This window comes from Bidens hawaiensis, unplaced genomic scaffold, assembly GCF_021521415.1.
Source record: "Bidens hawaiensis isolate Kalapana, Puna unplaced genomic scaffold, B.hawaiensis_p1.1 tig00008077_1, whole genome shotgun sequence".
NCBI lineage: Eukaryota > Viridiplantae > Streptophyta > Magnoliopsida > Asterales > Asteraceae > Bidens > Bidens hawaiensis.
In genome coordinates this window covers 641,208-929,565 of record NW_027491570.1, presented here as the reverse complement: position 1 = coordinate 929,565, position 288,358 = coordinate 641,208, and the positions used below count along the sequence as shown (strand labels likewise).

At 37.4% G+C, this 288,358-nt stretch overlaps 1 long non-coding RNA gene and 3 pseudogenes across 4 annotated transcripts; 2 read left to right on the top strand and 2 right to left on the bottom strand.

Annotated features, from left to right (window-relative positions):
- Positions 1-46,519: 46,519 nt before the first annotated feature.
- Positions 46,520-222,315, bottom strand: LOC143636879 (uncharacterized). Its single transcript, XR_013154331.1, has 3 exons — positions 222,240-222,315; positions 221,009-221,414; positions 46,520-46,566 (listed from the first exon to the last, which is right to left on the bottom strand). It is a non-coding gene; the product is annotated as an uncharacterized LOC143636879 (long non-coding RNA).
- A 1,343-nt stretch (positions 222,316-223,658) lies between these two features.
- Positions 223,659-227,866, top strand: LOC143636864 (ribonucleoside-diphosphate reductase large subunit-like; annotated as a pseudogene). The gene is made up of 16 exons (XR_013154326.1): positions 223,659-223,684; positions 224,332-224,394; positions 224,476-224,563; positions 224,654-224,916; positions 224,984-225,223; positions 225,289-225,365; positions 225,457-225,627; positions 225,708-225,800; positions 225,882-226,048; positions 226,169-226,214; positions 226,311-226,475; positions 226,599-226,709; positions 226,816-227,018; positions 227,085-227,232; positions 227,314-227,461; positions 227,536-227,866. The product of XR_013154326.1 is annotated as a ribonucleoside-diphosphate reductase large subunit-like (transcript).
- A 45,875-nt stretch (positions 227,867-273,741) lies between these two features.
- LOC143636877 (DNA-directed RNA polymerases IV and V subunit 2-like) lies at positions 273,742-282,408 on the top strand (annotated as a pseudogene). Its single transcript, XR_013154330.1, has 8 exons — positions 273,742-273,782; positions 274,499-274,983; positions 275,609-275,821; positions 275,898-276,781; positions 278,673-278,964; positions 279,841-280,794; positions 280,868-281,139; positions 281,907-282,408. The product of XR_013154330.1 is annotated as a DNA-directed RNA polymerases IV and V subunit 2-like (transcript).
- A 656-nt stretch (positions 282,409-283,064) lies between these two features.
- LOC143636867 (protein NODULATION SIGNALING PATHWAY 2-like) lies at positions 283,065-285,808 on the bottom strand (annotated as a pseudogene). The gene is made up of 2 exons (XR_013154328.1): positions 285,343-285,808; positions 283,065-283,840 (listed from the first exon to the last, which is right to left on the bottom strand). The product of XR_013154328.1 is annotated as a protein NODULATION SIGNALING PATHWAY 2-like (transcript).
- Positions 285,809-288,358: the final 2,550 nt, after the last annotated feature.

Sequence of the window (288,358 nt, the reverse complement as noted above, 5' to 3'; positions counted from 1 at the left end):
TGCTAGGAAACAGAGTTTTTGAAACATTTCAAGGTTTTGAAGAAACTTTTGAGATTTTTGGTGCCGTTGACCGTTTGACCAAGCTGTTCTCTACGGAAGATATATACTAAGAGGTATTTTGGTAATTTTTCTCCAATCATCAACAAGCTTATGGAATTCAAACCTCATCCAATTTCATGACTTCATCAAAAGCTTTACAAGAACAAGTGTTGACCAAGCTTAAGGATTTAATCACTTTTAGTGTCAACCAACATATGATTATGTTTATTTTCAGATTTTTACAATCTTGATAAGGATGGTCAATATTGCTTCACCCACACTTGATTTGAAGACACATTCATTAAAGACAATTACAACGAAATTGGGGGAGTAAAAATCTTTGAATTTCATTGCAAAAGGCAAGCTTCAAATTAAGTAAAAGACTCAAGTTAAGGAAAAGTTGATCAAGAATAATAATCCAAGATTTTTCAAAGATGTTTCATCATTTGTTAGTTTTCGGATTTCCTAGTACGGTTGAGAAGATAGAGTCATCTCGAGCAACAATGTTGAAATGATGATCAGTAGAGTTCAACCTCCTATGAAATAGTCACTTGAACAGTCAAGAACGGGTTATGGTTGACTTGAATGCTATCTTAATTCAGGGAATGGTTTGAAGATGATTTACAAGGGAAGAGACAAATTTGAAGAATTGAAGATTATTTGATGATCACATTGAGTTTATTTTTTTTTGTGATGACCTTGTTACTTGAAATTGATCTTTGCCTTGTTCATATGCCCATACAACTATATCCAAAAGTGGTATAAGAGTGATAATTCGAAATGAACAATGGGAGAAGCTTAACGTGAGGGGGAGAATTTCAACGAAAGACAACGAGTTATGAGGTGATCATGGAAGAAGTTCGATGGCATCGGTCTAAGGGGGAGATTGTTGGGACTTATATTTTAGACCGACCCATCGAATTAATTTGTGGGTGAAAAATATATTATTTGGTCTCAACCAAGAGTGGATGGCTTGAAGACCAAGTCACGCTAGACTAGTATAAATAGATGTTTTTATTCATTTGTCTAGAATGAGTGACTGTATTGTTTATGTGTGAGATTTTGGGTTTTATCCCTTTGAGAGAGTCTCCGCCTCCAGGATGAGCTCTCCTGGTGGCGGCTGATATTTCTTAATCGATTGTATGTATGAATGTATGAGTGGTTCATCTTTATGAGAATCATTCTACTAATATTATCATACTACCATTTCTATCTTGTTTGTGTTTTGATTACAATTGTTCAAAACACACCAGATACATTGAAAATTTGAAGAAAGATTCTTGTTGCTGATTGAAGATTTGAAGAAAGATGACGTAAGCAGGCCACTGTTCCATTGAAAAGTGACGTCAACAGCTCTGTTCTTCATTTTTCTTCCAGATCTACAATCTATTGGTGTTTTCTCTTACTTATTATATTTAAAGCTTTAATCTTTAATTATAAATCTTGTTCTAATCGCACTAGATACATCATATCTGAACAACCGGTTTCTCATATCTGATTGTTTTTAAAACTCTGTTTTTACTAAGAAATTGATTTTGATTTTTCAAAATGTCTGGTTACGAAGAACAAGAAGTGTCTACTAACAAGATTCCTAGACTGTATAGACATGAAAATTTCACAAAATGGAAGGTCTTGTTTGAAGCAGCCGTTTGCTATAATGATGTGGATATGTTGAATTCAATCAAGGAAGGTCCACAAGGCACCGAAGAGGATGGTGCAAATCCGGCTGTGAGAGAAAGAATGAGAAAAGTAAATGACAAGGCTTTAGCAATGTTAAAGTTAGGTATGTCTTGGGAGATACTTACCAAGGTTGCACATCATGCCACCGCAAAGGCAATGTATGATGCAATACTTGAAATGTTTGAGGGAAACATTGAGCTCAAAAACATCAAAAAGCAGAGACTAAAACAACAGTTAGAGAGGTTCAAGTATAAAGATGGAGAAATGTTGAAGTCCATTCTTGAAAGGTTCTTAGCAATAGTGAATGATCTCAGAACCACAGACTATGTCATGACTGACTTTGACTTGAATACCAAGCTGCTCAACTCAATGCCAAAGGAATGGTACACTGCCTACAAATTCATCCTTCAGAAGCACAACTTCAATGATTTGAAATTGGATGATGTAGTGTGCTTCCTTCAGGCTGCAGAGATTGAGATGATAGAGAATGAGATGATCAAAGAAGAAAAGCCCTGTTTCAATGTTTCCAATGCTCTCATTGAACATGGTATTGACACTCCAAAATCTTTTGTTGGAGGTAGCACAAGTAACCATGGTAACCAGCAAAGGTTCAATGTCCAGTTGATAGATGATAATGATTCTGCCTCTATGGCAAGTGGGCAAGTTCCTTACACTGGTGGTGGAAATGGCCAAGGGAGTGAAACACATGCTTTGTTTTCAATGTTTACAGAGTCATATAATGCTTTTGTTGCAAAGAATTTAATTCACACAAGTGTGGTACAAGATGATCTTGAGCAGATAGATGCTGATGACTTGGAGAACATGGATTTAAAGTGGCAAGCAGCCATGTTGGCTCTTAGAAGCAAGAGGCTATACAACAGGACTGGTAGGTCACTCCTATTAGGGCCAAATGAAAGAATTGGTTTTGATAAGTCAAAAGCCATTTGCTATAATTGTCAACAGCCTGGTCATTTTGCAAGAGAATGTAACATGCCAAGAAACTTTCAAATGAACCAGTTTCAAAACCAACCAAGAAATCTGTAGGTTCCCAGCCAGATCTACACAGGAGTATCTCGTAACACGAGGGTACAGAATCCCCATGTATACGATACTAGTGTTAAGACGATAAACACGTTGAATCTAAACAAACACATGAGTATATATGATAGTACTTGTTATATTACAAGGCGTAATAACCAAAGAAACAAGCACGTGACTCAGAGAATCACCCAAAACAGCCATTCAAAGTTAATCCTAAAGAGCCGAAGTTAGAGTTTATATAATTCGACAACTTCGCCTAACATACTAGGCGATGTTGTCCTAACTTCGCTCTAAACCAAGTTCGCTAAAACAAAGGCGAACATATAAGCACAAGTTCAACACAAAACGAACAATATAAACGATTACAGACACAAATAAACACGAGCTACTGAACTACTGGCATTATGCACCAACAAAATCAGTAACCTTAATATCAACAGAATCAGCAAAGAACCAACAACAACAACAACTTTAACAACAATCTCAATAACAACTATAATTCCAACTTCAACAACTTCCAGCCTCAAATGAACAATCATAATCAAGGAGTGCCTCAGAATCAAGGTTTTCAGAGAAACAACAACCAAAACCTTCAACCTGTTCCAAACAACACTGTTCCAGCCAACCAAAATCAGATCAGAAATCAAGGAAATGCTGTTGTAACTACACAACATGAGGGTGGTTTTGATTGGAGTAATCATGAAGAAGACATTGCAGATGATATCAAGAAAGCAAATGTGGCATTCATGGCTATAATTGAGAAAGAAACTGGATCATCATTTCAGGTACACTCTGCTCCTACTATTGATTTAAATGAAATTATCAATGAGTTAAAAGTAAAAGTAGGCAAGCTGGAAAGTGAGTGTTTCAAGAAACAAAGTATTATCAATGGGTATGAGGCTAGTGAGATGATTAGTGAAGAAAGGATGAAGAGTCTTGAAGATGACAGTATCAGTAGTTACAGAGCTCAGAAAAGGTTCACAACTGAGATAGAAGGGTTGAAGAAAATGATTATAGAAGAGAAGATGTAGAACACAAAACTGCAAGTTGACAATGAATTCTTAAAGAACTTGGTCTCCACTGGAAACATCTGTGGTATTCTAAACCAAGTAAAGGAAGAAGACAAATACAAGGCAATGCCACCACCATTCAACAATAACTTTATGCCAAAAGTTGATAAAGAGAAAAGAGATGCATATCTACAATAATTCAAAGATGTTTTTCAAGACAAAGAAGAATTTGTGGATTTGTATAAGAATGTTGAGGTGAATGAAGAAGGAGAATTTGTAGTAAAGAAAGATATGAAAGAAGAAAAGTCAATTGGAGTTCAGGTCTCTGAGGTTGACTTTGATTCAATTGATTTATATCAAGATGACTTGAGTGATTTGAGTGATCAAATCACTGATGAGGAAATTAAAGCTGCTGAAAGAGGAAGAAAATACAAGAAACCAGAATCCATTGACAAACTTCCAATGTATCCACCTGTCACACCAAGAATGAAGAAACAGAATGAAAGAATGAAGAGAGAGCATGTGTCCTTTGACATATGTGAAAAGAAGAAGGTAAATTACAATGCTGTAAGGCCTCCAAGCAAAGCAGTGTTGGAAAAGATAAAGCAGAACAACAAGAAAAAGGTGAATGAAAATGTAGATGTTGAAAACTTTATCCCAATTTACCCTATTTTCTCTAATCATGAGGTGCTTGATATTGAAGAAGTGGAAACCATGAAAGAATATGAAAAGAGACAATCAAGACATAGAGAGAGTCAAGATGAAGAACCACTGAATATGCAAAAAATTGTGTTTGTGAAGAGCAAGACTGAAAGACAAGACATCAAGATTGAGGAGTTTGTTCCTTTCTCAATCAATTTTGATAGTCTAAAAAATCAGAAGACCATTGGTGTCAAAGAACCTAGACCAAGTGAAAGGTTCAGAAAAGGAAGTGATCATGAGAAATACAAAGGAAAGGTTTGGTGCAAGAAATGTGATGAGTATGGTCATCACACAGACTCTTGCAATGAAAGACTCAAATTCAAACCTTTTCATGTCCCTAATGAAACAAAGTATGGACAAGACTTTGTTGTGTATAAGCAAAAATATGATGAGTACCTGGGAAAGGAAAAACTTATGAAAAGGATGATCAGAAGAAAGAAACCCAGAAGCCATCAGTAAAAGCCAAGAAACATGTGACTGAACAAGCTAAAAGGAGTAAGTCTCCTATAAAGAAAAACTTTTAGCCCTTGAGAATCATTCCTAAAAGGGATACATAATCAGTCCAATCTGATAGCTCTCAAGGAACACCAACCAATGAGAAGACAAGAATCAGAGGTGTCTTTCCTAGAAAGAAACCAACTAAACTTACTGGTGATGAGAAGTTTCTAATGAAAAATGGTTATGAACCTGAAGGATTCCTTTGGAAACCTAAGATTGAGGCTAAGGTGAATATAGTTACTGATATAAGAGACTAATCTGAAAATAAAGATTATGTGGTGAAAGAGTATGACACTGCATCAGGAGAAAGTCTAAGCTCAATCTCATTTGTCAAAACCCCAAGAGAGTGTGGTTATGAAACAGATAATTCTGACAATATAGAAGTCACTCATGAAGATCCTGAACCAACAACACTCACTTCCCAAGCTGCCACTGAAACTGAATCTGATGAGTTGCAAGCTGAAATAGCTTACGCTTCATCACTCAACTGATCAAATTCTTTCTTTTGTGCTGGAACAGTCCACTCCTCTGAATGACCTATGGTACATGGATAGTGGATGTTCTAGGCACATGACTTGTGACAGGAGGTCACTTGTCAACTATGAAGAAAAGTTTGAAGGTCCTGTAGTATTTGGGAGTGATGAAAATGGTGGAAAGATTGTTGGAAAGGAAATCTTAACAAATGGAAAAGTTTCATTTGATAATGTATTTCATGTTGAGGGTCTACAATATAATCTACTGAGCATATCACAAATGTGTGATAAGGGGTACAAAGTCAGTTTTGATGATTCACATTGTTTCATCCAAAAACCTGAGTTTGTAATCCCACCTGTAATGATTATGATGATGGCACCAAGAAGTGGCAATCTATATGAATTGAATATGAAAGAAGCTGTTTCAGGGGGGGTGCATGTTTTGTATCCAAAGCCACTGAAAATGAGTCAAAATTGTGGCATAGGAAACTTTGTCATGTGAACTTAAAGAACATGAACAGACTTGTCAAATGTGAGCATGTAATTGGCTTACCTACAAGATAATTCAAATTGGAAGATCATTGTAGTTCATGTCAGAAAGGAAAACAGCACAAATCTTCTCATAAGACAAAGCTCATCAATTCAATTGATCAAGTACTTGAATTACTTCACATGGATCTCTTTGGTCCTGTGAGTGTGCCGAGTATAGGAAAGAAAAGATATTGTCTTGTGATCATTGATGACTATTCAAGATATACTTGGGTTTATTTCCTAAGTATCAAGGATGAGACTGCAGAGTTGATTAAGGAATGTGTAACAGTGATTGAAAACAAACTGAATAAGAAGGTTAAGATGATGAGAAGTGACAATGGCACTGAGTTCAAAAATGGAGTTATGCAAGAGTTTTGTGTAGCAAAAGGAATCATTCAACAATTCTCAGCTCCTAGAACTCCTGAACAAAATGGTATTGCAGAAAGAAGGAATAGAACTTTGATTGAAGCTGCAAGAACCATGTTAGCAGATGCTAATTTACCTGTTACTTTTTGGGCTGAAGCCATTAATACAGCCTGCTATGTTCAGAACAGGGTACTTGTCAACAAAAGGCATAACAAAACTCCTTATGAAATATTCCACAATAGAAAGCCTTATATCAAGTTTTTCAAGCCCTTTGGATGTAAATGTTTTCTTCTGAACACAAGGGATTATTTGAATAAGTTTCAAACAAAATCTCTAGATTGTTTCTTTGTTGGATATTCTACACATTCAAAAGCATACAGAGTATATGTGAAAGACCATTTGAGTGTTATAGAATCATCTGACATCATCTTTAATGAGAATCAATTCAATACAGTTGATGGTGCAACATGGCTGTTTGATCATGAGAAGTTGATAAGGTCTTTCAAGATTTATCCTGAAGACTGTGATGACTCATTCTACAAGACCAGTGTAGTTGAAGAGAAAAGGAAGAAACCATTGGACTTAGAAGATTTGTGGAAAAAGGTTGCTAGAAAAGAAAAGGAATATACTTTTGTGAAGAATTCCTCAAGTGATACTGTTGAACAAGTTCAAGAGAATAATCAAGAAAACAATCACAGTCCTGAACAAGATCATCCTGATATCAATCAAGACAATCAAGAAGTACAAAATGATCAACTTCAGAATGAGGAAAACACAAGTGACCAAGAAAATGAAGAAGAAGCTGCATCTACTTCACGGTTTCAAGATCTGTTTCAAAGACTGAATTTAAAAAACAATGGTGCATCTACTCCAGGACAAAATAATTAAGAAGCACCAGAATTTCATGATGCAAAAACTGATTGATCATTGAAGAACCAGATCTCAATGAATCAAATCTTGACACAAATGTGTCTACAGATATGATTGTTCAAACTCCTTATGTAGAAAAGAATCATCATTCTGAAAACATCATTGGAGATTTGCATGAAAGAGTCACAAGAAGTCATTTTGAGATTGAAAACATCTGTCTTTACTCCTGCATTCTATCCCAAATAGAGCCAAAGAACATTGCTCAAGCACTAAAAGACAATAGTTGGGTGGAAGCAATGCAGGAGGAACTGGCAAAGTTTGGAGATTTACATGTGTGGGATCTTGTTGATAAGCCAATAGACAGATATGCAATAGGAACTAAATGGGTTTTTAGAAACAAAAGGGATGAGAGGGGTTTGGTGATTAAGAATAAAGCTAGGCTTGTGGCACTGGGATGCCTTCAAGAAGAAGGAATAGACTTTGAGGAAGTCTTTGCACCTGTTGCAAGACTTGAAGCTATTAGGATCTTTCTTGCATATGCTGCCTCAAAGAACATTAAGGTGTTCCAGCTTGATGTTAAGTCTGCATTCCTAAATGGAAAGATTGATGAAGAGGTGTATGTTGCTCAACCTACAGGTTTTGAGGATCCTTTGTATCCAAACAGGGTGTATAAGTTAGATAAAGCCCTATATGGATTGCATCAAGCTCCTAGAGCTTGGTATGATGAGCTGTCAAATCATCTTCTTGAAAATGGTTTTCAAAGAGGAGCCATTGACAAGAAACTCTTCTACGAAAGAAAGGGATCAGATTTGATTATATTACAAGTTTATGTGGATGACATCATCTTTGGATCTACAAATGAACAAATGTGCATGGAGTTTGAAGGGGTAATGAAATTTAAATACAGCATGAGCTCTATGGGAGAAATGAACTTCTTTCTTGGACTGCAAGTTCAACAAAAAGCTGAAGGGATTTTCATTTACCAAACCAAATATGTGCAGGACATTTTGAACAAGTTCAATTGTCATGAGTACAAAACTGCTTCAACTCCAATGGACACTAAAGAAAAGATGATTGCTGATGAAAAGGGGGAGCCTGTAGATGAACATGAATACCGAGGCAAAATTGGATCCCTGATGTACCTTACTGCAACAAAACCAGATATTATGTTTGTTGTATGTGTGTGTGCAAGATTCCAATCAAATCCAAAAGTCTCCCATATGAATGCTGTGAAGAGAATTTTTAGATATTTGAAGGGAAGACCAGACTTGTGAATTTGGTATCCAAAGAATGAGTCTTTTGATCTGATTGCCTACACAGACAGTGATTATGATGGCTGTAACATGAGCAGAAAGTCAACCTCAGGAGGATGTCAATTTTTGGGTGAAAGGTTAGTGTCATGGCAATGCAAAAAGCAGACTACTATCTCAATCTCCACTGCAGAAGATGAATACATTGCTGCATCTGCATGTTGTGCACAAGTTCTATGGATTCAAAATCAGATGCTAGACTATGGTTTGAATTTTCTGAACACCCCTATTCTTATTGATAATACTGCTGCATATTTTACTGATAAGAATCTAGTTCAACATTCTAAGACTAAGCACATTGAAATCAGACATCACTTCATAAGAGATTGCAGTGAAAAAGGTTTGATTGAAATGCAAAGAGTTGATACAAGTGATAATTTGGCAGACCTATTCACCAAACCACTTGACAGAACCAGGTTCAACTTTCTTTTGAAAACCCTGGGGATGATCAACACTGATGAGATCTGATTTAGGATGTGTGCCTAGTTGTGTACCTCTATGTGCTAACTGATTATATTGTTAGAGGCTGCACTTAATGAATATTAAGTGAATATGCTTGATTATGTTACTTGATATGTTGACTGCTATGTGCTTTAACTGATTATGAGTGCAAAGTTTTGACATGATTGATTTGATTGATGTTTTTACTTGTTTATCAGTTAATGTACATTTGTGATGTTAAAATGAGTGTTCTTGTTATGAATTACTTGTTAGAGAAAGCTTATCTGACATCACTGCTTGTTTGCTTGAATATGTGCTTTATCTGATCATTTGATGTTGTTATGATAGGCTAAATCTTAAATGTTAGTATTGTTTGTTTGTCTTGATAATGTTATGTTTGACTTGATTTGATTATGTTACAACAGTTTGTGTCAAAATGAGTCTTATGTCAAAATTAACTGATAAAATGAATTTTCTGATGAATTTTGCATAAATACTTTATTTTGGTCAAAACATGAGCAAGTTTATTAATGGTGTAGAGATATGATAAGATTATTCAGTTCAAGCTTTAAAGAAGCTCAAAAGAAGGATTTTTAAAGAAAAGTCTCAAGTAGTTGTTTTTTCTGAAAATTATGTCATTTTCCCAGTTGAAAGGACATACACTTGTGTATGTTTGGTCCTTAAATCTCTACAGATTCAAAGGATAGCCATTGACCTGAAAACTGAATGCATTTGGGGCAATTATAACTTGTTTCTTATTTCTTCACTAAAAACTATGTCAACAGCTCTGACTTTGAATGGACATATATTCACATATATGTTTGGTCCTGATTGACCACTTTTGGTCAAACAGGATAGCCATTTACCTGTCAATGAAAAGATATTGGGGTGATTGAATATTAAACTGTATTTAAGATGGGAAATGATAGCACATTGACTACTTAGCCAATCATATGAATTTAATAGGCTAAAAGGACCGTAGCATAGTCATTAACATGTATGGTTGCTTTCCCATGATGATGTAAAATCTAAGGTGATATAAACATAATGAATATGCTAAACCTTATGTGGAGATACATAGTTGTCTTTGCATGTCTCAGGATAAATCTCTCCAAACGATAGGCAGAAAAGTGATTACCCAGTCATACCCAAACCTGTTGTTATTTGGTCAACCAAAAATGAAACATCTTTAAATATGACAAAGAACATGTTTTAAGAAAAGTTGAGAAAATATCAAAAACAAGGGGAAGAATGAATAAATCAACCAAAAGTTGATAAGTGTTTTAAATATTTTATCAAACAAAAGGGTTACAACAAGAACTACATAGATGTTGACAAAATCTGTCTCATCCTGAATGAAAGGCCTGTTATTTAACAGTAAGTCCAACGTTCAACCTCTATATATGTTTGAAAATCAAAAATACAAAAAGATCCAATAAGTTCTGTCATACAAAAACAATTTTTGACCAAATACAGGAGGTTGGAGTCAAATTGGGGTGATCTGGGGAAAGCCAAATAAGCTTTGAGAAGAGATATGAGGCATCATAGCATAGTGTTGACCATTAATACATTAAGCAACTAAATTGTCACACCCCAACCTAAGGCGGAAATGTCGGGGCGTGAGCTGATTGTCACAGCTTTCAAGGTACTATCATGCAATATTTAAATGACAATATCTATTAATTAAATTCAATTATCAAAAAAATCAAATACAAACAAGTACATAATCCATACAACAACACAAATTTTATATTTCTTGATTAAAATATTCTTCTAACTAAATTCTTCACTAAGTCTTCACAAATCTGCATTAAATTTCTACGATAACATGCATATGCGTATAAAATATAATATTTGTCAACAACACATGTTGAGTGAGTAAAAAACCGGTTTAATACACAACAATAATAATATATAGTAAATAAAGAAGATGCAAACTGTTCCTGTGAGAATAAACAGTTAAGCCATATCACGTAAACAATCAATCAAACCATAAAGAAAGCAAACCATAAAGAAATCAACCATAAAGAAAGGGCTCAACCAATTTATATAAATGGACATTGGTTACCAAAGCAAGGACTAAACCGGGCCATAAAAATGGACATCGGTTGCCGAAGTAAGCAAATAGTGTTCAAATAAAGCAAGTAAGCAAATAGCAAGTTAAGCATATACTGATATATACACAAGGATTAACAGTTGCGGTTTTGAATACTAATAATAGATAAATATGATAGATACGCACATATCCCCAAATAGGTTAAAAATAAGTAAAAAGGGGAGTGATTACTCACCTTAGCGATTACGCAAGAGATATGGATTCGTTAAGCTAAAAAGATAGATCGAACTCTTCGGGAAATATCGACAGGATATCCTAATAAGGAATAATTGCGGAAAATAAATATAAATATAACAACGAATATACAATTAGACAGAGACTCGGGAATTTATGATCGAGTGTGTTCCGTTGGAAATTTAATATGACTTAGAATTATTATCAATTTTATTGCTTTTATTTAACAACGGTTTATCGTAAATAATATTATTTTAATCATACAAATTTGCATAAAAATACTTAAAAGTAAATATTTGTAGGATATTGGATAAATTATATAAAGGGGTTTATATCAAATAATTACTTTAAGCTAAAAATACATTTTACGTATATATAGATATTTTTATTATTAATAACGAATTATTATAAATAATTATTGTAAACAAATAATAAATAATAACTAATAATATTTACACAAAAGATGAACTTTTTATAAAAATACTTGACCAAATAATTTTGTAAAATAATGAGGTTTAATATATATTCAAATTACGTATTACAAATAAATAAAGCCTTTTAAACCTTTAACAATTTCAAATATCTTATATATATAAATATATACATATAGATATGGTTTAACCAAAGTTCGGAAAAATAATTGATTATTATGTCGGTTTTAATATAACAATGTTTATTTTATATTAGCTATATATAATTTATAAAACTTTTTAGATCATAAAGTAATTAAAACAAAAATAAACTCAAAACTGACATGGCCGGGACTCGAACCCGCGCCAATGGCCGGCACCGATTCAACGTACAACCACCAACCAGCTGCGCTGGTGGTGCCAGTTGACAATGAATGAGAACAAAATAAATACAAGCAGAAACCCAATTTAAGCCCCAATTTGATTTAAGAACCTTAGGTTTTCAATTGATCAATCCACTTCGCGTTCGTTTAATTAGGGTTAGGTCTATTAGTGAAGGGATCAAAAAGACCATGGTACAATGTTTAATTACCTGGTTAGTAGGTTAACAGATGATGAACGGCCATAAAGAAACCCGACGGCAAGAACTAGACCACGAACAACCATCCAGAGATCGTAATAACAAAATTCATCTTGGGGGTTTAGTTGGCGCAGTAGTAAGGGTCGTGCAGGTCGATTAATTGAATTATTATGAACGGTATAGAGTATAATGATTAATAGGTTACGTCGGTTCGTTCAAACGAGTAATACGAATCAATAATTGATCTCATTCCATGTTTATGGTGTCTACGGGCTCGTTATGATATGCATAAGGATATTCAAGATTCAATTTCTAAGTTTATGACGAGAATTATGGTGCAAGCTAGGGATTTGGGTATCCGGGTTCGCTAACCGGGTCGCGGGTTTGGGTCAGTATGACGGGTTAATGGGTTAGGATGATATAATAAACATAATTTGCATTTTTAGTCCTTAAAGTTTGAGGGTGGCAACAATCAGGGGTAAGAGTTTAAGTGTGGATCATTTTTGCCAAAACATGAAAGTTATAATTATATGTTATATAATTAAATAATAATATTAAATTTTCTCGACAAAGGCGATAAAAATTCCGAACATTAAATTGGGTCGGGTATTTAGTATAAATATTAACTTTGGAAAGTCCGAGTTGTTACATAAATGAACCTTAATCATATCACCAAAGAGATGAAACTCATGCTAAGTTAATATCTGCTGTTAACCTATCTAGGTTGTCATAATAATGCTGAGAATGAAGTACTGAGAAAGCTACTTAGTCAATATGATCCCATTCTTGAGATCTTTTTAGAAAATGGAAGAAACTATTATTAAGAGAAAATGCTGAATTAAAGAAGAGGAATGAGGAGGTGACCATGGAGAATGTTATGTTGATGGATCAGTTGGCCCGGGCTATGATGAAAATTCAAACCCTGGAGCAGGAGACTGAAAAGACCTCAGCTGCCCCAAAACAGGGGGAGAATGTGAATATGCCAACTGACTCTATGGCAGATATTGAAACTGAGAAGAAAACAGGTGTAGAGACTGTTGATGGATTGAAATGCATCTTGAATGCATATGATGATGATGAGGATAGTGATGAGAGGAGAGTAGAAGATGTTGATTATGAAGCAGATTCTTCTGATAAAGGAGAACAAAATTATGATGTGAATGATGAAGTGATGAATGTGATATGGAGAGAAGAGGATGAAGAGGAGACAGGAAATGAAATTGAAAAGACAAATGAAGAAAATGTGTATGTTACTTATGAGGCAACTGATGTCTTAACTGACATTCAGACTGAAGAAAAAACTGAGGTAATGAATGAGGAAGATGCTGCTACTGAGGAGTTGATACTCACTGAACTAGAAACTGAACAAACAGAGAACTCCAAGACTATAGAGTATGATCCATAGTTAGAAGCCCTTGAAAAATAAATTGATGATTATCAGCAAAGTGATTAAGAGGAAGAAGTGCAGAAAAGAATGGATAAAGGTAAAGAAAAGGTGACTGAAGAAGAGCCTGTTAAGGCTAATCCTGAGAAAGACATTCTTTTTAGAGATGATGCTGAAGCTTCTGCTGCTACCAGGAGAGAACATGAAAACATTATGAGGGAAACAAGGGACAGAGAAATACTGGCCCAAACCATGGATCCTTTAGAGTTGGCAGAGCAGGAAGCCTTGATCAATCAGACAAATATTGCTAAAGTGATTAATGAAGTAGAGGTTGATGAAAAAGATGTGATTGAGGCTTTGATTAAATTGAGAAGAGTTGAGGAAGTAGATAATTCCTTAGCTATGGTGGTTAGTATGTTTCAAACCCAAAGTCAACCAGAAACGAAGTCAAATGAAACTGCTGAACCAATCAATTTGAATAATGAAATGATGGTTGAAGAAGAGATTGGTGAGTCTATAGCTTCTATGGCTGCTAAGAAATAGGCTGAGCAAGTGAGAGAAGATATAAAGAAAAACCCAACTGACAGTTGGTCAGAAAGGGAAAATGTGACTCAACCTCAAGAATCAGAAACAATTCATCAAAAGAAAAAAAGACTTTCTAATCTGTATGAACAATTTGCTAAGAAAGTCAATAGATTTGCTAAGATCTATGAGAGAAGAAAGAGGGCAAATGAGCAATCTGAATATGAAAGATCTGCAAAGAGAGGCAAGTGGGACGATAAGAACAAATGTTTTGTAGAAACTCCTGATGATGATGCAAGTCCAATCAGGGCAGTCCCATTGCAAACCTTGCAACTAGGAGAAAAGCTGCATGGTGTTCCTGATGTGCCTATTAGAAGTGAAACAAACCCAGATCATCCACCTTCTGATGAGCCTAAAATAGATGCAGTTAATGATTCAACTGAGGAGGATGATGAGTCTGATGAATCTGATGATGACCATGATGATGATCAAAGAAAAAGTGCTAAGACTGCTAATGTTGAATCCCCACATGTGACAATGTGTGACATTCGTGACAAAACAAGGTATCCTTATTCATTACATAACGAGTAAACGATAGATCGGTTAATTCGTAGTGCTTAAACGAGTAACCGACCGATACTAATTATGACCCGTATATATACTGAGGGGTCATATACGAGTTATATATATATTATAGTGGCTAACATATTGATATTTAGGCCCCAGTACGTTTAAAACCATTTAAACGAAAAAGGTTTCGTTTATTGATACGCTATGAGTTTAAACGCAATCGTTAACATCAAAACGATCATTGTAGCATCCGTTAAGCCGAAAAAGATTTATAAAAAAATTATATGACATGTTCTAGGCAATCCGTGAAAATATTTTGGATTTTTAAAACGAGTCAGCACGTTTTTCTTATTTTACAAAAATGGGCTGAAAAACACTCGTTTTCGCGCTATTTTTCGCACTCGAACTAGTTTTCTTGCGAAAAACCGAACCCGAATTAAATTTTGGACCGACTTTTACGCGTGGCACGAAAACCGAGGCACCAATGGGCCAAAAAGAGGCCCAATGGGCCCCATTCATGAGCCGGCCGCAAATAAGGGTATATCCCTTTTTTTTCTAGCTTGTTGTATAAGTTAAAAAAATTGGATATTTTAACACACAAACCAACCAAGATCAAGATCAGCTGATTTCTTGCATCTTCCAGCCAAAACCTCCAAGGTAACAATCAAAACTCATGAGATTTTTACTTGATTAACAAAGTTTAACCATGAAAAATTAAGTCTTGATTAGTTTTAAACATGTTTAACCATCCAAAAACCCTAAAAATCACCTAAAATCATTTTTTGATGTCAAACATGTTTACAAGTCAGTACCATGTGGATTTTTGGCCAAAAACACGGATTAGAACATGAATATGTCGTTTTTACGGTTCGAAAGTTTGATTTGAAACCAAAACCGAAACCCTAATTAACAAGGCTGTTATATGGATGATTTATGCTTGGTTTGATGTTATATGATATGTAGATACACTGAGTTTGTGACCCAAGACCCGGAGAGTTGTTTAAACCATCAAAACTCATCGAAAACCGACAAGGTAAACCCGTAACACTCGTTTAGGGGCTGTTTAGAATTAGGTTGTGACGTTCTTGTTCTTAGCTTGTGAAAATTTTCAGGGACATTAGGGATCATTTAAATGAGTCCCTGTTCAAATTTGGTAATTTTCCGATAAACAGAGAATATTTGGCGAGTTTATTACCGTTTATTGGCGTTTATTCGGGAAAAATAGTTAAACTTCATCAAAAATTATGGAATTTGGTTTGGAACCCATAAATGTTATGTGAATATCACTGGAAAAGTTTGAGGACATTTGGATATGTTTAGGTATTTTTTGTGCAATTGTGTTGTAATCGAGTTTTAACAGCCGAAAAACACGTAAAAAAGCATTTTGGCCAAAGAGTTAGGTTCTGGAGATTTTTCAGGAGCTATGTGATGATATTGATACCACTTGACAAAGTTATCAGATTTTTCAGATGTTTTTTGGTATAAACGGGATATTTATTACTTAATTATAACACATTTAATGAATTTTTATAAATAGATAATTAATCATAAAATTTCTGAAAGTATTTTTATAAAATTATCCGTATTTTAATGTATTTTTACAAAAATTTCCATAATTTATATATAAGTACATAATTAGTTATGAATAATCAAAGATTTAAACTATATTTGTTTTAACGAAACCGGCAGTTTTGTGTTTAACGGACTGACTGGTATGTCAAAATGTCAAAAGTGGTCAAATATCATAGTTTTAGGTGAATTTGATAAAAACGAACTTTTTACGAGAATTCCGGACAATTCGGATGAATTGTACGCGCTTCGTATAATCAAAACCGTAAGAAAACGGAAACGAAACCTGTGATCAATCCAGATACCGAAACTTTAAAATTCTTTTATAAATCAAATCATTTTATCAATCAATATGTTTACATAAGTTTATATGATCTTACCTATTTTCGAAACGCATAAACGATCAACTTGGCTAGGCTCGGAAAATGGTGAAACTGAGCCAAATCCAGTTTTAAACATTTCATAATATACAACGTCACAATCTAAGACTATGGTCATGTTTTGGGCCTAACAGCTATAACCAGACTAGTTATACAGCCCGATTTGGTTTAAACACTGTAGTAGTATTAACAGTACGATACCGATTATAGGATACGAGTTATAATCGAGGCATAACACTTATTGACGTATATTACCTGCTCGAACTACAATAAGGTGAGTTTCGCGACCCCACTTTCTAAACTGTTTTACGAACTTTTGGGGTGGAAATCATATTTACATATACTTATATACTTGAAAACGTGTGGTGATGTGAATTATCTAAGCACTAACACTTGAAAGTCCCCACAAACACAAGTGATTAACTTCGTGCCAGTGACGTGTGGATAGTACTATCGGTTTGACAAACCCAACTGAAGGCGCCGGTGGGGTATGCCGGATATACTTGTTTACGCAGTTGCACATTGTCATTTATACTGATTAGATTCTGCTATGTGGCGTTAGACATAGTACATACTTGGGGCAAAGTGGCTGTTAAATGCCAACAGGAGTACATGGGCAAGGGTGGCCATGCAGTGCGAGCTGTCTCGGTTTCACTTGTGGCTTAGTATAATACATCATACACATACTTATATACATACGTACTAACTTTACGAACTCGTATACTGATTTTGTTCGAACTCGTGAAACTTGAAACTCACCAACTAGACGTAGTTGACCCGTTTTAACATGCTTTTCAGGTAAGCCGAAGTTGGAATGATTTGCTTACGTGCTTGGTGTTAGAAGGAAAGTTGAATAGCTGCGAATAGATGCAAATAAGTACTAATGAATAAGGAACCGAGAACTGGTTATGTGTTTTTCATCTAGTTTGTAAACATAGTACCTACCAATGTAATATGATGTAAATTAGTTGTTGAATTTCTTTATAAACAATGTGGTTGATACCAGTGTTATCTGTTACATTCCCGTATTACGCTTCCGCAACTACCTAGTCGGGGTGTGACAGAAGTTGGTATCAGAGCCATTGGTTATAAAGAATTAGGATGTCCCTTAGGATACCCTAATATAACCGTAGGCTCGATTAGCTCTGGGAATAAAATAATATTAATTAATATATACTGATGATTCTCAGGATGAATTCGAATGGACAAGTGGGTTATTATGGTCCGGAACGTAATAACGGACTTGTTTGTACGAGGGAATTCGAGAAGGAGTCGTTGAACAATCTAATAGGTAAAAACAGTAACATATGTGTATAAAATATAATATTAAATAAATATATATCTATATAAAGGATTATCTGTGCTAATGTGTAGGAATACATGTAAGTACTAAACTTTAATTAATATTATACATTATTATAATTAATGTTATCAAGAATTGTTATTATTATAGTAACCTTTGTACAGAGGGATGCCGAGAATCAGATATGATGCAACTGATCAAGTACCAACCCTATCTCTTGAGAAGGAAGAACGAGAAAAAGACTCGGAGGAGAACATATATGTAGAAACAGATGGGGATGAGAGAAATGAGGTGATTCCATATGAGGCTCCATTGATAAGCCTTACTTATCAAGCTATAGATGAGACAGTTATTCCCCTAGAACATCACCTAAGCATGAGGTACGATTCACCAGTACTTACCACTAGAACTCCTAGATCTCCCACACCATTATCACATCATACCACGGTGACTGCATCCACTCATAGAGCTAGTAAAACTGACTGTACGAGAGTACCACCACCTGATAGTATGCCTTCCCCACCCAGATTAACTTATCATAGGGGAAGAACCTTCCGTATCCTGGTTAACTTTACCTACACGGAGTATACCTATACCTAATCAAGAACCTCCCCATTTAGCCGACCCAGCCTGGTTAGCTGTATTGACTAATCAGATACTAGAGCACTTAATAGCTATAATTACCAACTTACAGAGAAGACGGGAGCTATACGATTAAATGCTGGATATACAACAAGTAGTAATTAACTTACATTGATCCGATACTCATTCTTAACGGCTCTTGAACAGAGTGACAACCTAGTTATGGGGTTGTCAAGCAGTTATTGCAGCCTAAATGGTTGTTTGTGTGTGGTTATTGTATTATACACATATGAATAAACAAAAATAAAAATAATCTGGTTGGTTGAACGTAGTCTTTTGATACCCCATGCAGCACTGGTAGTAGAATATTGCGCTGACATGGAGGATGTTTTTAATCCACTATATTACAAGCACTGACCCTTACCGGGTTAAGCTCTTTATAGTGACAAATTTTTGTACGTATATTTAAAACGCTTACCTATACCAGGTTAAGACTTTGTGCTGATGTTGGAATACATACGTACAGTAACAATTATGGGTAATGCAAATGTGTTATTTGGCATAGTTGTCTGTTTATGATTATTGTTATAGAAAGGCCTCGGAGAAAACTAATACTATATCTGAGGCGGAGGTGGGCGAAATGATTGCTCGCCAACTATAAGCAGTGATACTGACTATTGTAGCGCTAGTCACTGCTGGCATACTTGAAAATACAACCGTTAACCAACTGTCGAGCACCGATACAACCGATAATACTACACCTCCGCCGAACACTAATGCAGCTACGAATACTATTTCCCCGTTGAATGCTGATAATGTCACGAATATAACTCCCCTTCAAATACTAATACTTCTGGTAACACTTATCCCCCGCGTCGAGAATGCTCGTATGAACAGTTTATGTCGTGTAGAGCTATAAATTTAAGTGGTACTGAGGAACTAAACGGATTGATCAGATGGATTGAAAAGATTGAATCTGTAATTAGCATCAGCAATTAACCACCAGACTATATAATTAAGTATATTACTAGCATGTTTTTGGATCATGCTTTGATATGGTGAAACATAGTGGTTCAAATAAGGGGACAAGAGGCTATAAACAGTATGTCATAGGCTGAACTTAAAACCCTTATATTTAAACATTTCTGCCCAAGAAATAAGATCCATAAGTTGGAACACGAACTCTGGAATTTGGAACTGAGAGGCCCTTATCATTTAAGTTACACAAACCGTTTCAATGAATTGACTCGTTTAGTACCATGGTTAAATATTCCGGGACCCAAGCGCATTGAGCGCTACATTTGGGGACTGACCCCAAACGTGAGAAGTATAGTCAATTCCATAGCTAACCCAACTTTAGAAAGTGACGTGTCACAAGTCGGCGTCGTTAAGTTTGACCTTACAAGAAACGGTGTATTAAGAGTACTAGGGGAATCGTCTGGTCTGAAACAAACTGATTGTACCTCTAGAGCACAAATGAAATCTCAGAATCAAAGAATCCGTCTTTCAATTCAGAATTATACTAGAACCAGTTCCAATACGAAACTAGATACATAAAAAGGGTCGTTGCCGAAATGTGAAAAATGTAATTTACATCATGCTGGTGAATGTCGATCAGTTATGTGTCAAAGATGTGGAAAATTGGGCATTATGCCCCAAATTGTAGAAGGATAGTGAATACTCCGAACCGACAATCTCAAACAACCCAACCCCGTCGTTCTCAACGTCAAACTCGACCTCAACAAACCCGACTACAACTCAATCAACAAACCCACCTACCATGAGCCTCCGTACCTGCTATGAATGTGGTAGTATGGAACACTTTCGAAGATACTGTTCCAAGTTGAATTAGAATGTAGTAAGAAGACAGAATCAAGCACGGGCATCAACTTCCAATGCAGATAGGAGATGCGCTTTTGTAATAGGATCGAGTGAAGAGCTTCGTGATCCGAACGTAGTAACGAGTACATTCTTAGTTTCCGGTCAGTATGCTTCAGTTTTGTTTGATACGGGCGCTGATAGAAGTTTCGTATCTGTTAACTGTTTACCCTTAGAAAATATGTTGGTTAGTGAACTAACAGATACCTATACTATAGATCTTGCTAACGGTAAGTCTGTAATTGTTAAACACATCATTCGAAACTGTTCCCTGATCCTAAACGACCACCCGTTTCTTATTGATTTACTTTTAGTGGAATTAGAAAGTTTTGATGTTATAGTCGGTATGGACTGGCTGTCTAAGTTTAAAGCGGAAATTGTTTGTAAGGATAAGACTGTTAGGATACCCCTTTCGAATGATGAGGCGATGATTGTTCAAGGTGAGAAAGCGGGTACTGTACGGCCTCTCGTATCCAAACTTAAGGCATTAAAGTATTTGCGCCAAGGTTGTACATTATACTTGGCGAGCGTAACAGTCAAAGACCCCGATGAAAAGTGAATAGAAGACATCCCAGTGGTACACGACTATTCAGATGTGTTTCCCGATGAGTTTCCTGGTTTACCACCGACCCGACAAGTTGAATTCCGTATTGACTTAATACCAGGAGCAACACCAATTGCTAAGGCACCTTACCGACTTGCACCTTTTGAAATGCAAGAACTGTCCAACCAGTTACAAGAGTTACTGGACATGGGTTTTATCCGACCAAGTTATTCACCATGGGGAGCACCAGTGTTATTTGTGAAAAAGAAAGATGGAAGTTTTCGAATGTGTATTGATTATCGATAATTGAATAAAGTGACTATAAAGAATAGATACCCCTTACCCCGAATTGTTGACTTGTTTGATTAGCTACAGGGTGCGAAGTATTTTTCGAAAATTGATCTCAGATCGGGTTATCATCAAGTAAGAATTCAGGATGAAGATATCCCAAAAACAACATTCCGAACTCGGTACGGTCACTATGATCTTTTGGTTATGCCGTTTGGGTTGACCAATGCGCCTGCAGTGTTTATGGATCTTATGAACCGAGTTTGCAAACCCTACCTTGACAAATTCGTGATAGTGTTTATCAGTGACATTTTGATGTATTCGAAAAGTAAAGAAGAACACGAACAACATCTGCGGGTAATCTTGGAGTTATTAAGACAAGAAAAGCTATACGCCAAACTGTCCAAATGTGAATTCTGGTTACAAGAAGTACAATTTTTAGGACACATTGTGAATCAACAAGGAATCCAAGTCGACCCCGGTAAAATTGATGCCATTAAGAGTTGGCAAGTACCTAAATCACCGAAGGAAATTCGTCAATTTTTAGGATTAACCGGGTATTACCGACGATTTATTGAAAACTTTTCAAGTATTGCACAACCTGTAATCCACCTAACTCAGAAAGATCAAACATATGACTGGGGAGAAGAACAAGAAATGGCCTTCCAAACGTTAAAACAAAAGTTATGTGAAGCTCCAATATTAAGTCTCCCAGATGGAACTGATGAATTGGTGGTCTATTGTGACGCGTCTCGTAAAGGTTTGGGATGCGTACTGATGCAACGAAAGAAAGTAATAGCGTATGCCTCCCGACAATTAAAGGTACACGAGAAGAATTACACGACCCACGATTTGGAATTGGGAACAGTTATCTTTGCATTGAAATTCTGGAGACATTACTTGTACGACACCAAATGTACCATCTATACCGATCACAAAATCTTACAACATATATTTGATCAGAAGGAACTGAACATGAGACAAAGAAGATGGGTAGAACTGTTAAACGATTATGATTGTGAAATTAAATACCATCCGGGAAAGGCCAATATAGTAGCTGATGCTTTAAGTCGAAAGGACAGAGTTAAACCATTGAGGGTACGAGCACTCGGAATGATTGTCCAAAGTAGCCTAATCGAACAAGTTCGTGTTGCACAAGACGAAGCCTTAAAATTAGACCAGTTAGAAAAGGAAGAACTATACGGGAACGAAAAGAATTTTGAGAAGAAAATTGATGAAATATTCTGTTACAAAAACCGGGTCTTGATTCCAACACTTCATAAACTCCGCGAACTCATTCTTGATGAAACACACAAATCCAAATATTCTATTCATCCAGGTACTGATAAGATGTATAAAGATGTTAAGGAATTTTACTGGTGGCCTGGCATGAAAAAGGATGTAGCCTTGTATGTAAGTAAGTGTGCAACGTGTGCAAGGGTTAAGGCGGAATATCAAAAACCTTCGGAAATGTTACAACAACCCGAAATCCCACAGTGGAAATGGGAACAAATAACCATGGATTTCGTAACACATCTACCCAAAACCTCCAGAGGACATAATGCGATTTGGGTAATTGTAGACCAATTAACCAAATCCGTACACTTTATTCCGATCCGTAACAATTACTCTACCGAAAAACTCGCCCAAATTTACATCGATGAAATTGTATCTCGACACGGAGTACCTCTTTCGATTATTTCAGATCGAGATAGTCACTTTACTTCACATTTTTGGCAAGTAGTTCAAGAAGCTATGGGAACCCGAATAGACCTGAGTACCGCTTACCATCCCCAAACAGATGGTCAATCCGAACGAACTATCCAATCCTTAGAAGATTTACTTCGTGCTTGTGTCATGGACTTCAAAGGGAATTGGGATCAACACCTCCCGCTCATTGAATTCTCATACAATAATAGTTACCATAGCAGTATACAAGCAGCGCCTTATGAAGCCTTATACGGGCGAAAATGTAGATCACCACTTTGTTGGACAGAGGTGGGTGATACTCAAATTTCAAGATCTGATTTGATTCAAGAAACAACCGATAAGATTTACAAGATTAAACGAAAGTTGAAAGCCGCCCGGGACCGATAGAAGAGTTATGCCGATATTCGTAGAAAACCGTTATCTTTTGAAATAGGCGACAAGGTGTTTTTAAAAGTATCGCCGTAGAAAAGAGTTATAAGGTTTGGAAAGACCGGTAAATTAGCCCCGAGATACATTGGTTCTTTTGAGATTATTGCTAAAATTGGTCCCGTAGCTTACCGATTAAAACTACCCTTAGAACTGAGCACAATTCACGATGTGTTTCACGTATCGAATCTAAAAAAGTGTTTGACTAATGAAACGGCAATAGTACCACTGGAAGATGTCCGGATTAATGAAAAGCTCAACTTCGTAGAGAAACAGGTAGAAATTGTGGACGGGAAAACTAAACAGTTACGACACAATAAAATCTCATTGGTAAAAGTTCGGTGGAATTCAAAACAAGGACCCGAATTTACTTGGGAACGAAAGGACGAATTCCGAAAAAAATACCCACACCTGTTCCCTAAAAAGAAAACCGATTACACATTAAATTTCAGGGACGAAATTTCTTAACGGGGGGAGAATGTGACATTCGTGACAAAACAAGGTATACCTTATTCATTACAAAGCGAGTAAACGATAACTCGGTTAATTCGTAGTGCTTAAACGAGTAACCAACCGATACTAATTATGACCCGTATATATACTGAGGGGTCATATACGAGTTATATATATATTATAGTGGCTAACATATTGATATTTAGGCCCCAGTACGTTTAAAACCATTTAAACGAAAAAGGTTTCGTTTATTGATACGCTATGAGTTTAAACGCAATCGTTAACATCAAAACGAGCATTGTAGCATCCGTTAAGCCGAAAAAGATTTATAAAACACTTATATGACATGTTCTAGGCAATCCGTGAAAATATTTTGGATTTTTAAAACGAGTCAGTACGTTTTTCTTATTTTACAAAAATGGGCTGAAAAACACTCGTTTTCGCGCTATTTTTCGCACTCGAACTAGTTTTCTTGCGAAAAACCGAACCCGAATTAAATTTTGGACCGACTTTTACGCGTGGCACGAAAACCGAGGCACCAATGGGCCAAAAAGATGCCCAATGGGCCCCATTCATGAGCCGGCCGCAAATAAGGGTATATCCCTTTTTTTTCTAGCTTGTTGTATAAGTTAAAAAAATTGGATATTTTAACACACAAACCAACCAAGATCAAGATCAGCTGATTTCTTGCATCTTCCAGCCAAAACCTCCAAGGTAACAATCAAAACTCATGAGATTTTTACTTGATTAACAAAGTTTAACCATGAAAAATTAAGTCTTGATTAGTTTTAAACATGTTTAACCATCCAAAAACCATAAAAATCACCTAAAATCATTTTTTGATGTCAAACATGTTTACAAGTCAGTACCATGTGGATTTTTGGCCAAAAACACGGATTAGAACATGAATATGTCGTTTTTACGGTTCGAAAGTTTGGTTTGAAACCAAAACCGAAACCCTAATTAACAAGGCTGTTATATGGATGAGTTATGCTTGGTTTGATGTTATATGATATGTAGATACACTGAGTTTGTGACCCAAGACCCGGAGAGTTGTTTAAACCATCAAAACTCATCGAAAACCGACAAGGTAAACCCGTAACACTCGTTTAGGGGCTGTTTAGATTAGGTAGTGATGTTCTTGTTGTTAGCTTGTGAAAATTTTCAGGGACATTAGGGATCATTTAAATGAGTCCCAGTTCAAATTTGGTAATTTTCCGATAAACAGAGAATATTTGGCGAGTTTATTACCGTTTATTGGCGTTTATTCGGGAAAAATAGTTAAACTTCATCAAAAATTATGAAATTTGGTTTGGAACCCATAAATTTTATGTGAATATCACTGGAAAACCTTTAGGATATTTGGATATGTTTAGGTATTTTTTGTGCAATTGTGTTGTAATCGAGTTTTAACAGCCGAAAAACACGCAAAAAAGCATTTTGGCCAAAGAGTTAGGTTTTGGAGATTTTTCAGGAGCTATGTGATGATATTGATACCACTTGACAAAGTTATCGGATTTTTCAGATGTTTTTGGTATAAACGGGATATTTATTACTTAATTATAACACATTTAATGAATTTTTATAAATAGATAATTAATCATAAAATTTATGAAAGTATTTTTATAAAATTATCCGTATTTTAATGTATTTTTACAAAAATTTCCATAATTTATATATAAGTACATAATTAGTTATGAATAATCAAAGATTTAAACTATATTTGTTTTAACGAAACCGGCAGTTTTGTGTTTAACGGACTGACTGGTATGTCAAAATGTCAAAAGTGGTCAAATATCATAGTTTTAGGTGAATTTGATAAAAACGAACTTTTTACGAGAATTCCGGACAATTCGGATGAATTGTACGCGCTTCGTATAATCAAAACCGTAAGAAAACGGAAACGAAACCTGTGATCAATCCAGATACCGAAACTTTAAAATTCTTTTATAAATCAAATCATTTTATCAATCAATATGTTTACATAAGTTTATATGATCTTACCTATTTTCGAAACGCATAAAGATCAACTTGGCTAGGCTCGGAAAACGGTGAAACTGAGCCAAATCCAGTTTTAAACATTTCATAGTATACAACGTCACAATCTAAGACTATGGTCATGTTTTGGGCCTAACAGCTATAACCAGACTAGTTATACAGCCCGATTTGGTTTAAACACTGTACTAGTATTAACAGTACGATACCGATTATAGGATACGATTTATAATCGAGGCATAACACTTATTGACGTATATTACCTGCTCGAACTACAATAAGGTGAGTTTCGCGACCCCACTTTCTAAACTATTTTACGAACTTTTGGGGTGGAAATCATGTTTACATATACTTATATACTTGAAACGTGTGGTGATGTGAATTATCTAAGCACTAACACTTGAAAGTCCCCACAAACACAAGTGATTAACTTCGTGCCAGTGACGTGTGGATAGTACTATCGGTTTGACAAACCCAACTGAAGGCGCCGGTGGGGTATGCCGGATATACTTGTTTACGCAGTTGCACATTGTCATTTATACTGATTAGATTCTGCTATGTGGCGTTAGACATAGTACATACTTGGGGCAAAGTGGCTGTTAAATGCCAACGGGAGTACATGGGCAAGGGTGGCCATGCAGTGCGAGCTGTCTCGGTTTCACTTGTGGCTTAGTATAATACATCATACACATACTTATATACATACGTACTGTGAACTTTACGAACTCGTATACTGATTTTGTTCGAACTCGTGAAACTTGAAACTCACCAACTAGACGTAGTTGACCCGTTTTAACATGCTTTTCAGGTAAGCCGAAGTTAGAATGATTTGCTTACGTGCTTGGTGTTAGAAGGAAAGTTGAATAGCTGCGAATAGATGCAAATACGTACTAATGAATAAGGAACCGAGAACTGGTTATGTGTTTTTCATCTAGTTTGTAAACATAGTACCTACCAATGTAATATGATGTAAATTAGTTGTTGAATTTCTTTATAAACAATGTGGTTGATACCAGTGTTATCTGTTACATTCCCGTATTACGCTTCCGCAACTACTTAGTCGGGGTGTGACACAATGACTGATGAACAAAGGGATAACATTGAGCAGAGTCTATTAAATGTCAAAATGAAGAATCCTTTGATTGAGAAGCTGAAGGAACTTGGTGTGAAATTTGAGATCATTGCTCAATTGAATGATGATGAATTAAATAAGAGACTTGAAGAAGAAAATGACAAGATCAAAAGGGCCATGCAACAAAAGAATAGAGATTATCAGAAATACAGAGAATATCTAAGAAGGCATGGATATTCAGAAAAAGATCTAACACACTTTAAATTTGACAAACTTCAAGATCTTTACAACAGTGAAAGAGAAAAAGTGATAGAAAAATGTGTCATGGAGAATGAAAAGATTGAAAAGATGGAAGCTCTGAAAAGGAAGTTTGGAGGTATGTGTGGATACATATTGGAAAAAGGGTTGAAGCCTAATATTGTTGAAAATCTGACAAGAGAATCAGTGGTGGACCAATACAACAAACTCAAGAGAAAAGAAAAGTTGAAGAGGTTACAACCAAAGATCTCCACCAAGCAGTTTGAACCATCTGATGAACCTCATGCAAAGAAAAGAAGAATTCAAACTTTAAGGGAGAAATTGAAAGAACAAGTTAGATCGGTTGAAACCCCAACACCAAAAAAAGTCAAACTTGAATCTGAAGATGAACCCATTGTTCCTTGGGAAAATGAAGAGATGATCAAAATTTTGAGGGGAATAATGATAAATCAGAGGGGAATGGATGAAGCCACTTTTAATGCCTTGGAAAAGGAAGACTTGAAAGAACTTTTCTATATTCAAAAGGCTGATTGGGAAAAGGCTCCGAGGGAAGGAGAGAACCCTAGAAGCTTTGTTGCTGGAAGGTTTGTACCTGTAGGATTGTCAAACAATCCTGGGTTAGACAAAATGATGTTGATCCTTAATGAACAAGCAGGACATGACCTTGTTGAGCTTGCCAACCTTCCACCTGAAATGGTAGAGGCAATCTACATCAACACTTTCAATTTGAGGCCTGGAAAACCCAAGAAGTCTATTCCAACCAGGCCCTCTACGTCAAGGTGCATGCTTCATCAAGCAGAGGTGAATCAAGTAGATCTGAACCCCAAAGTGCAGCAAGACCACAATCAGATGTGGATCTTCCAAGAGAAATCTACTATGATTCTGTCTCTGAATGTCTGAGAGTGATTATGGAAAGCAGACAACTGAGGGACATAGTTGTGAGAGGTGACTCTTATGAATATTCTCAAGAACAACTAGAAAGAATGGTCACACTCAGGTTGTATGACTATAGAAACAGGAACAAGATGGCTGGAAGACAAATGAATGATCTGTCAAAATTTTTGAAGGATGAAGCTAACAAGGGATTCCCATTCCTAAAAGAAAAGAGAAGCTGGAGAACAATTCAACTTCACAGATCAAGAAGGACAGAGAAGTTAAAGAAAATGGACAGTGCTGAACTGTACTACAAGATGATTGTCAGAGATAGGAATCCCTTGCCAAACATGAACACATGCATCAGTCTTGAAAGAAGAATGACACGCCCCAACTACACATTTCAAAGAAATGGCATTGTAACTGAGGTTGAATACAAAGAAGATGTTGGCCATTATGTGTTAAGAAACTCAGATGGAAGAGTACTGGGGATAATAAAAATGGATGAATACTTGACTTACTTGCATAATGAAGATCTGATGGATATAAGGGATTTGGTCATACCAGAAAGTCACACTCACTACCAAATCCTTGATACCTTTAGGCTGAGAGCTGCATCAGTAATAGTCAACAGAAGACAAGCCGCACACAGTGCAAGGAAAATATAAGGTTCTTATTATAGGCTTTGCTATGTAATGTCTTCGGACAGAATTCTGATTATGTAATTTGATTATGTTTTGTTGAATATGTAATTTGACTTTAATTTGATGTGTATTTTTGACTATGTGTAAGTAACCATAGAAATGTTTTGGGTCAGCTGAGGTGTTCCAATCTAGGGGAAGATTGTTGAGTCAAAGATTTGACCTAAGTGAGATATATGAAATATTGGAATCTTCTCAACCTCCTCAGAATTCGCTAAGTATGGATCCGGGCACACCTTAGACCTCTGAGCAAGCTTTTACTTAGCCGGGCATGATATTTTGTCTATCAGGCAAGGTTATCTTCTGGAAGTCTTCTTTAGTGGCTATCCGAGCAGGGTTTGCAAATTAGTGCATTGCCGGGCAAGGTTCACTAGTTTATGCCAATCCGGGCAAGGATCACTTTATCAAGCAAGTGTATTCTTCATAGCCAAGTAAGGTTTACTCCCGAGTAAGCTTCTGGCTAACCAAGCTCATGAAGCCAAGTGATTGGAAGACCGGGCAAGGTATTCTTTAATAATACAGTGGTCCAAGCAGGCTTGATGATTTTATGGAATATCTTTAAGTGACATCGGGCAAGTTTCAACTCAAGCAAGGAACAGTGCTGCCGAGCACACTTTGCTAATAAGCTATTCTCTAGCAAAGAGTTGAAGGGACCATTGAAGAACAAGGTTGCTCGTAAGGGTTTGTCGGGCAAAGTCTGGCAAAGTCAAGAAGATTAAAGTCTACCCGGTGAGTATTTTACTTGGTAAAATACTCTTCAAGTAAAGTCTACCCGGAAACTGATCCCAGGCACACTTCTATGTTACCAAATTCTGAAGGATGGCAGAGCACAAAGCCTACTCGGAAAATCAAGATAGCTGCAAAGCCTACCCGGAAGACTTGTTTTACACTTAGAATAATTCTGAATATGTATTTACGTTTGGGGTTTCTAGAAGGAATGACAGCTGTAAAGGATGTGTCAGGCCTATAAAGAGAATAATTTAGGGCACACCTCCTGCGGCGATAAGGACGGATTGAGGCAATCACACTTTTAGGATAAGAAAGAATATTTCTGAGTGTGACAGCCGTCCTAGGATTCGTACGGATAAACTTTCCCTTCAAGAAACCCTAAATCGATTATCCTTTTGTATTATGAACATTATATGAATGGAAATCTTTTGAGTGAATCTTGTGTGTGTTAGTTACCTTTGATTATTGTTTTGCAACCACATCGTTTGTTATTGATTCCACCTTTAACAAACGGTAATCTTTCTAAATATAGCAACCCGTCATTAACTCCCTTGTCAACACATCTATTTGTGTGAGTTATGACTTGATTTGAGTAAGATCTACCTGAAATCGGGGACTTGACATTTATTGATGACAATTGCAATGGAATTGGGGGAGTAAAAATCTTTGAATTTCATTGCAAATGGCATGCTTCAAATCAAGTAAATGACTCAAGTTAACGAAAAGTTGATCAAAATCAATAATCCAAGGTTTTTTTTTCAAAGATGTTTCATCGTTTGTAAGTTTTTAGATTTCCTAATACGGATAAGAAGATAGAGTCATCACAAGTTGAGAGAACGTCATAGAGACCAAGATCTAGCCGCTAATACGATACATCAACACGAAATCGATACTTTAAATATAATACTTTATTGATAATTTAGTGTAAATACATTATGGTGGAGATAATTTATGGAGAGAATAACTTAAACTATGTACAAGTTCTCTACTAAATTATGAGCATAAGCTCCCTATTTATAGGCTATTTACAATATACGTTAAATACAAAGACTAAACCGCCTATAACTTATTCGATTGCTACGGACACAAAAATCGTGCACTAACAGACTCCCCCTTTTCCGTAGCTGTTGAATACTTTATCCTTGAATGCTTTAACTGCAAATCACCAGTCACAAACCGTGCACTAACAGACTCCCCCTTGACTGATGATTTTCGGGCTTGTGCAGACAAACAATCTTTAAATCTTTTTCAGCAAACTAATAACATGTTGCTTATCATATCAGATCTCCCCTCAAAGTGAGCAACTCTTGGAGATCATTCCGATCATCCACTAGCGTATGATATGGTTAAATATTTCAACAATCAGCATCAAGTCATCAGCTATCTGTCAGCTCCGGTAAAGAAAACATATCTTTACGTTTAACCTCGTCACACATCTTCATGAACAACTCGATCATTCAACATCTTTCACTTCGGTTTTCCTTCTCTTGATAACGTGTATCCAAATATACTCTTTGAAGCTCTTCCACATCTCGTTCGCAAAGATGCACTAATGTTTGGGCATAAGATTCAGAGTTCCAAGCTTCATTAATAAACCTCAAATGATCAAATTCTTCACTCCAATGACAAGACTCGTATATTCTTCAATAAGAGCAACTCGTTCGAGAATCGTCCCCCTCAACAGAAGTAATCCGCCATTTACTCGTAGGCAACATAGTCAGGATCAAGTCCCTCAGAAAGAAGTAAATGAACAGACACTCGTATCCCACATAGTCAGGTTTCAATCTTGAACAAATCAATCACCAATCGAAAAACAACTGCAGTCTTGAACTCAGTTAAACGCAACTTTTCAAACACGAATTACCACCCGAATTGCAGTAATTTTTCAAGAAACCTTGCAAATGTAGGAAGATACAAGCCAAATAATCTCAAATGAAAGTTTTATGTCCTCCTTTTCTTGACAAATTCGGCAAGGTCTTAAATAATCTTCAAGGTTCACAAACTAACACACTCCTCCTTAAATTACACGAAATCTCCCCCTCGGCCAGTCGAAACGCATAAACAGTCAGCCGAAAATATATTACCAAAATTTGAGAGAAGAGTCTCCAATACATTAGAAACATTCCAGAAAAATTTCAATTAAGAAAATTTTTCCCGATTTTCCCGCCAAAAATTCATCGAAAAATTTCAAAAAATAATTTATTGCGCCAAAATTTTCAAGAATGAAAACTCGCTGACGAGGAGAATTCTGGAAAAAATTCGTGCAAGAATTTTTTTTTTTTTTTTTTTTTAACGAATTGCCTCTCTAATTCGTTATAAATTAACCAATCCACTTCGTTAACTTAGTTCGTCATCTCCATTCGTTAACTCAGTTCGTTATAAATTATCCACCATTCGTCAACCATTCACTGATTCGTTATACACTTAACGAATCAACTCAATTCGTTATAAATAATCATCCCATTCGTTATAACAGTTACACGAATGGCCTCCCATTCGTTAAGATTTCACTTTGTTATAACAGTTAACGAATCACCTTAATTCGTTATCAATACCTTAACGAATCACCTTCACGAAATAACTTAACGAAGTACCTTAACGAATTGCATTAATTCGTCACTTTTAACTTAACGAATCAGCTTCACGAATTGCCTTAATTCGCTATGTTTACCTTAGCGAATCAACTCTTAATTCGTTAAATATGCCTTAACGAATTAACTTAACGAATTGCCTTAATTCGTTAAAAATTTTCATAACGAATTGCTACAGTAGATTCGTTAAGCTTTCTTAACGAATTAGCTACAGTAACTAACGAATCAGTTGGTTGGATCTGAACAGCTCGCCGGAAAAACGTGATTCGTCGGAAAATACTGTTACATAGTCGGAAAAACTAGATCTGGCCGGAATCTGGATTTTTTGAACTTCATCCATGGTGAAATCATCAAAACACCATAAATAACCATGAAAATCTACCCGAACACTCGGATTTTCACCACGATTCCGAATATATCAACCATTAAACTTAACAACCATTAATTCAACATCAATTAACTTAACCCATATCATGGTCTTCCATGGTGAAACCTTCAATTCACTATAATTAACCACCAAAATCCACAGAAACATGAGGATTTCAATTCTAAACACAAATCCATCATCCAATTAACTTAACAATCACTAAATCATCATAAACCGAATCAAAAGTTAACATGCTCTTCCATGGTGAATCACTCAATACACCATAACTTAACACCAAATTACACAGGAAGTTCCCTCTTCCATCAATAAACACGAATTCACCAACAAATCCACCAATAACACACTAAATTACTCCAGATCTGACCAAAACCCGAAGAAGACGAAAAAACGAAAACTCAGATTTACCTTATTGATGCATCGAGAGCAGCTCCTGATCTGATACCAATTGAGAGAACGTCATAGAGACCAAGATCTAGCCGCTAATACGATACATCAACACGAAATCGATACTTTAAATATAATACTTTATTGATAATTTAGTGTAAATACATTATGGTGGAGATAAGTTATGGAGAGAATAACTTAAACTATGTACAAGTTCTCTACTAAATTATGAGCATAAGCTCCCTTTTTATAGGTTATTTACAATATACGTTAAATACAAAGACTAAACCGCCTATAACTTATTCGATCGGATTGAATGTTGAAATATAAACATTAAATAGTCACAAAACCAACAGACACCAGACATTAACATAACATTAAATCAAGGTTAATTATGAGCTAGATCTTTAATAGTGGTAATTGGATAATCTACAGATCTGAGATCTGTTTTATTGTTATTGACTGTTAATCCGGGATCCAACAAGTGGTATCAGAGCTGTTGGTGCTCTTTACACTTGATTTGGTGTTTTACGTGTTATTGTTATTGTTATTATTATTAAGTTTTTCGGTTTTGTTTGATTTTGAATCAATTTGAGTTTATTTTGGTTGAATTATGTACGGATTGAATGGAATTCGTGTTGGTTAAGGTATGGATAGGTGTGGTTAAGAGGAATTGAGGTTTGAATTGGAATCGAGTGATCTGGTTTTGGTTTCAGTTTAAGTCCAAAACAGGGTGTTTGTTTTTGGTGAATTTGATTTGGTTAAAGTGTTAATCGATTACGAGGATATGTGTATTGGATTCGGAATTGGTTTACGAGAATTTTGATTGGTTATTTGTGCAATTTTGTTGAGTAACGAGGTTGTATTACGAATTTGGTATTTCTGGGTTAATCTTCATAATTTCTGGAAATTAGTTTGAAGATTTGAAGATTTGAAGATGAACTTGATTCGTTATCTTCTTCCTGGTGATTCGCTATATGTTTCTTGGTGATTCGTTATCAACAGTGTCACTTCGCTACCATGTTCGTTAGCCAGTTCGTGTGAGTTATTGATTCGTGTTATCTAGTTCGTTAACTAGATTAACTGATTCGTGTGACACGTGTTCTTCTTGGGATTTGTGTCATAACAACTTTTGCCACGTGGCATAAGGTGTCAGAGTTTGTTACAAACGGTTGTAACAACCTGATTCGCTATGTGTGATTCGCTAATCCACTGTAGCTGATTCGCTAAGCATTCCTTAGTGATTCGCTAAGTTTATGTTGGCGATTCGTTACTGATTATCATCTGATTCGCTAAACTAATCCTTTGTAATTCGTTTGGTCAATTCGTTAAGTTGACTTGGTCAATTCGTTTGGTCAATTCGTTAAGTTGACTTGTGATTCGTTAAAACTTCATCTCATTCGTTATCTGTTTCGCCATTTGGGTGATTCGTTAACCTTATTTGTGATTCGTTAAGTTGATTCGTTAAGTTGACTTTTGATTCGCTAAAACCCTCTCCTCATTCGTTAAGGTACTTCGTTACTGATCAGTTTTAACTTTGTTAAGACTTGATTCGCTACACTATTCACAGTTCGTTATACCTTTTCATTGATTCGTTAAACACAGTTCGTAGTTCGCTATAACTGTTCACACCCTTTAAATTTTTGAATTTCTTTTTCAAAAATGGCCGGTATGTGTGCATTAGCGTCTCAAAACATGTTGATGCAACAGATGTTGCAACTTGATACCGAGATAGGTTCACATTCTAAATGTCCAATATTGATGAAGTTCAGTGACTTTGCCAAGTAGGAACCTCGGTTTCGTGCACATTTGGGATCGGTTCATCCTGACTGCTCATATTGTCTTGATGAAGTTTATGTTGCACCAATAATTGGTGATGATACTATTGGGTATACTCCTAAAGCCGTTTCTCAATACTCACAAGAAGAGAAGAAAGCTTTAGAAATTGAGATAAAAGCGTATTCTACATTAACTATGGCATTACCAGAAAATATTTTTCATCAAGTTGGTAGTATCAAGAGATGCGCGTCTTTATTTCAACATCTGCGTATGAGAAGCATGGGAAACACAGCTGAGAGTAAGAAAGTGATGCTCAAGTTTCAGTTTCGAAACTTTAATTTATTGAAAGGAGAAACAGTTGAAGAGATGACTACAAGATTTAGTCATTTAATTGCTGAAATGGACAAGATGAAAATGAAAATTTCTGAAAGAGATAAAATTGACACTATTAAAAGTGTGCTTCCAAGTTCCTACTCAACATTTCTAATGGTTTTGAAAGAGAATGATTATTTTCTGAATGAAGACTTGACGGCACTTGAATTTCTACAAAAGATCGAAGCTAGAGAATATGATCTTAAGTGTCAAAAATTCTCCAAAGAAAATCAAGATCCAGCTTTCTATGGTGGAAGTATGCCTCTTAGTTCAACAATATCTCCAATCACTGCTTTTCTTAATCATGCGGCAAGTGAAAAAGAATCAACTATGTTTAATGAACCAAAAGTTTGTTTCTACTCTGCTGGTAATTCGGGTGGTTCTGGAAGTTCAACTAATACCAATCCATTTGCTACACCACCTAGTGTTAATATGAAGGAAGCTGAGCAAAACTTTGCTTTTCTGACGGCTTTTATGTCTTCATATGAAAACTTAGTGAGTAGTAAAATTGCCACAAGTGATTTAACAGATGAGGATTATGATCAGATAGATCCAGATGATCTAGAAATCATGGATTTGAAATGGAACATGGCTATGATCATTCGTAAAGTTAAAAGATTCATGCAGAGAACTGGAAAAGATCATCCAGCTTTAAACAAGAAGTTGGGTTTTGACAAATTAAAAGTAAAGTGTTATAATTGTCAAGAATTTGGACATTTCGCGAAGGAATGTGACAAACCAAGGAAAGAATACACTGGACCTCGTGGTCAAAGTCAAAATGCTTCTACACCACGAGGAAGTGATGCTGAAAAGAAACCATCTTCTTCTACAACACAAGCAATGTTAGCAAATGGAACTGATTGGTCACAACGGTTACTATTCAATGATGTTCAAGCAAATTTGGCTATGTTTGGGTTACATAAAGATTGTCAAGATGCTACTGGTCTTCCGATAATGATTCTGGATCTGATTCTGACGACTCTTGCGACAAGCCTTCTGAATCAATGTTTGCTTGCATGGCTAAGATCAATGAGGTTAGTAATTCTATTTCTACTACTTCATTTGTTAAAGCATCATGTGTTGACTGTGAATCTAACAAATCTAAGTTAGAAGCATTGAAAAATCAAAATGATAATCTTATAAGAGAATTTGCTTCTCTTAAGGATACTTATCGACAATCTCTTGAATCTCAAAGGAGATCTCGAGAAAAGATTGAAGCATTGTCGACAAGTAACCACGATCTCAAAGCCGAGTTATCTTTGAAAATGACCATTAATGACCAAAAGTTTCAGGATATCTTGAAACATCGTTCTAAGATAACTGAGCTTGAGAATGAGGTTCTTGAATTGAAGAACAAATTGGGAAAATTTAGGAATTCATCTTTTCTGTTGAATGAAATTATTGAAGTATCTGGAAAACAAAAAGATTCTAAGAAAGGTATTGGTTTTGTTGAAATTCCACCACCTTTTCATAATGATTATAAAATTAATCCTTTTGCAAGAAAAGAAGAGATTTGATTCAAAAAGAATCTGTGATTTCTGAAAAACCTAAATTGGTTAAACCTGAAATTGTCAAATCCCAAGTTGCTCCTCAAAAACCTCATGTGGAAAGTAAAAAGGTCTTTGTTGAAAATGTTGACAAAGTGATTATTGAAGATGTGTTTGAACCTGAGATAATACACAAGAATAAGAACATTCCTAGTTTTAATCATATTCTTTGCGAACCTCAAGAGTTTGAGGAAGCTGTGTATGGTTCATTCAAATCTCAAATGAACAAGGAAGAAACTATGAAAACCAAACCAGTGAGGACAAAGAAGTCAGTTAAACCAAAGATTTCTGCCGAGGACTTAATGCGTTTCATTTATCCTCCGAGTTCTAAGTCTTCATCGGCTAGAGTTTTTAAGTTAAAGGGAATGGACACAATGTTCACTGAAAAAGACATTCCAATTAGTATCATTAAACCTGAACTAATTGAAAGTGTGTTTTACAATGAAACTTCCAAAGTTCGTGAACTTGAACGTATGTATGCTCAAGCGAAAACATCAGTTTCATCTGATCCATTGACTAAGGCAAAACAATTTTTAAAACAAGATAAGAAGATTAACTTTGTGAAGTCAACTGGAACAGACACACTAAAAAGCTTTTCGAACTGTTCTAATTTAGATTTTTATTTAAAGAAGAAATCTGAATTATCTGATGAGTTTGCTAAGAGCATGACTAAAAATGTGAGTAATCATCAATCGTCTGCATCATTTATTCCAATTTCTTCTAAACATCATCATGTAGACATGCGAACTTGTGTTTTATGCGGTCAACAAGGTCATGTTGTGAGGAATTGTAGTCAGCAAAACTTTCAGAATCTTCATCCTTTTATCAAGGACAAATCTAAGCCAATTCCAATGGTCAAGGAGATCCTGAAACGACTTGTGTCGTATGCTGATGATACTCATATTTTGTTCTCTAATGTGAATCCTCGTAAGGTTTTTCATATCAATGAGACACACGGTCAAGTGAAACCAAAGTTCATTCCAACTGACCTATATGTCAAAACAAGAATTCAAACATTGTTCAAGCAGCGTACTTAAGACGAAAGTCTAAGAAGCCAGTAACTTATTCACAAGTGGCTGAACAACAATTGAAATCTGTTAAGGTTAATGTTCAAAGAGAAAACCAAAAGGTGCCCAAGACCGAGGCCTGGGCTGCCTTTTTGAACTAATCACTTTTGTTTGTGTGTAGGGATCATCCAAGACCATTTATGGTGAAAGCTGGATCATGGATAGCGGATGTTCTCGTCATATCACTGGGACTCTCAACCTATTAACCAACGTAAGAAATATTTAAGGGGGTTATGTAGCGTTTGCTGGGAATTCTGGGGGCATGATCACACAAGAGGGTGAAGTTTCAAATGGTCAGATTACGTTTGAGAAAGTGATTTATTGCGACAAGGTTGATCATAACTTATTGAGTGTATCGCAGATTTGTGATAAAAAGTACACTATGATATTTACTGACAAAGAGTGTCTTATCTTGAAACCGGGTTATGTTATCCCCGAGGACATGGTTGTCATGCGATCACCACGATCAAATGATATTTATGTCTTAAATATGAGTTCTAAGGTATCCACATCGATCGAAACATGTTTTGTCTCGAAAGCAACCGAGAAAGACTCGATTCTATGGCATCGTAGAATGGGTCACATACATGTCAGAAAGATGAATTATTTAATGTCAAATGACTTAGTTGAGGGTGTCTCGTTAAGGAATTTTAAGTTATCTGATCACTGCGTTGCATGCAAAAAGGGCAAGCAGAAGAAGAAGACACATCCCTCTAAGTTATTGAATTTCATTGATACTCCTCTTGAACGACTTCATATGGGTTTGTTTGGTCCAGTGAATCGTGCGAGTATTTCTGGAGACTGGTATTGTCTAGTCGTGACTGATGATTATTCGAGATACTCATGGGTCTTATTTATGAGTTCAAAAGATCAAACACCAGTTTTGGTACAAAACCTTATTACTAAGATCGAATCACTGTATAAACAAAAGGTGAGGAGAATCCGAAGTGATAATGGTACTGAATTCAAAAACACTATATTGGATTTCTTTTGTATTCAAAAGGGAATTCACCGAGAATATAGTGCACTTTATGTACCTCAACAAAATGGTGTTGCTGAAAGGAAAAATAGAACTCTGATTGAAGCTGCACGCACAATGCTCACTGATTCAAAGCTTCCTGTCCAATTTTGGAATGAGGCAGTGAATACAGCTTGTTATACGCTTAACCGAGTTCTAACAGTGAAACGACTCAAGAAAACAAGCTACGAGATCTTAAATAATAGAAAACCTAATTTAAAGTGCCTGGAACCATTTGGGTGTCCGTGTACAATGTTGAAGAAGGATTCGGATAAATTTGAAGAAAAAGCTATCAAAGTGTATTTCTTGGGATATGCATCTCCAAAGAAAAGGGTTTTTAATTTCACATCTGGCTGTGTTGAAGAATGGTACCATGTGGACTGTCAAAAGTACACAACTCCTCCTCAAGGGAAAGGTCCAGACAGGATGTTTGACTATGATAGTTTATTTAATTCTTTTACTCTTTCGACTTAACACATCGATGAACATCTGATTTGAGCATACTTTGAAGATCATTTGACCATTCCACAATCTTCAAATTCTAATGAAGTTGAAGCTCAACCAGATGCTCCAACTGAAGAATCTCAAGTTGTTTCTCCAGTTGCTATTGATAATGTTTCTACGTCTTCTGATGATGATCAAGCTGAAATTCAAGTTATTGATCTTGACAGTGATAATGTTTCATCTCCCGAGTTGGGTGAACATTACACTAACTTATTTGATAATGTTATTGTTCCTGAGAATCCCACTCTTCGGATTCATGGATATCATCCACAGGAAAATATCATTGGAGAACTTGATGTGGGCGTTCGTACACGTCATCAAGTTGCTTCGTCAAGTGACAATAACACATTGTGTGCTTACACTAACTTACATTCTTCAGGAATTGTGAATATTGCTAAATTCAATTGCTTTCTATCTCAAGTTGATCCAACGACAGCTCGTAAGGCACTTGAAGATCTTTCTTGGGTAGAAGCTATGCAAGAAGAATTACAGCAGTTTGCACGTTTGGGTGTTTGGGATTTAATAGACAAACCTGCTAGAGTTAAGAAAGCCATTCCGACTAAGTGGGTATTTAAGTGTAAGAAGGATGATCGAGGGGTGATTGTCAGAAACAAAGCACGTCTAGTGGTGCAAGGTTTTCATCAGCAAGAGGGTATTGATTACATAGAGGTATATGCTCCAGTTGTAATATTAGAGTCGATTCGAATCTTCCTGGCTTATGCAGCTTATAAGAATATCAAGGTCTATCAAATGGATGTTAAAAGTGTCAATGGTGAATTACACGAGGAAGTGTTTGTCCAACAACCACCTGGTTTTGAAGATACTGATTATCCAGACCGTGTTTACCGATTAAACAAGGCCCTGTATGGTCTACATCAAGCCCCGAGAGCTTGGTATGGCACGCTCGCCGACCATCTGACTGATAATGGATTCAAACGAGGAACTGTTGACTGCACTTTATTTCATAAAACTGTTGGTGACGATCTTCTTCTAGTCCAGATTTATGTTGACGATATTATTTTTTGGTCTACAAACGACACATTATGTAAGGAGTTCGAGAAGTCCACGCAAACAAAGTTCGAGATGAGCTCGATGGGAGAGATGAATTTCTTTTTAGGGTTGCAGGTTCACCAGTCTGCTCATGGAATTTTTATTCACCAGACTAAATGTGTGAACGACGTCTTGAGCCGATTCAAGATTTCTGACAGAAAAATCCCTGCAACTCCTCTTCCAGTAGGGCACAATTTATCACCGGATGAATTGGAGGATATCGTTGATCCGACCCTTTATCGTGCTATGATTGGTTCTCTAATGTATTTAACTGCTTCTCGACCCGATATTATGTTTGCTGTTTGTCTTTGTGCTAGGTATCAAGCAAGTCCACGAGTGACTCACCTAGCTGCAGTTAAGAGAATTCTTCAGTATTTGAGGGGAAATCCAGACATTGGGTTGTGGTACCCCAAGGATGATACTTTCGTTCTTACTGCCTACTCAGACTCAGATTATGGAGGATGCAAGATCAACTTCAAATCAACGACTGCAGGATGTCAATTTTTAGGAAACCGGCTTGTTTCCTGGCAGTGTAAGAAGTAGATAACGGTCTCCACTTCAACCGCCGAAGCTGAGTATGTTGCAGCCTCGAGTTGCTGTTTCCAGGTTTTGTGGATACAACAACATCTTCGCGACTACGGTTTGAAGTTTCTTACTACTCCTATTTTGATTGATAATTCTGCTGCTATTAGTATCACCAAGAATCCCGTACAACATTCTAAAACGAAACATATCGAAATTCGATATCATTTTATACGGGATTGCTTTGAAAAGAAATTAAACGATCTTGAAAAAGTACATACTGATTTTCAGAAAGCCGATCTGTTTACTAAAGCTTTTGACAAAACGCGTTTAAATTTTTGCTTGATTTAAACGGATTGAAGACCCTCGCTGATATCCTTAAACAAGGATGACTATCTTTATTTTCTGTCATATTTTTCTTTTAAAATTTATTTTGGTTTTAGGGGGTGAAAATCTAGAAAAGACAAAAAGAGTGTGTTTTCGTTTGTATAGATAAAATTCAAAAACATTAAAAAATCTCAAAATTAAAAAAATTGTGATTTCTGTTCTTTAATATTTTTCTTTTAAATATTTAGAAAAACCAAAAATATTTTAAAATTTTGAAAAACCAAAAAGAATGTGATTTATGTTTTCAAAAAGATTGTTTATAACAAAATTGAAAAAGACAAAAATATTGTGTTTTTGAGTATTTGTACAGAGAAAAACCAAAAAGATTTTTGCAGACGTTTTTAGATTATTTTCTCGCTGAAAATTACGTCGGTTATTTAAGTTTGTGAAGCATGCTTGCATGTCTTGGTCCTATGATTCACTTGTGAATTGATGGTTTGCCATTTATTTATAAACTTAAGTTAACTGGGGCGATTAAATTTATCTTTTCTTTATTTTATGCTCCTCAAAATTTCGAGTTTTTGAAGCAAAAAGAGAACATGATAGTACATTGATTATCTTGACCCCAAATTCAGCAAAAAGTAAGCTTAAAAGACTGTGTGCTTAATTGCATTGGTGCATTGGTAGGTCTTAAAACAACCCAGTAGAGTAAAGTATGTGATATAAACATAAAGAAACGCCAAATTGAAAGGGGTGTTAGTCTCTAGCAAAAGTCTCGGTGAGGATGGCAGAAATGTAATAACCAGTCATACTCAAGCCTTATATTTGTTGATCACCCAAAAATCAAATAAAGCAAATAACAAGTATTAAGATTCTAGACACTGTGAGTCTTTATGCGGCTTAACCATCTGGGTATTCATAAGCATGAATATTTCACTCGCCTTCTAGAGCAAACCCAAAGTCATTAAACTTGATCACCGCTGTACTTCGTACAATTTAAATTACGGACTTGATCAAGATCCGCTGTTAGTCATACAATTGTTCCTCCCTTATGTGCATCTTAATACCATTAAGAAACGGACCCCAGGGGATACAATGTATGTAAGCCGACAGATGGACTCGTGCATACTCACTCACAGTAAAGGAAACTTGATGCATTGCTCAAAATTTCTACAATTGGTATCAAAATTTTGATCAACAATATAATGGTTTAAGTCAAGTTGGGGTGATTTGGCAAAAATCAAATTAAGCTTGAACCGTGATTAGAGGCTGATAGTTCCTGATATAATGTGCTTTAATTGAACTATTTAATCATATCACAAAAATACTTGAATGTTTGTTATTAGATTTATGTGGATAACAATACCAATGATCGACTTATCGCCAGTCATAATATCGCTGAAATATAAAACTGTGATGGAAGGGCAATTTGATCAATATGATTCTCTGCTCAAACTCAACAAAAATACAAAAATACAAAAATATGTACTGTTTTTGATAAAATCATTGAAAAACACAAAAAGATTGTCTATTTTTTAGCGGACCGGATATTCTTTTGTAAATACATTCTTTAAATTCTTACAAAATACCAAAAATATTTTCATCTTCTTTGTACAAAATACTTAAATAATTTTAAGTTATGTTTTGGAAATCTGAAACATTCTTAACGTATTTGGTTGTCGGGATAAAAGAGTTTCTCGATAACCTAATTTATTTATTTAATTCTTTAATTAATTCATTAATTTATTCATTTAATTTATTTAATTTAAAATTAAATAAAAGAGTTTATTTCGCTAAAATCCAATTCGTTATTTATGGATAACGAACTAGGTGATTCTTTAGCGAACTAGCTTCTGGTTCGCAAACCTAATTCGCTTCCGCACTCCGTAACGAATCATCCCTTCGTTATGCATATTTAACGAATCATGACACGAATCATGTCTTGATTCGCTACCTTTAATTTAACGAATCAAGTAGCGATTCGCCAACATAAGGTAACGAATTGAGTTAGCGAATGGGCTAATTCGTTAACTTTAAATTACACGAATCGTCTGATTCGTACAAGTTGTACCTAGGGTTATGTGCACTGTTATATAAGACAAGAAAACGAACAGTCTTCCACTGTTCGCCTTTTTTCTTCTTTTTTAAGAAACCTGTTCAAATTCTCTCTGAAATTTCGACTTTCTTGTTTGAAGATTTCAAGGACATATTTGAGTTTCTAAGGTATAGCTGATTATGGCGATATCATTTTCGTCAAAAATGGCTATGTGTTGATAGTTAAATTATGAAATTTTAGGAGTTTATGGGTTTCTGATATTTTAAAACCCATTTGTGTATCATTTATGTTAATTCATATATGTTTTTGATGTCATTATGATCAGAATCATATTCCGATACCCTTGGTGGGCTTCAATCATGAATTCATTGTTGTTTGCCGGGTTAATTATTGTTTTGTGACATTGGTCTTTACTGTGGGTTCGTCTAACCTATGTACTTAGAGATTTTGAGTCTTTATCTCATTCATCTTCGATTACGATTGTAATTCCGAGTACAACGAGCTCATTAGCATGATGATTCGACGATAGTTATGGCTTAATTGTTCTCGGGTTCATTTTGTTGACTATCCGTGTTCATCCTAAATTTGACCATTGACTGTGTGAAGTCAAAGAAAAAGTCTTATTTATGACCATTCGTTAGTCTTAGCGAAATGGAACTGTTTCGTGTCCAATTCGTTAAGATTTTACACGAACTAGCTTAGCGAATAAGATGTTACACGAATCAGATTTGGACTCGTTTTAAATATAACGAACTGGAATTTAGTTCGTTAAAATTAAATAGTGATTCGCTAGTTTTAGTTCGTTAAAGTATTTACTTGATAGCGAATCGCCTGATTCGTTATCTTAATGTAACGAATCAGTGTGATTCCTAACGAATGACATTTAAAAAAAAAATTAAAACAAATTTAATCTAAATTAATTTCAATATTCATTTATTTTAATATATAATATTTAAATCGTCTAAAATACGTAAATAACTTAATTACACATATTTTTGATTATATATTCTGATATCTATTCTCATATTTGGTTTTATTTATACAGTAAAATATGGCTGATCAAGAACAACAAAATCAACCGCCACAGGAACAACCTCCACAAGGACAACCACAACAAAAAGATCAACAAGCTGAAATGATCTTATTGCCGTTTGATAAGAAGCACAACATTTGTGCTTATGTTGATCAAGATGTGACTGATTTGAGAACGTTTGGAGCTATGTTGACTTTCTTACGCCGTTCAAAGATACACTATGCAATCACTGCTAAACCTAAAGTGTATCTTAGTATAATCTGGCAGTTTTGGAACACGGCGGAATATGTTGAGGAAAATAATTGGGTTCGAGCTACAATTAATCAGATGCCTGTTACGATTGATGTTGAGGTCATTCGTCGGGTACTTCAATTTGACGATAATGATGATTACCCGAGTGAATTTGACAGGACATTGGTTAGGGGTTTATTCACACGTTTGAATTATGGGGGTGATATTCATAAGTCTATGTTGAACAAGAATGGGTTGTGTCCACCATACAAGTATCTGCTGCATGTTTTACTTCATTGTATGAGTGGACGTCGCGGTGGTTTTGATGAGTGTAGACTAAGTTTGCAATCGGCATTTGTTGCTCTATTTCTGAATAAGCCCTTCAACTATTCAGAACTCAACTTTGATCATCTGAAAGAGCAAGTTCAGCAAACTCTATCGTCAAAGAAATTCTTGATGTATCCTCGCTTTTTACAGCTAATTATTCAGGATTTGATACCGAATTTGGTGATTGATCGATCGTTGGCGAACGATGTTCTTGATATGGAATATATGAAAGCTGAAACGGTGCATCGTATGTTAATCTATAGAAAAGACAAGCCACAAGATAAACGGATGATTGGTCATATAATCAATCCGGATTACGTATGTCCTCCTAATGAGCGCTGGATCCATGATGATTCGGATTCCGAGCGTGAAGGGGGAGAAGGTGGGAACAATGATGGTGGAGATGATGATGGTGACAATGATGATGGTGATGGTGGAGCTGGTGAACGAGCTCTTAAGGAACAACAAGTTGCAGTCGATGCTGCTCTAGCTGCCACCATGAAAGCTCAGCTAGAAAGAAAACGAAAGGGGAAAGCTGTAGTTACTGGTGAACCATCAAAGAAGCCCCGTGTGTCTGCTGGGGCTGGGGTAATTATTGGAACTCCACCACCACATCAATCAACTACTCAAAGCCCGGCGGTGTCGCTAACTACTAGCACTCTGATGCTTACCTTGACGACGACGATGGTGTCACATGAGAGGCTCGGTCTAATCCTTCAAATGACGTTGACCGAGATACCGAGGCCTCCTGCCGTGTTGTCTACAGTATCTTCCACCACATCAATGAGACCTCCTCCTCTGCCAACAACTACTCTTCCTCCACTTCCGCCTAGTGATGTCTCTTTTATGAGGATTACTCGACCTCAAGGACCGGTTCAACCAGTTCATCCATCTGTATACAATTTGCCACCAGGTCGTCAAACTGAAATGCTGCTAAATCTGCTACATCTATATGAAAATCAAATGGCAGCTGACAGTCAAACTCAAGAAAGACTCATGGAGAATCAACGTCGAAGGATGAGTTATATTTCTTTCTGTCAGAAGGAGACTAAGTCGTTACGTATGATTGTTGAGTCTCAGGGGGTGAAATTAAAGGAACAAGAAGAGTTAATTTTACAATTAACTTATAAAGAAGATGCCCTCAAGAAACATAAAAATGACGATGATGATCTTGACGAATCTGATGCAGGAGGTGAGCCTAAACAATCGCATGGTTCATCCTCTGGTGCAGATGTTAGTGGCGGTGATGATTCGAACAAGCAGATAATAATTTATTTAGATCCAACAGCTGCCAAGCCAATTGAAATGATTGCAGCTAACACAGTGATTTTTGTTGATGGATCAGGGGTGGTTAGAAGTGTGGTGAACAGAGATGAGATAGAGGTCGGTGAGTTTATTGTTAGATCTTTGACACGGGAGCAGATTTCGATTCTCCTTGGGCTGAATGACGATCAGTTGACTGCTTTAGAGACTGAGCCCGATGTCAAAGTGATCAATGAAGAAGAAATGGAAGTTGATCCGTTGTATATGGATACGGATTTTATTTATGAGGATGAAGATATTGAGATGGAGGATGTGACAGCTGAAGAGTACCCGGACTTGTATCAACACGCAAATGTTGATCAAGGTGCTCCGGTATTTCATGAAGATGTAATTAAAGAGACTGAGGATGAATTGGAAAAGGTTGTGCAGCGAACAGTTTCTTCACTCAAAGAAGTGACTGATGATGACATAGAAAGATGGTTCAAACGTCAGAAAGTGGGTAAGATTATCAGTGCTTATCGGTATGTAGATCAAGAAAGAAAAGATACCGCTGCTGCTTGGACTGAGGCGAATCAGGTGACTACCTTCAAGACTGTTTCTAAGGTACATGGTGATATTGTCTCCTGGCTCTATGATTCAGACCTTAAAGTATGTATAGTCAAGTGGGAAAAGGGTGTCCAGTATTACGAGAGGATAATGGATGTTTTAACTCTACCGCGTTGGGATGTACGTACCCTCGCGAGACGTCCATTTATCAATCGTGGGAATCACCGAACGGCTGAGTGGTTTCATCAACGCTTACTGTTCGAGGTCAATCATGGCTTCAAATTCTTCAAGCCCCAGGTTCCAAGACGTAAGCGCATTGACGAGATTGATCCAAGGACTGGCTGGAAGAAACTTGTCTTGAAAGTGAAGCAGCCAAAGACAATAAAAAAGGTTCCTGTGAAGACAATGCCTCAAGATATTTATCTGTCTTTCAACCGTTGGTACTATGACAATCTTACTGGCGAGGCCGTTATTGTTCGTGGTCGAGGACTGCAGACCGAGCTCATCAAGATAATCGACCCGATGTGGTTGGTTAATTTATCAGAGACAGACAACGATGTGCTATACAAGAAGCAGATTTTGTTTGAACGCCAAGAAGATTACGACCTGGCTATGCAATTCCAACGAGTCGTTCGTGTGTGTCACGAACGTGGAATTCATAGTTGCATAGACTGGCAGTCCAAGCGCTTCAAATAAGTTAAAAACAAAGAGCACAAGACGAGGGGGTGTCTGTTAGTGCACGGTTTTGCGTCTGGAGTCTTTGTATTTATCGTTATTGTTTATTTGATAATTAATGTAATATTTAATGTTTATATTTGACTAGTTCGTTAAAATTAAGTCTAGTTCGCTGGGGATGTTAGCGAACTAAGACTAGTTCGTTAAGGTCAAGTCTAGTTCGCTAGGGATGTTAGCGAACTAAGACATTATAATATATTCCCTCCTGATTCGTTAGGGGATGTTAACGAATTAGGGGGTGGTTCGTTCTGTTAAGTTATGTAACGTAGGGGAAGCTGGTTCGCTGGGGGATGTTAGCGAACCAGGTCGCCTTCTATATATAGTGAACTACTGTTCACTTTAATGTAAGTTTTGAGAGATAAGTTTATAGAGAAAAATCTTGAGTAATTACTCTCTCTCAAGCTTCATCTTAACATTATTGATAATATATACACAACAAGTGGTATTAGAGCGTAGGCTTGCTTTTAGCACTCTAATTTCTTCAAAGTAACAACGCCGGAGGCACGACCCGACCAACTAAGGCTAGGAGCGCATCGCCGACAGAAGGGACGAGTAAACCGGTGCACACCTGAAGGCGGACCGGCCGACCCAACCTAAAGTTCAACTACGAGCTTTTACAAACCATGCACTAACACAAGTAACAATGTTGAAAGGATGATTAGTAGAGTTTAACCTCCTATGAAATAGTCACTTGAACAGTCAAGAACGGGTTATGGTTGACTTGAATGATATATTGATTCAGGGAATGGTTTGAAGATTATTTACAAGGGAAGAGACAAATTTGAAGAATTGAAGATTATTTGATTATCACGTTGAGTTTATTTCTTTTTGTGGTAACCTTGTTACTTGAAGTTGATCTTTGAAGTTCAAAGCCTCGTTCATATGCCCATAAAACTATATCCAAAAGTGGTATAAGAGTGATAATTCGAAATGAACAATGGGAGAAGCTTAACGTGAGGGGGAGAATTTCAACGAAAGACAACGAGTTATGAGGTGATCATGGAAGAAATTCGATGGCATCGGTCTAAGGGGAAGATTGTTGGAACTTATATTTTAGACCGACGCATCGAATTAATTTGTGGGTGAAAACTATATTGTTTGGTCTCAACCAATGGTGGATGGCTTGAAGACCAAGTCATGCTAGACTAGTATAAATAGATGTTTTTATTCATTTGTCTAGTATGATTGACTTATTGTGTATGTGTGAGATTTAGGGTTTTATCCCTTTGAGAGAGTCTCCGCCTCTAGGATAAGCTCTGCTGGTGGCGGCTGATATTTCTTGTGTGTGTATGTATGTATGTATGTATGTATGTATGTATGAGTGGCTCATCTTTATGAGAATCATTCGACTAATGAATCATACTGCCAGTTCTATCTTTTTTGTTTTGATTACAATTGTTCATCCTATTATTGATTGTTAATCAAATCAGGCTCTCTCCCAATACACCTCATCCGTCCAAACATCTTTCAAGAGTGAATACGAGTGAGATTCGATCCTAACCTTAGAACCGAGCTCCAAACCGATAATACCGATTACTCAAGCTTCCGCACCGGGGCTCGGGTCTTCACATTAGACTATATTATTTTTATAACATAATTACTCTAGTTCAACACTACAATTACTCTAGTTATTTGTATGTTTAGTACGCTAATTTTATTTGTATCGGATCATATATATATATATATATATATATATATATATATATATATATAACTGCTCATTTTAGATATTTTTCGTGATATGTATAAGTGAGTTCATTTTATGTTATATATAGAAAGTTGGGCTATAATAATTGTTAGTTACGTTATTAAGTCGGAGTCGTTTCAAGAAGAATCCTAAACAGACCCAAAATGAGTTAAAGCAGGTGTTTCATTTTTTTTCAGACCCGAACTCACTTTTCATGTTGGGTTCGTTTTCGTCTTGATAAGACTATTATTTTTCAGAAGGTGAAGATAGAATTCGTTGTTATATATTAAATATTAAAAATAACTAAGTCGAACCAAATAAGTGCATAAATGAGTCGGGTTCGTTTTTGATGAACCACTTTTGACAAGTTGTGCTCACGAAGTATTTTAATTTAAACAAACTGAACACATTGAAAAACAACATATAACATGCCCGGAGACAGAACAAGAAGAAAAGAGAAAAAGTCTTTAACTTCACGGTTTGACTTGTGGAAGTTAAACTTGATAATAATGCAAAATTAGCTTGGAGAACACAATATTTTTTGTGGATTGAGGTGTGGCAAAGTTGTATGCAAGGAAATGAAGGTCTATTTTATAGTTGAACGAGGTCAAGGAGGATGCAAGCATAATTTGAATTGGTCAAGGGTGTCTAAGAGTTCATAAAGTCTTTATATTTACCATTAAACATAATCTATTGAGTTGAAACAAAGTTTTGAGAGTTGAAACATATTTTATAATTGTCACACCCCAACCCAAGACGGAAATACTAGGGCGTGAGCTGATTGCTCACATCTGTCAAGGTACTATCATGAAATATTAAAGGTGGCAATATCTATTAAATTTAATTAAATATTCAAATAATCAAATACAAACTAGTACATAATCCATAAATACAACAAAAACAAATTAATATTTCTAATGATCTTGATTAAAATTTGTCTAATGTAAGTTAATCACTAAGTCTTCACCAGCTTGCATTCAATTCATACGGTGACCTGCATATGCTTATAAAATATAAATAACTATGTCAACAACACATTTTGAGTGAGTATAACACAATTTAATTTGATTAAAATATAATATATATAAAAAACACAAACTGTTCCTGTGAGATAAACAATTAAGTCATAGCATGTACATAAATCAAACAGATAATAAAGAAATGGCTAAACCGTTGCCACGCGGATCGGGCATTGGTTACTGATGTATATAAAAATATACATCTTTTTAGCATTAAATAATATCTAAAAACTGCAAGATCTATTAAATAATATAGTTCAAATAGCTACTTATCATGTTAAAATGTATTTTCAAGTAAATCCAAGCCTCAAACAAAGAAACAAACGAAAATTCATAGAAAGAAAACACAAGAAAACAGCAAAACACGCCCCCATGCTTCATAGAACACATCCCCTTGCTTTCCTGTACAAGTAAAGACAAAAATATGCAAGAAAAGACAAAATACTGGACAACTGGACACGGGGCCGTGCCTCAGAAAACATGGGGCCGTGGTCACCTTTAAGAAAAGAGAAAAGAAAATATAGCAGACACCCAAAAACACGGGGCCCTGCCTCATGAAGCACGCCCCCGTAGTGAGTCATCATGTATGAACTGACAGAGCATTAAATGCGAGTGGACATATGGACATGGGGGTGTGCCTCATGGAGCACGGGGCCGTTTCTGGCTTCCCAGACAGCCTATAAATAGAGGAGCATGTTGCACTCATTTGGTGTGATTGAAGAAAACATTCTATACAGGTTTCACTTATAAAAACACCCACATTATACTCATATTGAACATCTTGTGGAGAGTTTGAAGGCTTGGAGCCTATCATTATCATCATCCATCATCATTGGAGAAAGGAGATTCATCCACATTTTGTTAGATTGTTCTAGTTTGATCATGTGTTTGTTATCTTCATCTCTTTTAATGTTCATAACCATGCTCTGTTGGGTCAAGAGTTTGACCCAAATGAGGAGATTTGACCTAAATGAAGATTATGGAAGATTGGAATCTTCTCAACCTCCTCAGAATTTGCTAGGTAATGGATCCGAGCACACCTTAGACCTCCGAGCAAGCTTTTACTTAGCTGAGTATGATATTTTGCCTACCGGGCAAGGTTTACTTCAAATAGTCTTCTTAAGTGGTTATCCGAGCAGGGTTTGCAAATTAGTGTGTTTCCGAGTAGGGTTCACTAGTTTATGTAAATCCGGGCAAGGTTCACTTTATCAAGCAAGTCTGTTCTTCAGAACCAAGTATATTACTCCTCCGAGTAAGGTTTGGTTAACCAAGTCCAAGAAGCCAAGTGATTGGAAGACCGGGCAAGGTATTCATTAATAAGTATGGTCCGAGTATGCTTGATAATCTAAAAGAATATCTCTAAGTAATATCGGGCAAGGTTCAGCTCGAGCAAGGAACAATACTCCCGAGTACACTTTGCTAATAAGTTATTTTATAACAAAGGGCTGAAATGGATCATTGAAGAACAAGGTTGCTCGTAAAGAGTTGTCGGGCAAAGTCTGGCAAATTCTAGAAGACTGAAGTCTACTCGGTGAGTATTTTACTTAGTGAAATACTCTTTAAGTAAAGTCTACCCGGAAAATGATCCCGAGCACACTTTTATGTTACCAAGTTATGAAGGATGGCCGAGCATACTCGGAAAGATAAGATTGATGCAAAGCCTACCCGGAAGACTTGTTTTACACTTAGTTTATTTTGAATATGTAATCTGAGTATGTATGATTGTATTTGGGGGTTTCTAGAAGGAATGACAGCTGTCCTAGGTTGGCAGGCCTATAAATAGAATATTTAGGGCACGCCGCCAAGGAGGCCACAGGGAGGGCACAATACGGATAAGACAGACACATTAATTGAAAGAATATTGTGTGACGGCTATCTTAGGATTCCTAGAAAACCCTAAATCGATTATCCTTTTGTATGATTAACATTATATAAATGGAAATCTTTTGAGTGAATCCTGAGTGTGCTTTCTATCTTTGATTATTCATTGCAACCGTATGTTTGTTATTGATTCCGCCTTTAACAAACGGATATCTTTCTAAATATAGCAACCCGTCATTAACTCTCTTGTCGACACATCAACCTGTGTGAGTTATGACATGATTAATTAAGATCCAGGTGAAATTGAAGGGACCGACAAGTGGTATCAGAGCATTCCCAACAAAATCAGCCAAGATTCAACAACAACAACATTCAAATGAACAATTTTAACAACAACAACTTCAACCCCAACAACAATTACAATCCCAACTTCAACAACTTTTATCCTCAAATGAATAATCAACAACAAAGTATGCAACAGACTCAAGGTTTTTATATGAACAACAATCAAAACCTTCAAGCAGCTCAAAATGTTCCAAACAACACTGTTCCAGCAAATCAAAATCTGATCAGAAATCAAGGAAATGTGGCAGTGACTACACAGCATGAAGGAAATTTTGATTGGAGCAATCATGAAGAGGACATTGCAGATGATATCAGGAAAGCAAATGTGGCATTCATGGCCATAATTGAGAAAGAAAAGGGATCATCATCTCAGGTACACTCTGCTCCTACAGTTGATTTAAATGAACTTATCATTGAATTGAAAACAAAAGTAGGCAAGCTGGAAAGTGAGTGTTTTAGAAAACAAAGTATCATAAATGAGTATGAGGCAAGTGAGATGATCAGTGATGAAAAGATTAAAAGCCTTGAAGATGATTGCAAGATCATTTACAGAACTCAAACCAGATACATCACTGAGATTGATGGATTAAAGAAGATGTTAGTTGAAGAAAAGGTGAAACACAAGACTAAAGGTTGAAACTGAATTTCTGAAGAATTTAGTCTCAACTGGCAACATATGTCATATACTGAATCAGGTGAAAGAACAAGACAAATACAAAACAGTTCCACCTCCATTCAACAACATTTTTATGCCAAAAGTTGACAAAGAGAAAAGAGATGCATACTTGCAACAATTCAAAGATGTCTTTCAAGACAGGGAAGAAGTTGTTGATTTGTACAAAAAGGTAGAAGTGAATGAAGAAGGAGAATTTGTGATTAAGAAAGAAGTAAAAGAGAAAAGTCAATTGGAGTTCAAGTCTCTGAGGATGACTTTGTTTCAGTTGAATTGGATCAAGATGATTTGAGTGATTTGAGTGATCAAATTACTGAAAAGGAAATCAAAGCTGCTGAGAGAGGAAGAAAATATAAGAAACCTGAATCTGTTGATAAACTTCCAAAGTATCCACCAGTCCCACCAAAATTGAAGAAACAGAATGACAAAATGAAAAGAGAACATGTTTCTTTTGATATTTGTGAAAGGAGGAAGATAGACTACAATGCAGTCAGACCTCCAAGCAAGGCTGTATTGAGAAGGATAAAACAGAACAAGAAGAAGAAGAATGTGAATGAAAAGGTTGATACAGAAAATTTTATCCCAGTTTATCCAATCTTTTCTAGTCATGAGGTGCTTGATGTTGGAGAAGTGGAAACTATGGAAAAATATGAGAAAAGACTGACAAGGGTTAGAGAAAGCAGTGATGAAGAATCTATGATTATGAAGAAAATTGTCTTTGTCAAAAGCAAAGTTGAAAGACAGGACATCAAGATTGAGGAATTTGTTCCTTTTTCAATTGATTTTGATGGTTTAAAGAATCAGAAGACTCTAGGAGTCAAGACACCTAAGCCAAGTGAAAGATACAATAAACCAAAAGAACATGAAGTCTTCAAGGGCAAGGTTTGGTGCAAAAGGTGTGATGAATATGGTCACCACACAGATTCATGTAATGAAAGATCAAAATTCAAACCATTTCATGTACCAGATGGAACAAAGTATGGTCAAGACTTTGTCCTGTACAAACAGAAGTATGATGAATATCTGGGAAAAGGAAAGGTGTGTGGTAATGAAACCATGAACAAAGAGAAGAAGAAATCTGAAAAGGAGACAAGAGTTGAGAAGAAAGTGACTGAAGTAAAAAGAAGAAGCAAATCTCCTAAAAGGCATGAAAAATTGACCAAAAAGAACTATCAGTCTGTGAGAATCAAGCAAGATACTCAATCAGTCAAATCTGATGGTTCTCAAGGATTATCAAGCAGTGAGAAGACAAGAAGAAAAGACGCACATTCTAGAATTAAACCAACAGAACTCACTGGTAATGAGAAGTTTCTACTAAGACATGGATATGAACCACATGGTTTCCTTTGGAAACCTAAGACTGAGAGTAAGGTTGAGCAAGTTGCTGATGTGAGAGACTACTCTAAGAAGAAGGACTATGTGATAAAGGAGTATGCCACTGACTCAGATGAATACCACTGCCCAACCTCACTTGTCAAAACTCCAAGAGAGTGTGGTTATGAAACTGATCATTCAGACAACTTAGAATTGGCTCATGAAGATCCTAAGCCAACAACACTCACTTCCCAAGCTGTGTCTGAAACTGAATCCGATGAACTGCAAGTTGATAAGGCTTGCACTTCATCACTTAACTAATCACATTTTCCTTGTATGTGCAGGAACAGTCTACTCCTCTTAATGACATATGGTATATGGATAGTGGTTGTTCTAGGCACATGACTTGTGACAAGAGATCTCTTGTCAATTATGAAGAGAAGTATGAAGGTCCAGTAGCTTTTGGGAGTGATGAGAATGGTGGAAAAATTGTTGGAAAAGGAATCTTAACAAATGGGAAAGTCTCATTTGATAATGTATTTCATGTTGAAGGTCTTCAGTACAATCTGCTGAGCATATCACAAATGTGTGATAAGGGGTACAAAGTCAGTTTTGATGATTCACACTGTTTCATTTTAAAACCTGAGTTTGTAATTCCACCTGAAATGATTATGATGATGGCACCAAGAAATGGTAACTTGTATGAGTTGAATATGAAAGAAGCCATTTCAAGAGGAGGTGCATGTTTTATTTCCAAAGCCATTGAAAATGAATCTAAATTGTGGCATAGGAAACTGTGTCATGTAAACTTGAAGAACATGAATAGACTGGTCAAAGGTGAGCATGTGATTGGATTACCTACAAGAGAATTCAAGTTAGATGATCATTGTGACTCATGTTAAAAGGGAAAACAACATAAGTCTACTCATAAGACAAAGCTCATCAATTCAATTGATCAACCACTTATGTTACTTCACATGGATCTTTTTGGTCCAGTAAGTGTGCCAAGTATTGGAAAGAAAAGATACTGTCTGGTGATCATTGATGACTATTCAAGATATACTTGGGTTTATTTCCTAAGTACCAAAGATGACACTGCTGAGTTGATTAAAGGTTGTGTCACAATGATTGAGAACAAGCTGAATAAGAAAATCAAGATGATGAGAAGTGACAATGGTACAGAGTTCAAGAATGGAGTTATGGAAGAATTTTGCACACAGAAAGGGATATTTCAACAATTTTCAGCTCCTAGAACTCCTGAACAAAATGGAGTGGCAGAAAGAAGAAACAGAACTTTGATAGAAGCTGCCAGAACCATGTTAGCAGATGCAAATTTGCCTGTTACTTTTTGGGCTGAAGCAATCAATACAACATGTTATGTTCAAAACAGGGTGCTTGTAAACAAAAGGCATAACAACACTCCATATGAAATTTTCAATGATAGAAAGCCTTACATCAAGTTTTTCAAGCCCTTTGATTGCAAATGTTTTCTTTTGAACACTAGAGATTATTTGAACAAGTTTCAAACTAAGTCACTAGATTGTTTCTTTGTTGGATATTCTACTCACTCAAAGGCATACAGAGTATATGTGAAAGATCACATGAGTGTGATAGAGTCTTCTGACATCATTTTTAATGAGAATCAGTTCAACACAGTCAGTGGTGCAGAATGGCTGTTTGATCATGAGAAGTTAATAAAGTCATTCAAGATTTATTCTGAAGACTTTGATGATTCATTCTACAAGACCAGTGTACTTGAAGAGAATAAGAAGAAAGAATTGGACTTAGAAGAATTGTGGAAAAAGGTCGCTAGAAAAGAAAAGGAATACACTTTTGTGAACAGCTCCTCAAGCAAGGTCATTGAACAGGATCAGGCTGTGAACAATCAAGATAGTACTAATGTACAGAATGATCAAGTTCAGAATGAGAGTGACACAAGCAACCAATCAAATGAAGAAGCTGTCACCATAGAAAGATTTTAAGACTTATTTCAAAATTTGAATCTGGGAAACAATGGTGCATCTACTTCAGGACAAAACAATGAGGAAGCACCAGAGTTTCATGATGCAGAAGCTGATTTGATCATTGAAGAACCTGAACTCAATGAAACAAATCTTGACACAAATTTTTCTACAAATATGATAATACAAACTCCTACTGTTGAAAAGAATCATCCTGCTGAAAATATCATTGGTGACTTGCATGAAAGAGTTACAAGGAGTCATTCTGAGATTGCAAACATCTGTCTGTACTCTTGCTTTCTATCTCAAATAGAACCAAAGAACATTGCTCAAGCTTTAAAAGACAATAGTTAGGTAGAGGCAATGCAAAAGGAATTGGCATAGTTTAGAGATCTACATGTGTGGGATCTTGTAGACAAGCCATATGACAGATATGCAATTGGAACCAAGTGGGTTTTCAGAAACAAAAGGGATGAAAGGGGTTTAGTAATTAAAAACAAAGCTAGACTTGTAGCATTGGGATGTCTTCAAGAAGAAGGGATAGACTTTGAGGAAGTGTTTGCACCAGTTGCAAGACTGGAAGCCATAAGAATTTTCCTTGCATATGCTGCCTCAAAGAACATTAGAGTATTCCAGCTTGATGTTAAATCTGCATTCCTAAATGGAAAGATTGATGAAGAGGTGTATGTAGCTCAGCCACCAGGTTTTGAGGATCCCATGTATCCAAACATGGTGTACAAGTTAAACAAAGCCCTTTATGGACTGCATAAGGCTCCTAGAGCATGGTATGATGAGCTATCAACCCATCTACTTGAAAATGGTTTCACAAGGGGAGCCATTGACAAGACACTCTTCTACAAAAGAAAGGGGTCAGATTTGTTGCTTTTACAAGTCTATGTTGATGATATCATTTTTGGATCTACAAATGAAATTATGTGTTTGGAGTTTGAAGGGGTGATGAAATCCAAGTATAGCATGAGTTCCATGGGTGAAATGAACTTCTTTCTGGGACTGCAAGTTCTACAAAAGGCTGAAGGGATCTTCATTCACCAAACTAAATATGTGCAGGACATTTTGAACAAGTTCAACTGTCATGATTACAAGACTGCTTCAACTCCAATGGACACCAAAGAAAAGATGATTGCTGATGAAAAGGGGGAGTCAGTAGATGAACATGAATACAGAGCCAAGATTGGATCTCTGATGTATCTGACTGCAACAAGACCAGATATCATGTTTGCTGTGTGTGTATGTGCACGGTTCCAGTCAAATCCAAAAGTCTCCCACATGAATGCTGTGAAAAGAATATTCAGATATTTGAAGGGAAGACCAGACTTAGGAATTTGGTATCCTAAGAACCAAGCTTTTGATCTGATTGCATATACAGACAGTGACTATGATGGGTGCAACATGAGCAGAAAGTCAACATCAGGAGGATGCCAGTTTTTGGGTGAAAGGCTAGTGTCATGGCAATGCAAAAAACAGACTACAGTATCAATCTCCACTGCAGAAGCTGAATATGTTGCTGCATCTGCCTGCTGTGCACAAGTTCTCTGGATTCAAAATCAGATGCTGGATTATGGTTTGAATTTTCTAAACACCCCTATTCTGATTGATAATACTGCTGCATATTTTACTGTTAGGAATCCTGTGCAACATTCTAAGACTAAGCACATTGAAATCAAACATCACTTCATCAGAGATTGCAGTGAAAAAGGTCTGATTGAAACGCAAAGAGTTGATACAAGTGTAACTTGGCTGACCTATTCACCAAACCACTTGACAGAACCAGGTTCAACTTTCTTTTGAAAGCCCTGGGGATGATCAACTTTGATGAAATCTGATTAAGGATGTGTGCTTGGTTGTGTACCTCTATGTGCTAACTGAAAAGTTTAGAAGAGGTCACACATGTTGAATGTTTCTGTTAAAATATGTTGCTGAGTATGTTATTGAGTATGTTAAATGTTGTGTGCCTTAACTGAATGTATGTGTGTCTCTCTGTGATAACTGATTATTTTATTAGAGACTACACATATTGAATATGTTTCAACTGAATGTTGAGTGAATATGTTTTGAATATGTTTCAACTGAATGTTGATTGAATATGTGTTTGAATATGTCACTGTTTGAAGTTAACTGATAGGTGCTTAAGTAAATATCTGTGCAATTTGTTTGAAATTGATGATAATTCTTGACTATCAAGTTAACTGATCTGATGTTGTGATGAGTAGTTTGATCTGTTTGGGTGAAATTGAATGCTTATCTGATGTCATGAGTAATCACATGTTTATGGTTACTTGAATATGTTATCTATCTGATATTCTGATGTTGTTAAGATAGGATCGACATTGAATGTTAGTACAGTCTGTTTTCTTGATGATGTTAAGAATGATTAAGATTTGATTATGTGATGCAACTGTTTATGTCAAAACGTGTTTTATGTCAAAATTAAGTGATTCAATGAATTTTATAATGAATTTTGCATAAATACCTTATTTTGGTCAAAACATGAGCAAGTTGGTTAATGGTGTTGAGATATGATAAGATTATTCAGTTCAAGCTTTTAAGAAGCTTAAAAGAAGGATTTTTTTTAGAAAAGTCTCAAATAGTTGTTCTTGCTGAAAACTATGTTATTTGCCTAGTTGGAAGGACATGCACTTGTGTATGTTTGGTCCTTAAATCTCTCAGATTCAAAGGATAGCCATTGACCTGAAAACTGAATGCATTTGGGGGAAATTATGACTTGTTTCTTTTTCCTTCACTTAAAACTATGTCAATAGCTCTGACTTTGAAAGGACATATATTCACATGTATGTTTGGTCCTGTTGACCACTTTTGGTCAAACAAGATAGCCATTAACCTGACAATGAAGAGATATTGGGGTGATTGAATATTAAACTGTGTTTTTATGGGAAATGATAGTACATTGACTACTTAGTTGATCATATGGAATTAATAGGCTAAAAAGACCTTAGTATAGTCATTAACATGTATGGTTGTTTTCCCATGATGATGTAAAATCTACGGTGATATAAACATAATGAATATGCTAATCTTTATGTGGAGATGCATAGTTGTTTTGCATGTCTCAAAATAAATCTCTCCGAATGATATGGCAGAAAGTGATTACCCAGTCATACACGAGCCTGTTGTTATTTGGTCAACCAAAAAAAATGAAACATCTTTAAATATGACAAAGAACATACTTTTAGAAAATTTGATAAAATATCAAAAACAAGGGGAAGAATGAATAAATCAACCAAAAGTTGATAAGTGTTTTAAATATTTTATAAAACAAGAGGGTTACAACAAGAGCTACAAAGATGTTGGCAAATTCTGTCTCATCTTGAATGAAAGGCATGTTGCTAACTGTAAGTCCAATGTTCAACCTCTATATATGTTTGAATCCAAAAATACAAAAATACAATAAGTTCTGTCATATAAAAACTATTTTTGACCAAGTACAGGAGGTTGGAGTCAAATTGGGGTAATCTGGGGAAAGCCAAATAAGCTTTGAGAAGAGATATGAGGCATCATAGCACAGTGTTGACCATTAATGCATTATGCTTTAAATGAACCTAAATCATATCACCAAAGAGATGAAATTCATGCTAAGTTTATACCTGCTGTTAACCTATCTATGTTGTCATAATAATGCTGAGAGTGAAGTATTGAGATAGCTATTTAGTCAATATGATCCCATTCTTGAGATCTTTTCAATAAATGGAAGAAACTGTTTTGAAGAGAATTATAACTGAAATTTGATCTCTAAATGCACCATTTGCTCTTAAACTATGATCTAAAAGGAAAAATATATTTTGACAAAGTGGTTTAAGTCAAAAAGTGTTGCATTTTGCCTAAAATAGGTTGAATATGTAAGTTCGGGTAAGGTTTGATAATTTTCAACCTTTCCGAGTAAGCTTAGTCATTTTTGACTTGATTATGTGTGAATATGTTGTTTCGGGTAAGGTTTGATAATTTTCAACCTTTCCGAGTAAGCTTAGTCATTTTTGACTTGATTATGTGTGAATATGTTGTTTCGGGTAAGGTTTGATAATTTTTAACCTTTCCGAGTAAGCTTAGTCATTTTTGACTTGATTATGTGTGAATATGTTGTTTCGGGTAAGGTTTGATAATTTTCAACCTTTCCGAGTAAGCTTAGTCATTTTGACTTGATTATGTGTGAATATGTTGTTTCGGAAGGTTTGATAATTTTCAACCTTTCCGAGTAAGCTTAGTCATTTTTGACTTGATTATGTGTGAATATGTTGTTTCGGTAAGGTTTGATATGTTGAAATACCTCGAGTAAGGGCATACCTGATGATTGAATGTGTTTATCCTAGCAAGCTTAGTGCTAACATAGGATTTTCGGGCAAGCTCTATGAAATTTTGAGACTATAGCACACTTAAATGTTTATGTGTTTTTAATTTCATTCCGAGCATGCTTTGTGATATGTGTGTTTATGATTTCTTTGAAATTACAAGTGTTTTCTGGCAAATTTTGTTTTCCAGGCACACTTTATATTTCGGGTACACTTGTGTTCCTTCAATATACTTGGTAATTTCAAAAGTTAACCTTCCGAGTACACTTTGCTTCCGAGCACACTTTGTACTGTATGAAGGTTATTCGGGTATACTTTGCATAAGATTGTAGTTCGGGCACACTATTTTCCAGAAAGACTGCTCGAGCACACTATGTTTTTAAACATACTTGAATGAATGTGTTACTTGATTGAATATGGTATTTAGTATGATAAAATTGATTATGATTTTTATTAGGGTTTATACTAGATAAGTTTTAATTTGAAATTGAGAAATCTATATGGGTGTCTTAATTGATTCCTAGTAAGGATGTTTATTTGATGATTATACTTGATTATTAGCCTTGTGATTAATTTCTTAAGAAATCTAGTATTTCGGGTAAGCTTTCTTCATTATGTCTTAACTTTAAATTAATTTCCTTGATCGAGCAAGGTTTATAAATAGAAGAATTCGGGCAAACTTTGTATATTCAAAAATGAAAATTTTCCAAGCAAAGTTTGACCGAGTAAGGTTTGTATGTGGAAGTATACCAAGTAGACTTTGGATATATTAATCTTTCGAGTAATGTCTTATGATCTTAAATGAAATTAAATGTTTGTAATATATCAAGTGGATAATGTTACTGGTTGACAGCTAATATTTCACAAAATGACAAAAAATATTTAAAACCCACTTTCAAAAGGTATAAAAGAGGGAGTTAGGCAAATTTTTCAACATTATTTCCCTCTCTCTCCTTCCACTGCAAATCTGGTATCACAAAGCAAACCATTCTTGAAACAGATAAGAAATTTATGAGATAAAAGACAAAACACTTTTAAAAATCTCTCACTTTATCTGACATGCTGAAGAAAAGCAAAATATGCAGACCTTTATTCATAACTCTTTTCTGATAAAGCTACAGATATGTACCTTACATTTGACTTAACTCTCATTAAAAGAAGACCTGCATATGCTATTCAAAATTGAAACTTCACATTTCAAGAGTAACTCACATTTGTGTTTTTGTGCAGATTTCAATATCATTCAAGACGACGGTTTGAATTGAAATATTATTTGTATCTTAATTTTTTTTAATACTTACTTTGAGATCTAACTGATAATTGTGTGTTCATTGATATAACAGAAAATCAACAATGGATCCAACTCCAAGTAATTCCAATTCCTACAAACATCATCTTTCTGAAGAACTGAAGAAAGCATTGCAACGAGTTCAAACCCTAATGTCTGAGGTTGAGAAGATCTCAGCTGCCCCAAAACAGGGGGAGAAAGTACTGAATCAGGGGGAGAATTCGCTGAAGCTTCTCTCAATTTATGAAAGAACAGCTCAGATGATGAAGCTGATAATGTTACAGAAGATGAAAAGGAAGATCTTGAGGAAAGAAAGAAATTAAAAGGGAAAGAAATTGCTCAAGAGGATGATGAAATTCAGACATTAAATTCTCAGAAGGAGAATACAATGGACTCGGAAATGAATGAATCTGAATCAAAAGCCAAAAGAGTCTATGTGCAAAGAATGACATAAATTTATGACAGAGAATTTCTTTCTCAAATGATGTCTGATAAAGACTTTGAAGAACAAGAAAACTTGATGAAGCTGTTTGAAGATGAGAGAAAGCTAAGAGATGAAGTGAAGAATAATCAGAGAGAAGTCCCTCAAGAACTGATTGAAAAATGCTTGAATGATCAAGAAATTCCAAATGGTGTGGTAGTCTCTCTGCTCAAACTAATCAAGCAAGAAGAACCTGAGAAAGAGATAAAGGAGAAACTAGACACTGTCATTGACAAGATTTCAAAGGCTTTAAGTAAAGAAAAGAATACTCAAGACAATGAACTAAAAGGCTTGAAATTGAAAGATGATTTGGAACAAGAAGTGGAAATTCAAAAATTCTTAAGCAAATATGGTGGTAAACCAAAATTTTTGGTTAAGAATGGAATTCCCTTTTGATTATGTAAAAGTAATGACAAGAAAAGAGATTTTGAGCAACTTCAAGAAAATGAAAGGACAACAATTGAAATTGAAGAAGGGAGCCGCTCGGTCTCTGGTTGGTAAGAACAAAGGAATATCCAAAAAGATGGTTGATCTATCAAGGATGACAATAAAAGGGAAATTCAAAGTAGAGGAATTCTGCAAACAGACAAAATCCGTGCTCTCAAAACAGAACAATACAAAGAAAGGGAAGATGTCTGTGTCTACTCAGGAAAAACCAAAGCAGATGAACTTGAAGATGGATAAACCGTTTGTTAAGGTTGCTGTAAAAGCCAAAAACCCTTCAGTCAACCACAATGTTATGCCAAGTGGAATATTCTATGATTCCAGGACTGAACATCTGAATGTTATGATGGAAAATGGAGAGATTGTGAAGATCTTCTCTAAAAATGACTTCAGAAAATTCAATCTATGGCAATTGAATGTGATTGCAGCACTGTATCTCTCTGATTACAAAGAAAGGCAAAGGCCTACAAGTGCTAAGCAATCAGAACTGTTAAGATTCATGGTTGAGCAAGAAAATTAAACAAGCATCTCTGGCTGAAATGAAGAATTTCAACATTAGGCTTTGTTTTGTAATGTCTTCGGACAATTTTCTGATTATGTAATTCTGTTTATGTTATTTGAATGTGTAATTTTGATTTTTGATTTGATGTGTATTTTAGCTGAGTGTAAGTAACCATAGAAATGTTTTGGGTCAGCTGAGGTGTTCCAATCTAGGGGGAGATTGTTGGGTCAAGAGTTTGACCCAAATGAGGAGATTTGATCTAAATGAAGATTATGGAAGATTGGAATCTTCTCAACCTCCTCAGAATTTGCTAAGTAATGGATCTGAGCACACCTTAGACCTCCGAGCAAGCTTTTACTTAGCCGAGTACGATATTTTGCCTACCGGGCAAGGTTTACTTCAAATAGTCTTCTTAAGTGGTTATCCGAGCAGGGTTTGCAAATTAGTGTGTTTCCGAGTAGGGTTCACTAGTTTATGTAAATCCGGGCAAGGTTCACTTTATCAAGCAAGTCTGTTCTTCAGAACCAAGTATATTACTCATCCGAGTAAGGTTTGGTTAACCAAGTCCAAGAAGCCAAGTGATTGGAAGACCGGGCAAGGTATTCATTAATAAGTATGGTCCGAGTATGCTTGATAATTTAAAGGAATATCTCTAAGTAATATCGGGCAAGGCTCAGCTCGAGCAAGGATCATTACTCCCGAGTACACTTTGCTAATAAGTTATTTTATAACAAAGGGCTGAAATGGATCATTGAAAAACAAGGTTGCTCGTAAGGAGTTGTCAGGCAAAGTCTGGCAAATTCTAGAAGACTGAAGTCTACTCGGTGAGTATTTTACTTAGTGAAATACTCTTTAAGTAAAGTCTACTCGGAAAATGATCCCGAGCACACTTTTATGTTACCAAGTTATGAAGGATGGCCGAGCATACTCGGAAAGATAAGATTGATGCAAAGCCTACCCGGAAGACTTGTTTTACACTTAGTTTATTTTGAATATGTAATCTGAGTATGTATGATTGTAATTGGGGGTTTCTAGAAGGAATGACAGCTGTCCTAGGTTGGCAGGCCTATAAATAGAATATTTAGGGCACGCCGCCAAGGAGGCCACAGAGAGGGCACAATACGGATAAGACAGACACATTAATTGAAATAATATTGTGTGACGGTTGTCTTAGGATTCCTAGAAAACCCCAAATCGATTATCCTTTTGTATGATTAACATTATATAAATGGAATTCTTTTGAGTGAATCCTGAGTGTGCTTTCTATATTTGATTATTCATTGCAACCGTATGTTTGTTATTGATTCCGCCTTTAACAAACGGATATCTTTCTAAATATAGCAACCCGTCATTAACTCTCTTGTCGACACATCAACCTGTGTGAGTTATGACATGATTAATTAAGATCCAGGTGAAATCGAAGGCACCGACATGCTCATTATGAGCTAAACTCCATTTACCATCTAATTTCTATGAAGAAGCTTTGTTTTACTTGATGATTATATTAAATATGTGATTTAGTTTAGTAAAGTACATGGTTATTTTGCAATTATCCTTTGATGAAAAATGTTTTATCACTTTAACTCAACAAATCAAGGTTGATGATTAACAATCATTCATGATTCACTCCTGTTCTTGGAGACTAGAAATGGTAAAAAGAATATCTTGATAACTGATTCAAGATAAAACATGGATCCTTATATTGTACTTAGAAATGATGAGATATAAGCTATGATCTATTTATCTAATTTTGATAATTTTGAAATAACATTGTTAATACGATTGCTTAGGTTATCATGCCAGTTTAAGAATTCATATGTTAAAGGAACGTGTAATTATAACCTACTTATATCAACCAAGGGGAGGTTATGTGAGTAACTATAACCACTCGAAGTTGTTAGAATTGGTATTTGATAAATCGAAGTCAATCCTAATCTTTCTACTTTACTAAACTACTTGCCTACTTAAACTGACATTCTAGTGGTGTTATGAGATTAAGCAAGGATGGACTTGAAAATATGCATGCTACTTTCTTTTTTGTTATAAAATATGTTCACTTAAAAAATGAGGGGTTATTCTATCATATATTATTAAGGCAAGTTTATAACATGTTTACTTAATAATCATCAAGGAAGAATTGAGTGAACTATTGATCTTAGATGGTAACCTTCATATAATTTATATACCCATTTAGAATTTCTCTTCTTGTTCACCTATATATTATATATAAGTATTTCTATTAAAGTTTAAAAAAATAACCCCGAAATGATTAAACTCTCCGACTAGAGTAAAACGAAGATTTATTATTAGAAACATTTGTGTCCACGGATCTATACTTGGTTCTTACCAATACTATTCTACATATACGATAGGTACACTTGCCTATTTTGTGTGTGTTTAGTCTTAGTAGAAATCACTTTTATAAATTTAAAACACGAACTTGTGCGAAAGCTAAATCTCCATACTATTTTACCATACCGCACACGCACATCAAGTTTTTGACGCCGTTGCCGGGGATACGGTACGTTTCTAAGAACAACCCAAATTTTGATTTAATCATTGTTTATAAATTGTTCAAATTTCTAACTTTTATTTTTACTAACTATTATATTAGATTTGTCTTATTTTAAGGCTAGCCTAAACTTTACTTTTATTTAACTAACCCTTACTTAAGTTTTAACTTTTACTTACCTTTACTCTAGTTTAACTTTGAATAGTTTAAATTTCATTTAATCCCATGTATGTCCTATACATTTGGACCTGAGTTTGTTTCTCCAATTTCTGAACCGGGATGACTTTTTCGCCGAAGAATATGCAAACGAGCAAAATAAGCCGCCGAAATAATCAAAGACGAATCAGTAGAAGCCACGACATCGGAAGAATCAAGCCTAAGAAATGATGGCAGCACCAAACAATGAAACAAACATGAGCCAGTATGCCAAACCAACCCTCGAAGGCTACGACAATAGAATGGCTCCACCCGAAATCACCGAAAATTTTGAAATCAAATCAAGCACCATTCATATGGTGGAAAATTCAGTTAAATTTCATGGTCTCCTCGAGTAAGACCATCTTTCTCATATATCTCGATTCTTACGAATCTGCGAAACCTTTAAAATTCAAAATTGATCAGAAGATCAGATCAAACTCAAGCTCTTTCCTTTCTCTATAAGGGGACAAGCCTTAGAATGGATAGAATCTCTTCCTTCTGGTTCCATCACCACTTGGGACCAGATGGTTGAATAGTTTCTCCTCAAATACTTTCCGCCTGATAAAACTGCCAAATATGGAGCCAGGATTACCGGATTCCGGACCGATGATGATGAGTCGCTACACTCATCCTGGGAGAGATACAAAATTCTTCTGAGAAGATGGCCGCATTATTGACTGAGTGTATGGTTACAAGTACAAACTTTCTTTGACGCACAATTCAGTCAAAACGAACAGGACATCGACCAAGTTGCGGTGGAGACCTGGGATCTAGATCACCTAACGAAGCATTTGAAATCATGGAGAAGGAAGCAAAGAAGAGTTTCGCTTATAACCCACCAAGATCTACAACAACACATAAAGGAATGCACCGCGTCGATTCCAACACCCTTTTCACCGCACAGCTTGAAGCACTCTATAAAAAATTTGAACAACTTCAAACCGAACTATCAAAAACCAAGATCACATGTGACACCTCTGGAGGAACACATAAGACAAGTAACTTCAAACATGTCCTTATGGCCATGGAAAACGTTGGCTTAATCGCTCGTCAAAACAACACTTTCAGTAACAACTACAATTCAGGATGGAGAAACCACCCGAATTTTAGTTGGAAGGACGGAGGTAACACTCAAACCCTACCCGTATTTGAAAAAAGACCTATGAATCAATCCTTCCAACCTAAACCTCAATTTCAAGAACAAAGTTCCAGTAGCCATCAGGTTCCGAGCTACTCAAAAATTGAAGAAATATTGATCCAAATTATGACCAAGACAAATGAAGCAGAAAAGAAAGCCAACTTAAGAGCCGTTGATATCAGCTGAGTATTGTTAAAGCATGAAGTTGACCTAAAATGCCAACAAGCATCATTGCAGAATCCAGAAACTCAAATTGGACAGATTGCCCGACAATTGTCTGAAATACCACCCAACGATTTTCCAAGCAACACAATAACAAACCGAAATGCAACAGCTGGCGCTGTTACATTAAGAAGTGGCACAAGCACTGTTGCCTCACCAACTTCAGAAACAGTTATGGAGAAGGAACTCCCTAATAAAACGCAGGAAAGACTAATCCCAACATGCATCGTAAAACCTAAGGAACCAGTCCGAACTTATATTCCACCTATTCCATTACCTGGACGGCTGGAACATGAGAGATTGGAAGCTCAGTATGAGAAGTTTTTAGAACTCTTCAAAAAAGTCCACATCAACATCCCTTTCGTTGAAGCCATTGCTAAGATGCCGAAATATGCAAAGTTTCTTAAAGAAGTGCTGACCAACAAAAGGAAGCTGGAGGAGCTCTCTCATGTCACCTTGAGTGAAGAATGCTCAGCTGTCCTCCAAAACGAGTTGATGCCAAAAATAACCGATCTAGGGAGCTTTACTATCCATTGTCTCATAGGAAATTTGTCTGTTAGCAATGCTCTGGCCAACCTAGGAGCTAGTATTATTTTAATGCTTTATGTGGTTTTTGCAAAACTAGGGATATGAGAACCAAAGCCCACCCTCATGAGCATTCATTTAGCTGTCCAATCCGTTAAATATCCTTGGGGCATTGTTGAAAACATGCTTGTCAAAATTGACAAGTTTGTTTTCCCAGTAGATTTTGTAATTCTAGACATGGAGGAAGACAAAAGTGTACATCTGATTTTAGGAAGACCATTTTTAGCCACTGCAAAGGCTATTATTGATGTTTGCACCGACAAACTCACTCTCAGGGTCAATGACGAGGCAATCACTTTTGACATAGGAAAATATATGCAACATCTGCGACATCACGATGACACATTATACCATGTTGACATCATCGATTCTGTCGTGAGTTGCTATGTGCAAAATTCGTCCATCAGTAACACACTAGAAACACAAATCTTAACCGAAACCATCACCAAACCCATTTAAAAAAAAAGAAATCTCGATGCTAACAAAAACTATCAAGAAATATCAGAAGTAGTATGTGAGATCACCGAATGTAATGAAAAATCAAAACCATCAATCGAAGAACCTCCAGCCATAGAATTAAAAGAACTCCCAAACCATCTCGAGAATGCCTTTCTAGAAAAAGACTCTTAACTCCTAGTAATTATTTCATCTCACCTTTCTAAAGAAGAGAAAGATGAGCTTCTTAAGGTTCTTAAAATCCATAAGAAGGCTATCGCATGGAAGATCATGGATATCAAGGGCATCAATCCTTCTTTTTGTACTCATAAAATCCTCATGAAGGAAGAATACAAACCCGTGGTCCAACATCAAAGATTTCTCAATCCCAACATGCAAGATGTGGTGAAGAAAGAAGTAATCAAACTCCTTGATGTCAGATTAATCTACCCAATCTCTGATTCACCTTGGTTAGTCCAGTTCAAGTAGTACCCAAGAAAGGAGGAATGACAGTAGTAATGAAAGAGAAGGATAAGCTAATACCAATGAGGACCATCACAGGCTGGCGAGTTTGCATTGATTACCGGAAGCTGAATGACGCCACAAGAAAAGATGATTTTCCACTTCCTTTTATCAATCAAATCCTTAAACGTTTATTTGAAAAAATGTTCTACTGTTTTCTTGATGGATTCTCCGGGTACTTCCAGATTCCCATTGCTCCTGAAGATCAGGAGAAACCAGCTTTACATGTCCGTATGGCACCTTTGCATCCCGAAGAATGCCGTTTGGATTGTGTAACGCTCCAGCCACCTTCCAATGTTGCATTGTGGCCATCTTTAATGAAATGATCGAACGCTCTATGGAAGTTATCATGGATGACTTCTCAATCTTGGGAGACTCCTTCGATCATTGTCTGAAAAACCTAGACAAAATGTTAACTAGGTGTGAAAAAGTGAACTTGGTACTCAACTGGGAAAAATGTCATTTTATGGTAAAAAGGGCACTGTTCTCGGTCATAAGATATCCCAAGCAGGACTACAAGTTGATAAGGCAAAAATCGAAACCATATCCAAACTTCCACCACCAACTTTAGTCAAAGCTATTATAAGTTTTCTAGGTCACGCAGGATTCTACCGTCGTTTCATAAAAGATTTTTCCAAAATTGCTAGACCCATGATCAAACTTTTTGAGAAATACGCACCATTCGTATTCTCTGAAGAATGTGTTGAATCATTCAATATATTGAAAGAAAAACTTGTCAACACACCAATCATGACTATACCCAATTGGACCCTTCAATTCGAAATCATGTGCGATGCAAGTGACTTTGTAGTTGGAGTCGTACTCGAACAATGCAAAGAAAAACATTTTTACCCAATTTACTATGCTAGTAAAACTTTTAATGATGCACAAGAAAATTACATCACAACAGAAAAAGTGTTATTAGCAGTAGTTTTTGCCTTTGAAAAATTTAGATCCTACCTAGTTCTTTCCAAAACCATAGTTTACACCGACCATGCCACCATACGATACCTCTTCAACAAGCAAGATGCAAAACCCAGACTTATCCTATGGATTCTACTACTCCAAGAATTCGACATAGAAGTCAAGGACAAGAAAGGGGCAGAGAATGTTTCCGCAGACCATCTTTCACGCTTAGAATGCCCAGCTTCAGAAGAAGATCACAAGGAAATTATCCATGATAATTTTCTACACGAAGTTCTCATGCATATTCAAGCGTTCATGAAAGAGGAGGATGAGAGTCCTTGGTTTTCCGACTTTGCGAACTATCTAGCTTATGGAGTCATAAGAAAATGGCTAACTCATCAACAACGGAAGAAATCATTCTCCGAACTCAAATTCTACTTTTGGGAAGACCCTTAATTGTTTAGAATAGGAGCCGATCAGGTTGTTCGTAGGTGTGTATCAGGAAAGTAAACCTTAGATATCTTCAAACACTGCCATGAAGGATCAACTGGTGGACACCAGAGTACCGCCACCACAGTCAGGAAAGTGTTTGATGCAGGATTTTTCTGGCCTACCATATATAAAGATACACATGATTTGATCCAAGCATGCGATGCTTGTCAAAGAGTCGGGAACATCTCAGCCAAGAATGAGATGTCTCAAAAAGGTATTCAAATTTGTGAGGTCTTTGATGTATGGGGAATACATTTCATGGGCCCATTTCCTAACTCATTCAAAAATAAATACATCCTAGTAGCAGTCGACTACATGTCTAAATGGGGTAGAAGCACAAGCTCTTCCCACTAACGATGCTCGGGTTGTTGTAAGATTTCTGAAAAAGTTATTTTCACGATTTAGTACTCCAAAGGCATTAATCAGCGACGGAGGTACTCACTTCTGCACTGCCCTAATGGACAAAGTCTTAGCTCGATTGGAGTTCACCACCGTTTGGAAACACCATATCACATTCAGACCAGTGGGCAAGTAGAAGTATCGAATCGGGGAATAAAAAAGATCCTCGAAAGAACTATAGGGATAAATCGCGAAAAATGGGCCGAAAAGTTAGATGACCCTTTGTGGGCCCTTAGGAGAGCCTACAAAACCCCCATAGGAACGACACCCTTCAAACTTGTTTATGGGAAAGCATGTCATCCACCCGTAGAACTAAAACACAAAGCTTATTGGGCTCTTAGAGCATTGAACTTTGATCTAATATCCGCCGGTAAAAACCGGGAAGATCAAATTCACGAGCTCGAAGAACTAAGAGTGCTAGCATATGAAAATTCCTGGTCTTACAAAGAAAAGACTAAACGTTTACACGACGCCTATTTAAAAGAAAACAAAAAGTTTCAAATTGGCGATCGTGTACTGTTATTCAACGCACATTTACGTCTTTTCCCAGGAAAATTGAAATCTTGTTGGACAGGTCCATGCGTAGTTGAATCTGTTTTTGACTATGGGACAGTTGAGATTTCAAATTCTGATGACCATAAGTTCAAAGTTAACGGACATCGATTAAACCATACATCGTTGGACCATTCGGAGCCGTCTCGGAGGTAGTAATCCTCCATCAGAACCAATGAACACACTGAAAGTTGGGTCTGGCCAAGACCCTCATTAAACAAGGCCTTGTATATATATATATATATATATATATATATTCCTTAGTTAAAAAAAAATAAAATAAAATATATTTGTAATCAAAACACGGGGACGTGCCTCAGCTGGCACGGTCCCGTGCCACAAAGTGCCGGCCGGAATCTTCGTTGCAAAAATTACAGTCAGTCTGATTCGTAACAGAATTGTCAGATTGAAAGCACGGGGCCGTGTTCCTAAAAGCATGGGGCCGTGTCTGGCAACTGTTTGGCTATAAATTGCATATCTTGCCAATGCAATCTTGCACCAAACCAAACACCAATTATCCCCTTTAAGAAACTAAAAATGCCTACTGAGATGAACAAAGAAAATCTCGTTCATCGCCAACCGAGAAACGAAACCTGACACGTTTCCAAAACCGGGCTACTCCTCAAACTTCAAGAGATCGTGAAGGAACTCACCAAAAAGAATCTCCTCGTAGAGATGCGTCTCATTCAACTCACCGAGTCGGTGGAAAGTATGAAGATGGAATTACGGGACATCAATGAACAACTGCAGTTTCAAGTCCTCTAATCACTTACAATCTTCCACCTGGGTCGTTTGATGGAGGAAATCCATTCAGTGGAATCTAGTTTCATTTTTTTATCCTTTCATGTGTAATGAAGTGCACTAGGCACGAGTTCAGGACTTTCGAGCTTATCCCGAGTTAATTTCATGTTCTATGATATTCGGGCTTACCCCAATTCTACGTTTAGGACATTTTATTTATGAAAAGTAATTTTAGGACGTTAAAACTGTTCAATTAACATCTTAAGCATCGTTCCAAAAAATTCTACTCTCGCGTTTTGCTGAAAATAAAAGCTAAACATTCCAGTGACTAAAAGCACAGGTCGTGCCTTCTTTTACACGCCCCCGTGGTCACCTTAGAATCTTCAGCATGATACGCGTTAACGCTGTATAATTTTCTGAATCAGAAACATTTATTTCCTCAAAGACACGGGGCCGTGTAACCTATTACATGGGGTCGTTCTCGACGTCCAGTCCTTCTATATAATGCAAACACACTTCACTATTCCAGTCATATTAAAACCAAAATACCTCAAATGGATAACAAGAGAATGGAATGGAGGCTAGTGAAAAATTTCAAGGATGGTGAAAATTCCTAACACCTTGAACAAGAACTCATGAGGCTTCAAAGTGAGGTGAGGGACCAAGTAGAGAGCAACATTCAAGCGGACGCTCACTTGATCGAGCTGACGAACAAGATCGAACTACTGAGGTTCGGAAACTTCCATATTGTTGAAAGTCACAACAAGGATGTGGATTTCAAACGCAACTCCCTTAACCGAGAGATCGGAAAGCTCGACAAAAAGCTCTCCGAACTCTTGGAAGCCAAGAGAGCCCAACCACACATTCAAGAAATGTTCGGGAATGGCGGTCGTCAGTAGTTTCGAGTAGGATAAGCCTTGTCTTGTTTTCCTAGGATTTGTTATCGATTAAGCTAGTTCTTATGTTTCTCGGTTCGTTTTATTTCGGTGTAATGTTTGAAAAATATATGGAATTTCGTAGGATTTTATGTTTTTAATCTTAATATTCAGAAAAATCAATTAAAAAGACCTGGCTCGTTAAAAAAAAAACTTAATTGACCTGGCTGCTACCTGCGGCATGGGGCAGCGCCCCACCTGTAACGATTCCGGCAAATCCAGGTATACCCTAGCCGGTATATACAATTTACGTGTCATTTAGTATTGATTATATGAGTTATAGTACGTGTATACGAGTATATATGATTCATAGTACGAATCATACTCGATTATATAATGAATCGTATTGGAATTACAATTAACCAATGAACGATTATTGAAACCCGAACGAATCGGGAATTACATTATAGACGAAGTATATAATGTTTAGTGATGTTTGCGAAGTATTAATGCTTCGGGATAAGTGAATTATAGCACATAACAAGGATTTCGATTTATTAGTACGTCGATACGATAAACGAAACCTTTAACATCAAACCAAGCAAGAGAAGATCGATCAAACCGAAAAAGATGCACAAAGACCGACAATACGATGTTTTAAGTCATTTAACGTCATGGTTCAAGTTTTTAAAGTTTTTGAATCAGTTTTATGTAAATTTTATTTTTAACCCGAAAAACAACCATTTTAGGCTCGTTTTAAGCCGAATTACGAGTTTAAATGAGAAACGAACTGAACCAGATTATCCAAAACATTATCCGGATTACGAAAATCCGAATGTGTGGCCTAGAATGGATGTGTGGGCCCCACCCCACACATAACTTGGACCGATCGGTCCTTGTCCACACACTCACACATTACATTTTCTTTTTTCTTCAAAATTTCTCTCCAAATCCTCCCCAAACTCTTGAACATTCATCCAAAATCTTTGATTTCCACCAAGATTTACAAGGTATAACACATATTTTGATGCTTGAATCTTGTTTCCAACTTCATGATCTTGAGAAAAGGAGGTTTCAAATGTAAAAATGGGTGAAAACCCGGGTTGAAACTGATTCTCGCATGATCTAGTGATGTATACAAGTTATACAAAGGATCTAGATCCAAGTGATGAGTTAAAAGAGTTTAGAATGAAATTTTACGGTTGAAATCTTGTAAAATGAGTTTCTATGTGAAAGACGGGTGAAAACCCGAGATGAAACCGACTCTTGCATGATCAAGAGATGTATACAAGTTATACAAGGGATCTTGGTCCAAGAAATGAGTAAAAAGAGTCGAGAACGGATTTTTACGGTTAAAACCTTTGTTTTTATATCAAAACCGACACTATGAAAGAAATTGTTTGATTGTTGGTGTAACTTGCTTGGTATAGTGTTATTGTGCTTGTAAGTGTTGTATCTAGTGGCTAGCAAAGGCTAGAAACCAAGATCTTTGCGATCTAACGCTAGAAAACACAAGATAGTTCGGTTTTCGCGTGGTTTATGATTTTGGACAGATTGTAGCGTGCTTAGAGTCAGGTCATGAAATTTCACAGAGATGATCTACACATGAAAATATGAGATCTGTGAATTTTTGGTAATTTTTGGATAAAAGATGAATATTTGGTGAATTTAATGCTCGGTTTTGGCCAAAAATGGTTAAAAATAGCTAAACTTGATGAAAAATTCTGAAAACTTTAGGATAAGCTTTTTATAACATATAAAGGTCACACACAAAATTTGAGCTCAGTTGGAAAAGTCTAAGGGGGCTTTTCGGTAAAACGAGTTCTAGGGCTTTCTAGCTCGGTTTTTGTGAAAATGGCTTGAAAAATGAGTTTTGGGTTCTGGAAAAATTCCAGGGAGTTATGAGGATGGCAGGGATCATCCCAAAAAAATTTGGGATTTTTCTAAAGTCTTTTGGTATTTTTGACATATTTAGTGTTGTAATAATGTTTAAAAATAGATAAATAAATGTAAATATAAAAAAATAAATCTGGAAAATTTTTATAAAATCTCTTACTGTCAAAATAAGTTTTGTCCAAAATTACAAGACCCGAGACTAAACGGGTAATTATTTGTGCTAAAAAGAACATAGAAACAAATTTTTAAAGCTTAAAACGTGTAAAACGGCAAAACTCGCATAAGCGAGCTGACTGGTATATAAAAACCTAAAAATTGACCATTTTCATAATACTAAGTAAATTAAATAAAAGTAAATCATCCGAAAATAATTCGGATGAGTTGGGTAATTTTACCCGATTTTACTGTTTCCGGCACCTAAATGACGGAAACGGGCCCCGCGGCCAAACGGGGTGTCCAAACCGAGCTCTAATTTCATCACTTTAACTAAAATAACAGTCAAACACCATTTTTGGGTTAAGTGTGAATAAACTCATTTTTGAAACTAAAAAAGGATGACCGTGCTAGGCACGCAAATCAAGGAAAACATAAAAATGATAATTTTGACCGTCCGACTCTAAGTAATGGCACAATCTGAGTCCTTAGGAGTGCCACGGGGTTAACATTGTCCCCGGATCGAGTACAGTACTGGGTTAACAATGTCCCCAGATGTACCGATTAACACAGATTTAATTTATGGGAATTATATAGTAACGACAAGATATCATATTACAGATCCAGGCTTATAGCAGTTCATTGTATCACATCCCGACTCACAGAAAGGTGAGTTTTCACGAGCCCCTTTTTATGGAACTGTTTTAAATATTTTCCCGGGGCGGAAAGCATGTCTTTATTAAAGTATTTAAGTACATACCGATCGTATGGAAACACTTGTATATTTTTATATATATGATTTGATGCATAGAATATATAAATTGTTTATCGTGTGGGATTGTTCTGGGGTAACATAGTTCCCGGAGGTTATTATTGTTCTGGGGTAACATAGTTCCCGGAGGTTATTATTATTGTTCTGGGGTAACATAGTTCCCAGAGGTTGTTATTATTGTTCTGGGGTAACATAGTTCCCAGAGGTTATTATTATTGTTCTGGGGTAACATAGTTCCTAGAGGTTATTATTATTGTTCTGGGGTAACATAGTTCCCGGAGGTTGTTATTGTTCTGGGGTAACATAGTTTCCAGAGGTTATCATTGTTCTGGGGTAACATAGTTCCCAGAGGTTATAATTGTTCTGGGGTAACATAGTTCCCAGAAGATTAATGGAAATGTTATGGGGAAAATATAGTTCCCCGCATAATTTACATTGTTAATAAATGGTTATTAAAATGATCGGTCAGTGTTTATTTAAATTAGTGAAACTCACCAACTATTCGTAGTTGACCCGTTTTCTTTACATGTTTTCTAGGTATGCCCAAGTTGGAATGATTGATATGTGCTTAATGATCTGTGCTACTTGTTGGAGGCTTGCTGATCTATAGTTTGAAATGAATATAGTAATGTCTTATCGGTAAATTTTGTGTGTAACACCTAGACAGTAACGAAACTAGCAACAATGTAATATGATATAAATTAATGTAGTGGTATTTTCCTTATAAGCAATGCTGTTGATATCAGATGTGTCTGTTGCATCCCGTGTACGTTTCCGCTGCGGTTACGGGGTGTTACAGAACTTGGTATCAGAGCCATTGGTTATAAAGAATTAGGATGTCTTTAAAAGATACCTAAAATATAACCAGTAGCTCAAATATTATAGGATCTGAATATCAACTAAATATATATTGTGACGAGATCGGAATGAACTTGGATGGACAAGTGGGTTATTATGGTCCGGAACATAATAACAGACTTGTCTACACGAGGGAATTCAGGGGAAGTCACGAGGGACTTTAATAGGTAAAATTGGCAACATATGTGCAAATATGTGATAATATTGTTATGTGGTCAAGTTGTATAAGTAAGTGCATATTAATTTGATCATGATTTACACCATGGAAAGAACTATATGTTTGTTAACTTGTGTGCAGGTAATATGTCAAGAACCCCCAGTGCGTCGTTCGAGGAGGACCCGGATGAGGTCAGCTCCGGGGACTCCGGGAGCCCTCTTGTAGCATCCAGCACCGAGCCTTCCGAGGCTAGCTTGAGGAATTCCGGCCAGTCCTCCTCAGCTAGGATGGCCAGATCCCCGACCCCACCCGCACCACAGGTTGCTCCTGCACCCCCTGGATTCGGACCCCGCCTCACGGCGCGGATCAGTATTCCACCGGTCCGACCTATCTCGCCCCCACCCAGACCTGCTACTCGTAGGGGTGAGTCCTCCAGCTCTCGTCCCGAGCCTGCGACTCTACCGGTGTGGGGTCTCCCGAGACAGGAACGGGATGCTGCGGCCTGGCTCCGAACGCTCACCGAACAGGTGAACGAGCACTCTTCCGCCTTGACGGTGGGAGTCCAAAGGAGAATGTACTTGGGTGATTGCATACTGGATCATCAGTATGCAATCGCCCAGCTGAAGAGGGAGTGCTCGTACTCCCAATGGATGCTTGACCGGATGGAGAGTCGGGTTCGGGTTCTGATGGCGGTATTAGTGGTGCTGGTGGCGATGTTGGTGGGGTTGGTTTACCACCATGTTTAGTTGTTTTGGGTTGGGGATAGACAGGGACCATTTTTTTGATACTCTGTGTAAGTAGTTAGTGGTGATACTAACATGTAGTGAATCTTGTTTAGTTATGATACAACCACTGGCCCCTAGGGTGGGTCTCTTTTGGGGCATATCATTATAGATACTTTTGGGTATCATTCAAGCACTGACCCCTTTACGGGTTATGTCGAGATGATACCGACATAGGGCCCTTGTATTAAAACTTAGTTGTGTAATGTTGACTGGAAAGTGTGTAAACTGATGTTTGTGTAATATGTATCAATGTTTACTAATGAATGAAATATGTATTGTGTTTTATAATTTGAGATGGTATTGATTATATATATTTCTTGATGTTGTGTAGAATGGCACCGAAACGATCAACGAAAATATCGGAAGTAGATGTGAGCCGTTTGATTGCTCAACAGTTGGAGGCGGCGATACCGGATATAGTATCGCGCATCGCCGCCGGTATTAACAACTCGACCAATCCAACCCCTCCGAGCAATCAAACGCCCATAAATAATGACGGGGAACAAAATGCTAATCCTCCAAGGAATGATAACACTATTCCGAGTAATGACGCACCGCCTAGGGTGGTCGTTACTGACAGCAATGGCCCTATACCTACGGTAGAGACAAACCGTACTGAACCAATTCGTGCATCCAGGGGATGTTCGATCAAGGAATTTATGTTGTGCAAGCCATTAGAGTTTAGCGGGTCTGAAGGACCGAATGGGTTAGTTAAATGGATAGAGAAAATAGAATCAGTGGTGAATATCAGCAACTGTCCCGAGGATTGTGTCGTTAAATACGCCACCTGTACGTTCACCGACCATGCCTTGACATGGTGGAACACCATAGTACAGACTCGAGGTCAGGCGGCGACAAACCACATGACCTGGACAGAGCTTAAGGCTCTTGTGTTGGAACATTTCTGCCCAAAGAATGAATTGAAGAAACTGGAAAATGAGTTGTGGAATCTGGAGATGAAGGGGGCGGACCACTTGGGTTATACCAACCGGTTTAATGAACTGTCACGATTAGTACCGTGGTTGGTCACCCCAGAGACAAAGAGGGTGGAACGTTATATTTGGGGACTTACTCCAGTAGTGAGGAGTATAGTTAACGCGGGGGGACACCAGACGTATGAAAGTGCAGTGACACAGGCTGGCATTGTCACATATGATTTCTTGCGGAGCGGAACACTAAAGGTGACAGGAGAATCCGCTGGGGGAAAACGGGGTACACATGACCATAGGATCTAGGAAAAGCAGCAGAGCAAATGAGCTAGGCCCGCTGCCCAGAGCTATGCCATGACGAATTCGGGCGGAAGGCAAGAACCGCAGAAGGGAACGTTTTCTAAGTGCGGAAAATGTGGTTACCACCATGGTGGCGTGTGCAAAGAGGTGGTGTGCCACCGGTGTGGCAGGATTGGACACTACGCACCAAATTGTAAGACAAATCTAAACAACCTGAACCGACAACCGCAACCTATTCGTGCGCAACCATTTAGGACTCAACCAGCCCGACAGCAGAACCCGCAAGGAAACCAGATGGTGACCACTAGCCGTGCTTGCTACGAATGCGGCAGCACGGATCACTTCAAAAGGAACTGCCCGAAACTGAACCAGGGAGGAAATGGGCGGCAACCCGCGGGTCAGGCATCGTCGTCCAATCCGGCGCGAGGCCGAGCATTCGTGATGGGGGTGAACGAGGCACGCCAGGACCCCAGCGTAGTGACAGGTACATTCCTCGTCTCTGATCATTACGCTTCTGTATTATTTGATACAGGCGCCGATAGAAGTTTTGTCTCCGTTAGATTCCTTTCGATAGCAAACCTTCCTATTGGTGAAACCATAGAACCTTACACCGTAGAAGTCGCTAACGGTAAAACTATGATAGTTAATCGGATAGTTCGGAATTGCCCTTTTATTCTGAACGAACAATCCTTTCTGATTGACTTGTTACCGGTTGAATTGGGTAGTTTTGACGTGATAGTGGGAATGGATTGGCTAGCACATAACAGGGTAGAAATAAACTGTGAAAAGAAACTCGTCAAGATCCGAGTGTCGGATGACGAGGAGGTATTAGTGCAAGGAGAAAAATCCAGCACCATGATACCATTCATATCCCATCTCAAGGTGTTAAAATATATACGTCAGGGGTGTGTGGCGTATCTAGCGAGCCTGACAGCCACTGATTCTGAGGAAAAACGGGTGGACGATATTCCCGTGGTACGCGAATTTCCACAAGTTTTCCCAGAAGAACTTCCTGGATTACCGCCAACCCGACAGGTCGAATTCAGAATCGATCTGTTACCTCAAGCTGGCCCTGTTGCTAAGGCGCCCTACCGACTTGCACCATCCGAGATGCAAGAATTATCCAACCAGTTGCAGGAATTGTTGGATAAAGGATTTATACGTCCCAGTTATTCCCCGTGGGGTGCACCTGTTTTATTCGTGAAAAAGAAGGACGGGAACCTTAGAATGTGCATTGATTACAGGGAATTGAACAAGTTGACAATCAAAAATAGGTATCCTCTCCCCCGAATCGATGATCTGTTCGACCAACTACAAGGTGCGAGCTACTTTTCAAAAATAGATCTTAGATCGGGATACCATCAGGTTAGAATTCAGGAGGAGGATATCCCAAAAACCGCATTCCGGACTCGCTACGGCCATTACGAGTTCTTAGTTATGCCTTTTGGGCTAACAAATGCGCCAGCAGTATTCATGGATCTCATGAATCGAGTCTGTAAACCCTATCTCGACAAATTCGTCATTGTATTTATTGACGATATTTTGATATACTCGAAGAGTAAAGAAGAGCACGAGCAACACTTAAGGTTAGTTTTAGAGCTCCTGAATCAGGAGAAGTTATTTGCAAAATTCTCCAAGTGTAACTTCTGGTTACAAGAGGTGCAATTCCTCGGTCACGTTATAAACCACCAAGGAATACACTTTGATCCGAGTAAGGTTGAAGCAATTAAGAATTGGCAAGCGCCTAAATCTCCAAAGGAAATCCGCCAATTCTTAGGCTTAGCTGGATACTATCGTCGATTTATAGAGAACTTTTCCAGCATCGCCCAACCTTTAACCCTCCTGACTCAAAAGGATCGGAAGTATGAATGGGGTGAAGAGCAGGAAACGGCGTTTCAAACGCTAAAACAAAGATTGTGCCAAGCGCCAATCTTAAGTCTCCCCGACGGAGACGATGGTTTTGTCGTGTATTGTGACGCATCCCGGAGAGGGTTAGGATGCGTATTGATGCAAAATAGTAAGGTTATAGCCTATGCTTCTCGACAATTAAAAGTTCACGAGAAAAATTACACTACTCATGACCTAGAACTGGGAGCAGTCATCTTCGCACTTAAAATCTGGAGGCACTATCTCTACGGTACAAAGTGCACCATCTTCACTGATCATAAAAGTTTGCAACACATATTCGATCAGAAAGAACTGAATATGAGACAACGAAGGTGGGTCGAGTTACTGAGTGACTATGACTGTGACATCCGATATCACCCCGGCAAGGCTAACGTTGTAGCCGATGCCTTGAGTAGGAAGGATCGAGTTAAGCCACTACGCGTGCGAGCGTTGGGAATGATAGTCCAGTCAAGCCTTTCGGATTTGATTCGAGTCGCTCAACACGAGGCGTTGAAAGGGGACCAATTGGAAAAAGAGGGACTTTTCTGTAACGAGAAGAATTTCGAACAGCGTGTGGACGAAATTCTCTATTTCAAAAATCGGATTTGGATTCCGACCCTCCATGACCTTCGTGAATTAATCATGGACGAAGCACATAAATCAAAATATTCCATACATCCGGGATCAGATAAAATGTACAAGGATGTGAAAGAATTTTACTGGTGGCCAGGTATGAAAAAGGATATAGCCACGTACGTTGGCAAGTGTACGACGTGTGCGAGAGTTAAGCGGAGCACCAGAAACCCTCGGGAATGTTACAACAACCGGAAATTCCCGAATGGAAATGGGAGCAAATCACGATGGATTTCGTGACACACCTCCCTAAGACATCCCGGGGACATGATGCAATTTGGGTAATCGTGGATGGATTAACCAAATCGGCACATTTTATTCCGATTAGGAATAATTATAACACTGAGAGACTTGCGCAAATTTATATAAATGAAATAGTGTCTCGTCATGGCATCCCCATCTCGATCATCTCCGATAGGGATAGCCATTTCACCTCCAAACTTTGGCAAGCTGTCCAAGAAGCATTGGGAACACGTATTGACCTAAGCACAGCTTACCACCCTCAGACCGATGGTCAGTCTGAGAGGACCATTCAAACTTTGGAGGATTTGCTTCGTGCCTGCGTACTGGACTTTAAGGGAAACTGGGATCAACATCTCCCACTCGTTGAATTTTCCTATAATAACAGTTACCATAGCAGTATAAAGGCAGCACCTTATGAAGCATTGTATGGACGGAAGTGCCGATCACCACTTTGCTGGTCTGAAGTGGGTGACTCGCAGGTCATTAGATCGGATCTGGTCCAGGAGACGACCAGCAAGATTCTTGAAATTAACAACAACCTGAAAGCCGCGCGGGATCGGCAGAAGAGTTATGCCGATACACGTCGAAAACCGTTGTCATTTGAGAAGGGGGAAAAGGTATATTTGAAAGTATCACCCTGGAAAGGAGTGGTCAGATTTGGAAAGGCGGGGAAGTTGGCCCCTAGATATATTGGACCATTCGATATTACTGCGAAAATCGGTCCTGTAGCATACCGATTAGAACTGCCTGATGAACTGAGTGAAGTTCACAACGTGTTTCACGTGTCGAACCTGAAACGGTGTCTGTCGGACGAGACATCGGTATTACCCTTAGAGGGTGTTCAAATAAATGATAAGCTCAACCTTGTGGAGGAGCCCATAGAAATAGTAGACGGGAAAATCAAGCAACTTAGACACAATAAGATCTCGTTGGTCAAAGTTAGATGGGATTCGCAACGAGGCCCAGAATTTACTTGGGAACGAAAGGATGAATTTCGGAAGAAATACCCCCACCTATTTCCTCAAAAGGAAGTAGTTGACGTGTAAAATTTCGAGGACGAAATTTTTATAACGGGGGGAGAATGTAACGATTCCGGCAAATCCAGGTATACCCTAGCCGGTATATACTATTTACGTGTCATTTAGTATTGATTATATGAGTTATAGTACGTGTATACGAGTATATATGATTCATAGTACGAATCATACTCGATTATATAATGAATCGTATTGGAATTACAATTAACCAATGAACGATTATTGAAACCCGAACGAATCGGGAATTACATTATAGACGAAGTATATAATGTTTAGTGATGTTTGCGAAGTATTAATGCTTCGGGATAAGTGAATTATAGCACAGAACAAGGATTTCGATTTATTAGTACGTCGATACGATAAACGAAACCTTTAACATCAAACCAAGCAAGAGACGATCGATCAAACCGAAAAAGATGCACAAAGACCGACAATACGATGTTTTAAGTCATTTAACGTCATGGTTCAAGTTTTTAAAGTTTTTGAATCAGTTTTATGTAAATTTTATTTTTAACCCGAAAAACAACCATTTTAGGCTCGTTTTAAGCCGAATTACGAGTTTAAACGAGAAACGAACTGAACCAGATTATCCAAAACATTATCCGGATTTCGAAAATCCGAATGTGTGGCCTAGAATGGATGTGTGGGCCCCACCCCACACATAACTTGGACCGATCGGTCCTTGTCCACACACTCACACATTACATTTTCTTTTTTCTTCAAAACTTCTTTCCAAATCCTCCCCAAACTCGTGAACATTCATCCAAAATCTTTGATTTCCACCAAGATTTACAAGGTATAACACATATTTTGATGCTTGAATCTTGTTTCCAACTTCATGATCTTGAGAAAAAGAGGTTTCAAATGTAAAAATGGGTGAAAACCCGGGTTGAAACCGATTCTCGCATGATCTAGTGATGTATACAAGTTATACAAAGGATCTAGATCCAAGTGATGAGTTAAAAGAGTTTAGAATGAAATTTTACGGTTGAAATCTTGTAAAATGAGTTTCTATGTGAAAGACGGGTGAAAACCCGAGATGAAACCGACTCTTGCATGATCAAGAGATGTATACAAGTTATACAAGGGATCTTGGTCCAAGAAATGAGTAAAAAGAGTCGAGAACGGATTTTTACGGTTAAAACCTTTGTTTTTATATCAAAACCGACACTATGAAAGAAATGGTTTGATTGTTGGTGTAACTTGCTTGGTATAGTGTTATTGTGCTTGTAAGTGTTGTATCTAGTGGCTAGCAAAGGCTAGAAACCAAGATCTTTGCGATCTATCGCTAGAAAACACAAGATAGTTCGGTTTTCGCGTGGTTTATGATTTTGGACAGATTGTAGCGTGCTTAGAGTCGGGTCATGAAATTTTACATAGATGATCTACACATGAAAATATGAGATCTGTGAATTTTTGGTAATTGTTGGATAAAAGATGAATATTTGGTGAATTTAATGCTCGGTTTTGGCCAAAAATGGTGAAAAATAGCTAAACGTGATGAAAAATTCTGAAATATTTAGGATAAGCTTTTTATAACATATAAAGATCACACACAAAATTTGAGCTCAGTTGGAAAAGTCTAAGGGGGCTTTTCGGTAAAACGAGTTCTAGGGCTTTCTAGCTCGGTTTTTGTGAAAATGACTTGAAAAATGAGTTTTGGGTTCTGGAAAAATTCCAGGGAGTTATGAGGATGGCAGGGATCATCCCAGAAAAATTTGGGATTTTTCTAAAGTCTTTTGGTATTTTTGACATATTTAGTGTTGTAATAATGTTTAAAAATAGATAAATAAATGTAAATATTAAAAAATAAATCTGGAAAATTTTTATAAAATCTCTTACTGTCAAAATAAGTTTTGTGCAAAATTACAAGACCCGAGACTAAACGGGTAATTATTTGTGCTAAAAAGAACATAGAAACAAATTTTTAAAGCTTAAAACGTGTAAACCGGCAAAACTCGCATAAGCGAGCTGACTGGTATATAAAAACCTAAAAATTGACCATTTTCATAATACTAAGTAAATTAAATAAAAGTAAATCATCCGAAAATAATTCGGATGAGTTGGGTAATTTTACCCGATTTTACTGTTTCCGGCACCTAAATGACGGAAACGGGCCCCGCGGCCAAACGGGGTGTCCAAACCGAGCTCTAATTTCATCACTTTAACTAAAATAACAGTCAAACACCATTTTTGGGTTAAGTGTGAATAAACTCATTTTTGAAACTAAAAAAGGATGACCGTGCTAGGCACGCAAATCAAGGAAAACATAAAAATGATAATTTTGACCGTCCGACTCTAAGTAATGGCACAATCTGAGTCCTTAGGAGTGCCACGGGGTTAACATTGTCCCCGGATCGAGTACAGTACTGGGTTAACAATGTCCCCAGATGTACCGATTAACACGGATTTAATTTATGGGAATTATATAGTAACGACTAGATATCATATTACAGATCCAGGCTTATAGCAGTTCATTGTATCACATCCCGACTCACAGAAAGGTGAGTTTTCACGAGCCCCTTTTTATGGAACTGTTTTAAATATTTTCCCGGGGCGGAAAGCATGTCTTTATTAAAGTATTTAAGTACATACCGATCGTATGGAAACACTTGTATATTTTTATATATATGATTTGATGCATACAATATATAAATTGTTTATCGTGTGGGATTGTTCTGGGGTAACATAGTTCCCGGAGGTTATTATTGTTCTGGGGTAACATAGTTCCCAGAGGTTGTTATTATTGTTCTGGGGTAACATAGTTCCCAGAGGTTATTATTATTGTTCTGGGGTAACATAGTTCCCAGAGGTTATTATTATTGTTCTGGGGTAACATAGTTCCCGGAGGTTATTATTGTTCTGGGGTAACATAGTTTCCAGAGGTTATCATTGTTCTGGGGTAACATAGTTCCCAGAGGTTATAATTGTTCTGGGGTAACATAGTTCCCAGAAGATTAATGGAAATGTTATGGGGAAAATATAGTTCCCCGCATAATTTACATTGTTAATAAATGGTTATTAAAATGATCGGTCAGTGTTTATTTAAATTAGTGAAACTCACCAACTATTCGTAGTTGACCCGTTTTCTTTACATGTTTTCTAGGTATGCCCAAGTTGGAATGATTGATATGTGCTTAATGATCTGTGCTACTTGTTGGAGGCTTGCTGATCTATAGTTTGAAATGAATATAGTAATGTCTTATCGGTAAATTTTGTGTGTAACACCTAGACAGTAACGAAACTAGCAACAATGTAATATGATATAAATTAATGTAGTGGTATTTTCCTTATAAGCAATGCTGTTGATATCAGATGTGTCTGTTGCATCCCGTGTACGTTTCCGCTGCGGTTACGGGGTGTTACACCACCTTACACCTGATTTTTATTAAAATATCACATTTCTCAGAACTTAACCCTAAAAACATACTCCGACCCCCTCCGAAAATATGCGAACCTACTGTAGGTTCCCAGCCGGATCTATACAGGAGTATCTCGTAACACGAGGGTGCGTAATCCCCACGTAATACGATACGAGCGTAAGATAGATAATACGTTGAACCGATAAACAAACACACGTCACAATACTAATAAACACGATTGTATTGCAACACTTCAACATGTGATATCAATAATCACCAATACCTATTCGGTAAAACTTATTATAAATTAAGCCGAAGTGAGGTTTAAATAAACCTCGACAACTTCGCCTAACATACTAGGCGAAGTTGTCATAACTTCGCTTATCTCCAAGTTCGCCTACATCCCAGGCGAACTTGTGTAAAACAATATTCAATACCAAAACAAACAATCTAACACGATTACAGACACATACAAAACACGAGATACTGAACTACTGACATTATGCACCAACAGACTCCCCCTTGGCAGTAGCTTCATATCTCTATCTTCATTCTCGTGTCTTGTAATCCCAAAAGTCTCGTGTCACCCGTCTTCAAGCATGAACTCCCTGTCTTACACAGACAGAGACCACCCTCTGGTACTTCTTGGCTTCATCTTTCCACGCAGGAATATAGAAGATCTTCTTATCGTTTAGTACCTGCAAATCAGCTTGAGACAAAATTACCAAGTGCATGGGATCATACACTCTTAGAATCTCCTGTTCGTCTTCATCTTCCATGACAGCTTCAGCTGTTTGACTATCAACATACCACCACTTGAGACTCTTTAAGACATCCTTGGGCATTATCTTCATCGGCACTTCTTTCAAACACCGAATCGGCTTATATTTCATCACCATCCAAGGTTTGCCATCAGCTCGCATTCCCCTTTCCTTATCTTTAACTAACTTCCCTTTCTGAGGCTTTAACAACTCAAATTTCTTCTCTTTCAAACTTTCTTTCCACACAATCTTCCCAATTATTCTAGCCATATTGTCATCACTCCTATTAATCAATCTCAATCTAGCCAAATCCTTCACCTCACACTCAGGTAAGGTATTGAGAGATCTCAACGTCCTCTTAAAATACTGAATCCCATCAAAGCGTTTAATCACAAATAACTTTAACTGCTCATCATACAGCCAGCAAATAATACCTTTCTTCGACTCAACATACCCTTTGATATTGTAACTCTTTTTGAACATTGTTGGAACCGCTGACTTCTTTGTCTTAACAAACCATTGAGCATAGCCTTCTTTCCATCTCGGCTGTTCTTCCCAGTCAGACTCATCTGACACATCCATATCTTGACTCACATTCACCTTGTCAACGTCTGGAATATCATGTTCTACACTATCATCCACAATCTCACCTTCTTCTATCTCACTATCAATCACAATCTGTTCTCCTATCTTTTCAATCTCCTCAATAGTTAACACATCATCGGTTAAATCATCATCATCATCACCCAACATTTCCTCATCATCAACAACCATGACATTTTCACCATCTGATTCACCTGCCGTTCCAGTTGACTCCCCTTGAGATGTGGAAGTCCCAAGAGTTTGTTCAGTTCTTAGCAACTCACCACCTGCACCTTTCGATGCATTGGGATCATCGTCTCTATCTTGTCTCTTCTTGGTTCTCAACTCGTCGCCCTTGCAGCTCGTCTCCCCCTGAGATGCTAAGAACTCTTTAAGAGCATCAAATAATTTACAGGATCAAATTTCAGTCTTGACGAGAACCTGCATGTTTTAGAAAAGATCCGAACAGGAATCATACTAATTAAGTGGCTGTCACATAGATCCATGTTCAACGATATTATGACATAAAGAAACAGGTTGTAAGCAGGTATAAAACTTAGTATGGTTTTCATCGATTCTGTGATACGTATTAGGTTCAATTAAGCTCAAACTTTAGATGGACATCACATGAGAGTTTGTGATGCCTCCTATCTATTCTCAAAGCATATTTGGCTTTCCCCAAGTCACCCTGAGTTGACTTCGACTCGTAGTGTTTGATTAAACAGTATGCACACATCAATCTTTAGAGTCTTCTTCTCGTTCTCTTTCTTGCCTCTTTATTGATATTTGAAACAACATAAGCTTTAGTAGGCTTAACAATATATATGTTTTTTTTTAATAAAGACATTAATACAGCTTCAAATTATAGACAACTGCAAGTCCCGAATCTGGATCACTGCAGGTACTTGACACTATCTTCTCGGGAATCAGAACACTCACGGGCTCGTGTATGACTGGGTAATCACTTTTCTGCCTATCATTCAGAAAGATGTATATGGAGACATGCACAACTCAGAATGATTCTCCACATTAAATCGAGGAGATTTAGTTTGTATCACTTCTACTTTTACGCACCATAGAAAGCTACCATAACATACAATGGCTGTTCTAGAGTCTTTTAGGCCTAATAACTTCACCAGTTAAGCACACAGAATTTGTTTTTCTATCACTTTCCATGGTTGGATAAATTTTCTTTTAAACATTATATTGAAACTTCTTACGAAGTTATAGACTTGAAAAATTATATCATCTCCCTGAAAAAAATTAAATTCTATCGCCCCGATCACGTTAAAGTCTTCAGGTAACCGGCTATCCTGAAGATCCAATGGATCAGCTGGAATGACCACATACGAGTATGTGTCCTTCTAACTAAGTATGAACGACTATTTTTCAGCGAAATAATAAAAACCCATCATAAACCGCCCCGGTCACTTTCAGTCATCTGGTTAATGGCTATCCTCAAAATCTACTAGTAGAAGTAAGGACCAAACATATCCGAAGATGTGTCCTTCAAACTGAAGCAACCGACATAATTCTAAGCGATAGTGATGGTTTTTTTTTTTGTTAAAAAAAAAACAAAAAGAAAAACAAGGTTACTCGGGATTGATCATCCCATTAAGCTCAACAAGATTTTGAAAACGGGAGCGGTCAAACGCTTTAGTAAAAATATCGGCGAAATTATACAAAGAATCAACCTTTTCAAGCACAATTAATTTCTTCTCAGCACAATCCCGTATAAAATGATGACGAATGTCAATATGTTTAGTTTTGCTGTGTTTGACGGGATTGTTAGTTACTGAGATTGCAGCAGTGTTATCAATGCAAATAGGAGTTTGAGTGAAATTCATACCGTAATCGCGCAATTGCTGTTCTATCCATAGAACCTGGGAGCAGCAGTTTGATGCTGCCATGTACTCTGCTTCGCAGGTGGAAATGGCTACTGAGGTCTGCCTTTTGCACTGCCATGACACCAATCTTTCTCCCAGAAACTGACATCCACCGGTTGTTGACTTCCTGTTCTGATTGCAACCTCCATAGTCGGAATCTGTGTAAGCTACCAAATCCAGTTCTCCCCCTTTTGTATACCACAATCTCAACTTAGGCTTGCCTTTGAGATACCGCAATATTCTCTTCACTCCCTTCATGTGAGATTCCTTCGGGCTTGCCTGAAAACAAGCACAAAGACAAACTGCAAACATAATATCAGGTCTAGATGCAGTTAGATACATTAAAGAACCTATGATTGCTCGATATTGGGTGGGATCAACGTCTTCATCACTGTCAGAATCAGCACCCAGTTTGTGGTTAACGCAAACTGGAGTATCAAATGGGGTGCTATCGTCCATCTTGAAGCGTTTGAGCACATCATGGACATATTTTGTTTGATGAATAAACATCCCATCTTTCTTCTGATCTACATGCAATCCCAAAAAGAAAGTTAATTCACCCATGGCGCTCATTTCAAACCTCTTTTTCATGATTGCTTCAAATTCCTGACACATGGCGACTTTTGATGCAGCAAAAATGATGTCGTCCACATAGACTTGAACTAGTAGAAAATCTCCCCCTTTTCTCTTGACAAACAGCGTGCTATCGATCTTTCCTCTTTCGAACCCATTCTCAAGCAAGTAATCGGACAAGGTTGCGTACCAGGAACGAGGGGCCTGATGTAGCCCATATAAAGCTTTACTCAGTTTGTACACATGATCAGGAAAATCTGGGTCAGGGAATCCCGGAGGTTGTTCAACATACACCACCTCATCGACTTTACCATTAAGAAAGGCACTTTTCACATATAACTGGAACACTTTCATCTCTTTGTGTGCAGCAAATGCCAAAAACAGTCGAATTGCCTCTAATCTTGTCACAGGAGCAAACACTTCATTATAATCGATTCCTTCTTGCTGATTAAACCCTTTTACTATCAATCTTGCCTTGTTCCGTATGATTATCCCGTTCTCATCTCTCTTACTTTAAAAAACCCACTTTGTACCGATAGCATTTACATTCTGTGGTTTTTCAACTAATTTCCATACTTCCATCTTCTCAAACTGTGCTAATTCTTCTTGCATGGCTTCAACCCACGAGCTATCTTTTAGAGCCATTTGATAAGTCTTCGGTTCAATCTGGCTGATGAAGCAGGTGTACAAGCATTCGTTTATGATACCCGTGTCTTTAATGCTTGCGTAAACACATGTATGTTCATCCAAACTTCTTCTTGTTTGAACACCGTCAGACAGATTACCTATCACGTTCTCTAAAGGGTGATTTTTGTGAATTCCAGTAGTCTGAACCGGACCGACTTCCAGATTGTTTTCTAAATTTGAAGAGAGTTCATCAGTGTGTGATTGATGTTGAGTGTGAAATGGATTGAAGAATTCTTCTTCAGTAGAGGCAGCAGGAGTATCAATGGCACTTGACGAGGAAGGTTGACTTTCGTCGTATCGCGGACGTTGCACAATATTCTCCTCCTCGTCATACAGAATCTGTGAAGCAATTTTCTCATCAACTTCTGCAAAATCTAAGTAAGGCATATTATCATAGTCGAAAGCTTCAGCGGGTCTCATGCTAGGCCTTGGTGATTTGTAACTCGTAATGTCAGTGTTACATACCACCTCAACCTTGTTGCTCGATAAATTAAAGACTCTTCTGTTGGGTGTCCCAACAACATATTCGACTAAAATACCTTCGTCGGCTATCTCACCAAATTTTGAGGTTGTCTTTAATATCGAACATGGGGACCTGAAAGGTTCGAGACCATCCAAGTTTGGCTTTTTACCATGCATAAGTTCATAACAAGTTTTATTTAATCTTTTAACAGTTAAAACACGATTAAGGATATAACAGGCTGTGGCAACAGCCTCAGCCCAGAACACCACGGGAAGTTTAGCATCTGCCAGCATGGTTCTGGCTCCTTCGATTAGCGTTCTATTCTTTCTCTCAGCTACCCCATTTTGTTGCGGAGTATACGGGGCGCTGTACTGATGTTTTATCCCTTTCTGTAAGCAGAACATCTCCATCTGATAGTTCTTGAACTCTGTACCGTTATCACTCCTGATGTACTTAACCTTTCTCCCAACAATATTTTCAACCTTGGTAATCAAGTTAATTACCAACTGAACTGTCTCATCTTTTGCCTTCAGAAAGTATACCCAAGAGTATCGAGAGTAATCATCGATTACAACCAAGCAGTATGACGTTCCACCTAGACTCTTTACATTCACGGGACCAAAGAGATCCATGTGAAGTAGGTCTTGGGTACTGACAATTGAGTTATCCTTCTTGGAGTGATGAGGTTTTTTGTGTTGCTTTCCTTTCTTGCACGAAAAGTATTGATCTTCAAAGTTAAAATTCTTCAAGGGAACTCCAAGCACCAGCCCATTCTTGACAATGTAATTCATTTTGCGAAGATGTATATGTCCCATTCTTCGATGCCATAACTCTGACTCCGACTCAGTTGCCTTTGACAGAAGACATGACTCTTCTGTTGTCATCTCAGTTGACCTCATATCCATCACATACGTGTTCTTTTCTCTTGGGGCTTTCATCACCACCCAGGCCTCTGGTATCTTGAAACCAGGATAAAGAACGATTACCTCATTTTTACTAAAATGCACCGTGTATTTTTTGTCACAAATCTGAGACACACTCAACAATTTATGCTTCAACTCTTCCACAAAATTCACCTTCTCTAACTTCATTCTTCCATTAGTCACAGTTCCAATGCCACTGATTCTACCTCCACTCTCTCCAGCGAAACTAACCCTTCCTCCTTGAACAGATTTCCAGTCACGTAACAAATTCTTGTTACCAGTCATGTGCCAGGAACAGCCACTGTCAACAACCCACAGATTATTTACAGCCCTGTTTGACTGTTCCTGCACAATTAAAGAAATATATTAAAATATGGGGACCCAAGACCAGTAGATCTTGGGTCGATTAAATCTGTTGACCGGCATCCAGTACTTTGGTTGCCCAAAGTCAGTTTGAGAATGGTTTCTGTAAGTTCTGAAAGGAATCCTTCTAGAGGACTGGCTATGAGGCCATCCAAACCTTAGTGAATTGATTGAATTATAATTGTTGGTTTGAAGGTTAACTGGGAAAAAATGAGACCGATTCCTTTGAAATCTTGGATTTGTCCAATGTCTGAAATTTGGTGTGTTCGCATTCGTTTTATTCTCAGTTTTCGGAGGCCTCATACCTCTAAATTTTCTCTGTTTTAGAGGACAATCAGCAATAAGGTGTCCTACTTGATTGCATCTGAAACTACTTCTGTTTTGAACTTTCGTCTCAACAGTTGTTGCAGATGTCGAGGTTGCATTACTACCCGTTTGTCTAACATATGGTGGGACAAACGGATTTAGGGAAGAATTCTTTTTATCGGGCTTATATTCCTCCCCACGTTTTAGTAACACTACCTCTTCTTTTATCTCACCCAATTCGGATGACTTGTCCGAATTTGATGAGACAGAGCTAGGGACAGAGATCGCAACGTTAGAACCTGACTTACTCGTCTCGCTCTTATTAACTTCTGTTTCTTTTGTAGAAATTTTGATTGGAACTGTCTGACTAATCTCAACATTCGCAGATTGCTGATTACTAGGATTATAAGTATAGTTATTGTTATACGGTGGTGGAACTTCAGAAAATCCAATTCCCCCTTTGTTAACCGGGGAATGTTGAACACTTATGATGTGATCTAGCGTTGCTGAAGAATTTCTAAATTGTTCAATTTTTCTGTTTAGTTCCACCACTTTTACCTAGTAATCAGCTATCTGTTTATCTTTTTCAGCAATTAGTTTGTTTTTTTCTTCTAACACTTCATAACTAAGATCAATTACTTGTATTTTTTCAGCTAGACTGGCTTTAAGACTTCTGATATCCTTTTCACTAGCTTTTTATTTTTACCGAGTAACTGTTTTCTCTAGTTTTAGTATAGTGATGATCTTCTTTTAACGTTTTAAATTGTGTGTCCAAACTAACAAACTGATCAGTTATTGTTTTTAATTGTTCAGACAGATTTTCACATTGTACACAATGAAGTTCAGAACTTACCTTAGAGAGCTGATCGTTCACTTCTGTCATATATGCTTGATTTTCTCCCGTCTCCCTCTCACTTCCTCCAGTTTCGATGTTTACCAAATAAGCCTGTTCGAACACTTCCTCAACTTGTATATTCCAGTTGTATCCACCATTCTGTCTAGATACCATAGCCCTATTCTCACTACCTCCCCCATTCTGTTGTGCAGGCCTATTCTGACTTCGTTCGACTCTCTCATTTGTACATTCCTTAGCAAAGTGACCATTTTGTTGACAGTTGTAACATCGAACCTTTGATTTATCAAACCCTGGTTTTTCTCCAACGAACTTTCTACCCGTTTTATTCATGAATCTCTTTACCCTTCTTACTATCATAGCCATCTGCCACTGCTGGTCCATCTCTTCCAAATCATCCAGCATCAATCTGATCATAGTCTTCATCCAAAGTTGCAGGGTCGACTATTTTACCTTTGATGTAGTTCTCATAAGATGCAATGAAGGATGCATATAGAGCAAACTGCTGTTCAGCTGATTTAACACTCATGGGCATCTGTGAGTAGTTGTAGCTTGGAACATTCGACGAGAAATTTCCAGTTGTGGCTTGAGGTTTTGAAGGATTACTACCTCCAGCTACGAAACATACGTCGCCATCCATATTGAGAATCACATGACCATCTCGAGTTGAGTTTGAGTTTGATTCTCCCTTTGAGTAGTAGGCAGTGGATTCTGATTTTGAACTTAAGCTTGGATTGACTTTCGCACCATACATTCCCGGATCCTGAACCTGATCAGTTGGTGTCTCCTTCCGAACCATGTTAAGTTCAAAATTTCGTAACTTATTGACTGCTGTTTCCAAATCAATCTTGGCAAAGTCTTTATCCTCTCTCATCAGAACCGTGTACATTTCCCATTTCGGTGGAAGAGCATCAAGAAGTTTCTCTACTATCTCTTCTTCCTTGTATTCAATGGAGTAATTACTAAGTTCGGTCATCAAGTGATAATATCTTGTGATGATATTGTCAAGTGATTCATTTTTCAAATACTTGAATACAGAGAATTGGGTTTTTAGCAGCTTTGTCTTGGAAGCACGTATCCCCACATTACCTTCATATCTATTTTCTAGTGCTTCCCATAGCTCTCTAGCAGTTTTGTACTTCTTGAAGGTATGAAGAATCTCTTGTGGAAGAGCCATGGTTATTGCTGCATGAGCTTTACTCTCTGCCTCATACATTTTCTTTTCCTCCTCTTCCATCTTACTATACTTCTTAATTTGTTCACGACCTTCAAATAAGGATGTTGGTGCAATGTATCCGTTTTGAATGCAAACCCACATCTTAGCATCTTGATACTTCACATACTGTTCAAACCGATCTTTCCATGCAACGAAATCGGTACCCTTAAGCATTTTTGGAGCTTTAGTTGCTGAACCGGCTTCAACCTCCATTTTTACTAGTTCTGTAATGTTTATTGAAGTCATAGTTGAGAGAAACACAACTCGAAATACAAAGAAAGTATTTTTTTTTTACTAATAAACTGTGATCAGATAGCGAAGTTATTATAACTTCGCTTGTGCTTAACTTCGCTTGTGCTTATCTTCGCTTGGACTTAACTACGCTTGTACTCAACTTCGCTTGTTCTTAACTTCGCTTGTGCTTATCTTCGCTTGGACTTAACTACGCTTGTACTCAACTTCGCTTGTTCTTAACTTCGCATTCACAGTAACTTTGCTTAAACTTATAAGTTCGCTTAAACCCTACGTAAGATGACGGCAACTTTGCCTGATGAACACGAGGTTTTGCAGGTTTTAATTGGTGGTATTGCGAGGTATGCGAAGGTGTTTTGGGGTATATTTGATGGTGGGAGATGGGCAAGACACAAAAACTAGGTATTTCAACGTAAACTCGTTCTGCGAATAGTCGAACAGAACGATCTTAACACCCGTGTGATAATCCCGAACCACATAATCACGAGCAAATACTCTGATACCAATAGTAGGTTCCCAGCCGGATCTACACAGGAGTATCTCTTAACACGAGGGTGCGGAATCCCCAAGTAATACGATACGAGCATAAGATAGATAATACGTTGAACCGATAAAAAAACACACGTCACAATACTAATAAACACGATTGTATTGCAACACTTCAACACGTGATATCAATAATCACCAATACCTATTCGGTAAAACTTATTGTAAAATAAGCCGAAGTGAGGTTTAAATAAACCTCGACAACTTCGCCTAACATAATAGGCGAAGTTGTCATAACTTCGCTTATCTCCAAGTTCGCCTACATCCCAGGTGAACTTGTGTAAAACAATATTCAATACCAAAACAAACAATCTAACACGATTACAGACACATACAAAACACGAGATACTGAGCTACTGACATTATGCACCAACACCTACACCGTCCATTTCAATCTTTGTAAGACCCCGTTACCGGTGCCTCACTTTGGACGTTGGATTTACTCATAAACACAGTTCTAAATATCAGAGTTAGTGAAAACTTTTGCAGAATATCAAATCTTTCATAAAACATTACATAATAATTCATAACTTGTCTAAAACAACATCTTGTCTTTCAAATTTAGGAACATTAAACATAAAACATAATCTCCCATGAGATGCGAGTCTCTTCCTTTCCATGCCATGTGCCCACGTCAAGCGAGCTGCCTCATCCTACTCACCTGCATGCATACTAAAAGTCAGCTATGCTAAGTGAGTTCTAATTAATCAGGTAACATACAATACATCCACATGTTTATACATATGCATCCGAAGATACATAATATGTAACCTGCTTACCTTTCTTTCATATGTATACTATCATAAAATTTCTTTCTTTGTTTTAATTCCTTTCTTATCTTTCATACTTTTTTATTAAACCTTACTGTACATAATTCTACATTTTAAAGAGCAATACGCCCTACTGCCTCGAGTATTATTAGGGCTCGGTTCCCTTGTTCTGCCTCGAGAATTATTAGGGCTCGGATCCATTTCCGCCTCGAGTATTATTAGGGCTCGGTTCCCTTTCTGCCTCAAGAATTATTAGGGCTCGGTTCCCTTTCTGCCTCGAGTATTATTAGGGCCCGGTTCCCTTTATTCCATACAACCATACCATACCCGTCTATATATTCATAATCATAACTTTCATACATGCATACATCATTCATACATCATTCATACATCATTCATAACAATCATATCTTTAGACTATCACCTGGCGGTACATGCAATATCCGAAGATCGTTCACGCACCGTCAAGCATTCATTCATACATAATTCATACAAGGCATACACTTACCACTTAAGGTAAGTGTATTAACTAATCACATCGAGTATGCACACAACCCCGAAAATATAACAAGGAAGTGGGACTAGAAGCTCACCTGAGCTCCGTTAATGGTTATCCCTTTCTTTAGTTTGTGCACGGCTAATTGTATGACAATTATGCGTATTTATCACTATCACTATACATATCGCATTTCTAGTTTAATTATAACCCTCAACGAACGGGGGTTCAGGGGCAGCGGGGTTCTAGGGGCAACATCCCCTAACAGAGACTAAGGGGCACAGCCCCTGGCTGGGGTCGAGCTGCCAGGTCAGTTGGAAAATTTTATTTCCATTAACTTTCTTAACACAATTTTCATTAGGATTTTAAATTAATATCCAATTCGCTAACTCATTCGCTATAACGAATTAAACCTGATTCTTTATCTTATCATAACCTGATTTGTTATCTGGTTCGTTGTCTTATCACAACCTGATTCATTATCTGGTTCGTTATCTCATCACAACTTGATTTGTTATCTGGTTCATTATCTTATCATAACAAATTGGTGAGTAACGAATGATCTAGTTCGTTATCGTAATCATAACGAATTGGTGAGTAACGAATAATCTAGTTCGTTATCTTAATCATAGCGAATTGGTGAGTAACGAATGACCTAATTCATTATCTTAATCATAAAGAATTGGTGAGTAAAGAATGACCATCAGATCTTATCCAAAACTTTGACTCAATGGTCAAAGTCAAAATTGATATGAACAAGAACAGTCAACATAAACTGATTTTGCAATTGGACCTCAATTCTCAATGAAATAACACGAATTTGGTATCAATCAACTCGGAATCACGTCGTCTACAAACCCTAACCATCCATTCATTCAAACATCGGGTTTTAAAGGGGTATTTGATTGATTTTTACATACGGTTCTTTAGAACTACGATTAACCTATCAAATGTTAATGGATTTCAGTAAGGTTTGCTGCGTTGGATTCGTTTTACCACACTCAAACAGATCTATGATTTCTAGACAAAATCCGAACCTAAACGAACAAGTTCTCGTTATAAACGTACCTTACACGAGTCGGTTTATGAAAACAGTCAAGTCTTGATGTTGTTTTGGTTCGTCACAACGTTCTAGCACCAACGGGTTCGGGTTTCCACCTTCGGATCTTGGCTCGGGATATAGGATGGTGTTTGTGTGTGTTTTTAAAGGTGTAGGCTATGATGTAGTGACGGATAAAAAATGGAAAGTTTTAGGGTTTAAGGGGGATATAGGATGGTGTTTGTGTGTGTTTTTAAAGGTGTAGGCTATGATGTAGTGACGGATAAAAAATGGAAAGTTTTAGGGTTTAAGGGGTATTTATACTCCCTTAAGCCCATGGAACTAAGGCCCATTCCATTTCCTATTCCATATTCTAAAGTCCAAGCCCACCCTCTTAGCGTTTATTATCTAAACCGATACACGACATATTATTGAATAAACGAAATTTCATTTATTATTATGACCGAAAGTAGAATGTTACACACTTTTCTTCAACCCTTCGATTCTCAACATAAGGTATGTTAATTTGATGATTCTATGACTCTATTTCACCATTCTAGGTCAAAATCGGGTTGTGATAAAGCCCCAAATCTGAATATAAACCTATTTGTTGTTGAATCGGGTCAAACCCCAAATATTAGGATACTTGAGTGTTATAATCTAGGGTTTTGATTTGTCAAAAGAAGTTTAACCCGATTAGAACATAGAATTGAAAGAGTTTGTGATAAAACTTATTCGGGTTCGAGTTTTGAACAATCCATATCATATAAACCTAACACGGATGGTAATTCTTAAGAACCTGGTTGAAATGCAAGTTCGAATCATAACAAATTCAATATTTGGATTAAAACACGGGCTATGTTTCAGCAAAACACGCCCCCCTAGTCAACTTTAGGTCAACCCAAAGTCAAAATTGGTCAAATTAGTCAAATATGCCAAATTTCCAAAAATATAGGGTCGTTCTTTAAGAAGCACGGGAGCGTGCCTCAGCATCTGTTCCATATTTTTTGTCAAATTATGTGATTATCTGCCTAAACTTGTTCCAAATTGCAGATGGCTGAATATGAGGATGATGGGCATGCTTTCTTGATCTTCCCCGAGGAAATGCGAGATATGATCGCCCGACAAAGATTGGGATACTTAGACAACCGGTACCCTGAATCGAACTTCTACACATGTACCGACACGTTGCAGCAAGTAAACTAATTGGGAAGGTACAAAAGGTTCGTAAAAGGGTCATGTGCGCGTGTTCTTAGATAAAGTGGTAGATCAGTAACCGAACTGACTAAGAAATTTCTAGCTTCATTCTCGATAAAATCGAAAGATTTTTTTATGTGGAACGACGAGGCTATCCGGTTTAGAATCGGTGGGGCATGGTATAATACTTCAGTCACACAACTTGGAATCGACATGGGTATTTACACGTTCGATGAGACCGACTCTGCTTTATGGTATGTGGCAAGGACGACTTTCGCGGACGAAGATGATCAGGAAATGGGTGAACCAAGGAATACTAGAATGCAAGCATGGGTATAGTTGGGCTATGGAGAAGAAGAGTATTATCCAAGCAGCACCAAGAGCACTGCTTTACGCGACCCATTAATGCGTTACATCACCGCATGTTGAGCCACACATTGACACAACATGGTCAAAGCGAGGGGGTCGTGGGATTGAGGGATTTGGGGGACCTTTATTGCATCAAGAACGAGGTACCATGTAACATCACTTACCTGTTCTGTCAGCTATTTAAAATGAATGCAAATGCAAAAAGCCCAAATACCCCGGTCTTTGGTGGTGCCTAGATCTATAAGCTCTACAAGGCCTATGGTGCAGATTGCGAGGGAACATGAAGCCCGAACCCAATACAACTTGATCTCAACCTCTGCATCAGTATGCAAATGGTCCAACAGATTGAACGAAACCCACCACAGTGGAGGTTTCAGGATGACCTCAACCAGATCTGGGATCCTGAGGACCCCGCTGAGATGACCATTCAGGACATACCTGAGAGGAGGACCGGTTCACCACCACGACAGACACACCGCCGCACTTACTCTCAGCAGGGCGGCCCATCATCATCAGGAGCCGGCCCCAGCTCGACATATCGTAGAGAGTACTCTTTTGAGGGGCTATATGGGCTCATTGACCGATTCCAGACTCACATTACCGCTTCATTTGGCAGGTTATCAGGGCAGATTGCTGCATCTGACGCACAACGTGCCGTGGAGTACGCAGAGACTAGGCGGGAAATTCATCAGCTAGGTGAGCGCATGGATCGGCACTGGGGACCCTTTGACCCAGAACATCCGGGTAACTGACGAGCGACGGCGATGGTAGGTCTGGGTTTGGGTGGTAGTACTTAATGACATTTTTATTATTATTATTATTATTATTATTATTATTATAATATTTGTTTGAGACAATTTTATTTGGTTGTTTGTTTGATGTTTGTTATGGTCGGGTGTTTAGCCCGTATGGGCGGGGTGTGGATGATTCCATACCTAGTTTTCAGTACTATTATGCTTTGGTTGTTTGTTGGTTGTGTGCAGTTTGTATTATTTAGGTACACTACAGGAAAACAGACGGAAAACATGGGACACTTTGTCAAAATTCTGTTAAGCTCATAGGGAAGTTCCTTTCCATTTACCCACCATACTTCATACGAATCTTATTATGAATATTTCTATGAATCTTTTCACATTGAGGACAATGTGAGATTCAAGCGTGGGGAGGCGAATTACTTGACCAATTGCTTGCTCAACTAATTATAAGATTCTCTAATAAACAAAATTTTTGTACCAAACAAAGACTATTTTTATGAAAAAAAAACAAAAGAAAATCCAAGAAATTTTGTTGCAAATAACCAACTAAAAATCTACTATAAACCAAAAAGTGAAAAAGTAAAAAAGAAGTTTTGTAATATTGAGAATAAATTTATCCAAAATATGACGTTTATACCCAATCCCTCCGTTACTGTGAGGTAAACCTCATGCCATATAAATACTTTTTCGGAAGCCTTGAGCTAGTCATATGTTTCGTATGATTTAGAACTTGTCACAGTGTTCATTTCAAGACCGTACGAAGCGCTTTATAAGAAAGAAGGTAATATTATCACAATTACCTCAAACCATTCTCCAAATTACAGCACAATAACCAACAACCCTACCAATAAAACCTTACCACTTTATCCATCTCACCGGTAAAATACAACACTGGTCTTTTACCAGCAGAACCTAATGAACTGGAAATGCATTCTTTAAATTTCAATTTCCTTTGATGCATACATTTCGCAAAACCTAGGTTGTCTCCAGAACTTAAGGGAGGGAATCTTTCTCTTTAGCAATGAGGTGAGGAAAAACTGGCGCCAAGACGAACAAAGGCAACCATTTTGTGGAGTTTCCAAAAGCGCAATGAAAAGAAGAGCAAAAAGATACGAACGATGCTTCGGATACGGAAACTGGTCCCACGAAGGAAGATGTAGAAATAGTCAAACTCAGTCTCAACAAAAATATATACTGAACTAATGAGGATGGGGGCTATTAGACTCAAAGCCGAATGATCCATTAGAACTGGGAGCTATGTTCAGAACATGATTGAGGAAGAATTGATTCACATCATCGAGAAAACTGGTCTTGACAATCTGACCTTAAACGAGCCGCTAGGTTTGTTTTAAAAAAAATACTCAAATGGGAGAAAAGAGCTAACCATTGAAGACATCTTAAGACTCCCGACAATCAGCAGAAGTTGTATTTACCATCCTCACCATCATTAACCTAAACCCTTGAACCACCACAAAACACCAAATCCCTACTCTAGCAAAACCAACCCATATTACAAAGGTGGAGATTTGAACCTGTTACAAGCTTATTTATCACAAGTCACATTTGGCTAAGAGTGTTCACATACATATATCACATGTATGATCAGATATAAAACTGAGTGTGAGTGAACATTGTGATGACGTGATGTTTTTCATAAACAGAAGCTCATAAAACAAATCGCCTTTTTATATATCACTATATGTTTTCCTATGATTAATGGTTGGTTATTTTGTTCCCATTTTCTTGAAACTCTATTGGGGATGTTTAAGCTATGGCCCTAACTTGTTATTTTTATAAAATATTTATAGGTAGCTTGCTTGAGGACAAACAAGGTTCAAGTGTGGGATGTTTGATGTATATAAAAATATACATCTTTTTAGCATCAAATAATCTGTAAAAATAGCAACTTCTATCAAATAATATAGTTCAAATAGCTACTTATCATGTTAAAATGTATTTTCAGGTAAATCCAAGCTTCAAACGAAGAAACGAACGAAAAGCTAAAGAAAAATCAAAGAAAACCCAAGAAAACAGCAAAACACGCCCCATGCTTTCCTGTGCAAGTAACGAAAAAAATCTATAAGAAAAGACAAAATACTAGACAACTAGACACGGGGCCAAGCCTCAGAAGACATGGGGCCGTGGTCACCTTTTAGAAAATAAAAAATAAAATATAACAGACACCAAAAACACGGGGCCGTGCCTCAAGAATCACGCCCTCGTGGTGAGTCATAATGCACGATCTAATAGAGCATTAAATGCAAGTGGAAAAATGGACACGGGGGCTTGCCTCATGGAGCACGGGACCGTGTCTGGCTTCCCAGATAGCCTATAAATAGATGAGAATGTTGTACTCATTTGGTGTGCTTGAAGAAAACATTCTATACGGGTTTCACTAATAAAAACACCCACATTACACTCATATTGAAGATCTTGTGGAGAGTTTGAAAGCTTGGAGACTATCATCCATCATCAATGAAGAAGGGAGTATCATTCACATTTTGTTAGATTGTTTTAGTTTGATCATGTGTTTGTTATCTTCATCTCTTTTAATGTTCATAACCATGCTCATTATGAGCTAAACTCCATTTACCATCTAAATTCTATGAAGAAACTTTGTTTTACTTGATGATTATATTAAATATGTGATTTAGTTTAGTAAAGTACATGGTTATTTTGCAATTATCCTTTGATGGAAAATGTTTTCTCACTTTAACTCAACAAATCAAGGTTGATGATTAATAATCATTCATGATTCACTCATGTTCTTAGAGACTAGAAATGTAAAAAGAATACATTGATAACTTATTCAAAATAAATCATGGATCCTTATATTGTACATAGAAATGATGAGATATAAGTTATGATCTATTTATCTAGTTTTGATAATTTTGATATAACATTGTTAACACGATTGCTTAGGTTATCATGCCAGTTTAAGAATTAATATGTCAAAGGAATGTGTAATTATAACCTACTTAAATCAACTAAGGGGAGGTTATGTGAGTAACTATAACCACTCTAAGTTGTTAGAATTGGTATTTGAGAAATCGTGTCAATCCTAATCTTTCTACTTTACTAAAATACTTGACTACTTAAATTGACATTCTCGTGGTAGTATGAGATTAAGAAAGGATGGACTTGAAAATATGCATGTTACTTTCTTTTTTGTCATAGAATATGTTCACTTAAAAAATGAGGGGCTATTCTATCATATATTATTAAGGCATATTTATCACATGTTTACTTAATAATCATTAAGGAAGAATGAAGTGGACTATTAATCTTAGATGATAACCTTCATATAATTGATATACCCATTTAGAATTTCTCTTCTTGTTCACCTATATATTATATATAAATATTTCTATTAAAGCTTAAAAAATCAACCCCAAATGATTAAACTCTCCGATTAAAGTAAAACGAAGATTTATTACTAGAAACATTTATCTCCATGAATCGATATTTGATTCTTACCAATACTATTTTGCATATACGATGGGTACACTTGTCTATTTTGTGTGAGTTTAGTCTTTGTAGAAATCATTTTTATAAATTTAAAACACGATTGTGTGCGAAAGCTAAATCTCCATTCTATTTTATCACACCGCCCACGCACATCAGTTACCCAAAATGAGTTTTCGGTGAAAGCATTGTCATGCGATTGGACACTGGCCACTACGAAGGTCGTATGATCATACTATTACTTGATGGACCTCTTCGAATACGGTAAAATAAAGCAAGTAAGCAAATAACAAGTTAGGCATAAACTGATATACACAAAATGATTAACAGTTGATGTTGAATACTAAATAATAGGTAAATAATAACGTACGCATATGTCCCCAAAAGATTTAAAATAAGTAGAAAGCGGGAATGAAATACTCACCTTAGTAAATAAGCAAAAAGAGAAGATTAGATAAGAAAGCAGTAAAACACGCTCTTCGGGAATTACCGATGAGAAATCTTAAGTAACATAAATGGAGGAAATAAATATGGATTGAATAACGAAGCAAAAACTAGATTGACGTTCGGGATTTGATGATCGGGTGTGTTCTTGCGACAATTAATTATTACTTTAATTTATTATTAGTTTTGAAATATAACTTTCATTTATCAAAATTTTATCATAAATAATGTGGTTTTAATTATATAAAATACATAAAAATACATAAATAAATATTTATAAAAATTTTATAGTTTATATAAAGGGATTTGTTTTTAAATATTACTTTTAAATTAAAACTAAATTTAATATGTTTATATATATTTATATTTGTTAATATCATTATTAAATCTAATATATATATGTACACACACATATATATATACATATATATACATATAATTATAAATACATATATGGCAATATGAAAAGACCGAAAAACGACAATTAAACGATGTCAGTTTAGTACATAAGTGTTTATTTATCTTTTAATATTAACCATAATTCATTTACAAAACCTTATACAAGTTAAAACAATTAAAAACAAAATAAAAACCAAAAACTGCCATGGCCGAGACTCGAACCCACGTCAATGGCTGTCTTAGGAGGAACACACACACACAAAGTTAGAACCAGAAGCAAAAAATTTATATACAGCAGCCCGAAAACCCAATACAACTATATGAACCCTAAAATCTTAATCCGTTTAATTTATTGTTAATCGATAAATTAGACAGAGGGTTATTATACAACGTAACATGAAGAGTAAAACCATATAACAAATTACTCTTAAAGATGTTTAAACGATGGCTAATTAGATTGATATGATAACAGCAAGAAACTGATTAAAGCAAAAATCACACAACAACAATTATATAATTAATGATGGGGCTTCAGAAGGGCATGGTATAAGGATGATGAAGGCCAGATTAATTGCATTATAATGTTCTCTAGAAGGTACATTAAGAATTGGTAAAAGACGGTTCGTAATATAAGCCAATATGCATCAAAATTGATTGTCATTCTATAATTAAAGAGTTGGTTAAGCTCGTTTAAGTTGTAAGAACGATGTGTACAGATCAATTCCAATAATAGGGCAAGAATTATGCCTCAAGAAACATAAACGGGTCATCGGGTACGGGTGTACGGGTATGTGGGTTTGGGTTAATGGATTTCTGGTTTATAATATAATAATATAACAGTTTTTTTGCAGAAAGATCCCTATATTATAAGGGTGGGAATAAAAAGGGGTTAGAGTTTAGTTTTGGGGTTAAAATTGTATATAATTCCAAGTTATTATATACATTAAATAAATATAATAAACAGATAAAAATAATATAATAATAATTTGATAAACACGATATTTTATTGATAAAATTTCCCGATCATAAGAACGGGTCGGGTGACGGATAAATATAATAAGTGGAAAATCCGAGTTGTTACAATAATAGTAATATGAGTTAGAACTCATTTGAACGTCTTTGAATTGGTGTTAATAGATATTAGAAGTGAGTTTTAACCAAAAACCTGTGACAAATGGGTTGGTCGTGTATCGCAACAGGTCAGGGAGGGCTTCGTCGCATAGCACGACCAATATGGTTCTCTATAACAAATAAAAATATAAGAAAAATGGAAAGTGGATTATCCCACTTAAGATGGGTTTGTCCCACATTGGGGAAAGAAGAAATTGAAGTTATCTCACATTGCTAGGAAGAAAAACTTGTAAGCTTCTTATAAGAAAGATGATTCACATGATAATATGTTTGTATGAAAAGAAACACTCAGTGGTCTTAGCAAGAATGCGAAGAATCCGACACGCACGAACACGGGCTTGAGGGAAGTGCGATAGATGCAATGTGGCGCTTTGATGGTGAAAAACAAATTTTTGTTTCCATAAACGAACCAAATGAACACGAACAAGGCCTTGTTCGTGTTTCGTTAAGAAATAATGGGTTCACGAACACTTACCGAATGAGATTTTATATTCGTGTTCGTTCATTAAGGAAATGAATGTGTTCACGAACGGTTCACGAACACAAGAGAACACAAATAAAATCAACATAGCCTAGAGATTGAGACCGACGTATTCATCAATGTGAATAATGAAAGCCTGTAAACTAATCGAACAAACATAAACAAGGGCATATTCGTGGTCACTCATTTAACTTTAAACGAATAATAACACTTAATCAAACAAATATCTATGTTCTTTTTTTATTTAAAAAAAAGAACATTTGTGTTCGTTTATTTTTGTTTGTTTATAATCTAAGGGAACATAACTGGACAAAGATAAACGAACATAAATGAACATAGATGAACAAATGTAAGTGAACACAACAAATATTAACGAGCATAACTGAAAACACTTAAATGAACACAAACTAAAAAATATAAAGCCTTTAATTAGATAACTCATCCAGATAATAATTAATTATTTTCTATGAAAACATAAACAAACATATATAAAAGTGTTGGAAATCTTGTATAAATAATCAACAGAAATAAACGAAAATGAACGAGACAATCAACACAGTAACCGGGCTTGTGTTTAACACAATTCCCTTAAACAGATTCTCGGTCTGTTCTCAGGGTACTCCGGTTCGAAACAGAATCGGTGCTCTGCCGGACTCGGACAGTTGCCTGAAACGAAGTCGGAAATAATATCGTTGCTGCAATAGGAAGAATATGAAGTGTGTTTGTTTGTGTTGGTGTTTCTACAAATGAAGACTGGTCCTGTTTATATAGCCATACAATAGCCATACAATTACACTAAACAATCAATATTTGTTAATGACCATTAAATAATAATAATATCAAATAATGGCCATTAGTGCAGATTATAAAAATGCAAATCATAATCATTCTTTTAATGATTATTAATTATATTGACTAGACCAGTTTTGAATTTCAAAAATAAATTCAAAAAATCGTCTCACGCAGGCTCGGTTTTTCGGAGTTGCATTCGTGTCTGCGGGACGTGCGGGCACGCATGAGTTCGATGAATTTCTAGTCCAGAAACCCAAATTTGCCCCCCCCCCCCTGCGCGCGCGTAGAACTTGTGGTAAAACATGTCACAAAGAATTCAAATGGGTGTAAGGATTTCACCTTATAAACCATTCATCCTTTTGTTCCCAAACCGATGTGGGACAAACCTTTACCACTTCCACCACTTCCTTCATTCACACACTTAAAACTTCCAACAATCCCCCACATGAATGGAGGTCGAAACAACAACATTATTCCGATTAGATTTCAACAGTTGAATCTTGTATACAATAGGTAGGTGTTATCCTTTGAACCTTTGCTTATGAAACATACTTAGCCCACTGGCTCTGAGTAGACAGTGATGTCTTCGAACTCGTCTGCCGTTTGTGTAGACGACAATACACTTCACACAAGACTCTCCCTGACAAAGTCAAGTCCTCATAGTTATGTTCGTTATGGTCATGAACATGCGCCTGGTTCTGCAAGAGCTATTATGTATTGTGCCCAACAACACCCTTCGAAGCAACCCCACTTCTCTCTCACATAGGTGATTCACCATGTATGACTACCTTGGTCGAATCATTAAAAGCTATATGCTTAGCCTCACACTTGTCACTTTTAGGAATGGACTAGGAAGGTTACCTTGCCATGTGGTAAACTCCCTCTTAAAATTGTAGGGTTATCCCCCCCACAGTGACAACACTAATTCATACAAGTAGGTTTTCCTATTGAACTCAACTCTTGGGATCTCCAGTCTGTTGAGTTAGGTTTCCTTCGCATGAACTTTAATTTTTCAAGGGCTTCAGTCCCATTCCCATGGACGACTTCTGAACTAACTCTCTACTTAGGCCTTTTGTTAGCGGATCCGCAATATTATCCTTTGACTTCACGTAGTCAGCAGTGATAATTCCAGTAGATATTAGTTGTTGTACCGTATTATGTCTACGTCTAATATGTCTATTCTTACCATTATACATTGTGCTATGAGCTCTGCCAATTGCCGATTGGCTATCACAATGTATACAGATGGCTGATGCCGGCTTAGGCCATCTTGGTATATCCTCAACACATTGACGTAACCATTCTGCCTCTTCGCCCGCTTTATGTAGGGTGATGAATTCTGATTCCATCGTGGATCTAGCTATAACTGTTTGTTCAGACGATTTCCACGATATAGCAGCACCTCCAAGTGTGAATACATACCCACTTGTTTCTCTAGAATCATTCGTGTCAGATATCCAATTTGCATCACAATGTCCTTCGACAACTGCAGGATATCTGTTATAATGTAACCCGTATTCTCTAGTGTATCTTAGGTACCGAAGCAACCGAATCACACAGTTCCAATGACTTGAACTTGGGTTGCTTGTGTATCTACTTAGCTTGCTCACAGCATATGCTAAGTCAGGTCTAGTGCAACTCATAAGATACATCAAGTTGCCAATAATTCTTGAGTATTCCAACTGGTTAATGGTTTACCTCTATTCTTAGCTAGATGTTGACTCGTGTCAATGGGAGTTCTAGCTACATTAGAGTCAATCGCATTAAACTTCTCAAGAATTTTGCTCACATAATGGGATTGACTTAAAACAAGTCCATTTTGGGTTCGTGTGATTTTAACTCCCAAAATCACATCCGCCAAACCCATGTCCTTCATGTCAAATCTTGCTTTTAACATGTTCTTAGTGGACGTTATGATTTTGTCATCACTTCCAGCAATGAGCATATCATCTACGTATAAACACAAAATGACATATCCATCGGATATGTCCTTCACGTACACACATTTGTCACATTCATTGATTTTAAACCCAGCATCAAGCATGACATGATCAAACTTTTGGTGTCATTGTTTAGGAGCTTGTTTCAATCCATTCAAGGATTTCACAAGTTTACATACTTTATTTTCTTGCCCAACGGCTCTGAAGCCAACCCCTGTTGTTCCATGTAAATCTCTTCCTCTAGATTTCCATTCAAGAAAGCTGTTTTTACATCCATTTGGTGAACTTCCAAGTTTCTAATGGCGGCAATGGCAAGCACCAACCGTATAGATGTTATTCGTGTAACCGGAGAATATGTATCAAAGTAATCTAAACCTTCTCGTTGTTTATATCCTTTGATCACCAACCTTGCCTTATACTTATCAATGGTGCCATCAGGTTTCATCTTCTTCTTGAAGATCCATCGATATCCTAGTGGTTTACACCCTTGAGGAAGATCCACTAGTTCCCACGTATGATTTTGTATGATAGAATCTATCTCACATTTTATGGCCTCCCTCCACTGTGGTCCTTCAGCGGAATTCACCGCTTGTTGATACGTTTGAGGTTCCTCTTCTACCATGTAGGTAAGGAAATCAGGGCCGAAGGATTTTTCAGTCCGTTGCCGTTTACTTTTCCTGATTTCAACCTCCTATGTCTCAGATTGTTCCCAAGGTTCATCTCCAGTATTCTCGTTTTGAATACTTTCCTCAACCGGTCTAGAATAACTCGGTTTTCCTTTATCCAAACATGGGAACTTATATTCAAACCATGATTCATCCTTTGATTCTATTATAGTGCCATTGTTTATTCCGGGATTCTTGGAATCATGCACAAGAAATCGATATGCACCACCGTGAAGGGTATATCCTATAAATACACAATCCACGGTTTTGGGTCCTGTTAGTAGAAGTTTTGGTGGAGTCACCACTACCATGGCTGGGCACCCCCACACTCACAAGTATTTATATGGTGGTTTAATTCTCGTCCATAACTCATATGGAGTTAAATCTTTCTTCTTATTCGGTATCATGTTTAAGACATAATTAGCCGATAAGATTTCTTCCCCCTACATGTTCGGGCTTACCCAAGAACTTATCATCATGGCATTCATCATTTCTTTCAAGGTTCGGTTCTTACGTTCCGCTATGCCATTTGATTGAGGGAGTAAGGAGGCGTGACTTCATGTATGATTCCTTCTTTTTCACACAAGTCAATAAAAGGTGAAACATATTCACCTCTTTGGTCACTCCTTACTCTTTTGATTTTTCGATTTAGTTGATTCTCAACTTCGGCTTTAAATAAGATAAACTTATTAATAGCCTTGTCCTTACTCTTAAGTAAGTAAACCTAACAATACCTTGTACTATCATCAATGAACGTGATGAAGTACTTGTTCCAACCACGAGTAGGATTTGCTTTTAGATTACACACATCGGTTCGAATCATCTCGATGGGTTCGGTGAATCTTTAATGATGAATATCCAAGGATTTAAATATCTCATTACCATATGTTAATTCATATGTTACAGTTCACACTTAGTGAATTTCCAAGGAGTTAATACGTCATTAACATATATTAATTCATATGTTACAATTCACACTTAGTGAATTTCCAAGGAGTTAATACATCATATATGTTACAATTCACACTTAGTGAATTTATCATTAACATATATTAAATCATATGTTACAATTCACACTTAGTGAATTTGTCATTAACATATATTAAATCATATGTTACAATTCACACTTAGTGAATTTGTCTTTAACATATATTAAATCATATGCTACAATTGAATTTGTCATTAACATATATTAAATCATATGTTACAATTCACACTTAGTGAATTTGTCATTAACATATATTAAATCATATGTTACAATTCACACTTAATTCTATTACCATCTTATGATGTTAATCTTCGCAACAATTCACAAGTTGTTTATTATACGAAATTATTTTGACGACATTTATACATCAAATCTCCATGTGTTATTATCTTCAACACTTTCGTCATCCAACATGAATCATCTCAGTGATATTGTTTTATGTATACAAGTATTCCCTCAAATAGAAATCCATGCATCACATAACCTTATATCCTTGTTTCACTTTTGAAACCATACTCTTGAACAAATATGTTTAGATAACATCAACTTGTTACAATTACTACACTTAAGTAGCAAAGCTTGAATTTCCTAACACATCCATTAGAAAAATTAACGTTTACACAAAACGTTATAAATAAATCGTATCTTACACGCATGTTAGATATTTAACGTTTACAAGAAACGAATGGTTTACTCAAAACCATTTCTAACACAATTGTTAGACACAAACGATTGCAAAAATCGTCAAAACAAAACTAATAAAATCCCAACGGATTTACAAGATCAGTTGTAACACTATAGTTAGAACACAAATGATTACACAAAACGTTTTCTAAAACCAAATGTTTGATCAAATATAACATTTTGTAACACTGTATAGGATTTAAGATTGCATCATGATATCTAAAATCCAAACGCACCAAGATGTGCTACGCACATAATTTTCCAAAAGAAAATATTTATAAGATTATAATATCTAAATATATTTATTTCGAACCATTTCGTGAACCCAAAAATCCTTATAAGTAAGGTTTTAAGATTGTAGCAACAATCTCACGAATTCTGAAAACGAAAATACAAGAATAATAATAAGTAATATGTTTAAGTTTATTGGAAATCTTGTATAAATAATCAACAGAAATAAACGAAAATGAACGAGACAATCAACATAGTAACCGGGCTTGAGTTTAACACAATTCCCTTAAACAGATTCTCGGACTATTCCCAGGGTATTCTGGTTCGAAACAGAATCGGTGCTCTGCCGGACTCGGACAGTTGCCTGAAACGAAGTCAGAAATAATATCGTTGCTGCAATAGGAAGAATATGAAGTGTGTTTGTTTGTGTTGGTGTGTCTACAAATGAAGACTGGTCCTGTTTATATAGCCATACAATAGCCATACAATTACACTAAACAATCAATATTTGTTAATGACCATTAAATAATAATAATATCAAATAATGGCCATTAGTGCAGATTATAAAAATGCAAATCATAATCATTCTCTTAATGATTATTAATTATATTGACTAGACCAGTTTTGAATTTCAAAAATAAATTCAAAAAATCATCTCACGCGGGCTCGGGTTTTCGGAGTTGCATTCGTGTCCGCGGGACGTGCGGGCACGCACGATTTCGATGAATTTCTAGTCCAGAAACCCAAATTTGCACCCCCCCCCCTGCGCGCGTAGAACTTGTGGTAAAACATGTCACAAAGAATTCAAATGAGTGTAAGGATTCCACCATATAAACCAATCATCCTTTTGTTCCCAAACCAATGTGGGACAAACCTTTACCACTTCCACCACTTCCTTCATTCACACACTTAAAACTTCAAACAAAAAGAGCATAAATAAACGTTCATGAAAATAAATGAATGAACGGAACATGTGTTCATGTCCGTTCGTTTAGTTAAACGGACATAAATTTTTTGTTCGTGTTCATTCGTTTAATAAATAAATGAACATAATCGAAATTCCCTCCAAATGATTCACGAACAGTTCACCGAACGTTCAGTTCGTTTGCAGGCCTAGCGACGGGGTGGAGTTAAGCCTTGTCACGATACGAGAAGGCCTATAATTATTTGGAAAATTTTGGTGTTCTTCAAGCTACCCGACAGTACTTAAATTACCCATCATGCTACACGACGTGATACTTACACACACATGACACATTGCCTACCATGTGACACGTCACGTGGCATAGCTAGGGCTAACTCGGTGAAGCTATAAACTCGTCGTTCTAAGCGACGCCCTTTGTTTGTTGTTTTTGTGATACGCAAAGGAACCAAAAACTTGATATAAAAGGGAGGTGATCTAGGGCTGAGTTATTCATCCAAAATTCTTCGATCTCTTTGAAATTCCATATATATGTATTTGGTATAATACCTTGAGTAACCGTAACGATACCTATTTCCGATACACGAATCCAATCTCTACCTAAAAAAGGTGAGACTTTGTGCCACAATGTAAAGTTTGTAATCTCGTGATTATCATTACTATTTCGGTTTATACTAATCGATATATACTACATTATGTTTAACTAGGTTCTTAATACCAAGAATCTCTTTATTTGTAAACTTTCAAGGTGAGACATTCAAGTTTTTGTACAACTCATATTTTTGTGAGACACCTGGTTTTACAATACTGTCTTGATGATTTTTAAACTTACTGAACTCATGACAAAAATTTCAAATGTTTTAAAAAAATTTTACTGAAGATTTTAGTTACATTACAGTGATTAAGTCTCTATAGACTTACGAGATAGTTACTACTAGTATTGTGTGGGATTTTGTTTACAAGGGTTGCCTGAACATGATGAAAAAAATACATGCAAAACTTTAAAACCAAGATCTTTCTTCTCTAACCAGAACACGATGAAAAAATGGAAACATTGCTGAATTTGTTTGTGAAGAATAAATCTTTTTACATTAAATAAAAATAAATTAAAAAATCTAAAAAGAAATACAAAAACACAACCAAAATTAATCTACGTCAACATTATTTTCATAATACACTCCTTATAGTAGAACCATTTATACGAATCATCGTAACTTAATCTATATAAGACAATTAAGATAACAGTTCTACAATAGATATGATACTGAATTATATTACTAATATTTATTCTTTTACCCATCCACATATTTCAATTTAATAACATCAAAAGATAATAAAACACTTAAAAACATTATACAAGCAAAATTGAAAAAAAAAATGTAAGGCCCCGGTCTCGGTGCCCTACATTTCATGTCGGATTTACTCATAAACATAGTTCTACAATCAGAGTTAATTAATAATTTCACGGAATACATAAAACTTCAATCATCAATTACAAAACATTCAAAGCTGTCCTTAAATCACAACATAAATCATCGTGTTTAAACATTATTTCCTTTATCTTTGGATGCTAGCCATTCAATCTATGTCATGTGTCATCCTCATGCTAGCTCTTTAAATCTGTTCACCTGCGTGCATACTAAAAGTCAGCTACGCTGAGTGAGTTCTAGTTAATCAAGCAACTTACCATCAACCATTTCATGCATTATATACGTATCTGAAGATACATAGTCCATTGTCTATTCTGCTCACCTTACCGCTTGACCACTTAACTGTCACCTACGTTTTAACCACTTGATTACAGGAGTACGTAGAGGCTTTCCCTCCCACGCACTCATGTTATGCCACTTTAATAACGAAGACACGTATAGGCTTACCCTACCACGTACTATCGACATGCCACTAACACCCTTAGTAGACCCCTTTCCACTTCTATCACATTTTATTCTACTTGTGTATAACACACTTCCTATCAGTTCATCATTTAAATAATAAGCAAGTCACATCATAACATTCACACACTCTTATAACAACTTAGGGATCCTTTTCCTCTGACGACACGTGCAATATCCGAAGATCGTTCACGCACCATCAGACATTCATTCATAACTTCTACATGAGGACTATACATCATTTATAGCATACACTTACAACTTAAGGTAAGTGTATTCACACTTCACATCGAGTATGCACACAGCCCCAAACACATAACAAGGAAAATGGGGCTAGAAACTCACTTGAACTCGATTACGTTCACCGTTAATGGTTATTCCTTTATTTAGCTGTGCGCGACTAACTGTATAACAATTACACATATCAATTAACTATCACTACCCATATCGTATTTCTAGTTTATTTATAACCCTCAACGAACGAAGGTCCGGGGGCAGCGCCCCTGGCAGCGGGGTTCTAGGGGCGGCAGGCCCTAGAAGGGTCCAAGGGGCAGAGCCATTGGCTGGGGTCGAGTTTCCAGGTCTTCTTGGAAAAATTTTGTTTCCATTAACTGGCTTAACACATTTTTCATTAGAATTCTTAACTATTATTTTATTGTTAACTCGTTAATCCGTTAAGGTATCTTACATAAATTAATAAAGTCCAAGGGCAATTATGTAATTAAATCATTATTTTCTAACTCCAGGGACCTTTCTGTCATTCTTTCAAAGTTTAAATCGTCATACAGTTCCTCTAATTCGTTATCAGTTCCTTAACGAATGGGGCTCATTCGTTACCTTCTAACGAATACGTTCTTTCATAACAAATTAGCCTTTATAACGAACTGACCCTTATAAAGAATTGGTCTCTGTAGCGAATAATCATAACTGTTGGGCCTAGATTAGATGGTTTGTACTTAGTTTGTATTATTATTGGGTTTCGTATGTAAACCGAGATCCTTATGGATCTCGGTGGGATTTGGGCTATGGTTGGGCTTGCATGGTGGGTACCCTATATATTGAACTTATTGTATAGGGTTGTAGGTTGTTCATTCAGTTGGTTTTTGGCCGTCTAAGGTATTTTTAGACGAGGTTGTAATCACTGTGCTTAAGCACCCGACGTTGAATATAACTTGTGTTTAAAGCAATCCTGTGTGTTCTTCGTGTTCGTATTCCTTGTTCTTGAATCGTCTACTATTGGATTTCCGCACCAACAGTTAGATCCGTTGATATTATAATTGAAAGTTCCATCTTGGACATTACAATTGGTATCAGAGCTATGTTCAAAAAATAGATAAGGTTACTAAAGACTCAAGACATCGATCAAAGTCGTGATTGATATGGAGGGTTCGGTCAAAGCTGTGATTTAGGTACATAAAATTATTCTATCATAGGAGCGAGAGGAATTTAGAAACGAAGATACTGCGGGCAAGCTTTGGACCTGCTGTATATGATTTCTTCTCTGTTTTGTTAACTTAAAGAAATAAAAGAAAAGGAAGTTTCTCGTGAAGCCTTTTAAGATTAGAAAAGAAAAGGGTTGGTAGCTTTTTTAAAAGGGAATTATTTTTGTGGCTGCTTCGAGATTCAATAGAAAAGAACACAAATATTTGTTTTCTTTTTGAAGTAGGTTTGACCATCATTGGCTGATTTGTTTATATTTTGGGTTGGATAAGCGTGTTCAATTCAGAATTCGTTTTTACACGGGTTGAACGAGTTATGTTTCGACCAAGGGTTTGATATTTCGAATCGATTCGGGAACATAAGAAGATCAAGAAGACTGGTGTTCGCTCGATTAGATGACCATAATCGCAGCCAGAGTGGTTATGCGTGTTCATACGACCGAATGAATGGTCGGGCACAGGGTCACAGAGGTAGTCAAGTTCGGGAGAGCCGAATAACACATTTTTGATTCAAGAAAAGTTTTGGGGAGATCAAGGCCAAGATGGTTGTGAAAACCGAGAAGGTCAAGTTCATGGGTCAAATTAAACAGGGCAAAAGAGACAAGCTCGGAGTTGAAGAGCAACCTATTTCGAGTTAAAAATTAAGGGGTGATTGTTGGAAGTAATTTCGGACTACAAGTCACAAGTGGGTGAACTTGAGGGACTAATGTTGTCAAGCTGGTCATAGTTGGTTATGTTTCCTAGTTATGTATGTTTCCTAATTGTATTGTGATTATAATAGGTAATGTCTTGGCTAGCAAGTTAGAGTTAGTCTATATAAACCAAGTCATGGTTACACATTAGAGTGTTGTATGAGGTGTAACCGAGTTAGGGTTCATCTAGAGACAAACACAAGATGTAACCGAGTTAGGGTTCATCTAGATGCAACCGAGTTAGGGTTCATCAAGAGTCAAACTGAGTTAGGGTTTGAGAGAGTTGTAATCAGTTTTTGAGTTATATTTTCTGATTAATATAAACGAGAGTTATTCTTTAGTTTGTGTGTTGATTATCGATACGAGACTTCAATTGGTATCAGAGCCTTAGACCTATTCAGGCTCGTTATTTTGATATCAAGGATTCAAGATCTTTGCTTATTGGTGGTGGTGTCAGTGTTTCCGGCGAACTGTCCATCGGAGAAGAGAAGGATCTTTTTTTTTTTTGTAAAAGATTAGTTTTTGATTTGGAAACAAATCAAATCCCAATTTTCACGGAAGTTAGTTACGATTAACATTGGTTCCAGGCTTAAAACGGACTTCTCAGCATAAAACAAGTGTTCTCGGCTGAACTTTTGACTTCTCGGTCAACGTTTTGAGTTTTCGGTCAAAAGATTTGAGTTCTCGGCCAACTTTTGTAGTTCTCGTCATTAGTTCTTGGTTAACATCAGTTCTCGTTCAACGACAAGGGTTCTCGGTCAACATCTGTTCTTGGTCAACATTGGTTTTGGTTCTCTGTTGACTTGATCTAGTTCTCGGTTAATATTGACTTTCGGTCAACGCGACTGTAGCTACCTTTGGGCCTAATCCACGTGATTTGGGCTCTGTGTTTTGGACTTTAAAGATATTTGGAGTTAGACTTCTTGTGAACTAATTTAATTAATCATGGAACAATTAACTAATAGCAATAGTTCAACCAACACTTCACTTCATCAAGAACTTGACTCAATAATGGGGACCACCACTCGTATGCCCCGTCTCTTATCTCATGTGGGTTTTAATGAATGGAAGTTACGGTTTGAGAAATACGTTAAGATGAAGGATTCCAAGGTTTGGAGAAGCATTGTTAGGGGACCTCAATGAATTACTTATCAACGTGCTAATTCAACTGAAATTATTGTGAAGCCCGTTGCTTTGTATGATGATGTTGATTTTGCTAAGGTTGAGGAGGATGAGAAGGCACTTTCTACGCTAACCATGGCACTCTCACTTGAGATTGCCCTTGGTTTTAGAGAACTGCAATCTGCTAAAGAATTTTGAGAGGCGTTTATTGAGGTGTATGAAGGAAATAAAGACATGAAAAGAAGTCGCCAAGACCTGCTGTGACAAAAGTTCAATATGTTTAACCATGTTCTGGGAGATTCACTGGTGACTCAACTTCAAAGGTTCATAGCCCTGGTGACTGAAATGAGATCTGCAAGCATTTATCTAGCAACCTCTGAGATAAACAACAAGCTGGTGAACTCTTTACCAAAGAGTTGGGATATGAATGTTGCTGTTATCAAGAAGACCAAATATCTCAACAGAATGTCCCTCTCTGAGATGATGGCTACTATCAAGACATGTGATATGGATGACAAGCAACGCGCAATAAATCATGCGAACTCTTATAGTGTAGCCGGGTACAACGTTGCTTCCAACAATACTCTCATTTCTCAAGATAGTTTTTCTGTGTTTAAGGCCACTCAGCAACCTCCACCCCAAGGAAACTTTCAGATGTTCAAATCCACTCAAGGCCAATCATCCTCACCTCCTCCTCAACCAGCTCCAGTTTTCTTCACCAAGTCTGCTCAATCGTCATCTTCTGGCGTGGCTCATGGTCAGAACTCCAGTCAAATTCGTTCCATTCCGAAAGAGACTCAGGAGAACACAGCTCTAATGGCGGGATTCATGAACTACTATAATGCATTTCTAGCTAGAGACTTGGTCCAACATGTAGTTGTTGCTGAGCTCGATCAGATCCATCCTGATGATGTTGAAGAAATGGATATCTCTTGGCAAATCACCATGACGGTATTTCGGGCCAAGAAATTCACTAAGAGGACTGGTAGAAACAATTGGAATATGCCTAATAATCAGAAGGTGGGCTTTAACAAGGACACTCTGAGATGCTACAACTGTCACGAGCCGGGTCATTTTGCTTATGAATGTATTACCCAGCGAAAGAAGGAAACACAGAAAGGGTGCTGGTTCCAGTGGGTAATGCTAGAGGTGAGGTTGGGGTAGTTCGGAAAATGGTGAAAGGGGGTTGGTTGCTCAACAGTTTTCTTGGGAGGATCAGATGGCTGCTCTCAATATTGGAAATCAGACCGCAAATTTTGCAAATGTTGAAGAAATTGAAGAGGAAAATGCTGCTGAGGAGCAAGTCAAGGAACTTCAATTCGCATATATGGCGTTCACTTCTCCCGACTCATCTGAGGTAAGTTTTCAACCATGTTCTCAAGATTGTGTTGATAAGATAGAATTGTATAGGCTGCATAATGATAATCTTATTAGGACATGGAAAGGGTAAAATCTGAAAATTTTTAACTTAAGAAAAGCGAAAAAGGCTTTCTAGATAAAATAGAAGCAACTCAAAAGGATTTATCTAAGCTTAAGTCTGAATTCAGTATAAAATGTTGTCATTACCTAGACGCTAAACAAGAAATCGTTGAACTAACTGCTAAACTGGAAGCCTCAAAGTTAGAAATTTTAAATCTAACTAGTAAATTTGAAAGGGCTGAACTAGATATTAAAAAATTCGAGGGTTCTAGTAAAATAGTTAACTCAATGATTGAAAATAAACTGTGGTGGAAAGAAAATGAAGGTGAGGGCATGTAGATATAGTCAAATTCCCCCACCCTACAACCACATTTATGTTAGTACTCTTGTTACCAAAGAACATGAGAAAAGGTAAAGGACATGAAGTACGGCAGACAACAAAAATGTGATGGAGCTAATTCTGAATGCAAGTGTGTCCACTTCAGGAGTGAACGATTCTAACGTGTTTGCTTCATGTGCAGAAAAAATAATTTTGAAGGAATGGACCGATGAGGACGATGACCCTTGTTTTGAGTTTAATAATGATATTGTTTATGATGTTTCTTTAAAACTACCTGTTTTGAATTATGTTATTCCGCCTGTTTGTGTGGGCTCTGTTTTAAAGAGCAAGGATTCTTGTATGGTTGATTCTGTTAAAACTTTGAATTCAGATAATGTGGTTTCCAATAATATTAAAAATTAAAAAATTTTTAACAAATACTTATCACCTAAATTTGTTAAAGAGGGATGTTCTAATGACAAACAAGGTGATAAGTTCAATAATGTGAAAAATGGTCCTCGCAATTTTAATCAAACTGGTCCACACAACCAGTCCAGACGAGGAGTTGCCCAAAGCGATTTGTACATAAAACGTCAAACTTGTTTTAATTGTGGCACTCCTGGTCATATTGCCAGAAATTGTCCACATCGTCTATACGTTTCCTATTATGGATTTAATCAGAGGAATATGCACTATATGCCTCATAATTTATACAGGCAAAGATTCAGGCATAATCAGGCTAATCCCTCTTACGATGATTGGAACCGAAACAAATCTGACAGGTTTAGTCCTCATCAGACCAAGCCAAACATGTTTCGCAATGGGGTTAGAAAAGGTGTTTCGGTTTCAGAAACGAACACACATTATAAACCGAAACAAATAGAAAAGACAAAAACGTGTCCTTCTAACACAAAAAGATTGGAAATAAAGTCAACCATTCATACATATAATGCCAAGTCTTACAATGGTAGACATAAATGGTTGCCTAAGTCTCCGGTAAAAGAGTCTGTGAACTCTACGTTTGATGATAAAAAGGACTGGGTACCTAGTGTAACTATGGACTGGGTACCAAAGTGTAACTATGGACTGGATAAAAAAGAGTCTGTGAAAACTTTAGATGAATCAGGGTCACCCAGTGTAACTATGGACTGGGTACCAAAGTCTAATTAATCCCGCGCTTTGTGCAGGGATAGCTATGGAGGAATATCATCAGACCTTGGTATGTTGATAGTAGTTGTTCCAGGCACATGACATGAGACATTTCCCAACTACACGACATTCAAACATTCAATGGTGGGTATGTGTCCTTTGTGGGAGGAGAGAAAGGGAAGATTACACGTACTATAAGTAACGGTGTTCTAAAATTCGAAAATGTTAATTTTGTTCCAGAATTGAAGTACAGTTTGTTGAGCGTGTCACAAATCTGTGATAAAGAATTTTCAACCCATTTTACTAAGAAAGAGTGCTTGACTTTGAAACCTGGTATAATTATACAAGAAGACTGGATTCTTGTTCGATTACAACGAAAAGATAATGCTTATGTGATCGACATGAACAAAAATGTTCCTGATGAAATAACATGCTTGTTTTCAAAAGTGTCAGAATATAATGCCATGCTATGGCATCATCGTCTTGGTCATGCTAATACAAAAAATTTGAATCGTCTTGCTAAGAATGATTTAGTACATGGCCTACCTATTAAAGATTTTGTGACTACTGAAAAATGTGTGGCCTGTGCTTTGGGTAAACATCATCGAAAAAAGATATGCCAAAATTGATTAACACCATTTCATCAGTCTTTCAATTGCTACATATGGATCTTTTTTGTCTGGTTCATGTCTTGAGTCTTTCTCGCAGCTCTTATCGTCTTGTTATTACTGTGATTACTCATGTTTTACTTGGATGTTTTTCTTGTCAAATAAGAGTGAAACTACAGATTTGATCAACAACTTTATAGTGCTTATGGAGAAACAACTGAATTTGAAGCTGAAGGGAATACGTTGTGATAATGGTACGGAATTCAAGAATGCATCATTGAATTATTTCTGTTCATAAAGGGGGGGTGCTTCGTCAGTACAGTTCAACACGGACACCACAACAAAATGGTGTGGCTGAAGGAGAAACATAACTCTTATCGAAGCGGCAAGGACTATATTATATGATTCTAAGCTGCCATTGTTTTTCTGGGCAGAAGCTATTAATACAGCCTGTTATGTTCAGAATCGGGTGATAATCAATAAATCACAAATGAAAACTCCATATGAGATTGTCTATGGCCATAAGCCCACGGTTGCGTATTTCAGAGCATTTGGTTGCCCATGCACTCTACTTAATCTCGAGTCTACTCCGAAATTTGGGGCCAAAGATGATGATTGTTACTTTGTTAGTTATGCAGGCCATACCGCCTACAGGGTCTACAATAAGTCAACCAAACAGATTCTAGATTCCTATGATGTTCATTAGTTGGAAGAAAACGAGACTGATGCTCGTGTTGGTCCAGACTAGTTATTCCATTACAATGAACTTTTCAAACCATTCAATGTGCTTCCGGTCGTAAACACTGAACCATCAGGTAGTGCTACGGCGGATGCTGAGAAAGATGACCCTCATGTAGTATCTCACATCTTTCTACTTCTGGATGATGATGTCACAGAACCATTTAATGACGACACACCCGCATCCGCTACTCAACCGAAAGAAGTTCCAGAAACTGAATACTCGCAAAATTCGTCTGAAGATGCTACAAAAGTTGAAGGGGAGAGTCCTATTCGTCAGATTTTCGGGAGCACACTATTTCCCGATGTCATTCCAAATGAATATGTCGCCAGCACCTCGTACTCACATAGTACAGCGACCTCCGGATGGAAGAACCCTCTTGCTGACATTGATGTAAATTTGTTAATATTGCATTCTACCGGTGATGTTTTTGATCATTTAGTTCCTTCGAGGATTCATAAAAATCATCCAGTTGAGAATGTCATAGGTCCTCTTGAAACAGGCGTATCCACCAGAAGTCAGACATGACACATAAACAGCTGTTTGTTTTCCTGTTTCATCTCTCAAATTGAGCCAAAGACGGTAGAAATGGCCCTCTAGGAACCAAGTTGTGTAGATGCTATGTATGAAGATTTGAATCAGTTTGATAAGTTGAAAGTTTGGAGATTGGTTGAGTTACCGGAAGGAAAGAAAGCACTTGATACGAGATGGGTATTCCGAAACAAGCTAGATGAAACCGGGGTCATTGTTCGAAACAAGGCACGGTTGGTAGTTCGTGGTTTTCGTCAAGTTGAGGGGTTGGATTACACTGAAGTTTATGCTCCAGTGGCTAGACTTGAGGCCATAAGAATTTTTCTGGCCTACGCTTCATTCATGGGGTTCACAGTGTATCAGATGGACGTTAAGACCGCGTTTCTGTATGGCGAAGTCAAAGAAGAGATCTATATGGAACAGCCACTGGGTTTTATTGATTCCAAGAAACCAAATCACGTTTACAAGTTAGACAACGCATTGTATGGGCTTCATCAGGCTTCTCGGGCCTGGTATGCCACATTGACAGCTCATCTTCTAGATCATGGCTACAAGCGAGGAACCATTCATCAAACCTTGTTCCGCAAAACTTTTGGAAAAGATTTGATTCTAGTCCAAATCTATGTAGATCGATGACATTATTTTTGGATCAACCAGTGCTGAGTTGTGCACAGAATTTGAAGAAGTAATGAAGAAAAGATTTGAGATGAGTTCGTTGGGTGAGATGACAACATTTTTCGGGTTACAGGTTCGCCAAAGCTCGGCGGGAATTTTATAGCATCAAGGGAAGTATGTTGAGGATATGCTCGTAAAGTTTAAGTTTCAAGTTTCCAAGAGTGCTAACACTCCCATGGCGGAAAGGCCTCTACTGTCATCTGATCCGGAAGGGAGTCCCGTAGATCAAACGTACTATCGATCGATGATCGGGTCTCTGATGAATCTCACTGCCAGTCGTCCTGACATCATGTTTGCAGTCTGCAAATGTGCTCGTTTCCAGGCTAATCCTAAACTCTCTCATTTAATTGCTGTTAAATGTATTTTTAGATATCTAAAGGGACAACCAAAGTTAGGTCTTTGGTATCCTAAACAATCAGACTTTGTTCTTTACGCTTTTGCTGATAGCAATTATGGTGAAGATGACATTGACAGGAAATCCACGTCTGCCGGATGCCAGTTCTAAGGGGATCATCTCATCTCATGGCAGTGTATGAAACATGTCATAACCCACACAAAAAATGTGTCGACAAGAAGGTTAATGAAGATTGCTATTTTAGGTAAGGAAAACTGTTTGTTGATGGTGGAATCAGAAACAAACAGAGTTATTGCTTAAGGATCAATAAATGTAACAAACACAAACAATAACTCAAAAGATTTCATTTATAGAAAAGATTCATACAAATGTTAATCGATTAGGGTTTCTTGTAAGGAATGTATTGTCCGTACTAATCTTGTGACAACCATCACACTCAATATCAGAAATTATTCTTTTAGGTCTGAAAAGTGTAACGCGTTGTCTCTCTCATCTGGTGTGTGTAGTAGGCGTGCCCTAAAATATTCTATTTATAGGCCATCACCTGACAGTGGTCATTCCTTCTAGAAACCCTAATGATAGATACATAATCAAATTACATATTCAAAATTAAACCAAGTGTAAAAACATGTCTTCCGGGTAGACTTTATGTTAGTTGTCTTCTCCGAGTAGGCTTTATGCCTTTTGTCTTTTACGAGTAGACCTGGTAACTTTGAAGTGTGCTGGTGAACAGTTCTTCGAGTAGACTTTACTTAGAGTATTTTTCTTAGAAAATACTCACCTAGCAGACTTCAATCTTCTTGACCATAGAAAGCTTTGCTCGATATGGTCCTACTAGCAAACTGTTCTTCATGAATACCTTCAACCCTTTGTTAGAAGATAACTTATTTAGCAAACCATAGTGTGCTGGTAACACTGTTTAAACTATGATGGCACTGTAGCTTGCTTGGATTTGAACCTTGCTGGAGAAGGTACTTATTTTATTTCTTGATCACTTTCAACAAGCATGCTCAGGCTACTGTTTATTAATCAAACCTTGCTAGATCTTCCAAATACTTGGCTTCAGAAGCTTGATTTAGCCAAGAGTTTGCTAATAAGCAAACTATACTCGGCTTGAAGAACACCTTTGCTAGATGAAGTGAACCCTGATCGGATCATCACTTAAGAAGACTTCTAGAAGATAAACTTTCCCAATAGGCAAAATACCTTGCTAGGATAAGTAAAACCCTGCTCGGATGTCCAAGTGTGCTTGGTTTCCATACTTAGCCGTTTTTAAGGAGTGTTGAGAAGATTCTAATCTCACTTAATCTTTCATAAGTCATTTCAGGTCAAATCTTTGACTCAACAATCTCCCCAAGATTGGAACACCTCAGCTGTCCCAAAACACCTCTAAGGTTACATACACTTAGTCAAAATACATATCAAATCGAAATCAAATTACATGATCATAAGTAAAAATATTACATATTCAAATTCTGTTCGTAGACATTACAAAGCAAAACCTATTCTAAGAATCAATTTCTTCTTGTGTTGTGGGTTGCTTGTCTTCGTTCAACTATTACAGTTCCTGCCCATTGCTAAACGATGGATAGAATTCGATAATGAGGGTGATTCTCAGGAATCGTCATCTTCATTATAACCCTCAAATCTTCTCTATGCAAAAAGGTCAGGTCTTCATCATTTCTGATTATTCCCAAGATAAGTCCATCAGAGTTTCGAATAATGTAGTGGCCATCATTTTCTTTGTATTCAATTTCAGCAATTTGGCCATTCTTCTGGACTTCATGGTTTGGGCGTGTCATTCTTCTCCTCATACTTATACATGTGTTCATGTGGACAAGGGATTGTTGTTTCTGACTTTTAAAACATAATCATATTCTGCATCCCTTATCCTCCTCATACGTGTCAATCTTTTGGTCCTCTCATGCTTGATCAGTTCCCATTTCTTCTTTTGATTAAGGAGAGGAAATCCCTTTTCAGCTTCACTTTTCAAATACTTTGACAAATCATTCTGCTGTCTCCGAGCCAACTTTCTACTATCGTGATAGTCATACAACTCAAGTTTGGCCATAACCTCCAGTTGCTCTCTTTTGTATTATGCAAAATCATTTTTGAAGTTTATTTCTATTAACTGTCTACTTCTCATGATCACCTTAAGAGTTTGGGAGACGGAGTCATAGTAGAGTGTCATAGGTAGATCCACATCTGGTTGTGGTCTTGCTTCTCTTTGAGTTCTAGATATGCTTGACTCACCCCTGCTTGTTGAGGTGTATCTCCTTGAAGCAGAGGGCCTAGTTGGAACAGACTTCATTGGCTTGGTGACCCCCATTACTCCAAATCTTTTCTTGTGCATCTCACCAATCAGTTCAGCATGCATGTTCAACATATCAAACAAGTTTTCTCCACCATCTCTGAACAACCTTCCAATCATTTCCATTATCTTTTCATCGTGAAGTTGTTCAGCCGGTAAAAATCTTCCTCCAATAAAGCTTCTTTGGTTTATACCTTCCAACAACACCTTTTCCCATTCTTCTTTCTGCTCATAGAATAGTTGTTTCAGCTGTGCTTTACCCAAATTGTCAAAAATGTTCTCATTCATTCCGTTTTTGCTTTACCATCACATCTTTCAAAATCTGAATCATTTCCTCATTATCCCATGGATCAGTGGGTTCATATGGTTCTGGATTTACTTCCACTGGGATAGAAATTTCTTGTGTTTCAACTCTTTTCGACTCATTTTCAGCCTTTTGTTTCTCTGTCAAAGTCATGAACCTTCTCTTCTTGACAGGAGGTTCTAGTTGATCTTCCCTTGAGTGTTTAACAGAGGGTTTGGGCTGATCTCTCTTTGATTTATCTTTCTTTTATAGTCTGTTATAGTGAGATTCAACAGCAGCTTTAGACAGACTGTTCACCATTTCTGGTGCCATACCTCTATCAATCAGATAACCACATTTACCAGCAAATTTCTTTCTCACACCTTCAATCTTTTCAGCCAAAGCTGCTTCTCTTGCAAATTTTTCTTTATCTTCTCTCTCAACAGCTTCTCTTGTTGTATTGTAGGCTTTTTCAAGATATTCAAATTTGAAATGGGTTAGGTCTTTTTCAGAAAAATTGTGTTTTCTTAGATATTCTCTGAACTTTAGACTATCACTGTTCTTTCCCATCATTCTCTTTATAGTATCCCTCTCTCTGTCCAGTTTTCTTTGTAACTCTTCATCAGTTAGTGAGGCAAGATCTTCAAATTTGAATCCATGACTGATCAGCTTTATAACCAAAGGATTTTTCCTTATAGCCTCATTCAAGCTTTGTTGAATATTTGCTATTTGTTTTTCTATCATTTCTACTTGTGGGGACAAAACATCAACCTTCTCAGATGTATCACCCTGGTTATCATCATCATTGTCATCTTCAGATGTATCATCCTTTTTTGTTGACTCATTGACAATCTCAATCTTGTCTTCCTCAGGATTGAGTAAGTCCTCAGGCCTAACAATTTGTATCGGAACAGGCCTTATTGGACTTGGCTGTTCTTCAGGGCTTGCAGTAAAATATTCATACTCATTATTCCATTTTGCTTCTTTCAGATTTAATACACTTTCAGGCCTTTTAGTCTGAAGTGGAACAGGCTTTAAGGGGCTTTCCATCTCTTCAACATAATACTCATACTTTTCATCCCACTTACCCCTTTTAGCAGATTTTTCTTTCTCCTTTTGTTCCTCAGCTTTCCTTTTTCTTGTGTATATTTTTGCAAACCTGTTCACCTTTTCTGCAAATTCTTCATGCAACTTGGAAAGCTTTTCTTTCATCTCATCAATTGTTTCTCTAGTCTCTCCCTTCTTTGAGGTTTCTTCAGGTTGTTCAACTTTCTCAGTTTCCTTTTTCTGGTTGTTTTTGTGTTTGACTGAACACGCTTACAACCATAGCAAGGGAATTATCAATTTCATCAGCCTTTTTCATATTAATCAGAGTTTCAATCACCTCTTGATCTTCAACCTCTTCTTCATCAAGTACTTTTGCAATGTTGGCTTGATCAATTAGGTTTTCCTGCTCTGCCAGCACATATGCTGATAGGGTTTGGGCAATTTACTCCCTCTCCCTTGTTTCCTTTAATACTTGCTCAAGCCTTTTAGCAGCAGCGGAATCCTCATCATCTTCTTCTTCATCCTCATTTGCCTTAATAGGCTCTTCTTCCTCCTCATCACTATCAACAATAGCCTTTCCTTTTTCTAATCTTCTTTTCATTTCCTCCTTGTTTCTGGTGGAAAGTCATCAATATCCTTTTCTAAATCATCCATCTCATCATCTTACTCTACTCTCTTCGAACTTACTTGATCTGTTTCTGGTTCTGTAAGTACAAGTTCCTCAGTAGCAGCACCTTCATCTATCACAATGTCAGTCTGAATATCAGTGGCTGTCATTGTATCTGTCATGACATCAGTTTGTATGTCAGTAGCCACCTGATCAGTATTCATATTCTACACTTCATCCTCCACACCCTTCTCCTTTCTCAGTAAATCATCATTAACATCTTCAACTACAGTATTCATTACTTCATTATGCACATTGTAGTTCTGTTCACCCTCATCATCAGATCTATCACCTTCATAATCTTCATCAAATATCATCCCTTCACCACTATATTCCTCATCTTCACTTTCCCCATATACACTCAGTATGTTTTTTAAACCATCAACATCAGTTGCCTTCACACCTGTATCCACCATCACTTCATCATCAGCATCAGCAGCACTAGTTGGCTCATTCTGTGACAATCGTCAATTTCAGGTTAACTCCGTTAACGCAACTCCGTCAATTCAAACTTTAGATTATTGAATCTAAACGCAAACCTCATTACATTTAAACTAGGGTTTAAATGACGCTTAACACTTACTGCATGTGTAGTAGTCTTTCGGGATTTGCACCGAAACGCAAACGATTGATGAATAAACGAAAAACACTAAAACACTAATTATGTGATAATTATGTGTTAGGATTATGTGTTATGTGATAATATTATTTGTCATGTTAATTTAATGTGCAAGTTATGATAGAATGTTCTAGAAAAAGTAATACTTAATGTTAACTTAATGTGCAAGTTATGATAGAATGTTCTAGAAAAAGTAATACTTAGGAGTTGAGGGGCCAAAGTGTAACATATTCCTTTATAAATACATGGTAAACCTAAACCCTAACCTCCTACCTATTCCCCTACAAAAATCGGCAGCCATCCCCTCCCTTTATTTCCTTGAGATCGATTAATATACACACACACACAATCAAGATCTTTCAAGTTTGATTGAAGATTAAGGTGCTAGGAAGGTATACACAACTATTCTATGTATCCTCTATGTTTAATTGTTAGTTTTATTGGGTTAATTGTAAACCTTTATGGCTGATTTCTTGGTATTATGATATTCATGTGATTCTTGATTTAATTGATGATGATTGATAACTAGATTTGATATTGTTGCATGATTATTGTTGTCTTTGAGTTTGATATCAAGTAAAACCCTAACTATGTATGTATGGTATGATTGATAGGAGTTATGATGTCTAGAATGTTCTATGAATGATTTGTGATCTATAGATAGTTAAATTGTTGAGTTTGGATGAAAACAGTTTCTGGACAGATTGTGTTGTTGATGATTGAATGACTGTAACGGGATGTAAAAGTGGTAAATGAATGAGATAATTGATACTACAGTAAACTAGGTTGAGTCTAGTTTCTAAAGAATATAAATTTGTAATTTTTGGACGTGTGAAAGTTAACTTTTATGATTTTACAAAAACGTGGTGCAAAGCTGAGTTGTTAGACCTGCTGTTAGGTTGTTTTGTAAATATTATATCTCATGATCTACGAGGCCAATTGGGTTGGTTCCACTTCTGGAAGTTGACTTATTGAGTTAGGAACCTAACCCAAGTGGTCTTGCATTTATTGGATTTTTCGTTTAACGGGAATTGCAAATAACATTCTGTTGCGCATGAATCTGACTGATATGAGTTTGCTGTAATGTTTTGGTCATTATAAGAAAAATATGTGGAATAAAAATAAGATAAAATATGTTCTGGAAACCTAAGATATGTATGCTTCTGTGGTGATTTTTGGTGAATTAAATAAGATGTTATGATTGGTGAAATAGTACAATCTTTCAAGTAGAAATTCTGTCATAATGAAACTAACTGCTGAGTTGTGTAAAAATGCATGAAATATGATAGTTTTTGTATATTTGTTATGTTTTGACCAAAATACCCTTGCGAGGAATAGTTGCTAATTGATTGCCATGAATTGACCAAATTGCCCTTATGGGGAATAATGGTTAGTTAATTTTGTTTGTTGACCAAAATGCCCTTACGGGGATAATTGCTAGTAAAGTATGTTATTAGTACGTGACACGAAAGTAATTGCTCACTCATGTATCCTATCACAATTGTACTTGTTTAAGTCACACACGATTCACAAACGAAACACGAAATCCGTTACGTGCATAGGTATTATGTTCCGAGTCTAGAGACTCGTTAAACGTACCGATACTTAGAAAATCTCTTTGTTATTTAGAACGCTAGAGAGTTTCTACGACGCGCATCACTTGGTGATCTAATTTGGGATATTCTTCGCAAACAGTGAGTTTCACTTACCCCGCTCTTTGAACTGTTTTCAAACGTTTTTCACTTGGGGGAGATAACATACTCCGATAAACATATTTTCTGAGATAAACGCATATGAAAGATTTTGTTATAAATTATATATCACTTGTAAAGGCTAAGCGGCATACGTAACATTTGAAGTCCCACACATCGGACCGGTTAATATTTGGAATAGCGAGTCACTTTTGGGTAGTACTACTGGGTTTGACAAACCCCACCCGACGCTAAGCTCAACTGGAGGTTGAGTGGGTGTAAATTTTGGCTAACACTTACCATGGTCTGGAGGACCTGGTGACGGGCACTTGATAAACAGTCAGCTTCGGTCGCGAACCACTTAACGATACTTGTTGTATAGATTAGCTACCTATCGATATATAATTTGACATAACACTATCTGGTAATGCAACACTTAAACGTCGTAACGGGGTTACGCAACACTTAAACGTCGTAACGGGGTTACGCAACACTGAAACGCCGTAACGAGGTTACGCAAAACGCTTAAACGCTGTAACGTGGTTACGCAAAACGCTTAAACGCCGTAACGTGGTTACGCAAGACACTTAACGTAAAACGCTGAACGCAAACGCTAAACGATTTATTTTTATATAACTTGTGAACTCACCAACCTCGTGTTGACCCTTTTAGTATGTTATTCTCAGGTAGCCGAGGCGGGCGCGCGGTCTAGGAACATGCATTGTTTGAATCATCTTTATTTATATGGTTTACGCTTCCGCACTTATTTGCATTTAAACGTTTTTATGGTTTGATTATAACTAATGATTCCGATCCTGTTAGTTCACACCCTCTGACGGTAAAACTCCGTTAGTGGATTTTGAGGGTGTGACACATTCAATGGAATATTCTCCCTCTGTTTTGGGGCAGCTGAGGTCTTCTCAACCTCCTGCTCTAGGTTTTAAATTCTAGAAAGTGTCAGGGCCAACTAAGCTTTTAAATCAGTATTCACTTTCACGACCTCCTCATTCCTCTTTCTCAAGGTGGCATTCTCAAACAAAAGATCTAGATTTCTGTCAAAAAGATAAGTACAAAGGGAGGGGTTATTGGCGGTGAGGTAGAGAAAGGTTCAGGTATAGTATTTGTGGATTGGTTTGTGGGTTGTGATTGGGGTAAAAGGATTGGGTTAGTGGGAGGGCTTAGGTCGTTAATGATATTTTCACTTGTGGAAGGTAAAGGATTAATGTTTGGTATTGTAAAGGTTTTGGTTTGAATAACTCTGAATGTAGGTTGAATGGGTTGGTCTAAGGTTTGAGTATGGGATGGGTATGTAATTGGTGTGGATGGAAAGGTTTGTAAGTTTATGGGAACATGTTCTGGAATATATGGTTCATGGGTAGGATAGGTTTGAGGTGGGGTTTGGGTCAGTGTAGGTGGAGTTTGAGGTGGGGTTTGGGTTGGGGTTGGTAGTGGTGAGTGAGGTGTTGTGGCTAAGGGTGTGGTTGGTGGTGTTGGTATGGGTTGGTTCTCCCCCTGAACTTGTACAGCATCAACAAACACTCCTTCATCTCCACCTTCATTACCATCTCCTCCATCACTACTTTCATTATCATCATCATCATCTGACTCCATCTAATCCTCCTCCTCCTCTGAGGTTAACTCAGGTACTGGCATAATTTCAGCATCATGGTTCACCAACCACGGTAATATATCAAGTTCAACATTAGGATTGAACCTGCTTGTGCTACTCAGAGGTGCAATCCTTTTATAGGTGTTCGGATTTTGTAGCACATGTGTTGTACCAATCGTAGGAAAACCTTCCAACTCCTGGTTAAATATAATTTGAAGAAATCGAGGATAGGCTAGAAATCATCTATTTTCATCTTTCTTCAATATGTCCACCATGCCCTCAAAGATCATTCTTGAAAAATTAAATGGAAGTTCATAGACTATGGCCATAGTTGCGTTGGCCAAATCACGACTCATCAGAGTCCATGAACCCTTCCTAGGGGCAAACCCCTGAATAATATGGTGAATTAAGAACCTGTACAAATTTGGGAACATGCCCTTTAAAATTGTTCTTCGTGCACTATCCCTTGATATCCCGTTGTGTCAACAAATATCCTCAACAGATGATCAGTTGTGAAGTGGATTGGATTGTGATCATCATCTCGAAGCTCCAGACACATTCTGATTAATCGTTATGTTATATGGATTTCTTGCCCTGCCATGGTTGTCTCTATCCGCCTACCATTTATATCATCGATCAACTGGGCTGAACGCTAAAAATCAAGTAAATGATTCCTATATAACATCGGGCTCTCAGTCAAAGCAAATCTTATATTTGATCGTTGAAGCCACATAATTAAGAGCTACTTCTTCATTTTCAGGTATTACTTGTAGCAGAGCACACATATTGTGCTTATGCTAAATGGATAGGCCGGTTGATCATCTTCCGCCATATCTGAACATATAAACAAACATATTCAAAGCAAAAATTAGTCCTAAAGTTCACAGCTTTAAGTAGTTTCAAGTTATAATTTTGAAGAAGATTAAAAAAGATTTCATTAAGAACCTGATCTTCGACAAGTTTAACCTATACACAAAACAGAGAGTTAGTAATCATGGATAATCAAAACCCATTATCACATAATCATGGTCAAAAAAACACTTAATCGATGCTTACCGAGTTGGATTGTGTGGGCTGGCAAACTAGGGTTTGGATTATTAGATGAAAGTGATAAGTCGGTTGGTTTTTCTGAAACGAGATGGAAAGTGGAAGGAGAGAGAGAGAAGTGAAGTGTGAAAAATTTCTCTAACTCCCTCTCTTATACATTTTTGAAAGTGGGTTTTAAATGCATTTTGTCATGTAGTGAGTTAGTAGCTGTCAAACAATAACATTATCCATTAAATATATTCACATTTAAAACCTTGCTCGATAAAGTTCATTTAGCAAACCTTTCTCGGAAAAAGTCAGTTTTACAAAGTGTGCTAGATGTATTCCACTTTCTCATAGCTTACTCGTTTCAGAATTATTTCAGAACATAAAGTAATTTTAGAAATAAATCTAAGAAAAATGAAGGAAGCTTACTCGAAATACAAGATTGCTCGAGAAATAAATCACAAGACTAATAATCAAGTATATATTATCAAATAGGAAACCTTGCTAGGAATCAACTAAGACTCCCAAAATATATCTCAGACATATTCCCAATTGAAAACCTTGCTCGAATGTCTGATTAACTCAAACCTAACCCGAAAATGTATAAACAGTTAGCAAATAATCAGTCAAGTACACTGTTATACATAGTTTGCCCGAGACACTGGTGAATAAGCAAAGTGTGCTAGAGGTGAGTTCTAGTCACAAAGTGTACTCGAAAAGCAAAAATTTGAACAATTACCAAGTATGTTAAGAGAACACTTGAGGATTTCAAAGTGTGCTCGAAACATAAAGTGTGCCCGGGAAACTAGGTTTGCCAGAAAACACTTGTAATTTAAAAGAAATGTATTTATATCCACATAATCATTAAGTGTGCTAGAATTTAAAGTTTGCTTGTGCATAATAAGAAAAATTCATGAACACACTCAAAATCACAAAGCTTGCTAGTGAACCCTGTATATCAAATAGCTTGCTAGAAACAGTTATACTTTCAACTAAAATACTAAGTATGCTAGAAAGTCTTAACTATATAAATGCTTGCTAGTAATCATATTTACACATAAGCAAATATCAAGCCTTCTCAGAAGGTTGAAATTTCAGATAAAATAGTAAACTCTACCCGAAGAGTATGTAAACTTCAAAGCATGCTTGAAAATTATAAACTTAGACCAAAATGTCAAAGTATGTTTGAAAAGGTTACAAATCATCAAACCTTACTTGAAATACATATTCAACCCATTGAGGGTAAAATGCAACACTTTTTATGTTAAACCAAATATCAAACATATTTATCTTTAAATATCATTGTTTAAGAGCAAAGGTGCATTTAGAGATCAAATTTCAGTCATGTTTCCTTTCAAAACAGTTTTTTCTATTTCTAAAAAGATCTCAAGAATGGGATCATATTGACTAGGTAGCTTTTTCAATACTTCATTCTCAGCATTATTATGACAGTATAGACAGGTTAACAGCAGGTTTAGACTTAGCATGAATTTCGTTTCCTGGTGATATGATTAATATTCAGTTAGGATGTATAATACTCAATGGATAACACATATTGTTTTCTGATGCTCCATATCTATTGTCAAGGCTTATTTGGCTTTCTCCAGATCACCCCGATTTGACTTTGACCTCCTGGTTTTGGTTAAAGACTTTTAATGACAGAACTTATTTTTTTTTATTTTATTTTTTAACAGTGAGCAGCACATAACAACATTGTGTTGCTTATACTGTACTTTTTGCTCAGCATTTGTTCTTTGTCATATTCATATAAATACTTCATTTTGGAGACCAAATACCAACAGGCTCGTGTGAGACTGGATAATCACTTTTCTGCCTGTCATTTGGAAAGATTTATCTTGGAACATGCATAGACAACAATGTAACTCCACATAAAGCTTAGCAGTTTCTTTATGTTTATATCACTTTAGATTTTACACATCATGGGAAAGCAATCATACATGTTAATGACTGTACTAAGTGCCTTTTTAGCCTATTAAATCCATATGATTGGCTAAGTAGTCAATGTACTATCATTTCCCAAATTTAATATGTCAAACAAATCTTGAAACCTTGCCCCTGTGGCAGTTTCTTGTTCACCAGTTTGGTTGCTTGGATCTTCCCCATTTTGAACTTGATCATCTTGCACTACCTGATTGTCCTGAGTAGTATTTGCTTAATCTTGTTCTGGACTTTGATTGTTCTCTTGATCATTGTCTTGAACTTGCTCAACATTTGCACTTGAGGGATTCTTTATGAATGTATATTCACTTTCGTTACTTGCAACCTTTTTCCACAATTTTTCCAGATCCAATGTTTTCTAATTTGACTCTTCAATCACAATTGTTTTCAAAAATGAATCATCAAAGTCTTCAAGATAGATCTTGAAAGACTTGATCAATTTCTCAAGGTCAAACAGCCATGCTACACCATCAACTGTGTTGAACTTATTTTCATTGAAGACTACATAAGATGATTCAATCACACTCAAATTTTCTTTCACATATACCCTATAGGCCTTTGAGTGTGTAGAGTAGCCAACAAATAAGCAATCCAAGGATTTAGCTTGAAACTTGTTTAAATAATCCTTGGTGTTCAAGAGTGAACATTTGCATCCAAATGGCTTGAGAAACTTGATGTAGGGCTTTCTATTAAAGATGATTTCAAAAGGAGTCTTGTTGTGACTTTTGTTAAAAAGTACCCTGCTCTGAACATAGAAGGCTGTGTTAATGGCTTCGACCCGAAAAGTAACATGTAGATTAGCATCTACTTGCATGGTTCTTGCAGCTTCAATGCGTCATCTGTTTCTTCTTTCTGCAACACCATTCTGTTCAGGAGTTCTAGGAGCTGAGAATTGTTGAAGTATTCCTTTGTTGTTGCAAAATTCTTCAATAACTTCAGTTTTGAACTCAGTACCATTGTCACTTCTTATCACTTTAACCCTTTTATCCAGTTAATTCTCAATCCTTGTTACACAGCCTTTAATCAACTCAGCATCCTCATCTTTTGTACTTAGGAAATAAACCCAAGTATATCTTGAGTAATCATCAATAATCACCAGACAATATATTTTCTTCCCAATGCTTGGTACACTCACATGACCAAAGAGATCCATGTGAAGCATCTCAATCACTTGATCAATTGAGTTGATAAATTTAGTCTTGTGAGAAGACTTGTGCTACTTTCCCTTTTGACATGAGATACAGTTTTCATACAACTTGAACTCTCTAGAAGGCAAGCCAATGACATGCTCACCCTTGACTAGTTTGTTCATATTCTTGAGATTGACATGACACAACTTTCTATGCCACAATTTTGACTCATTTTTAGTGGCTTTAGAAACAAAACACGTACCACCCTTTTAAACAGCTTCTTTCATGTTAAGTTCATATAAATTGCCATTCCTTGGGGCCATCATCATGATCATATCAAGTGGGATCACAAATTCAGGTCTTAAGATGAAACAGTGTGAGTCATTAAAACCAACTTTATAACCCTTATCACACATCTGTGATATGCTCAGAAGGTTATACTGTAGTCCCTCCACATAAAACACAATGTCAAATGTGACTTTACCATTTGTCAAGATACCATTTCCAACAATTTTACCTCCATTCTCATCACTACCAAATGCCACTGGACCTTCAAACTTCTCTTCATAGTTAACAAGTGACCTTTTGTCATAAGTCATGTGCCTAGAACATTCAATATCCATATACCATACTTCATTCAGTGGAGTGGACTGTTCCTGCACATATCAAAGAAAGTTATTAGTTAGATGATGAACTGCAAGTTGATTCAACTTGCAAATCATCAGAATCAATAACAATGGATGCATTGGTTGTGAGAGGAATGGGTTTAGGATCTTCATGGGTAATTTAAATGTTATCTGAGTTATCTGTTTCATATCCACATTCCCTAGGAGTCTACACAAAAGGTGTTGTGCTTTGGTAATCATTTACCACATAGTCCTTTGTGTCAGAGTAATCTCTCACATCAGTATTCTTCTCCTCCCGAAATTCAACCTTAGGTTTCCAAAGAAATCCTTGAGCTTCAAATCCATGCTTCAAATGAAACTTTTCATCACCAGTTAGTTTAGTTGGTTTCTTTTTTGAAAAGACACATTTGTTTCTTATCTTCTCATTTCTTGGTGATCCTTGAGAATCATCAGACATAACTGATTTTGTGTCTTATTTGGGGATAATTCTCAAGGGTTGAAAGTTCTTCTTGACAACTGCTTCAGATTTCTTGGGAGATATACTTCTTTTGACTGATTCAGCCACATGTTTCTTTAGTTTCATATCAACTTTCTTTTCCTTCTTTACCTTCTATGCAGCTTTTTGATTAGATTCGCTTATAATCTCCTTCCCACACACTTTTCCTTTACCCAAGTATTCATCATACTTCTGTTTATAAACCACAAAGTTTTGACCAAACTTTGTCTCATTGGGTACATGAAAAGGTTTGAAGTTGAATCTTTCATTACAAGAATCAGTGTGGTGACCATATTCATCACATTTCTTGCACCACACCTTTCCTTTGAAACTTTCATGAGCACTCCCTTTCTTGAATCTCTCACTTGGTCCAGGTGGCTTAACCCCAAGTGTTTTCTGAGTCTTCAATCCATCAAAATCAATTGAAAAAGGGACAAACTCTTCAATCTTGATATCTTGTCTTTCAGTCTTGCTCTTAACAAAGATGATTTTCTTCATATTCAAAGGCTCTTCATCTAGGTTTCTCTTATGCCTTGACTGCCTCTTCTCATATTCTTCCATAGTTTCAACCTCCCCTATATCAAACACTTCATGGCTTGAGAAAACTGGGTAAACTTGAATGAAGTTGTCACCAACAACTGCTTCAGTGACCTTTCTCTTGTTGTTGTCACTTATCCTTTTCAGTAGAGCCTTGCTTGGTGGCCTTACTGCATTATAGCTCAACTTTGTCCTTTCACAAATGTCAAATAACACATGTTCTCTCTTCATTCTTTCATTTTGTTTCTTCATCTTTAGTGCCATTGGTGGCAACAATGAAAGTTTGTCTATTGAGTCTAGTTTCTTTATTCTTCTGTTTCTTTCTGCAGCCTGAATCTCTTCATCTGTGATCTGATCACATAAGTCACTTAAGTCATCTATATTCAGATCATCAGAATCAAAGTCATCCTCAGAGACTTGCACTCCAATTGACTTGTCCTCTCTAACTTCTTTCTTTACAACAAACTCTCCCTCTTCATTCACTTCAACTTTCTTCTAAATATTAATAAATTCTTCTTTGTCTTGAAAGACATCTCTAAATTGTTGAAGATATCCCTCTCTCTTTTCTTTGTCAACTTTTAACAAATAATTGTTGTTGAGTTGTTAGTGCACGAAATGGTTGTCCGTAGCATTCGAATAAGTTATACATAGTCTAGATTGTTTATTTATTGTAAATGGAGCATGTGGCCTATAAATAGGTGGTTCCATGCTCATAATTAGGATGTACATATTTAGAGAGAGATCTAGATCTAAATTATGCTCTCCATAAGTTATTTCCATCCACCATAATGTATTCATCACATATTTATCAATAAAGTAATAATTTAACGTTTAGATCTTGTATATACTCGTTGTATCGTATTAGCGCCTTAATTCGCTATGTTTACCTTAGCGAATCTCCTTAACGAACTAATTTAATTCGTTATAAATTACCTTAACGAATTAACATTAATTCGTTAAATATTCCTTAACGAATTAGCTACAGTGACCACGAATCGCTACAGTAACGAATCAGGTTGTTGGATCTGTAACTGCTTCGCCGGAAAAACGTTTTTCGCTAAAAAAGTTGTTACATCGCCGGAAAAGCTCAGATCTGGCCGGAATCTGGATTTTTTGAACTTCATCCATGGTGAAATCATCAAAACATCATAAATTACCATGAAAATCACACTGAACCCTCAGTTTTTCACCACGATTCCGAATCCAACAACAATTTACCTTAACAATTACTTATTCATCTCCAAATAACTTAACCCATAACATGCTCTTCAATGGTGAAAACTTCAATTCACCATAATTAACCACCAAAATTCACAGGAACATGTGAATTTCAATTTTAAACACAAATCCATCATCCAATTAACTTAACACTCACTAAATCATCATAAACCGAATCAAAACATAACCATGCTCTTCCATGGCATATCACTCAATACACCATAACTTAACACCAAATTACACAGGAAGCTTCATCTTCCATCAATAAACACGAATTCACAAACAAATCCACCAATAACACACTAATTTACTCCAGATCTGACGAAAACCCGAAGAACACGAAAAATTCAGATTCATACCTTAATCGAAGTATCGAGAGTAGCTCCTGCTCTGATCCGTAACGGGAAATAACTTATGGATCTAGCCGCTAATACGATACAACGATTATATACAAGATCTAAACGTTAAATTATTACTTTATTGATAAATATGTGATGAATACATTATGGTGGATGGAAATAACTTATGGAGAGCATAATTTAGATCTAGATCTCTCTCTAAATATGTACATCCTAATTATGAGCATGGAACCACCTATTTATAGGCCACATGCTCCATTTACAATAAATAAACAATCTAGACTATGTATAACTTATTCGAATGCTACGGAGAACCATTTCGTGCACTAACAGACACCCCCTTTTCCGTAGCTATCGAATAATTTAATCTTGAATACTTTAACTGCAAATCACCAGTCACAGAACCGTGCACTAACATGAGTGGTGGTGGAACAACTTTGTATTTATCTTCCTCCTTCACTTGGTTCAAGATACCACAAATGTTTCTTGTAGAAACCAAGTTCTTCAAAAATTCATTCTCAACTTGTAACTTGGTATTCTTCACCTTCTCTTCAACAATCATTTTCTTTAAACTATCAATCTCAGTCACATACCTTGACTGAGTCCTATAACTGCTCACACAATCATCTTCAAGACTTCTTATCTTTTCTACATTGATTAAATCACTTACTTGATACCCATTAATGATGCTTTGTTTTCTAAAGCATTCACTCTCCAACTTACCTACCTTCATATTCAATGCATCTATTGTTTCAAGTAAATCAGTTGTAGAGAGTGAAGGTACCTGTGTAGTAGAAGATTCAGCCTCATTTTCAATCTTTGCCATAAAAGCAACATTGGCTTTTGTGATGTCATCTACATGATCACTCCAATCAAAATTTCCTTCATGTTGTGCAGCAACAGCTACTTTCCCTTGATTTCTGGGTTGACTTTGATTGTTTATGTTGGGGTTATTTGGAGCAGTTTGAGATTGGTTTCTTTGATAGTTTTGATTCTGAGGCACCACTTTTTGATTATTCATTTGGGGCTGTTGATAGTTGTTGAAGTTGTTGGGATTGTTGTTGAAGTTATTGTTTATTGGCTGGTTCTGTTGGTATTGCAGCTGATTTCTTGGCTATTGATTCTGGAACTGATTCATCTGAAAGTTTCTAGGTTGGTTGCATTCTCTAGCAAAGTCCAGGTTGTTGGCAATTGTAACAGATTGCCTTGGACTTATCAAAGCCAATTCTTTCATTTGGACCAGAGACTAGAGGTCTTCCAGTCCTGTTAAACAGCCTCTTGCTTCTGAGTTCAAGCATTGCAGCCTGCCACTTCAAGTCCATATCTTCAAGATCATCAGCATCTATTTGTTCCAAATCATCTTGAATGACACTTGTGTGGATCATATTTTTGGCTGCAAATGCATTGTATGACTCAGTGAACATAGAGAACAATGCTTGAGTTTCACTTCCATGACCACTGTTTCCACCAGAATAAGGTAAATGTCCACTTGCCATGGAGGCAGAATCATTGACGTCTATGAGTTGAACATTAAACCTTGACTGGTTTCCTTGGTTACTTTTACTACCACAAACAAATGCTTTAGGTGTATCAACACCATCTTCAATTGGTTCCTCTATGATGGGAATCTGTTGTTGGTTTTTGGTGGACAAGCTTCCCATATGTGCAATAAGGGCATTGGACACCTGGAAACATGGCTTCTCTTTCTTTATCATTTTGTTCTCAATCATCTCTATCTCAGCAGCCTGAAGAACATAAATTACATCATCCAGCTTGAGTTGATCAAAATTTGGTTTTTGAAGGATAAATTTGTTGGTCGTATACCACTCCTTTGGCATTGAATTCAATAACTTAGTGGTTAAATATAAGTCAATCATCACATTATCAGTGGTTCTCAGGTCATTCACAATTGCCAGAAATCTATCAAGAATTGATTTCAATCTTTCTCCATCCTTGTACTTGAATCTCTCAAGCTGTTGCTTGAGTCTTTGTTTCTTGATATTTTTTAGCTCACTGTTACCTTCAAACATCTCAAGGATTGCATCATACATAGCCTTAGCTATTGTGTGATGTGCAACCTTGGTTAAGATTTGGAGACAGTCCTAGCTGGATCATAGATAAGGCCCTGTCATCCACCTTCCTAATTCTCTCACGCACAACAAGGTTAGGATTTGCAACATCTTCAGCTACATGTGGACCATTTTTTATTAAGTTCCATATATCAACATCGTTATAGCACACAACAGGCTCGACCAATACTTTCCATTTGGTGAAAATTTCTTATCCGTACAGTCTAGGAATTTTGTTAGTGGAAACTTCTTGCTCTTCAAAACCAGCCATTTTGGTATTTTGAAAAACAGAAACAGAGAATAGCTAAAGCAGAGTCAAAATCGATTTTTGAAAATAATAAGATCTGAGAGTCAAATCTTCAGATCTGATGTATCTGGTTCGATTGGAGCAAGATTAAGTAATAAAGATGCAAACTTTAATCAAAATAAGTAAAAAAAGACACCAGAAATTTGCAGATCTAGACGAAAAATGAAGAATAGAGGTGCTGAGATCAGTATTCAATGGAACAATGCTCTGCTTACGTCATTCTTCGTCTTCAATAAATCAGCAAACAACAACAAATCTTTACCAAAACAGCAACTAACAAGCTCTGATACCACTTGTCAGGTCCCTATTTAGATGATCACTCGCTCACAATAATGTCATAACCCACAAAATAAATGTGTTGACAAGAAGGTTAATGACGGTTGCTATTTTAGGTAAGGAAAACTGTTTGTTAACGGCAGAATCAGAAACAAACAGAGTTGTTGCTTAAGGATCAATATATGTAACAAATACAAATAATAACTCAAAAGATTTCCATTTATAGAAAAGATTCATACAAATGTTAATCAATTAGGGTTTCTTGTAAGGAATGTATTGTCCGTACTAAATCTATGACAGCCGTCACACTCAATATCAGAAAATATTCTTTTAGGTCTGAAAAGTGTAACGCGTTGTCTCTCTCGTCTGGTGTGTGTAGTAGACGTTCCCTGAATTATTCTATTTATAGGTCTGCCACCACCTGACAGCTGTCATTCCTTCTAGAAACCCTAATTATAGGTACATAATCAAATTACATACTCAAAATTATACTAAGTGTAAAAACAGGTCTTCTGGGTAGACTTTATGTCAGTTGTCTTCTCCGAGTAGGCTTTGTGCCTTTTGTCTTTTACGAGTAGACCTGGTAACTTTGAAGTGTGCTGGTGTAACACCCCGTAACCGCAGCGGAAACGTACACGGGATGCAACAGACACATCTGATATCAACAGCATTGCTTATAAAGAAAATACCACTACATTAATTTATAACATATTACATTGTTGCGAGTTTCATTACTGTCTAGGTGTTACACACATATTTTACCGATAAGACATTAATAAATTCATTACAAAACAAAGAGCAGCAAGCTTCCAACAGGTAGCACAGATAGTTAAGCACACATCAATCAATCCAACTTGGGCATACCTAGAAAACATGTAAAGAAAACGGGTCAACTACGAATAGTTGGTGAGTTTCACTAATTTAAATAAACACTGACAAATCATTTTAATAATCATTTATTAACAATATAATCATGCTGGGAGCTATGTTACCCCAGAACATTTCCATTAACTTCCTGGGAACTATGTTACCCCAGAACAATAATAACCCCTGGGAACTATGTTACCCCAGAACAATAAATACCCCTGGGAACTATGTTACCCCAGAACAATCACAACCTCTGGGAACTATGTTACCCCAGAACAACAATAACCCCTGGGAACTATGTTACCCCAGAATAATAATAACCTCTGGGAACTATGTTACCCCAGAACAATAATAACCCCTGGGAACTATGTTACCCCAGAATAATAATAACCCCTGGGAACTATGTTACCCCAGAACAACAATAACCCCTGGGAACTATGTTACCCCAGAACAATAAATACCCCTGGGAACTATGTTACCCCAGAACAATCACAACCTCTGGGAACTATGTTACCCCAGAACAACAATAACCCCTGGGAACTATGTTACCCCAGAATAATAATAACCCCTGGGAACTATGTTACCCCAGAACAATAACACATTATAAACATTTTATATATTCTATGCATCAGCCCATATATATATAAATGTACAAGTATTTCCATACGATCGGTATGTACTTAAATACTTTAAATAAGACATGTTTTCCGCCCCGGGAAAATATAATTAAAACAATTCATTAAAAGGGGCTCGTGAAAACTCACCTTGTCGTGAGTTGGTGAGTAATATAAGGAACAGCTACGTGCCTGGATCTGTAATATAATATCTAGTCGTTACTATATAATTCCCATAACTTAAATACATATCAATCGGTACATCTGGGAACATTGTTAACCCAGTACTGTACTCGATTCGGGGACAATGTTAACCCCGTGACACTTCTAAGGACTCAGATTGACATTGCTTAGAGCTTGACAGTCAATTTAGTTAAGGTGATGAAATTATAGCTCGGTTTGACACCCCGTTTGGCCGTGGGGCCCGTTTCCGGTATTTCGGTGCCGGAAACGGTACAATCGGGTAAAATTACCCAAATCATCCGGATTATTTTCGGATGATTTATTTTTACTTAATTTACTTAGATTTATGAAATAGTCTATTTTTAGAGTTTTCATGTACCAGTCAGCTCGCTTATGCGAACTTTGCCGGTTTACACGTTTTAAGCTTTAAAAACTTGTTTTTTTTTATGTTCTTTTTAGCACAAATAATTACCCGATTAGTCTCAGGTCTTGAAATTTTGCACAAAACTTAATTTGACAGAAAGGAATTTTGTAAAAATTTTCCAGATTTATTTTCTTATATTTATATTTATTTATCTATTTTTAAATCTTATTAAAATACTAAATATATCAAAAATACCAAAACACTTTAGAAAAAAACCCAAGTTTTTCTGGGATGATCTTTATCATCCTCATAACTTTCTGGAATTTTCCCAGATTTATTTTCCTACATTTACATTTATTTATCTATTTTTAAATCTTGTTAAAACACTAAATATATCAAAAATACTAAAACACTTTAGAAAAATCCCAAATTTTTCTGGGATGATCTTTATCATCCTCATAACTTTCTGGAATTTTCCCAGATTTATTTTCCTACATTTACATTTATTTATCTATTTTTAAATCTTGTTAAAACACTAAATATATCAAAAATACCAAAACACTTTAGAAAAATCCCAAATTTTTCTGGGATGATCTTTATCATCCTCATAACTTTCTGGAATTTTCCCAGATTTATTTTCCTACATTTACATTTATTTATCTATTTTTAAATCTTGTTAAAACACTAAATATATCAAAAATACCAAAACACTTTAGAAAAATCCCAAATTTTTCTGGGATGATCTTTATCATCCTCATAACTTTCTGGAATTTTCCCAGATTTATTTTCCTACATTTACATTTATTTATCTATTTTTAAATCTTGTTAAAACACTAAATATATCAAAAATACCAAAACACTTTAGAAAAATCCCAAATTTTTCTGGGATGATCTTTATCATCCTCATAACTTTCTGGAATTTTTCCAGAATTTAAAACTTATTTTTCAAGCCATTTTCACCCAAAACCGAGCTAGAAAGCCCTAGAACTCGTATCACCGAAAAGCCTACTTAGACTTTTCCAACTGAGCTCAAATTTTGTGGGTGACTTTTATATGTTATAAAAAGCTTATCTTAAATTTTCCGGAATTTTTCATCATGTTTTGATATTTTTCACTATTTTTGGCCAAAACCGAGCATTAAATTCACCAAAAATTCATCTTTTATCCAAAAATTACCAAAAATTCACAGATCTCATATTTTCATGTGTAGATCATCTCTGTGAAATTTCGTGACCCAACTCTAAGCACACGGAAATCTGTCCATTTTTCATAAACACCCGAAAACCGAACTATCTTGTGTTTTCTAGCTTTAGATCGCAAGGATCTCGGTTTCTAGCCTTTGCTAGCCGCTAGATACAACACTTTCAAGCACAACAACACTATACCAAGCAAACTATACCAACAATCAAGCCATCTCTTTCAAAATGTCGGTTTTTAAGTAAAAACAAAGATTCTAACCGTAAAATTTTATTCTAAACACTTTTAACTAATTACTTGGATCAAGATCCTTTGTATAACTTGTATACATCCTTTGATCACACAAGAACCGGTTCCATCTCGGGTTTTCACCCATATTTCATTTGGAACCTTTTTGTTCTTGCAAAACAACTAAAAATAAGGAAATCAACACCAAAGATCATGTATTATAACATGTTTATACCTTTGTTCTTGATTAGAGAGGATGGATTTTGGATGATACTTGAAAGTATGAAAGGTTTGAGAGAGTTTGGGAGTGTTTGTATGATCAAAAAAAGAAAATGAAAGATAATAACAACAAAGGGGGGTGGCCGGCCCCTTTGGGGTGTGGGGGTGGGTCCCACATCTTCAATAATAGCCACAAAATTGGATTGTGTAATCCGGATATTGTTGTGGATAATCTGGTTCAGTTCGTTTCTCGTTTAAACTCGTATGTCGGCTTAAAACGAGCATAAAATGGTCGTTTTTCGGGTTAACATAAAGTTTATATAAAACTGATTTAAAAACCTTAAAAACTTAACCCATGACATTAAAACATCATATTATTAATAATTACGCATCTTTTTCGGCTTGATTGATCGTCTCTTGCTTGGTTTGGTGTTAAAGGTTTCGTTTAGCGTACCGACGTACCATTAAATCGAAAACCTTTTTCTGTGCTATAATTCACCTATCCCGAAGCATTAATACTTCGTGAACATCACTAAACATTATATACTTTGTCTATAATGTAGTTCCCGATTCGTTCGGGTTTTCGATAATCGTTCATTGGTTGATCGTAATTCCAATACGATTCATTATATAATTGAGTATGATTCATACTGTGAATCATATATACTCGTATAAACGTATTATAACTCATATAATCAATATTAAATGACACGTAAATAGTATATTCCGGCTAGGGTATACCTGGATTTGCCGGAATCGTTACATTCTCCCCCCGTTATAAAAATTTCGTCCTCGAAATTTTACGCGACAACTACTTCCTTTTGAGGAAACAGGTGGGGGTATTTCTTCCGAAATTCGTCCTTTCGTTCCCAAGTAAATTCTGGGCCTCGTTGCGAATTCCATCTAACCTTGACCAACGAGATCTTATTGTGTCTAAGTTGCTTGATTTTCCCGTCTACTATTTCTATAGGCTCCTCTACAATGTTGAGCCTATCACTTATTTGAACACCCTCTAAGGGTAACACAGATGTCTCATCCGACAGACATCTTTTTAAATTTGACACATGAAACACGTTGTGAACTGCACTTAGTTCTTCAGGCAGTTCTAATCGGTAAGCTACAGGACCGATTTTTGCAATTATATCGAATGGTCCAATGTATCTCGGGGCTAACTTCCCCGCCTTTCCAAATCTAACCACACCCTTCCACGGTGATACTTTCAAATACACCTTATCACCTTTCTCGAATGATAACGGTTTCCTACGGGTATCGGCATAACTCTTCTGCCGGTCCCGCGCGGCTTTTAGGTTGTTCTTAATTTCAAGAATCTTGCTGGTCGTCTCCTGGACCAGATCCGATCTAATGACCTGCGAGTCACCCACTTCAGACCAGCAAAGTGGTGATCGGCACTTCCGCCCATACAATGCTTCATAAGGTGCTGCCTTTATACTGCTATGGTAACTGTTATTATAGGAAAATTCAACGAGTGGGAGATGTTGATCCCAATTTCCCTTAAAGTCCAGTACGCAGGCACGAAGCAAATCCTCCAAAGTTTGAATGGTTCTCTCCGACTGACCATCGGTCTGAGGGTGGTAAGCTGTGCTTAGGTCAATACGTGTTCCCAATGCTTCTTGGACAGCTTGCCAAAGTTTGGAGGTGAAATGGCTATCCCTATCGGAGATGATCGAGATGGGGATGCCATGACGAGACACTATTTCATTTATATAAATTTGCGCAAGTCTCTCAGTGTTAACAGTATTCCTAATTGGAATAAAATGTGCCGATTTGGTTAATCGATCCACGATTACCCAAATCGCATCATGACCTCGGGGTGTCTTGGGGAGGTGTGTCACAAAATCCATTGTGATCTGCTCCCACTTCCATTCGGGAATTTCCGGCTGTTGTAGCATTCCCGAGGGTTTCTGGTGTTCCGCCTTAACTCTCGCACACGTCGTACACTTGCCGACGTATGTGGCTATATCCTTTTTCATACCTGGCCACCAGTAAAATTCTTTCACATCCTTGTACATTTTATCTGATCCCGGATGTATGGAATATTTCGATTTATGTGCTTCATCCATGATCAAATCACGAAGGTCATGGAGGGTCGGGATCCAAATCCGATTTTTGAAATAAAGAATTTCGTCCACACGCTGTTCGAAATTCTTCTCATTCCCGTAAAGTCCTTCTTTATCCAATTGGCCCTCTTTCAACGCCTCGCGTTGAGCGACTCGAATCAAATCTGAAAGGTTCGACTGGACTATCATCCCCAACGCTCGCACACGTAGTGGCTTGACTCGATCCTTTCTACTTAAGGCATCGGCTACGACGTTAGCCTTGCCGGGGTGATATCGTATGTCACAGTCATAGTCACTCAGCAACTCGACCCATCTTCGTTGCCTCATATTCAGTTCTTTCTGATCGAATATGTGTTGCAAACTTTTATGATCAGTGAATATGGTGCACTTTGTACCATAGAGATAGTGTCTCCAGATTTTAAGTGCAAAGATGACTGCTCCCAGTTCCAAGTCATGAGTAGTGTAGTTTTTCTCATGAACTTTTAACTGTCGAGACGCATAGGCTATGACCTTTTTATTTTGCATTAACACGCACCCTAACCCTTTACGGGATGCGTCACAATATACAACAAATCCATCGTCTCCGTCGGGGAGACTTAAGATTGGCGCTTGGCACAATCTTTGTTTTAGCGTTTGAAACGCCGCTTCCTGCTCTTCACCCCAATCATACCTTCGATCCTTTTGGGTCAGCAGGGTTAAAGGTTGGGCAATGCTGGAAAAATTCTCAATAAATCGACGATAGTACCCAGCTAAGCCTAAGAATTGGCGGATTTCCTTTGGAGATTTAGGCGCTTGCCAATTCTTAATAGCTTCAACCTTACTCGGATCAACGTGTATTCCTTGGTGGTTTATAACATGACCGAGGAATTGCACCTCTTGTAACCAAAAGTTACACTTGGAGAATTTTGCATACAACTTCTCCTGATCCAAAAGCTCCAAAATTAACCTTAAATGTCGCTCATGTTCTTCTTTACTTTTTGAATATATCAAAATATCGTCAATAAATACAATGACGAATTTGTCGAGATAGGGTTTACAGACTCGGTTCATGAGATCCATGAACACCGCCGGCGCATTTGTTAGCCCAAAAGGCATAACTAAAAATTCGTAGTGGCCGTAGCGAGTCCGAAACGCGGTTTTTGGGACATCCTCCTCTTGAATTCTAACTTGGTGGTATCCCGATCTAAGATCAATTTTTGAGAAATAGCTCGCACCTTGTAGTTGGTCGAACAAATCATCGATTCGGGGAAGAGGATACCTATTTTTGATGGTTAATTTGTTCAATTCCCTGTAGTCAATGCACATTCGAAGGCTTCCGTCCTTCTTTTTCACAAATAATACAGGTGCACCCCACGGGGAATAACTGGGACGTATAAACCCCTTATCCAACAATTCCTGCAACTGGTTGGATAGTTCTTGCATTTCGGACGGTGCAAGTCTGTAAGGGGCCTTAGCAACAGGGCCGGCTTGAGGTAACAGATCGATTCTGAATTCGACCTGTCGGGTTGGCGGTAATCCAGGAAGTTCCTCTGGAAAAACTTGTGGAAATTCGCGTACCACGGGAATATCGTCCACCCGTTTTTCCTCCGAATCAGCGGCCGTCAGGCTCGCTAGATACGCCACACATCCCTGACGTATATATTTCAACACCTTGAGGTGGGATATAAATGGTATCATGGTGCCGGATTTTTCTCCCTGCACTAATACCTCCTCGTCATCCGACACTCGGATCTTGACGGTTTTCTTTTCACAGTTTATTTCTACCCTATTACGAGCCAACCAATCCATTCCCACTATCACGTCAAAACTACCCAATTCTACCGGTAACAAGTCAATCAGGAAGGATTGTTCGCTCAGAATAAAAGGGCAATTCCGAACAATCCGATTAACTATCATGGTTTTACCGTTAGCGACCTCTACGGTGTAGGGTTCTATGGTTTCACCAATAGGAAGGTTTGCTATCGAAAGGAACCTAACGGAGACAAAACTTCTATCGGCGCCTGTATCAAATAATACAGAAGCGTAATGATCAGAGACGAGGAAGGTACCTGTCACTACGCTGGGGTCCTGGCGCGCCTCGTTCGCTCCCATCACAAATGCTCGGCCTCGCGCCGGATTGGAAGTCGATGGCTGACCCGCGAGTTGTCTCCCGTTTCCTCCCTGATTCAGTTTCGGGCAGTTCCTTTTGAAGTGATCCGTGCTGCCGCATTCGTAGCAAGCACGGCTAGTGGTCACCATCTGGTTTCCTTGCGGGTTCTGCTGTCGGGCTGGTTGAGTTCTAAATGGTTGCGCCCGAATAGGTTGTGGTTGACGGTTCAGGTTGTTCAGATTTGTCTTACAATTTGGTGCGTAGTGTCCAACCCTGCCACACCGGTGGCACACCACCTCCTTGCACACGCCACTATGGTGGTAACCACATTTCCCGCATTTAGGAAACGTTCCCCTCTGCGGTTCTTGCCTTCCGCCCGAACTAGTCATGGCATAGCTCTGGGCAGCGGGCCTAGCTCGTTTGTTTTGCTGCTTCTCTCGGATCCTATTGTCATACGTACCTCGCTTTCCCCCAGCCGACTCTCCCGTCGCCTTTATCGATCCGCTCCTCAAGAAATCATACGTGACAATACCAGCCTGTGTCACCGCACCCTCATACGTCTGGTGCCCTCCCGCGTTAACTATGCTCCTCACTACTGGAGTAAGTCCCCAAATATAACGTTCCACCCTTTTTGACTCTGGGGTGACCAACCACGGCACTAATCGTGACAGTTCATTAAACCGGTTGGTATATCCCAAGTGGTCCGCCCCATGCATCTCTAGGTTCCACAACTCATGTTCCAGTTTCTGTAATTCATTCTTTGGGCAGAAATGTTTCAAAACAAGATCCTTAAGCTCTGCCCAGGTCATGCGGTTTGTCGCCGCCTGACCTCGAGTCTGTACTATGGTGTTCCACCATGTCAAGGCATGGTCTGTGAACGTACAGGTGGCGTACTTAACGACACAATCCTCGGGACAGTTGCTGATATTTACCACTGATTCTATTTTCTCTAACCATTTCACTAACCCATTCGGTCCTTCCGACCCGTTAAATTCTAAAGGCTTGCATAACATGAAATCCTTGATTGAACAACCCCTGGATGGTCCAGTGCGGTTGGTCTCTACAGTAGGGATAGGGCCATTACTGTCGGTAGCGACCACCGTAGGCGGTGCGTCAGTACTCGGCATAGTGTTATCGGTAGGTGGAGGATTAGCATTATGTTCCCCGCCATTATTTATGGGCGTTTGATTGCTCGGAGGGGTTGGATTAGACGAATTATTAATGCTGGCGGCGATGCGCGATACTATATCCGGTATCGCCGCCTCCAACTGTTGAGCAATCAAACGGCTCACATCTACTTCCGATACTTTCGTTGATCGTTTCGGTGCCATTCTACACAATCATCAAAGAAATATATATAATCAATACCATCTCAAAATATAAAACACAATACATACTTCATTCATTAGTAAACATTGATTCATATTACACAAACATCAATTTACATACTTCCAGTCAACATTACATAACTACGTTTTAATACAAAGGGCCTATGTTGGTATCATCCTCGACATAACCCGCAATGGGTCAGTGCTTGAATGATACCCAAAAGTATCGATAATGATATGCCCTACAAGAGACCCCCTATGGGCCAGTGGTTGTACTATAGCTAAACAAGATTCACTCCGTGTTAGTATCACCACTAACTACTTACACGGAGTATCAAAAAGCGGTTCAAAATTCTACCATCCAACACGTCTACACATGGTGGTAAACCAACCCCACCAACACCGCCACCAGCACCACCAGCACCGCCATCATAACCCGCATTCGGGTTTCCATCTGGTCGATCAACCAGTGGGAGTATGAGCACTCCCTTTTTAACTGGTTGATAGCATACTGGTGGTCCAGTATGCTGTCCCCGAGGTACGCCCGCCTCTGTACCCCCACGACCAGGGCGGCAGAGTGCTCGTTCACCTGCTCGGTGAGAACACGTAGCCAAGCCGCCAAGTCCCGCTCCTGCCTTGGCAGACCCCACACAGGTAGGGTTGCAGGTTCGGGTTGAGGGCGGGAAGACTCGCCCACATGGTAAGTGGATCGGGGTGGGGTAACAGTGGGCGGAATATATGGGGCACTGATCCGCGCCGTGAGGCGAGGACCGCGCCTAAGGGGAATCGGGCCAGTCTGTGGTGCGGGCGGGGTAGGAGACCTGGTAACCCTAACAGGGGAGGGTATACTAGCACTCCTAGCTGGGGTGGTCTGCCTAGAGGCACTAAGACTAGCCTCTGAAGGCTCGGAGCTGGGTACTTCACTTGGGCTTCCAGAGGCCCCGGAACTGACCTCTTCCGGGTCCTCTTCCGTCGACACACTAGGGTTTCTTTCCATTATTACCTGCACACAAGTTAACAAACATATAGTCTTTTCCATAGTGTAATTCATAATTAAATAAATCATGCACTACTTATACAATTTAGCCACATAATAATATTATTATACATTTACACATATGTTGCCAGTTTTACCTATTTAAGTCCCCCGTGACTTCCCCTGAATTCACTCGTGCAGACAAGTCTGTTATTATGTTCCGGACCATAATAACCCACTTGTCCATCCAAGTTCATCCCGATCTCGTCACAATATATTATTAGTTGATATTCAGATCCTATAATACTTGAGCTACTGGTTATATTTTAGGTATCTTTTAAAGACATCCTAATTCTTTATAACCAATGGCTCTGATACCAAGTTCTGTAACACCCCGTAACCGCAGCGGAAACGTACACGGGATGCAACAGACACATCTGATATCAACAGCATTGCTTATAAAGAAAATACCACTACATTAATTTATAACATATTACATTGTTGCGAGTTTCATTACTGTCTAGGTGTTACACACATATTTTACCGATAAGACATTAATAAATTCATTACAAAACAAAGAGCAGCAAGCTTCCAACAGGTAGCACAGATAGTTAAGCACACATCAATCAATCCAACTTGGGCATACCTAGAAAACATGTAAAGAAAACGGGTCAACTACGAATAGTTGGTGAGTTTCACTAATTTAAATAAACACTGACAAATCATTTTAATAATCATTTATTAACAATATAATCATGCTGGGAGCTATGTTACCCCAGAACATTTCCATTAACTTCCTGGGAACTATGTTACCCCAGAACAATAATAACCCCTGGGAACTATGTTACCCCAGAACAATAAATACCCCTGGGAACTATGTTACCCCAGAACAATCACAACCTCTGGGAACTATGTTACCCCAGAACAACAATAACCCCTGGGAACTATGTTACCCCAGAATAATAATAACCTCTGGGAACTATGTTACCCCAGAACAATAATAACCCCTGGGAACTATGTTACCCCAGAATAATAATAACCCCTGGGAACTATGTTACCCCAGAACAACAATAACCCCTGGGAACTATGTTACCCCAGAACAATAAATACCCCTGGGAACTATGTTACCCCAGAACAATCACAACCTCTGGGAACTATGTTACCCCAGAACAACAATAACCCCTGGGAACTATGTTACCCCAGAATAATAATAACCCCTGGGAACTATGTTACCCCAGAACAATAACACATTATAAACATTTTATATATTCTATGCATCAGCCCATATATATATAAATGTACAAGTATTTCCATACGATCGGTATGTACTTAAATACTTTAAATAAGACATGTTTTCCGCCCCGGGAAAATATAATTAAAACAATTCATTAAAAGGGGCTCGTGAAAACTCACCTTGTCGTGAGTTGGTGAGTAATATAAGGAACAGCTACGTGCCTGGATCTGTAATATAATATCTAGTCGTTACTATATAATTCCCATAACTTAAATACATATCAATCGGTACATCTGGGAACATTGTTAACCCAGTACTGTACTCGATTCGGGGACAATGTTAACCCCGTGACACTTCTAAGGACTCAGATTGACATTGCTTAGAGCTTGACAGTCAATTTAGTTAAGGTGATGAAATTATAGCTCGGTTTGACACCCCGTTTGGCCGTGGGGCCCGTTTCCGGTATTTCGGTGCCGGAAACGGTACAATCGGGTAAAATTACCCAAATCATCCGGATTATTTTCGGATGATTTATTTTTACTTAATTTACTTAGATTTATGAAATAGTCTATTTTTAGAGTTTTCATGTACCAGTCAGCTCGCTTATGCGAACTTTGCCGGTTTACACGTTTTAAGCTTTAAAAACTTGTTTTTTTTTATGTTCTTTTTAGCACAAATAATTACCCGATTAGTCTCGGGTCTTGAAATTTTGCACAAAACTTAATTTGACAGAAAGGAATTTTGTAAAAATTTTCCAGATTTATTTTCTTATATTTATATTTATTTATCTATTTTTAAATCTTATTAAAATACTAAATATATCAAAAATACCAAAACACTTTAGAAAAAAACCCAAGTTTTTCTGGGATGATCTTTATCATCCTCATAACTTTCTGGAATTTTCCCAGATTTATTTTCCTACATTTACATTTATTTATCTATTTTTAAATCTTGTTAAAACACTAAATATATCAAAAATACCAAAACACTTTAGAAAAATCCCAAATTTTTCTGGGATGATCTTTATCATCCTCATAACTTTCTGGAATTTTCCCAGATTTATTTTCCTACATTTACATTTATTTATCTATTTTTAAATCTTGTTAAAACACTAAATATATCAAAAATACCAAAACACTTTAGAAAAATCCCAAATTTTTCTGGGATGATCTTTATCATCCTCATAACTTTCTGGAATTTTCCCAGATTTATTTTCCTACATTTACATTTATTTATCTATTTTTAAATCTTGTTAAAACACTAAATATATCAAAAATACCAAAACACTTTAGAAAAATCCCAAATTTTTCTGGGATGATCTTTATCATCCTCATAACTTTCTGGAATTTTCCCAGATTTATTTTCCTACATTTACATTTATTTATCTATTTTTAAATCTTGTTAAAACACTAAATATATCAAAAATACCAAAACACTTTAGAAAAATCCCAAATTTTTCTGGGATGATCTTTATCATCCTCATAACTTTCTGGAATTTTTCCAGAATTTAAAACTTATTTTTCAAGCCATTTTCACCCAAAACCGAGCTAGAAAGCCCTAGAACTCGTATCACCGAAAAGCCTACTTAGACTTTTCCAACTGAGCTCAAATTTTGTGGGTGACTTTTATATGTTATAAAAAGCTTATCTTAAATTTTCCGGAATTTTTCATCATGTTTTGATATTTTTCACTATTTTTGGCCAAAACCGAGCATTAAATTCACCAAAAATTCATCTTTTATCCAAAAATTACCAAAAATTCACAGATCTCATATTTTCATGTGTAGATCATCTCTGTGAAATTTCGTGACCCAACTCTAAGCACACGGAAATCTGTCCATTTTTCATAAACACCCGAAAACCGAACTATCTTGTGTTTTCTAGCTTTAGATCGCAAGGATCTCGGTTTCTAGCCTTTGCTAGCCGCTAGATACAACACTTTCAAGCACAACAACACTATACCAAGCAAACTATACCAACAATCAAGCCATCTCTTTCAAAATGTCGGTTTTTAAGTAAAAACAAAGATTCTAACCGTAAAATTTTATTCTAAACACTTTTAACTAATTACTTGGATCAAGATCCTTTGTATAACTTGTATACATCCTTTGATCACACAAGAACCGGTTCCATCTCGGGTTTTCACCCATATTTCATTTGGAACCTTTTTGTTCTTGCAAAACAACTAAAAATAAGGAAATCAACACCAAAGATCATGTATTATAACATGTTTATACCTTTGTTCTTGATTAGAGAGGATGGATTTTGGATGATACTTGAAAGTATGAAAGGTTTGAGAGAGTTTGGGAGTGTTTGTATGATCAAAAAAAGAAAATGAAAGATAATAACAACAAAGGGGGGTGGCCGGCCCCTTTGGGGTGTGGGGGTGGGTCCCACATCTTCAATAATAGCCACAAAATTGGATTGTGTAATCCGGATATTGTTGTGGATAATCTGGTTCAGTTCGTTTCTCGTTTAAACTCGTATGTCGGCTTAAAACGAGCATAAAATGGTCGTTTTTCGGGTTAACATAAAGTTTATATAAAACTGATTTAAAAACCTTAAAAACTTAACCCATGACATTAAAACATCATATTATTAATAATTACGCATCTTTTTCGGCTTGATTGATCGTCTCTTGCTTGGTTTGGTGTTAAAGGTTTCGTTTAGCGTACCGACGTACCATTAAATCGAAAACCTTTTTCTGTGCTATAATTCACCTATCCCGAAGCATTAATACTTCGTGAACATCACTAAACATTATATACTTTGTCTATAATGTAGTTCCCGATTCGTTCGGGTTTTCGATAATCGTTCATTGGTTGATCGTAATTCCAATACGATTCATTATATAATTGAGTATGATTCATACTGTGAATCATATATACTCGTATAAACGTATTATAACTCATATAATCAATATTAAATGACACGTAAATAGTATATTCCGGCTAGGGTATACCTGGATTTGCCGGAATCGTTACAGCTGGTGAACAGTTCTTTGGGTAGACTTTACTTAGAGTATTTTCCTTAGAAAATACTAACCTAGCAGACTTCAATCTTCTTGACCATAGCAAACTTTGCTCGATATGGTCCTACGAGCAAACTGTTCTTCATGAATCCCTTCAACCCTTTGTTAGAAGATTACTTATTAAGCAAACCATATTGTGCTGGTAACACTATTTAAACTGTGTTGGTAGCACTGTAGCTTGCTTGGATTTGAACCTTGTTGGGGAAAGTACTTAGAATATTTATTGATCACTTTCAACAAGCATGCTCGGACTACTGTTTTTTAATCAAACCTTACTAGATCTTCCAAATACTTGGTTTCAGAAGCTTGATTTTGCCAAGAGTTTGCTAATAAGCAAACTATACTCGGCTTGAAGAATACCTTTGCTAGATGAAGTGAACCCTTCTCGGATCATCACTTAAGAAGACTTCAAGAAGATAACCTTGCCCGATAAGCAAAATACCTTGCTAGGATGAGTAAAACCCTGCTCGGATGTCCAAGTGTGCTCGGTTTCCATACTTAGCCGTTTTTGAGGAATGTTGAGAAGATTCCAATCTCACTTAATCTTTCATAAGTTATTTCAGGTCAAATCTTTGACTCAAAAAAACAACAAACGGTGTCCACCTCGACCGTAGAGGCGGAGTATGTTGCTGCATCAACTTGCTGCTTTCAGGTTATCCGGATGCAAAACCAACTGCTGGATTACGGTTTGGAATTTCTTGATACTCCAACCTTTTGTGATAATGATTCTGCCATTGCGATTGTTAAGAATCCAGTTCAACACTCTAAAACCAAGCGCATCGATATTAAAATTCAGTTTATTCGTGATTGTTACGACCGAAAATTGATTCACCTTGAACAAGTTCACACTGATTACAATGTGGCGGACTAATTTACAAAACCGGTCAGAACAGCCAAATTTAATGTGTTTGTGAGTTTTCTTAAAATGCTTCGTTTAGAGGATTGAGTCTTTTTGAGTGTAAACTTGTACATATTTTCTCAATTTGTACAATTTTAGGGGGAGAAAAATCAAAAGGCCAAAAATAGTGTGTGTGCGTGAAAAATCAAAAAGCCTAAAATATTGTGTGTTTGTTTTTTTATGGCTCACTCTCGCTTAAAATTATGTCGATTGCTCAAGTTTGAAGAACATATACTTGTATATGTTTGATCCGGTGATCTACTTGTAGAGTCACAGGATAGCCATTTATCTGAAGACTGAAAGCATATGGGGCGATTGTGATGTGTTTATTGTGTTTTGAATTCGTTCACTTAGAATTATGTCGGTAACTCTAAGTTGGAAGGACATGTATTTTCATACGTGTTTGGTCCTGTTAACCACTTGTGGACATACGGGATAGCCATTTACTTGAAATCTAAGAATGACCGGGGTGACTGAATTTCAAACTGTCTTCTTGGAAATGATATTATTCAGTTAACAGCTTTTAGAAGCTTCAAATATTTTCAAATGAAAATTGATCCAACCTTTGGAAAATGATAGATAAATTGTTTCTGTGTGCCTAACGGGTGAAGTTATTAAGCTTAAAAGGCTCTAGAACTGTCATTGATTTGCATGGTAGCTTTCCATGATGTGTAAAAGTTGAAGTGATATAAACTAATTTGCTGAACTTACTGTGGAGACTGATTTTGAAGAAATGTGTATGTTTCCATATACATCTCTCCATATGATAGATAGAAAAGTAATTACCCAGTCATACACGAGCCCGTTAGTGTCTTGGTCACCAAAAGTATTGTGCTGTCTTACTGTAGTGATCCAGATTCGGGACTTACGGGCATTCGTTATTGTTATTATTATGTTAAAAAAAGTTAAATTAAAAAAAATTGAGTAGTTGAGTATGTATATAATTTGAGTTGTTGTCTTTCAATAAGCTTAAAGCTTAAAGTTTTATTGCTTCCTAAAATTTTTGATCAAGCACTAGGGGATAGAAGTCAAATTGGGGTGATCTGGGGAAGCCAAATACGCTTTGAGAAGATATAGGAGGCATCACAGTTCCATGACTGAAATTTGATCCCATCTTTACAAATCTGAAAAGATTTGTATTTCGTGTAAATTTTCATTATTTTGAATTTTTTTTATTTTTTATTTTTAATATATCTTTGTTCTTTTTGTTTTATCTCGAAGCTACTCTCCTCGAAACTCATGTTTTAACTGGGGCTGAGCTGGTTTTAAATATGTTTAAACTTATTTGGGCGGATCTGGCGTTTATGTTGGACTGCTGTCTTATTTGGTAGCATGGCTTTTGGGCTGAATCTCTGGGTTGGACCTGTCTATGGGTTCTCGGCCCATATTGGTTGGAGTATAAATAACCTTTGAGCCTCAATTATTGCTCTCATTACTTTCAAAATTCAAAACCTATTTCTCTCTCTCAACCATCTAGCCGAAAACTAAACTAACCACACTAATTATCTCTTGGTGTTCGTTTGATTGATTCACAGGTAATGAATAGGTTGTCTTTAAACTAATTGTTATTGTGAGACCTAAGGACTTACAGATGATAGTTTAGTGTTCTCATCGATTAATGGATGGTTTGATAGATGAGTGTGGGATCATGAGTTGTTAAATTGTTATTTGAGATTTCGATTGAAGAGTGTTAGGGTAAATTACCAGGGATTCAAGGGTGTTGTTGCAGGTTTAATGGGGTTTTCGACGTCCTCGGAGAAGAATACACACATTCCAAGAGGGAATACAGAGGGTTCTCTGTCCCCAGCTGTCAACCAATCAAAGAGTTCTTGGTTGACTTTCATTGACCGAGATCTCCTGGATTTGACCGAGAACTCACGTTCTCGGTTGACTTTCATTGACCGAAATCGATGGCTTTGACCGAGAACTCACATTCTCGGTTAATCTTGACAGAGATCGTTTGCCATTAACCGAAAACCATTGTGTTTGACCGAAATCTCACCTTTTGGACGGAGAACTCATTGATGGATCAAAATCTATTATTATTATTATTATTATTATTATTATTATTATTATTATTATTATTATTATTATTATTATTATTCTCTTATGGTCCACCTAATGTGATATTGTCGTCATTGGCCCCTTATACGCTAAAATTTGACTAACTTGCTTTAAAATATAACTATAGTCAAGTTTGTATTTACTAATTTGACCCGTTTGGTGTAGTAATGGCTGATCAAGCTCCCTTTAAGTTCGTTGACACTCATAATATAGTTGGACACTTGTTTGATCCACCTACAGCACACAAGGAGTTCATGTCTATGATAGTTGGCCTCAACACTTGCAGAATTTATCACGCCTTACGAGAAAATCCAGTCATCTGCAGGAAAATGATCACATATTTTTCGAACAACGCCTCGATCAACCAGCGAGGACCAGGTGTAGTTGTGTCAATTGACTCCAAAGTGCAAAAGAAGCTGGTTGTCATCATAGAGGCCATCATAGGAGAGGTTCTTTTATTTGGGGATCAACCTTATCACCCAACGGAATACACGACTGTTGTTGTCTCTGAGGTTCTTACCATAATGGGATACGAGGGATCCTATCCTCCAGTAATAAAGAAGCTTTTTCATCCGTACTGGAGATTTCTGATACACACTTTCTTTACATGTGTGTCGGGACGAAAGGGAGGTTCCGATGAGATTAGCCACACGCATATATCAGCTATAGTTGCTCTGATCATGGATTGGAATTTCAACAATTCCAAGTTCGTTCTTGATGAGATGATGAGAAACTTGAAAGGGAAGAAGAAGGAGATGTTTCTCACGTATCCACGATTTTTACAAATGATTTTTGACTCACATTACACTTATCTTGTCAAATGTGTTGAAACATTAGATATGAAGTCAATGGAACCCAATACTTTTGGGTTGATGAAGCAGTCCAGGAAAGGATCCAATATCGTTTATCAGGGCCTTCATGCTTTGGTTAAATTTGGCCGGTTTTCCGAAACAAAAGCTGTTACTGTCATAGCTCAAGTGGCTAAAGAACATGTAGCACAAACTCAAAGACGTGTTGCTACACTTGAGATCTCTGACTTTGAAGATGAAGAGACAGAACACCGTGGCACCGTTAGTGCTCCGACTGCTGAGCAACTAAAGGATTTTGAGACTTTTAAAAAATTACTACAATCATCTGCATTGAAGCCTCCTCAAGCAGCTGTTGTAAATGAAGAGATCCCTGAGGAACTAGCCGCCGATCTTATTCCACGTAAACAAAGGAAGAAAGATCCGAGATCTGGCATGATGGTCAATGAAAATGAAACAACCACACCTTCAACAACAACAAGCCCACAGCAAGAATCACATCAGCCTAAGTCGACTGCTCCTGAGACTCAAGTTGATCCCAATCCATCCTCCGCCGAGCCTCATACTCATGATTAAATTTTTTATGACATTGCTCGTGATTTTGATTTTGAGGCAAATATTCCACACACTGATGAGCCTTATATACCATTCACTGATGCTCCTTCAGGATCCTCTGGCCCATCCAATCTAGGTCAGTCAAGCTCTGACGTTTCCGACAAGGTTGCTCAGATTCTGGCTATGCAAGAAAGATATCTGCAAAACAAAGGCAAGGGAGTTGTACTTGAAGATGCTCCCGTTGATGTGCAAGATCTCCAACGTAGAGTCTTTGAACTTGAACAAGACTCTGTAGTAAAAGATGTACGCATTCAAGAGATGGAAGCCAGTAACTCCGATAAAGATTCCAAGATTAAAGAGCTTCAGTCCAACATGGGAGAACTAACTGTTATTTATCTAGACCTCCAACAAAAAACTCGTTCAGAAGTTTGGAGATGAATTCAAGATCAGTAATGAAGTAACTTCAAAGATGCCCAACGTTGATCAAGGTGGTAGCTCTACTGTTCGTCCAGTTGAAAACATAGATGAATCTGAAATCCTGAAAAGGTATATGTCTGCACCTCCAACTACCAAAGAGAAGTCAGATAGAGCTCAGAAGAGGCTACTGGTGATGAAAAACTCCAATCAAAATGTTGAATCATCCGATCACCCAGACAGATTCGGTGTCACCTTTCCAAAGGGTTTTTCAGATAAATATGGGGATCGCTCTGGAGTTGTGTCAGGGAGTTTTGATGCTGAAAAGAATATGTGGTGGGTTAAGCGGAAGTCCGGGGCCACTAAGTACTATAAGAAGATGAAAGATTTTAGATCTTGGACTAAGGTGGATCTCAGTGACCTGATAAACTCTCCATTTCACAACCCAACTAATGATAAACGAGGTAGAGATTTCTGGAACTTTCTGAGAAATCAAGTTGATCAAGGCTTTCCGAAAATGCCAACAACAGAATATTTTTTGAAGAAAGCAAAGGGAGACATGGATCCAAAGGCAGGAAATACAATGGTCAACGTTATGTGGCCTACTACAAAGAAGGCCACTCATATTCCTGTTCCTAAAGCTATTCCAGATGGTACTCTGGATAACATGAGATTCTGGATGTATGATTGTGAGACTGCCACCGTTGTTATACGTTTGCAGAAGGGCAAAGGGCAGTACAGATTTGTTGATCCAAGAGATTTGGTAAAGCTTGGAGAAAAAGACATCAAGACACTTACTACATTTCAGATAATAGCTGATCTGATTTATGAAACGGCTGCAAAAGAATTCACAAGTATGGTAGCCTCTATTATTAGGTGCAAATTTTGGGCATGTGCTTTGAAAGACGCTGACATCGATTATATGGAGCATGACTGAGAACCAAGCTACAAACCAAGGGGGAGATTGTTGGGCCTAGATTAGATGGTTTGTACTTAGTTTGTATTATTATTGGGTTGCGTATGTGAACCAAGATCTTTATGGATCTCGGTGGGCTTTGGGCTATGGTTGGGCTTGCATTGTTTGTACCCTATATATAGAACTTATTGTATATGGTTGTAGGTTGTTCATTCAATTGGTTTTTGGCCGTCTAAGGTAGTTCTAAACGAGGTTGTAATCATTGTGCTTAAGAACATGATGTTGAATATAACGTGTGTTTTGAAGCAATCATGTGTGTTCTTCGTGCTCGTATTCCTTGTTCTTGAGTCGTCTACTGTTGGATTTCCGCACCAATAGTTAGATCCATTGATATCATAATTGAAAGATCCATCTTGGACCTTACAATAACGAATTGCTTGACGAATGAAGCTAGTTCGTTATTCTACATTAACGAACTGACATAACGAACTGTTGTCAATTCGTTATCCCTTAGTTAGAGAATTAGGGTTAGATCAGAGAATGTCAGAAACATTCTCTGACATTCCCTTACCTCGTACACCTTTTCCGGCGCCGCCTTTCCGGCGTCGTCATTGCCGGAAAAATGGGTGGTGCCTGGAAAAACGTATTTTCGCACCGTTTTCACCGTTTTTCGTCCCGTTCGATCCAGATCTGAGCTAGGGTGACCCCTAAGCTCATATTTTGACAGGTTTATACACGATTCCATATAGATCTCGTGACTTTAACGTTTGAGGGTGTCAGCTCGTTGTTTCGCGACTAGATCTAGCGAATTTGGATCCGTACAATATTATACTATCATTACCTCGGGTCGGGATCGGTTCTTCTTCTTGGTTTCGGTTAGAGAAAGAGAGAAATATGGGAGACAGCTTAAGTGTGTGTTTTGGATGGTGTATGGAATATGTGAAAATGAATGGATTAATGGATGATTACGGTTTATATATTATGGGTCATGGGCTTAAGCCCATGGTCTTTCCTTGAATAACCCAAGTTCATTACCCATATTACTTAACCCAACACAAGCCCATCTCATAACATCAAATATTATTATTATATTGACCGAAAAAAACGGGATGTTACAAAAAAGAACCCTAAAAGTAACTTGCGTAACACGCGGGCTACAAGCTAGTTACTAATAAACAAGAAACTTTTAATTTGTAGTTAACCCTAAATAAAAGTTTTCATATTTTTTTAACAATGTCCTTACCAAGTTAAAAAGTAAAATCTACATCTACCTATTCTAGTAAAGAAAATAACTATGACACATGTCACCTAGAGATTTATTCACAACAAAAAGTTTTCGCCAATTTTTTTTTTATTTTTAATGAAAGCATATTTATATTAGTGTAATCAAAACATATCAATTCATCATCTAATTAAATAACCAATTACCTAAATTGTAGGGATTAAAAATATACGAGTATTTATGTCATATAATCAAAATATTTATATATTTAATGAAATAAGGTCTACCATATTATTAAATCAATTTATATAAACTATTGAGTGTACAAGATGAATGTGGTAAAAATAAATAAACAACATATATCAGTTTAAGATTATAAGGACAAAAAGAAATTGTGAATGAATAGCAATTTTATTTCACATAATCATTCAACCTCCATGCATCCATAGATTTTTTATCCATATTTTTTGAAATAGTAATATAAAAACGCGTTTTATTCATGCTAATATTATATATGATGTTTTTTATGTCAGTCATAATTAAACATTTTATTATTTTTTGTTAGAATTCGCTATTCTATTAAAAAAATATAATCACAACTATTTTGTGATTATGAAAAAATTTAGTGAGAATACACCACATATTCGTATGAATTTATATTTCATTAGAAAAAATAACTTGATCTTAGAAAACCATTTAATTTGATAAAATATAGTTTTTTTTATAAATTTAATAATTTAACTTCTATAACATAATTGTATTTAATTTAATCATCTCGTGTATCACACGGGTTCGAAAGCAAAACATTTAATAAAAGAAAATAATTGGGTACACGTGTCATTGTAACAATCAATCCTCAATCTCTTTCGCCGCTCATTCTTAGACTCTATTATTTTGGATCGGCTCTTTCTACCCGTTTTGACCCATTTCGATAACCAAAACAAAAAAAACCCAGTTCATAACTATATTTCCTATCGAAACCCTAACTCGTAACTCATTTCTTCTCCATTGGTCCGTTTTTTCAACAAAATCTCTAATTGATTTTCAAGGTACATACATCGCAATTCATCCTTAGTATTTTTGTTACTAATTTGTTTCTTCTTTTTTTATTTAGCTTTTATATTGTTTATGTTGTATTGATTATGATTTTTCTTGATTTCATTTCTCTAGTCTGCTAATACCTTTATCGATTTAGGCATATATGATTTTGGCTATTGGTGTGCATGAGATGGTATAGAAAAAGTGTTAAGTTTTTCAAAAGTTTGTTTCTCACTATCAAGTTTTAAATTTATAAAAATGACTATTATCTTAACTAAACCACATACAAATAGGAAAATGTACCTATCATATATGTATAAAGTATAGGTAAGAACCAAGTATCGATCCATGGACATACTTGTGTGATTTCTACTATTAAGTCGTCGTATTTATTTTAACTAGAAATAAACATCATAGTAGTTTTGGCTTGACAAGTAAATGTTTAAAAGAAATTTAAAGCATAAATTAAAAAAAAAATTTAGTTATTATATTTTCATAGAGATGATGTAAAGCCCCAGTCCCAGTGCCCTATTTTAGATTTGGATTTACTCATAAAAACAGTTCTAAATATCAGAGTGAATTAAAACTTTCGCATAATTTTAATAAAGGTCAATCATTCATAACTTGTCTTTTAAAAACATAACATAAAATAATGTATTAAAACATCGTGACAAATCTTCAGATGCCAGCTTCTTCAGATCATGCCATGTGTTCCCCTCAAGCCAGCTGTCGCAGTCTATTTACTTGCGTGCATACTAAAAGTCAGTTACGCTGAGTGAGTTCTAGTTAATCAGGCAACTTACAATACATCCACATGCTTACATATATACGTATCCAAAGACACAAATTACATACTTGGCCTGCTACCTTTCTTTCATTCGTATACACATACTTTCTTTCTTTCATACTTTCATTCTTTTAGTCTGTACATTTCATACATAACTAACTATTCTTTTTAAAGAGCATTTTCACCCTATAATCTTCGCATATATTATTAGGGTCTGCAACCCTTTAACCTTCGTAGAGTTTAGAAGAGTCTGCAACCCTTTAACCTTTGCAGATATTATTAGGGTCTGCAACTCTTTAACCTTCGTAGAGTTTAGAAGAGTTTGCAACCCTTTAACCTTCGTAGATATTATTAGGTTCTGCAACCCTTTTACCTTTGCAGATATTATTAGGGTTCGCAACCCTTTAACCGTCAATTCATACATACCTTCCATTTCTTTTATATTATTATATACTTTCATACATACTCTTGATCCTTTCCACATCATTCATATATCATACATACATCATACATAAACAATCACATCTTCAAACTATCATCTGGCAGTACATACAATATCCGAAGATCGTTCACGTACCGTCAAGCATTCGTTCATACATAAAGACATACAAGGCATACACGTTAGGTGTATTAACTAATCACATCGAGTATGCACACAGCCCCGAAAACATAACAAGAAAGTGGGGTTAGAAACTCACCTGATTGAGGTTACGTGCGAAGTTAATGGTAATCCTTTTCATTAGTTGTTCTCGGCTAACTGTATAATAATTACGCATATCAATTACTATCACTACCCATATCGTATATCTAGTTTAATTGCAGCCCTCAACGAATGGGGGTACGGGGCTAGCGCACCTAGCAGCGGGGTTCTAGAGGCGGCAGCCCCTAACGGGGTCCAAGGGGTAGAGCCCCTGGTTGGGGTTAAGATGTCGTAACACAACTTCCATTAGGATTATAAATTATTATCTAATTCGCCAACTCATTCGCTATAACGAATTAAGCCTCATCCATTACCTTAACATAGCGAATGATCATTTAACGAATGACCTAATTCTTTATCTTAACATAGCGAATGAGCATATAACAAATGACCTGATTCGTTATCTTATTCTAACGAATGAGCATATAACGAATGACCTGATTCATTATCTTATTCTAACGAATGAGCATGTAACGAATGACCTGATTCGTTATCTTATGCTAACGAATGAATAGATAACGAATTAAGTGTTCATTTGTTATCAAGTCACACGAATGTATCCCGTTCACTATGACCACGTACGGAATGATCAATCATAACGAATTATCAACAGTGCTTATCCAGACTTTGACTCAGGGGTCAAAGTCAAAATCATCAAGAAAAATCAACACCAGATTCACGATTAAGCCTCAAATCTTGATCAAATAACACAAAAATGGTATCAATGGATTCTCAATCTCGGCGCCTATAAACCCTAACCATTTATTCATTCAAACATCGGGTTTTAAAGGTGCGATTGATCGATATAAGCATACGGCTCATTAGTTGATTAATTAACCTAACATATGTTAACAAATTTCAGTAAGATTTGTTGCATTAGATTCGTTTTCACCATACTCAAACAGATCTATGATTAGGCTCTTTACGATTCTTTAACACTATCAAGCTCGGGTTCTCAACTTCGGATCTTGGCTCGAGATAAAGGATGGTGTGTGTTTTGGAAGGTGTAGGCTATGGTGTAGAGATGGATAAAAATGGAGGATTAGGGTTTAAGGGGTATTTATACTCCCTTAAGCCCATAGACCTAAGGCCCATTCCATCTCTTATTCCATCTTCTAAAGTCCAAGCCCACCCTCTTATACTTTATTATCTAAGCCGGTACACGACACATTATTTAAGAAACGAAATTTCCTTTATTAATATTATCGAAAGCAAGATGTTACAGATGATCAATGATAAAAGTGTATCATCTTGGTTAGAACTCTTCTTAACTTGGTTTAATAATTAATTGGTAAATATGTGATATGAGCTTGATTTAGTGATTAAATATGGGAATAACACCTTATTCCTAGGTCATGTTATTCCATGATTATTAAAGAAAGGGATATACATAACTTCATGACCTCCACTAAAACATCATTTTATGTAAGCAAGTGCTTTATATTAAGTATTTGTAAGATAGTTTACTTTAAAGATGAGACAACCCCTTCAATTACTAAGTGAGTTTTCCTTGATATTTTGGTAAAAATAACCTTTGTATTATACTTATCATACCAATTAAGATTAGTTAAGTTGTAAAGGATCAATCTTGAGTTACCAAGTATTAACCCACATAATTCTTTAACAATTGTAGAACTCATGTAATAACAACCCAAGAGTTGTTTAAAATAGGTTATGTTGCACAATTCTTGACAAGTAATTAACCGATTTCAGTATATGAACATCAACAATCCGTTTTCACAAAATTGTCAACGGTTCCCATTTTAAGATGATCAATTACTACCAATACTTCATTTGGTCCATGTTCATATTAAAATTTTTGTTTTTTTCTTAATTAAGCCTTTACATGAATGACAGTTTGCCGACTTATCATAAAGTTTGATACTTGGTGTCTCTTTTAAAGTTTATTAACCAAGGCCTCAAAACACTAGAAATTCATCGACTTATCATCAAGCTCAGTACTTGAGGTATCTTTTAAGAGTATTTTAACATTCCTCATCAAGTAATAATTACAACATAACCTTTACTTATTATAAATCGATCACATGTTTAACCAACATTATCAAACTTTAATTAAGATTCATTATAAACCAAGATGATACTATTAGAGTTTTGCCAATAATAAACATAAAGTTGTTCATCAAAGTAATAGATATAAACATGATCAAATTAGAAAAATCTAACCAATTTGGATGACTAATTTTTTATGCTATGACTTCTTCCAAGAGCTTAACCTCCTTGATCTTCAAAGGTTGGATGGATGAGATAATTCCCTTATTAATGGCGGAGAAAGGAGATGAGTGAAGTGAATTTAATGTGATTTAAGGTGTGGATGGGTGTATGATGTATGAATTCAATGGAATGGTATCTATAGGCTGAGTTGGGTGCCTTAACACGACCGTGGTGACCTTTTTGTCTTGTTGTAATTAATGCTCGTTGTCAGATGGTGCAGCATGAGTGTGAACATGGTCGTGGTGAGTCCATAAGAGTTCAAATTTGTCTTTTTCTCTTGTACTTTCAACATGGCCATGTTGAGCTTCAGAATTTTCTATTTTGTCTTTTTCTCGTGTTCTTGTTAACATGGGGTGTGTTGAGGTTAACATGGTCATGTTATGACTTCCTAAATTTTGTCTTTTCTCCGTTTGTTCCTGACATGGTCATGCCTTGATTCACCATGGGACGTGTTGAGTTTGTTTTCACATTTTTCTTCATTTTTCTTCATATATCAGCTCATTTTATTCTTTAAGGTTATATTTTCCTAGAGATAGAAATTATAAACATTAATGGTTATTTATTCTAATATAATCGTTGATATTACACTTATTCAAAGATATGTTGGTGCTGAAAATATGTCTAAGTTTATATACATCAGCTATGTTCAAATGTTAATTTAGTAACTGAATGTTACTAAACGGTTTCTTTCAATGTTAATATGATGCCTTGATGTTAATATTTATGGATTGATGTAGTAACAAACTGAATGTTATTATATTGTTTTTTGTGATTGTCTTTCAATCCGTAATTGCAAATGCGTGTTTTTATATTGAATTTGTATGCTTCGGATTCTTTATAAAGCTGATTAACACATGTAGATTCTTAATATTCTTAGACCATAGTTTGAGCTTTATTGATTAGCAAATAAATTTGGATTGTAGGATTCGTTAATTAGTGGTGTTAAGGGTCTTGTTTTGAGGTCAAACTATGAGTCAGACCGTTAGTAACGATTTTTAATTGTCGAAAACCAACCAAACTGTGAAATGGTAATTATCGATGCGAATATATATTTGAAGAATTGTCCGGTAAGCATTGGAAATGAGGCACTTTAACCGTGTCTATTAACCTAACGACAGTTCATAAGTCGTAGCCTTAAATCGATTACGGCCTCACAAGTATTGTGATTCATACCTGCCCAAGTCAGTAACCATTTCTTTCACAAGCATTTTTTTGGGATTAAAGCCTCAGGAGGAGTTATAGTTCGATAACCGTTTATATATCTCTAAATATATTCTTTTTCATAGTGTATGGCCAACCCCATAGTCAACCCTGAGGTCCACCCCTGATTACATAAAATATCTTGCGTGTCACGTCACACCTTTCTATCATATCAAAATATTTGTTTTCCGTTGTTTTCTATTTTCTATTCATTCTATAACAGATATGTTTGAAACGACGTTCCAAAACGAAAAAACAATGTATTAATTCGGGCCTTTGAACTTACAGTTAACAAATCAAGCCGTTTGGATCAACGTTTCGAGCTAAGTTTTACACCAATCGACTCGTATCCTCCTTCCAATCAAAAACTCTAAAACATTATTTTGATATTCGGAAAAAAATATAACGCCGTCAAGCCCTTTTTAACAGGGGACCATTGGAGGCCGACTTTTTAAATTTTGGTACGCCAGTGGCTATAGAATGAAGAGGGATTACTATCGGCCAATACAAATCAATAGGGATTATTAAAATCCAATAAACCTAAAATAAAAAAATTACCTTAAGCTTTCTTTTTATTATTAAACTAGTTTTTTTACCCGGCGCAATGCGCCGAGCAGCTGGCAAAATACCAGCGTTGAAATCCGAGTGTCATTAAACCCAAGCATTACTATGGTGGATCGACGCGAATTTGTCGGTATTCATTACGTTCGTTATGGTATAAACACCATTGGTAAAATTCGAGTGTTAAAATCCAAAAAATTAATTCGTAAAATTAACATATAAACAAACAAAATATTTAAAGCAATGTTTATTTGCTCGGCAAACCCGGAATGTGGTAAAACCCAAGCGTAATGGGTCGGCGTTGAGGCGGTAACACGACACGAAATTCGGTCGGTTTTGATTAAATGTGTTACTGTACCAGAGCTAAAAAGCGAAAAAATAAAAAAATTGAGGTAGACCAATTGGGGGAGGGGGTGTCGGTCGGTGAACTTGTGCGTCGGTAAACCCCGATTGTTGTTGGTCACGGGTGTTGAGGCAGCGAATCTGCATGTATTTGGTCGCTTTCCATGAGTTTTGTTATGCTACCAGAACTAAAACAAAAAAAATGATGTTTGGTAAGTTTTCATTACATTCGTTATGATAACCGAACTAAAAACAAAAACAAAAACAAAAATCATGGACCAACAGGTGCCACCAAGTGGCCCAATAGGGCACTTGCGACACCAAAGTCCTTAATCTTACAATACTATTAAAGGAATAAAATGTTCCACATGGAATTCAACTAGTGTGTTCACATCAATGTCACATAATTGTCAACTCACCTATTTCCTTTTTTATTATTGCCAAATCATCTCAAAACCTTTTTTTTAAATAAAAAATAGTTCACGAAGACGGGACTAGAAACCGGATGTGAAACCAAGATAAATGTTTTAAGAAAATCACATCTAGCCATTCCACCGAGCTCTAATGATGTCTTTCTCTAGAAAAATAAACATATATATATTTAGACATATGGTGTGGAGTACATGTGCTATAAATAGAAAACTGAAAATTAATCTTAAAAAGGAAATGAATCCTATATATTCAATGCTTCAAAATCAATAAAATAAATACAAAATCTTGAGAAAATAATAAACAAATGGATATTAACCCAAAAAAGGAAAAACTCATATTATATATAAAAATTTGTTATATATATACACACACACACATATTATTTATTACGTCATTCGGGTCAATGTCCGGTCCGCCCTCCCGGGTCGGTCTGACCTGTAACCCGGTAAGGAGTCCGGTTCTGAAAAAACATTGCATACACCATATTTAAACCTTAATATTTCCAACCATAATCATTTAAATCTCTCTCTCTCTCTGTCGGTTTATTACAACCACCATCTTCTATATTCCGGTAATACAGATGAGGCTTAATCGTTTTCCGGTAAGGTTATATTTTATACTTTAATGGCCAACAATGTTACATGATTTTTCGGTAAGGGTATATCTTTTTCCGGTAAGGTTTTATATTTGTTTTAATTGTCATGATTTTGTTATAATCTCTTTAGTTTGTTTATCAAAGTCCAAGATTGAATTGATATTTTGAAGTTATAACGGTTTTTCAGGTAAGGTTTTCTTTGCTGCTCTAATGTCCGATTATCATATTATTCCTTATTTCATTTACAATTGTTTTCGTTTTACGTTTTTGTTTGTATTTATATTAATTAGTATATGATTTTTCTTATAATCTCTTTAGGTTCTATATCAAAATCGAAGATACAATGGAGATTTTTCCTATTTCGTTTTCCCGGTAACGTTATTCAAATTTTCCGATTATCAAATAGCACATCAATTATACATTTGTTTACATAATTCAAATTTTTCATAATTGGTAATTTATTTATTATGCAATGCAATATTAATATTAATATTAATATTAATATTTAATTTTCTCATTTCAGGTTATGTCCCCAACATGATATAGCTAATTTCATGGATTGGAGATTCGTTGATAAGATTTCTTATTTTTTGTTTAATATTGATGTATATTTTCTAATTGTTCATGTATTTATGTATTTTTCACAATTCATGTAATATATTTGATTTATATAATCAATCATATATTATTTTTTGTCAAAGTCCATTTAATATATTTTAATCATTTTGATTCATTTGAAATTTAATATCATAGTCAATTAAATCACCAATGTCAACGCAATTTAAAACATTATTATACTTTCCAATATTATCGTACTTTACATTTTAAAATAATACACATTTAATATGACATTTTGTCACACCCCAACCTACGGCGGAAATGTCGGGGCGTGAGTTGATTGCCACAGCTCTCAAGGTACTATCATGAAACTATAAAGCGACAATATGTAGTTAATTTATTTATTATCAAACAGCATTTAAGTGCAACCAAAAATATAGAAAATTACAAATACAAAACCAACTATTCTTGTATATGTTTATTATCCTAAATTCATCTCTACGTGAGCTTCAGTTCAATAAGCAATCCAATCTATAATCTGCAAATGCGTACAAAATATATATATTCCTCAACAACACATGTTGAGTGAGTAGATCACCAGTTTTGACACAAACAAAAATGGTAATATATAATGATATAAATGAATGAATAAAAATGGGCAAAACTGTTAACTGTGAGTATAAACAATGAAATCGTTAAGCAAGTAATGAGTGCCGATGAAACCATTGCTAGCCAATGCGATCGGGCTCCGGCCACTATGACGGTCGTATGATCATACTATGTGGATGAGGATGAGATACCAGCTAATCATAAAAATAGTAAACGCATAATCATATAATAAATACCAAGTAGTCATTCAATTGATACACAACACAAAGATCACAGTTTGTATTTGAGAAATAATAGTGTAAGTAATTTGATAGTTGGTACGCAAGTGTTCCCAAAACATTTGAAAACAAGTAAAAATAGGGGAGTGATTACTCACCTGATCGGATGAACGAAATAAGTGACGATGCGAGAAAGATAAATCCTTCGGGATACACCGATGAAACATCCCGTTTTCTCGTTTCCGTTAATAAAATAAGAATTTGAGTTATTATGAGTCGGGCTTGTGTTGGGTTAAATAGATATGAGTTATGGGCTTGGGTTAAAAAGGGAAAGAAAAAAAGACCATGGGCTTAAGCCCATGACCCATCATATATAAACAATAATTAACCCTTAATCCATTCATTTACACATATTCCTTACACCATCCAAAACACACACTTAAGCTATCTCTCTAGTTTCTCCTTTCTCTAGCCGAACCAAGACGGAAGAATCGATCCCGACCCGAGGTAATGATAATACGATGTTGTATGGACCCAAACCTGTTAGATTTAGTCGCGAAACAACGAGCCGACACCATTAAACCGTTAAAGTCATGAGATCCAGGTGGAGTCGGGTGTAAACCGAACAAAAGATGAGCTTTGGGGTCACCCTAGCTCAGATCTGGATCGAACGAGACGAAAAACGGTGAAAACGGTGTAAAATGGGGTAAAATGCGTTTTTCCGACCACCACCCCGGTTTTCCGGCACGACGACGCCGGAAAGACGGTGCCGGAAAAGCGGCGCGAGTATTTAAGGATGTCAGAGAATGTTTATGACATTCTCTGACCTAACCCTAATTCATTAGCCGGGAATAACGAATTAATGGTAATTCGTTATGTTGATTCGCTGAGGAAGGACAACGAACTAGCTTCAATTCGTTAAGCAGTTCATGATGATCATTCGTTAAAGTCAGAGAGCCAGTTCTCTATGATAGGATGACGAACCAGAATAACGAATCAGGATAACGAATTACATGGTATTCAGATAACGAATGTAGATACAAATCAGATGATGATCAAATGACGAATCAGTTAACGAACCAGATCGCAAAAGATAACGAATTAGGCTTAATTCGTGATAGCGATTGAGTTAGAGAATAAAATAATAATTTAAAATTCTAATGAAAAATGTGTTAAGACAGTTAGTGGAAATAGAATTTTTCAGCCCGACCCCAGCCAGGCTCTCTTCCCCTTGGACCCTGCTAGGGGTTGCCGCCCCTAGAACCCCACTTCCAGGGGTGCTGCCCCCGGACCCCCCGTGCGTTGAGGGTAATAATTAAACTAGAAAGACGATACGGGTAGTGATAGTTAATTGATATGTACAATTGTATACAGTTAGTCATGCATAGCTCAAGAAAGGAATAACTATAAACGGTGAACGTAACCGCATTCACGTGAGTTTCTAGCCCCATTCCTTGTTATGTTTTCGGGGCTGTGTGCATACTCGATGTGATTAGTTAATACACTTATCCTAAGTGATAAGTGTATGCCATATATGTATTATGTGAAATGTATGAATGATTTTTTGTCGGTACGTGAACGATCTTTAGATATTGCATGTACTGCCAGGTAATGGTTTGATGATATATATATGTTGTAGATGAAGAATGAATGATGTATGTATGTATGAAACTTACAAATATGTATATAAAAAAGTATGGTATTGAGGTATGGAAGAAAGGGTGACCGGACCCTAATAATATCCGAGGATGGAGGGTACCGGACCCTAATAATATCCGAGGATGGAGGGTACCGGACCCTAATAATATCCGAGGATGGAGGGTACCAGACCCTAATAATATCCGAGGATGAAGGGAGACCGGACCCTAATAATATCCGAGGATGAAGGGAGACCGGACCCTAATAATATCCGAGGATGGAGGGTACCGGACCCTAATAATATCCGAGGAATGTATGGTGAAATGCCCTTTATAATGTAAGGTTAGCTATGAATGTGTATGGACGAATGATGAACAGGCTATGTATGTAATGCGTACCTTCGGGCACGTATATGTGTATGTGAAGTAAGTTATGTGAACTCACTCAGCGTAGCTGACTTTTTGTATGCACACAGGTTAACAGATTGAGACAACTGGTTCGAGATGGACACATGGAAGGATTGAGGAGGCTGGCACTTGAAGATTGTCATGATTTTTGAATGTTATAATTTATGTTATGTTTTAAAAGACAAATTATAGATATTTGTAACGAATGGTTGATGTTTTATATTATTCCGTGAAAGTTTTAATTAACTCTGATATTTAGAACTGTGTTTATGAGTAAATCCAACGTCCAATGTAGAGCACCGATAACGGGGCCTTACAAGTTGGTATCAGAGCAAAGTTTGAGAGATTTAAGCATCCTACATGCTTAGACTCAAACATAGAATGGGATTTAAGTAAGAAAATAAAAGAAGATGCTTGTTCAAGATAGCCATGTGTCACTTAAGCAAGCTCAGGAACGGTAAAGCGTATGGTTAAATAATGAATATTAATGTTAGCTTAACTGCTAAAGAAAGGATATGTGTATGTAGGGATAGGATTTCCTGATTGTTTGATTGATTAACTGTTTAAGAGTAGAACCAGCACAAATAGACTCATGAACGGAAGTGTGTAGGACATGAAAAGTAACGTGATCAGCTAATCACAGCTGTCCACTGTTATTACCTGTTAGCATTACTATCCTTGTACTAAATAGTTTCTTGAGTGATGACGTTTGTGTTTTTCCTTCCAGAATACGATGGCTGTATCTAGGGTTGTTGTTGGAGCAGGAGGCCGCACTGGACGTCGTGTCCGACAACCTTCGGTAGAAACAGCTTTCAACACCGGAGGTGAAGGAAGCGCAGCTTGACGAAACCCAAACAACAACGAGGGGTATCAACTGGACCCCGGAATCCAAGCAGCCATTGTTCAAGCTGTAGCCACTACTGTGAAGAACTTGAATCCTGAAGGGTCTGCTGGAGGCCGTGAAAGAACTGCTGAAAGGGCTGGATACGATGGTAGAAAAGATGATGAAAAGGAGAGGGAGGCCTCGAGTGTTGTTAAGTCAATGAAGGTTGATGATACGAGGAGGGGCCGAGGTAGGTGCAACTACAAGTCATTCAAGGGTTGCGATCCGCCAAAGCTGACTGGATTTGGAGACGCTTTCGCTACTCTCCAACGGATTACCACTATGGATAAGGTTATCCGAATTAGCGAATGTCGTCCCGACAAAGCTGTGGTTATGCTACTCAGTCCTTCGGTGATGAGGCAATGTACTGGTGGGAGTCGATTGAGTAGAGGAAGAGTCGGGAAGAGATAAAGGAGATGAGGTGGGATGATATGAAGGAGTTGGTGTTGAAGAGGTTTTGTGCTGATGCGGATGTTGAAAGGGTTGAAATGAAGTTTTTGAGTCTAAAGGCGGGTAAGATGACACACCGCGAATACACCACTAAATTCAACCGCCTGTCTAGGCTGGTGCCAGACATGGTGAACACTGAAACCAAGTGGGTTAAGTGTTACATCAGGGGACTACCTGTAACGTTACGGAAATTTTGAGCCAAAAATGACAAGTTTTCAAAGTGTATGGATCAATTCTGCCAAATTCCAACCTTAGGGTTTAAAATGTAAATTCTAATTTTCCTGACCCATCACGCTACGCGATGGGGTATCTGACACGTTGTGACACGTGTGCCACGTGGCACACGGTGGCATCATCTGCCGCCACGTGTCACCACGTGGCAACACGTCCGCCACGTGTCACCACGTGTCGCGACGCCTGCCACGTGTTGCCACGTGGCAGGTCTAGGCTGTGACTTAGCTGACCTATATCGCGGTACGCGATATGTCAGCCCAAGGACCCATCGCGTACCGCGATGGGATCCGAAATTTCGTCTATAAATAGCCGCCATGGGGTGTTTATTTCACATATCCAAACACAGCTCTCAATTCTCTCTCTAACATCTCTCTAAATCCCGACAATCGTATACTCGATCCACCTCGATAAACATGCCATAATTCCTCGTGAAACGTGTCCCGATCCTTCGCTGTGTACCAACGTTTCCTCAAAGTTTGTGCCACCCTCCACCCACACTCAATCAAGAAGGCGTTGTTATCATGGCGATGAGTCTCGAGAAACGTGCCGACGAGTGTTGAAGTTGGCATATCAAAGTTGATCAAGAAGTAAAGCGGCGTCAGAGTGCTGCTCAATTTCGTAGGGTTTCCAATACGCCAATAAGGTTAGGCGTAACGAAAAATTAATATAATATAATATTATATTAAAAGGCTTATGCTCTAAGTCGAGGTTATACTCGATACCTCGATAAAAGAAAAGAAAACAAAACAAAGAAATGAATAAAAGAATGAAGATATTGAATACGTATATATATGTGTAAGTATGTATGTATATTCTTTGTTATGAAAATATTATTTAATGAATAATGAGTATTCTTAGATAATAAAAGAAAATGATTACGTTTCTTGGAGAAGAAAAAACGTCGGGTTTCAATATAAACTAAAGGTTTATAATTTACTTTTAAACTAAAGGTTTTTAAGTAAAATAAAATGAACTAAAGGTTCATCAGGGTTGAGATATAAAATAAGACTAAAGGTCTTAAGCCGGATCGTGTATCCGACTAACAAATATTTATACTCGTACTATAGGTGCGAGATAAAGAAGGGAAAGGCCCTTGGACGGTGAGTGAAGCCGATCCTAAAGAGAAAAAGGTGAATACGCCCCCAAACTTTTATAAACTTTTTTTCAAACGAGTCAAACATGTTATGTGAAATTGTTTACAAGGAACTACGTGTTCCTAAAACCTTTATAAATAAGGGTATGAACCTAGCCCTCAGGCTGTGGTATACGTATGTCTGGATCCTTACATAGGTGGTACTATGCGATGAATGGGCCCATCGCACCACCCTTGGTCGTAGGACGTTCTCCTGCAGGGAGTACGACCTTATGTGTATATTTACGGGTACTTAACTAAGCCGAACGCTGCGGTGTTTGCTGAGGTGACCTAGAGTAGAGGCTCGAGTTTATAATGTGTTGATTTAACTTTGTTATTCCTAAGCCACGTTGGGCCGAGGCAGGCGTAGTCTCGAGGGGTAAGAAAGTAAAAGAAATTACTTTAGCGTCAGCGTGTTCACCAGCATTCGTTGCTGACGTATTTTATTACAGTTTGTAGGTGAACAGAGCTTGGAATGACGAAGTACTATGATATCCGATGGCTCGGATTTATTTTGTAAACTTAATATATATTAAATGGTGGTTTGTAAATATAAACAAGTAATGTTTTGTTAACTTAAACGGGAATTTTATAATCCCGTCTTTTATATATAAGTTACATTTTCGATCCTTAAAGATTTATAAGTCTTCCGCAAATTTACGCAACTCTGATTTATTTACAATTATGGTACCAATTGTTGGATCACGCTCCTAGGCCTAAGATGGGGGTGTGACAGGTTGGTATCAGAGCCATCGATCTTAGCGAATTGGGTATCATAAAACAATATCCAAGCTTCGATCCAAGTATAGGAAATAATTATTATCTGTTTTAGGGATAAGATAGGCTGGTAACCTTTCTTTCCCTCTCTGCATTCTAAACCGCCCATAATATTAGATGTCATTCAAAGCTCATATAGAAGACTTTATGCGCAAGGCAAAGGAGGCTGGAATTGCCGAACCTTACCCCGAAGACAACATGAGTGATGGGTATTATGAAGCATATTTCAACCAAGATGTGGAACACGACTTGACCAAACCCGTGTACTACCCCGGAAGCAGGCACTACCCAATAGATGTTCCGATAATCCACCAAAACAAGGAATTGAGCCACCAAGACACTCAAGCTACCATCCACCGACAATACCGATGTATAATCCCTCCGAAATACCGACGTACCACCCAACAGAGATCCCCACTTACCAACCCTCAGAGATACCACAATACTATCCAACCGGATACCTACCAAACTTTCAACCATCCTCCGAGTGGATGAAATATCTCTCTGAACGACAAGAATGGCATACCGAAAGCTCCACCTTCAAAGAAGTTAATTCCCAACCAAACAACGGTGAAGGACCGTCCCGCAAAACCTAAGATGAGGGTAATGATGCCTTCTAAAATTTTCCAGATGCCCTCAATAAACGATGAAACCACACAACCCATGGAGAAAGATGGACTGGGAGAGGAAGAACCTGAAGAAGAAGAGGAAGATCCCAAAGAAGATGAGGACCTTGAGGAAGAGTCCGAGGAAGAACTGGAAGAAGAGCATCCTGAAAACCCCAACGAGATATCAAGTCCAATGGAAGGATCATTCACTTCCCAAAACCCAAGCTATGGTTCTGTGGATCCAATGTCCAATATCTCGAGAAAATTAGGAATCAAGCTTCGTCAAGCTTCCACCATTTCAAGGAAGGATTCCATCAATTGAAGAGCAAGTTGAAGAAATTCGAGAACAGAACCAAGCTGCCAAGACGTACCTCTACCTTTCGTCCGACATAACTTAAGTTCCGTATCCAGAACCGAGGAATCACTACGAGATGGTGACACTGGGTTACAGTGACCCACCTCCATGGTATGGATACCCCAACGTAGTCCCGCAATCGTATAAAGAACATTTGGATCGTGCACTGCACGAAACCGACAATTGGAGGAAGAAGGTAGACGAGGAAGGAAAGAAAAAGAAGAAGGTGGGAGAAACACTCCTTCGTAAGTGCAACAAAATAACGAAGGTTGTGAATAAGTTATTGAAGGACTGAAGATGGTGAAGTATATTATGTGTAAAATAGTTTTGTATGATATGTGTAATAAAGAACGTAGAAACGTTCTTAGAATAAAAATAAGATGATCTATATATATATCGTTGGAACGATATATATATATATATATATATATATATATATATATATATATATGCGTTTGTATATTATGAAATATATATATCCTTGTGATATATATATTGAAATAAAGATGTGTGTTTTATAAATAAATTTGCTAAATTTTAGTTAAAAGACATATTGAGAGAAAATGTCTGAACAAAGTAATAACGAGAATGTTCGTAAAGAAAAAGAAATAAAAGATAAGGGGAAAGGCCCCGAGAAAGAACAAGAGGAAGATATTCCCGAAAAATATATGAGTAAAATACAAAACATGATCAAGAAAGCCGTTAGGGAAGAATCTGAGTTTAGATCTCAATCTAGACAAGCTAGAAATTCTAAATCCGTTCATCCCTCTAGAAAATCTGAAAAATCTCGTCCGAATCCGTCTCGTGTCGAGGAGAGTGTGCATGAATCTAACGCCGATGGTGGAGTTAGACGTGAGTTCAAGAAACTCAAGATTAGTGGGTGTTCGTTTAAGGACTTCAAGTACTATGGACCGAAAGAGTTCCATGTTGACAAAGGAGCCATTTCAACCGTGAGGTGGCTCGAGGAAATGGAAACCATTGTGATTACAAGCAAGTGCTCTGATGAGGAGAAAATTCAGTACTCTGCCCTTATGTTCAAAGGTGAAGCACTTGAGTGGTGGAATGCTCTGTTGATGAGCAAAGGGAGAGAGATGATGTATAGCTTGACGTGGGAAGAGTTTAAGGCGTTACTGATGGCAAAATTTTATCCCATGCATGAAACCGACCAGATTCAAACAAAATTTCTTAATCTCAAGGTCGTAGGGCAAATCTCCGAGAATACAATACCAAATTCCATGAGTACTGTCGCCTTGTTCCCCAGCTGGTTAACCCTGAGTCCAGCAAAGTCATAAAATATATTTGGGGACTGCCGCGGGAAATCCGCGACATGGTGAGGTCTCACTTACCTCAAACCGCCGACTCCGCAATGGAGTTAGCCGGTTATTTGATGGGCGGCATGGTCCGCAACAAAGAAGAAGACAAGAAGGTTCCAACATCAACTGTTCAAGGGAGAACAAGTGGAGATGCCAACTACAAAGGCAAAACCACAAACCAATGTCGATTCAATATAAGTGCTACGCCTTGGAAAACAAGTAGGAGGTACCACAAGGGTCGATGCAATTTCGCCCCGCCTCCTAAGGTTTGTGAATCATGCAACCGTACGGGGCATACGGCTGCTGACTGCTGAAAGAAGAAGATGACTTGCTTCAATTGCAAGGAGATGGGCCATCTCAGTTTCGAGTGCCCAAAGAACAAACCCGCTGCTGGTGGTGCGGGTGGAAGTGGCCAAAACAAGAAAGGAAACGCTCGAGTCTTCGTACTCGACACAAAGAAGGCCGCTGACATGCGGAAACCATTACTAGTACGTTTCTAGTCAACGACACCTATGCTAGAGGTTTATTTTATTCTGGTTCCAATTTAAGTTTTATAGATTATAGTTTCTGTAGTCTATTAAACGAACCATTAACAAAATTAGATAAAACTCTAAGCGTCGAGACTGCTAGTGGCGAAATCGTTAAGATCTCCAAAGCCCTTGAAAACGGAAAAATTCTCTTAGCTGGTTATATTTTGCCTATTTGTTTGTTACCCATGAGTCTGGTTGGTTTTGATATTGTACTTGGTATGGATTGGTTATCCGATAACCATGCCCGTATCATCTGCAATAGCAAAACCGTTGAACTTCAAGCCCCGGATAAACGAACAATTCGAATTGAAGGGGACAAAGACGCTGGCCAAGTTAGCATAATTTTCTATGATTAGGGCTAACAAATGTTTGAATCAAGGATGCCTCGCATTTATGGCCTACGTCACTGAAGAGTCTAAGCCAAAAGAAATCAAAAACGTTCTATCGTTTCTAACTTTTATGATGTCTTTCCTGATGAACTTTCCGGAATTCCTCCCGATCGTGAAGTAGAATTTAGAATCAATCTTATTCCTAGTACTGCTCCGATCACCAAAGCTCCGTATCGCTTAGCGCCAACTGAAATGAAGGAGTTGAAGAAACAACTCGATGAGCTTCTTGAGAAAGGCTTCATTCGACCGAGCTCGTCACCTTGGGGAGCGCCAATTTTATTCGTCAAGAAAAAGGATGGATCTATGCGTATGAGTATCAATTATCGTGCGTTAAATAAAGTCACAATCAAAACCGTTATCCACTCCCTCGTATTGATGATTTTTTCGACCAACTTCAAGGTGCTAGCTTCTTTTTAAAAATCGATCTTCGTTCCGGCTATCACCAACTCAAATTCCAATCCGAAGATATTCCAAAGACCGCATTTCGAACAAGGTATGGACATTAGTTCACAGTCATGCCGTTCAGACTTACTAATGCTCCAGCTGCATTCATGGACATGATGAATCGTATTTGCAAGCCTTACTTGGATAAATTTGTTATCATATTCATCGACGACATACTTATCTATTCTAAGTCAAAGGCCGATCATGAAATCCATCTCCGAACTTTGCTTGAGATTCTTAGAACCGAGAAGTTGTACGCCAAGTTCACGAAATGCGAGTTCTGGTTGAACGAGGTACAATTTCTTGGTCACATCATCAACGTTAACGGTATTCAAGTGGACCCCGCTAAGATTGAAGCTATCTCTAAGTGGGAGGTTCCAAAGTCGCCAACCGAAATCCGAAGTTTCTTAGGTTTGACCGGTTACTACCATAGGTTCATCGAAAACTTTTCTCGTATCATCGTTCCCCTAACTTCCTTAACTCGTAAGAATATCAAGTATGAATGGGGAACGAAGCAACAAGAGGCGTTCGATATACTTAAACAAAAACTCACCCAAGCACCTATCTTGGCTCTGCAGGAAGGTACTGAGGATTTTGTTGTCTTTAGTGACGCATCTCCCTTGGGTTTGGGATGTGTACTAATGCAACGCAAGAAAGTAATCGCTTACGCCTCTCGTCAACTCAAAGTACACGAAAAGAATTATACGACTCACGATCTAGAGTTAGGCGTTATAATCTTTGCACTTAAGATATGGAGGCACTATCTCTATGGAGTAAGATTTACCGTGTACACTGATCATAAGAGCTTGAAACACATCTTTGATCAAAAAGAGCTTAACATGCGCCAACGGCGATGGATGGAAATGCTCAATGACTATGATTGCGAGATTGTTTACCATGAAGGCAAAGCCAACGTTGTGGTCGATGCCTTAAGTAGCAAGGAACATGAGAAACCCAAAAGATTTCGAGTATTACGTCTAGAACTTCAAGTCGATCTTTTCGAACAAATCAAATCTGCTCAAGCTCAAGCGATCGATGAAACCAAATCGCCGATGAAAAACGCAACGGCACCATTGTCTCATTAGTCAAAGGTGACGATGGTATCCTTAGACTCGGTAATAGAATTTGGGTACCAATCGTTGGAGGTTTGCATGAGAAAATCTTGAACGAAGCACATAAATCTAAGTATATGATGCATCCCGGAAGTGACAAGATGTACCACATTCTCAAAGAAAACTATTGGTGGAATGGAATTAAAAGGGATGTCGTTTCGCATGTTGCGAAATGTTTAACTTTTTTACAAGTTAAGGCTGAACATCAAAAGCTTTCGGGACTGCTTCAGTAACCCGAACTTCCTTTTGGAAGTGGGAGTTAATAACTATGGATTTCATTACCAAACTTTCGAAAACGACTCGACAACACAATGCTATCTGGGTTATTGTGGATCGATTAACGAAATCCACACACTTTATATCATGGTTGTAAAAATCGCGCCTAGGCGCCGAGTACTCAACGAGTAATCCCCGCCTAGGCCGAGTTCTCGGTGAGCCATCCCCAAGTACTCTCCGACTAAGGCCGAGTACTCACCGACTAAGGCCGAGTACTCCCAACTCCCCAGTCGGCCGCCTAGGGTCCGCCTAGCGACTTTTGCAACCTTGCTTTATACCCATCAATGAGTCATACTCAATGGATAGATTAGCACGTATTTATGTAAACAACATTGTTGCTTTACATGGAGTACCGCTATCTATAATTTCTGATCGAGACAGTCGTTTTACGTCTCACTTTTGGAAAAGCTTCCAACAAGCTCTTGGTACGAAACTTAACCTTAGCACTGCCTATCATCCGTAAACCAATGAGCAAAGAGAAAGGACAATTCAAACGTTGGAAGACATGCTCCGAGCTTGGGTGATCGATCTAGGTGGAAGTTGGGATGACCACTTACCCCTAATAGCTATCACACAGGTATTCAAGCCACACCATTCGAGGCATTATATGGCCGAAAGTGTAGAACGCCCGTGTGTTGGTCTGAAACCAGAGATAATAAATTATCTGGACCCGAGATAGTCTAAGAAACCACTGATAAAATTCTCCAAATTCGAGAATGACTTAAGATGGCACGAGATCGGGAAAAGAGTTATGCCGATGTCCGTCGTAAGCAGTTAGAATTTAATATCGGTGAAAAAGTTTTATTGAAAGTCTCGCCTTGGAAAGGCGTTGTTCGCTTCGGTAAGAAAGGAAAGTTAAGTCCTAGATTCGTTGGACCTTTCGAGGTACTTGAACGAATCGGCATTGTTGTATATCGATTGCGACTGCCCGAGGTAATGCAAGGAATACATGATGTATTTTATGTTTCGAATCTGCTTAAGTGTTTAACCGATGAATCTTTGGCTATGCCATTAAAAGACGTTGAAATAAACGAGAACTTAAAATTTGTAGAACGTCCAATTCAAATAGAAAATTCAAAAACAAAGAAATTAAAAAGAAGAACTTTGAAAATTGTGAAAGTAAAATGGGACTCGTGTAGAGGGCCCGAATATACTTGGGAACTCGAATCAGAAATGAAAAAGAAATACCCTCACTTATTTGTGTGAAGAAATCTGGCGGACGAGATTTATTTCAAGGTGGGGAGGATGTAACATTACGGAAATTTTGAGCCAAAAATGACAAGCTTTCAAAGTCTAAGGATCAATTCTGCCAAATTCCAAACCTTAGGGTTTAAAATGTAAATTCTGATTTTCCTGACCCATCGCGCTACGCGATGGATCAGAAGAGAGCCCCATCGCGTACCGCGATGGGGTATCTGACACGTGTGCCACGTGTCACCACGTGGCAACACGTCCGCCACGTGGCGCGGCGCCTGCCACGTGGCGCCACGTGGCAGGTCTAGTTTATGACTCAGCTGACCTATATCGGGGTATGCGATAGGTCAGCCCAAGGACCCATCGCGTACCGCGATGGGATCCGAAATTTCGTCTATAAATAGCAGCCATGGGGTGTTCATTTCACACATCCAAACACATCTCTCAATTCTCTCTCTAACATCTCTCTAAATCCCGACAATCGTATACTCGATCCACCTCGATAAACGTGCCATAATTCCTCGTGAAACGTGTCCCGATCATTCGCTGTATACCAACGTTTCCTCAAAGTTTGTGCCACCCTCCACCTACACTCAATCAAGAAGGCGTTGTTATCATGGCGATGAGTCTCAAGAAACGTGCCGATGAGTGTTGAAGTTGGCATATCAAAGTTGATCAAGAAGTAAAGCGGCGTCGGAGTGCTGCTCAATTTCGTAGGGTTTCCAATACGCCAATAAGGTTAGGCGTAACGAAAAATTAATATAATATTATATTATATTAAAAGGCTTAAGCCCTAAGTCGAGGTTATACTCGATACCTCAATAAAAGAAAAGAAAAGAAAACATAACAAAGAAATGAATAAAAGAATGAAGATATTGAATACGTATATATATGTGTAAGTATATATGTATATTCTTTGTTATGAAAACATTATTTAATGAATAATGAGTATTCTTAGATAATAAAAGAAAAGGATTACGTTTCTTGGAGAAGAAAAAACGTCGGGTTTCAATATAAACTAAAGGTTTATAATTTACTTTTAAACTAAAGGTTTTTAAGTAAAATAAAATGAACTAAAGGTTCATCAGGGTTGAGATATAAAATAAGACTAAAGGTCTTAAGCCGGATCGTGTATCCGACTAACAAATATTTATACTCGTACTATAGGTGCGAGATAAAGAAGGGAAAGACCCTTGGACGGTGAGTGAAGCCGATCCTAAAGAGAAAAAGGTGAATACGCCCCCAAACTTTTATAAACTTTTTTTCAAACGAGTCAAACATGTTATGTGAAATTGTTTACAATGAACTACGTGTTCCTAAAACCGTTATAAATAAGGGTATGAACCTAGCCCTCAGGCTGTGGTATACGTATGTCTGGATCCTTACATAGGTGGTACTATGCGATGAATGGGCACATCGCACCACCCTTGGTCGTAGGACGCTCTCCTGCAGGGAGTACGACCTTATGTGTATATTTACGGGTACTTAACTAAGCCGAACGCTGCGGTGTTTGCTGAGGTGACCTAGAGTAGAGGCTCGAGTTTATAATGTGTTGATTTAACTTTGTTATTCCTAAGCCACGTTGGGCCGAGGCAGGCGTAGTCTCGAGGGGTAAGAAAGTAAAAGAAATTATTTTAGCGTCAGCGTGTTCACCAGCATTCGTTGCTGACGTATTTTATTACATTTTGTAGGTGAACAAAGTTAGAGCTTGGAATGACGAAGTACTATGATATCCGATGGCTCGGATTTATTTTGTAAACTTAATATATATTAAATGGTGGTTTGTAAATATAAACAAGTAATGTTTTGTTAAGTTAAACGGGAATTTTATAATCCCGTCTTTTATATATAAGTTACATTTTCGATCCTTAAAGATTTATAAGTCTACCGCAAATTTACGCAACTCTGATTTATTTACAACTATGGTACCAACTGTTGGATCACGCTCCTAGGCCTAAGATGGGGGTGTGACACTACCACAACATGTTTCTGTCTTGGTCAAGGCTAGTAGACCGGCTACTTTTGATTTTGTTGTGGTACTCGCGGAAACGGTTTACGATGACTTTGCGGCGGACGACGTGGTTGCGGAAGAGAAAAAGAATAAAAAGTGGGTCGCTCCTGTTAAACGGCCCGGTACTCAGTTGTGGAACTCGAAAGTCAAGAAGCAGAAGGTGTGGGAGAGAAAGACATGCAAGACATGTGGAAAGGTGCACGGTGGCGAGTGCAAGTGGTGTAATGGTTCGGATGTGTGTCACAAATGTGGAAAAGCTCATGGTGGAGAATGCAGGATTGGGACAAATGCCTTCTATTAGTGTGGGAAGGTGGGCACTATGCTAATGAATGTGATGCAAAACCCGCGCGCTACAAATGTGGTAAGACGAGTCATATGGCAAGGGAGTGTACTAAGGGTGGAGCTGGAGGTAGTGGAAAGAAAGATGCCGATCAAGCTAGGCCAAGGAATAGAGCCTACATGCTGACCCAGGAACAAGCTAAACAGATTCCGGATGTTGTGACTGGTACATTTTTAGTAAACGGTATTTCTACTTCAGTATTATTTGATTCGGGTGCAAATAAAAGTTTCGTAGCTACACCATTTAGTAAATTAGCTAAAATGAAATGTTACCGAGTGTCGGAAACCTTTATAGAAGAAACCGCTAGCGACACCTCGGTTAAAATAATGAAAATGGTTAAGGACTGTAAGATAGAGTTAGAGGACATGAGTTCCCTGTTACTTTGTATGTTATGACCTTAGGAGAGTTCGATGTGGTTTTGGGAATGGATTGGTTTTCTAAGTAAGAAGCTCAGATAGTTTCTAAGAGTAGGATAATAAGGTTAAAATCCTTGGATGGTAGTGCGGTGACGGTTTATGGTAATAAGGAGAGTTCTGGGCTTAATGTCATTTCGATGATAAAAGCCGAGGGTTTGTTAAGGCGAGGGTGCAGGGCCTACCTGGCGTATGTTGTCAACGCTACGGCCGAGATGAAAGAAATGAAAGATGTTCCAATCGTGTGTGACTACCCAGAAGTATTCCTTGAGGATCTTCCGGGGTTGCCACGGGAGCGAGAGATAGAATTTCAGATAGATTTAATACCACGATCCCAGCCCGTCGCGAAAGCGCCTTATTTCTAGCACCGTTCGAGATGATGGAACTGATGTCCTAGCTATAAGAACTTCTCGACAAGGGTTTTATTAAACCAAGTGTTTCCCTGTGGGGTGCACCAGTGTTATTCGTGAAGTAGAAGGATGGAAGTATGAGAATGTGCATAGACTATCGCGAGTTGAATAAACTTACGGTAAAGAATAGATATCCTTTGCCAAGGATTGATGATCTGTTTTGACCAACTGCAAGGTTCAAGTTGGTTCTCACGGATAGATCTCAGATCAGGCTATCATCAGCTAAAGGTGAAAGATGCAGACTTCCCTAAAACGACGTTTCGGATGCGGTATGGACACTACGAGTTACTCGCCATGTCATTCGGTCTAACGAATGCTCCCGCAGCAATTATGGACATGATAAATAGGGTGTGTTGGCCGATGTTGGATAAGTCAGTTATCGTCTTCATCGATGATATATTGATCTATTCAAAAAGCGAGTCTAATCATGCCGAGCATCTGAGAGAAGTATTGAAGACTCTGAAGAAAGAGAAGTTGTACGCTAACTTTTTGAAATGCGCGTTTTGGTTGTGAGAAGTGCAATTTCTAGGTCACGTGATAAATCCTAAAGGGATTACCGTGGACCCAGCTAAGATTGAAGCGATAACTAATTGGAAGACATAATCCTTCTGATATACGAAGCTTCTTAGGGTTAGCTGGCTACAATAGGAGATTCATCGAAGGTTTCTCCAAGATAGCCGCACCGTTGACCGGTATGACCCGAAATTCGATAGTATCCAGCTGGGGTAAGTTTCAAGAAGAGGCTTTTGAGGAGTTAAAGAAGAGACTCACGCAAGCTACAATCCTTTTCTTACCCGATGGTGACGAGGATTTGGTTGTTTGTACTGATGCTTCACATCGTGGGTTAGGTTGCATGTTGATGCAATGAGGAAAAGTGATAGCTTACGCGTCTAGACAGTCGAAAGTCCATGAGAGTACTTATCCGACGCATGATTTAGAGCTAGAAGCAGTAGTGCACGCTCTTAAGATATGGAGGCATTATCTGTATGGTACTAAATGTACCATCTACACAGATCATAAGAGTTTAAAGTACTTTTTCGAGTATAAAGAACTAAAGAACTGAACATAAGGCAGAGAAGGTGGTTAGAATTGATAAAGGATTACGACTGCGATATTAAGTACTACCCTGGTAAAGCTAATGTGGTTGCTGACGCGCTAAGTCGTAAAAATGAGAAAGTCCATGCAACAGTGAAGTCGTATCAGCTGATTATGAATTCTAGTCTTTTTGAAGAAATCATCAAAGTGCAATCGGAGGTGTTAGTTGATGACAGACTAATAAAGAAGGAAAGGATTTTCGGTCAGCAATATGAGTTGATAGAAAACACGCATGGTGTGAAGACTATGTTTGACCGTATGTGGATCCCACGTCATGGAGATGTTAGAGGTTAAATATTAGAAGAAGCTCATAAGTCAAGATACTAAATTCATCCAGAAGCTACAAAGATGTACCAAGATTTGAAGAGAGACTACTGGTGGCCAGGGATGAAGAATGAGGTAGTAGATTATGTCAGTAAGTGCTTAACTGTTTACAAGTCAAGGCAGAGCATCAAAAGCCTTATGGAAAGATTCAACCTTTGGAGATACCAAAATGGAAATGGGAACATATCATCAAGGATTTCATAACTAAGCTACCTCGTACAGCTAAGCATCATTTGGGTGATAGTGGACCGTTTGACCAAAAGTGCTCACTTTCTGCCTATACGAGAGGTCATCTCGTCATAAACATTAGCAAGTTTGTTCATCAAATAGGTTGTATCTAAGCATGGAGTACCGTTATCGATCGTGTCTGATTGAGATACTCGGTTAACTTCGAGATTCTGGAAGAAGTTCCATGAAGCTATGGGAACGAGATTGAACATCAGTACGGCGTATCATCCTCAAACCGATGGACAGTCTGAAAGGACAATCCAAACCCATGAGGATATGCTACGTGCTTGTGTTTTAGACTTTGGAGGAAGTTGGGATGATCATCTGCATCTAGCAGAGTTCTCCTATAACAACAGCTACCATTCAAGTATTGGTATGCCACCATTTGAGATGCTTTACGTTAGACGATGTAAAACCCCAGTGTGTTGGGGAGATATTGGTCAGAAAGAGATGGGAAGCCTAGAAGTTGTGCAAGAAACTTCTTCAAAGTTCGATCAGATCAAAGCAAGAATGAAAGTTGCTCAAGACAAACAGAATTCGTATGCTGATAAGCGGCGACGACCGATTGAGTTTAACATTGGTGACAATGTGATGCTCAAGGTCTCACCTTGGAAGGGAATTTCCCGTTTTAGAAAGAGAGGGAAGTTGAGCCCGAGGTACATTGGACCGTTTAAGATTATGGAACGTGTAGGTGAAGTGGCTTACAAGCTATATCTACCCGAGGAGTTAGAAGGAATCCATTCAACCTTCCATGTTTCTCATCTGAGAAAATATCTAGTTGATCACAAATCTCATGTACCATTGATGGATATTGAGGTTGATGAACATTTGAACTACATTGAACAGCCTGTAGAGATCGTTGATCGCAAGGAAAAGCAGCTTCGTCATAAAGTTATCCCATTGGTGAAAGCGATATGGAAGCATCGCAAGGGGTCAGACGCCACTTGGGAAGTTGAAGAAGAGGTGCAAGTTTTACCCAAATTTGTTTATGTAATAGTTAGGTTTCGGGGATGAAACCTCTTTAAGGAGGGAAGACTTGTAACATCCCGTTTTCTCGTTTAGATTAATAAAATAAGAATATGAGTTATTATGAGTCGGGCTTGTGTTGGGTTAAATAGATATGAGTTATGGACTTGGGTTAAAAAGGGACAGAAGAAAAGACCATGGGCTAAGCCCATGACCCGTCATATATAAAAAATAATTAACCCTTAATCCATTCATTTACACATACTCCTTACACCATCCAAAACACACACTCAAGCTATCTCTCTAGTTTTCTCCTTTCTCTAGCCGAACCAAGAAGGAAGAATCGATCCTGACCCAAGGTAATGATAATACGATGTTGTATGAACCCAAACCTGTTAGATTTAGTCGCGAAACAACGAGCCGACACCATTAAACCGTTAAAGTCATGAGATCCAGGTGGAGTCAGGTGTAAACCGAAAAAAATATGAGCTTAGGGTTCACCCTAGCTTAGATCTGGATCGAACGGGACAAAAAACGGTGTAAATGATGTAAAATACGTTTTTCCGACCATCGCCCAGTTTTCCGGCACGGTGGCGCCGGAAAGGCGGCGCGAGTATTTAAGGATGTCAGAGAATGTTTCTGACATTCTCTGACCAAACCCTAATTCGTTAGCGGGGAATTAACGAATTAATGGTAATTCGTTATGTTGATTCGCTAAGGAAGGACAACGAACTAGCTTCAATTCGTTAAGCAGTTCGTGATGATCATACATTAAAGTCAGAGAGCCAGTTCGCTATGTTAGGATGACGAACCAGAATAACGAATCACATGGTGTTCAGATAACGAATTTAGATGACGAATCAGATAATGATCAAATGACGAATCAGCTAACAAACCAAATCGCAAAAGATAACGAATTGGCTACCGAATTAGGCTTAATTCGTTATATCGATTGAGTTAGAGAATAAAATAATAGTTTAAAATTTTAATGAAAAATGTGTTAAGACAGTTAATGGAAATAAAATTTTTCAGCTCGACCCAAGCCAGGGGCTCTGCCCCTTGGACCCTACTAGGGGCTGCCGCCCCTAGAACCCCGCTGCTAGGGGCGCTTCCCCCGGACCCCCGTGCGTTGAGGGTAATATTAAAACTAGAAAAACGACATGGGTAGTAATAGTTAATTGATACGTGTAATTGTTATACAGTTAGTCGTGCACAACTCAAGAAAGGAATAACTATAAACGGTGAACGTAACCGCATTCAGGTGAGTTTCTAGCCGAATTCCTTGTTATGTTTTCGGGGCTGTGTGCATACTCGATGTGATTAGTTAATACACTTATCCTAAGTGATAAGTGTATGCCATATATGTATTATGTGAAATGTATGAATGATTTCTTGTCGGTACATGAACGATCTTCAGATATTACATGTACTGCCAGGTAATGGTTTGATGATATATATATGTTGTAGATGAAGAATGAATGATGTATGTTCGTATGAAACTTACAATTATGTATATAGAAAAGTATGGTATTGAGGTATGGAAGAAAGGGTGACCGGAACCTAATAATATCCGAGGATGGAGGGTACCGGACCCTAATAATATTCGAGGTATGTAGGGTGAAATGCCCTTTATAATGTAAGGTTAGATATGAATGTGTATGGACGAATGATGAACAAGCTATGTATGTAATGCGTTCCTTCGGGCACGTATATGTGTATGTGAAGTAAGTTATCTGATTAACTAGAACTCACTCAGCGTAGCTGACTTTTAGTATGCACGCAGGTTAACAGATTGAGACAGCTGGTTTGAGATGGACACATGGCAGGATTGAGGAGGCTGGCATCTAAAGATTGTCATGATGTTTTGAATGTTATAATTTATGTTATGTTTTAAAAGACAAATTATGGATATTTGTAACGAATGGTTGATGTTTTATATTATTCCTTGAAGGTTTTAATTAACTCTGATAATTAGAACTGTGTTTATGAGTAAATCCAACATCCAATGTAGGGCACCGGTAACGGGGCCTTACAACCGACAAGAATTCCTAGTTAAATAATATAACATTAAATTAATTATAAGAGATATAACATGATTTATGAATTAAGATTTTGATATGATTAAGATAGGTTTGGGATTTAGAATGTTTATAAATTGATCGATGGATTTTTAATATGATTGATCTTGCGATACATTATTATATTAGCTTAAATATAACTACGAGTTAGAATAATTATATGATTTATTTAAATAATATTTAATTAACTATAATACAATTATAATTGCGTACATATGTAAATATAACTTATAATATATTAATTAATTTAAGACAACCGTTTAAAATATCTTTATCATACAATATATATATATATATATATTGGACTATTTAACAAAAATCTAATTTTTATAAATATATTTAAAATACAATTGTTACAAATTTTATAGAATAATACATATATTTTTATATATAAAATTACTACAACCAAATTTATAAATATGTTCAACGACAAGAAACCCCAATAAAGGTGTCGGGTTCAAATAACGATGATTTATTATTGTAAAAAAAAACAATATACTTATAATAAATATATACACACACACACACATAGGAGTTTAAAAAAGTTTTAATGACAAGAAACGCTAGTATGTCTCCATAATAAGTGTCGATTTTAATAAAATAATATTTGTTTAACATTAGTATTAGTTACCATTGGTTAAAACAAATAACAAAAAATAAAAATAAAATCTCAAAAACCGGGCTGGAGGGTTCGAACCCGCGCCTTCAGCTGGTTCAAACGATTAACCAAACCTGCACCTGCCATCAAGGCAGGTGTCTAACACGTAAACTGAATGAAACTGGTTATTTATGAGATACAAAATCAGATCATCCCCAAATCAAACCAAACCCTAGAATTGTAGTTGCCCAAACCCGTTTATAATCAATCGATTAAAGTTAGGGTTAATGATGTTGGGTTAAAAAAGAATATGTTACACTAATGAATTACCAGAAACGATGTTGTATCGAGGGTCTAATGAAGCCTAACAGCGCCGTCCATAAACGAGATCACGAACTCATACAGCAAACTTGTAAAATATAATTAGACTTAGGGTTAATGATTGCGACTGGGAGAAGTTGTCTGCAGGTTTAATTGAGTTTTGGTGACGAATTAACTGTATATGGATGAATGGGTTTTGGACGGAAAACTAATTAGTCAAATGCGCGTTATAATTGATCAATTTTCCTAATTCACATTGTCGGTAGGTCGTTTAGATGTAAAGAAATAAAAACCTTAGATCAATTCCAAATATAAACGAAGATTAGGCTACAAGAAACGTAAACGGGTTGTGGGTTTGGGTTTGGATACGGGTAGACGGGTTAAAGGGTTAAAGGTTCATAATAATAATTATATTTGCAAACAAGTCCTTGTACTATAGAGGTAGGTATATAAAGGGGGTTAATTATAGTGTAAGGTTAGAATTGTATGTATTGCAAAGTTAATTTGTGTATATTATATAAACATAATAAATAATATTAATTAAATAATATTATCTCTAATAATACGATATTTTTTTGTTGATAAAATTTTTCGAACATAAAATGGGTCGGGTATCGGTTAATAATTAATAACTGGAAAATCCGAGTTGTTACACATTTTAGAAACCGATTTTCACCATTCAAATTCGGATTCTCACCATTTATATAAAATTTACAAAAATATGTTATATAGTTTGACTTTCACCAGTTATTCAAAAACCGAATTTTAATAAAATTTCATAATTTTTCAATATTCATGCCTTAAAAATTATTTTTAATAACCATTTCTAATTATTTCAAGTTATTATGATTTTAATGTCATTTTCAACTAAATTCATTAATATATTTATTCCTATATGTCAAAAATAAAATATATATATCTAACCGAATATGAAATTTGGATTCTCAAAATAACAAAAATTTAAACTTTAAACCATAAAGTTCATAAACTACTAAATATTTCCTTATAAATCATATTTGATTATTTATTATTTTGTGAAATATTTTCTTATGAAATTATTCAATATAAGCATATTCCAAAAAAGAAAAATATTTTAAAAATGCAACAATTTCGTCATAAATAAATAATCATTTTTCTTACCTTCAATTTCTTTATCCATATATCCATCATTTATCAAAACAAACTATTATAAGTATATACTGAATAATGTTCCATGGCAATAGGTAAGAAAACATACCTTTTCAACAACAAATGATTTATATATCAATCCTTTTGTTAATTATGTTAGTAACTCCATACGCTTTCATCTTATAATCTACATAAACATACACAATAGGTAAGTTAATATTAAAAGTTATTTTTTAATTGATATATTAAAAATAAGTTGACCATTTAATTATAGCCTAAAATTATGCTTTCATTCAAAAAATTGATTGTTCTATTATAGGCAAAACTCCATGTATTTTTAAAAATAAGTTGGCCATTTATTTATGGCCGAAAATGAAGGTTTATTTAAAATAAGTTGACCATTCAATTATAGCCAAAAATTACGTATTTGATAAATCATTTTTAAATTTTAAGTCACAAAAACCAAAAACCTTTATTTTAGACAATTCCTAAAATAAAGTTTTATGTAATACTTATATATGAATGATATTGAAAATAACGTTTTTAAATTAATAAGAACGCTTAATCAATTGATATTGATATGTAGTTGACTTAGAATTGATTTTTATTTGTAACTACTAATTATAATTATTAATAAATAATAACTAGTACTTACTAATAATATAATTTACAACTGTGTCCAAATAAATAATTTGAAACACATTTTGACGTAAATTGTTAGTTAAATTGAGACATATTAATAAAAACATGTTATCAAAATAATTGACAAATTAATGTACTCGAAAATCAAATATTTTTATCTTCACGTACACATGTGGACACATATTAAGTTTGTAATTGGTATGATGAAAAACAATAATGTTTTTCATTTTACATAATAATTAACAAATATCAAACAATACATAGCATACATCAAACTAAAGATAAGAAACATTTCAACACAAAATTGGTGGGCATCAAATTTGCTAGAAATGCCTTTTTGAATTTGTCAATTATGAACATTAGAACATAGAAATATGTGAAAGGACAAACTTTATCTAAAATATAATGTTTTTACAAATATTTCATTTGTAAAGGAAATTGTTCTAAATATAGTGATTAACCAATAAAAATATGTTATTTATCCAAAAAGTCTATTGCTTTATAGTATAGGTAGATATGTATGTTTATTTAAACTTTTGTAATTGTTCATAACCTATGAATCTATTTTGTTTATAACATATTAATTCTATTAGAGTTGTACTTTTAATTTCAAATGATCCAATTACCATTTAATCAATATTTGAACAAATTTTAATTACGCATAAATATCAAGATTGATGTATACAATAGAGAAAAGAATTATATAATGAAATTGATTTTAAATAAAGTAATGATGTTAATGAGTTTGAAACATAATTTACTGCAGATTGTAGTCACTTTAATAAAATTTTAATTAAGGAAGACTTCTATGTTATAATATTAAAATTAACAGGTTTAATTTAAATTATCTCTATATTAGTTTAATTATAATTAATTAGTGAAATTAGTAGAATAAAACTTTATTGTTTTGATTTAACTTAATACATTTAACTAAAAGGTATTTAAATCGAAATAAAACAAAAGTTTAATTAGAAAATAGTTTATAATAAAATATACCTTTATTTATTTGTTAATGTTGAAATAAAACTCATGCTATTTCAATCAATAATTAACAAAGACATTTATTTGACTCGGATGTCAGCCGTGTGTTCATCAATGACTACTTATTTGAAATTGAATGTCACACCCGGCCCTAAACGGCGGAAACAGCCGGGTGCGCGCGAGTGGGAATTGATAATCAAGCACGGGTCATCAAACATTCAAATAAATTTTCCATTGCGCATGAAATGTCTAGTACAAAATACATTACATTGTTTAGAATTACATATAAAAACATCCACATATGAAAAACGTTGAAGATTTCCGCGCCATATCCCCTTACACGGCGGGAACAACCACGCGTGTGGAAGGGATAGAACTAAAATCTTCCAAAAACCATTTTTATAGATGTTCTGCGTGAAGTGCTCTATGTGTGACTCCTTGCGCTACTAATTATCACCTGAAAGACACGTAAAAACATTTGAATCAGTATAAACTGAGTGAGTTCACAAGTTTTGGTGACTTGATAAATCGTATTGCATCATATCCTTGATAAAACCATATTGAAACATATTTCTGATAACATCATTAAAACATATGCTTGATAAAACCGTCCCGCGGGTTACGCGGGGACATTTCTGAAAACCGTGCTCGTCCATGCAAAGTGGCGCTGCCACTACGAGCTAAAACAATACCGTCCCGCGGGTTACGCGCGGACGTTGTGCTCGGAAAACTAGGCGCTCGTCCGTGCAAAGAGGTGCGACCCCTACGAGCGGGCTTTACAACCAGTAGTACTACCCCATGACCATACTAGGCACTCGTCTATGAAAAGAGGTGCGACCCCTACGAGTGGGTTGATCAAACACAGTAGTCCCTACCCTTAGAGTTCCACTGACGAAGTGATCACTGTCTAAAACTTGCGCACTTACATTGAAAACCAAGATAAACACCATGAACAGATAATCGTTTGCATTGCTTGTAAATATACAATGATAAAACATAATTTAAACACGTGTCCCTCGCCCCGAAAACAGTTTAAAAACAGTGAAAATAGGGGCTGTGAGACTCACCTGTGATTCTTGTTAAGTGATGATTTAGAGAGAGATTAAACGAGATTCGGGTTTCCTGATGTTAGCCTCGAAATTGGAAGTCTAGAATATGTTTAAATAACAAGAAATATGTGTATTAAGACTAAGTAATCGAAGAATATAAGGGCTGGTCAGAAAAGTAAATCTCAAGACTAAAGTTTCGGCTTACCTAGCGATGGAACTGGAAACGGATGCTTGGGAGATGGTCAGTGCAGAATTACAGGTTTAAGAGAGGAGTTTGAAGTGTGTTTGTGTGATATTTTTATTCAAGAATTGATGCTTATTTATAGGCAATTTCAAGGGAACACAATCCCTTGATTTAGGGGATTGAAATCTTATTTATATTGGGTGTAATGATGACAAGGTATGGGGTTTATTATTATTTATTTTAGGGATGGGGGTGATGGTCCTAGGGAGTGGTTATAAGGATTCTGATGGATTTGACAGTACATGCAGGACTGTGGTTGGTGAGAGTAGGTGCGGCTGACAGCTGACATTTCGTGTTACAGTATACTTTTCCTGGTACTGTTGTCAGTGTGCAGTCAAAAGGTAAAAATCTCTGGAACACGCAACTGGTTCTTTCTGGGCGGGGGTAATCCCCTTACATCTGAAGAATAGACTAAGTGTTTTGTGCGTGTAGCCTTGCGCGTATAGCCTTCTGCGTGAAGGCCATTTCTTTGAACGTTGTGGGTCCGGCGGCTCCAGTTGGTCTTCGCGCAAGCGTCCTTGTAACGAATCCTGCGCGTATCACTGCGCAGGCGTCCTTATAAGGAATCCTGCGAGTCCATCTGGCTCTGCTGGAACCAGCGTTCTCAGAGTTTATTAACAGGGTGAACTTTTGGATTTAAGCGAAAAGGTGGTTGGTTTCTGTGCAGACGTTCGTGCGTAAAGGGTTTAGTTTTAAGGTGTCCCGCGGGGATTCTTCCCGCAGGTGTCGCACATAACTCCTTTTTATTTGATGCGGGTAGATGCGTAACCTTCTCGTAGTCAGGGACGTTGAGTTTCATTTGTAGATTCTCCATGAGGTCTTGGTATTTCAACATAGTGATCAGTTATGTTGAAGTCAATTCCATCTTGGAGCTTCAAACAAACTAGCTCTCAATGTTCCCTTTTTCCGCGCGCGCATAAATGATTTGGGTCCTAATTAGGAAATTAGGATATTGTTTGAACATAGTTTTACTTATTGATCATTGAAGAGGTATGCAACCCATTAGACAGAAACGACATAGAATTAAGTTATGAAAACACAAAACCCATCCGCGCTGGCGCATATAACATATGCCCGCGCTGATCCTAACATGGCGCGCATCGCATCCGCGCTGGCGCATATAACATATGCCCGCGCTGATCCTAACATGGCGCGCATCGCATCCGCGCTGGCGCATATAACATATGCCCGCGCTGATCCTAACATGGCGCGCATCGCATCCGCGCTGGCGCATATAACATATGCCCGCGCTGATTCTAACATGGCGCGCATCATATTCACAATTACCTACTAATTAGGTTGATTACTTGGTTTATGGGATTGGGAAATTACCGGGTGTCACATTCTCCCCCGTTAGGAGAATTTCGTCCCGAAATTTAGGAGGTGTCGCTGGTAGGAGCTATTCCTTGGAAGAGATATGGGTACTTTTTGCGCATTTGGTCTTCTCTTTCCCAAGTGAATTCAGGTCCACGCTTTGAGTTCCATTGAACCTTTACTAACTTGATTCGGCTTCTTCGCAACTTTTGTTCTTTCCAATCGGTTACTGCTATAGGCTCTTCCACGAAGTGTAGCTGTTTGTCGATATGAACCTCGTCCAATGGTAAAATTAACGTTTCATCAGATAAGCACTTCTTGAGGTTGGATACATGAAACGTGTCGTGAACTCCACTAAGTTCGGCGGGTAAATGGAGTTTATAAGCAACTGGACCGATCCTTTCCAGGATCTCAAATGGTCCGATGTATCGCGGATTTAACTTTCCTCGCTTGCCGAAACGGGGGACTCCCTTCCATGGAGAGACTTTCAAAAGTACTCTATCCCCTACTTGAAATTCCAACGGTTTTCTTCTCACATCTGCATAGCTTTTCTGTCTGTCGCGCGCTGCCTTAAGGCGATCCCGTATCTGGAAAATTTTGTCCGTTGTTTCTTGGATCAATTCTGGACCAGTCATTTGCTTGTCACCCACTTCAGCCCAACACAGTGGGGACCTACACTTGCGCCCATACAAGGCTTCAAATGGCGCAGCCTTGAGGCTTGTGTGATAACTGTTATTGTATGAAAATTCAACCAATGGGATATGAGTATCCCAGCTACCCCCGAAATCGATTGCGCACGCGCGCAACATATCTTCTAATGTTTGAATGGTTCGCTCGCTTTGTCCATCCGTTTGGAGATGATAAGCCGTACTCATGTCAAGACGAGTACCTAAAGCCCCTTGTAACGATCCCCAAAATCTTGAGGTGAAACGACTATCTCTATCAGAAATGATGGATACCGGAACTCCGTGTTTTGAAACTACTTCTCGAATATACAATCGGGCTAACTTTTCCATCTTATCGGTTTCCTTGATCGGCAGGAAGTGTGCTGACTTAGTTAGCCGGTCTACAATAACCCAAATCGTGTTGTAACCCCCAGGTGTCCTTGGCAGTTTGGTAATGAAGTCCATGGAGATTTGTTCCCACTTCCACATGGGAATTTCTGGCTGTTGAAGCAACCCCGACGGTTTCTGGTATTCAGCCTTCACCTTCGAACACGTCAGGCACTTACTGACATACGTCGCGATGTCGCCCTTAAGATTGGGCCACCAATACAGCGCTTTAACATCTTGGTACATCTTGTCTGCGCCAGGATGTACGGAATACCGTGTTTTGTGAGCTTCGTTTAACACTTGCTCGCGCAATCCTCCTTTGAGAGGGACCCATATGCGGTTAGCAAAATATCGAGTATCATTCTCTTCGAGCTCCAAATTCTTAATCATACCCCCAAGGGATTCGTTCTTGAAAAACTCTGATTTCAAGGCTTCTTGTTGAGCTTCTCGGATGCGGGTAGTGAGGTCTGCGCGAATGGTCAATCTTAGAGCCTTAACTCGTAGCGTTTTTGCTCGCTCTTTCCTACTTAAAGCGTCTGCTACCACATTCGCCTTTCCAGGATGATACTTTATTTCACAATCATAATCATTCAATAATTCAACCCATCTTCGTTGCCTCATGTTTAAATCCTTTTGATCAAATATATGTTGAAGGCTTTTGTGATCCGTAAAAATCAAACACTTTGTACCATAAAGATAATGGCGCCAAATCTTTAGCGCGAAAACAACTGCCCCAAGTTCCAGATCATGCGTTGTATAATTCCTTTCATTGACCTTGAGTTGACGAGAGGCATACGCTATGACTTTGTTTCTCTGCATAAGGACACATCCGAGTCCTTGATGTGAAGCGTCGCAGTAGACGACGATGTCGTCCGTCCCCTCGGGTAGCGACAAAATTGGCGCACTACATAACTTTTGCTTTAACATTTGAAACGCTGCTTCCTGGTTTTCGCCCCAATCAAACTTCTTATCTTTCTGAGTTAGCGCAGTCAGAGGTAAAGCTATCTTGGAGAAGTTCTCAATGAAACGCCGATAGTAGCCAGCTAGTCCTAGGAATTGCCTCACCTCAGTTGGTGTTTTTGGCGCTTCCCAATTCTCGATGGCTTTGACCTTGGAAGGATCGACGTGTATTCCTTTCTCGTTTACAACGTGACCGAGAAAGTGAACCTCTCTAAGCCAAAACTCACATTTAGAAAACTTTGCATACAACTTTTCTTTCTTCAGCATTTCCAAAATTAATCTCAGATGTTGTTCATGCTCAGCTCTGGTTCGGGAGTAAACCAGAATATCATCTATAAATACAATCACAAACTTATCCAAGTATGGTTTGCACACACGGTTCATCAGATCCATGAATACAGCCGGCGCATTAGTTAGCCCAAAAGGCATCACTAAGAACTCATAATGGCCGTATCTAGTTCGGAAGGCTGTCTTCGGCACGTCTTCCTCATGGACCCTAAGTTGGTGGTAACCTGACCGTAGATCTATCTTCGAGTAATAACTGGATCCCTGCAACTGATCAAATAAGTCGTCAATCCTCGGTAAGGGGTACCGATTCTTGACTGTCAGCTTGTTCAGTTCCCTGTAGTCAATACACATTCTAAATGAACCATCCTTCTTCTTTACAAAAAGTACTGGAGCTCCCCAGGGTGAAAAGCTTGGGCGTATGAAACCCTTATCCAATAGTTCCTGCAACTGATTGGATAGCTCTTGCATCTCGGATGGAGCTAGTCGATAGGGTGCTCGAGCTACTGGTGCAGCTCCTGGAACCAAGTCGATTCGAAACTCGACTTGTCGCGGTGGCGGTAATCCGGGCAAATCTTCAGGGAAAACTTCTGGAAACTCGCGCACCACTGGTAAGTCTTCAATCTTTCGTTCATCTCCTTTCTTCTCTACTACGTGCGCCAGGAAGGCGTAGCATCCTTTCCTCAGGCACTTGCGCGCCTTTAGACACGAAATGAGTTTTGTCGCAACTCCACTTCTTTCCCCTTGAATTACCATGGTTTCTCCGCTCAACAGTGGGATCCGGACCTGCTTCTCATGGCAAATAACTTCCGCGTGGTTTTCGACTAACCAATCCATGCCTACCACAATGTCAAAGCTTCCCAAGTCTATTGGCAATAAGTTAATATTGAATCCGTGACCTCCCATGACCAATACACATTGCTCAGTCCTCTCGTTCGCGCGTATCTGCCTACCATTGGCTAGTTCTATAGAATAAGGCGTGTCTAGCCTACTGGTTGCTAGGCCTAGGGAGTTTTTAAACTCAGTGGATATGAAACTTATGTCAGCGCCAGTATCAAATAAGACAGATGCAAAATGGTCGTTGAGTAGAAACGTACCGGTAACCACATTCGGTTCTTCTTTTGCTTCGCCCGCGCCGATCACAAAGGCTCTCCCGCGAGCTTGGTTTCTCTTTTGCGGGCAATCCCGACTGAAATGTCCTGGCTTCCCGCATGCATAGCAGTTGTCGCTTGCTCCAGCTTCCTTATGGCAGTTTATCGCCTTGTGCCCTGGTCTGCTACATTTGGCGCATACGATGCTTGCGCATTCACCCTCGTGGTGATACTTGCATCTGCTGCACCATGGGTGAGGCCCATTGTACCCTTTTCGTGATGGCTCCAGGGCTTGTATCGCGTAAGCCCTTACGCTCTCCTGTTTCTTGAATGGTGGTTGCTTGGAGTCGGACCCTCGGTGGTGAGAGTTCCATTTTCTCTTGGGGTCAGAGTTTCGCTGCTCGTTCCCGCGCGAGGTCAACATGCCCGCACGGACCGTATCTCTTGTAAGAGTGATGGCCCGCGCCACTGCCTCATCAAAGGTTGGAGGCGCTGCGGCGTTGAGCGGAACTCTGATAACATGGGGTAACCCAAAGATATACCTCTCTATCTTTTTCTCCTCCGTATTCGCCATATCCGGCACCATCTGGCAAAGTTCGTTGAATCGGTTGTTGTAGGCGTCGATATCAGTTCCTATCATGGTGTGGTTCCAAAATTCCTGCTGTAGACTCTGAATTTCGGCGCGAGAGCAGAACTTCTTCATCATCATTTCCTTCAGCTCCTCCCAGGTCTTGTGGAGAGCAATTTCTCGTCCCAATGTTTTCACTTGAAGCTTCCACCAAGACGAGGCCGCTTCTTGAAACATGCAGGTCGCGTAAAGGACCTTTTGATTTTCACTACACCCGCTAATGGAGAGAACAGTCTCCATTTTGTCGATCCAGTTGTAGAGCCCAATGGCCCCTTCGGTGCCCTTGAATGGCCAAGGCTTACAGGCCATAAATGTCTTATAGGAGCATCCTTTGTCCAAAGCTCCTGATTCGGGTTCTGGGGTTTCGGTCTCTTGACGACCCTGACTTGATTCAGCCTTGCTGGCCTCATGCGTTGCGATCGCCTGTGCGATTATTTCTGCGAGTTCCTCGGGTGTCATGGTAATTCCCTTGGCTCTGGTTGGAGGCATTCTCGTTTTTCTTAAAAGAGAACGAAAATATATCAAACTTAGCGCATGTACCCTGAGCACATAATGTTCTTATCCCTAGTGTTCACTAGACATTGTGTGACCCGTGTTCCTAAGTGTGTGTGTGGTTTTTTTCTTTTGAAAATATTTTCTTTGCAAAATATTTCATGCGATTCCCCTACGGTTATAGTCTAGGTTAAAACTTCTTTCCTAGTTCGCTATAACCTGGCTCCGATACCAATCTGTCACACCCGGCCCTAAACGGCGGAAACAGCCGGGTGCGCGCGAGTGGGAATTGATAATCAAGCATGGGTCATTGCAAACATTCAAATAAATTTTCCATTGCGCATGAAATGTCTAGTACAAAATACATTACATTGTTTAGAATTACATATAAAAACATCCACATATGAAAAACGTTGAAGATTTCCGCGCCATATCCCCTTACACGGCGGGAACAACCACGCGTGTGGAAGGGATAGAACTAAAATCTTCCAAAAACCATTTTTATAGATGTTCTGCGTGAAGTGCTCTATGTGTGACTCCTTGCGCTACTAATTATCACCTGAAAGACACGTAAAAACATTTGAATCAGTATAAACTGAGTGAGTTCACAAGTTTTGGTGACTTGATAAATCGTATTGCATCATATCCTTGATAAAACCATATTGAAACATATTTCTGATAACATCATTAAAACATATGCTTGATAAAACCGTCCCGCGGGTTACGCGGGGACATTTCTGAAAACCGTGCTCGTCCATGCAAAGTGGCGCTGCCACTACGAGCTAAAACAATACCGTCCCGCGGGTTACGCGCGGACGTTGTGCTCGGAAAACTAGGCGCTCGTCCGTGCAAAGAGGTGCGACCCCTACGAGCGGGCTTTACAACCAGTAGTACTACCCCATGACCATACTAGGCACTCGTCTATGAAAAGAGGTGCGACCCCTACGAGTGGGTTGATCAAACACAGTAGTCCCTACCCTTAGAGTTCCACTGACGAAGTGATCACTGTCTAAAACTTGCGCACTTACATTGAAAACCAAGATAAACACCATGAACAGATAATCGTTTGCATTGCTTGTAAATATACAATGATAAAACATAATTTAAACACGTGTCCCTCGCCCCGAAAACAGTTTAAAAACAGTGAAAATAGGGGCTGTGAGACTCACCTGTGATTCTTGTTAAGTGATGATTTAGAGAGAGATTAAACGAGATTCGGGTTTCCTGATGTTAGCCTCGAAATTGGAAGTCTAGAATATGTTTAAATAACAAGAAATATGTGTATTAAGACTAAGTAATCGAAGAATATAAGGGCTGGTCAGAAAAGTAAATCTCAAGACTAAAGTTTCGGCTTACCTAGCGATGGAACTGGAAACGGATGCTTGGGAGATGGTCAGTGCAGAATTACAGGTTTAAGAGAGGAGTTTGAAGTGTGTTTGTGTGATATTTTTATTCAAGAATTGATGCTTATTTATAGGCAATTTCAAGGGAACACAATCCCTTGATTTAGGGGATTGAAATCTTATTTATATTGGGTGTAATGATGACAAGGTATGGGGTTTATTATTATTTATTTTAGGGATGGGGGTGATGGTCCTAGGGAGTGGTTATAAGGATTCTGATGGATTTGACAGTACATGCAGGACTGTGGTTGGTGAGAGTAGGTGCGGCTGACAGCTGACATTTCGTGTTACAGTATACTTTTCCTGGTACTGTTGTCAGTGTGCAGTCAAAAGGTAAAAATCTCTGGAACACGCAACTGGTTCTTTCTGGGCGGGGGTAATCCCCTTACATCTGAAGAATAGACTAAGTGTTTTGTGCGTGTAGCCTTGCGCGTATAGCCTTCTGCGTGAAGGCCATTTCTTTGAACGTTGTGGGTCCGGCGGCTCCAGTTGGTCTTCGCGCAAGCGTCCTTGTAACGAATCCTGCGCGTATCACTGCGCAGGCGTCCTTATAAGGAATCCTGCGAGTCCATCTGGCTCTGCTGGAACCAGCGTTCTCAGAGTTTATTAACAGGGTGAACTTTTGGATTTAAGCGAAAAGGTGGTTGGTTTCTGTGCAGACGTTCGTGCGTAAAGGGTTTAGTTTTAAGGTGTCCCGCGGGGATTCTTCCCGCAGGTGTCGCACATAACTCCTTTTTATTTGATGCGGGTAGATGCGTAACCTTCTCGTAGTCAGGGACGTTGAGTTTCATTTGTAGATTCTCCATGAGGTCTTGGTATTTCAACATAGTGATCAGTTATGTTGAAGTCAATTCCATCTTGGAGCTTCAAACAAACTAGCTCTCAATGTTCCCTTTTTCCGCGCGCGCATAAATGATTTGGGTCCTAATTAGGAAATTAGGATATTGTTTGAACATAGTTTTACTTATTGATCATTGAAGAGGTATGCAACCCATTAGACAGAAACGACATAGAATTAAGTTATGAAAACACAAAACCCATCCGCGCTGGCGCATATAACATATGCCCGCGCTGATCCTAACATGGCGCGCATCGCATCCGCGCTGGCGCATATAACATATGCCCGCGCTGATCCTAACATGGCGCGCATCGCATCCGCGCTGGCGCATATAACATATGCCCGCGCTGATCCTAACATGGCGCGCATCGCATCCGCGCTGGCGCATATAACATATGCCCGCGCTGATCCTAACATGGCGCGCATCGCATCCGCGCTGGCGCATATAACATATGCCCGCGCTGATTCTAACATGGCGCGCATCATATTCACAATTACCTACTAATTAGGTTGATTACTTGGTTTATGGGATTGGGAAATTACCGGGTGTCACATTGAAAAATACAAAAACAGCTATGTAACAATTACCATCTGTTTTTTTTTCTTTATGTATATTTTTATTAATATTTTTGAATATGTTACTTTTATTTAATAGCAATATTTGTCATTTGCAATTCGTTTGGATTGCTAAATGGTAATGATTTGAACATTCGTAGACCAATTCCATTAAAGTTATTGTCATCTCTTGATGAAGAGTTTTTGAAAGCAACATCTTTCTATAATATTTCCGAGATTTTCACAATAATCTTGATAGCTTGCTGGTTATATTTTTTAAAGTTTCCTATTGATCTCTTATACCCTATTGTATAAAGATTAATTAATTTATTATTTTTGCTAGCCAAAAAGTATCATCTTGCTCGGAACATATTTGTGTTGGTTGAATATGTTGTCTATATTTATATGGTTTGTTGATATGTTTTTCCACTCGTGTGTAACACGAGCTATATCCTAGTTATATATAGTAATAATAATAATAATTGGGTTAAAAAGAATCACATGTGAAAATGATGACTACACTCTATAGGGTTCACTCCAGTGAAACATACTTTTTTAAATGAGAAACAATATTATATTTACAAGTTTCCATATCTTCTTTCAAATATCTTTTATTCACCGCGACTCTAGATATAGCCTAAAAATATTTTGATGAACATTTTTCACTTATTTTAACATTTTTTATTCTCTTTTATATTTTTCAATATTTCACATGAGCCGATGTTGAAATTTTACAAGAGTTGGTGTCGAAATTTCACAGAGTTAGATCCAGATTTTATCTTATATATAACGCTAAATATTTTTTTTCACAAGGTACGGCCGACCCTATAGTCAACCCTTAGGTCCACCCCTATTTACATAAAATATCTTGGGTGACACGTGACACCTTTCTAGCATATCAAGATATTCGTTTTTTCATTCTATTTCATATTTTTTTTACATTCCATAATAGATATATTTATATATTTTTTCATTTAAATAACATATAATTCACTCTGGTAATCAAATCTTTCAAAAAAAATGTTGTGATTCATCCCGCTTTAATTGACGTCTCTATATATATAGCCCAAATCCCGCTCACCAAATCCTACAAAAAAATAGACAAAATGGCAAAAGACATCATTTATGTTTGTACGGTTTTTCAATGGGCGTCCTTTAGCAAACTTAATGACAGAAAACATCATTTATGATTAAAAACCTTATCATGTTTTGTCCTTTGACCCTAACCCAATTAAGTTTTCTCGTTAAAACCAGTCATGTGCAAAGCACATGAGGATGAATTTGACTTTTATTAGTTGAGGCACTATTTCTGTAGACAACTTAAACTTTTAGCCAAATAAAAATATATAAAGATATATTATCTCTATCTCTCTCTTTAACTAGCAACTCCAACCCCTCTCTCAACACCACCACCACCATCTCTGGCCACTATGTATTCCGACGAAACCACCATGTAACATCCCGAATTTCTAAGAATATATAATAAATATATTATTTATTTAAGATGAAAAGTTAACTTAAGTTAATATAAAAATAGTAAAATAATAAAGATGGAAGGATAAGTAAGCTAATTAGATGTAATTAATTATGGACCAAAAAGAAAAGATGGGTCAAAGGTCCATGGGCTTAAGGGAGTATAAATACCCCTTAAAACCCTAATCCTTTCCATTTTCATACATCTCTACACCATAGCTTACACCATAAAAAACACACTTCTCCAATTCTCGTTTTTGAGAAAACCACCCACAAAGACACAAAGATTCCCGGAGATCTAACCAGCGGATCGGTCTTAAATTTTAATTGAGTGTTAAAGGTATATAAATGAAGCTTCCCACTGATTATATATTCTATCAGAGGTCGGGAAGTCCGGTTTTTATCAGCAAAACCATAGAATCTCAAAAGTGAAGATTCCGGCGACTGTTCAGCTATTCCGGTGATTGTAGCGGCGGTTTCCGGTGAAGGAGAGCTGATGGGTTTGTATATCGGTACAAGACGGTTCCGTGGTCACTTGAATCATTCAAATTGGAGTTCGTTTGATATGGTTTTGGGCCTCTCGAGTGATTTCAGGCAAAAACCTTAAAGGTACGTTTTTGTTAAAAAGGCTTACTTTTCATGAATGGATTTACATGAAAATTGGTAGGATGATAGAATGGGTCATGATTATTTATAAAGTAATGAACTTGATAGTAAACAGGTTAGTTTGTTCGTTTCGGGTAAAACGAGTAGTGTTCGGTTTGTGAAAAGAACGGGTAAACGAAGTCGGTTTTGCATGAAACTTAGTAGGATATTAAATCGGACCTTATTGTGTGTTAAATTTGCAAACTTGATGTTAAAAATGGACTTATCAAATTATGAGTATAATAAGGTTCATGTTAAAAACCCCATATCTAGCCTAAACGGGTTCGGGACCAATAAAGGTTCGAGCTTTATGAACATCCGGACTAGATCTTAGGCAAAGGAAGGTACGGGAATGCTTAAGGGACGACATGGAGCAATAATAGGGGTGTAAAGATTAAAATGCGTAAGGATAGTGAAAATAAAATGTGTTTGAATACAATGTGTATTTGAATACAATGAATATTTGAATATAATGTACATTTGAATCAATGACTGTTTGAATACAATGTGTGTTTGAATACAATGTGTATTTGAATACAATGTGCATTTAAATACAATGAGTGTTTGAATACAATGTGTATTTGAATACAATGTGCATTTGAATACAATGTGTTTGAATACAAAATGTGTTTGAATACAAAATGTTTTGACTACAATGTGTATTTGAATACAATGCGTGTTTGAATACAATGAGTATTTAAATACAATGTGCATTTGAATACAATGTGTATTTAAATACAATGTGTATTTGAATGCAATGTGTAACATCCCCAAAATTTTGGTCCAAATTTGACAAAATAATAAAGTTAATGGATCAATAATAATCTCAAAGACAAGTAATAGGAAAAATTAAAATAAGGAAATATAAGAAAAGTAAAGAAATAAATATATAAAGTAAGTCTTCCCACATGAAGGAAATAAGAAAAAAAACTCCATGCCACATGAAAGAATGTAAGAAAGTGGAAGCATTTCACTTGGGTATAAATAAGGAAAATGGAATTCATCCGACATGGAAAGTGGTAAAGAAATGGAAGCTCTTTATAAGGAGTAGAGTTTCCATAGTTTTATTCGTTTATGCCAAGCATACACCTAGTGGTCCTAGCAAAGGGTGCGCAGCACCCAACGCGCATGCGCACGCGCTCGGGCTCGGGCTCGGGCTCGGACGAGGACGATGGCGAGGGCGAGATCGAGGGCGATGGCGAAGGCGAAGGCGACGGCGACGGCGAAGGGCGCAATGTGGTGCTTTGATGGCGCACGCTCGCATTGCCGCGAGCCGCCTTAGTATTTTTGGACAACGAGAGTTAGACCCAGACATGACAAGCTACTAAAGATAAATGACTAAAAATGATCGCAATACGCGATGAGTCCAAGAACAAGGCCATCGCGTATCGCGATGGTCCGATATGACTCAGGGACACATGTCACACCCAGGTGACACGTGGCAGACATGGAAGGCCGCGTGGTAGATGTGTTAGGCCACGTGGCGACACATGGCAGATGTGTCAGGCCACGTGGCGTGATCTCAGGAAAGGAGGCGTCGCGATACGCGGCGCTGTTAAAGGAAAGCCCATCGCGTATCGCGATGGGACCCAATTTCAAGTATAAAATGGAGGGGTCATGGCTCATTTCTCACACACCTCCCACACTCTCTCTCTAACTACTTCCTCTCTCAACATTGTTTTACGTGCCACCGACCTGACAAACATCACCTCGTTATTCGTGCCAATACCTGACGTTTTCTCAAAGTACGTGCCGATAAACCAAGACGACTGCCGCACATCATTTTTCGTGCCAGTCTCGTAATACGTGCCAAGCTCCGAAGTTCTGAAGGTTTAAGCTCGATACGCGATATAGAGTAGAAGTGCTGCTCGATATGTTTTAAATATCTAACTCCGAATACCCGAGTGAGGTAGGGGTTCTGTCTAACTTATTATTTTATTATTATAAATGGCCTAGACCATAATCGGGGGTATAGCCCGAACCTTGATTACGGTTAAGAATAATATAATTTTTCTTAAGCGAAGGTTATAGTTAAAATAGTATTTCTTTATGAATAAGAAATATAATATTTATACAAGAGATTATAGTTAAGAAATTAATGTTTCTTCTTGAAGAAGAAACGAACATATAATTGGTAAATAAAGAAAGGGACTAAAGGTCCAAATGTTTTATATAAACAAATGATTTTATCAAGGTTAAAGCTATACAAAACAGACTAAAGGTCTGAAACTAGATTGATGATCTAGTTATTTATACAAAAGGTTATTCTCATACTATAGGTCTGAGGTAACAAAACAAGAAGCAGAATCAGAAAACAAGAATCAGTATCAGAAAATGATTATAAACAGAAAAGGTGAATACGCCCTAAACCTTTACAAACTCTTTTTGAGTTAGAATGTTTTTATAGGATTTAAGAATCCTTAAAACGTTGTGTTACAATAATAAGAAATGGATACTCTGATTAAGAGTATACATGTGTTTGGATCCATTCATACATTGTGACACGGCATTTACCCGAGGCCATGCATATCATCAACATGCCTCTGGAAGTCTACGGGACTGTTCAGAGAAATGATATTGTGTATATAACTAATTGTACATTTACTTAGGGTAATTTGATCCCAATTTAGTTGGGTTCCTAATGAGTAGTCACAAAGGTATTATTGTTGGTTTCACAAAGGTATTGAAAAGATTTTTACAAAGAGTCAGCGTCATTCACAAGTTGTGTGCTGACGTACTTTCTAACCATTTTACAGGAGAACAGAAAGGTTAGAACGGACAAGCAAGACAGAATAGAAGACTGAAGATATAGTCAGTAGATGCTATCTGGTGGCTCAGATATTTTATTTCAAAAATTATAAAGAGTTATGTTTTCTAAAGAAAAGTATTTGAAATATCAAACAGGTATTTAAACCTGAGTTTTTATATAATATTTTGTCCAAGACTTCCGCTGAAAAGAAAATATTTACTCAAACAAGCTTAATAAACATTGAACGGGTATTTTAACCCGAAAATTTAAAAGTGAATATTTTATAATAAAAGACTTCCGCTAAAGCAAACCAGCAACTCTGATATATTTACAAAACTGGTACCAACTATTGGTCACACGCCTAGGCCCTAAGTCGGGGTGTGACACAATGTGTGTTTGAATACAATGTGTATTTGAATACAATGTACATTTGAATACAATGCGCGTTTGAATACAATGTGTATTTGAATACAATGTGCGTTTGAATACAATGTGTGTTTGAATACAATGTGCAGTTAAATACATTGTGTATTTGAATACAATGTGTATTTGAATACAATATGCTTTTGAATACAATGTGCATTTGAATACAATATGTGTTTGAATACAACTGAATACAATGTGCATTTGAGTACAATGTGTGTTTGAATACAATGGGTATTTGAATACAATATGTATTTGAATACAATGCGTGTTTGAATACAATGCGTATTTGAATACAATGTGCATTTGAATACAATGTGTGTCTGAATACAATGTGCAGTTGAATACAATGTGTATTTGAATACAATGTGCATTTGAATACAATATGTGTTTGAATACAATGTGTAGTTGAATACAATGTGTATTTGAATACAATGTGAGTTGAATACAATGTGTATTTGAATGCAATGTGCATTTGAATACAATGAGTATTTGAATACAATGTGCGTTTGAATACAATGTGTGTTTGAATGCAATGTGTGTTTGAATGCAATGTGCATTTGAATACAATGTGTGTTTGAATACAATGTGTGTTTGAATACAATGTGCATTTATGGGAACACTCAATTAGAATAGACCAGACTTAGCCATTTTGCTGAAATCTAAATAATGCGATTAGGACAAGTATTGATACACGTAATTAATGTACAGTTAGCCGAGTCCAGTTAAATAAAGGAATAACCGTTAACGACGAACGTAACATGATCCAGGTGAGTTTCTAGCCTCACCTCCTTGTTATGTTTTCGGGGCTGTGTGGATACTCAATGTGAATGTTAATACACTTACCTTAAATGGTAAGTGTATGCCTTAATGATGAATGTGATGTTTATGTTTATATTATGAATTAATACTTGACAATACGTGAACGACTTTCGGATATTGCACGTATTGTTAAGGAAGGTATTATGTAGTAAGTATGAAATGAGTATACGAGATGAAGTATGCTTGAATAATGTATGTATGTACCTATGTATGAAAGTTATAAAATAATGTATGGTTGTATGGTAACGGGAACCGAGCCCTAATAATACTCGAGGCAAGAGGGAAACGAACCCTAATAATATTCGAGGCAAGAGGAAGCCGGGCCCTAATAATGCTCGAGGCAATAGGGAACCGAACCCTAATAATACTAGAGGCAAGAGGGAACCGAACCCTAATAATATTCGAGGCAAGAGGGAACCGGACCTTAATAATACTCAAGGAAAGTAGGGTGTAATGCTCTTTAAAACGTAAGGTATGAAGGTAAGTAAGAGAATGATAAACGAATGTATGAAAGTATGAAAGTATAAATGAAAGTTTGTAAATATGAATGTGTTGTATGTTGTATGATTAACTAGAACTCACTCAGCGTAGCTGAATTTTAGTATGCACGCAGATGAGTAGGATGAGCCAGCTCGCTTGAGGGGAACACGTGGCATGGATTTGAAGATACTGGCATCTCAAGGAAATGTTATGCTATTTTAAAGACTATGTTTTATGTTTAAACGACTTGAATGTTTGCTAAGACAAGATTTGATGGTTATGTAATAAATTTCGTTTGAAGTTTTTATATTCCGCGTAAAGTTTTAAGTAACTCTGATATTTAGAACTGTGTTTATGAGTAAATCCAACGTCCAAAGTGAGGCGCTGGTGACGGGGCCTTACACACCACCATTTACTCCCTCTTTCTTCTTTACTCGGTTTTTTAACGTGATTTTCGAGCTTCCCATGTTTCAATAGCTCAGTTTTAATCCCAAAATTTCTTATTTTAATAGCTCGGTTTATGGGTTGGAAACCCTAATTCGGAAATTGGTTGTGGAAATTTGGGGGTTTTAGAATCTGTTATAGTGTTGTTATGAGTGAGTAGGAGAGGAAGCTGTGGATAGTGTGGTTGACGGAGAGGTTGAGAGGGTGGTGATGTGCGCCGGCGGTGGTGGTGGGATTGTTGCATCGGATGCTTGGTGGTGGTGTGGTCGTGTCTTATGCGATGGACTGAATGGTGATGATGGAACAGAGGGGGTCGACGGTGACGGGGATGGCAGCGGTGAGATGTGGCTGCCTTCTGTTTGCTGATGGCAGCGGCGAGACGGGAATGGTGATGATGAAACAATGACGCACTATGGATTGAAGAGAGAGGTCGGAAAATATGGTAGCCGGAGATGGTGGTGGTGGTGGTGGGAGAGAGATTGAAATTGCAGGTTAGTTAATAGAGAGAGAGAGAGAGATGAATATATCTTTATATATTTTTATTTGGCTAAAAGTTTAAGTTGTTTACAAAAGTAATCCCTCAAGTAGTAAAAGTCAAATTCATCCTCATGTGCTTTGCACATGACTGGTTTTAACAAGAAAACTTAACTGGGTTAGGGCCAAAAGACAAAACATGATAAGGTTTTTAATCATAAAGGATGTTTTCTGTCATTAAGTTTTCCAAATGACGTACATTGAAAAACCATGCAAACATAAAGGACGTCTTTTGCCATTTTGTCAAATAAAATTATTATAATTCTTTATAAAATTACTATTTCATCTCTTCTAATTTCCCACCATTTTTCTATAAGTATTCACTATCAAACAACATAATTTATTACCTTTCTATCTGTTTTTTAGGATCAAATAATATAAAGCATTACTATTATTCTGCAAATTGATGGACGTGTTCTTTTAGATTTGATTGAGCTTCCGGTTGAAGAAGATGTTATTGAAGAATAAAGTGAAAACAAGAAAAAAAATTGTGAGAAATCATTCGTTGGTCAATATTTTCTAAGTGAAGAAGAGGATCTTGTTTTTTTTATCAAAATAGATAGAAAGGTAATAAAATGTGTTGTATTGTTTGATCTAACAAAAATAGATAGAGAGGTGAAAAAAGGTGTTGTTTGATAGTGAATACTTATAAAAAAAATTGTGGAAAATTAGAAGAGATGAAATAGTAATTTTAGAGGGAATTAAAATAATTTTATTTAGTAGTCATCAATAGATGAAAGATTTAGGAGGGGAAAATATAATGTTAAATATGGTAGTTCTTAAAAGATGAATGTAATTAATATAAAATTATGGTTTCAATAAGAATATTCCCTAATTTGTGTTTCTTACATGTACTCTAAGGGCACATATTAGAAAATCTCTTAAAATAATAACAAAAACCTTGTTGGTACTTCGTCGTCTTCAAGACTTAAACGGGTTTGATGCATTATAAATAAATGAGATGTTATAACCCGGTGTAAAAGCTATATGGGTTTGATGAGACCCAAGACCCGTTAATTTTTTTTTACTATAAAATCGGTTTTAATTATAAATAATGTATATAGTTTTTCATATAAATCAGATATTAATTTTTAGTATATGCCCACTTTATAGGATTTTTAAATCAAATGTTTGGTGAGATTAGCTTTTAATTTAATGAGATATTATAACCCATTTAAGAAATATATAGGTTTGATGAGACTCACACCCTTGAATTCAGGTCAAATGCATAAGAATTCTCCAATTAAAAATCAAGCAAATCTTGTGACTCCAAAAAAAGGGGGAGCGACCACATCGCGACATGTTGGAACCCTAATTGAATCGTGAATGATTAAGTGAGGTTTCGGGCATTTTTCTAGAGAAGAATGGTGATTAGAGTGTGATTCTTGGTATAGTATAAATTGATGGGTATCATACAATAGTTGGTGTGTGAAGTGTTCTTGGTTGGTTTTAGGATGAAATGACTGAGAAGTAATGTATAATTCTTATTGCTTGGAATGTTATGCTTGTTTACAAAGAGAATGTACACATTTATGGGGTCCGGGAGGAATCTTTTCCTTGGACTAAGTTCTACCCTATTATCCAACGGTCTCTCCTCTTCTTTGACTTTGGATGGGAGCTCGCTATTATCGGTTGGGCATCTCTAGGTTTCTTCAGTGTACGTGATGCTTCAGACCTAGCCCCCTTCAGCCTTCTAGTCTGCTACATTGTTGACTGGGTCTTTGTCTGAATGCGCAACGGGCCTTGCTGGGCTAGGTTTCTTCTCTTGGACTGGTCTGCTTCAATGGCAACTTTGGGCTTTGTTGGGCCAAATCTAGGGTAACCTCTTCAAGTCCCCCAGTCTATTATTTTTGTTATTTATGACAAAAGTGATAGACTTGTTATGAGTCCGCCTTTCGTCTTGATCATGTCTCATTTCCCATGTTTTTTTATTTCGAATTCGTATTATCTGGAGCGGCCCCCAAAAGAGAAACCCCCTCGGACGTTCCCTTGGATCTACCACGGCCCAGCCCATTTATAGTCTAAAGGTTGAGGCGGTAAAATGTGTGGTCTTAATGTAGTACAGGTCTCCCTATATGGTAGTTAAACCCTGATTTTACATCTCATCACTCATAACTTTTTCACCCACCTTCCCTCTTTTCTCATGTCTTCCCTGTTTATTATCCTTATAACTTATGATAAAGGTAACGGACTAAACCCCGACCCGGCTCATCCTTATATTTCTTTGATTTATATTATCTAATCCCTTTTTATCTTTTCAGCCCATTACTGGCCCTCACTTGAGCCGGCGACATTTATGAAAAAGCCTCTCATGCTTCCCTCAAGATGTCATGATACCTTTCGAACTGTCTGCCTTTTCTTAACTGTTGGCTCCATTTTCCCACTTTGAAATTTTCATTGCCTATCTCCTTCTTATCTAACTGGTTGGATGTTTGGTTGGAGTAACTAGTACTTTCCATGCATCTTGGTTTCTCCTGGGGTTTCTTGACTTGGTCCCAATCACGGAGACCCATTTTCATAGGAGGCTTTATAAGTCCTCCTAGTTCTTATTTTTTATGATAAGGGCAAAAGACTAATGTAGTCCCAGCTCACCTTTCTCATAACATACGGGATAGGTTCCTCCCTTCTAGACTCATTCATTGGGCTAGTTTCGGACAAGATCCTTTTTCGGTACCTGGCTGAGGTAGTTGATATTTAGTTCCCATGAGCCTGACCTAGTTCCCTTGGTAATTTAAATCTACCATGACATAAATACACAGCCCCTCTTCTATATAATAAAGGATGAGTAAACCATAATCACAATGGGTTGGTTCCATTTTGACTCATCAGATTTGGACCCAGTAAGGTTGAGATGGCGGAGTCATGGGGTGAAATAAAGACCAAGCATTATACGCTCGTCCCCACACAATAGGCCCAGTTCTGTAAATATCTCTTCAAATCCCCCAGTCCCTTATGCTAATTATTTATGATTGGGATAAGGGACTTTGAACCCGAGTTTCTTTAGCATAACCAAGAAAGGGTTAAGTTTTCTCTCTTGGGTAGTTATGTTGGTTTTATGTAATCTCTTTCTTCTTATTGAACGACCCTCCCAAAGTTCTTAAAAACCCACTGATAGGCTCTAATAATGATCTTGCTATTCTTGCTTTACTAGTAGTGGACATAGAAACGAAGATACAAACAATTTTCAATGTGATAATATATGATGAAAATGTATCAAACCACAGAGGTTAATCATGATGATTTGAATTATTTCTATATATTACTCCTGTCGGTAAATACGAATAAATAAAGTTAAAGATGTTAGTGGATATTGTGTTTTGACTCAAAGGGTGCATTTAAACACATTTTGGGCTATATGGTTCACCTCTTGCTCGCAGGTGTATCATGATGTTTTCAATTTGTATGCGGATGGATTATAAGGTTTCCAACCTGTGAGGTGGATGTAGTAGGTTAGCTATCAATTTGTAGTCGGGCTTTTCTTTCACTCGTTGTGAAGATGATTCGATTGTATTTCCCCCTTTAGGGGGGGCGTACATGTATGGTGCCCCTTTTAATGGGAAATATATAAGTTGTGAGCCTCACACAAGGGACCATATCCCACTTGGGGAATATATAAGTTCTAAGAGTCTTAGAAGGGGCTATTTTCCTTTGGAGAATTATGATTATTAAGCCTCATGGATGGGGCTATTTTCCACGGGGGTAATTATAAGTATTGAACCTAATGGATGAGGTTAATTTTGTATATGGATCCAAGCCCCTCAGCCGGGCCATCCTTTCACAATTGTGAAGGAGCATTGATGTCATATTCCCATTAATGGGGAATTATAAGTGATGTGCCTCTTAAAGAGTGCTTTATCCCATCTGGGGGAATTATAAGTATGGTGCCTCTTTTAGAGGGCTTTATCCCACCTGGGGAAATTATAAGTATGGTGCCTCCTTTAGAGGGCTTTATCCCATCTGGGGGAATTATAAGTATGGTGCCTCTTTTAGAGGGCTTTATCCCATCTGGTGGGATTATAAGTATAGTGCCTCTTTTGGAGGGCTTTATCTCATCTGGAGAAATTATAAGTATGGTGCCTTTTTTAGAGGGCTTTATCCCATCTGGTGGGATTATAAGTATAGTCGACCAATTATATTTGTTAATAATAAATATAAAAAGCATAATTAGTTTTAATACATATTAGAAGTCTTACACATGCAGAATGATGGAAGGGGCTACTGGTATGGGCCCATTCTCTTCTTATAAAAGATAACAGGGATATGAAAGTTTCTTCTTCATGGGAAATTCTTGGAATGTGAAGTGTTACCACATGAGGCTTTTTTTTCACGACTTTGTCACTCTTTAGAAGGGAACTCGCCTTCTTCAAAATGTCACTCTTGAAATATGAGATGTTGCTGTAAAAAGCTTTCGTTCCTATTGAAAGGAACTTTTCAACTACCACATTCATTGGAAGGGGGTTATTTTTCCTTGGAAGTCTCTCTAAAATGGTGATCTCTTTATGAGATACGTCTTCACACATAGAAGCTGATGAACGGGGCTCCTCTTGTTTTGTTAAAAAGCCTTCAATGACAAAAACCCGCGACACAATGATGCAATGCCAAATTAGTCCCCCCAGCTCCATGCTGATGTACAGAGGAGGTTCCTTCTGCATGGACTTGACCTTTCACATGTGTCATCCCCTTCAAACATTCCATCCCTTGGAGGGGGATTATTCTCCTTCAGATAAAATTCTTGTAATGCAAAAAGTTGTTGTAGAATGCTCTCCCTCCTCACAGGAGGGGCTTCTCGAATACCTCGTCCCATGGAAGGGGATTATTTTTTATTGGAGGAAAATCTTGCAATATGAGATGTTGTAAAAGGCTCTCCTTCCACATGGGGATGAACTTTTCAAATACTTCCTTAATTGGAAAGTGATTATTCATCTTGAGAAATAAAATCTGGAAGATGTTGTTTTCCTTTGCAGGGAACCCTTGCCCAAATGATACTTTTTTTCTGGAGGGAATTTTCAACCTCCTCCCTTGGAAAGGAAATCTTCTTCTTTGGAGAAGATTCTTGTAATATGGCAAGGAGCTTCAGTAGGGATTTTATGGGAGGAGTGTTTGTAATGAAGGGATTGTTTTGGGAGGAGCCTCATTATATACGAATTGTCTTGAAATGAGGTTTCCTCCTTGGAAGGAGGCTCTGTTATGACTTGCTTATCTCGGAAGGGGTTTTGGTAAGGAGTATTGTTTAGTAAGGGAACTTTGTCTATAGGAATTATATTACACGGGGGTTTGTTCTGAAACACAAGATGGGGTTTTATAATAAAGTAAATGTCCCAAGACACCCCCTGGTAAGGGTCTCGGGGGCTTTGTTCTAAATCACAAGAAGGGCCTTCATATTTAAGTAAATGTCCCAGGACACCCCTAGCAAGGGGCTCGGGGGATTTGTTCTAAATCATAGGAAGGGCCTTCATATTAAAGTAAATGTCCCAGGACACCCCCTGGCGAGGGGCTCGGGGGCTTTGTTCTGAATCACAAGAAGGGCCTTCATATTGAAGTAAATGTCCCAGAACACCCCTTGGCAAGGGGCTCGAGGGCTTTGTTCTGAATCACGGGACGGGCCTTCATATTGAAGTAAATGTCCCATGACACCCCCTGGCAAGGGGCTCGCTTTCAAACTTTTTCAATGTTTAGAATATAAATAAACTTTAATAATGCATGGGCAGATAATGGTTGCCCAAAAAGATGTATGTGTGTGGGTTAAGTCACATCAACTTTGAAAAAACTACAGACTTCCCATCCTCTTACCTTGTTAATCGTGAAGCTTGTGTTTAAGGAGTTCAACACACATCCTTCACCATGTGACCATGCCTCTTCTTTTACAACAAATTAATATTAAATTAATACTTTACAAAAGTGACTTCCCAAACTTTTATGATAACATAAACTTTATAAAGTAGGCCAATATAGGATTTGACCTTACTTTTCTTTCCTTCTTTATTCATTTACTTTTTACTTTTAGATTTACTGTGTTTCCATATAGAAATTCATGCTTTGGTAATTTGGTGGAACTTCAAGTTTTAATAATGGTGTAAACAACTCTTATAACTTATATGATGTGCTAAAGTAACATAACAAGATAGAGATAACAAACCAATTATTTTCGTTAGGGGTGGAGACCGGTGGGGCGTCTCCAGCGTCACCGTAAAAAAAACTTTCAAAGGTACTGGCAAGGTCTTGTCGTCCCTTTGCCTGGGTAGAGTAAATAGACTTGAACGTGAGTGGATGGGGGCTCCAAAACTGAGCTGAAAGGACTCAAATATGAGAAGAAGGGGCTCAACGTTGAGCTCGCTCCCTGAGTTTGCCCATCGGATGTTTGTAGATCTAAATATCGTGTAGCCGTTTGCCACTTTCTTCTCACTTTTTCTCTTCGATGCATGCTCCCCGGAGAGTATTACAAGATTCTTGTGTGTTCTTTTTAAGACTCATATAGGGAACTTGTTATGTCGGGTGGCTTACGTCCATAACGAGCCTCAAAGGATGTGATAACTGGAATGTAAACAAACATGTTGTCTGTTTTGGGAAGATCATTATACAACTTTTTGGCCAATGGGAGACCAATTTTGTCAAGGCCACTGTTCTTCACCATCTCTATGTACCAAGTATACCAACTGTCACGAAAATAATTCAGCTCCCAAGAAATAAATACCATATTGACCAACAACTCGCGATCCACACAACTTCTAGAAGCAATTTGATAACCTGAACTGGCCTCTACGTTTATGCTAACTTCAAGAATAGCAGCCCCAAAATTCTCGATCACAACAACTAGATGAGTGTTGACAATATCAGCGACATTAATCCATGATATCATCCAAACAACATATCTATCCAAAACTGATTGTCTTATGATTTGCCAAAACTCTTCAAAAGTTCTAGATATTATCACACTCCCTAATATAATATATCTTTCTTTTAACTCAACCTCGATAATTGACATGTAAGCTTGTTCAAAAGCTCCACATTTTGAATATGTAGCAATCAAGCCAGTTGCTAAATTACTTTTTGATAAAACCATATGTAACCACCTATCTTTGAATAAGAATAATATTGCTTCTGCACCAAGCCCATTTTCAATAGTTCTAGAAAGAAGTGCAGTCCATAGGGCGGTTATGATATTTTTTTTTTGGTAAACACGCAAAAGCCAGGTGTAATTACTTTAAATATGCACAAGCCCTTAATCATTAAAGCCCCTATCACTGCATCTCGTTCACTAGGTACACTAAAAATAGCATGTGCATCATCCATTAAAATGGCATGGGCATCAGCAAGTTGAACAACGTTGACGAACCTATCCACCAATGTCTTATCAGCAAATAAAGCGTACCAATAAACCCCACACTTGGCATGCATCTCATCTTTTATTGTGATATTCATTTGCTTGAATTCTGATACGTTCTCACACAAAGCACAAAGTTGTTTATCATTATCATTAACCTTCTTGACCCAGTTGCAGTAACAATGCACACATGCTGAGATGAAAGTATTGCACCCATGAACAACAAAATAGTTGGTTTAGGCAGCCTTTTCATCCTATACACCTCCACACAATTAGGAATAATAGGAACGAAAACAAAAGAGAAGAGACACCAAGGTGGTTTCCATTGGTACCTAATGATCAAGTTATTCAATTGTTTAAGAATTGTTGCCTCAACAGAGGGCCTATTTTGAATAACCGTATAACGTTGAAACCACGCCCCATATGCAACCACCTTCATCATGTGTATTACCATCTCAAATCTAAAATGTAGCATAAACATGGTTGCAGAATTCTCAAGAAGTTCATATATTTCCCATATTCTAATATTAGAAAGAACCAAACCATAAGGTGTGTGAGCTGAAACCATATAAGGATGTGTAGTGAGCAGATTGCGTGAAGCGATGGTGAAGTAGACGATGTTGGTCTTTGTAGTCATCTCGATGCAGAAAATGGTAGTACTAGTCGTACAAATACATAAGTGTGGACCCAAATAAGGTTGTAACCTGACACCCAACAGTCGGTTCACAATGTACATGTGGTGAACTGTCTGGTCGGTGCAGAACAGATCTGCAGTTCCGCCTTTCCAACCATGGTGTTTATTATGAATAAGGAATTTAAGCCGCACGTACATATTTCCAGCCATATTAATTTCCAGAACAGTCGACACATAGTGCAATTGTTTAATATTCTTCAAGGAAAAAGACTTTGTAAAAGGGATTAGACTGTCAACGAAACCAGCATCCCGACTTGACATAGTAAACCCATCATCCAAACGGATTTTAAGAAAAGAATGCCAATCATTAGATCTGTCAAACGGGTTATGTATTTCTTGCTCAAGATACCCTAATTCCTTATGTATCAACACAAATTCTTGATCATTTGTACCACTCTTCTCATTGCCCAAATTACCCTTTAGAGCATCTCTCATATTTATAGAAGGGCCAACATGAGCTGGAGATGCAAAATTTTCTATGATAGAATCAATAACAGCATGTGCACCTCCCAAAAGTGAATTATTATATTCAAACAAATCCACATCACCCGGGTAAAGCATACAAATACTGCGATTTGAATTGGGCGTGTAAACAGTATTCGGACCAGGATGAAAACCACAGGTTCTCCTTAACCAATCAACCCCAAATTTTGAACCATAACCTAGAGGTGGCAACCTTGACCCAAACCATTCCAAATTGGTCAATTTGGGTTGTTTTAAAATTTAAATGGGTTGATTTGGGTCATAGGTTTTAATTAAATGGGTCAAAATGGGTCACTTGAAATTCCACATTCTTATTTTTGGGTCAAAATGGGTTGACAAATTTAACTACATGGGTCGATGTGGGTTAGTGTCTTAAGGAAAAGTGATATGTTTGGGTTGAAACGGGTTTTAGATTGGAACGAAATCGGTTTAGGTTTCGGCTCGGATCAGCTTTCGTGCCGACACGAGTTTTAGCACTGGACGGGTTGGGTTTCGGTTTCTTTCGAGTTTTCGCACTAGACGGGTCGATTAAGGTTTTTGATTCGTTTTCGTTGACATTTCGGTTTCTGTTAATTTGTCGTTTTTCTTTTTTGATGAACGAGATTAACGGCGAAAATATTTTGGTTTTTTTACTTTTTCAGTTATTCTTTTATATTTTGAGTTATGATTTTTTATTTGTTTGTTTTGAATTTTTTTTTTAGGGATTTTGATCTTAATAGAAATCATCAAAAAATATTCAAAAAAATTAATAAAAAAATCATAACTCAAAAAATAAAACAAAAACAAAAAATGTAAAAAAACTAAAAAGTTTCGTCCATTGTCCTCGTTCAAAAAAAATCGACAAATTAACCGAAACTGAAAAGTCGACAACAACGAAACAAAAACATGCTGAAACAAGCTGTTAAGTAATGAAAGGAACTGAAAAATCGCTAAAGCAAGCTGTTAAGTGCTGAAACGAGCTGAAAAATCGCTTAAACAAGCTATTAGATGCTAAAACGAACTGAAAAATTGCTTAAACGAGCTGTTACGTGCTGAAACGAACTGAAAAATCGCATAAACGAGATGTTACGCGATGAAACGAACTGAAAAATTGCTTAAACGAGCTGTTACGTGATGAAATGAACTGAAAAATCGCTTAAACGAGCTGTTACGCGATGAAACGAACTAAAAAATCGCTTAAACGAGTTGTTACGCGCTGAAAAGAACTGAAAAATCGCTAAACGAGCTGTTACGCGATGAAACGAACTGAAAAATCGCATTAACGAGCTGTTACGCGCTGAAAAGAACTGAAAAATCGCTTAAACGAGCTGTTACGCGATGAAACGAACTGAAAAATCGCTTAAACGAGATGTTACGCGCTGAAACGAACTAAAAAATCGCTTAAACGAGCCGTTACGTGATGAAACGAACTGAAAAATCGCTTAAACGAGCCGTTACGCGATGAAACGAACTGAAAAATCGCTTAAACGAGCCGTTACGCGCTGAACGAACTGACAAATCGCATAAACGAGCTGTTACGCGATGAAACGAACTGAAAAATCGCTTAAACGAGCTGTTACGTGATGAAATGAACTGAAAAATCGCTTAAACGAGCTGTTACGCGATGAAACGAACTAAAAAATCGCTTAAACGAGGTGTTACGCGCTGAAAAGAACTGAAAAATCGCTAAACGAGCTGTTACGCGATGAAACGAACTGAAAAATCGCATTAACGAGCTGTTACGCGCTGAAAAGAACTGAAAAATCGCTTAAACGAGCTGTTACGCGATGAAACGAACTGAAAAATCGCTTAAACGAGCCGTTACGCGATGAAACGAACTGACGAATCGCTTAAACGAGCCGTTACGCGATGAAACGAACTGACGAATCGCTTAAACGAGCCGTTACGCGATGAAACGAACTGACGAATCTCTTAAACGAGCCGTTTCGAGCTGAAACGAACTGAAAAATCGCTTAAACGAGCTGTTACGCGCTGAAACGAACTGAAAAATCGCTTAAACGAGCTTTTACGCGCTGAAACGAACTGAAAAATCGCTTAAACGAGCTGTTACGCGCTGAAACGAACTGAAAAATCGCTTAAACGAGCTGTTACGCGCTGAAACGAAATGAATAATCACTTAAACGAGTTTTGACCCAAACCCGTTTTGACCCGTTCCAACATTGACTCGTTCTAACCCGAACCTGTTGACCCTAACCCGTTCCGACCCGAACCAAAACAACCCTTTTTTAAGTGACCCGTTTCGACCCTAACCCGTTTCAACCCTAACCCGTTTCGACCCAACCCAACCCATTTGCCACCTCTACCATAACCAGAAAGAAAATGAGCTAAACTAAGAGTACCACGTTTTGCATAAGCTGCAGTAAAAATATTTGGAGTAGGAGATATCCAACCAGGATTGGCAATCCAACCCGGTTTCCATGTGAAGGAGTGTGCAACTATTGAATCAACAACATCACAAACGGTGGTTTCGAGCTTATTAATTGTTTTCGAATCATCTGCCAAAACTAGATATATAAAAGGTTTTACACGCTCAAGTGAAAAATTATAATCTGATATATATGTTTGACCATCCTTTAACCCATGTGAGCCACTACTAACAGCAACCGTGGATTCAAATTTGATACATAATACCTCATCCTCAAGCGCGTGAGGAGTTTCATCGTCAATTTCAGCGGCAATATTGTTAGGCATCTCATCGAACACCTGGTGAGCAGTAGTAATAAACGGAATCGAAACAGAGTGAATCGAACATGGCTCAACAGAAGTAGTCTGGAATTGAGTAATCATTGCAGCGGTGAAATCATTCCAGGTGATGAAATTAGAACTCCGATGCCAACCATTGAACCACCAGAAAGGTTCGTCATCGAATAATTCAATCACATAAGGAAACCGTTCGCCATCATAGATAGCATAAAAGAGAAAAAAAACGTTCAGCCTGAGAGATCCATTGTTCGGGATTAGATCCGGTGAAACGAGGTAGTTGTGGATGTTCTTCCAAAACCATCTATGCTAAGGGTCAATGAAAGCACCAATGTAGTGATCTAATGTTTAATCACAACCAAAACATAGTTGAATTCATAAATCAGTCACTAGGTCCGTTCGATAATCAAAGTAATGACGAGATTACAACCGAAGAAATCATAAACACTAAGAAGAAGAGATGGGAAATTAGACTAGAAGCGAGATGAGAGAAGAACACCAATTTGCTTAAACATTATTTTCATGATCCGATCCTTCAATCTCTCCATCATATATTCAGCGATTCTGTCTTCACAATCTAATCTTTTGTTGGGCCACCTAAACTAGGCTGGCTGGGCTTGTCTGGGCTCATATCCGTACTCATAACAAACACTCTGCCAAAACGGCCGCTGCCATGACCACTAGCTATCCTGATTACGCCACCGTAAAGTTCATTAACCAATATATTTCATTTAGGTTTTCTTAATATTAATATATTATAACGTTTGATATATTGCTGTTTGGATTTTTGCATTTCATACAGCTGGCTGCAAGGATTGCGGTATCGAATTCTGCATAAGAACACCAAAGAATCATTTTCTGAAACGTACGCGAGTCAAATGGATAATTAGTATACGCCTCGATAAACTGTATTTTAATAATCGTATAATGATATTCGTCTTTGCAGAATTAAAGACATGTACTTTCATATCAGTGAGAGATCTGGTAAGAAGGCTTTCTTGATTGCTGATGATGTTTATCAACTCATCATCAAGGTGCACATATGCATGTTTATAAGTTACTATATATGTTTGTATTATATGACAGAAATATATTTTGTAGCTTATTAATTGTTTATGGATCAGCATGCTGATAACTTGGACAGTGAGATCATATACGATAGGGACTTTGACTATGATTATTTTGGTTTTAAAACGCTTGAGAGATCATATCTGTTGAAGATTGGGGGGAAGGTTGTTGAAAGCCTCAGCATATGTTGATGAGGGTTGCGGTCGGGATTCACAAAGAGGACATTGATTCAGTGATCAAGACTTATCATTTGATGTCACAGAGGTGGTTCACTCATGCTTCTCCCACTCTATTCAATGCAGGGACGCCAAGGCCTCAAGTATGATTAATCTTTTTGCTTAAAAAAATATATTTATATGAGTTGTTAACATAATGCGGCATTGCAGTTGAGTAGCTGTTTTCTGTTATGTATGAAAGACGATAGCATTGGGGCATATATGACACTCTGAAGGAATGTTCTGTTATTAGCAAATCAGCAGGTGGAATTGGGCTATCTGTTCATAATATTCGGTCAACCGGAAGTTACATTCGTGGAACAAATGGTGCATCCAATGGCATTATCCCAATGCTGCGAGTGTTCAGTGAAGCTGCCCGTTATGTTGAACAAGGAGGTGGCAAGAGAAAGGGTATGTTCTCTTTCATTTTATATCTGTTTTGTTCGTGTTTGGTAATTTTTGTTTGATGATTGCAGGTGCATTTGCTGTTTATTTAGAGCCGTGGCATGCTGACATATTTGAATTCCTTGATTTGAAGAAGAACCATGGAAAGGTATAAAATTCATTTGCTGTTTAAAAAGTATAAACCATGTTTGTTATATTACGCTCACGCACATGGTGATATACTTATATGAATTATGCAGGAAGAGAAACGGGCTCGGGATTTGTTTTATGCACTTTGGGTACCTGATCTGTTTATGGAGAGAGTTCAGAGTGACAGCACTTGGTCTTTGTTTTGTCCAAGTGAGGCTCCTGGTTTGGCTGATTGTTGGGGTCCAGAGTTTGAGAATCTTTATACACAATATGAAACACAAGTAATTTCTTTCATCTTTATTTTAAAGTTTTGAATTTTATATTAGTTTTATCAGTCAAGATTGATTTGTTAAAAACTTAGGGAAAAGCTAAGAAAGTTGTTAAGGCACAAGATCTTTGGCGTGCTATTACGAAATCTCAGGTAGAAACAGGGTCCCCTCACATGCTCTTCAAGGTAACTTGTTACTAAAGTTTAAACTTTCTAGTTATGCTATTTTTATTCTTTTATAAATAAGTTATGTTGCTCTTTTGTTAGGACACTTGTAACAGAAAAAGCAACCAACAGAATCTTGGTACCATAAAGTCTTCAAATCTGTGTACAGAGATTATTCAGTACGCAAGTCCAACAGAAACCGCTGTTTGTAATCTGGCATCCATTGCATTACCACAATATGTTCGAGAGAAGGTATAATTTTCGGATTGGTAAATGATTATGGTTTTTTTAATATATGATTGGCCCAATATCCTTTCGTGTTATGCTTATATTGAAGTTGCATTTCTGGGAGTTCCAGCAGAATCTCAAAAGTCAAAACTTGTTGGTAGCCAAGGCTCTGCAAACCGATACTTTGACTTTGACAAACTAGCTGAGGTTTGTTTGTTATTCCTCACCTGAATCCATTAGTAATAATTATATAACGGGTGTTCACAATGTGACCATAAGTATTTATCTTTATTGTTTGGACAGATAACATCAATTGTGACTACAAATCTCAACAAAATCATTGATGTTAACTATTATCCAGTAGAAACTGCAAAAAGGTCAAACTTAGAGCACAGGCCCATCGGTATCGGGGTTCAGGGTCTTGCAGATACTTTCATATGGCTTGGTATGCCCTTTGATTCACCAGAGGTAGTATTCTTGTTTCCTCATATTATTACAGTATCTATGCTTGATAATTAAACAGGTTGAACCTTGAAAGTGCCACCTGTAAGGATGCTGCGCATTGGTTGATTGACATGATTTGCATTGCAGGCTCAAAAGTTGAACAAGGAGATATTCGAGACAATATGCTACCATGCTCTAAAAGCTTCATCTGAGTTAGCTGAAATAGAAGGCACCTATGAAACATACAATGGAAGTCCTGTTAGCAAGGCGTGTTTATACTGCCACTTTAAAATTTAGCTTTTGTGTATGCATTACGGGTTTCTAAGACAGTGACTAATAATAAAAATGATGATGATTCTTTTAGGGAACTCTACAACCAGACATGTGGGGAGTAACACCTTCTGATATGTGGGACTGGACCGCACTCCGTTCAATGATAGCCAAGAATGGTGTAAGAAAATCACTGCTTGTAGCCTCGATGCCAACTGCTTCAACAAGTCAAATTCTTGGAAATAATGAGTGCTTTGAACCGTACACTTCCAATATCTACAGTCGCAGAGGTTTAAGGCAAGTAAATTCATCATTCTTTTTTAGTAATATTCAATTCTAATAATATGATCCATCTTTGTACAGTGGCGAATTTGTTCTAGTGAACAAGCATTTGTTGTATGATTTAACCGAAATGGGACTTTGGTCCCCGACTCTTAAGAATCAGATCATAGACGAGGATGGTTCAGTTCAGAATATCTGAAATTCCTCAAAATCTGAAAGACATTTACAAGTATGCATCTTTATCTTATAAATGTACATACCTTTTTATTTTAAAAATTTCTGGTCTTGATTTTTGATAATATTGAATCAGAACTGTGTGGGAGATCAAGAAAAAGACGTTGGTTGACATGGCTGCTGACCGGGGATGCTACATTGACCAGAGTCAAAGTCTAAACATACATATGGAGCAACCGAACTATCAGAAGCTTTCATCTTTGCACTTTCATGCTTGGTCAAAGGTAAGGTCAAAAGTGCCACTTGTGTTAATATGTTTTGTTGCCTGATGATGTTATTTATGTTTGTTGTGGGATAGGGGCTTAAAACAGGTATGTATTGTCTGCGATCGCGTGCGGCAACGGATGCGATTAAGTTCACTGATGATACTTCAACTCTCAATGTATGTGAATTGTTATAAGTTTTCTTTATGTTTTGTACTTATGTTATTTATTTTGAAATAAACTGATTTGATAATTGAAATGCAGAAAAAGGTCAAAGATGGTGAGCTCGTTGATGAACCATGAGGAATGTATGGCTTGTGGAAGTTAAAAGTTTTTTATTATATGGGTGGTTAATGTGTTTAAATTGCATAATCTTATAGAATTAAACTGGCATGCATGATGAGGTTTTGGTATCTAGATATAACTTTTTGGCGAGTATTATGTTTAGAGCATCTCCAATGCACATGTTCACTTCATGTTTAGATCTAGGTGGAGCTTATGTGAATGAAAGAGGAGAGAAAAATAGAAGAGAGATAACATCTAACATTTAGTTTTTTAAACATAAGTAAACAAAGCTTGTGAGATGTGATTAGGAGAGAGGAGAGAGGAAAGGAAGAGAGAGAAGAGAGAATAAGCTGACTAGACTTATCCACTTTATTTATGCACTGTGGATGCTCTTATTGGCTTTATGAACTTGGTTTATACATGTTTTTAGTTTATCTTAAAGTTTCTATCTTATTTGTTAATTACAAAAGAAGTCTATTATTTTTTTCTAATTAATAAGTATTTTGTGTTATCAAAATTTGAATTTGCATTGAAAAACCTAAATGGAGTTTGAATAATAAATGTAACTTAAGTGCCACGTTCATTCAAGACCATGGAGTTTCCAAGGGGATTGCTACCTTGGGCAGGTCCATAGAGTTGAGCCCCTACCTGGGTTCTCCTCAGCGTGTGGCTTTACGTCGAATGAAAATACGATATGTAGTTGAAAGACTTTGGATTTAGAACTTGTTCTGGATCAACATGATTTGTGGAGAGTTGCATTGGAACTGATCAATGGTAATCATGATCAACATTAAGTTTATACCAACAATAACTAAGTTATTGTTTTAAGGAGTTCATTTTGAAAAAATTAGTGTTGATGGTAACTAAATATATATATAGTCATTTTACAAGGGTTGTGTCGTTTCAAATAAATTTTGTGATGATTTTTCAACTATGAAATACAAGTCTTTGGTCATATTCTGGCACACACTTTTAAAACATAAAATCACACCCATTCTTATTTCCATTTTGATTATCCGATTAAGATTTTAAGAGTAACATCTAGATACTTTAATATGAAATTGAGTATATTTGAACAGATAAATAAGTTGTTCCAAACCATAAAAGCCTACATCTTTAAATAATAATACTAATATAAATAACATAACAATCTAATTATGTTGTTATTTTTGTACAAATAGGGTATAGGCTTTACAACACATACCAAATAGGTAAACATAGATAGGTTAATTGCACCATCTCTAACAGAACGCCCTGAGATGAGATGGAAGAGAGGAGAGGAGAGGAGAGGAGAGTCGCCTGCTAAAAGAGGAAGGATTGAAGGATAGAAAGAGGAGGGAGGGAGCAGTACAAAACCAGACTTTTTTCATCCTAAGCATGATTATCGCCACATCTTTGAGGTATAGAGGATTTATTGCCTATATTAGTCTTGATCTTTGTTATTTATCCTCATATTTCGTCGAAAGTTCGAGTATCATTCTTCTCCCTTCTTATCCATTTTCTTAGGGGTTTAGTTTTCTTGGGGATAATGGGTTAAAATAGAACACGGTGGTCTTCTTCTTTATACGGGAGTCCGATGAATAATTATATCAAGCAAAACCTTCTTGCTTCCCCCTTAGTTAAAACATGCAATTTTACCAACAAAGATATCGTTTGATAGTCGTTTGCGCTCCGATCATGTTTCCAAAGTCTGGGTTTATTTTCTTGCGTATCCTTTCTCCCTCAGCCTTTCCTATTTTTTTCCTCCTCTCATTACCAAGTTTTTTGAAACTACCAATCTGAGTTATGTTCAAATGATGCCGATGACATGGAGGATCCTTTTTATGCTTAACAAGCTTGTCACTTCACATAATCTGCAGTTCGATATTTCCGACCTTGCATCCGTGTACAAGTTAAGAAATCATGGTTCCAGCAGGAACGTTTTCCAGATAGCCCATGGTCAAATTCACTTGATAGAAAAGATAACTAAAAATGATGGGAGTTGGTATAGGAAGTATCTTTTTTTAGCTACTGATCTTGGACCAGATGATTTTGAAAGTTTTATAGAGAAGAAGGGTACGTGACTCCCAAGCTTCCTTGGGTGATTTCCAAATCCAAGCCAATTTCGTCCCGAAAGAGGAAGGCAACGGAGTCCTGTGGTTTTTCCTTTGAATCCCTTGACTTTAGCAATGTTAAACCTCTCTTTCAACAAGTATTAAAATGATTCTGCATGCGATTATCTTGTATATTTATTTAAGTTGTGTGTATAGTCTAGATCACTTGTTCAATCTTCAGGATAATAAGATTGTTCAGAAGCTTTAGGTGAAGATTGATGGTACAGCAGCCTACTGAGGAGGTGACTGGGGAGCTTGTGGCAGGAGTGTAAAGATCTCAATATGGCAAAACAAGCTCTTAATGCTGATTTTGACAAGAGCTTCTGAGATCTTGAGGGTTGGCGTGTCAGAATGGCTCATGAGATCAAGATTGTTGAGGTCAAGGATACCGAGGTTGAGGATAAGGCAGGTGATGGTGGCCAGGTCTAACAAACCAAAACAACAAAATTAATGTGACACGTTTACTCCATGAATTTGCTTTTTTTTCCAACGGCCGATTTATTAAGAAACAAACCAAAAACTAGTCTAACAAGGAGCTAGCCTAAAAACAACAAAATTAATGTCACCCGTTCACTTCATGAAATTGTATATAAAAAGTTTATAAAGTTAAATTTGCATAAAACTAATTATGATTACGTTTGGGATGATTCCATTTGGATAAGGATGTTACGAAAGTCCTCATTGTATGTACGTATTTAGTTAAATGAGTACTTAGATAGGCTTTGTTAATCACCTTTATTAGAAAGATGCTTTGAATATACGTTTATAAAAAAGGTTATTATTTACATAACTAGTATTAGAGCACGTTAAACAAAGAAAACCACATGAAACTTTATATAAACAAATATGGGTTTAAATATAGTGTATTTACATATACAACATAGTGTAATTATAGTGTGGTGTAATTACACTACAAAGTAATTTCATAATTAAACTACTTGTAAATAATATTTACATTACTTGATTTTAATAGTTAAAACGTTAATTTAATTTGAACGATAACTTTCCCCAAAAGAATATAACCTTATGCAAATCAAAGCGTCACTCCGGAAAAAAAAAATTGGAATGGATGGTAAAAAAATACATCGATTGATCATTGATGCAGATTTTGGTAATCAAGCCGTCTACACATAATGTCAACGGTATCACTGGTAACATGGTGAACTGGTGAACGGGAAGTAGAAGAAACTTGTTAAACTAGAGTTCTGAAAACTTCAATAACCTAGAAGACTATATCATAATGAATCATCAAGCCGATGAGTCTCATTAGTAAACAATTTAGCAAAAATGGTGTTTTCTTGATTGGTCTCAATGAATATTTCAGAGTGAACCAATAACTTAAAAACAACAAAACAAACCGGCAAGATCAATTGAGTCAGCCGCACCAGCCAGTTTGACGGTTTAGGGGTTCGACTTTGATGCTTTGACGGATTTAGTTATTTTATAAAAGTATATTTTGTATTAATGTTTTTTTAAATGATATGTTTACATTTCTGCATTTTACAGTAAAATAATACAAAATAATAAATGTTAAAAGGTCGGATCAGTTATACGACCAATTCCAAACCAAATCATACAACCATCAATACCGAACCATTAATCAAACCATGTCCATTTCACATTGGTCGAACCAGTCAATTTGCTTAAGTTTGAACAATTTCAATGATTTCAAAAGATTAATAAAGACCTCTAGTAATATGTAAGGGTAATATTTCGATATATCTCTTTGTTTAATCCACATTTGGGTTTGCCCTTAGAGAAATAGATGTTATGACCTATAACTCTTTAAGAAGCATCTGTAGCAGCCTATGTTTCGTGAAAGTTATGCATGTTCATATTGTCATATGTTCATGAACGAATGTGACCTGGTCACACGTTAATATGCTATATAAATTACTTTTAGAGTAAATATAAGGTGTCACATTTTGAAAACACAGAGAAATGTAGCATTGGAGTTGAAATAGATTTGAACACTCGTTCTTTATATTTGTATATAGTGTATTAGCATTTCCCAAAGAAAACTGAAGTTACAAAATCTTCAAACTTATAAGTTGAAAATTCTAAAGCAACTAAAATGGCATATAGGACAATGACAAATGACTGGCCTAATGCATATGCACAAATGAACATAAATTCGAGTCAGAATATACTTTATGGATACAGATCATGACAAAATCGATTATATCATGAATGATCTAACCATCTATAAAGACCAAAAGTTATTCAAAGTAACAAAGATTGCAATACTCATTGATTCTATTCTCCCAAACATTACCTACACTCAAATCACTAATAAAGTAATGAGAAACTAGCTGTTGACATATGAAGCAAATGAATGCAGAATATCAACAACTCAAGATCATAACTATTTACTACAACCCTGCAACCTGTTTAACATATTTACAACTTGATTAATCCGTTCACAACCCACCAACCAGTTTTGACTCGTTTAAATAAATGGCTTAGACGGTGTGTGTTCAGGTTACACAATTGCCTGAGTTATGTCTTACAAACGAATAAATATACAGCCATGTTCATGTTCAACAATTCAACTTAATAACCTAACACGATGACACCCCTATATCAACCCAACATCAATCTTAAGGTCATGTATGCCCAATCAATCTTAACGAATAAATAGCATCCCACTTCTAGATAATCCACCATTAACATACGGTAAAGTTTGATAAAAGGTAGAGCTAAAATCCCACTCTAATTGAAAACAACTTAGATCCCCAAAACTTAAACACAAAATCTACACATAAGTATACCTGTAAACAAGCTCAAATTCTTATTATCATTTAACACAAAACAAACTACAAAACGAGAATGAACAGAAAATCCGTGTTCATTTAACTAAACGAACATGAACACATGTTTCGTTCATTCATTATGTTCAACGTTCGTTTATTTCCGTTTACTTTTATTCAATATATGTTCATTTACGTTCTTGAACTGCTTGTTTAGATTTTAAACAAACGTACACAAACATGTTGATTTGTTTAACGAATGAACATGAACAAATAAATTTGTCCAGTTAAGCATCCGTGTTCGTTTAAGTTAAACGAACAAACACAAACATGCCAATGCTCATGTTCGTTCGGTTTGTTTACAGGCCTACTTGACATAAGTATAACCTCAAATATTAGCAGACCCAATCTCATCAATTGAATAACAATCCAAAACCTACACAATCTAACCGTAAAAATTACCCAATTAAATTAAACACAAGCACCAAACAAGATTGCAAATTCAGCTATTAATATTTTTATACACAAAATAGAAAACCGCGAATCGTATATCCAACCAAACAATATAACAACCATAACCTTGTGTATGTTATTAGTATTATTACAAAGTAAAGATGGGTCATTTAGGTACCGGCGATTGAGCCATAAGATGAGCAAGCTGTTGTTGTTGATCCAGAAACCGTCGCCTCAGGTACGCTTCCAAAATCTCCATAACGGATACGAAGCGTTTCATCTCCTTAAGCTTTTTACTCAGTTCAGCCTCTCGTGCCCTAGCTCGTTGCAGCCGCGCCTCGGTTTCGGCTAACCGCAACCGGAGGTTTTCGACGGCGGCTGTGTTTGTGTCGTCGTCGCCGTCGCGGAATGGTGGTAGTCGACGGGAGCCGTAGCACATGGTGGTGTGTGAGTCGAGGGTTTCGTTTCAGAAGTTGCTTATAATTGTAATCAAGTTTGGGGTTTTTAGTTGTCTGCGGGTTTCGATCGAATTGCAATTTGCACCTTTAATTATGAGGTAATATTAACATTTGTTCTTCAACTTTCCTTGTTCATACAGGGGAAAAAACAAATTTATTAATCGAAAGGAAGCAAATAAATATACGGGTTTATTTTCTTAAAATTATTTTAACTCCTATGATTATCGTGATACAACAACCGTTGCAGTTAATACTGATAGGAAAGACACTAGCATCGGAATGTGTACCTTGAGAATAGAATAATGATTAAAAAATTGCTTGGAAATAACTTTTGTTGTATTACGATGGTTATAAACTAAGGATCACCTTAGTATTTATAGTGAAAATGAGTTGAAACCGTTATCGAATCAAATTGTTTTTCTATATTAGCTTGATAGCAACATATTAGTGAAGATGTTCATACGCAACTGAGTAGTGAGAACTGCAACTACTTAAGCATAACTGAATAGCGGGTACAACAAAGCAATAAAACATCTTAGGTGCAACTGAGCAGTGACAACTAGTGCACAATGAGCCATCAATGGGACCGAATCAACAATATCAACTACTAGGATGACATAAACAATGGACAGTCGCACTTTACCCAATCTTTAAAATACAAAGGTGACTCACGATCATTAGTGGAACTGCTAATGTTATTAATCGTACCTCACCCAATCCTCAAAAATACAAAGGTGGGTTCTCAAACGGCTAGTGGTGGCACGCGATGTTAATATGTCGCCAACGAAATTACTTTTCCCTTCCAAGTTTCGCAGCTTTCAACTTCTTCAGACACCCAACTTCGAGTATCGATATCTTAGTCATTTTAACTTTGGTTTGAACAAGGCCTGGTTTGTTATGAAGTTCTCACATATAAGAACATAAATAATACTACTAACATAATTTAGATATAATATTTGTTTTTCAAAGTTAGTAAAATTACACTTTTACACTTAGTGAACAAGTTGTAAAATGGTTTTTTTACACCTAGTTTCGGGTTGTGAACAAGTTGAGGCGACGGATCCTTCGACCCACTTGGATCGACTCCATTTGAATCCTTGTTTCCACTTGGTAGCTTCACACGACAATCATTCTTTTTTGTGACCCATCTTACCACACATCCAACATTCTACATCAAGCTTCTTATTTGTTTTTTGATAGCCACCTTTTGCCTTTTTTTCTTTCCAATAAATTGATTTCCTTTCTTGAAATTACCCTCCTTTTCACCAAATTAACCGAGTTTGACGTGTTTCCATTTTCTATTTCAATATCCTAGATTATTGAATCCTAAGAGATTCGTCAATCCTAATATGGCTACCTAATTGAACCAAACTTAATTCCTCCTTTTGGTGTTTCAAGTTATGTTTAAAATCCTTCCATAATTGAGGCCGTTTGTTAATAATGATAGAGACTACAATTTACTCATCCATGTACATACTATGTTGTTCAAGTTGGCCAAAAATGTGTTGCAACTCATTAAATTGATCCATAAATCATAATTGGCCTATTATCCGACATCTTGTAAGAGTTAAAGTTACTTATAAGAAACATTTTACTGGATGCGTCTTCAAGAATATATTTGGTTTCTAAAGAATTCCACAAATCCTTGGCAGACTCAAGATTTTGATACACATCAAAGAACGCGTCACACATCCTATTCAATAAATGACCCCAACGTAGATGGTCATCATTTTTCCATTTCAATCGCCTTCTCTGTTGATCCAGAGTTTCATATATTAATGTCTCAGGAATTGGAGTGGTCAAAACATACACAACTTTCAGATTTGTTAGAAGAATCTGCATTTTTTTCTTCCATCTTCTAAAATCATGTCACTCGAATTTTTTAAGTTTTGAAAATTTCTTGGCATGTCCTTAATTGATTCCCTAGTAAAGATACTTAGCAACTAAAGATACTTACCAACTCCACTAAAGTAGTAGTAGTAATTGTGTTAGATTTATTGACTTAATATATATATATATACATATAGGGAGAGGATCATGAGAGAAATTCATTTTAGAGAGAGAACTAGAGAATTCCTAACTAAAGGGTTATTTTTGTAAAATTGTATTTCAATAGATCTGGAAAGCGCTGCTTGCTTCCCCTATGCAATAGAACCCTGACCTCCCCTATTCTATGAAACCCTAGCCATGTGCGACGCTTTCAACAAATAGATCGTAATATACATCATAATCGATGATTCTTAACCCTAATTATTGAAGATTGGTTCCCTACTGGTGTATTGTTACATCTCGATTTCTATTGAAGATCGATTCAACATGATTTCAATAGTTTTAACACGAAAGCTGGAGGTATTTTTTTATTCGATTGTTATCTTATTCCTGATTTGTGTTTTGTACTAGTATACCATTAGAATTTGACATTAAGCTCTGTAATTAGATGATTAACAGTTGCTTATCGATGAAACCTTTAATTTGTTTGATTGGAGTGCCTAATCGAGTTCCTTTGTTGATATTTACTCAAAATTAAGTCAATTATAAAAGTATACTAGTGTAATTTGTTGGTGTCGATCAACAAGGTAACATTTTATTTATATACTACATACATGTTTCGAAGCTACGTTTTTTTCTTTTTTGTGTCTTTGACTGTGGTTTACGTGATGCATAATAGGTGTTCGACTAAATGCCCGGTTGGTTTTATGTTATAGAAACGTGCGTTTTAGAGTTGTTTTAACTGCACGTACCTATATTTTACTTATTTTTCAAGTGCATGTTGTAGATGCATGTATTTTAATGGCTTAGAAGTTGTGTTTTTTTTTCATTTATGTATTGTTGTTGATGGTGGTTTACGAATTTCATCTCAAGTGTGCCACTAAACGTCTGGGTTTTTTTTTATTGGAGCGTGAGCTTTGGTGTTGTCTTTGACTGATTATACTTTTTTGTTTAGCAAATTCATGTATAACATCATAGATAGTAAGTAGTTTTTTTTTGTAGACTCTTGCTTGTAGGATTTTTTATTTTAATTCTAACCGCATCAGAAAGTAGTAAAGGCGTTTGTTATTTATTTATGTGTTCTTTGGTGTATTATTATGTTGGGTCGTTATTTTCTATTTTAACACGACTTTAGTTATTTGTCACTCTTTACCCTTTGTGTTTAACTAAAAAAATTCTGGTTTCAGTTGCAGCATTTTGCAGGTCCAAGTTTTGCAGCAATCAATGTAAAAACAGGACTTAATGGGTGAAGGCTTGAATCATGGGTAAAAATACTAGTTAATAGTTACTACTCATAGCGGAGACATTGTTCTATTTGATTAGAATGCGCAATCGAGCTCCTATGCTGATGTTGCTTCAAGTTCTAGCAATTCTACATGTGATCTCTTGCAATTTTTTTATTTTTTTTTGGTTGAATAAGGTAGCATCTTATTTTATTAATACGTATATGCAGTATCAATTTTTTTGAGTTAAACAACAGCCATCAAGAAAGTCATGTACTACGCATATGTAATACTAAGATTTTGTATGTCTACTGTTGTCTAATTATTACACAAATGTAGCACTTTTATGAATATTTCATAATTGTTACATTCTGTTATATGTACTTTTTTGACCCAATTGAGTTCATCTTTCTGACATTTTAATGGTTTTTTTGTTTCAAATTGGTGGTGTTGATCAACAATGTAAAATATTGTTTTGTATGCTACATACATGCAACATGCCATTACACATTCTTGATATGTCTGAATTTAACATGTATTTGTTCAGAAACAGTTATTACTCTGGAAATAGACCATAATTTGATTGAACGAAATGCATGAACTAGTTGAGCATACGTTACACATATGTAATATAACTACAATTGCCTCATTAGTTGTAACATCCCAAATATTCTAATAAAGAAAGTCGCGTTTAATTAATTATGATAAGAAATAGTCACGAAATGATTTTGGTTATGAATGGTTGTTATGTTAGAATAAAATGTCATGTTAGACAATATGGTTAAAAGGTACGAAACAACGAAGGACAAGACGAGACTTGGTACATCGAGGGCCTCATGAACAAGCTACCTTAAATAGCTAAAGCACATTAACATCACTCGATGACTGCAAGTCAGGAGTAAGAAGAATAACCCAGAAAGCAAAGACGGTTCAATGAAGTGCGTGAATATAAGAAGTGTTCCATATACAAGGAATAAGCTAGGTTTCGGGGACGAAACTTCTTTAAGGAGGGAAGACTTGTAACATCCCAAATATTCTAATATTAAATAAGAAAGTCGCGTTTAATCATCGTGTGTTAGTAATTAATTAATATTAAGCAAAGAAAGGATAATGGACTTGGATTAATTAATTAATTAATATTAAGCAAATATTCTAATATTAAATAAGAAAGTCGCGTTTAATCATCGTGTGTTAGTAATTAATTAATATTAAGCAAAGAAAGGATAATGGACTTGGATTAAGTAAGATGGATTAAGGTCCATGGGCCTTAAGGAGTATAAATACTTTCTTAAACCACCCTAAAACCCTAATCCTCATTCCATCTTCCATATTTCTCTACACACTTCCTTATTATTATTTACGGTCGAGAGAGAGGGAGGGGGTGAAACGACCAACGAACCTCGATTCTTGATAGATCATCGTAGTGCAAGATAGATACAAGACCTAAAGTTCATAACCAAGTTAAACCATAACCGTAAACCACGTAAAGCTAGCCATGCACAACCAAAGAAAGGAGTAACCATTAATATAAGAAGTAACCGAGTTCAGGTGAGTTTCTAGCCCCATTTCCTTGTTATGTTTTCGGGGCTGTGTGCATACTTGATGTGATAGTTAATACACTTACCTTAAATGGTAAGTGTATTCCATGTGTGATATATGTGATAGATACGATTGATTTCTTGTTGGTACGTGAACGATCTTCGGATATTGCACGTATTGCCAAGGGAAGAGATTAGTTCCTTACATGGATATTAAATAATAGCTTATATACAGTGTTCCTTATATGGATAATATATAGAGTTCCTTCTATGGATAATGTATAATGTTCCTTTTATGGATAGTATAGTGTTCCTTTTATGGATAGTATAATGTTTCTTCTATGGATAGTATATTGTTCCTTCTATGGATAGTATAGTGCTCCTTTTATGGACCGTATAGTGTTCCTTTTATGGAGAGTATAGTGTTCCTTCTATGGAAAGTATATAGGGTGTTCCTTATATGGATAATATATATAGAGTGTTCATTTTATGGATAATATATATAGATTGTTCCTTTTATGGAAAACATATAAAGTACGGGTAGTAGTACTGATTCCCTTATTTGATATTATGTGACGTTCCTCTTATGGATAATTATACAAGGTTACAGTATTAATACGTGTCTTCGGATACGCGTAGAGATGTATGAGAACGAATTGTATGTTGCCTGATTAACTAGAACTCACTCAGCGTGGCTGACTTTTAGTATGCACGCAAGTACATATGTTCATTGAGAAGGCATGAGGATGACACATGGCATGGTTTGAATGGTTGGCATATGAAGATGGAAGAAAAGTGACGGTTTAAATATGATATTTTGTATTATGGTTTTAAAGAAAGATTAGCTGTTTTGTAATGAACGGTTACAGTTTTATATTCCGCGAAAGTTTTAATTAACTCTGATTGTAGAACTATGTTTATGAGTAAATCCAACGCTAAAGTATGGCTACCGGGAACGGGGCCTTACAAGTTGGTATCAGAGCAAAGTTCGAGAGATTTAAGCATCCTACATGCTTAGACTCGAACGGAGATTTAAGTAAGAAAAGAAAGAAGATGCCAGTTCAAGACAGCCATGTGTCACTCAAGCAAGCTCAGTAACGGTAAAGTGTGTAGTTGATAAATGATAAGGTTAGCTTAATTGCTAAAGGGAGGATATGTGTATGTTAGGGATAAGATTAATTGATTGTTTGATTGATTAACTGTTTAAAAGTAGAAACTAGCACAAGTGAAATCATAAAGAGAAGTATGTAGAACCTGAGGAGTAATGCAAATAGTTAATTACACTTGATCAATGTCATTAACTACTTACCTTACGAACCATGTGCTAAATAATTCCTTGAGTGATGACGTTTGTGTTTTCCCTTTTAGAATACGATGGCTGGAACGGGAGGAAATGTGGGAGCTGGAGGCATTGTGAGAGCTGGAGGTCGCGCTGGACGTCGTGGCAGGCCTCGTCGCGTCCAACGACCTTTGGTGGAAACAGCTTCTAACACCGAAGATGAAGGAAGCGCAGCTGGAGGAAACCAGAACAACAATGAAGGGGTTCAACTAGATCCTGCAATTCAAGCAGCTATTGTTCAAGCTGTAGCAGCCTCTGTGAAGAACATGACTCCGGAGGGGTCTGCTGGAGGCCGTGAAAGAACTACCGAAGGATCAGGAGAGAATGATAGGAAAAATGGTGAGGGAGTGAAGGGTGACTCAAGTGAAGCTAGGTCTGTGAAAGCGGATGATCAAAAGAAAGGCCGGGGTGGTTGTAACTACAAGTCTTTCAAGGGTTGTGGTCCGCCGAAGCTAACTGGTTTGGGAGACGCAATCGCTACTCTCCAATGGATAACCACAATGGACAAAATTATCCGAATTAGCGAGTGCCGTCCCGACCAAGCAGTGGGCTATGCCACTCAGTCATTTGAAGATGAGGCTATGTACTGGTGGGAAACTGTGGAACAAAGGAAGACTCGAGGAGAGATAAAGGCAATGAGGTGGGATGACCTGAAGGAGTTAGTGATGAAAAAGTTCTATGCTGATGCCGAGGTTGAGAGGGCCGAGATGAAATTTCTGAATCTGAAGGCGGGCAAGATGACACACCGCGAGCACACGATTGAATTCAACCGCATGTCTAGGCTGGTGCCCGACATGATGAACACTGAGGCGAAACGGATCAAGTGCTACGTAAGGGGGCTACCTCAGAAGGTCCGCACGTTAGTCAGGACTAGCAAACCTGCTACCTTTGACTCTGCAGTTGACTTAGCACAAGTGGTTTATGATGATATGGCAGCAGATGATGTAGAAGTGGAAGATGGGGAAGTTGAAATGAAGAAAAGGAACCCAGCCCTAAAACCAAATGAAGCTGATGAAGAGAACCCGCCTAAGAAGAAGGCAAGGCAGGAGGAGTTCACTACTTGTGAAAAATGTGGAAAGAAGCACCCGGGGGAGTGCCGAATGGGGTTAGGTGTTTGCTACAGGTGTGGAAAAGCAGGACATTCCTCCTGGGAATGCAAGGATCACCATAGGTGTCATAACTGTGGAGGGCAGGGACACCTGGCAAGGGACTGCAGGAAGCCAAGGGAGGAGCGCAGGACAAAGGGGAATGCTTGAGGATTAACAGTTTCTCCTAGTTGCTTAGAAAAGACCATTTAAGAAGGCTAGCTAATAGCCATAAGTTTTAATCTATGTTTGAATTATGAATGACTTAACGTGTGTTTTTATGTCTGTTTTATTGTCTTAAAGTTTAGACTGGATTTGCTAAATTAATTATGATAAGAAATAGTCACGAAATGATTTTGGTTATGAATGGTTGTTAAGTTAGAATAAAATGTCATGTTAGACAATATGGTTAAAAGGTACGAAACAACGAAGTACAAGACGAGACTTGGTACATCGAGGGCCTCATGAACAAGCTACCTTAAATAGCTAAAGCACATTAACATCACTCGATGACTGCAAGTCAGGAGTAAGAAGAATAACCCAGAAGGCAAAGACGGTTCAATGAAGTGCGTGAATATAAGAAGTGTTCCATATACAAGGAATAAGCTAGGTTTCGGGGACGAAACCTCTTTAAGGAGGGAAGACTTGTAACATCCCAAATATTCTAATATTAAATAAGAAAGTCGCGTTTAATCATCGTGTGTTAGTAATTAATTAATATTAAGCAAAGAAAGGATAATGGACTTGGATTAAGTAAGATGGATTAAGGTCCATGGGCCTTAAGGAGTATAAATACTTTCTTAAACCACCCTAAAACCCTAATCCTCATTCCATCTTCCATATTTCTCTACACACTTAAAACACACACACTTCCTTATTATTATTTACGGCCGAGAGAGAGGGAGGGGGTGAAACGACCAACGAACCTCGATTCTTGATAGATCCTCGTAGTGCAAGATAGATACAAGACCTAAAGTTCATAACCAAGCTAAACCGTAACCGTAAACCACGTAAAGCTAGCCGTGCACAACCAAAGAAAGGAGTAACCATTAATAGAAAAAGTAACCGAGTTCAGGTGAGTTTCTAGCCCCATTTCCTTGTTATGTTTTCGGGGCTGTGTGCATACTTGATGTGACAGTTAATACACTTACCTTAAATGGTAAGTGTATTCCATGTGTGATATATGTGATAGATACGATTGATTTCTTGTTGGTACGTGAACGATCTTCGGATATTGCACGTATTTCCAAGGGAAGAGATTAGTTCCTTACATGGATATTAAATAATAGCTTATATACAGTGTTCCTTATATGGATAATATATAGAGTTCCTTCTATGGATAATGTATAATGTTCCTTTTATGGATAGTATAGTGTTCCTTTTATGGATAGTATAATTTTTCTTCTATGGATAGTATATTGTTCCTTCTATGGATAGTATAGTGCTCCTTTTATGGACAGTATAGTGTTCCTTTTATGGAGAGTATAGTGTTCCTTCTATGGAAAGTATATAGGGTGTTCCTTATATGGATAATATATATAGAGTGTTCATTTTATGGATAATATATATAGATTGTTCCTTTTATGGAAAACATATAAAGTACGGGTAGTAGTACTGATTCCCTTATTTGATATTATGTGACGTTCCTCTTATGAATAATTATACAAGGTTACAGTATTAATACGTGTCTTCGGATACGCGTAGAGATGTATGAGAACGAATTGTATGTTGCCTGATTAACTAGAACTCACTCAGCGTTGCTGACTTTTAGTATGCACGCAGGTACATATGTTCATTGAGAGGGCATGAGGATGACACATGACATGGTTTGAATGGCTGGCATCTGAAGATGGAAGAAAAGTGACGGTTTAAATATGATATTTTGTACTATGGTTTTAAAGAAAGATTAGCTGTTTTGTAATGAACGGTTACAGTTTTATATTCCGCGAAAGTTTTAATCAACTCTGATTGTAGAACTATGTTTATGAGTAAATTCGAAGCTAAAGTAGGGCTACCGGGAACGGGGCCTTACATTAGTTGTAATGTGTTTGTCAACTTTAATGTGCCATCAAATACGAAAATATCAACGAGATTGTCAATATTTAATGGTGTAACTGTGTTTGAAGTATGATTAGTAATCAAAGCACAACCTTCATTCAACCTTATATGTGTGTATTACACATATGTAGTGTAAGCATTAAATTGTATATGTACATTTTAACATTTCATATCAACACCTAGTTATAAGTAAAAGCAAACAGTTAATATTTATATATGATACGGTAATAATACGTATATGTGATATACATTATAATACATATGTGGAAACATTAGTGCTACATATATGTAATACAATTAATATAATCCTATTAGATTTTTTAAAAGCTATACGTACTGGAACTACTGCATATATACAATCAAAATACTACATACATGTAATGTAATCATAGCTTATTTAAATTATGCAGTCAAATGTATTATATTACATATATGTAGTATACAAATGCAAATGTTGCGTTAATATTATAACCACAATAATTAACACTACCATATGAAAGTACCATAATATTCATATTGTCTTAACACATTCTATTCAAATTCAAGATTCAACATCCAATCATTTATTTGACAACACATTAAAATCAACGAACAGTTGACGAGAGGCGAAATAGTTCATATTTCAAAACATGTATTTTCTTTCACGTCTTCGGTTTTTTAAACTTCATACTTTTTTCAGCATCGCGGTTTCTTTTTATTGATACCTTCTTTGCTTTTATGCTCTTGATGCGTGTGCGCGTGCGTCTTAAAATATGATAGGATGGAATGATTTGCTTTTGCACAGATCGTGTTTTAAATTTATAAAAGTAATTTCTACAAAGACTAAACACAGACAAAATAGGCAAGTGTACCTATCGTATATGTAGAATAGTATTGGTAAGAACCAAGTATCGATCCGTGGACACAAAGGTTTCTAATAGTAAATCATTCTTTTTACTTTAATCAGAGGTTTTAATCATTTTGGGGTTAATTTTTTTAACTTTTTATAAAATATAAATACTTATATATAATATATAGGTGACCAAGACAAGAAATTCTAAACGAGTTGTTTAATTATGCGAAGGTTACCATCTAAGATCAAGAATCTACTCCATTTTAGCATTGATAATTAATATGTAGACATGTGATAAACTTGCCGTAGCAATATATGATAGATAGCTCCTTAAACCTTAAGTGAGCATCTTTGGCACTAAGGAGATGATATGCGCATTTTAAATTCCACCATTTCCTAATGTCATACCATCTCAATAATGTCAATTTAAGTTGGCAAGTAGTTTCATAAAGTAGAAAGATTAGGATTGACTTCAATTTCTCGAATACCAATTCTAACAACTTCGGGTGGTTGTAGTTCATCACACAACTTCCCCTTGGTTGATTTAAGTAGGTTATAATTACACATTCCGTTTACATATGGTTTATTTAGCTAATTTGATATCCTAAGCAAAGCTATTTTTGGATTACCAAGGTTTAGAAAAATACACCATAACTTATATCTCATCATTTCTAAGTACAATATAAGGATCCATGTTTCGATAATGTATCAAAGTATTTCTATCTTTCAAGAACATGAATCGATCATGAACAATTGCCAATGATATTGACAACCACCAACTTTGAATTAGTGATTTAAGATGGTGAAACATTTCTCATCAAAAGATAATTGTAATATAACCATGTACTTTACTAGACTACATCACATGTCTTGATTAATTATCAAGTAAAACAAAGCTTCTTCATAGATTTTAAATGGTAAAAGGAGTTTAGCTCATAATGAGCATGATGATAAACATTAAGATGATTGATAATAACAAATACATGATTAAACTTGGAACAATCTAACCAAATGTAGATGAATCCTTCTTCTTAATGATGGTAATGATAGTTGATGATGATGATTAGTGGTGATGACCTCCAAACCTTCAAACTCTTCACTAGATCTTCAAAGTGAGTGTTAGTGTATGTTTTTATAAGTGAAAACCGGAGAGAATTCTTTTCAAGGCACACTTGATGAATGCAACATGAGCCACTATTTATAGGCAATCTGGATGGTGAGGCATGGCCCCGTGCAAGATGAGCACGGCCCCGTGTATTTTTATGACATGTGCCAGATTTGTTTTGTCGTTTGTGTGAGGTGGCAACGGCCCCGTGGTTAGCAGGCACGGCCCCGTGCTTTTTAGTGACATGTGCTCAATTCTTCTTTGTCTTTTCTGCATTCTCGTCCACGGCCCCGTGCATGATGGGCACGGCCCCGTGCTTTTGATCTCAGATTTTGTCTTTTCTTGTTTCAGAAGCATGGGGCGTGTTTCTTGAGACATGGGGCGTGTTTCTTTGTTTTCTTGTGTTTTCTTCTGTTTTTCTTCATCTTTTTGCTTGTTTCTTCGTTTGGGGCTTGGTTTCACCTGAAATTATGTTTTATTATGATAAGTAGCCTTTTATGCCATGTTATTAGATAGAAATTGCAGTTTTTAGAGATTATTTGATGCCGAAAAGATGTATATTTCTATGTGCATCAAACATCCCCACACTTGAATATTGCTTGTACTCAAGCAATCTTCTTATAAATATCCTCTAAAAACAGCAAGTTTAGATTATCGCTATTCCTTAAGTGAGCTCCAAGAAGATGAAACAAAATAACCAATCTTTATGTTAGTGATAAATAAGAGAGAACTTTTGTTTTTATGAGCTTCCGTTTATGCAAAACGTCACGTTCTCACAATGTTCACTCACACTCGTTTTTATATCTGAATATACCTGTGATGTAGGTATGTGAACACTCTTAGCCAAAATACAACCTGTGATAAATAAGCTTGTAACAAGTTCAAATCTCCACCTTTTGAAGCGTTGCATAGATCAGAAAGTAAAACGGGGTTTCGGTTTAGTGTAAGTGGGGATTTGTATTTTGTGGCGGTTCAAGGTTTAATGGTAAATACAACTTCCACTGTTTGTCGGGAGTTTTGAGATGTCTTCAATGGTTAGCTTTTTTTATTTATTTTTTTATTTTAGATACTATATACCTAATGACTCTTTTAAGGTCAGATCGTTAAGACTAGTTTTATCGAGGATGTGGATCAATTCTTCCTCAATCCTGTTCTGAATATAGCTTCCAACTCTAATGGATCGTTCGGCTTTGAGCCTAATAGCCCTCACCCTCATTAGCTCGGTATATTCATGCTGAGACTGAGTTTGACTTTTTCTACATCTTCCTTTGTGGGACCAGTTTCCGCAACCCAAACATCGTTCATATCTTTTTGCTCTTCTCTTCATTGCGTTTTTGGAGATTCCACAGAATGGTGGCCTTTGTTCGTTTTGGCGCCACTTTTTCCTCACATCATTGCTTAAGAGAAAGATTCTCTCCCTAAGTTCTGGAAGCAACCTAGGTTTTGTGAAGTGTATGCAGCAAAGGAAATTGAAATCGAAAGAATGCATTTCCAGTTCTTTAGGGTCTGCCGGTAAAAGACCAGTGTTGTATTTTACCGGTGCAGATGGATAAGGTGATCAGATTTTTGGGTTTTGTATTTTGATAATGGGTTTGATGGAATTGTGTAGATATTACCTTCTTCTTTATACAACGCTTCATGCGTTTTTGAAATGAATAATTGCGACAAGTTCTAAATCACACGAAACATATGACTCACTCAAAGCTTCCGAAAAAATATTTATATGGCATGAGGTTTATCTCACAGTAACGGAGGAATTGGGTATTAACGCCATATTTTGCATAAACTTGTTCTCAATATTACAAAACTTCTTCTTACTTTTTCACTTTTATGTAATGATTGGTTATTTGCAAAAAAAATTTCTTGATTTTCTCTTTATGTTTTCAAGTAATCTTTGTTTGCTGCAAAAATTATTTGTTTTAGAGAATTTTTATAATTAGTTGGACAAACATTTGTTCAAGTAATTCCCTCCCCACACTTGAATCTCACATTGTCCACAATGTGACAAGATTCGTGAAAATATAAAAATTCTAATTGAGTATTATGGGTTAAAATGGAGAGTTACTTCCCTACGGGTCAACTAAATTTCGACAGAGCGTCCCCTGTTTTTCGTCTGTTTTTCTGTTTTTGTATTTGTATAATATAAAACTGCAAACAACCACAAACAACCAAGCATAAACTGCTGAAAATTGGGTATGGAATCATCCATCCCTTGCCCTTTCGGGCCAAATAAGTACCTAGCATAATGTCTTTGGCACCCACGGCCATAAAAATATCCAAACCAACATAAAACAAACAAACAAGTACGATGAAAAGTAAATTGTTTAAAACACACATCATAAGTTCATAAAATACTGCCAACCCATGCCCGTGCCCGACCTACCAGTGCCACCAGTCATTAGTTACCCGCATCTGGGTCAAATGGTCCGCACTGCCTCTCCATGCGATAGCCCAAACGATCAATCTCCCGCCTCGTCTCTGCATATTCGGCTGCTCCGCTGTGCATCAGAGGCAGCCATCTGCTCTGACAACCTATTAAATGAGGCAGTAGTGTTAGCTGAGAATTGATCAATAAGTCCAAATATACCCTCGAACGAGTATCGGCTATCGTGTGACGAACTGGGGCCGGCCCCTGATGAAGATGGGCCTCCTCTCTGATGATAGGTGCGGCGGCGTTGTTGTCTGGGCGGTGACTGTCGTCTCTCATGCACATCCTGAATCATCATCTCTGACGGGTCTTTTGGGTCCCACACTTGGTTGTTCTTGTCACAAAATCTCCATACACCGGGGCTGATTTGCTGAACCATCTGCATGCTTTCACAGTAATCAAGGTTGAGAGCGATCGTGTCTGGGCTTGGAGTTCCCTCTGTATCTGCACCATAGGCCCTGTAGAGGTTGTAGATCCAGGGACCACCGAAGATCGGGGAGTTCCCTCGGGCAGTAGAATTTGACATGAAAAGTTTGCAAAATAGCATCGTGATATTGCAAGGTACTTTGTTTTTCTTGCAGTACAATGCCCAAAGATCCCTTAGGTTGACAACCCCTTCGCTCTGAACCCTAGCTGTGACGATATGACTCAACAAACGGTGGATGTACCTCATTAGCGGGTCACGCAGTGCTGTGCTTTTAGAAACGCTTGGTCTATACGTTGTCGTTCCATAACTTAATTGTTCCCAAGCTTCGTTCCTTATGAGACCCGCTTCGGCTTCGTCATCGTCACCTTCATCTGTAAATGTTGATTTTGCTTCGAACCAGATATCGGTGTCAGTTTCTTCGGCCGTGTAAATACCCAAATCTATTCCTAGTTGAGTGACAGAAGTTGTATGCCAAACACCCCCACAACGAAACTCGATTGCCTTAGTATCCCACATGTCAAACGTTTTCTTCTTGAAGTTGAAAGAGGCTAGGAATTCTTTTGTGAGTTCTGTCACCGAATCCCCAGTCTGGTTAAAAACCCATCCCCAATGTCCCTCTACAATGTTTTGATAGCGGTCTCATTGGTTTACGTGTCTTAAGGTGTTTTCACATGCACGGAAGTGGGCTTCTGGATATCTATTGTTGAGGTATGTTAATCTTTCGTTTGCCATTTGGTCCTTTTTCTTGCGGTTTCCGAAGACTAGGAATGCATGAAAATCTTCCCCATACTCGGCCATCTGCAATTTATAACCAAATTAGTCCGAATTCGTGAAAAATTTACAAACTGCTGAAACAGAGAGCAAAGCACGGCGGCGTGCTTTCAAAAGCACGGCCCCGTGCTGCTGCTTCTAATTCAGTTCCTTTGACTGCTGGTTGACCACGACTCGTGTTGTTTTGGGCATGGCTCGTGTTTTTAATATCGATTTCTAACTTACCCAGACTCGAACCCTCGTTCTTTACCGGTTATATCAATTGGGTTTAATGGTGGGTCGGGTATTCATGCAAACACACAAAACCTGATTTGTTTCTTTCATTTAAACCCTAACCATCAATCATTCAACAATCTATTCATCATAATCAAGCATAATAACCCATTCCCTCTTCTGGTTTTGACCCGATTTGGTCGATTTGAACAATTTTAGGTTTAATCTAAACCTAGAATGACGAATTTGGACAATACAATTGTTAAATTAACATACCTTAGGCTTAGAATCGAAGATTTGATGAAGAAATTCATAAAATAGTTGAGGGTCGGTGGTTTTCGGTTCAGAACGCAGTGAAATTAGGGTTGGATGTGTTAGAAAGTTATTTTATTAAGTTAAAAACTCGTAACTGCCATGTCACCAAAAACACGGCCCCGTGCTTTTAGAAGCACGGTACCGTGCTGCTTAGTGCAGACAGTACTGTTTTGTTTATTTGTCGGGCTGGTTTGTTTTTAACTGGGTTTTAATTTTCTGGTTATTTTAGACTTGGTAATTTAACATCCTAATTTTCATTAAAAACATAAAAGTAAAGACATAATTAAAGATAGACGAAATGAAAAGTACAACAATAATTCTCGGGTCCTAACACATAGTACTAGCAGAAACAACTTAAACATGAAACAAAGTCGGAACTTCAACGGCCACCACCCCCGAACAAGTCCTGGATGTGTGGTGGTGCTCGCTTGGCTTCCAAAAGTTCGTCAAGCTTTTTGTTGAGCGTGACGATTTCTCGGTTGAGAAAGTTAAGTTTGGAAGTCACATCCTTGTGGTGGCCATCCACAACATGGAAGTTCTCGAACCTAAGCAGGTCGACCTTGTTAATTAACTCGACTACTCGAGCCTCGGTTTGCATGTTGCTCTCAACTTGGTCTCTTACGATGCATTGGAGTCTCATGACTTGTTCCTCAAGGAAGGAAGATTCATGTTGTTTCCCCCTTTTCAATGGTTTTCATTCAACCCGTTTTCCTTCCATTTAGGTAGTATTTGTTTGGTGTGAATGGAATAGTGAAATTATGCATGCATTTTATAGAGAATGGGAAATTGAACACGGCACCGTGTTCTTGGAAGCACGGCCCCGTGCTGCTAGAAGAATAAATGTTTCTGAGTCAGAGAATTGTAAGGAGTCAACGCGTATCATGCTGAAGATTCTAGGGTGACCACGGCGCCGTGTTTACGAAAGCACGGCCCCGTGCTTTTTGTCACAGTGAATTTCATTTTGATTTTCAACATGATTCACTATCCGGAATTTTTAGAATGACGTTTATTGTGATAATTTGGAAATTTGGTCACCTAAAACATTACTTTTCATTAAATAAATATCCTAGAACAATTATGGGATAAGCTTGGGTTTCCTAAGAAAAGAAAAATAATCGGGTTAAGCCCGAAGTCCTAACACATTGTGCTTAATGCACTTGTTTACACATAAAAGCATGAAATTAAGTTTCCTAGAGTTCCTCGAAAGGCTCTCCTCCTCCGAATGGTCCTGGTGGTAGAAAATACGTGAAACCGAGAACTTGAAACTGGATTTGCTCGTTGATGTCTCGGAGTTCCATTTTCATGTTTTCCACCGATTTGGTGAGTTGCACGAGACGCATTTCCGCAAGGAGATTCATTTCAGTGAGTTCTTTCACGAGTTCTTGAAGTTTCAAGAGAAGTTTGGTTTTGGAAACATGACGCGCATCGTTTCTCGGATGTCGGGAACTTGGAATTGCTTCATTCATCACAGTTGGCATGCTGAATTTCCAGAGGTTTTTGGTTCTGGTTTTGGTTTGTGCAAGAAATGCAATGACACAAGGTGGCATTTATAGCCAAACAGGAAACCAGGCACGGCACCGTGCTTTTGGAAGCACGCCCCCGTGTTTTTATTCTGACAATTCAGTTACAAACCAGTCTGACTGAGATATTTGCAGCGTAGATGCCAGCCCGCATTTTTAGGCACGGGACCGTGCTTTTGAGAGCACGCCCCCGTGGTTTATATATATATATATATATATATTTGGGTTTTATTCACAAGGCCTAGTTTTAAGAAGGTCTTGGCCAGACCCTGGTTCCTTAATTTCTTAATTAAAAGTTTGGAGGGATAATACCTCCAACACTTCTTTAAGTGGACCGTCGATATATGGTTTTAATCGATGTCCATTTACTTTGAACTTCTGGCCGTTTGAATTTGAAATTTCGATTGTCCCATAGTCAAAAACTGATTAAACTATGTATGGACCTGTCCATCGAGATTTTAGTTTTCCTGGGAAAAGACGTAAACGAGCGTTGTATAACAGTACCCGATCGCAGGTTGAAATTTTTTGTTTCCTTTTAAATGAGCGTCGTGTATACGTTTAGTCTTTTCTTTGTAGGACCAGGAATTTTCGTAGGCCAATGTTCTTAGTTCCTCAAGCTCACGAATTTGATCTTCCCAGTTTGCTCCGGCGGACGTCAGATCAGAATTCACTGCTCTAAGGGCCCAATAGGCTTTGTGTTTTAATTCTACCGGTAGATTACATGCCTTCTCGTAAATGAGTTTGAAGGGTGTCGTTCCTATAGGAGTCTTGTAGGTCGTCCTGAGGGCCCACAATGCGTCATCTAACTTTTCTGCCCAATTTTTGCGATTCATCCCCACACTTCTTTCCAAAATTCTCTTAATTCCTCGATTCGAGACCTCTACCTGCCCACTTGTCTGAGGGTGATATGAGGTTGCTAGTCGATGATGTACCCCATATCGTGCTAAGACTTTGTTCATCAGAGCGTTACAGAAGTGAGTACCTCTGTCGCTGATGAGAGCTTTTGGAGTACCGAATCTTGAGAATAACTTTTTCAAAAATCTTACAACTACTCGAGCATCGTTAGTGGGAAGAGCTTGTGCTTCTACCCATTTAGACATGTAGTCAACTGCTACAAGGATGTATTTATTTCCGAATGAGTTAGGAAATGGGCCCATGAAATCTATTCCCCATACATCAAAGATTTCACAAATTTGAATGCCTTTTTGAGCCATCTTATTCTTTGATGAGATGTTCCCGGCTCTTTGACAAGCATCGCATGCTTGGATCAAAGTATGTGTATCTTTGTATATAGTGGGCCAGAAAAATCCTGCATCAAACACTTTCCTGACTATGGTGGCGGTACCATGATGTCCTCCTGTTGGTCCTTCATGGAATTGTTTGAGAATGTCTAAGGCTTCCTTGCCTGCTACGCACCTACGAATGACTTGATCCGCACCTATCCTAAACACGTATGGATCTTCCCAGAAGTAAAACTTAAGATCGGAGAAGAATTTCTTCCGCTGTTGGTGGGTAAGTCCCTTTCTCAGGATCCTACAAGCTAAGTAATTTGCGAAGTCGGCATGCTAAGGACTTTCGTCTTTTTCCTCTATTAATCCTTGAATGTGCACGAGGACTTCATATGGGAAATTATCATTGATAATTTCTTTGTGAAGTTCTTTGGGAGGTGGACATTCTAAACGTGAAAGGTGGTCTGTGGCCACATTTTCTGCTCCCTTCTTGTCTTTAACTTCGATGTTAGATTCTTGGAGTAGTAGGATCCACCGGATGAGTCTAGGTTTGGCATCTTGTTTGTTGAATAGGTACCGTATTGCGGCATGATCGGTGTAAACTATGGTTTTGAAAGAACTAGGTAGGATCTAAATTTTTCAAAGACAAATACTACTGCTAGTAACTCTTTTTCTATTGTGGTATAATTTTTTTATGCATCGTTAAGAGTTTTACTGACATAGTAAATTGGGTGAAAGTGTTTTTCTTTGCGTTGTCCGAGTACGGCTCCAACTGCAAAGTCACTTGCATCGCACATGATTTCGAATGGAAGGGTCCAATCGGGTGTGGTCATGATTAATGCGTTGACAAGTTTATCTTTTAGTGTATTGAATGACTCAACACACTCCTCAGAGAAGACGAATGGTGCGTCTTTCTCTTCTTTAGAAAGGTGAGATGAAATAATTACTGGGAGTTGAGAATCTTTCTCTAGAAAGGCGTATTCGAGATGTTTTGGTAGTTCTTTTAACTCTAGGGCTGGTGGTTCTTCAAGTGATGGTTTTGATTTTTCATTGTTTTTAATGATTTCGTATATCATTTCTGATTCTTCTTGGTGGTTATTATTGAAATCTTCATTTTCTAAAATGGGTTTGTTGAGTGTTTTGTCTAAGACTTGTGTTGTTAAGGGAGTATTGATGGAGGAATCTCGCATATAGCAACTTACGATGGAGTCTATGATGTCAACACAATATAAGGTGTCATCGTGCTGTTGCGGATATTGCATAGATTTTCCTATGTCAAAAGTGATTGCCTCATCATTGACCCTGACAGTGAGTTTACCGGTGCAAACATCAATGATAGCCTTTGCAGTGGCTAAAAGGGTCTTCCTAAAATTAGAGGGACACTTTTGTCTTCCTCGATGTCTAGAATCACAAAATCTACTGGGAAAACAAACTTGTCAATTTTGACAGGCATGTTTTCAACAATTCCCCGAGGATATTTAACGAATCGGTTAGCTAACTGAATGCTCATGCGGGTGGGTTTTGGTTCTCCTATCCCTAGTTTTGCAAAAACCGCATAAGGCATTAAATTAATACTAGCTCCTAGGTCAGTCAGGACATTGCTAACAGACAAATTTCCTATGTGACAAGGGATAGTAAAACTCCCTTGATCGGTCATCTATGTTGGTAGCTTGCTTTGGAGGACTGCTGAACATTCTTCACTTAGGGTGACATGCGAGAGCTCCTCCAGCTTCCTTTTGTTTGTCAGCACTTCTTTGAGAAACTTGGCATATTTTGGCATCTGAGCAATAGCTTCGACAAAAGGGATGTTGATATGGAGTTTTTTGAAGAGTTCTAGAAATTTCCCGTACTGGGCTTCCAATCGTTCCTGCTTCAGTATTCCAGGGTATGGAATAGGCGGAACATAGGTTTGGACTGGCTCCTTAGGCTGGACTGTGCTTGTTGGGGCCGCCTTTCCTGCGTTTCATTAGGAGACTTCTTCTCTATAACTGGTTCTGAAGATGGTGAGACAACAGTGGTCGTACCGCTTCGGAGTGTAACGGCGTTAGCTGTTGCATTCGGGTTGATGATTGTGTTGCTTGGAAGAGTTCCAAGTGGTCTTTCGGATAATTGTCGGGCAATTTGTCCGATTTGGGTTTCTAGGTTCTGAAGTGATGCTTGTTGACTTTTGAGATCGGCTTCATGTTTTAATAATACTCCGCTGATATCAACAGCTCTTGAGTCTGCTTTCTTCTCTGCTTCGTTTGTTTTGGTCATTAATTGAATTAGCATTTCTTCGATCTTTGAGTAGCTTGGGTTTTGATGGATACTAGAACTTTGATCTTGAAATTGAGGTTTAGGATGGAATGGTTGATTTATTGTTGGTGCATAATGTCAGTAGTTCAGTGTCTAGTGTCTGTAATTGCGTTTGTAATATTTTATGTTTTGTATAAGCGAAGTTGCTAACAAGTTCGCTGATATGGGCGAACTTGTTAGACAAGCGAAGTTAGTGACAACTTCGCCTGAACATGCCAGGCGAAGTTGTCGTGATTATATAAGCCATCTGTTACGGCTTATTAATCATTAATTCAGTTTTACAGTTTTCGTGTATTCGAGTCAGAGAGAGTCTGTAATCAAGTGATCTTCGTATCACGTGTTTAAGGTTGGTATACAACGTGTTTGATTATCATGTGTTAATCGTATTGTTTTCTATACTCGTAACGTCTTACGTAGGGATTCTGCACTTGCGTAGTACGTGATATCTCGTGTAGATCCGGCTGGGAACCTACAATTGGTATCAGAGCTCTTGCTCGATTGTGTGGTTCGGGATTATCACGCGGGTATAGAAATCGTTCCGTTCGACTATTCGCGGGACGGGTTTTCTGAGTTTTAGTGTTATACTCTCCTCCTACAAGCTTAAACAACCCATAACACCTTCACAACCCTCGAAAAACCCAGAAATCTAATCTGCAGAAGCTTCGTGTTCATCAGGCGAAGTTGCCGTCACTGTTACTAGGGTTACGGCGAAGATATAAGGTTAAGCGAAGTTATCCACAACTTCGCCTACCTCTTCAAGTTCGCTTACCTCAAGCGAAGTTACCCACAACTTCGCCTACCTCCCAAGTTCGCTCAACTTAAGCGAAGTTATTCTCAAGTTCGCCTATCCAGCGAATTTAAGAAAGTGAGCGACGTTACAAATTCACGCGAAGTTAAGCTTTAAGCGAAGTTATCCGCAACTTCGCCAACAGTGCTGTTTGAAAATAAAATTTTTATTTTCGGATTTCTTTGAGTTTAGAGAAAGATGTCTTCGATAAACATTACTGAACTAGTAAAGATGGAAGTAGAAGTAGGTTCAGCTACAAAGGCACCCAAGATGCTTAAGAAAACGGATTATGTAGCGTGGAAAGATCGTTTTGAACAATATGTCAAGTATCAAGATGCCAAGATGTGGGTGTGTATACAAGATGGTTACATTCCACCTACTACTGAGTATGAAGGTCGTGATCAGATCAAGAAGTACAAAGAGATGGAAGATGAAGAGAAGAAGATGTATGAGGCAGAAAGTAAAGCTCATGCAGCAATTACAATGGCTCTTCCACAAGAGATACTTCACACCTTCCGAAAGTATAAGACTGCTAGAGAGCTTTGGTAAGCTCTTGAAAACCGTTTTGAGGGCAATGTGGGAATTCGTGCTTCGAAGATTAAACTTCTAAAAACCAATTCTCGGTCTTCAAGTATCTGAAAAACGAATCACTTGATGATATCATCACCAGATATTATCATCTGATGACTGAACTCAGCAACTATTCAATTGCATACAAAGAAGATGAGATTGTTGAGAAGCTTCTTGATGCTCTCCCACCAAAATGGGAGATGTATACTGTGTTGATGAGAGAAGATAAAGACTTTGCTGACTATGACCTTGAGACAGCAGTTAACAAGCTGAGAACGTTTGAACTGAACATGGTACGAAAGGAGACACCTACCGATCAGGTTCAAGATCCGGGTATGTATGGGGCAAAGGTTAACTCCGGATCAAGTTCGAAAACGGAATCATCTGCTTATTACTCTAAGGGAGAGTCAGGCGCGAGCTCAACACATGAGGGACATGTATCTCTCAATATGAACGGTGATGTGTGCTATGTAGCTGGAGGGTCAAATGCTTCTCAACCTCAAGCGACCAAGAGTAGTTATTCCCCAAGTGTTTCAAACAACAACTACTCGAAGATGCCCATGAGTGTCAAATCTGCTGAACAGCAGTTTGCTCTCTATGCATCTTTTATTGCTTCGTATGAGAACTACATTCAGGGTAAGATCGTTGATCCTGCAGTTTTGGATGAAGATTATGACCAGATCGATGCTGATGATCTGGAGGAGATGGATCTGCAGTGGCAGATGGCCATGATAGTGAGAAGGGTAAAGAGGTTCATGAAGAAGACTGGCAGGAAGTTTGTCGGTGAGAGGCCAGGGTTTGATAAGTCGAAGGTTCGCTGCTACAACTGTCAGCAGAATGGCCACTTTGCAAAAGAATGCAAGAATGAACGTGTAGAACGCAGTCAGAACAGATCTACACAGCAAAGTGGTAGTGGTAATGACTATAGAGCCATGATTTCCAGACAGAATGAAGAGTACAACTGGAATCTGCATGTTGAAGAAGTATTTGAACAGGCCAACTTGGCAAACATCGAAAATGCAGATAGTGAGAAGGGAACTGGCGAAGATGAAGCGTACATGGCAGATGTAGCAGACCAGCTCTCCGAGGTAAGTACCGAACTCCCTTGTACTAAGTGTGAACTTCTGTCTGAACAACTGACAACTCTAACTGATCAGTTTGTTAGTTTGGATGCGCAATATAAAACTTTAAAAGAAGATCATCACTTCACTAAAGCTAGAGAAAATAGTTACAAAGTAAAAATTAAAGCTATTGAAACAGATATTAAAAGTCTTAAAGCAAAGCTTGCTGAAAAAATTAATATGATTGATCTTAGCTATGAGGTTCTAGAAGAAAAAATCAAACTAATAGCTGAAAGAGAAAAACAGATAGCTGATCACCAGGTAAAAGTGGTGGAACTTAACAGGAAACTAGAACAATTCAGAAATTCCTCCGCTATACTTGATCACCTTGTTAGTGATCAAGGTTCTCCAAAAAGGGGAGGAATTGGTTATCATGAAGTTCCACCACCTTTCAATCATAATTACACTTTTAACCCTAGTAATCAGAAATCTGTCGATGTTGACTATGGTCAAACAGTTCCAGTTCCAGTTACTACTAAAGAACCAGAAGTTAGTAAGCCTGTTGCAAGTGTTAAAATTTCTGCTCCGAGTCCTGTCTCATCTAACTCGGACAAGTCTTCTGAGTCGAGTGAGACAAATCAAGATGAAGTATTACCAAAAAGTGGAGAGAAAAAGAAAACATCTGAAAAGAAGTCTCCACTAAACCCGTATGTCCCACCATATGTGAGACAAACGGGCAGTAATACAGCCTCAACATCTAAGACAACTTTTGATAAGAAAGTTGAAAACATGTGTTGTTTTAGATGTAATCAACAAGGACATCTTGTTGCTGGTTGCCCTCTGAAGCAAAAATTCAGAGGTGTGAGGCCTTTAAAATCTGAGAAAAGAGCTAACAGTAATCAATTTAATTATAAAACTGAAAACCCATCGAATTTCAGAAAATGAACTAATCCAGGTTTTCAAAGAAATAGATCTCAGTTTTTCACTGGTAACACCCAAACCATAACTAATAATTCATTTAATTCAAGACGGTATGGATGGCCTCATAGACAATCCACAAGAAGGTATCCTGTTAGGACTCACAGAAATGATTATGATACTAACTTTGGACAGCCAAGGTACGGGATGTATCGACCCAAGACCAATCGGTCTTGGGTCCCCAGATTTTAACTCTCTGCTTTAATCGTGCAGGAACAGTTGAACAGGGCTGCCAACAATCAATGGGTTGTGGATAGCGGCTGTTCCCGGCACATGACGGGTAACAAGAAATTGTTACAAGACTGGAAACCTGTTCAAGGTGGTAGAGTGAGTTTCGCAGGAGAGAGCGGTGGAAAGATCACAGGAATTGGGACTGTGACTAACGGGAAGATGACGCTAGAGAAAGTTAACTTTGTTGAAGAACTGAAGCACAATCTGCTGAGTGTTTCGCAGATCTGTGACAAGGATTATACCGTGCATTTCACGAAGAATGAGGCGATAGTGTTGTATCCTGGTTTTAAGATACCAGAGGAATGGATTGTTATGAAGGCTCCGAGAGTGAAGAATACGTATATCATGGATATGAGGTCTACTGAAATGGCCACTGAAGAATCATGTCTTTTGTCGAAAGCGACTGAATCAGAGTCCGAATTATGGCATAGGAGAATGGGGCACATTCATCTTCGTAAGATGAACTACCTTGTCAAAAATGGGCTTGTGTTGGGAGTTCCCTTGAAGAATTTCAACTTCGAAGACAAATGCTTATCATGCAAGAAGGGAAAGCAACACAAGAAATCCCATCACACCAAGAAGGTCAACTCAATAGTCAGTACACTAGAATTACTTCACATGGATCTCTTCGGTCCCGTGAATGTAAAAAGTCTAGGGGGAACATCATACTGCTTGGTGATTACTGATGATTTTTCTCGATACTCGTGGGTATATTTCCTGAAGTCGAAGGATGAAACTGTTCAGATGGTAATAAATTTGATTACCAAAGTTGAGAACATTATGGGAAAAAGAGTTAAATACATCAGGAGTGACAATGGGACTGAGTTCAAGAACTATCAGATGGAGATCTTCTGCCTACAGAAGGGGATTGAACACCAATACAGCGCACCGTATACTCCGCAACAAAATGGAGTGGCTGAGAGGAAGAACAGGACTTTGATTGAAGGAGCCAGGACCATGCTGGCTGATTCGAAACTTCCCGTGGTGTTCTGGGCTGAAGCTGTTGCTACAGCCTGTTATATCCTTAATAGAGTGTTAACTGTTAAAAGATTAAATAAAACCTGCTATGAACTAATGCATGGGAGAAAACCCAACTTGAGTGGTCTTGAACCATTCGGGTCCCCGTGTTCGATATTAAAGACCAATTCAAAATTTGGTGGAGTAGCCGACGAAGGAATCTTAGTCGGATACGTTGTTGGGACTCCCAACAGACGGGTCTTTAATACATCGACCAGCAAGGTTGAGGTGGTATGTAACACTGATATCACAAGTTACAAATCACCAAAACCAAGCACGGGACCCGCTGGGGTTTTCGACTATGATAGACTCTTTAAATCTTTTAACATACCTTATCTGGATTTTGCAGAAGCTAAGGAAAGAATTGCTACGAAGATGATATGCGACGAGGAAGACACTTTGGTGCAACGACCACAGTATGATGAATGTCAGCCTTCCTCGTCAAATGCTGTCAATACCCCTGCTGCCTCTACTGAAGAGGAATTCATCAATCCGTTTCATTCTCAACATCAATCAACCATGGATGAGCTATCTTCGAACTTGGAAGATAATCAAAATGTCAGTTCGGTTCCGACTATGAGAATTCACAAAGATCATCCTTTGGAGAATGTGATAGGTGATCCGTCCGCCGGTGTACAAACAAGACAAAGCTTGAATGAGCACACCTGTGTTTACACAAGCATTAAAGAATCAGGCATAATCAACGAGTGCTTGTACACCTGCTTCATCAGCCAGAGTGAACCAAAGAACTATCAAATGGCTCTTAAGGACAGCTCGTGGGTCGAAGCCATGCAAGAAGAGTTAGCTCAGTTTAAGAAAATGGAAGTATGGAATTTGGTTGAAAAACCGAAGAATGTGCATGCGATAGGCACTAAATGGGTCTTCAAATGTAAGAGAGATGAGAAAGGGGTTGTTATCAGGAATAAGGCGAGGCTGGTTGTTAAAGGCTTTAATCAACAAGAGGGGATTGATTACAATGAAGTATTTGCTCCTGTGGCAAGATTGGAAGCCATTCGGCTGTTTTTGGCATTTGCTGCTCATAAGGAGATGAAAGTTTTTCAGTTGGATGTGAAGAGCGCGTTCCTAAACGGTAAAGTCGACGAGGTTGTGTATGTTGAGCAACCTCCGGGTTTTCCTGACCCTGACTTTCCCGATCACGTGTACAAGCTAAGTAAAGCGCTGTATGGACTACATCAGGCACCTCGTGCCTGGTACTCAACGTTATCCGATTACTTGCTTGAGAATGAGTTTGAAAGAGATAAGATTGATAGCACATTGTTCTTCAAGAGAAAAGGAAGCGACTTCCTACTGGTGCAAGTCTACGTAGACGACATTATCTTTGCTGCATCAAAGGTCGCCATGTGTCAGGAGTTTGAGGCCGTCATGAAGAAGAGATTTGAAATGAGTGCTATGGGTGAACTAACTTTCTTTTTAGGATTCCAGGTTGATCAGAAGAAAGACGGGATGTTCATTCATCAGACGAAGTTTGTCCATGATGTTCTCAAACGCTTCAAGATGGAGGACAGCACTCCATATGATACTCCAGTCTGCGTCAATCACAAATTGGGTGCTGATTTAGACAACGATGCAGACGTGGACCCAACCCAATATCGGGCTATTATAGGTTCTTTAATGTACTTAACTGCTTCTAGGCCTGATATAATGTTTGCTGTTTGTCTTTGTGCACGCTTTCAGGCAAACCCAAAAGAATCTCATTTGAAGGGTGCGAAGAGAATACTGCGTTATCTCAAGGGTAAACCGAAGCTGGGGTTGTGGTACCCGAGAGGAGGAGACTTGGAGCTAGTCGCTTACACAGATTCTGATTATGGAGGGTGCAATCAGAGTCGAAAGTCTACAACTGGTGGATGTCAGTTTCTTGGTGGCAGATTGGTGTCGTGGCAATGCAAGAAGCAGACTTCAGTCGCAATTTCAACCTGTGAAGCAGAATACATGGCAGCATCCGACTGCTACTCCCAGGTTCTTTGGATTCAACAACAGTTGCGCGACTATGGTCTGAATTTCTCACTTACTCCTATTTGCATTGATAACACAGCTGCTATCTCAGTAACTAACAATCCCGTGAAGCACAGTAAAACTAAACATATTGACATACGTCATCATTTTATACGGGATTGTGCTGAGAAGAAGCTGATTGAGCTCGAAAAGGTTGATACGTTAGATAATTTCGCTGACTTATTCACGAAAGCGTTTGACAAAACTAGATTTCAAAACCTTGTTGAGCTGAATGGGATGATCAATCCCGAGTAACCATGCTTTATGTTTTTGATTAAAAAAAAAAAACCGTCACTATCGCTTAGAATTATGTCGGTTGCCTCAGTTTGAAGGACATGTCTTAGGATATGTTTGGTCCTCATTTCTACTTGTAGAATATGAGGACAGCCATTAACCAGATGACTGAAAGTGACCGGGGCGGTTTATGATGAGTTTTCATTCTTTCGCTGAAAATTAGTCGATCATACTTACTTAGAAGGACACATACTAGTATGTGGTCGGTCCAGCTGATCCATTGGATCTTCGGGATAGCCGTTAACCTGAAGACTTTGATTTGGTTGGGGCGATAGAAGTTAAATTTTTCTTTTCGGGAGATGAAATTATTTTTCAAGTCTACTACTTCGTAAGAAGTTACTTTACTATGTTTAACAGAAAATTGGTCCAACCTTGGAAAGTGATAGATATACTGATTCTGTGTGCTTAACTAGTGAAGTTATTAGGCTTAAAAGTCTTTAGAACAGTCATTGTATTTCATGGTAGCTTTTATGGTGCGTAAAAGTAGAAGTGATACTAACTAAATCTACTTGATTTTATGTGAAAACTCCTTAAGAGTTGTGCATGTCTTCATACATATCTTTCCAAATGATAGGCAGAAAAGCGATTACCCAGTCATACACGAGCCCGTGAGTGTTCTGAGTCCCGTGAAGATAGCGTGTCAAGACACTGCAGTGATCCAGATTCGGGACTTGCAGTTATTTTCTACTTGAAGTTGTGTATATATATGTTAGATTAAAAAAAAATGTGTGTATTCTAGAGTTCATAAGGTTAATGATTCTCAATCAAGACGCAAGAAGGTGAACGGGAAACAGAGTCTAAGATCGAAGTGTAATCACTACTTAATCAGACACTACGGGTCAAGGTCAATTCGAGGTGACTTGGGGAAAGCCAAATACGCTTTGAGAATAGAAAGGAGGCATCATAATCTCTGAGTTGTTGCCCACTTAAGTTTTGAGCTTAATTGAACCTAACTCGTATCACAGAAACGATGAAAAGCATTCTAAGTAGATTACCTGCTTACAACCTGTTTCTTTATGTCATAATACAGCTGAACATGGATCTGTGTGACAGTCACGAAATTAGTATGATTCCTGTTCGGATCTTTTCTAAAACATGGTAGTCCCTGTCGAGACTGAAATTTGATCCCGTGTACCTTTATTTTAAAAGTTTTTTTATTTTTGGAATTGTATGATTTTATACCTGGTTACTTGGTCTTGATCGTTTCATTTAACGCTTTAAAGGATGTTTTCTAACTTAGTTGCAAATTGTTCAAATTATGGGGTTTGTTTTGAAAAATTTTTAATTTCAGCGAAGTTCTGCATAACTTCGCCTGATAGGCGAAGTTATCCACAACTTCGTCGATACATCTGTGACCCTATATAAAGGACTTTAAAGGTCAAACTGTTCATTTATTTCAAAACCCAACGAACTTATACTCACAGAAACCTCGGCGAACTTATCGATTCTATTATCATCAATCATTCTGTGTTTCTTTCTCGATTTCATTGTCGATTAAAGGTGTGTAGGGTTCCATATTCGTATAATCATTGTCGTTAATGATTATCACAGGTCGATACGACCCGTTTCGTGACCTCGATTATTTGAAACCTAAAAACCCGATTTTCAAACTTGTTTTTACGTGATAGTAAACCACTTGAACGTATAAAACTTCATAAAATCATGTATTTCGGAGTCCTTGATCTCCGAAATCATCATCTACACGTCGTTCAAAATCCTAACTGTTGCCGATTCAAATTCGGCGAAGTTACAGTTTAGGCGAAGTTATCCGTAACTTCGCCTGAGGTTTAACTTCGCCTGATTATTGATTTTGAAACAGTTTATGAGGCGATGTTGTGATTAGGCGAAGTTATCCGTAACTTCGCCTGGACCATTTTACTTAACTATTTTCAGACGAAGTTCAAGTTGATGCGAAGTTGTTTTCCAACTTCGCCTCACCTTTAACTTCGCCTATACGGAATTGATCACAACTTCGCTCATGGTAACAGGCGAACTTGTGATTCGCTTTGACGTTTATCTAACTTAACCTGTTTGTTGCAGATATGGCTGCTATTGCTGGAGCAGGTGGTGCAGGCGGTGATGACGGAGGTGATCAACAAAGACAGTTCTTCCCGGGTCACAACATGTATATCACCTTAGACCCGGAAGCGAGCGGAGTTGATGATTTCCGCGAAATCATCACATTCCTTTTACGCTCGAGGATATTCCACGCCATTACAACAACTCTGCCGATATCCTTACCCAACATTGAGGATTTCTGGCAGACCGTGGAATACGACTGTAGAGTCGAACCCCCGGTGATGCGCGCAACAGTCAACGGTCAGATGGTTCAGTTCTCTTCTGAACATATCCGGGCGGCTCTGCGGTTTGGAAACGAGACAAGGGATGACCCGACAGAGTTTGTAGCTCCTTTTCGCGATGGAGCATTTTTGAGGATGGGTTATTCAGGTCCCTTGGAGGATTCGCAGAGAAGGAAGGGATTCCTACTTGACCAGTGGCGCTTTCTCATGCATGTTATAATAGTATGCATGTCAGGGAGAAAGGCGGGCACTGATGGCATGGGCGCGACCATGCAGTCAGCGATGACTGCTCTGACATACAACAAGCGATTCAGCTTTAGTCAGATTGTCTTTTACGAGATTGATCGTCAACGAATAGCGATGGCGCGTGAGCGGTTCATCATGTATCCAAGATTCCTTCAAATGATCTTGGATCATGTTGCTCCAACACTTCCTCAGCGCCGTCCGATCCGATATGTTGAGAGTGTGAATAAACGGATCTTCGCCCAGTGTCGATCCTCCAGTGCGAGGAGCAAACCTGAGCTTCGTCCTCGCCATACTCCACTCTTTGGGTACTTAATCAACCCGGAGTATGTGCCTGCTCGTGGGGATGAGTTTAGGGACCCGGCACCACAACAGGCAGGAGCACCTCAAGCTATACCTGCTGCTCCTGTTGTGTCACCGGAGGAGGAAGTGGACCTTGATGCAGATTTTGGTGGTCAAGGCTTCTTTGATATGGATCGGGTGGATCCAGAGGAGAACGTTCAGGTCCAGGTTGAACGTGCTTCGACTGTGCATGTTACTAGGGCAGCTACAACGGTGGCTGGCTCAGATTCTGATGATGAAGTGGCAGAGGCCAGAAGGATTATGGTGACTCGAGAAAGACTACATGGGAAAAGAAAGAGAACAGATGATGATGACGAGTCTGATTATGAGGAAGAGGTACAACAATTGATAAGAAGGTCAAGAAGGGAACGGATAGGTGCAGGATCAGGAGCCGGTGAGAGCTCTAGGGTGGTACGTTTCACTCCACCAGCACTATCCGGTATGACAATGGTTCCCTCGTCACTACAGGTTACAAGGCCAAGCGCTACGGGTGTTCCCGTGGTGGCTACCTCATCTACATTTGGCCTTCCACCCACTACTTTCCAACTTTCGGCTCCCGTGATAGTTTCGTTGCCGCCTCCGACTGTTACTCCATCGGAGGTCGTGGCATGCTTTATCGAGTCGACTGTTGTGACCACTGCAGGGTTATCAATGACGATACCACCTGCGGTTACGTCTATTTCTACTTCTGAGGTCCCGGTGACATCGGAAATCCCTCCTCAGTACACTCACGATTTATCGCATATGAGGTTCGATTTCGATGCAACCCTATCAGACTCAGAACGAATAGCAGCACTGGAACGGGTCGTGGCAGAGCAGTCAAAGATTAATCTTATCCAGACCCAGGCTATTCAGCGCCTAGTTACAGAGAATCAGATGCAGTCGTCCCTCCTGGTACAACATGGAAAAATCATAGATGCTTTCAAGGAGTTCTTGGCATCTCAGGGGGAGACGAGCTGTAAAGGCGACGAGTTGAGGACGAAGAGAAGAAATGATAGAGACGATGATCCCAATGCGTCGAAAGATGCAGGTGGTGAGCTACCAAGAACTACTCAAGCTCTTGGAACTTCCACAACTCAGGGGGAGTCGACATCTGCAGCTGGTGATGATGTGGTGGTGGTGGACGTAGAGGAGATGGTTGATGACTTGGTTGGTGATGATGATATTCTACCGAGTGATGTGATAGAGAAAATTGGTGAAGAGATTGTGATGGATACAGAGATTGAAGAGGGAGAGATAGTAGAAGAGAATGTGAAGCATGACATTCCAGATGTTGAGAAAGCCGATATGAGTGAACAGATTGGAAGCGATGAGTCTGAATGGGAAGAGCAGCCTAGGTGGAAGGAAAGCTATGCTCAGTGGTTCGTCAAAACGAAGAAACCGGCGGTCCCTACAATGTTTAAGAAGAGTTACAACATTAAAGGCTATGCTGAAGTGAAGAAAGGGATTATTTGCTGGATCTATGATGAGCAGTTGAGGCTCTTCGTGATTAAAAGGTATGACGGTGTTCAGTATTTTAAAAGAATGTTAAGATCGTTGAATACACTGCCGGAATGTGAAGTGAAAGACTTAGCCAGATTGGGGTTAATCAATCGAAGTGACGATAATATGGCTAGAGTTATTGGGAAAATTGTATGGAAAGAAAGTATAAAAGAGAAGAAATTTGAGCTGTTAAAACCACAGAAGGGAAAACTTGTTGAAGACAAGGATAGAGGTTTGAGAGCTGATGGAAAGCCTTGGATGGTCATGAAGTATAAACCGATCCGGTGTTTGAAAGAAGTACCGATGAAGCTTATGCCCAAGGATGTGCTTAAAGACCTAAAGTGGTGGTTTGTAGATTGTGAGACAGCTGAGGCAGTGATGGAAGACGAGGATGAACAAGAGGTGCTAAGAGTTTACGATCCGATGCATTTGGTAAACTTATCGCAAGCTGATCTGCAGGTGCTCAATGAGAAGAAAATCTTTTATATTCCTGCTTGGAAAGACGAAGCGAGGAAATATCAAAGAGTTGTGTCGGTTTGTGTTCGAGAAGGAGTGCATGCGTGAAGATACAAGGTTGAAGATTACAAGACACGTGATTGAAGCTAAAGAGATGAAGCTACTGCCAAGGGGGAGTCTGTTGGTGCATAATGTCAGTAGTTCAGTGTCTAGTGTCTGTAATTGCGTTTGTAATATTTTATGTTTTGTATAAGCGAAGTTGCTAACAAGTTCGCTTATATGGGCGAACTTGTTAGACAAGCGAAGTTAGTGACAACTTCGCCTGAACATGCCAGGCGAAGTTGTCGTGATTATATAAGCCATCTGTTACGGCTTATTAATCATTAATTCAGTTTTACAGTTTTCGTGTATTCGAGTCAGAGAGAGTCTGTAATCAAGTGATCTTCGTATCACGTGTTTAAGGTTGGTATACAACGTGTTTGATTATCGTGTGTTAATCGTATTGTTTTCTATACTCGTAACGTCTTACGTAGGGATTCCGCACCTGCGTAGTACGTGATATCTCGTGTAGATCCGGCTGGGAACCTACATTTATCGGTCTTTTTTTGAATCCTGGTTGAGTGTTACCTCCGTCTTTCCAGCTGAAATTTGGGTGGTTTCTCCATCCTGGATTGTAGTTATTGCTGAAAGCGTTGTTTTGTCGAGCGATGAAATCGACTTCTTCCATGGTCATAATGACTTGTTTACAATCACTCGTCTTATGATTTCCCCCACAAGTGTCATAGGTGAGTCTGGTTTTTGATAGCTCTGCTTGAAGTTGTTCAAATTTTTTAGAAAGGGCTTCAAGTTGTGCTGTGATAAGAGTGTTGGAATCAACGTGGTGTATTCCTTTATGGGTAGGTGTAGATCTTGGTGGGTTGTAAGCGAAACTCTTCTTTGCGGCCTTTTCCAGGACTTCAAATGCTTCGTTAGGTGATTTGGATCCCAGGTCTCCACCAGCGATCTGGTCGATGGCCTGTTTGTTTTGACTGGATTGTGCGTCAAAGAAAGTTTATACTTGTAACCATACGCTCAGTCCATGGTGTGGGCATCTTCTTAGAAGACTTTTGTATCTTTCCCATGCTGCATGTAACGACTCATCATCATCATCGGTCCGGAATCCGGTAATGCTAGCTCGGTATTTGGCAGTTTTATCGGGCAGAAAATATTTGAGGAGAAACTGTTCAACCATCTGGTCCCAAGTGGTGATGGAACCAGAGGAAATAGATTATATCCATTCTAGGGCTTGGCCCCTGAGAGAGAAAGGAAAGAGTTTGAGTCTGATTTGATCGTCTTAACAGTTTGGAATTTTAAAGGTTCCGCAGATTCGCAAGAATCGAGATATGTGAGAAAGAGGGTCTTCGTCGAGGAGACCATGAAATTGAACTGAATTTTCCACCATATGAATGGTGCTAGATTTGATTTCGAAATTTTCAGTGATTTCGGGTGGAGCCACTCCATTGCCGTAGCCTTCGAGGGATGGCTTGGCATACTGGCTCATGTTCGGCTCATTATTCTGGGCCGCCATCATTTCTTCGGTTTGATTTTCTCCTGATGTGGTGGCGTCTACTGATTCGTCTTTGATTGCTTCGGCGGTTTCTGTAGTCCGTTTACGAGTTCGTCGACGAAAGAGTCGTTCATGTTCAGAAATTGGAGAAACAAGCTCGGGCTCAGAAGTAGAGGACATACATGGGACTAAATCAAAATTAAACACTTAAGTAAAAATTAGCTAAAGTTAGTCTAAGTTAAACTATGAGTTAGGCTAAGCTATTCTAAACTATCTAAGATCTAAGTTAATTAAGCTAAAGTAAAGGTAAAATAAAGGTAAAAAGTTAGGCTAGCCGTAAAATTATATTTTAATATTTAGTAAAAAAATAAAGATAAAATAGAAGTTTAAAAAAAATTTGTACAACTATAGACAATGATTAAATTAAAACTTGGATCGTTCTTAGAAACGTACCGTGTATCCCCGGCAACGGCGCCAAAAACTTGATGCGTATGCGCGTGCGTCTTAAAATATGATAGGATGGAATGATTTGCTTTTGCACAAGATCGTGTTTTAAATTTATAAAAGTGATTTCTACAAAGACTAAACACACACAAAATAGGCAAGTGTACCTATCGTATAGGTAGAATAGTATTGGTAAGAACCAAGTATCGATCCGTGGACACAAAGGTTTCTAATAGTAAATCGTTCTTTTTACTTTAATCAGAGGTTTTAATCATTTTGGGGTTAATTTTTTTAACTTTTTATAAAATATAAATATTATATATAATATATAGGTGACCAAGACAAGAGATTCTAAACGAGTTGTTCAATTATGCGAAGGTTACCATCTAAGATCAAGAATCCACTCCATTTTAGCATTGATAATTAAGTAGACATGTAATAAACTTGTCGTAGCAATATATGATAGATAGCTCCTTAAACCTTAAGTGAGCATCTTTGGCACTAAGGAGATGATATGCGCATTTTAAATTTCACCCTTTCCTAATGTCATACCATCTCAATAATGTCAATTTAAGTTGGCAAGTAGTTTCGTAAAGTAGAAAGATTATGATTGACTTCAATTTCTCGAATACCAATTCTAACAACTTCGGGTGGTTGTAGTTCATCACACAACCTCCCCTTGGTTGATTTAAGTAGGTTATAATTACACATTCCGTTAACATATGGTTTCTTTAGCTAATTTGATATCCTAAGCAAAGCTATTTTTGGATTACCAAGGTTTAGAAAAATACACCATAACTTATATCTCATCATTTCTAAGTACAATATAAGGATCCATGTTTCGATAATGTATCAAAGTATTTCTATCTTTCAAGAACATGAATCGATCATGAACGATTGCCAATGATATTGACAACCACCAACTTTGAATTAGTGATTTAAGATGGTGAAACATTTCTCATCAAAAGATAATTGTAATATAACCATGTACTTTACTAGACTACATCACATGTCTTGATTAATTATTAAGTAAAACAAAGCTTCTTCATAGATTTTAAATGGTAAAAGGAGTTTAGCTCATAATGAGCATGATGATAAACATTAAGATGATTGATAATAACAAATACATGATTAAACTTGGAACAATCTAACCAAATGTAGATGAATCATTCTTCTTAATGATGGTAATGATAGTTGATGATGATGATTAGTGGTGATGACCTCCAAACCTTCAAACTCTTCACTAGATCTTCAAAGTGAGTGTTAGTGTGTGTTTTTATAAGTGAAAACCGGAGATAATTCTTTTCAAGGCACATTTGATGAATGCAACATGAGCCACTATTTATAGGCAATCTGGATGGTTAGGCACGGCCCCGTGCAAGATGAGAACGGCCCCGTGTATTTTTATGACATGTGCCAGATTTGTTTTGTCTTTTGTGTGAGGTGGCAACGGCTCCGTGGTTAGCAGGCACGGCCCCATGCTTTTTAGTGACATGTGCTCAATTCTTCTTTGTCTTTTCTGCATTCTCGTCCACGGCCCCGTGCATGATGGGCACGGTCCCGTGCTTTTGATCTCAGATTTTGTCTTTTCTTGTTTCAGAAGCATGGGGGCGTGTTTCTTGAGACTTGGGGGCGTGTTTCTTTGTTTTCTTATGTTTTCTTTTGTTTTTCTTCGTCTTTTTGCTTGTTTCTTCGTTTGGGGCTTGGTTTCACCTGAAATTATGTTTTATTATGATAAGTAGCCTTTTATGCTATGTTATTAGATAGAAATTGCAGTTTTTAGAGATTATTTGATGCCGAAAAGATGTATATTTCTATGTGCATCAGCTCTCCATCACCTAATTAAAAGCAAGCAGTTAACATTTATATACAATACATATATGTAATGCATTAGTATTGCATATATGTAATACACCAGTACTACATATATGCAATACATTAGTACTATAGGGCCGGCCCCAAAATAAAAAATTAACTGAAGAACTTACCCAGTTATACCCTGCCCTATAGTGTACATGTAATTTTCGGTCCTAATTGCCTGGGCAATTTGGTCTCAGGTTGAGTTCGGTAATCAACCATGAAAACACACACATATTTAAAATAAAGACCGATTACCTGAAATTAGTGAAATCTGAAGAGTTGACATAATCTTCAAAGGGAATAGTAACATAAGCATGTTACTATTAGAATAACATGTAGTTTAAATAAATGCCAACAAGAATTAAAATAGGTTCTTTGTGAATTTCTAGTTGTCATTTTTCGTATATGCAAATAAGCATATAATCCTTTCACTAACACAATATTATTTTGAGCAAGATGGTTATTTTAACAATAACGATACACTAACTCAACAAAATTAACAAATATGAAGCAGATTAACGTGATAGTGTGTTATGATTCAAGTACCAATAATAACGACCTCATTAAGACATTTCATCAAACAGTTGGAGGGCATACCGACTCAAAAGATTAATTTAGCCTATAATGATCAGTTAAGCACCAAAATTGAGCAATCATATATGCAATATAGCTTAAAGATATTCAGTAAAATAAAGATATTTAGTAAACTATATGCTATATAATTAAAGATATTCAGTAAAATATATCATTTATATACTACATTAAAAAAGGGTTGGAGGAGGGAACCCTTACCCCAGTACCCATTTGGATACCCATCACCCCACCCGCAAGAGGTATGACGCCGGTAAAACACCTCCATTCAGTCCGCGACAGATCTGGGTTGACCCTCAGGATCGAACCCGCGCCACTACGGCTTCCCTTTCTTAGTAGAACTTCATTGGTGACGGGTACCTCAAGGCCGTTCGGAGTGGGATTCGAACTTGAGACCTCCCATAGGAAAGCCCAAGACTTATCCAACCCAGCTAGACACCAATTGGTTTTATATACTACATTAGGGATGAGCAAAATTGGTACCGGTACCGTACCAGTACCGATCCCGAAATCGGTACCGATTTGGTACCGTCGGTACCGAATCGGTACCATGGCTTTAAGTTTCGGGATCGGTACAGTACCGGTACCGGTACGGACAGTATGATACCGGTATTTCCCGATTTTTTACCCTCGGTACCGGTACTATCCCGGTACCGTCCCGGTACCGGTACCGAACCGAATATTTCGGTACCGGTACCGGGTACCAAGAATTTTCAGTTTTCGGGATTGGGAAAATCGGGATTGGTACCGGTCGGTAGCGGTACCATCCCATGCTCATCCCTATACTACATACATGTAATATTCAACTAATCATGTAGCTAAATTGATATCAATCTGTAACACTAAATATGCACAGCGCTTATGACTTTTATTGATAATCAATTTTAAAAAAGCAACGTTTGTTGACGCTACTTGTTTTTCGTCAAAAGAAAAAACAGGGTATCGGGACTATATGCTTGACAAAATCAACACTAATAGTGTATGAATTGAATGATTACGAGTGTTTACTTGTTAGTGTTCTTCAATTTTCTGCTTGATTTCGTGATTTGATGGACAAACTCGATGATTGATCGACTGAATTACAAAACCCTAGGTTATCACAAACAGAGGGATGCTCAGGAAACGATGAATTAGATCTATCCAATTCCAATTTTATCCTCCCTTATAAAAATAGTCCATGACCTTTTTCTAATTTTTCCCTTTCCTTTATTTTCATGTATTTTAGTGGTATTTACTTGAGTTCTTTAGTTCTCTCATTAGTAGGAATTCTCTCTTGATCTCACCCCTATATATATATATATATATGTTTTCTCTTTAAATATAAAACCAAAAATATATTTAATTGTTGACTTTTCTATAATTCACAATATAAAATTTGTATAATATTCAAACGATTTATATCATTCTTTTTCTTATTCTTATTCACCAAAATCAAATAAATATTATGTTTTAAGTAAATTTAATTAGTCTTTGACATTTCCTAAATATAAAACCGTTTTCAAATATGTTAGGTTACGACATTTTCATAAATCACAAAATACAATCATTTAATTATGCTTTTTAATTTGTAATAAAGCCTTTCAAAAGATAAATCATTTTGTTTTCAACTATATAAGGCTTCAGTTATCTTACATTTTCATCACAAATCCGTCCATCTCAAATAATATAGGTTGGTTTAATCACGCAACATTTTGAAAAGATACATTTTTATTTATTTTTGATGTCATTATGTTGCTAGCTGTTTACCGTAATGAACTACTTTTATACGAATTTATCAAATTTAGTTTTTTATTATTATATTATGTTTTTTCTTTTTAATAATCACCATGCTTTTATCTATTACTCACAACCAAATATTTATCAAATTGTAGAAAATTCCTATTAGAACTACTATGTTAGTTGAACTTGAATTTGCATTGACTTTTAAGATGAAGCATGATCGTGGATATGCATATAATATGATCGAAAAATGTATGTTAAAATAAGTTCAATATTCATATGACCTTTTGAAGGTTGGTGTTGCCAAAAAGTGTATGTTAGTGTATCAAGTTCTACATCTTTTATTTCTTTGCTCTTGGAGTTGGATCTGTCACGAATTTATCAAATCAACGTCATACAACTTACAATACCAATACCCATACGTAGTTGGTTAAATAGAAAAACAGTAATCGTTAGTGAATTTTACTTTTACTTACACATTTAGCTTATTAAGTTATTGTGATCCTTCTTTTCAAATGTTAAATCACTAGTATTTATGTACATTACGTAGTAGAATGTAAACAACCAAAAAAACTAATGATATCATGTTATACAAACGTAATATCAACAATAACAATCACATTACTAATACATGTGACAAACTAACATTAGCATACTCTAATACTCTATCATCGCATATAACACTTACCGCATTTTATAAACCTATATCTTTCATATATGCTCATAAAAAAATCATATTTTATCTTATACAAACTCTACATATTTATTAGGGATTACTTCATAAAATAGTAACCAACTTTGAAAGTTGTTCTAATTAGGTCACTGATAAAAACTTTTGTTCCAATCAGGTAATCGAACTTTCATTTTTGTTCCAATCTTAGATATTTTACCTGGATAGCAGGTAATCTAGGTTTTTTTTAATTTTTCAATGTTTTTACTTTGCATAATAACTTTTAAAGGTTGCGAAAATTATTAAAAATGCAAAATATAATTTTAAAATTCCGAAAATTTGCAAAAAAAGTTCGGAAATTTGAGGTTTGGGGTTAGAATGGGTCAAGGTCGGAACGGGTCAAAACGGGTTTCGGGTCAGTTTTTTTTAACCAACGAATCAACACATTTTCAACACGTTACAGCTCGTTTTAACAGCAAAAGCTCGTTTAAGCGATTTTTTCAGTTCATTTCAGCACCTAACAGCTCGTTTAAGCGGTTTTTCAGTTCGTTTCAGCACCTAACAGCTCGTTTAAGCGGTTTTTCAGTTCGTTTAAGCACCTAACAGCTCGTTTAAGCGATTAGGTGCTGAAACGAACTGAAAAACCGCTTAAACGAGCTGTTAAATGCTGAAACAAACTGAAAAATCGCTTAAACGAACTGTTAAGTGCTGAACGAACTGAAAAATCGCTTAAATGAGCTGTTAAGTGCTGAAACGAACTGAAAAAGTCGCTTAAACGAGCTTTTGCTATTAAAACGAGCTGTAACGTGTTGAAAACGCGTTGATTTGTTGGTTAAAAAAAAACTGACCTGAAACCCGTTTTGACCCGTTCCGACCTTGACCCGTTCTAACCCGAACATCAATTTTCCGAACTTTTTTTTGCAAATTTTCGGAATTTTAAAATTATATTTCGCATTTTTACTAATTTTCGCAACCTTTAAGAGTTATTATGCAAAGAAAAAACATTGAAAAATTAAAAAAAAAAACCTGATTAGAACAAAAATGAAAGTTCAATACTTGATTGAAATAAAAATTTTTATCAATGACCTGATTTGAACAACTCCTAAAATTAGTTACTATTTTATGGAATAATTCATGTTTATTATATCCGTCCGGTGTATTAAGTGTAGTGGTATTATGCTGGTACAGCTGGCATGCCACTATTTTGGTTTTAGTAATTCACCATGTATCATGAAACCCACTCAACCTTCACTTCACTGATCGATCATTCCATTCCATTCCATTCCGTTTGTATAATATAATTCCATCAACCAGCTCCAACTTCTTTTGTAAGTAAGAATCTCTGTAAAATTTCATCAACAGGTTCACATAACATAATTTCGTAATTTGCTAGGGTTTGGATGATCGGGCTGCTGGAACGATTACTGTAATTGCATGCGAACTTGTTTAAACCACGAGTGGATGATTTTGTGCTTTGTATTTTGAAATTAGGTGAATGTGACGTGTGCTTACTTGCTTCAAAATGAAGCTTAATCGGAAGGCGTGCGTTTTGTGTTAAATGTATATGCATTACAAAGTGCCATTTAGGGGAATCAACGAGCCGAGCTCAAGCCAGGATCGTTTCGAGCTCTTTTTTTAAAGCTCAAGCTCGCCCCATGAGTCGTTTTTCTCGAGGCTCGAGCTCGGCTCCTTAGTTTATTATTTGTTAGTTAACTTTTATAAGTATATTTTTATTTTGAGAAAAATATTTAAATAGTCAAAGATTGGTCAAGCTCGTTTGTAGGACCTTAAGTGAGCCAAAGCGCAGCTTGAGTCGGCTGTGCAGTGTAAAATTAATAGTTAAAACTTCAAAGGCTCAATGAGCCTAAACGATCTACCCATACAAGGCTCGAGCTCGGGCTTGACAGCTAAACAAGCTTTATTTAATTAAGGCTCAGGCTTGGTTCGTTTGCGCACCTACTCAGTGTTTTATTGGGGTTTAGCATGCTTCAATTCTTGTCTTTTGCATCACTGGTCTTAAATTAATTGGTTTTAGCTACTGCATTCAGATAATATGGAAGAAGCAGGACCTAGCAACAAGGAGAAGCCTTCAAATGAATCAACAAATCTTGACTTAACCGATGACGAAGAAGACGATGATATGATGGATGCGCGGTCGGTTAAAGATGATTTTGATGAACCGACTTTAAAGACCTTTACTAAAAGGGCATCAACGTCGTTTTTTAAACACTATGGTCTTATCAGTCATCAGATCAACTCCTTCAATGACTTCATCAAAGTAGGCATTCAGAATGTGTTTGACTCCATTGGTGAGATAATTGTTGAACCAGGGTATGATCCATCAAAGAAGGGTGATCAATGGAAATTTGCTTCGGTTAAATTTGGGAAGGTGACTCTCGAGCGCCCTAGGTTTTGGACCGGAGAAAAGTTTACAGCTGATAGTGGTAAAGATTACCTCGAGTTCTTGCCCCGACATGCCCGTCTTCAAAATATGACTTACTCGTCCAGAATGAAAGTTCATATAACAAAAGAGGTAAAAGATTATACGCATATGTTCTTGTTGATTTCTGTTGTAAGTTATGTTCTTAAACATCTGCCATGTGCCTGATTTCATGTTTTTGGTGTAATAAAAGCCAATATGATGCAGTCATAGCGTGTTGGATTGTTCAACTCAAACATGGCTCGTATTTTTATTTGTGTTGAAAACATCAACCCTAACCCGAACACACTTAAAATCGTGTAAGTGTATAACCTGAACATGACCCGTTTAACCCATTTATTTAAACGTGTCAAAAAGGTTGACAGGTGATAACCAAGGTGTAAATGTGTTAATCGAATTGGTGGGTTGCAAAAAATGGGTTGAACAGGTTAGTAGGTTCAATTTGTGTAGCCAAACAGGTTGGCGGGCCTACCTGTTTGGCTGTTTTACTAAACGAGTTAAGCAGGTTAACCCGATTACGACCTGTATAATTAAACATGTCAGACCTAACACGACCTATTGTTTAAACGGGTTCGATAAGCCAACCAACCACCTGATTATTTTCGCGTTGTGGTCGTGTCAGTTTGGAAATTGCCACCCTTAATCTGATGCATTATGAACTTATGCTTGTCCTTGTGGATCTGATCTGTGAACATGTGTTAATTGTATAACATATCAGATTTACACTCAAGAGCTTGTTAGAAGTGACAAATTTAAAACTGGAAAAGAAAAGTTTCTTGACAAGAAAATCATAAATAATGAGGAGCGGGAAGTGTATATCGGAAGGATTCCCGTGATGGTTAAATCTGACTCGTGCTGGATGAGTGGAGCCGACAAAGACGACTGCGATTATGACCAAATTGGCTATTTCATAATCAAAGGAGCCGAAAAGGTAGCAATATATACACTTCCATCTATTATTATTATTTACTTCACAATAAACTTATGTTTCATAAATGCTTTTGCAGACTTTTATTGCACAAGAGCAGCTCGGGTCTAACAGAGTTTGGGTGTCGGGCGCTCCAAATTGGCGTGCAACATACCGTTCTGTTCACAAGAAAAAACGAGTTTATGTGAAACTAACAGGCACTCCAAAACCTGAAGATATTGTAGGTGGGGCCCAAATGATAGCAGTATATATGTTAAGCTTAACAGATATGCCGATATGGATTCTGTTTTTTGCCCTTGGGGTATCTTCAGACAAAGAAGTAGTTGACCTGATTGATGCTGACATCACTGATGGCAACATTGTAAATATATTAACCGCTTCAATTCACGCAGCTGATAAAAAATGTAAAGAGTTTCGTAAAGAAAGAAACGCATTAAATTATGTTGAAACGCTCCTCAAAGATAGCAAGTTTCCTCCTAAAGAAAGCGTTAAAGAATGTATTGAGAATTATTTATTTCCAAATATCATTGGGTTTGGTAGAAAAGCACGGTATCTTGGGTATATGGTGAAGTGTCTTCTAGAAGGTTATGTGGGTTGAAGAAACGTTGATTATAAAGAAGATTTTAGGAACAAACGGTTGGAATTGGCGGGTGAGTTGCTTGAAAGGGAGTTAAAGATTCATCTTAAACATGCTGAGAAGCAAATGGTGAAGTCATTGCAACGGGATCTTTATCCGGATCGGACCGTGCATCCAATAGAGCAGTATTTGGATTCTGCAATTATTACGAATGGGCTTTCACGGGCTTTTTCAATGGGCTCGTGGTCACATTCTTACAAAAACATGAAGAGAAGTTCTGGTGTTGTGGCTATGCTTAGAAGGGCTAATCCTCTGCAAATGGTTTCTGATATGAGGACACGTCAGCAGGTTTTGTATGCCGGAAAGGCCGGAGACGCGAGATATTCGTAAGTTAGTTTGATCTCAAAAAGTCAATACTGTATTTCTTTGCCTTTTAAAATATTGACCTAAAAAGTCAATGCTGTATCTATTTGCAAATGGTTTCTGATATGAGATGCCATGTAGGGAGATTGTGTCAAAAAAAGAAAAATGATGTGTAGGGTTAACATTCTTTTCTCAAATTTCTAATTCTTTTAAATAAATAATCTAATAAAAAAAATTATAAAACCTATCCTATTAAAAAGGTATCTAATTTGTTTGAACAAATTGAATTTAAGAGATTAAAAACCTCAAAATGGGTAAGGTTTATTGGATTTTAATAATCCCTATTGGCTGATAATAATCCCTATTCATTTTATTGCCACTGACGGTCCCAAATTTAAAAAAGTTGCCCCCCAATGGTCCCCCGTTAAATAGGACTTAAAGGTGTTATACTTTTTTTCCGAATTTCAAACTAATGTTTTAGGGCTTTTGATCGGAAGGAAGACACGAGTAGATTGATGTAAAATTTAGCCTGAAACGGTAATTCAAACGACTTGAATTTTGTTAATTGGAAATTCAAACACCCGAATTGAACATTGTTTCGTCGTTTTGGAGCACCGTTTCGAACTAAGTTTTGAAATTCAGAAAAAAGTATAGCGCCGTTAAGTTCTTTTTAACGGGGGACCATTGGGGGCCAACTTATTTCAATTTCAATTTGGGACCGCCAGTGGCGATAAAATGAATGGGGATTATTATCGGCCAATACCATTCAATAGGAATTCTCCAATAAACCAAATGGGTAATACCATTTTTGTCCAGTTTAGTATTTTCTATTAAAATAATAATATAATAAACGCAAAGAAACTTTACTATGAACAAAGAAAATACATAATTTGTTTGTATAATAAAACTTAGGAGGTTAAAAAAACATTTGATTTAACACTTTGCGCTAGGGGCGTTCACGGTTTGGTTTCAAACCGTGAAACCGCCCAAACCGGTTATCGGTTTGGTTTCGTGGTCGGTTTTTTCTTTAACTTTCGATTGGTCCGTTTCAAAAATTTCAAACCGTACCGAACGGGTTGGTTCACGGTTTATACCGGAAACCGGCCGTATAAAACCGGACCGGACCGTGAGATTTTACAATATGTATTTTATATTTTTTTTAATATAATTTATATTACAATTATTTAAGTATATGTATTATATAAGATACTGTGGGTGTTTCCATTGTCGTGTATCATTAAGTCTAACGAATTATTTGTTGTGTGCTTCCAGAATCCATTCTACATATAACCTTTGCATATTAATTTCATTTTTGCATGTTAATTCCAATATTCTAACTACAATACTAATGTAAATATACCATTTTTTAATTAACAGGTTTAGTTTCTTACATATGTCATTTTATAATTTATGCAGATTTTATAAACTCATAGTAATCCCAAACCGTGAAACCAAGCCGGAACCAAACCGTTAGTAACGGTTTGGTTTGGTTCGGTTTAAATTTTCAACGGTTCGATTTCGGTTTGCGATGGCTTACGGTTTGACCCCAAAACCGTCAAAACCGGACCGTGAACAGAACACCCCTACTTTGCGCATGTGTATGAACTATGGAGCTAGCTATCGATTTCCCGAAACACAGGCTAGTTTCAGGGAAAGATCAATGAAATATGAATATACTGTTTTTGTATTAATCATATTAAACAAAAACAAACTAATTCCCAAATTCAAATACAATATATATTTTTACTGTTAACACAAAGACCCTGATTGCTAGATTATAATCTATAATTCACTTCAAAAGTTACAGGTAGAAAATCTGAATCCAAATTGACATTAGTTTGACCTCAAAAGTCAAATTGCATCTCTTTGCCTTATGCTTATGTGATACATTAAATCTTTGTTTGGTGAATGTAGACACCCGTCTCACTGGGGAAAGATATGCTACCTTTCTACCCCTGATGGTGAAAATTGTGGGTTGGTAAAGAACTTGGCTGCAACTGCTCTTGTTACAACAACGGTTCGGGAAGACCTTTCTGATAAACTGATAGCCTTTGGAATGGAAAAATTGGTGGATGATACCTCAACTTCACTTTTTGGAATGGACAAAGTTTTTGTGGATGGCGAATGGGTTGGGAATTGTAAAAGTTCTGCTTCGTTTGTAGCCGAGTTCAGAAACAGGCGGCGTAGGAAACAAGTACCTCATGAGGTTGGTTAGTTTCTGTTATGTTTTCTATGATTTTAGATTGCATATCATTTACACTGGCCCACATATAGCTAGGCTAGGCTCCTTTAACATACAAGAGCTCGAGCTGGGCTAGTGAGTAGTTTTTCAAGCTCGAGTTTGGCTCGATTATTATTTATTGGGAAAGTGAAGGAATATGAACTGAGTAATAAACATAGGAGGGTGAAACCTTAATATATAGTATATACAAGTAGGAACTGCATACACCTATACTCAGGCCCATGGACCATAAACTAATATAGAACTAGATATACAGCATTTAACAGTTAATCTTTTAAAACTATATATCAGAACTTTGAGAAAAAGAATCAATCACAACCACGTGTTTAGTATTTTTAATAATGTTAACGAACACAAGTTATTAGAGAAAAATATAACTATCAAAAAATTAAATAGGATAAAAGCATATATATAATTTATGGTATAAGGGGTGACTTGATAAAAGGAAACAAATTACATGTGGTAGCTTATACATTGTTTGGCTACCATTCATAACACATGTTTTTCTAATGCATATATAATATATATACATTTTTAATTATTTTTACAAGATATTTTAATTATAATTTTTATATAACTTAATATATATTATTTAGTTATTTTTATCATAATTTATGCATAATAATTAATATATAAATATATAGTTAACAAATTCATCAAAAGTTATATAAGTAATAGGCTCTTTTAGGCTTGCGAGTCAGTTCAAGCTCGATAAGTGAAATGGGTGGGTGGACGGGTTGGATAATGAGTCAAACTCGGTGATGTTTTATTTCCTTATAGTAAGATAACAATTTTAGAGGTTTACTTTATGATCTAATCTCTTTTTCTAAACTGTTGCAGGTTGAAATAAAAAGAGATGCTAAACATAAAGAAGTTAGAATATTTTGTGAGGCTGGAAGGATCTTGCGTCCACTTTTGGTTGTCAAAAACTTACACAAATTCAAGCTTCTAAAAGGCGGAGGTTACTCGTTCCAAGATCTTCTAGATAACGGAGTCGTTGAACTAATCGGGCCTGAAGAGGAAGAAGACTGCTGCACAGCATGGGACGTCAAATACCTCTTTCTAGAAAATGACAATCATACCCCTGGAAAATACACCCATTGTGATCTAGACATGTCATTCATGTTAGGTCTAAGCTGTGGCATTATCCCATTTGCCAATCATGATCATGCCAAACGGGTCCTTTTTCAATCCCAAAAACACAGTCAGCAAGCAATCGGTTACTCAACCACAAACCCCGATATCCGAGTTGATACCCTCGCTCACCAATTATTCCTACCTGCAAAGACCCCTTTTCAAACCGTTCTTTCTGACTGTCTCGAAAAAAGTCAAGTTTTTGGTCAAAGTCAAAAGGGTATGATTCCAAGACCCGAATTCTACAACGGACAATGCGCGATCGTGGCGGTTAACGCTCATCTTGGGTACAACCAAGAGGACTCGTTGGTTATGAATCGCGCGTGTTTAGACCGTGGAATGTTTCGGTCGGAACATACTAGAAGTTACAAGGCGGAGGTGAATAATAATGAAGTTTTAGGGAAGATACATAAGTCCGATGATGCAGTTAACTTTGGAAAGATCCAGAGTAAGATTGGACGGGTCGATAGTCTCGATGATGACGGGTTCCCATTTGTTGGTGCCAATTTGCAGAGTGGTGATATTGTGATCGGTAAATTTACCGAAGCGGGATCGGATCATAGCGTGAAATTAAAGCATACAGAAAGAGGTAAGGTTCGGAAGGTCGTGTTATCAGCAAATGATGAAGGGAAGAACTTTGCTGTTGTATCTCTGAGACAGGTAATGTAGTTATATGTGTGTGTGTGTGTATAAATTTGTTTAGTTGATAATGTAATGGTGGGGTTGGTTTTAGGTACGGTTACCGTGTCTTGGTGATAAGTTTTCAAGTATGCATGGGCAAAAGGGCGTTTTGGGGTATTTGGAATCTCAGGAAAATTTCCCGTTTACGGTGCAAGGTATAGTTCCGGATATTGTGATAAATCCGCACGCATTCCCATCAAGACAAACTCCCGGGCAGATTTTAGAATCTGCCCTGGGTAAGGGGATTGCCTTAGGTGGTTCACAAAGATATGCTACCCCGTTTTCTTCCCTCTCGGTTGATGCCATAACCGACCAGCTTCATAGGTAAAGTGGTCCTTTTAATTTCTGAAATCTGAATTCAGAAATAGATTCTGGTTTTGTTGCACTTTTTCACAATTTTGTCATTTGTAGTATTTCTTTTGTAAAGTGAATGCGGATAGCAGCCTGTCACTCTGTCATATAATCATAGAAAGTTAAAGGTGTGCATGGGTCAGTTTTGGGCTAAAACCGAACCAAAAAGTGAATGTTTGAAAACATTTTGTTTTGGTTTTCACAATGGGTTCCGTTCAGCTTCAGTTTTTTAGGTTTTTTCATTTGGGTTTAAAAATTTTGGGCAATAAAATGGCCCAAAATAATGAATTTGGGCCTAAGTTTTTTTGTTAGTTAATCATTAACTGAGTATTACACTTGTGGGCCTAAAATTTTCAGGTTACACCAGTTATTAATTTCTTTTAAGTTATCTAAAATCAGCTTTTTTTAGTTTCATTCCCATCGGTTCAGTTTCAGCTGTTTGGTATTTCCATTCGAGTTTGAAAACTTTGGGTAAAAAAAATGGCCCAAAATTTTGTTAACTAATAATTAACTGATTATTACACATTTGTACCTAATATTTAGGGTTACACATTTTATTAATTTCTTATAATAACTTAAACTCAGTTTTTTCGGTCTGTACAGTTCTTTCAACGGACTTATGTACGGTACACCCACTGCAAACACTCTTGGTGCTATTGTATATGATGGCACGTCTAGCGCGTTAATAATACAAATAACTGGCTGTTGACTTGTTTGACCTATTTTCCTTAAATTGTTAGGGCCGGGTTTTCGAGATGGGGAAACGAGAGGCTGTATGATGGGCGAATCGGAGATATGGTGAAATCTCTTGTATTCATGGGACCCACATTCTACCAGAGGCTGGTCCACATGTCGGAAGACAAAGTGAAGTTTAGAAACACGGGCCCCGTGCACCCTCTGACCCGACAACCAGTGGCAGACCGTAAACGGTTCGGTGGGATCAAGTTTGGCGAGATGGAGCGGGACTGTCTCATAGCCCATGGAGCCTCGGCTAACCTTCACGAGCGCCTTTTCACACTCAGTGACAGCTCGGAGATGCATGTATGCAGAAGGTGTAAGAGAATGGCTAGTGTCATTAGGAGGTCGGTCCCAGGTGGGCATAAGGTTCGTGGGCCCTACTGTCGGATCTGTGACTCGGCGGAGCATGTTGTGAAGGTTAGTGTCCCTTATGGTGCAAAGTTATTGTCTCAAGAGCTGTTTAGTATGGGGATATCTCTCAAGTTTGATACTGAACTATGCTAAATATGATCTCGCATATGGTAGGCTAATTTATTTAGCCTTTGGTAGAATCGATCATCAATCATGTGAAATAGGAACAACTCTTCTTTTGGTAAAAACGGTTTCGCTGACTTGTACTCCATGCAGTTGTAGTTGTACGTTGATCTAGGTTGTGCAGAACTTGTAGTTTTAGTTATTATGCATCTTTTTTTGTTGATTCCTGTGTGTGTGTGTGTGTTCAAGTAAGAAAATTAACTTGGCCTTCTGGTTTTGAAAAGGATAACCCAACAAAATATACTTAGATTATCCGTCGTTTCCGAAACATATTTGATAGTTAGAGCCACTCATGAGAAGACAAATAGGATTAACCGGCTTAGGTAGCTAGCCTAGCATTTAGCCTGACAAAAAACCTTATAAAGGTTCATTGGGGTCCATGAGCTAATCAAATCAATACACGTGTAAAAAGACAGTCAGCTAAGATGGTTAGACAGTCGGCTACGTGTAAGTGTATATTCCCCCTATTAAGTTGTTAACCCTTTCTTTATCTTAGGTGAAAATATGCTATATATATTTTATAAAGCATGACAGAGATATATACAAATGCAAATGCAATCCACCACAAGAAAATTTGAAAATAAACAACAAATAATGAAAAGGATAACTTGGTAAAGATACTAAAATCAATCTAATTGAGAACATGTCCAAACTGAAGCAGAAAGCAACCTACGAGATTTCCATCCTAAAACAATCTTATTACTCCCACACTCCTCTGCTCTAAACCCATCATTAAACAACCCCAACAACTTTGCCTGACACTGATTAGCAAAGCTTATATTAACCGGTTCGAACCCCGGTTCAGTCATCAACCAATCACCCCACGAACCACCTTCACCTTCACCCTCTTCCCGATACACCCGAGCCACCGACCCCACAATTCGTGGACCCATGAACACCCGTTCCACCAATGCCCTAGCCCGCCCTTGCATTGGAAACCCAGCCTCTAACGAGTCATAAACCGCCGAGTAATGGTGCAACGTGTCCATGAACCGGCCCACGTACCCGCCTTCAACTTTTCGACCTTCTTCTTCGACAACCGTCACTAGTTTGGGGTTTAGACTCTTGGCCCCGGTGAGGAACGAGGCTACAGAAGTTGGTGGTCGGTAGTTGAAGTGTGGGAGATGTAGCATGCAGTTAATGATGATGGCTTCTCCTCGTACTAGCTTTAAGGATGATGGCTTGAAGGTTTCCTCTGCATGGTCTAGTTTGCATTGGTGGAAGGAGAATGGCTGGTTGATTGAAGCCGCGAAAGAAGTTAAACGACGCGCGGTTTCTTGGACGGTGGAGATGGATTTCTTACCGCTTCCTGGTCTTGATAGGGCGGTGATGCGGAGGTAGGGAGGTGGTGATCCATCTTTCCGGGATATTAAAGCTTGCATTAGTGATGCCCATTGAATACCTAAAAAAAAACATATAAAAACGTCAGATTTAGAAAAAAACATTCATATGTTTAAAAACGCTGAAACCTACTCAATAAGGCTGAGGGGTGTGGGGGGCTCTAATGGGGGCTCCAGTGGGGGCTCCAACCAATAATATTATGACGTGTGGCAGAGAGAGAAACTGGATAAGGGGGGTGTTGGAGCCCCCGTTGGAGCCCCTGGCCTTGGTATGGGGGGCTTTAATGGGGGCTTTAATGGGGTATAATTATATAGGAAAAATATTTTTTTTTTTGGGTTTGGTCGGCTCCCAACGGTCAAAAAACCATCAAATCCCGTGCTTTTCTCTCTCTTCTCCCGCTAACCAGCTTGCGCCTGCATGTTTTTCCGTGCTAGCGCCCCGGTTAGCGCCCCGGTGGTGTGGTGTTAGCGCCTGGGGGCGCGAGCGGAGGGGCTCTAGCGCCCCCGTTGAAGCCCCACACCCCTCAGCCTAAGAACCTAAAAATATATATAAAAAAAATAAGAAAACAAAAGAAAATATTAAAATATCATCATCAAATTTTACATTTATTATGAAGTACAAATTTTTGTATTTAATAAAAAATATTCAAATATGATGTGAAGTTATTGAGAATGATGATTGTATTTGTAGTTGTTTAGGGGGGAGGGTTGGTGGAAATCTCATCACACATCCCACCCAATCAAAATATGTCACGTCACCAACCTCAAATCCATCACATTTTGATAGAATTTGGTAGGGGTGGTGTGGTGTGATAGGTTTTGGTATATATACATACATATATATATATATATACATATAGGTTTTTGTATGAGTGAGAGGAGTGTATTTGGGGTGTATATATATGTGTATATATATATATATAGAGAGAGTTCCATCACTCAAACCCATCACTTGCGTGATGAGCATCATGCAACCATACCCATCACGCTTGAAGAAAGGACCGGCGGTGGTTTTCAATTACCCATCACGCGTGATGGGTGGCTTATCACGCACCGCCCCGTCCCCCCTTAAGAGGGGAGAGTTCGAAAGTTATAAATTATTGTATTAAATTTAAAATATGGAAATAGTCTCTTTGTTTTCAAAATATTTTTAAATTTTATAATTTTACAACCAAAATAGTTTCTTTATATATATACTAATTACTAAGCCAACCCCCGGGCCCACCCTCCTGCCAAAGTGTCATGTCATCGACCCCACCATATTGCCATTCTTCCAATGAATGAAGCTTCAAAACCAGCTTTGTTCAAAACCCACCAATCAGTAATGAATCTTAAAACCGGCCGAGGTGGCAACAACGTCCTATTAGGCATACTCTTAATCATGACATTTTCATTTTTATACAATATTTTAACCACAGTTAAAATAATTAACTAACAAATAAACTTAAAACGACAAATAATAAAAAATACTACTACACGTATTATTTTTCCTTTTTATTTTTACTAATCGTATCTTTTTCCCTCAAGTATTAATTAAATAATAAACTCGGTTAGGCTAATATACCTTCCATAATATCGTAATCGATTATGTGAACCCGTCGTTCATTTGCCACCGCTTCAATGATGGCTTGATTCGCAGTAAAATGCCCGAACTTCACATAAGGCGACATGTCTTGTAAGATCTGGAATGCCGCCACCACGTCGGTCTGTTACTATTGTCCATGGCTTCTGCTGCAGCCATCAATAAGTGGACCAATCTCAACCCTTTTAAGTCATTCTTAAAGGGTGGTGAATCAAGATTCTTATGCTCGGTCTTATCGTCCTCGTCTTCGTTCATTTCCAAGTCTAAAAGGTTATGAAAGTTTTCTTGGGGATCAGTCCACCACCGGAGACCAGTCACCCAAGTGGTGGTAATGGTCGTCTTCTCCGGTGGTGGTGCTGTCGGTGGTGGTGGGGCTGCAATGGGATAGATCAAGCTCCGGCAGGTGGTGGTGGTTAAAAACCATTGCCATTTTTAGGCTATTATTATTATTATTATTATTATTATTATTATTATTATTATTATTAGCTTTGGAGGTGGAAAGTATTAGAATTGAGATTGTGTCTGCAGTTGGTTATGCTTTTTATAGAGAGTCAATTTGAAATACTTGGAGAAAACAAGTTATAATATATTAAATCATAACATTGTTACCTAAAGCTTATAAAAATATTATTACTCACTAAGACGGACACTTGCAATACGTTTGTTTCTATTTTATCATTAATTCAGTCTCCATTCACGTTTGAACAATTATTCATATATCTTTAAACCGAGTCACACTTTTTATATTAATATACGTACAATATATCTTGGTTATTGATTTCTCTTGAGTATATATCTGGACTCTTAAATACTTCACTTTTGGACATCTTTGCAAAAAGATATATGAAGTAGAAACGTTTAACAATTAACGGTTGGTTGGTGTTATATTATAGTATCAGTGACATGTGAACATGTAAAAAGTAAAGTACGTGTCAATATTGTATCTGATATTTAAGTGACACCATGTTTTTCGAAAGACGATACTGTATATTTTTGAATGATTAATCGAAGTCCAAAATAAAATTACATACAGGGTTTTGTATATCTTTAACATAAGTTGTTGAATCAAATAAGTCACCCACAAATAAACAATTGCTAATGATGAAGCCCATCAATGGAAGCGATATTAGTAACGGTTCCCTTAATACAAGTTTACAGTAATGCCCCTTGGAAGAATCTTTAGTTTTTAAATGAACAGGTGTGGTGGTCAATTGGTCATAAAGAAGCAGCTTATACATTATATAAAATCGTAACCTTGTCACGTTTTCTAAGTGTATAAATATTACTCTTTCTAGAGTAATCTGGCATACATTTGTCCGAACGCACACTTATCAATGCATCTTATAAATGAGCCTTTAGTATATTTATATAGAACAAGTATGTGTACACGTGTATTTCAGCGGAACAAACGCATTACATGTTTAAAAGTTGTCGTGCGTTGAAGCGTGGGCGTAACAAGAAATCGGTCGGTATCGGTTCGACTCATTATAATAAAGATTTTGTAACCAAAGTTTAAAGTCTAAGTTTTATTGTAAATGTAAAACAATTTTACGACCAAAGTTGTAAGCCTAAAAATATAAAATATTATGACAAAAGTTGAAAGAATTTAATTATCAGAGTTTAGGCGTCAAAAGACAAATTTGTGAATCAGGTAGCAAAACACCGAGGCCTAGAAGGTAAATGTTTGAAAGTAATGTGGCAAAACTCAAGAACTAAACTAAAGCTCCATGGACCGAAATGTAAAAGATTAAAACTTAACAAAACTAAAAATTGGCAAACTTGTTAGAGTTGGTTTATAATTATACTAGGTTTTATCCCCCGTGCTATGGAGGTTGTTTTATATTTTCCGTTTCAAATATATATATACACACACACGCACACAAGCTTTTATCTCCTTACGTGGTTGTTTTACATTATTCATTTATAATATATATATATATATATATATATATATATATATATATATATTGGATTTTAATTTTATTTATTATAAGAAAGTTAATAATATACTTAAGATTTGATAATGAAAGAGTTTCATACATAGATGAGATGTTATAACCCGTTTTAAAACTTATATAGGTTTGGTGAGACCCATGATCCGCTTATTTTTTTTACTATAAAATTGTTTATTAATTACAACTAATATATTTTTTCAAAAAAAAAAACAAATATTAGTTTTTTTTAGTATATTCCTACTTTATAGGATTTTCATATCAAATATTTGGTGAAATTAATTTTTAAATTAATGTGATGTTATAACCCATTTAAGGCCTATCTGGGTTTGGTGAGACCCATACCCGTGAATTCGAGTCAAATATATGAGAAACCTTAATTTACAAATAATGCAATCTGGTGACTTAAGAGAATGTAGGGAGCAACCAGAGAACTTTTAAAGGTTTCGTTTATATATATATATATATATATATATATATATATATATATATATATATATATATATATATATATATATATTTGAATTTTATTATTGTAAGTAAGCTAATAATATACTTAGAGTTTGATGATTAAAGTTTCACAAATAAATGAAATGTTATATTTCATTTAATAGCTATCTGGGTTTGGTGAGACCCATGTCACGCTTACTTTCTTATTATAAAATTGTTTCTAAATTATAAATAATATCTTTTATTAAACAAACATGATATTAAATTTTAGTATATTCCTATTTTATAGGATTTTCATATCAAATATTTGGTAAGATTAATTTTAATTTAATAAGATGTTATAACTCGTTTAATGGCTATCTGGGTTTGGTGAGACCCATACCCGTGAATTCGGGTCAAATGCATAAAAAACATCTATTTATAAATAAAACAATCTAGTGGTTTGAGGGAATGTAAAGAACAAACAAAATGCTTTTAAAAGTTTTGTTTATATATATTTAAGATACTAGTTTTTATCCCCCGTATTACGGGGGTTGTTTTATATTGTTTGTTCTAATATTTATTTATTGTATGAAAGTTAATAATATACTTATGGT